At 40.5% G+C, this 288,358-nt stretch overlaps 1 protein-coding gene, 1 long non-coding RNA gene and 1 pseudogene across 2 annotated transcripts; 2 read left to right on the top strand and 1 right to left on the bottom strand.

Annotated features, from left to right (window-relative positions):
• Nucleotides 1-68,976: 68,976 nt before the first annotated feature.
• Nucleotides 68,977-178,261, bottom strand: LOC136155962 (uncharacterized). The gene is made up of 6 exons (XR_010660891.1): nt 178,226-178,261; nt 157,472-157,536; nt 106,812-106,975; nt 85,811-85,875; nt 73,209-73,354; nt 68,977-69,034 (listed from the first exon to the last, which is right to left on the bottom strand). It is a non-coding gene; the product is annotated as an uncharacterized lncRNA (long non-coding RNA).
• LOC136156377 (Krueppel-like factor 4 pseudogene) lies at nt 147,326-149,414 on the top strand (annotated as a pseudogene).
• A 150-nt stretch (nt 178,262-178,411) lies between the features above and the next one.
• Nucleotides 178,412-249,598, top strand: ELL2 (elongation factor for RNA polymerase II 2). Its single transcript, XM_065918138.1, has 12 exons — nt 178,412-178,703; nt 197,289-197,336; nt 219,375-219,496; nt 224,437-224,600; nt 231,355-231,614; nt 234,502-234,626; nt 234,794-234,881; nt 236,728-237,298; nt 239,873-239,939; nt 243,260-243,431; nt 245,536-245,580; nt 245,675-249,598. The coding sequence occupies exons 1-12, from the start codon at nt 178,545-178,547 to the stop codon at nt 245,789-245,791; spliced, it is 1,938 nt and encodes a 645-aa protein (XP_065774210.1). The 5' UTR covers nt 178,412-178,544; the 3' UTR covers nt 245,792-249,598.
• Nucleotides 249,599-288,358: the final 38,760 nt, after the last annotated feature.

Below are 288,358 nucleotides of genomic sequence, written 5' to 3'. Positions count from 1 at the left end.
TGGGTGTTCCGCATCGCAGGCAAATTTTTTACCGTTTTAGCCACCACGGGGGTGATCTAAATGTACAAAGAAAATATTAACAGATCTGAAAGGAGGAACAGATAGCGATATAACAATAGAAGGAGACGTCCGTAACTCACTTCAACATTGGAGAGACATCCTGGATAGACAGAAGTATCAACCAGCAAACACTGTTTTTAAACGCTATGTTAGACTAGACGGACTTAACATTCATCTATAGAACATACCATCCAACAACAGCAGAAAATATATTATTCTCAAGTGCACATGAAATGTTCTCCAGGAGACATCATATGTTAGTTAGGTCAGTCACTCAGTCATGTCTGATTCTTTGCGACCCCATGAATCGCAGCACGCCAGTCCTCCCTGTCCATCACCAACTCCCGGAGTTTACTCAAACTCATGCCCATCAAGTGAGTGATGCCATCCAGCCATCTCATCCTCTGTCGTCCCCTTCTCCTCCTGTCCCCAGTCCCTCCCAGCATCAGGGTCTTTTCCAGTGAGTCAACTCTTCGCATGAGGTGGCCAAAATACTATGTTAGGCCTTAATAAATTAATTTATTAATAAATTTAGTTAAGCCTTAATAAACAAGTTTTAATAAGTTTAAGTAACGGAAATCATATGAAGCATCTTTTCCAATCACACTAGTATGAAACTAGAAATCAATCACAAAAAAGAAAACTAGAAAATTCACAAATATATGAAGATTAAACAACATGCTATTGAATAATCAGTGGGTAAAGAAATCAAGAGAGAGATTTTTTTTTTTAATCTTGGGAAAAATGAAAATGTAAACACAACATATCAAGACTTATGTGATGCTTAACTTCTTAAAAGATAAACAAAATAGATAAACTTTAGCTAGACTTACCAAAAAAAAACTAAAAAGAAAACTCAATAAATAAAATTTTTTAAAAATGAAAGAGGAACTATTACAACTGATACTACAGAAATATAAAGGTTTATTGGGATTTGGGGATTAGCAGATGCAAACTATTACATATAGAATGAATAAACAACAAGGTCCTACTTTACAGCACAGGGAACTACGTTCAATATCTTGTGATAAACCATAATGGAAAATAATATGAAAAAGAATGTATATATACATACATAAAGCAATAATTTTGCTGTACAGTAGAAATTAACATAAGATTGTAAATTAACTATACTTCAATAAAATAAATTTTTTAAAAAGTGAGGCCCAGTCCCAACCCAATCTGTGCCCCTACTGGGTGGGACTCAGCCATGGCTGCGTACTTTTGATGACCAGAGGGGTGGACGCATTGGAGTGGGCAATGAATCGATTGGAAGGAGGTTTGCTTGATGAGGGGAACAGAAAAGAGGGGTGTGAAAGGCGAAATACAAGATATCAAGTCTCGAAGATTCTCTTAGTCATACGGAAAGAGAACATCTGAATAAAGAATTCTTTCACTCAACCAGTATTTATGGAGTGCTTACTAAACAATGGCAATGAGAATATAGCAGTTGTGAAAAAGCTACAGGTTCCTGCCTCTGGTAGGAAGAGAAACAAGAACATAAATTCTAGATCTTAGCAAGTGCTGTGAAAGAAATAAAGCAAGGTAGTAAATGGGGACAATTTTCAGTAGAATGGAACAGGACAATCTCCCCAAGGAGGGATATTTGAACCAATATAGAAGGATGAGAAATTGGGGACAGGACAAGAAGGGAAAAGATGTGTGTAGGAGGGAAGAATAAAAGCCCTAAGGCAGGAGGAAGCTTGGGACCCAAAACACAGGCAGGTAGTGTGACTGGAGCCTGTGGAGAGTGGGTGGCACAGAGTGAGGGATCGGCTTCCCCCAGCACTGCAGGGGTTTGAATCATCCTCAGGGTTAAGGGGACCCACTGGTGCATTTTTAACAAACGGGAACTTTGATTTTCTTTCAGTTCAGTTCATTCACTCAGTCGTGTCCGACTCTTTGAAATCCCATGAACTGCAGCACGTCAGGCCTCCCTGTCCATCACCAACTTCCAGAGTTTACCCAAACTCATGTCCATTGAGTTGGTGATCCCATCCAACCATCTCATCCTCTGTCATCCCCTTCTCCCGCCTTCAATCTTTCCCAGCATCAGGGTCTTTTGCAATGAGTCAGCTCTTTGCATCAGGTGGCCAAAGTATTGGAGTTTCAGCTTCAGCATCAATCCTTCCAATGAATATTCAGGACTGATTTCCTTTAGGATGGACTGGTTGGATCTCCTTGCTGCCCAAGGGACTCTCAAGAGTTTTCTCCAACACCACAGTTCAAAAGCATCAATTCTTTGGCACTCAGCTTTCTTTATAGCTCAACTCTGACATCCATACGTGACTACTGGAAAAACCATAGCTTTCACTAGATGGACCTTTGTTGGCAAAGTAATGTTTCTACTTTTTAATATGCTGTCTAGGTTGGTCATAAATTTCCTCCCAAGGAGCAAGCGTCTTTTAATTTCATGGCTGCAGTCACCATCTGCAGTAATTTTGGAGACCCCAAAAGTAAAGTCTACCACTGTTTCCACTGACTCTCCATCTATATGCCATGAAGTGATGGGACCAGACGCTTTGTTCTTAGTTTTCTGAGTGTTGAGTTTTAAGCCAACTTTTTCACTATCCTCTTTCACTTTCATCAAGAGGCTCTTTAGTTCTTCTTTGCTTTCTGCCATAAGGTTGGTGTCATCTGCATATTTGAAGTTACTGTTATTTCTCCCAGCAGTATTGATACCAGCTTGTGCTTCATCCAGCCCAGTGTTTCTCATGATATACTCTGCATGTAAGTTAAATAAGCAGGGTATATATATACCCAGGGTATACATATATATATACAATATATAGCCTTGACATACTCCTTTCCTGATTTGGAACCAGCCTGTTGTTCCATGTCCAATTCTAACTGTTGCTTCCTGACCTGCATACAGATTTCTCAGGAGGCAGGTCAGGTGGTCTGGTATCCCCATCTCTTGAAGAATTTTCCACAGTTTGTAGTGATTTTCTTTAGTTTCTTATATCTCTCTGCTGTGGAAGGAAGGAGCATGGACAGCAAGAGTGAGAAAAGAGTAGTTTGAATGGAGATCAGGATTCTCTGGCAGTTGTCCAGGAAAGAAACGATAGTGTTCTAGGACCAGGACTGGCAGTGGAATCAGAGACGAGTAAATAGTTTCAAAGTTTATTTTGGAAAAAGAACCTCAGAATTGCTGATAAGTTGGTTGTGGGAGGTAAGGAAAAAGCAGTCAAGGATGACTCCTAGGTTTTGGCGTTAAGTGGTGGGCTGTATGATGATGGTTTGGATAGGGAGTGGGGAGACACTGCTGCAATATTGGGAGAATAACAAGAGGTTGACTAATGTTACCCATACATCAGCAAAGGTTCCCTGATTCTTGACATCTAGGTACGACATCCTTTAACCCTCAGTTCTATGACATGGGGAGAACTAGATCTCTCCAAGATATCTTTTTTTTTTTTCCCTCAAAGGCTTAGGATTTCATCATTATCTTATGTTACTGACTCTTCTGTCCTAATCTCCTACCTCCACTAATTCTATCAATCCTTCAACCATTTTACTTTTTCCTCCTTTCATTTTTTAAATAGATGTTTATTTCCTAATTTGGTACAAACTAATAGCACTGTGTTACTGTTACAAGATTGGCATATTGAACTCAACAAAGCACAAATAATTCTAAGGAATACCTTACAAGGCCACACTCTGGGGAGAAAGACAAAGACAATGACATAATCAAGACAATACTATAACAATGACTACTTTTCAGAAACAGCTTCATAGTTTTTGAACTTGTTTAAAGGTTTATACTTGTCAAAGCCTTGCTACATTTTCTAAATGATTTCATGTTTTCCCAGAGTCCCTGTCACCAAAGTCAGATTGTTTTTAGTACATATAATGTAGAAAAACATCTCTGATGTCATTCTAAACCTAATTATTTTCAAAAGGGTGTAGAAATGGTACCAAGATCTTTATTTCATGTATTCCTGTGCCAGGGATGGTCATCTCTTGTGTCAAGGTCTTCATATTACCATGAACAATTTCTTCCCAATAGAAGCAGTGATTCAGGACAGCCCCTGATAGGGAGCATGTCCTGCTATAATCTCTGCTTTGTCTCAGCTGGTGCAGCATCAGTCAGAGGATTGGGAATGAGGATATCCCAGCTTCTCGCAATAGACTTCTGGTGAAAAATATGTGCTTCTGTTGAGAGTTGCCTCTCTCAACCACAAGCTCACAAAACAAATCCACTCACACCCAGCATTCTCTGAATCTTTATTCACTCTGATAAAGATCAGGGGTTTATTCCCAGGTGGCTCAGACAGTTAAGGATCTGCCTGCAATGCAGGAAACCTGAGTTCAATCCCTGGGTTGGGGAGATCCTTTGGAGAAAGGAATAGCAACCCACTCTGGTATTCTTGCCTGGAAAATCCCATGGACAGAGGAGACTGGTGGGCTTACAGTTTAGTTCAATTCAGTTCAGTCGCTCAGTCGTGTCCGATTCTTTGCGACCCCATGAACCGCAGCACGCCAGGCCTCCCTGTCCAACACTAACTCCTGGAGTCCACCCAAACCCATGTCCATTGAGTCGGTGATGCCATCCAACCATTTCATCCTCTGTCATCCCCTTCTCCTCCTGCCCCCAATCCCTCCCAGCATCAGGGTCTTTTCCAATGAGTCAGCTCTTCGCACCAGGTGGCCAAAGTATTGGAGTTTCAGCTTCAGCATCAGTCCTTCTAATGAGCACCCAGGACTGATCTCCTTTAGGATGGACTGGTTGGATCTTCTTGCAGTCCAAGGGAGTCTCAAGAGTTTTCTCCAACACCACAGTTCAAAAGCATCAATTCTTTGGCACTCAGCTTTCTTTGTAGTCCAGCTCTCACATCCATACATGACCACTGCTCACAAGGCTGCAAAGAGTCAGATGTGACTGAGAGACTGATACTTCAACGAAGATGAGAGGGTTCAAGGAGACCATAACCAGACTCATAACCTCTACAAATGTAAAATAAAAGCATGTAGAACTATCTTAGAGGAGATTAAGAATAAATGTGTGCAGTATGTCTGGTCTAGATTACATCTTATTTTTATTGAAAAGTTTTTACTGGACACCTGTAATAGGCTAGAAGCTCCAGGTGATAACGATGGAGAAGAGCCCAAATGGACACAGTTCCTACTATCAGGCAGGTCAAGAGCCTCTGGATCTTTGTTTTATTATTTTTGCTCCAAGAGGAACCAAACATATTCAGTGTAGCCTGGGTCTTCTGTAAGCCTTAAAAAGAAATCAGGAAAGGTCTACTAGAAGAACTATCAGTGGCCCTGATTAATTTCACAGCTCTTCAAGAAAACTCTAACATTTAATGAGATAAAACGTTGAAGGTCCCCATGCATTATCCCAAGGCAATGTAGCCACTGAGGGAGTGTCAGTCACTCTGCCCCTTCCTTTGTTGGAGGTACATTCAAAGCAAGTCTTACTGTCCTTCTAAATTGGGGTTCTGCAGGGAGTTAAGTCTTCATGCTCAAAGGCATACATTGGATGAAATGAATGAATTCCTTTCCAATGCATTCAGTCTCTTGGGAGACTTGAAAAAATGACCACTCAAATCAATTTCACTAGAGCTTAGTTCTCTCACACAAAGTCAGCTCAAGTTAAGAAAGACTGGAGGACAGTATCACTTTCAACTTCTATTTTAAAAAGCAAGGTCAAATCGGGGGAAAGATCAAATTTGGTAAAGGCAGAGACCCTAAAACAACAATAACAAATAAGCCAGAAGCCAGAAAGTCTCTAGAGAACTAAGGATTCAAAGAGAAAAGTTAGACTCACTGAAGGTGAGTGCTCTAAGGAAAACAGAACTCTGCAGAGGCCAAGGTGGAAGAAACACCAGCTAGACTAAAATCAAATACGGGTGCAGCTGAAACCAAAACACATGCTCTCATTCAAAAAAAGAGACAGACCAGAAAAAGCTTAGAAAATATTATGCTTTTCTGTCCTCCTCGAGGGGCCCCAAAACATTTGAAATAAACTGCTACACACTCACATATCCTACAAACAATGTCCTAATCTCACAAAGACAATAAGACATGCTACAGAAACTCTCAAGGCCTAGAAGTCACCCAGATGAGAAAGGTTTATGTCAGAAGTTAATTTAAAATTCTAAAAAGGGCTTAAAATCATTTATTCTAATTGCTCAGTGTCTCTTTCCCAGAACGGAAATGACCTAACTCAAGGACATAAAAACTGATCATGGCCTTCTGCAAAGCTGACAGAGGCATAACAAAAATTAAGCTGTAGAAATGCATTAATACTTCTGAAATAAACATGTAATTGCTTACCTCCATATAGTTTAAGTGCATGGACTTAAACATTCATCATACATATCTATCATTACCAGTAAAGGTGTATCACAAATCAACTTTAAGCAAGTGATGTAAAAATGAGATTTATATTTAATGCACTATTGTAAATTGTACCAACTCCCAGTGTTAACACTGGCAGCATAAGATGCCAAAAAAGCTTTTAAATGCCTGGAAGGAGGATGCTTTCCAAAACTGTTAGGAAAAAAATAAATAAAAGGAATTGAGAAGAGAGGGGGCAGGGAACCTTTTTCTTGTCATTTAATATTCTGGAGTAAGACCATAAAGGGTACTCTGAAATAAAGAAAACAGAGCTTTGGACTTCTCAATCAAGGGCTGAAGAAAACAGCCCTTCCTTTCCCCTCTTTGCAATTCATCAGTACAACCCAGAGGTGTGCCTGAGATAAATCACTCCAGCTTTCAGGCACTGCAAGTGGCAACCTCAAGTATATTAGCTCATTTTCAGATGATATTACAGTTTACTTTTAAAACAACAACAATGAAAGTTGATCCCTAAGAGTACCTGTCTTCATGTGAGCAATTATTGAATTTCACAGTCTCATGAAAAAACATCATCTGTAGTAATGTATCTAACGATCTCCAGTGACCTACCACCCTCCACAAATTTTAAAGCAGCTCAAGTAAAATAATCTTGGACGTGACTACAAATAAAAATGTCTATTGTGTGAGTGCCAAGTCGCTTCAGTCGTGTCTGACTCTTTGTGACCCCATGGACCGAAGCCCACCAGGCTCCATTGTCCATGGGATTTCCCAAGTAAGAACACTGGAATCAGTTGCCATTTCCTTCTCCAGGGGATCTTCCTGACCCAGGAATCGAACTCATGTCTCTTAAGTCTCCTACATTGGTAGGCAGGTTCTTTACCACTAGCGCCACCTGGGAAGTCCAAAAATGTCTATTATGCCCTCTTTAACTTGTAATTTGATATTTGATAACATTGTTAAGTTATTTCAACATATTTTAAAGGCCCAGGACATTGAATTGTTCAAATGTCATTGCCAATGCAGGTTTTGAATAGCCAACATATTGAGTCTTCTAGCATGCAAAAGCTAAAAATCAGTAAGCCTTCAAACCATGGAAGACAACTCATCTTTTTCAAGTAATTAAAAATAATAAAAACTAGGGTTCAAATTTCAGTCTGGCTGGAAATCTGGCTTTTTAATTTACTAATTTTATGACCCTAACCTCTCTACACTTTAGTTTTCTCACCTATAAAAAGGAAAAAAAAAAAAAAAATCCTCTGTGTAATGCTGTCTTGGGGATTCAGAGAGATAATTTACAAAGTGTTTTGCACGATTTGTGACACAAAGAGATGAACAAATGATTACTGTAATTCTGAGGAGATGAAAGATGCTTAGAATACCATAATTTGAATCCCTATAAACATGACAGCTTTTATATACTACCTTGGTTTCAGGAAACATTTAAGGTAGCTTACAAAGATATTTGAAACAAAGTCACTAAATCAAAATGTAAACACAAAAAGAAAGAGTAAAAAAGATGAGATTAATTTTAAAGGGGCAAAACGTCAGAAAAGATGAGCTTCATCAATTTTATACAGTATGATTCCTAAGATCAAACAATGATTTAGGAAAATAAATCAATAATTAGCTGACACTAAAACAAAACAGGAATTTTTTTCAAGAGTCTTCCAAAAGAGGACAACAAAGAATGAAAACTATCTTCAACAATATCCTTACAAAAGATAAATTTCACAGATGTTCTCAGTACAGACTCCCCACCAAACTTCAGTGGCACATTTTCAAAATAAAATCAGAAATCCCATACTAAGCAACCAGAAGTACTTTTTGAATATGACAAATTAATTACATAATAGACTTTGTGCTAGGTTTGCAAAGAATTCCCCCCCAGCACTATTCCTATGTAAAACAGAGTAATGAATCTCACCTCACATACAAGCCCCCCCCCCCCCCGTACTCATCTTTCTGGAAGAGGGGGCACTCATGGAGAAAGGAGGAAGCAGGTGCTTTTGCCATTAAATAGTTCAAGTGAGAGGAGATATCTCTGTGAGGGGAGCAAATATCATGCCAGGGGTCACGGTTGTAAGAACTCTGTTGAATTTAAGCTTTATCTCTTCTCCATGGTTGTTAAACTCTGCTTTCTCTTAGGAAGTAATATCAAAACTCTGAAAGTGAAAGGGGCAACAAATTAGGAAGACTGCCTTCCCCAGCACTGCCAGTCTGGAAAGGAGGAAAGAAGAGAAGGGGAAGAAAGGGGGACTCCTCAGGAGTAGATACTGAAATAGTTAGTCCTCAAGGTCAGGTAATTCCTGGCCAAAAGCATGCCAATGCCAAAGTAAAAAGAAAAGAAAAGTAGAGCTACTTCACACACAGAGAATAATATCTGACCTTTACTGAGGGCTAATTGAGCACTTTAAGCTAAGTGTACCATTTCAGCACATAACAACCTTATGAAAGTGTGAAAGTGAAAGTGTTAGTCACTCAGTCATGTCTGACTCTTTGCGACCCCCATGGACTGTAGCCCACCAGGCTCGTCTGTCCACAGAATTCTCCAGGCAAGAATACTGGAGCAGTTTGCCATTCCCTTCTCCAGGGGATCTTCCCAATCCACGGACAGAACCTGGGTCTCCTGCACTACGGGCAGATTCTTTACCATCTGAGCCACCAGGGAAACCCAACAACCTTATGAAGGAAGTACTATTATTATTACCACCTTTCTGCTTTTGACACAAAAGTCAAATCTTTTGCTAGCACTTCCACACAGCTTGCAAATGGCTAAACCAAGAGTCAACACCAGACTAGTCAGTCTAACCCCAAAGGTCTCTCATAAAACTTCCTATCAGATGAAAACTCCACTCACACACATGACCCAGGACCTCACCATCTAAGTTAGCTTTGAACTTTAAAGAGCTAACCTTTACATGCCTGCCCCACCACTGAGGGAAATCATTGAGGTCACTGTAAATAAGACATTGCAATTATTCATATCCATCCATAAAATATGACATTTTATAAAGCTTTTAATCACTGGGCTAGCGACTAAAAACTTCATTCTTTAAATTTAAGGGCACTTAAGATATCATGTAAAATGTTAAGCAAAAGTCAAACATCATCTTAAAGGCTGCAAAATCTTCCTAGTTAACTAACGGTCTCAGAATAATCTACATAGAATCAGAGCCTGATTTGGTAAGATATGGACAGTTGCAAGGCCCATAAACTGTCACATCTTTGTGGCATTTTGTTCTAGGAATGGGGATAGTCCTTTAAAAATTAATCAAGGGAGAGAAGAACATAACTATGTGAGACTAGTCACTAAAGCCAATTGATGTCCCATTCAAACATCAAAGAGCAGGGTAAGCAAGGGGATAGGATATAAAATAAAATGAGACTGAGATAACTTACCGATATCTTCAGTACATATAATCATGCATTAATAGCTGCCGTAACTGTCAGTTCTGTGAAACAGTTTGCATTGTTTTGTTACCACTCTTATAACTTGTCTAACATTTATATGAGATCAACGTTCAAAGGGCTTATTGTTGATATTAAGGAATACAAATATGAACTACTATCAATTTGCTCATTAAGCAAATAACCATGCATGATGCTCCTTGTCTAAAGGTACCAGGCACTTCCTATAGGAAGAGAATGTAAAATGGAATATGGGACAAGTAAGGTCTCTATGGTCTCTATCCTTAAAGGGTTTACACATTGAGATGAAAAAAATTTGAAGGTTATAATGAATTAAGGTTAAATTTGAGTCAGCCCTATAGTTGGGTATATACTTGAAAATTTAAAATTAAAGAGTATAAAAAAGGAAAAGGAATAAAAGATGTTTAAATATTTGGGATTAGGTCATTTGGAGCAAAACAAAAGACTATGGTCTCCTTTAAGTTAACAATAAGCTTTTTTAAAAAAAATAATAAGTTTTTATGGCAATAATAAGCTTTATATTAATAAAAAATTTTAGGAAATGGGGAGAGTTTGGTCTGAACACACATAAGGACAACCTTGCTAATCAGGATGAGTACATTGTGGGGGAAGACATAATACTTTTCCAGATACAAGATTCTAAGACATCAATCAACCAACCAAATAAATATTTCTTGTATTATCGAAAGTACCAACTAGAAAACTTACTCACCAAAAGAGGAGGCAGCTGAATAGAACCAGAGGCCTTCATACTCTGACAAAAGGAGAATAAAAAAGAGCTTGAAACATGTAAAGTGGTGGGGGGGTGGAAATTAAGCAAACAATTTTAAGAAAGAAACAGCCCATTTTTTTTTTTTAACATTTACAAACCTTAAATAAGATTTTTAACGTACGAGGATTCACAAAATCACCTCTCAATTCTCTCCATTGGGGAGTTAAATGGGTACATCAGCCTAATAATCAGAAGACATTTCCATTATGTTGAATTTTCTATTTAAACTACTTTGTAATCTGGGAGCACATATCAGCCTTCAGGGACCCCCAGTGTGAATACAAACTTGGAATAAGCCAACAACTGTCTAATCTACCAAGTAAACAATTCTCAAGGTAGCCCACAGTTGATTTTTCCATCATGCTGAACTTCAATTTTGGAAAATAGCTACTTAAAAAAACAAAAACAAAAAACCTTAAATTCATGCCAAAAATGTAAAGGTGTCAGAAGCTTGATTTCTGAATTCCCCATCAGTATTTTTTAAGAGCTATTGCTTTTTTTAATTAACTAGCTAATTTGGCTACCTGGGGCCTTAGTTGCAGCATGGGGGACCTCTGTTGCGGCAAGTGAACTCTCCAGCTGCGATGTGGGCTCCGGAATTGTGGCTTGGTTGCTCCATGGCATGTGGGACCTTAGTTTCCTGACCGAGGATCAAACCCACATCCCCTGCGTGGCAAGGCAGATTCTTAACCACTGGAGCACCAGGGAAGTCCCCCTGCATCAGGATTTAACAGTATATACCAACAAGCTTTTAGAAAGGAAGGCTTTCATTAGAAGTTAATAATGTGTTCATTATGCCCAACACATGGCTAGTAAAACATAGGAAAACTGGCCTAAGGGTCAGAATAAAGAATAATGAATAGTCTCTTAATCTCCAGGCTTCTCTGCCTCCCGACTTCATAGAGATGCAGTAAGAACATGCTAAAATAATCAATAAGTGTTTCTTATAAAGTTATTCAAATTCAAGTATCTATTACTATAAGCGTAATACATGTATCCTGCTGCTGCTGCTGCTAAGTCGCTTCAGTCGTGTCCGACTCTGTGCGACCCCATAGACGGCAGCCCACCAGGTTCTGCCGTCCCTGGGATTCTCCAGGCAAGAACACTGGAGTGGGTTGCCATTTCCTTCTCCAATGCATGAAAGTGAAAAGTGAAAGGGAAGTCGCTCAGTTGTGTCCGACTCTTAGTAACCACATGGACTGTAGCCTACCAGGTTCCTCTGTCCATGGGATTTTCCAGGCAAGAGTACTGGAGTGGGGTACCATTGCCTTCTCCAAATACATGTATCCTAAGAACTTCCAAATGGCATATTGAGAACAGAGTATCAACGAGATAATAGATGCCATTTCTACAGGTCAAAAAGATAAGATTATAGTAACAAACCACTCCATTAGTTCAGTCAATTCATAGTAAACAGGTATAGAGCACCTACTATGTGCTGGGCAATATGCTAGGCTCTGAGGATGGAAAAATGAATAAGAATGGGCCCTGCAATCTGGAACTTACAACTGCACCACTGACTACAAATGCACATTATCTTATAAATAATGAAAAAATAACACCATCTGGATAGTTACTTTATTTGACCTCATACGTACAAGAACATTTACTGAAGCCGACACAAAATGAAAGTGGAAAATTGATGCTGCATCTGAACATCCGTTAAAAACCTGCAAAACAAATTCCACTTTCATAAATGTGGAAACTTGACTAAAACAAAAAAGGAAACAATGCTCCCCTTTCTCTGCCTCCCCCGCCCAAAAAAACCCAGTAAAGTCTTGCTTCAAGGTTTGTACAGTGGCCTTATTTCTTCAGCTGATATGTGGAGATGAAGGTTGAGAGTCAACTATCTACCCTCCATTAATGGGGCTCCATACTTATTTTCTTGGATACGCAGGAACAACAGAGCCATCCCTGGTCCCAGCTGGTTTTGATTTGAATAGCAAGTTTCAAACAAGGTGGACTTGACCCTAACTGAAATATTGCCAGTACCATTTTATTATTTCATTAGAAAGAAATTTGGAAATTAAAAATGCTCTTGAGGTCTGGGAATTCACAATCTAAGGAAGAACTCTGAACTCCAGAGCTGAGTTATAAAGGAAGAATGAAAGTATCTCAGCATTTCAAAATTGCTGAAACTCAGAAAGGAAAAGTTCTCATCATGTTATAAGGAAGTTATTAGGCAGTATTCTCCCAAGTTTGCAGCAAAACCTTTCCTCTACTTCTGACAAGAAAAACACAGTCTAGTGGTTGTCCGAAACTAAAAAGGGTAGCTTCTCAAAACTTATCCTTCTGCTTTTGTGATTTTTTTTCCTAACTAACTTGAACTGACCAATGAGATTTTGAAAGAATCCATTATTCAACAGTATCCTATAATCATAGAAGTTCTCTTCAATCACTGAAATAAATACTTAGAAATTATGATCAAAACCATTTGAAGCCCTGACAACCTAAAAAGACACAATTCTGCAGTAGAAAAAGAAAATTAGAATGCTTAATTGCAAAGGGAAGAAAATATTCTGACTGAAAGAATAGACTAAATTTAGATTAGAATTATATTTATCTTTTTGTCACAATACTAAAACCATTTGGTCTAATTGGTGTGTGCTGGGAAGGGGGGCGTGTGAAGAGGATGGAGGGATCAAACATCTGACTAAGAATAGTCCCTTCTTATGTCCTTGCTGCCACTCCAAGGAGTGTTCCTGGGAATACTGTGTTGACAGTCCATGTCTGCCTCACCAGGCAAGCACACACACATATTTCCCAATCCTGGAAATCTGTGCCTCTAAGAGAACTAATAACATGATCCCATTCTACTTACACTTCAATTGAACTTGCAAATGAAATTTGCAGACTAGGAGGATCAATTGTATTTCTTGGCTTGATTCAATCTTAGAGCTTCACCTCCACAATGCTGACTATGTCAACTTGCTGAAACTAATCTGAGCTTTTCTTTAAGCAAGTTCCATCCTGATCAGGTTGTCATTAATGTTTTGTTTTATTTTTCACCAAAATGAATATAAGCTCAATACTAGGTGGAGTTAGTCCCCATGATTGTTACAAACCAATAATTTCAACAAGAGTGAAATCATGAGAGGATTAGATTCTGATGACTCTGTCCTTTCTAATAGTTAAAACAGCTAGGCTCAACAACAAAAACAAATATTTACTATGTTCCTATTCTGTGCCACGCACCATGCTACATACTAAGTATTCAAGTCATATAAAACATAACTGCTTTCCCAAGGGGCACATCATTTATTCAACAAATTAATATGCCAAGGATTATTCTATATGGCACATGGAAGGCTATGTGCCTTTGTGAAGCCTATATTCCATCAAGCATTTTGGCCTTAACTTGGAGTGAAGTGGAAGGTTCTGAGTAGAGAAATGACCTGATTTGACTTAGAAATGTTTTAGCAGATGCATATAAAGCAGATACATATAAAGATACATATAACGCAGATGCATATAAAGCAGATCTGCCTTAATTGGTGAAGGGGCTACTTGAGCATTTCAGGCAAGAAGAGATGGTATGGAATGTGGAACAGACTAGGGCAGTAGCCAGGGAAGTGGTGAGACAGGGTCCATCAGTTAGAGCTCTTCAATTATATGCAGGAGAGAAACAGGCAACCAAAAACAGAGAGAAAGAAAAGAAAATGAAACAGAATATTGGGGAATTTCCTGAAACTGACACGGAGCCTGGGAGAACCAGACTTAGGAACTGGACAGGCATAAGGCTAGAAACTACCTGACTATCAGAGCAATACTCCTGGAGTACGTGAGCTTTAACTGTTGCTTCTGACCTTGTACCACTCTGCTCAAGATTCAAATAATCAGGCGACTTCAGCTTTCCAAATTTTAGTCACATGCCCATTTATTGGCATACACCCAGAAATAGACACTAAGAACCAAGCTTTGTTTACCACCATCAGACCCAGACTCCCAAGACTGCATTACACGGGAGAGAGACAGTAGGCTGATAGGAAATCAGGGTGCTATTAGGAAGGAAGAATGAACACCAGGAAACCTAGTCTACAAGGCAATTTATGTCTGATGGATAAAAGCAGAATTACAGACAAAAGATAGCTCAGAATAAAAGTGGTCTCATAAATTGACACATACTTTTCAATAAAAAGGTATTTTCAGTAAAATTGTCATTTTACTCTTTCTAGATATAAAGATAACCCTGGTACTCAACAGACTACAGTGGAGATTATTTAACTGTCAAGTGGTCACATGAAGGTTTTTGCTTAAAAAGTCCTAAATGTCTAGATAAAAAAGTTTTGAAAGAAATTTAATTTTTTTAAGCCGAACAATACATAACACATATGTAGCTTTCTCTCAGAAGGATCAAAGGATGCATATTTAAACCAGTATATTTGAATTTGAATTATGGGGTAACCTTGTGAATTGCTGACTGTAAACAACTGAATAAAGGTCCAAATATATAATTTTAAATCATTCTTTTCACTCTTTCCAGGTAACTCCTACTCTTAGAACAGGAAACAGACATGGGAAAACATGCTAACGTCATTCATTCTCTTATCTTACTTTCTCATGTCTATTTCCTGTTCAAAAGAAAAGAACTTATCTAGAGAGTGAAAAGAATGATTTTAAAATAATATGTTTGGATCTGAATATGTAAAACCTTACAGATCATGTCTCCAGAGAACAGGCTGGTGATATGAAACTTTAAACATCCCAAGGGGGCAGCTGATGCTCCAATCTAGTCAATCTTGCCATGTCAGAATGCAGATCCAGAGATGCCAGACTTTCTGATTTTTCAAAAGAAGCTGAGATTCTAGATTTTTACATGAAACCTCTAGATTTTTAAATGCTGGAAATTTTAGTTTGGGTTTTGTTGTTGTTGCTGTTGTTACTCTGGTTTTTTGTTTGTTTGTTTTTCAGTTTTTGAACACTCCATAGGTAAAACAAAAACCTAAATGCGACCTCTGTTCTTCATTGCATCAAGGTATGGTCAAACCTTAACAGAGATGAGCAGATGCCTGCATTTCTTTTCTTTCTGTTTCCAAAATTAACAACCACAGTCCTTTCTTCCCTTCATGGGAACCAGATGTGGACTTGGCAAAGACATGGATTCCCCAAGAACTCCCTTCATACTGCAGCTGCAACCAAAATGATCAATGCCTTTAGAACAATTTCGGGATGACATGTTCGATGAAGATTTGGAAGCACCAACTCACTGCTCCCTGGATAATGTCCAGAACCACAAAGAGAGCGTTGTTGAACGGCTTCAGGGTGAGATAGCCATGTTGACTGGGACACGTGCAGAGAAACACAGGTCATCTAAAAGAGGAACTCGAGAAATGAAGCAACTGAACTTAAGGAAAAAAATATGCTGAAATAGGACCTGGGTGGGTGGGTGGGGCTGTGGGGAAGGCCACAGTAGAAAGGAGGCCCTTCCTAATTTCTCAACCCCCACCTTCTTCCTTAGCCCATCTCCCTAGGTCTTTTAGCTGCATGCATTGGCTTCTTTAGTCAATTGAGCACCATAAACAGTCTCGTGCAAGACACAAGGGACAAAATATATATATGTGTGAATTTCTTTTTTTTTTAATGTGTGAATTTCTAACAGAAATTCCTTGAGAAGAAACTTTTATGGAATGTGCTCAGAGAATTGGTTAGTCAGTAGAGATTTATGTAAATATTTTAAAAAGTATTCATAAGTGACTTAATCCACACAAACAGACTTCCTTTTGCATTTTTCTCTCAGAACAGTGGAAGCTTTATTCACCAACTCCATGTGAAAGAAACGTATTTTTTTTCACCTCGTGGTTAAGGATCTGTAGAATCATTTCCTTTCTACAATGCACACTTGGTACATGACTTACCCACTTACTTCAGGTGGATGACAAACCACGATCATGAGAGGGAACGATAGGGCACTGCTCTGAGAAAGTGCTTTTCATCCTCTCAAAACATTCACAAGCATTAACCAATTAATGGGTGAGTGAAGTCAGTCTTTTTTTAAAAAACAAATGAGAAAACTGAAGATATTTAAAAGCTTTCCCTACAAAGAGATTCAGTGTCTGAGTCTGAATTAGAACTTGGACCTTCCCCACATTAGCAGTTCAGAGATTCAACTCATGTAAACATTTGAAAGGTCAGCTGTTCATCAAATACTTTTCCAACTACAGCAAATGTATCCTTATTAAGTTTCTTTTGCAAAAGTTCCAAGGTGCTGAACACTCTTCCATTGCCACCAATAATTAACAATCCAAAACAACCTAAACACAGAGAATTTTTTGTTGGCATTTTGAAACTTCAGACTATCTTAGGAACAGAGTGTGTGGGAGTGGTTTTGGGCAAAAGGCAGGCTAGGAAAAAAGACATCAGCTGAAAAGTTTTCCTGAGACTGGTCCTTCCCTGTTTCAAATAGGTTTGCAGCAAGAAGAAAAGTGTTTGTTCTCTTCAAATAAAAACTTTGTGCTTCCTGGAAATGGGCAGAAAAGGAAAAACCAAGCAAAACAATATCACTTGGTCTAATATTTAGAAAATTCGACAAATCTTGGAGTCCTAAGTACAGCCATCCTTGTTGTAGCTAGTTAACTTTTATTCAAACATATCTATCCACTCAAAGTTTAAAGATTTTAAAAAATTACTTAACTACCATATCTACTGTGAGCTATTTTCTTCTCATTTTTTCTACACTACTCAGTGGTAAAGAAACTGCCTGCCAATGCAGGAGACACAAGTTAAACCCCTAGTCCGGGAAAATCCTACATGCCATGGAGCAACTAAACCTGTGCACGAAAGCTATTGAGATTGTGCTCTTGAGCCCAAGCAGAGAAGCCACCGAAATGAGAAGCCTGCACGCCGCAAGGGGAGAGTAGCCTGTGCAGCAATGGAGACCCAGCACAGTCAAATAAATATATAACATTTTTTTAATTAAAAAATAAAGAAAAGAGGGCCTCAGTGTAAACATTTCTATTGAGAGGGTTTCAATCTCTATGTCAGACTCAAGATTAACATGAAATGACAGTAGACCTAAGTGCAAAAAAGTCAGCCTTCTCGAAGAAAATCCTTGTGTCACTGAGTTAGAAAGATATTTTTTAAAGCAAGACAAAAAAGTACAAGATAGAAAAAAAAAGGATAACATGACATGAATCAAAATGTGAAATGTTTGCTCTTCAAAGGGCACAATTAGGAAAATGAAAATGCAAGCCACAGATTATGAGAAAAGATTTGCAAACCGTGTATTTAACAAAAAATTATATTAACAGTATTTTTTTCTTTTGAAAAGATATATATATATATATATATATATATATAAAAATCAATAAGAGAAAGATACTCTAAATTTTTTAAATGAACAAAAGATGTGAACAATCACAGAAAATATTCAAATGGCCAACAGACTCAGAAAAGATGTTCAACACCACTAGTCATCAAGAAAACGCAAATTAAAGCCACAATGAGCTTCCATTAAACAGCCACTAGAACAAGCTAAAGTTAATAAGACTGACAATATGAAATCATGTCAAGACAGAATCAACCAGAACTCTAGTACATTGCTGCAAGGGATACAAAAGAGTATTCAAGTACAGCCACTTGGAAGACAGTGTGGCGGGACAGTATAAAGGTAAACATAGACTTACCATGCGGACCAGCACCCCTGTTCCTACATATTTAATCAAGAGAAATGAAAGCATATTTCCACAAAGACTTGCACATGAATATTCATGATAGCACTATTCATCATAATCAAAACTGGAAACAACACAAATGTTCATCAACTACTGAACGGACACATAAGCATGGTATATCTATAATATGAAGCACTCCATATCAATAAGAAAGAAAAGTCACTGATAATTCTCAAAGGCTTTAGGCTAAGCAAAGCTATCCAGATACAACAGGCTACCATATCATATGATCCCAAATACGACATTCTGGAAGAGGTAAAACTACAGTGACAGAAAATAGATCAATGGTTGCCTGAACCCAGGGGACAGAGAAGAAGATCAACTACAAAGAGGCACAAGGGTCCTTTCTAGGACGATGGAATTTTTCTATATCTTGACAATGTGAGGATTTTGCAACTACACATAATTACCAAATTCATCCAACTATACACTCAAATAAACAAGTTTATTATATGTTAGTTATATTCCAATAAAGCTAAAAAATGAAACCTCAGTGTTAGGAAACCTTTATTCATTCCTGCTATTTGACAAAATCTTGTCCTTAGAAACAATCTGAATACTGATCATCACATTCATAGTACTTAGATTTGAGGTTTCCTTCCAGAAGGCACTCACTAGCCATTTCATGTCTATGATTTGTTTTGATATTGTTTTGAGATAACAAGGTACATCAGAAACTGAGCAATGATTTGACTTGCTTATTTTTCATCTTCAGAACATCATTTTCTGAAGGAGTAAGACCTTACCGAAAGTCAATGTATTCACAGTATAATGAAATTCAGCAAGCATTTGTTTAGGGTCTGCTAAATTTTGAATTCTGGAACCATACTGCCTAGGTTCAAATTATAGGTCTATGGCTTAGCAGCGTGACCTTGGACGTTACTTAACCCTCTGTATTTCAGTACCTCATCTATAAAATGGAGATAATAGCAGCATCTACCTCATAGGCTTGTTCTAAGGATTAAATGAGTTAATCCATTAAAAGTGCTTAGAACAGTATGTAGCACATAAACAAACACCCTGCCTTCATAATTATTATATGCAAGGTGCTAAAACTACAACAAGGGTAACAAAGAGTTTGTTTTCATGGTTGCTGTTTGTCTTGATGAGTTCACAGTTCAGTGAAAAGACAGAGAACAAATTAATAATATATAATAAAAAGGAACACAAAGAAAGACATCTTTAAGTACCATGAGAATGTGGATGTGTGAACAATCCATGATGGAATTAAGGGAAGCTCTTGAAGGACCAGTACAAGCAGCAAGCTTTGGAAGAAAAAAGGGGGTTCTCCAGATATGCCCCCCCACAAAGTAGTACAAACAGTAGTCGTGGTCAAGCACTGAGGTCTGCTAAATGCTGCATGCTGTGCTGTAAATCTGACACAGGCCATTTCTCTTGTAATTGTTGCAATAACTCCATAAGCCAGATACTACAGTACCCATTTTACACTTGAGGAAACAGATTATGATCACTTCTCCAAGGTTACCAAACTAGTACATGCCTTAAGCTAAAATCCAAACACAGCCTTTTAGACTCTGAAACCTGCTCAGAGAGGGGAAAAAAAAACTGCAGCAAAGACTCAGGCGTCAAAGCTCACAGAATCTTAGGAAAGAGCAAAGAGCTCACTGTGACACAGAGAACACGGATCAAACAAGGAAGTCAAGCGCTTGGAGGTACGACAACTGGTTATCGTGTCTCAGACAAGGAAATCCATTACTACTCCCAGACAGGATGTTTTCAGGGCCTACTTGCAAGGCTCAGATGGTAAAGAATCTGCCTGCAATGTGGGAGATGGGGGTTCAACCCCTGGGTCGGAAAGATCCCCTGGAGATGGAATTGGCAATCCACTCCAGTATTCTGGCCTGGAGAATCCCAGGGACAGAGAAGCCTGGTGGGCTAGAGTCCGGGGGTCACAAAGAGTCAGACACGACTGAGCGAATAAGACGCACACTGCTTCAAAAGACTTAGTAAGCATTTACTTTGCCAGATCTTGATATCAGTGGCAAAGGTTTCTTAAAGTATGTTCCAGTGACGATCTGTGCCAATCCCCCCTGGGAAATGTATTAGAAATACAGCTTTGCTAAGTACCACAGAAGCCTACAGAATCAGAACCTGTTTGGTCTGGGCCCTGAACTTGCCTGTTTAACAATTTCCCCAGGTGTTTCTCATGCATACCAAAGTTTGAGAAGCCCTAGTAACTGTAGATTTACTGCTCAGAACCCAACCTCTCAGTTCTCCCAGAGCCAAGCTCTCAAACTTCAGCACGTGCATGCAAACCACCTGGGAATCCTTCTGGGAAACAAATGTTTCTGAGAAACATTCAGGCGACTGGAGGGGCAACAAGGGGCCCCAAGACTCCACCAGTTGTTGCAGATGCCACTGGTCCCCAGAGCACGGTGGAGTCACAGGATTAGAACTACCGTCGGGATTTCTCTTCCCTTTCCACCCTCCCTCCTGCTCTTGCATTCATCTCCAGGCTACTTTTCCTTGCCTAGGTTTACTGCACCTTAAAACAACGTTCTGTTTATTGACCGTCTAAAAATGTTGTACCTTTGCCGAGAGGTCACAGTCAAACTGTTTTTATTTTCATACGGTAGTTACTGAAAAACAGTACCTTTAATTTTAAAAAAAATTGTTTCTTCGATGTCTGGAATTGTTCACTGACATTCTAGGAGGACCTATGGAGTCTAGCTTGTAGTACATCAAAGAGATTTCATGATGACAAAGGGTGTGGAAAACTGACCTTATCTTGTGTTACAATGCAGGTACAATAGTTAGTCATGGGGTCCTATTAACATTTTTCATATGTTCTTTTAAATAAAATAATGAAACATGAAGGGCTGCCGTCTCCGCAGTCATTAAGGATTGACTCAGGAAGAATCTTAGTCAGAATGAATCTCCTTATTCAGACCTTCAGGAACCTGAGCCCTCTGGTCTCCTGTGCAGACATGCTCTGGAAGCCTCTCCTTCCTGGCACTCCTGTGGGGAAGGAGCCGTGTGAAGCTGCCTGCCAATGCTGCAGCGTCCTGGCACCAGCAATGGCAAAAGCCGCTCTGGCTGAAAGGCGTCTTTTGCACTTGGGGTGAGACGGCTGTTTTCGAAAATGGCTTTTTTCAGTTCCTAATGCTATTTTTCTATGTGTTATCATATTTTCAGAGCACTAATCCTTAATCCTTATGGAGAAGTTTCCTTTGTAAGACCTCACTTTGTATTTTTGCAGTGCCTCTTCCAATGGGCTCTCCTAAGTCTTTCCTAGTGTGCATTAACTTGGACTGGTTTTTGGCTTTGTAACTCAGATGGTTACTGTATCTCTGTGGTTAAAACTCTCCTGTTTGTTGTTCCCGCTTAATTTGGATGAATTAAATAGGCACTTTCATAAAGGTGCTACATTACCAGTTCTCTATAAAATAGACAGGACTGCATGCTGAGCATTCTCTGGAGACAGTTGTCTTATTCAATTTGGTGTATGGAAAATAAGTTTTGGTCTGAAATCTCCTATCTTTGCCCTGAATTCTTAGTTCTAAGACTACAAACTAGAAATCAAATTACTAACACAGTTATTAAAAAACATGCTGTCAATAGAGACAAATCAATACTTTGAAAACTAAAATAAAGACTCTTTTTAGTACTAGACAAGCCCTAGTCCAGATGGAGTTAAACATCTAGGCTCATGGGAAAAGACAAAGGGGATTCTAGGCAAATTTGGGAAATAAATATAGTTCAGCATTGAGGCCTTCCTATCTCCTTTTTCTCCTTCTCTCCTTACCCTTCATCCTAGTGTCTCATTTATTTAATAACTTTTCTCAAATACAAACTATGCATCATATACTGTTAGGCTCTAGAGATGTAACTTTAAATAAAATCAAATACAGTTCTTGCTCTCATAAAACTTACCACCCAATGGGAAATACAGGGGAAAGTAATGCAATATGGATTGGAGAAGGAAATGGCAACCCACTCCAGGGTTCTTGCCTGGAGAATCCCAGGGACGGGGGAGCCTGGTGGGCTGCCGTCTGTCGGGTCGCACAGAGTCGGACACGACTGAAAGGACTTAGCAGCAGCAGCAGCAATGCAATATGGGCTTCTCAGTTGGCTCACTGGTAAAGAATCCACCCGCCTGTGAAGGAGACACAGGTTTGATCCCTGGTGAAGGAAGATCCCCTTGGATAGGAAATGGCAACCTACTCCAGTATTCTTGCTGGGAAAATCCCATGGACAGAGGAGCCTGGCAGGTTACAGTCCCTGGGGTCCCAAAGAGTCAGACACAACTGGGCAATTGAGCGTGCGCACACACAATGACAATGTAGCAAGCTCCATTCTTGATTTAAAGTGTTCATCAATCAAGCCCTGCCATGATTTGCTGTTTCCTGTCACTAGTAGGTTTGGATTTGCAAGGCTAGTATTTTAATACTTCTTCCTGGGCAGGATTCCTATGCCTTCAGTTTGTGTTGTTGACAGTAGGGGATACAATAGAGTCTGATCATGTCATGTATTCCAGCTGGCTTTCCCTCAGTCAAGTTTCTCAGAATATTTAGCACACAACTGAGTCAATTTTTGTATAAAAGAAGCTTTCACTAAACTAAAAACATAAATAAGAAGCTACTCATTAACACTGCTAATTATAAACAATGTAAAATATTCTTCAAACTACATAAAATAAGGTCACACAAATAAGTTGGTACCTTGCATTACATGACTCTTTGATTGCTGTCACTACTTGTTTAATTTAATGCAGTGTTGCCTCTCACACCCAAAATTTCTCCCTGTCTTAATTTTTAGAACTGGAAACACTCAGGCTATACTCATCTGATTGGGCTTCCCTGGCAGCTTAGATGGTAAAGAAAACACCTCCAGTGCAGAAGACCTGGGTTCGATCCCTGGGTTGGGAAGATCCCCTGGAGGAGGGCATGGCAAGACACTCTAGTATTTTTCCCTGGAGAATCCCCAGGGACAGAGGAGCCTGGCGGGCTACAGCCCATGGGGTCGCAAAGAGTCAGACACAACTGAGCGACTTAAGCACATCTGATTGTGCTTTGGGGATATTAAGTGAAATCTTAACTTCTCAACCTGCTTTCTGAGATCAGACATAGATAGGATCTAACTTTTAACATCTTCTTCCTAGTTACCTAGATAGAAACCCCATTTTCTCTCTCCTATCATCCCCCAAAACTATATTCCACCCCCCCACAGCTTTCCCACCTGAAGAATCCTCCTTCTTCACAGGTGCCCACTCTTCCCAATTCTGGCCAGATTTATTGTGCCTCAGCTACAGTAAAAAGAACAGGAGGCTGATATTATATGAATGCAAGGAAATTACCTAGTGAGAATCAGGAAAAACCATGACCTTGGATAAATCCTCCAGGTAATTCATTCTGCAATTCTTTCTGAACAGCCTATTTGTTTGAAGGGTGTTTTTATATAATAGCCTAAGATTAATATAATTTGTGTTTTCACATTTTACTTTATCAACGGATTATCTTTATTGATTGACTGTTAAAGGACATTTCCTACTTAAAAGAACTTGAGATGAAGTGCACAAAAAGCCACATACACAATCAAACCATAAGACTAAAAAAAAAAAAAAAAAGTAAAAACAGAGAGAAAACTTGATACTATGACTCCCAGAACCAGCCCATGCTCCATCCCACTGTAATTTGAGGCCATCTAGACCATCTACAACATTGGATAGTATTTATTTGGTGTTGTATCACCCTCACCCTTTACCATACTAAGAGTTCTTTGAGAATCAGAGATGTGTCTTAGCCAACTTTTGAATTCACAGAGCCTTGGCAAAATGCTGGATACAGGCTGGATTTTTAATAACAGTTTGTTGAATTTGCTCTGAATTTCTAAATTTCCACTCTACTTACTTCTTTTAAGAGCTGTGCTTTTTTTTCCTATTTAATATTTTAATATGTAAATATACTAAAATATCAGAGCCATTTCAAAACACAGTTTTATGTGGTTTTGCTTTCTATAACATTAAGATGTTAGTATAAAAAGAATTAAGATATGATTCTTCCTTCAGACAATTTGTATTTTTAAAGGCTGGAAGGGACTACTCTCTCTTTTCTGTATCCTCTGTCAGTTTTGCTGCCCCCTGAGTGTCCTGAAATAACCCCTACATCCACCAGACAACCTAAAAACATAGATGTGAGAAGAAATGATCTTTAAACCGCTCTCACACCTGCCCTCCCCCGACTCTTGCCGCCATCATCCTTAACTCTTCTCAGATAGGAATGCTGCCACCTTTGCTACTACTCAGAAAATCATCATAAAGAAGATCTGATTTTTTTAAGTCCAAAACACTTGCAGTCCCTCGTAGAGGATGGCTGACCACTGTCAAATAGTATTTGTAAATTTTACCACATACAATTTACCTTAGAGCCTTATCAACATTTTCTAGAAGATTCCAGATCACCAGAATAAAGTTATGTACCTTTAATTATACAGTTTCACTTTTGAAAATGTAAAAAAAAAAAAAAAAAAAACTCAAGCTAATTACATAATTACTACTTATTATATTTATTGTTTATTAATTTAAACATCACTAGCATCTGTATTTTGCCAAGTATGTTATAAAATATCTTAATTCCCAATCCCTGATGATCTGTTTAAACTTTAAAATATCTTAAAATATTTCTATCCACCAAATCTTTATATTTTCTATTAAAATACAATTATTTATTTTGCGTCCATTTTTGATAGTGAATTTCCATGACATGGATCTTTGTCTGTTTTATTCTTTCATATCCTCCTAAGCTCCTAGACCAATGCCTGGCACAAAATGGTACTAATTAAATATTTCCTAAGAGAGGGCAACTGTGAAGAACAAGGATTCTTCAGGTGGGAAGGCTGGTGGAAAAAAAAAAGGTAGCTTGGGGGGATTACAGGAGAGAGAAAATGGGGTTTCTACCTAGGTAATTAGGAAGGAAATATTTTAAAAGTTGGATCCTATGTCTCCTATGTCCTTAGTTCAGTTCAGTTCAGTCGCTCAGTTGTGTTCAACTCTTTGCGACTCCATGGACTGCAGCACACCAGGCCTCCCTGTCCATCACCAACTCCCAAAGTTTGCTCAAACTCATGTCCTTCGAGTCAGTGATACCATCCAACCATCTCATCCTCTGTCATTCCCTCTCCTCCCGCCTTCAATCGTTCCAACCATCAGGGTCTTTTCCAAGGAGTCAGTTCTTCACATCAGGTGGCCAAAGTATTGGAGTTTCAGCTTCAGCACCAGTCCTTCCAATGAATATTCAGGACTGATCTCCTTTAGGATTGACTGGTTAGATCTCCTTGCAGTTCAAGGGACTCTCAAGAGTCTTCTTCAACACCACAGTTCAAAAGCATCAATTCTTCAGCACTCAGTTTTCTTTATAGTCCAACTCTCACATCCATACAAAACTACTGGAAAAACCATAGCTTTGACTAGACAGACCTTTGTTGGCAAAGTAATATCTCTGCCTTTTAATATGCTGCCTATGTTGGTCATAGCTTTCCTTTCAAGGAGCAAGCGTCTTTTAATTTCATGGCTGCAGTCACCATCTGCAGTGATTTTGGAGTCCCAAAACTAAAGTCACTGTTTCCATTGTTTCCCCACCTATTTGCCACAAAGTGATGGGACCAGATGCCATAATCTTCATTTTTTGAAACTTGAGTCTTTTTAAGCCAGCTTTTTCACTCTCCTTTTTCACTTTCATCAAGAGGCTCTTTAGTTCTTCTTCGCTTTCTGTCATAAGGGTGGTGTTATCTGGGTATCTGAGGTTATTAATATTTCTCCTGGCAATCTTTTTCCAGCTTGCACTTCATATAGCCTGGCATTTCGCATGATATACTCTGCATATAAGTTAAATATGCAGGGTGACAACATACAGCCTTGACGTACTCCTTTCCCAATTTGGAACCAGCCTGTTGTTCCATGTCATGTTCTAACTGTTGTTTTTGACCTACATACAGATTTCTCAGAAGGCAGAACAGGTGGTCTGGTGTTCCCATCTCTTGAAGAATGTTCAGTGTCTTATGTCCTACTCTTTCTCCTCTCATCACTATTTTCTTATCCTCAGCACTGGCTGGGGAAAAAAAGGCAGCATCCTACCACTAAGCCTCCCATGGGCAGTTTCTTGAGGAGATCTTATTTATTTTTGTAAAATAATGAAACAAAACACAGAAAATTCTTGGTTATGTGTGAGAACACATAAGCAGCTGCATTGTGAGGTTCATCATGTTAGCATGTTCCTGAAGGGAGAATCAGGCGAAGTAAGTAGAAACCCCAAGATAGACTTTCCGTTGGCCTCCGTCTAGTGTGTAGCCTTTTAAAATGGCATTTGGTTGAAGAAACTAAATGAGAAAAGAATTTGGAAAAGGTTGTAGTAGAGGCAGAAGATGATTGAGTGACCAGAAATTAAAACCTATGAAGTTGGAGGAACTTGGTCAGTTCAGTCAGGAAAAAGAGCACAACTGAAGAGAACAAATTGTTATAAATGAGGCTGGTTGGGCGAGATATTTGCAGGGCCCCCTGAAACCCAGTTCACATTGCTGGGGGATGGGGGAGGATAAGCCGCTGGTAACTCATGTGCTGGGCAGAGCAATGGCCAAAGGATGTGGTGAACTCAACTTCATAGAGCAGACAAAATCTGTAATTGAGCAGGCAATGTTTTCATGATTCCAAGTAAGCCAATAACAAGAAGATGAGAGCAGCTTACACTTAAGCACTTTTAAAGTATTTTACGTGCGTTGTCTTATTTAATTCTTACGATTCTGTGAGGTTGATACTATAATTTCTCCACTTAACAAATAGAGAGACCAAGATGAAGACACTACATGGTTAGGTGACTTCCCCAAGCTCTTCTAGCTAGAAGGTGCTCAAGCCAAGCTTCCAATGCAGGTAGTTTAAGTCTGGAGATGTACTGTTAGCCTCACAGGACACTCCACTCCATGCACAGTAGGATCAGTCAGCAGGGAATCCAGAGAGCAGGCCACAGGAGGGAAGAGGCAAGAGCTAGGCAGTAAGGTAGGGCGCTGGGCCAGTGGATAAGGCTCAAGGTAGGCTGAAGACCCACGGAAGAACTGGAGAGTTAGGCCAGTAAACTGAGGCAGAAGCCAGCATGTTAGAGGAAGGACAGGCTCCAACAGAGAGGTCACACAGCACTCACATCTGGCACATGAGATACAACGTGCATGTGGTAGAACTCAAGCCAGGCCCAAGAAATTAAGGCTGAGGCTACTTCCAGACCTAGGCAAGACTGTGACAATGAAGAGGCTAATACTGCAGCGGGGGCCTGGGGACATGGGCTAACCAGACACTGCTACCCCTCATGCAGTCCACCTGCCCATGCCTCAGAAACTGAAGGTGACTTAAGAAGGGCCTGTCCTACCTTGAAATCCCAGTGAAGACCTTGGTGATGCCATGAACTTTGTAGAAGGCACAACGAATTCAGTAAGGGCTAATCACAGAATTAAAGCAGAGCCCTGCACAGCTCCCCCCCCCCCCACCCCAATATAAAACATTACATTTGTAGATAGGTGAGTGAATTGTTAAAGCTCAAAGAGCTTCCCCATTCATTCAGGATGAATCATCCCTTTGGAAAAACTCAATTACTTAGATCAAAGGCCCTAGGATCATCTATAAAGCTTCTAGAATTTTCCCCTGGGTCCTGTCCCAAACTTAAAGGATCAGAATATCAAGTGGTAGGGCACAGGAAACTGTGGTTTCCTTAAGTGTCCTGGGTAATTTTGGTGATCTGTGTGACTCATCTACATGAACCCATGCAAAACACTGCCAGCAGGAGTCCATTGATGGGAATATTCCCCAAGAGCTGCATCCTTCTGCCATCTCTGATAGAAGTGCATGACACTGTCCCGCTCAGAGCATGGGTGTGAGGTTCTCATCCAATGTTACCTGGTCAGGTACTTTAGGGATCGGTTGGACGGAAGCAGGAACAGCCCTTCACTCGGGTGACAGAGGCCATCTTGCCTCAGACACTTCAGATGAAATGGAATAGGTGCAGATGGTAATGGAATAGGGACGAGTCTTCAAACAAGAGGACTTGAGAATGACAAGATCAACCATGGATAAATAGGAAACAGATTACTAAGTGGTTAAAGGAAATGGAAGCGAGGCCACAGTACTTCTTAGAGGCGTGTTTGGGCAGTGAGTGAGAGTGCCTCTTCCCTAAAGTTATGACACTTGTTCAGAGGAAATTATGAGGCCAGTGGCTTGGTTCTGTTCCTAACACCTTCAACTTGTTCTGTCACCTTCCTTTGTACTCGTCTGTGTGGAGGGCTCATTTTAAGCTCTGGTTTCTTTAAACAATAATAGCTAATTTTTGCCAACCTATAAACTGTTGGACGTTGTGCTAAACTGTTTACAAGCAATTTTATTTAATGAGAAACTTTAGGTTCCTAGGATGACCGGAGCTACAAAGAGGTCTCTGATGATTTTACTCTAAGAATGCAAAAGCTTCTTTATCTTATCTTCAAGTACCTATGGAGGTTTCCTATACAGTAGTTGGCAGGAAGGTATTCCCATCTCCATTCAGGGCAGCTTCACAGGAGATTTATTTAAATAACACTCCCCCCCCCCCCCCAAATTAAGAGAAGGTAAAAGATGAATTTACTGACACTAAGGTTAGGTCTTTCTTTGTGACCTGGGTGTCACATACGCCAATCTTCTTCTATGTGAATAGCTGCTGTTTACATAATCAACTCAACTGGCTGTGTAGAGGCCAAAACAAACAGGAAGATGGCCACAAAGTTGGTCAGCTTTGTCATCTGCTTTTCTTCTGTTATTTTAACACAGTCTAAATGCTAAACAGTAGAATAAATAATAAAAAGAAGTTGGACTTTCTTTAGGGGTTTAGTACAATGTGATTCTTTCCCCAAGGATGTTTTTAATGGATCCACGTCAAGAAGATAGGGGCAAGGTAGAAAGCATGAGCATAAGCTGGTCTTCTCAAGGTCTCCTCCAGTCAAAGAATGCAGTGATTATATCACATGCAGAAAAAAATCCAAGCTAATTTTTCCTTGGTGCCTAGGATATCTTCTTGGAATTTAAAAGGAGTGATATTGATGATTTGCACATATTCAAGGAAAGGACATGCCACTTTTCATGGAACTCTATTTTTGAGTAATGATGGCCAAAAGACAAGCTGATCCAGATAAGCCTAATGAGGTGAGAAAAAAAAATGAGTAAAATCATAGAAAACCACATCAAGTTATTTCCAAACCAGCATTTCCTTCAGCCATGTGGTGACATTTTTCTCAGAATGCTGCCCTTGTAAAAATGGCTGACCCAAGATATAGCCTAAACTAGCCACTTCACCCTTCCCATGCCCAAACACCTTGGCTTTGAGCCAGACCCGCAAAGAGCAGGTAGAACTTAACCATTCCAGACAGCTAAATATACTGAGAGAAATGGAATACCCAGTTTTTCCCAAGTCAAGCAGGACCTCAAAAAAAGCAAAACAAGACTTTGGATTTGTTGGATAATTTAGACAGCTGTAAGGATGACTCTTGTAGCATAATTAGTTCCCAGGAGCTAATAGCTGGTGGAAAGAAATATACAACCCTCTGAATTACTTGTTGTAATAGACAAGTCCAAACAATCCATAAAGAACCAGTGTCACATAACTGAAAAATAAAACATGTAAACAAGCTGGCAGCTTCTGTGAGCCTGACTTCCTGCCCATGCTCTCCACAGCAGCGTGAAAAACCTTGGATTTAAAGTCAGAGAGCCGGTTTAACACCCATCTCATTTTAGTTCTCTCAGTATCATTTCTCAGCCTTTCTCAGTATCGTTATCTGTAAAATGAGAACGATAACTACAGTGAGGATTAAGTAATAGTTAGAATAAATATGTGTACTATGTAAATGTTTGCTGGCATTAGGAAAACCTGCAGCACTGTCCTCTTCTTTTGCACCTACTTTTCAATCTCTCTCAGGATGAAGAAGATATGGCAGTGATAGAAAGAGATGTCTCTTGGACCAGGAAAAAAGTATCACTCTGTTATGTAAGATCTTCAGGCCTCCGTGTACTACATATTTCTTTTAACTTCATCAGCCTCCTAGTGAGTATATCCAAGATCCCTCAACTGACTCCATAGTTATATACGTAAATTAAACCATTTCTTATGCCCCCTCCAATACCAAATCCTTTGGGAACTCGTAGGGCATAAAGGGTGGATCAATGTGACTAAATTATTAGTCAGAGAACAAACATTCCAGGTAAGTAATGTTGTTTTCTCCCATAGATTAAATACATTCTCACCTGCAGCGAACTAATGGACTCCAGGGATCTTTCTGTATATATTTAACCATGAGATACCTAAGTGGCAAAGTCAACAATAATCAGAGGGCAGGTGCAAGGAACCAAGAACCTTTTTACAAATATTATTTTTCCTTAAGGGAAATGAGACACACCTTTAACATAACAGTTCTGTAACCTGAAACAAGAAGCAAAGAGATGTGGGGAGAGAAAGACTGGCCAATAGGAAAAAGATCTGTTAGAGCAAATCAGCTCAAACTCTAATCTTGGCAAGGAAAGAAATTCAGGAACACAGACAAATTTTTTGAGCTTGGTGACCCAGGATAAAACCCTTGGACCCAACTTTGAACAATTTCTTCTCTCAACCTACCAAATCTATACCCCAGTGGTTATTCCTTTGAGAGTCTATATATTTACTTCTTATTTTCCACTTCTACTTGTCTCTGCCATCTTACTGTCTCCTGCCTTTATACTCAAGTGCCTGGTAACTAGCGTTTCAGAGTCTCCAAACCAAACTGCCCAAGTGACCATTTTGAACAGGTCTATATAGTCAGACTTTGGAACAAAATGCAAGGTGAGCTCTCTGTGGTCTACAGGTCTGAGCTCTTCTGCATGATAAGCAGTCCTTTATAATCCGACTCCACCCTACCAACCTGTCCCTACTTTCCAGTTAGACTGGCTTCCTCACCAAGCTCCCATGAACACAGGCCACACACCCACACTGCTACATTATGCCTTCCACTGCTACTCACATGCCGCTCACCCTGCTTCTCCAGCTACGTAATCCTAACCCTTCTCATTCTTCAGGACTTGGGTTTAGTTTCACATCCTCCATGAGGCCTTCTTTCACTCCTACAATACTCATTTAACATCTTCTCTGTACCATATAATCTATCATCTCACAAACCATCTGCTTATTGTTCACCACTTATTACATGAGCACTAGACTCATCTCGATAATTAGATAATAAATTAGGACACAAAATGCTGGTCTTCATATCCAATATGACCCCAAGCACATTTTGTTTGACCCCTCATCTTTGCCTTTTCCCATTTTAATATTTTGGCACACCCTCATCACTATCTGTGGAATTTCCTCAGTGAAATCAATCTTCTGCCATCAGTCCCCAAATTATTGAACTTAAGAACAACAACATCAGAATGTGAATCATTAGAGCTTCTAAATCTTGAGTGTAGGAGAACACGCACTGCATGAATTAGGAAAAAAATCACTGAACAATGGTTTAAGACATCTGGCTTCTAGGCATCACCCTGTCCCCAGCTCTGTGATCCTGGCTGAGCCACAGTGTTTTTGTAAAATGAAGGGGTTGCACTGGGTGACCTCTATGATCTCTTCCAGCTCTTTCCTTCTGTGATTATAAAGCTGCCAACAAGGTCTCAGAGCCCTATTTGGCCATGTCTGAAAGGCAGAAGGAAAGAGGTTTCTCTCCAGGAAATAGAAAAACCTCCAGTGCCTTCTCTTTATAATCAAAATATTTACATGTGGGGGAAATTTCATATCAAATTATTTCCATTTATTAGGTAGTATGGGGCTTCCCTGGTGACGCAGTGGTAAAGAATCTGCCTGCAGCATAGGAAAGTGCCTGCAATACAGGAGATGCAGGTTCCATCCCTGGGTTGGGAAGATCCTCTGGAGAAGGAAATGGCAAACTACTCCAGTGTTCTTGCCTGGGAAATCCCATGGACAGAGGAGCCTGGTGTGCGACAGTCCATGGGGTAGCAAGAGTCAGACATGACTTAGTGACTAAACCACCACCACCATTAGGTCGTATAAGAATTTTCAGGTCAAATACAAAACAGGTAACTGGTTGGTTTCCACTATTTGAAAGTTATAATGTATAGTTTGAATCAACTCAGTAATGGTGACTCTTGAATTTGGGTAATGATGAGGCTACATCAGGAAGTTACATGAAAATTTAACAGCTACCCAGTTCAAGTTTGGAGAGGAAAGACTCTAAGGATACATGTTGAATGCCACAGAGTAGACCTACATAAAATCCTGAAAAACAAATATTTCTCCTATATTCTAGCCAAATGTATATTTTAAGAAATACTGACAAAATCTGCTATAAGTCTTTGAGATCTTTTCTCTTTCTTTTTCATCTTGAAAATGAGAGGTTTTTTTTAAGACAAAGTAAAGAGAAAACAAACTATCATAAGGTACCTGTGAAAGATAATTTATAGAAAAATGCATAGAAGCAGGAGAGTTTTCCAAGGGGAGAGGAGTAGTCAAGAAGGAAATGAAGTTAAAAGGAGTTCCTCCATGGATGCTGTAAAGTAAGACTGGCAAATGTGTCACAAAATCAGTCATAGTATGATTCAGCTTCGGAGATTGAGTGCATGCATTCATTTTTCATTCATTCACTTACCAAGGGCTTAGGTAATATGCTGGGCACTTGGAATATAATAAAGGGAAAGACACAGTGTCTGCCCCTCGAGTGGCATCATCGAGTGGAAAGATAACCAGGGTCTGCATCAGCACTGTATCTGACTGAGGCTCACTGTGCTGAGCGCACTGGCCCCAAGAGGCAGCTACCATTATTATCCCTCTAACACGGATGAAGAGGCTAAGACTCGGGGAGTTTCCATTTTTTACCCCAGTGCTATGATCTGAACATTTCTGTCCCCCACAAATTGATATGTTGAAATGGTAACCTCCATTACAATGGTATTAGGAGGCAGGGCCTGTGATTAGAATCCGATTAGTCCCCTTACAAAAGAACACAGAGAAACCCCTTACTTCTTCCTCTGCCATATGAGGTTACGTGCAGGAAGGAACAATCTACGAGGAAATGGACCCTCACAGCAAATCTGCCAATGCCTGAATCTTGGACTTCTCAGCCTTCAGAATTGTAAGAAAAATTCCTGTTGTTTATAAGCCACCCAGGTTACGGTATTCTATTAGAACAGCTGAAATTAACTAAGACAGCAAAAGCTACCCAGCTAGGAAGTAGCAAGTTGGGCTTTCAAACCCAGGTCAATCTACCTCCAAAGCCAGCACTCTCCACCCCAGCCCCACACGACACACTGCCTCGATGTGTGGGAGCAGAGACAGGTGCAAATACTCTGGCTTCTGCTACTCACAGACATAGCCGTCCTCACCAAGACATACCTCTGAACCTGCAACCAGCACAAATTCCAAAAGCTGGAATAAATGGTTGGGGATCGGATCTCTCACCAGTGCTCAAAAGAACTAGGTCTTTTTCTGTGGATTCACATCCTCTGGCTTCAGCAGCACATGAAGTTGGTGTGTGTAAAGCTACCCAGGATGTGGTAAACTACAACTAGACCAAGGCCACAGCGGGACCAACACAAAACACTTCCCCTGCTTCAGATTCTCTGCTGATCTCTGAAAGACACACACACACTCCACTGCCACAGCAGTTCCCCCAGAGAGTAGTTTATTCAAAAAGTACCTTCTTCTTCCTACCAAAACAGAAACAATATTTTAAACATGTTTGAAAACTAAAAATAAATAGAATGCAAAAAAAAAAAAAAAAAACACAAAACCTCTTCCCGAAAGTTAAGACCCCAGGAGACTAGGGAAAAAAGACTCTGAATAGCTCAGTGGCTGTTTGGTCCTCCTAGGCTGACAGAGCAGCTGCCAAACTAAGAGGACCCAAGAGGAGCCTCTAAGGGTCACAGCCGCAAAGAACCGTAAAGCTCTGGGGGCCCTGGGGAGGATGCTTCAGGCTGAGTGGGACCATGGCCCCACCTGCTCTAGCGCCAGCCTAAGGCCCTCATGGGAGACCTGTTTTGAATCATAACACCAGTGGAGAAGGGGTTTTGCTTATTTACCTTATGGTATCTTCTCCTCTTTTTTTTTTTTTGTTGGTTTTAACATAGTATGCCATAAAATGATCAGTGTCCTGTGAGGAGAAGACTTGCTTCACACAAAGGCAAAGGAAAGATTTTTGCCTGCAGTAAGTGCTAGAAATACCTGACCCACCAGCACTGCCTCCTTTTCTCCAGGCCCCACTAAGGATGGAGTCCTAGATATGATGCAAGAGAACTTATGTAAGCCTCACAAGTCTTGAGATATTATTCATCCTTTTTGGAGGAGGAAACAAAGTGGTGAGGCTCTGGACAATACCAAATAGTTTGCTGAGTTATCACACAACTAGTCAGTGGGGGCCAGAGCTAAAGGTCTCTCTGACCTCAGTGGCCAGCAAGAGGATCCTTTCTGTGGAAAGCAAGCGGTGAGAAGAAATCGTAAAGAGAAGAGTTTTTAAAATGGACATCTTAGCATTGAAACATGTATATTACCATATGGGAAACAGATCACCAATCCAGGTTTGATGCATGAGACAGGGTGCCCAGGGCTGGCGCACTGGGATGACCCAGAGGGATGGGATGGGGAGGGAGGTGGGAGGGGGGTTCAGGATGGGGACACATGTAAATCCATGGCTGATTCATGTCAATGTATGGCAAAAAACACCACAATATTGTAAAGTAATTAGCCTCCAATTAGAATAAATAATTTTTTTTAAAAGGACATCTTTATTGCTTGTTTAATTATCTACTTATTTGAGTAGCAATTACATGTATGAAGAAAACATTTGAAGCTTTATAAAAAGGCATACAGTGAAATATAAGACTCTCCTTTTCAGTTCTCTCTCAGCTCCCCAGGTCCTTCAACAGAGTCAACTGCTGATAATCAAAATAGGTTGCACATACACAAATATACACATGTGGACATATGGCCTTTTTTTTTACATAAATAACATCATTGTCTATTCCTTCTTAGATACTCAGTATATCTTGGAAATTTTCCACAATGGTACATATAGACTTGCCTCATTTTTTTTAACAATTGGCAAAAGAATCTGCTGTATGGATGTGCGATCATTTAACTAGTTCCCCATTAAGTGGACATGTAGATGACTTCGAATCTTTTGCTATTGTAAACAATACTGTATAAATATATATTCACCCTTGAACACACGCCAGTATACTTTGGGGATACACGGTAAGAAGTAAAATCCCTCAGTCAAGAGTATCTGCATTTTAAATCCTGGTAGATGCAGAATCAAATTATAGCCTCCAAAAAAGTGAGCACCAATTGACAATCCTTAAAGTGTACACTTAGACCTGCTGCCCACTGTCTCCAAAACACCATTCCATCCCGTGCTGAAAAGAAGAGAGCACCCATATGTTCACCTGCTCCCTTTAAAAGTCACATACTTCCCTCTGAGAGAAGAGGGGAAACCGATTTGTTCAGGCCTGAGCATTAGATTCCCAGAGTAAAGGCAGATTTTTTTTTTTTTTTTGGAGATTCTTAAACTGCAGAAGATGCTGACTAAAAAAAGCGTCTGGTCCTCAACTAGATGATGCTGGTAAAGTAGGAAAATCCCTGAAAATAAGCAATTGGCTGTGACTCATCAGCTCGATCCACCAGGGGACCGTCAGAGACACACAAATCACCCCTGGGTATCCAGGTAACCCCACCAGCCTGCTACCTAAAATGGCCAGGTGAACTGGCAGCCAGGAAGAGAATGCCTGCCATAAGCGGGAGCTCTCAAAACCTACTTTCAGTCCCTGTTTCTTGGGGGGAAAGAGCATGAGGGAGGGACAATACACCAGAAACTTAAAACTAAAGAGACACTGCTAGTACTGAACAACTTCCTAACTATTGAAATGAGGGGGAAATGGATATAAGTAGAAAATGGAACAGGCTATAGTTTATTTTCAAAATAAAGATCTTCTAGAGTGTATAAACTCCTAATGGATTTGCAACACTAATATCTCCATCCAGTGAGGCAATGCAATCAAAGCTATAGGATCTGGGCCAGAACCCTGGGCTTCAAAGGCTAAGAGGATATGAGCCACACACTTTGTCTTCATTTTACTTATTTGAACCTGCTAAAAGTCTGGGTTTGACATCCTTTCAGGATGCATTACAAAATGTTCCTTTGCTACTCGGCAATCACCTTGCTGAAGTGTTGATTATCAATACCTGGGGAAAAGATCCTGATGGCACCATGGCCTGCAGAGGACAGAGAGGAAGCGCAGCAGCTTAGAAGATCTTTGAAGGTGAACTGACATGGAAGGAAGTTTATCTCTGGAGGAAGTGATGAGGTCCCAAGAGTGGTCATATTAATGATTGTTCAAAGCTGGTCTTGATTTTTGAGCTTTTGCACAGATATGACATAAACAAGTAAATATGCATTGCTAACACCACCTGTCAAAGATTTTTAAACCAGGTGGTTGCCCAATAGAGCTGAATATGTTAATCATTGAGGGACGGAGCCGCCCACACACACCCCCCCCCAGCAAGCAATGAATGCCTTCTAAATATTATTTGTGAATTTTCCCATTTAGCAATTAACAGCACATGGTCATGGAGGCATTGTTGGGAGTTGTTTGCCTCCTGCAGATGTATTCAGATACTTAAATGTAGGTTTCTAGGCTAGATACATATTATTATAAAAATTACAAGGCTGAAAAAAAACGATTTCAGATGGACCTGTTTCAGTTCATCGGATGTGGAGTAGTCTCCAGGTCAGCTTCACAGGCAATTGGAGGCTGCTGGATAAAATTTTCTGTTGCCCAGACCACATCCTGTCAGCAATACATATAAGTTAACCTGATTTGCCACTGTTAGCTGTACTCCTCTGAAATCTCTCCAAATCAGTCACTAATTCACTTTCAAGTACCATCCATCACTATTCAGATGAGCTTCACTCTGTTCTCATTGATTGAGCCTGATTGACTGATTGATGGATTTCTTTATTAGTCTGTCAACTAGACAGACAAAAAATAATTTGGAACATTCATCTTCAAATTGCATTCCAGGGATCATTTAGCTCAATGTGGGTTTCTATGATTACCTCTCTTCCTCCATTCTGCCGAGCCTTTTCTCTATTAGGTACCTCTGATATAGAGAGAGTTTCCATGAGCAAGAATGAGCAAGAATCTAAGAAAAAATAGAAAGATGAAGAAAATTTAGAATCCTGACCAAAGGAAATAAGTAAGTTGAAGATCAAATTTCACCTGAGAAGACTGATCTTCAAAGTTTTAGGTGGAATACATCTTTTTTTTTAAATGCACATATACTCTTAGTTTTCTTATGTGATATACCTTGAGATGACTCTGGGAAAATGTAAGTAAAACCTCTGATAATAAAGCAATTCAATACCAAAGTTGAATCTATCAACATGTTATGCTAAAGGATTTCTGCCCACTAAACTCAGAGAAAACTATCAATTACAGTAGTTATATGAGAGCTAAGCATATAACTGCTGAGCAACTTGTCCTACAAATGGGAAATCCACAGGTCACCTAGAAGCTTTCCCTGCCCAACAACAGCCTTTAGAGATGCTATTTTTGCCTGCATGTCCTTTAGATTAAATTTTATCTCAGAGAGGTTTTAACCAAAACGGATGGTAGGAATGTTTACTAAAATGAAAGCAGACCTCAATCAAATACGTCTGGACTAAACCACACAAATCATGTGAATTCAGTTGATTTAAGTAGTGGTGAGACTTGAGGTAATTGATAAGTGACTTAAAGAGATTACAAAAGAGTAGGGCTAACCATCTCATGTAGAAACTTCCCCAGAGGTCAACTCATCCATCAGGGTCCTCCTAGTATTTCACCTAAACTCACACAGGTAGGTAGGTATAGAACCAAGACAAAACTCAGGTATTCTAACTTCTTGTTAACCTTTTGCAAATGAATGAGACTAAAGGAACCATTTTATAGGGCTCTGAACAGTTTTCATTTTATAGGACTCTGAACAGTTTTCATTAACTCACATTAGATAATTAATGCAATTTTTAATAGACTTTATTTTTGGAGCTTATTTATTCCTACATTCATTTATTTCCTCTTTATTCTCCCACCTTGGTCTGAAAAGTGATCTGAGGTAGTTTATAGAGACACTTGTGATACAACAAGTAAAGCATGCACATCAGTATAGCAGAAAAAAAATTTCCAACACTTGAGGAATATTCATTTGGCACAGGAAAACAGTTTCATTATAAGAAGTTCTGACAATAGTTTTACTATTTAAGAATAATCTGCTAACTCTATTCACAATAGCCAAGACATAGAAACAAACTAAATGTCCATCTACAGACAAATGGATAAAGATGTGTTGCATATATACAGTGGAATACTACTTAATAACAAAGAAAGAACTAAATAATGCCACTTGCAGTAACATGAATGCATCTGAAGATTATCATATTAAGTGAAATAAGTCAGAAAGAGAAAGACAAATACCATATGATATCACCTACATGTGGAATCTAAAATATGACACAAATGGATCTATCTATGAAACAGAAACAGATTCACAGACATAGAGAACAGACTTGTAATTGTTCTGGGGTTGGGAGAGGGATGGAGTGGGAGGTTGGGGTAAGCAGATGTAAACTTTTGTAAATAGAATGGATAAACAGCAAGGTCCTACTGTATAGCACAGAGAACTATATTCAGTGTTCTCTGATAAACCATAAAAGAAGGGAATGTAAAAGCAAAAAATAAAATAATCTGCTAGTTTATGAGGCTTTATTACTCTATTTTGTGATGAGACTCTTCTTATCCATGTGCATTTTCAGTTTTTTAACCATTATATCCCTGAATGTCATTTCAGTTTCTGCAGAAGCTTGAAATCCCCGACACATCGCTAACCCAAAAGCATACTCTAGATGAGTTCCAGCCAAGATATGAATGTTAAATGCATAAGTAGCTCCTCTACTAAAAAGTCAGTAGCTGACCCAAGGCCCCTGCCTCATGCAGGATGGGCTCTGACCTTCAAGTTGCGCAGAGTGACAGCTGCTGAGGGCTTCCAGAAGCCCTGGAGGGACCTGGCACGTTTTACATCTGGTTAAGTTCATGAAACTCCGGTGATTAGGAGTAGGGCTTTGTTTAAAAATTGTTATAATTGAAGAATGCAACAGCATATTTTTTTTCCTCAGTCTTTGACTTTCTTTTGATGAGCTTACTTCTTAACCTTAGAAGACCAGAGAACAATATTTTTGCTGCCAGTAGATGGAATTGGTGCCATTGACAGCAATGTGAATAGTGTTTACAATTTGGGATCATAATTTTGTCTTTATACTAAATGCCTCAATTTAAAATGATCATTCAGTTTTCAAGACCAAGTTCTAATACCACCTCTACTGAAGCCCCTAGGCAGATTAGGCTGTGTGGTTTTTTGTTTCTATGTTACACTATTCTCCACACCACATTGTAATCATGTAATTTGTCTGTCTTGTTTCCCTGACTATAAATTTCTAAAAGGCAAGAGACAGGGCTATTTGCCTTTTTTGATAGATAGTAGACACCCAATAAGTGCTTAATGGGAAAGCAACTAAAACCATTTTGATAAAAGTCCATATGATGTTTTAAGCTGCTTTCTTTCAATCAGATTGCAGTAGGATCAGGAGATAATTCCATCAGAATCAGAGACTATCTTCTGGTGTAAGTCCAGGCTTTAGAGACAAGCTTCAAGGTCAGAGGAGAAGGCAGCTGGAATAGGTGAGAAAGACTAAAAATCAGTGCCTCCTTATTTCCTTATGACTTCTGTCTTCCTTATCAGCTGCTTTAAGCAATACAGAGTAATGTGGTAGACATCTGCTGTTTTTGTCCACACTGCTGCCTTTCCTCCTTCTTCTGAAAATACCATCCTGATTTTTCTTCAGAGGAACTGTTTAGATACAAGCAAGTGTGACTGCCAGTTTAGACGCCCTGCCCTCCAGCCAAGGGTGGGTACCTGGTTGGAGCAAAGCTGATCAGATTCCCATCTCGGAATATGAATAAGGGACAAGAGCAGCAGCCCCTGCTTTCCAGACCCCCAGTGGCTACAATTTCTGGCCCTTCTAAGCCTCTTGCCTTGACTTTCCTCTTGCTTGTTTGAGCTTCCCTGCTTGCAATAAGCTACTTCTCTACTTCAATTCTGCTTATGTGATAGCAGCCAACAAATGGTAACTGACAGAAGCAGTGAATTGAAGATTAAAATTCTATCTGATTTACCCAAAAATCTAGCAAGAAAGAATAACCCTGGATATCTCCAATCTATCCCCAGATTCAGTCTACCTCACCCAGTCCAGGTAAATAATCTGAGAAATGCAAATCCTTCTTTCAAATATGCATCCTATTCCTAAAGTAACCCAGCTCTTCCATCTACTCCCCAGGGCAGCCCCAACACACCATGTTCAGTAAAGCAACCCAATAGACTTGAAGACCCTTGCAGTACCCAACCCGAACCTGCCAGGTTCTTGCTTAAATACCCACCTACTTTGCCACAAAAACATGGGCACTTTTTCATTATTATGAGATTCCCAAGTCAGCCATATGTCATTAGCATACTCCCAGTTTGTTGGTTCACCAGCAATCACAAATGGGGAACCTGATTATATTACTTCTTATTTAACAAGTTTAGAATTCTTACTCTGTTCCAGGCATTTTTCAAAGTGCTTTAACTCATTTAATCCTTATAAACCACCCCTGTGAGATAAGAACAAACAGGATGAGGCATAAATGTCTCTATCAGATTGCCCCAAGTGTCAAAGCCCATAAAGAGCAAAATTAGGATTCCAACCCTGTTCTAAGTCTGTGCTCTGAACCACCAAGCCATGCTTTGAGGATGATGAGTTTATTACATGGCCAATTAAACGGAAGGGCTAATCATATTTTAATCTGCAGCAGCTGACAGGGTCCATTGACATGGAAATAAGATTAGTCCCCACATGTCAAAAACCTAAAAACATCAAGTCAATTTAGCTTGCCCTCCAGGCCTCCTTCTTTCTTAAACTCCATGGACACAAGCCAAAACAATCCTATAGCAGTTTCCATTCATACTGAGAATATTCTGACGCCTTGAGTGGAAGGTGTCTTGCTTCTTTAACTGGCCTGAAACAGACATGTTAATTTTTCACAAAGCTTGAAATGTAAATCTAGTCCTAAACTTTTACTCCCTGGTGTAATCCAGTGTTTCACCAGCTCTAGAGTGGAGGGAGATGTTACTGCACTTGTTCAATCACGCTTGTGTCCTCTTGTGACATGGGGCCCCTCCTCTCTCCCATAGGACTATTAAACCACTTTTAAACGAGGTATGTAGGTGATTTTTATCTTCTTGGTTATCAAATTGCAATTAAAGCTTATTACAATCACGAGAGTCTTATTGAATTATATATATGTGTGTATATATATATATATATATATATATACACATCTTCCCTGGTGGCTCAGAGGGTAAAGCGTCTGCCTGCAAGGCGGGAGACCTGGGTTCAATCCCTGGGTCGGGAAGATCCCCTAGAGAAGGAAATGGCAACCCACTCTGGTACTGTTGCCTGGAGAATCCCATGGATGGAGAAGCCTGGTGCAGGCTACAGTCCATGGGGTCTCAAAGAGTCGGACACGACTGAGTGACTTCACTTTCACTTTCACATATATACATATGTATGTATATATATATTTTTTTTATTTTTTTACTTTCCTTGAAATTTTAAGTTTTCCAGAAGCATATATAAAGCAAGAATTTGTATATTGAATATTTCAATTTACCTGTGAAGCCGTAACTAATAACTTCTCCCACTGATCACTATAGCCCAAATAGATTTGGTTCCATGAACATTAAACACTCCATGCTATGCAGAACATTCTTGATATAATGACATATAAAGTGTCAGCATCAATTTTTTTAATTTTTCTTCAATCAGGGTGAAATATAACTAAAGGTTAGTAGTGGGTATCTGTAGGAAATAAAATCATAAGTGAATTCTAACTTCTTGTACTTTTCTAATTTTACATATCATCTATGAAAACATGTATTTCTTTTATAAATAAACAAAGCAGTGTTAGCAAGAATATTAAGCTTTAGTGGCTTAGCTGGTCAAGAATCAGCCTGCAATGCAGGAGACCCAGGTTCGATCCCTGGGTCAGAAAGATCCCCTGGAAAAGAGAATGGCAACCCACTCCAGTCCTTGCCTGGGAATCCCATGGATAGAGGAGACTGGAAGGCTACAGTCCCTACGGTCACAAAGAGTCAGACATGACTGAGTGACGAAACGCACACATACCTTTATTATGCTTATCGTATCATACAGTATCACAGTTATACTGTGATAGGTACTTTTTTCTAATGTGTAATCAATAAGAAAAGTAAAATGAGCAGAGCACCCTGCTATTTATTTTCAAAGTAATCGAGAAATAGGTAAAAAAAATTTACTACACTAAGTGAAAAACTAATTTTCATCCTAATTCCATAGGTATATTCAGACCCTAAAAGAATCCCTTTTCGCCTAGGAAAGCAGTCGAGTGCCAGAGGGCCTAGAGATCTGCCTCCTAGCTGCCCGGGGATGGTTACATCACTTCCTGTGCCTCACTTAGTGTTCTCAATTGTGAAATGGAGATAATAAGGTCTAGTTCACAGGGCTCTGAAGGCACCTAGGACAGGTTGCGGCACAGAAGAGCCATCCATTACAGGTCCATTTACTCACTCAACAAAAGCTTCTCTCACTCAACAACAGGCCTTCTCTGTGTCAGCATTTGCAAAGAATAGGGAAAAGTAAAATAGAGGACAAAGACGGTGTGTTCGAGCTTAGTCCTGTTCAACTCTTTGAGACCCCATGGACTGTAGCCCCCCGCCCAGGCTCTCCTGTTCATGGCATTTTCCAGGCAGGAATACTGGAGTGGGTTGCCATTTCCTACTCCAGGGGATCTACCTGACTCAGGGATTGAACCCATGTCTCTTGCATCTCCTGCACTGGCAGGCCAATTCTTTACCACCTGGGAAGCCCAAAGACTTAGTGACTTCCCTCAGAGAGTTCATGATTCAGAAATGCAGATAAGGAATCAAACATTTATGAGACAACAGGGAAGAATTAGAAATCCTTGGAATCGTTATCAAACATTTTTAATTTCTTAGTTCAGTTCAGTCACTCAGTCGTGTCTGACTCTTTGGGACCCCATGGACTACAGCATGCCAGGCTTCCCTGTCCATCACCAACTCCCGGAGCTTGCTCAAACTCACGTCCATCGAGTCGGTGATGCCATCCAACCAGGTCATCCTCTATCGTCCCCTTCTCCTCCTGCCATCAGTATTTTTCCAGCATCAGGGTTTTTTCTAATGAGTCAGTTGTTTGCATCAAGTGGCCCAAGTATTGGAGCTACAGCTTCATCATCAGTCCTTCCAATGAATATTCAGGGTTGATTTCTTTTAGGGTTGACAGGTTTGATCTCCTAGCTGTCCAAGGGACTCTCAATAGTCTTCTCCAGCACTACAGTTCAAAAGCATCAATTTCTACCAAACTTCAGTTCTACCATGGAGTTCCTATTTCTCCAGGTTGTGGAAACTGAATCTCAGTTGAATTGGGATTCTGCCATTTCTCAGGGGCAGGTTGGGAGTGGGTGAACAACAAATCCAGCTATTTACTGAACTGTTCTCCATCTGGTCTTCAGGAGTTGGGCCATGTAGGTCAAACTGTTGATCCTGTCCATGTTCCCGGTCTAAAGTACCTTGGGGCCCAACCCTGTTTAATCCCCTTGCCCCTTTACAGTACACAGGACCATTTGGTGGCTCCTACGCCACACGGGGCCCCCAAAAGATGCAGCAGAGCCAGGCTCAGCCCTTCTCCACCCATGCCCCTCTCTGATGGAGCACAGGGTGCCACCCTCTGCTCCCACACTTGGCCACACTGCTGAGCCTCCGCGAGCCCCCTCGGGCCTGGGCACCTGGGTACTGGGCACGGCCAGGTCCACTCTGGGTTCTTCCCACCTCGCTGGGCAGTCTCGAGGGAAAGAAACATGGTTTCCCTCAGGGCTCAGATTCTTCACGCCTCTGGGGCATTTCTGTCAGTCTCCCTAGTCCCGTGCTGAGCTACGGGAGAGGGCCAGGCAGAGGGCTTCACTCCTGTGCCCGAGGCCACAGTGTGTCCTCACCCCTGGCATCCTCCTGTCCAGAGTGCTTTCTCCCTCCTTCTGGAGCATGGGAGCTTTAGGTGCTCAGCATGTGTTCTCCTGATGGTGGGCTTATCTGTGTACACGTACCCTCTCACTCTCTGAAGGGTCCAGACTTTTGATTGACACTTAAAATCCAAGAAAAGACTGTGTCATCTCATCCTTGATGCATCAAAGATGCAATACCAAGACTGAGTCTGGGGTGCCAAATAAAAGTTATCAGGTAATAATTAAAAACTCTTCAATTCAGTACAGTCATGTCTGACTCTTTGCGACCCCATGGACTGCAGCACACCTGGCCTCCCTGTCCATCACCAACTCCCGGAGCTTATTCAAACTCATGTCCATTGAGTCGGTGATGCTATCCAACCATCTCATCCTCTGTCATCCCCTTCTCCTCCTGCCCCCAATCCCTCCCAACATCAGGGTCTTTTCCAATGAGTCAGTTCTTCACATCAGGTGGCCAAAGTATTGGAGTTTCCGCTTCAGCATCAGTCCTTCCAATGAATATTCAGGACTGATTTCCTTTAGGATGGACTGGTTGGATCTCCTTACCCCACCACATAATGCAGAGGCCAAGATAGTTCAAAGGGAGAGAGAGCCTAACTGAACTGGGGCACCCAGGGAGGGCTTCACAGTGACAACCCAGGTGGAGTTAAGTCCAGGAGGGTGAGTCAGGGCTCAGCTACATAGTCAGATGGGGGAAGGCCATTCCACACATAGGGAACAACATGTGCTAAGTGACACTGTTGCCTAAGTCATAATTAGGCATAATTGCCTAAGTCAAATAAATCATATCTCATTTTAAGACTGGAATAAGCACAGACAAAATTATTTGAGCTGGAAGTTACTTTAGGAATCATCTGTCTAATCCCTGCATATAACTGGCAAGGACACTGGGGCCCAAAATGATGACTTTCAACCCAACGTTCAAAAACAAATGAGACTAAATTCAACCTCCTGCTTCTACCTGAGAGTAAGCAGGAACTCTTACTCTCAATTTACCTTCCCAACCATCTTCTTTGAGCCAAAGTTAAGCATCAATTATGTCAATACTTATCACAAGCTTAGAAGTGAGTTCTTCTTTATCAAAGTTGAGGGGAATAAAGGTATTCTCCAGTTCTAAAAAATAAAGTTCTGGCTTCCAAGAAATGATCCCAACAAGAAAATTTATAGAGAACATTTTTTATGCTGATGTCAGAATGCTGTACTAGTATTAGCACCCTTAACATGTATATCTCCAATATCTCTTTATTTACACCAATTTTACAGATGAGGAAACTAAGGTACAGATAGTTAAGCAACTTGTCCCTAGGTTAGTAAGTGGTAGGCAGGTAGTGGATAGTAAAAGTCTAGTATTCATGCTTTAATCACTACAATATCACATTTATCTTCATGTGATTATTCAGCATGCAAATATATTTACAAACATACTTGCACAAACACACAAGTCTTTACAATGCATTAGGATTTGTTTTTTAAAAGACTAGAAATAACCTAAGTACCTATCAGTAGGGGGCTAATTTAATAAATTACAACACATCCTCATCATACAGCCAGTAAAAAGAATGGGATAAAACTATGTGTGCTGACACACAGCAGTTTCCAAGAAGCAAAACATATAGTTAAGTTAAAAGTAAAAAAATAAGAGTAAACACAAGTTGTATACAGTATTTCCTATTTGGGTTTTTGAGGGGAACTATACAAATAATATTTAAGTTTGATTATATAGAGAGTGTTTCTGTAAGGACCAAGCAAGAAATTAGTAACGGTTGCTTCTGAGAAAAGGAGAGACAAAGGAACTGTGGTTGTAGAATGGGAAGGAAATTTGTTTCTGACTGTACACCTTTTTCTAATGCTTGCATTTTTACCATGTACAAATAAGATTTATTCAGATCCTACAAGCTAATTGAATTTTTTTTTAATGATCAATGGGATTCCTTAAATCCTAAAATAACTATTCAAGTTTAAGTTTTCAAACACTCAAATTATCGTGTTTGTATTTATCCACAAAACAGCGCTTTGAAAAGACTAGCCTTTTTAACTCCTTGCCAGGATATCGATTCATTTCTGACTCATAAAAGAAAACAAAGAAATAGCCAGATGTGTAACTAGCCTGATGCCAGTTGGTATGTGGGAGCTTAGGGCAAGGGACGTGAGTAGGGAATGAAGGGAAGGGGAGGGGAGGAGTGGAAGCACCCAAGGGGTAATTCCTAGTGCTGTTGAGACGTCTGTATCAGGAAGCTCCGTTCCTATCATTCATGACTGACACTCACACTTCAGAATGCATGAGCTACAAGACATAAAAATGCTCTTCTTAAGTGGACTCTTAAAACCACATGTTACCATCAATACCCACAAGGCAAATCATGCTTCAAGACTGGCCCTGATATGAAATGCCCCAGCTCCCCCCACACTGTTCTTTTGCTTGTTTATTTCATTTTGTTCTATATCTACTGATTAGATTTTTATCAGCTCAATCAAGTGTTCCTGAAATTGTATTAATACCTCTGTATTTAACACACATCAAGTTCCCCTTAGTTAAGAGGATATGTATTTGGGTAAAGGTTGGAGTGACCTGAGGGAGAAAGAGAGTGTAGGGACTGAACGTTTACATCCCCTCAAAATTGAAGCCATAAGCTTCGATGTGGTAATACGTGGAAATGGAGCCTGTGGGAGGTAACTAAGGTGGGATGAGGTCATAAGGGTGGAGCTCTATGATGGGATTAATGCCTGTATAAGAAGAGTCACCAGAGGCTCTCTCTCAGAGGACACAGTGAGAAAGTGGTATAGTTTCTCATGGTACAAATAGTTACTGCAGTTAACACGTAGTGCGATGGTTTCAGATAAATCTCACCTAAGAAAAAAGTGTTCTAATGTTCCTGGCCTGAAGATCACTTTAGAATAGACAGTCAAGTGTCCAGAGATCAAAGTGTACTGTTCCTTAGAGAAGCTATTAAACAGGAAAAAATAAGCTGTTGAACTGTTATAGACAGGGCACATTCAAATAAATACAACAGGCAAAAACTATAAAAGAAAATCCACAAAGGAAAATGTTCATTTCAGTAATAATCAAAGAAATGCAAATTAAAACAAAGAAATGATAACAATATCCAACATGCGTAACACTGTCGAGGATGTCATATAGTCATGTTACATAAACAATTTAGAAAACAACATGTCATGTTATATAGCAAGGACCATAAAGATGTTTATAATCGCAATCATTTGTGGGAATTTAATTATGAGAAAAAAATTGAACACTAATAAAATAAATAACTACAAACAAGAAGATTCTCAATGCAATGTTATCTATAACACACATCTAATTGCCAAAATATAAGCTATCTAAAGGTAGAACAATAGAAGTTAGCAAATTAAGATAGATAATATGAAATATTATGCAATCATTTAAAATAGTAGCTGTTAATATGATTAAAAAAACAAAATTTTAATAGTGAGAGACAGAATATTATATTTAAAAAGCATAATATAAAGTAGTATGGTTGAAAATATAAAACACATAGGCCTATGAAAAGAACTATAGAAACTATTAAGCAAAAATATGTATGATTAAATGGGGAGATGTGATTATGAATTGTCTTTAAATGTGTGTTTATATTATTGGTGACCTTTATTAAAAATCACAGGGATTTATGACTCAAAAGTTTCCAAGTGTAATCTAAATACAAAGGAAAAAATAGCCTACTTTCCAAAACACAACAAGCTTCAATTACTGAACTTGATGTTTATCTCTTTCTTTTTCCTTTGTCTTAAAGAATTCATTGAATATTTTTATGGTACAGTAAATTCTCATGACATGGCATATGCTTTCAACCACAGAGACTGACTTCCTAAAACCCTGCTCTAAATTCTGTAGCTACTAATTACTCAACTTCAGCAACCCATTATGGTAAGGATGGCTCCAAAGTTGTTTTCCTCACCAAAATGTTGGCTTTGATCGCTGTCTTTTAATTACACAAAGAAGGACTTGAGGGTCCAACCCCAGAGCCCAAACCCTTCGTCTCATCAAGAAATGCCTTTTTATTCAGAAGGAAGAGTATAAATTCCAACCATTCTACTCCTGCTTAATATTTGCTTTTGTTGCCTACGGGAAAGGAAAGGGACGTGTGTTTTCACTTTATACTTATGACTTTTCATCATCCGATCTTTAGAGCAATATGTTTATAGCAGGGATGCTGAATAACACTAAAGACAGTCTCAGCTCTGAACAGAAAGGTGACAGTCTGACACAAATTTCTTTGACATTTTTCTTTACATTTTTATTCTCAGCCTTTTGCCTCAGGGTTCAAATTTGTGGTTTCCAACTCTGAAAAAGTAATCCTGGAACAGCTGGCCCTATAGTGAAAACAAACCATCCTGACCTAGGGCGTGGTTCCCCAGAAAGAGACGAGCTACCCAGCGGACAGTGGACGTTCAGTCTCGAGCTGGGGAAGGAACAGGGCGCCCAGACAGCGTCACTTCTTGCAAGACAGGAAGGCAAGAAGCCAGTGAGAGAAATAAGATGAAGTTCCAGTCCCTCTTAGCCTGTTTTCAACATAGATGTTCAAACCAAGCAGATTTAATGTGACAAACTCCCAAGAGGAAAAAAAATTCTTTTTAAAAGTTTTGTTCACACAGAAATGAGACAGTGTTTCATTCACTCACCTTGAAGGGATCCTTTAACCCATGAAATAAACATTCAGGCACTTGCCCAGAGGATAAAGCAATCTGGTAGTGGGCTTAAAAGCAATCTTTCCAAAAACCAATAGCTCTCTGCCTCTTTCTTCTACTTGGCTCAAAATCTTCCCCTTTGCCTAGTAAAACTCGATACTTTGAAAATTTTATTTCTTCTTCTTTTCCATACTTTCTTCTTTAGGTTGAATGGTAATTGCTTTTATTCTCTCAGCTTGGTCAATTAGTTGGCTGCTCATGGAAGCAGAATTCACGCAGAACTGGAAATCTGAAAAACTGTGTTCAAGTCCCTATTCAGTCACTAAGTATGTAATTATTGACAAGTCAAATACTTCTTTAGGCCTTTATTTCCTCTTCTGTAAGATAAGAAGGGTGGATTGCATGATTGCTAGGATACCATCAAACTTAAAATGTTCTGTAACTAAGAAGAAAAAATATAGATGATGCCAAGAAATCCTGGAGGAAATTTAAAACTTTAAATTTTGTCAACTTTAAAAGCAGACAAAAAGTATAGCAGAGGTGAGGCAAACCTTACATTTCATCTTCTCCTGACTTGATTTCTCAGAATTGAATTATCTCATGGAAGGTACTACTCAGACCTAAAAGACATATAGATCCAAACAAAGCTCTAAAAATAAAAGATTAACTTATGTTAGGAAGAGGTGACTAGGAGCCAGTGAAGAAATTCCTGCAGTAAGAATTTCTTACATTCTTTAAGACCAAAGCAAACAAGTAGAAAGGAAAAATTCAGGTGCCCATTTCAGTGCAGTTTTTCTTCCTGGCAGATCACTTTTTAGGGATTAGTTTTCATTTCCCCAATTCTGCAGCCTAAAGGAAAAGCTACCCTAAGTCAATTTATTTTCTAACTCTGCACTGGTTTATCACCATGGAGGGCTAAATCACAGTCAAGTTAGAACTGAGGAATATGCAACTGATATAAAGAGAGAGTAAGCATAGCATAATCCAGAAATAATTTCCAAATCCTACACTATTAAACAGTTTCAACTCCTGTCTTATTCACAAAACTTTTCCTCCTAGAAATAACAGTAAGTCATTAAATTTGCTGGTGTGACCCCTGTGCTTTTTTCTCTTTCATCTCAGAACCACGGTACTGAGAGTTAAACCTATGTCTTCTCCCTGGCCATTTTATAGAGTCGTCAATTCGTTGGTAGCAAGCAACAGAAAATATCCATATATGACCCCATGGATTATAGCCTGCCAGTCTCCTCTGTCCATGGGATTGCCCAGGCTCCTACTGGAGTGGGTTGCCATTTCCTTCTCCTGGGGATCTTCCCAACTCAGGGATCGAACCCAAGTCTCCTGCACCAGGACCGGATGGCTTAAACAATAGGAATTTACTTTTCGGAGTCTGAGAAGTCCAAGATCTTCATTTCCTAGGTGAAGGCTCTCTTCCTGGCCTGCAGACAGTCACCACCTCACTATGTCCTCACAGGGCAGGGAGAGAAGAAAGCAAGCTCTCTGGTGTTTCTTCTTATGAAGACACTAATCTCATCATGAAAGTCTCGCCTTTATGATGTGTGTTTTCCTAGAGTGTGCCAGGAGCGGTTTCAGATGTTTTTATGCATGATCTTGCATGTATACATGCGCATTCAGTCATGTCTGACTCTCTGCAACCCCACAGCTGTAGCCCTCCAGGCTCCTCTGTCCATAGGATTGCCCCAGCAAGAATACTGGAGTGAGCATTATCAGAGAAATGCAAATCAAAACCACAATGAGGTACCATCTCACGCCCATCAGAATGGCTGCCATCGAAATCTACAAACAATAAATGCTGGAGAGGGTGTGGAGAAAAGGGAACCCTCTTACACTGCTGGTGGGAATGCAAACTAGTACAGCCACTATGGAGAATAGTGGTGTTTCCTTAAAAAATTGGAAATAGAACTGCTATATGGCCCAGCAATCCCACTGCTGGGCATACACACCGAGGAAACCAGAATTGAAAGAGACACGTGCACCCCAATGTTCATCGCAGCACTGTTTACAATAGCTAGGACAGGGAAGCAGCCTAGATGTCCATCAGAAGATAAATGGATAAGGAAGTTGTGGTACATATACATATACAATGGAATATTATTCACCTATAAAAAAGAATGCATTTGAGTCAGTTCTAATGAGGTGGATGAAACTGGAGCCTATTATACAGAGTGAAGTAAGTCAGAAAGAGAACAACAATATAGTACATTAATGCACATATATGGAATTTAAAAAGATGGTAATGACGACCCTATATGCAAGATAGCAAAAGAGACACAGATGTAAAGAACAGACTTTTGGACTATGTGGGAGAAGGTGAGGGTGGGATGATTTGAGAGAATAGCATTGAAACATGTATATTACCATATGTGAAATAGATGACCAGTGCATGAATTTGATGCATGAAACAGGCACTCAAAGCTGGTGCCCTGGGACAACCCAAAGAGATGGGGTGAGGAAGGAGATGGGAGGGGGGTTCAGGATGGAGGACACATGCGCACCCATGGCAAAAACCACCACAACATTGTAAAGTAATTAGCCTCCAATTAAAATAAATAAATTAACTAAAAAAAAAAAAAAAAGAACACTGGAGTGACTTGCCATTTCCTCCTCCAGGGGATCTTCCCGACCCAGGGATTGAACCCGTGTCTCCTACATTGCAGGTGGATTCTTTACCACTGAACTGTCAAGGAAGCCTTTGATGACTTTACTGAAACTTAATTATCTCCCAAAGGTCCCACCTCCCAACTCAATCACACCAGAGGTCAGGGCATCAATATACGAATTTGAGGAGCACAATTCAGCCCAGAGAACTACACAACCTATGGAAGAAATAAGTTTATTAAAAGATACTGGATAGCTCACAGAAACGAAAATAATTCTAAAGAACCAGCAAGGTAGCTCAGGGTGGGTAGGCAACAGGGGTCAACAGTTAGTTCATTCATGATGTTAATACCAGAAAGAATTAGTTCTAACAAAGTTTTCAGTCTTCGAGTCTCTCCATGCAAGATTCAAAGAAATCAAAGAGGATGTGATTATCCTAGCTTTAGTCCTGAGGCAGGGTAACTTGATTAATACTTATGAGGACACATCATAGAATAGACTGGGGCAGCAGATAGGAAGAAGAGAATTAATTTTCCAGAAAAGAGAAATGAATACAAGTAGCTGAAGAGCAACAAATATCCAGCGCTCTCTGTTAAGTAAAGACTTACAAGAAACCTGGGTTTCAATGCTGGCTCATTAACTGGTCATTTTAGCCAAATTTATTAGACATACCAAACCTCAGGTTTTGCATCATGCAAAGGGAAAAAGTAATATCTGTCTAATGGCAACACTGTGTTGACTAAGTTATTCACAGAGCAACTAATGTGTCAAATCCTCAGTAGATGTTCCATCCCTTCCTTCTCATTCTTAAACATGGCAGGAGAGCTGCTGATTCAGTCTCAGTCTGTACACACACGTTGCTGCTGCTGCTTAATCACTCAGTTGTGTCTGACTCGTTGTGACCCCATGAACTATAGCCCCCCAGACTCCTCTGTCCATGGGATTTTTCAGGCAAGGATACTGGAGTGAGTTGCCATTTCCTTCTCCAGGAGATCTTCCCAACCCAGTGATCAAATTTGGGTCTCTGGCTTGGCAGGTGGATTCTTCGCCACTGAGCGACCTGGGAAGCCAGGTTATTTTTTAAATTACAAAATAAAATACAACTTGTACTATGTGGACATGTTATACTGTTACAAGTGTTTTGCATATTAGCCAATTGTGTGACATCAAAAGGATAAAAGGCTGAGTCAGACTTAAATGAATAACTTTTGGTAAATCTTCTTAAGGTAAGAAGGTCAAGCTTTGACCTCTGAGGCATGGAGAATAAACATTCTCAGTGACAATATTGCTCATCATTTCTGAGTCAAAAATGAGCCTTCTGTTTGCTAAACACAACAGACATGTTCCCTATTAAAGCTTCCAGCCAACTGGCTCAGATCCAGAATTTTAACTGGGATTTCTGATCTTTGAATTCTTGAAATTATATGCGAAATTGAGTGTGTGTCCGCATGTGTTCATGCATACATGTAGGTTGACAACCACTGCTTTAATCAAAGAGAGAGCAAATAAACCCCTATGAGCCACTCCAAAGAGCAACAGCCACTTTCAAATTCTCTTCCCTTAAAAGAGTGGATATATGTAAATGTATGACTGTGGTATAGCAAGAAATGAACACAACATTGTAAAGCAACCATACTCTAATAAAACCACTTAAAATTGGAAATTTAAATTTTAAACCAATATAAATTAATTAATTAAAAATTATAAAAAAATTTTTTCTTCCCTTTCAGATGGACTCAAATATTCATGATCCTACAATGTATCCCACTAACATCTACAACAAAAGGAGCAACAAGTGCCTAACACACCAGAAAGTAAACAGTTATGTCAGAGACAATGCTCATTAACTTCAACATTTTAGCAGTGGAACTTGTTGCAATTAATGTCTTCCCTGAAACTCAGTATGTAAAACAGGTTTTCTAGACAAATAGGTTCTACAGGCAGTTTATGTCTTCACAGAAAAGACTTCTCTTGTTTCTCGGAAAACCTGAAGCATCCATTGTTGTTGTTGTTCAGTCACTAAGTGGTGTCTGACTCTTTGCAACCCCATGGACTGCAGCACACCAGGCTTCCTTGTCCTTCACTATCTCCTGGAGTTTGCTCAAACCTGTGTCCATTGAGTTGGTGATACCATCCAACCATATCATCCTCTGTTGTCCCCTTCTCCTCCTGCCTTCAATCTTTCCCAGCATCAGGGTCTCTTCCAATGAGTCAGTTGTTTACATCAGGTGGCCAAAGTATTTGAGCTTCAACAGCAGCATCAGTCCTTCCAATGAATATTTAGGGTTGATTTCCTTTAGGATTGATTGGTTGGATCTCCTTGCAGTCCAAGGGACTCTCAAGAATCTTTTCCAGCACCACAATTTGAAAGCATCAGTTCTTCAGCACTCAGACTTCTTTATAGTCCAACTCTCACATCCATACATGACTACTGGAAAAACCATAGCTTTGACTATACAGACCTTTGTTTGCAAAGCAATGTCTCTGCTTTTTAATAGGCTGTCTAGGTTTGTCATAGCTTTTCTTCCAAGGAGCAAGAGTCTTAATTTCGTGACTGCAGTCACCTTCCACAGTGATTTTGGAGCCCAAGAAAATAAAATCTCTCCCTCTTTACACTTTTTCCCTTTCTATTTGCCATGAAGTGATGGGACCAGATGCCATGATCTTAGTTTTTTTAATGTTGAATTAAGTCAGCTTTTTCACTCTCCTCTTTCACCCTCATCAAGAGGTTCTTCAGTTCCTCTTCGTGAAGCACCCGTGAGGGTCCCTAGAGTCACTAAGAAGACTTTAGATTGCTAAGATACTTGTGAGTGGCCCTTTGCAGAAGCACATTCTCTGACCTCAGCTGCAGTGTATCTCTAGCTGGCTCCTTTCACTTCCCTGCAAAGCCTGTCTCAAAATTTCTCACTCAAGTTTTATGAACTTCCCCACCCCTGCATTCCCTGGAGAGCGTATGAACCCTTTCACCAAGAGGGTCAAGCCCCAGCGATGCAATTGCTGAGATTTCTTTCCTCAAGTGCTCTATATCCCCACTCATTCTAAGCTCATTGTCTGTTATCTTAGTGTTTTCCCCACTTCAGGCAATCAAATATCACCTTCATAATTTTTGCCAAATCATATTTTTGCCATATCAATAAATAGTATTACTTAAGTGTTTTTTATATCAATTCATTTTATTTCCTTACATACTCTTACTCATAAACATTTAAGCTTTTTTCATTAAAGCATTTTAATGGAAAATTTCAAACATATACAAAAATAGAGAATAACATAAGGAGCCCCTTGGTACTCTTCAGTTTCAAGAATTATCACTCCATAACCAGTCATTTCTCCATTTGTACCAAACCCCATCCCAGATATTTTTTTATCAAATTCCAGTCATCATATCATTGTACCAATAAATACATCAGTGTTGGCCTCTGAACAGTAAGGAACTTCTTTAGGTATACTTCTTTCTAAAATTAGCAGATCAGAGAAAAGGGCAGGTACAAAGTACAAAAAGTACATAGTCTGGACAGAAAAAAAAATAGCATCCAAAGTGAGAGAAGGGACTAGAAATGAGAGAGAGAGGCAGAGAAAAGTAGGGCAAAGGCTGGCCAGGAAAGTCTCCAAACACTGAGACCAACTCCAGTGCCAAGAAAATGGCGGGTGTAGGTGAGGGCGCCAGTACCTGAAGTGCGGGCAGAATCTGGGGCAAATGGGAGTCCCACCAGTGGATGGGACGCACACTCAGAGTGAGGAGTTAGGGAACCAGGTCGGGCCTAGGGATCAATATGGGGTGCTAGATGAGTGACCCTGCAACTGAAGAAACACTAAAGGGAAACAGGATGGACTGGAGACACAGAGGAACAAAGTAGGAACTGACAGAACAGTGAGGCAGGGAAAGGCATAGCTGGGGGCTGAGATTAAAATGGGATCCTGGAACAGAAAAAGAGACACAGAAGTACAGAACAGACTTTCGAACTCTGTGGGAGAAGGTGAGGGTGGGATGTTTCGAAAGAGCAGCATGTATATTATCTATGGTGAAACAGATCACCAGCCCAGGTGGGATGCATGAGTCAAGTGCTCGGGCCTGGTGCACTGGGAGGACCCAGAGGAGTCGGGTGGAGAGGGAGGTGGGAGGGGGGATCGGGATGGGGAATACGTGTAACTCCATGGCTAATTCAAGTCAATGTATGACAAAACCCACTGAAATGTTGTGAAGTGATTAGTCTCCAACTAATAAAAAAAATTTAAAAATTAAAAAAAATAAAGATAACAGAGCAACTCATGAATACTGTGGGATGTTCTACAAGATAAAAGACCCAAGTTCCACAGCCAATAAATTTCAAAGAAAAAAAAAAGTGATGAAAGGAAAATAATATAGATTAAAAGACATCTAAGAAACCTATAAACTAATATTAATGATTGGGTTTTATCTGGGTTCTAATTCCAAAAACAAGTTGAAAGAAATTATGTGATAACTTGGAAAATTTGAATGTTAATTGAATATTCAATAATATTAATGAAATAAGTTTTGAGCATCATAATGGTATTGTGGGTTTTTTTTTTTCAAGTGTCTTTAATTCCCATACAGTTGAAGGTACTGTAGTCAAAACATGGTAGAGGTGAATCAGAATTACCAAACTCAGCAGATAAACTGATAACATCAATAAAATACTTCTAGCACACACACACAAAAATAAAATAAAATAAAATGGGATCCTGGTTGAGGGGAGGTTCTGTTAGGAACCTGCTCCTAACCTTCTGTTAGGAGGAAAAGTAAGTTAGCTGGTCTTGAAAGGGGACACTGGGAGGATTAAGAGAAGGAAATCTGAGGACTAGATGGGGACAAAGGGATGAAAGCTGTATATTGGATAGCTAAAGAAAGGTATAGGGTATATGAGTGTTCGCTTTTAAACTCGCTATGGTCTTGGCCCCGAAGTAAAAGAACTTCAACATACCACCAATAAATTCCTAATCTGAGAGACCCAGTGACTCTTAACCCTCACTCTATTCATTTCTCTGATCAAGCATTTCACTCTCTTAAGCACCGTCTTCTTCCTGTGCACCTTTGAGCTCTATGACCCAGTAATTTTCTGTCTTTAGATTCTCATTCTACCTCTCAAAACCTTTGAGTTGGGTCTTCCTTTTCCCTTATCTGCCCTTCAGAGGCAACATTCACCAGGGTTATGCACCTCCCAGTCAAGCTTGTCCATTCCCACATCTGTATACTCACGTGCATGCTCAGTTGTGTATGAATTTCTGACCCCAGAGGCTGTAGCCCCCCGACCCCCGGTTTCCCTGTCCACGGAGTTTCCCAAGCAAGAATGCTAGAGTGGGTTGCCATTCCTACTCCAGGGGATCTTCCCAACCTAGGGGCCGACCCCACATCTCCTGAATCTCTTGCACTCACAGGTGCCCCCACATCTGTATACTGGTTCCCAGATACACATCTCTAGCTGTACTGATGATTTTGAGCCTGGGACCCAAATTTCTAACTGCTTTTTGTTTAACTGTCATCACACTGTTATGCTGCAGGTATCTTAAATTCAGTCTGTTTGAAGACAAACTAAATTTTGTACCTCTACAAACGTATTCCTCCTTCTAGTCCCCTGATCTTAGTCACAGTATCTCTAATCACTAAGTGAGAAACCTTGGAATCAGTTCTAAGTCCTCCCTCTCCTTTTCCACCTGGAGTAGGCATGTTGGTGACCACCAGCATCTTTTGATCATTCATTCCAAATTTGAGAAACTCCTCAAATCCTCAAAAGTAGAAAAGGCTGAATGCCCCTTTCCCTGTGTCCCTTGTAACCAGGGTACAAGCTTTTGACCCAGTGAGGAAGGAAGCCAGAGCTGCACAGCGTCTGCTTTCATGAGGTTGAAGGTAGAGCTCTGCAGTTTGGAGCAGGCGGCGGGGGAGGTTCTAGAAGCCCATGCCCAGCATCAGCGGTCATCTCTGCTGTGACACATAGTGGGCTCCTCACTGGAGCAACCCCACGGTGCGGTGCGAGCGTGGTTCCTGGCTGCATGGCTCCCAGTGCCAGCTCTCTGGACCTCTTGGAAATCCCATGACCTAGGAACCATATCGTCATAATTCTTCCTCTACTTCAATTAGCTGAGGGTATACCTTTGCATGCAACTAATACCTAAGTTGCTCCACTTTCCCAAAATCAGTTACTAACCAGTCTTCTAGACTTACTGAATGCTAATCTAATGTGAAGTCCCTCCTTCCTCTTCCCAGAGCCTCTACCTTGGTTCTGGCTTTATCACCTGCGTAGACTCCTGGCCCCCTCGCTTCAGCACACATTGCAATGTATACACTTTTGTTCACATCTCCATCATCTGAGCCTTAAAGATACCTCCATGATAGCACTGACCCCACTCCTTCAGAGTCATTTGTTTGAGTCATTTGTCCTGGTCTATCAGGTTGCTATTAAAAAACATACCACAGATTGGACAGCTTACAAACAACAGACATTTATTCGTCCTAGTTCTGGAGACTTCTAGTCTGAGATCAAGGGACCAGCATGGTTGGGTGAGGGCCCTCTTCTGAGCTGCAGGCTTTTCATTGTATCCCCACATGATCTATGGATCTCTTTTATCAGAGCACTAACCTCATTTAGAGGTTCTACTGTCATAACCTGATCACCTCCCACAGGCCCCACCTCCTAATATTGTCTCACTGGGCATTAGAATTTCATCATATGGATTTGGATGTGGGGAAATACAAAAATTCAGATTATAACAATTACTGTTTTTCCCATTAGACTGGGTGTTAAGGCATTATGGCTTAGTGGAAACAGCACAGGTTTTGATGTCAGGCAGTCAGTGGCTAACCTCAACTTACTAGCTGTGAAATTCTGAGAAATTCATTTAATCTCTCTAATGTTCAGTTTCCTTACATAACAAGAGTGATTGCTTTTGTTGTTGTTGCTATTCAGTCACTAAAACATGTGTGACTCTTTGCAACCCCATGGAGTACAGCATACCAGGCCCTTCTGTCCTCCACTATCTCCCAGAGTTTACTCAAATTCATGTCCATTGAGTCAGTGATGCCATCTAACCATCTCATCCTCTGTCGTCCCCTTCTCCTCCCGCCTTCAATCTTTCCCAGCATCAGGGCCTTTTCCAGTGAGTTGGCCCTTCTCATCAGGTGGCCAAAGTATTGGAGCTTCAGCATCAGTCCTTCCAGTGAATATTCAGGATTGATTTACTTTAAGATTCACTGATTTGATGTCCTCACTGTCCAAGGGAGCCTCAAGAGTCTTCTCCAGCACCACAGTTTGGAAGGCATCAATTCATGCTTAGCCTTTTTTGCTGTCCAGCTCTCACATCTTTACATGGCTACTGGAAAAACTATAACTTTGACTATATGAACCTCTGATGGCAAGGTGGTGTCTTTGCTTTTTAATACACCACCTACATTGTCATAGCTTTCCTTCCAAGGAGTGTCTTTTAATTTTGTAGCTCCAGCTACTGTCCCCAGTGATTTTAGAGCCCAAGGAAAGAAAATGTGCCACTGTTTCCACTTTTGCCCCTTCTATTTGCCATGAAGTGATAGGACCAGATATCATGATCTTAGTTGTTTGAATGTTGAGTTTTAAGTCAGCTTTTTCACTCTCCTCTTTCATACTCATCAAGAGGCTCTTTTTATTCCTCTTCACTTTATGCAATTAGAGTGGTATCACCTGCATGTCTGAGGTTGATGGTATTTCTCCTAGAAACCTTGACTCCAACTTGTGATTCATCCAGCCCAGCATTTCATATGATGTACTCTACGTATAAGTTAAATAAACAGGGTGATAATATACAGTCTGTTGTACTCCTTCCCCAATTTGGAATCAGTTCATTATTCTATGTCCAGTTCTAACTGCTGCTTCTTAACATGCGTACAGGTTTTGCAGGAGGCAAGTAAGGTGGTCTGGTATTCCCACCTCTTTATGAATTTTCCACAGTTTGCTGTGATCCACACAGTCAAAGGCTTTAGTGTAGTCAAGGAAGCAGAAGTAGATATTTTTCTGTAATTCTCTTCTTTTCTCTATGATCCAGTGAATGTTGGCAATTTGATCTCTGGTTCCTCTGCCTTTTCTAAACCCAGCTTGCAGATCTTGGAAGTTCTCAGTTCATATACTGCTGAAGCCTAGTTTGGAGGTTTTTTGAGCATAACCTTGCTAGCATGTGAAATGAGCACAATTGTACAGTAGTTTGAACATTCTCTGGCATTGCCCTTCTTTGGAGTTGGAGTGAAAACTAACCTTAGAGGAAGCAAAATTCACAGAGAATCAAAGACAAGATTTTTAATAGGTTCCATTCCCCTGGATACTGTCACACAAGCTTCCAGCTATTCTAGAACACCTGTAGAGTCACCTAGGGTGTGAGCTAAAGCTGGGCTTAAGACTTGCCTGTTTCACGATCTGCCTGGCAATGAAAAGGCTATGGCTTTCAGCCCAAGCCTCCCAGGCTGGCAACTCCCTGTCCTCCTACTCCCAGGAGTATATTCATTAGACTCTTCCCAGTCCACAGACACCATACTCTACTAGTTGAGCTTCACCATGAGAACCATTCCCATAGGTGGCAGGACAGTAACTGAGATAATACATATAAACAAAGCATTCAACAAATAGTGACCATTATCATTATTCATTCTGAGCAGAGATGCTTCTTCTTTGCTGTATACCATAAGTACCTAAACAAAAGGCATGGAAATTGTGCTTGATGAATTTTTAGAGAATATATGAATTCACGGACAAATTCTGTTTTTACTGGACTGTTTTCCCCTCACTTGTCCTTCCCTTTTTTCATTTAGCAAACTCCTACCTAGCTTTCAACATCCACCGCAAATCGCACCCCTTTTATAAAGCCTTTCTGATGACCCCCAGTCAGAATAGATTATCCTTTGCTCTAGATTCCCAAAGTTCTTTTTTGAGAGCCCACAGAGAACTCATCACAAAGATCATGGCTTGATTTATAGCTATTTACTTACTTATGTGAGCATCTCTCATATGAAACATATTTTCATTGCAGACAAGGGTCTATATTACTTTCCTTTGTAAGATACATAGGACTCATGATGGTTAATTTTATGTGTCAACTTGTCTGGGTTATGGTACACACATATTTGGTCAAACATTAATCTAGATGTTGCTGTGAAAGCATTTTTTTTAATGAGCAAATTCTGAGAAAAGCAAATTACTTTCCACAATTTAGATCTATCTCATCTAATCAGCTGAAAATGTTGATAGGGGGAAAAAAAAAAAGACTGACTTTCCCCAATGAAGAGGAAAGGCAGTCTCTGGAATGCTTTCAGACTTGAGCTACAATATCAACTCTTTTCTGGGTCTCCAGCCTGTCAGCTTACCCTGAATACTTTGATCCTGCCATTCTCCATAATCCAATTTCTTAAATCTAAATTGATGATGGTCAGATAAACAGATGGAAACAGATTGATCAATCCTATTAATGTGTGTGTGTGAGAGAGAGAGATCTTGAACAGCAGTGTGAACTGTGTGAACAAAGTGTGAACTGTGCAGATCCATTTATACATGGGAGTTTTTTACAATAAATCCAGACTACACTACTACACTTTCTGCAGTTGGTTGAGTGTGGAACCCTGGATACGAAGAGCCAACTGCAAAGTTATACACGGACTTTCAAATGTGCAGGGGTCTGTGCTCCTAACATTCCTCCCATCATGTTGTTCAAGAGTCAACTATAGAGACAGATGGATAGATAGATAGATTGACAGGGATACACACACACACACATATATGTACCTACCTATATCTATATCTAAATGCTATGTCATATATAGGATATCCTGTTAATTCTGTTTCTCTGAGAACCCTAGTGAATACAATATTTCTCCAGTGTCTGTCTTCTCATGGTACGTACTCAGCAATTGCTTCATGAAGAGGTGAGCTGGAAGTGAACAGATGAGTGGATAGGAGAAGATGAAAACTGCTGAAGAATGTGAGGCAGCCTGGGGACAAGGACAGTGGGAAAAGTCCGGGTGGGTAGAACACCGTCTTGCTGGTGAGGCCTCACAAATCCCATCTCTTCTCCAGTTTTCCTAGACAAGGCCCAGGGCAGACACCACCTGCTCAATAATAAAAGCATCATGAGGCCAGAGATTCTTTTGGCTGAATCTCTAAGAGACCAGGGTTCAGACAGGGTAACAGAGAAGAAACTCCCCAGCAGTGAGCCAGTGCCAAGTAAATGCTACTGCCTGACGAAAACAATGACGTGACTCTTATCTCGGTGTGCACTTCAGTTCAGAGGTGGAGCCCAGCCATGACCCTCTGTCCTTCCCGAACACTGCTTCCCCTTTCGGCTCATCAACTGATGATGCCTACATCTCCCCTCATGCTCTCCCTGACTTTATTCCCAGAGCCCCTTATCTCTTAGCACCTTGCACCAGCGAGAGTGGCCCTTCAGCTGCTTTGAGTTTCCCAGCACAGCCCAGCCAGGGCTGCAATTAAAACTCATCTAACTCTCTAGTTTCTGCAAATACAGGAACTGTGTAAGCAGGTTTTTTAAAGGGAAAACTATAAAATGTGGACAGTAAATTATATCGCTGTTTTCCCCTCCCATTGAAAAATGGTAGACTGCTAAGTGGTTTGGAGCTCAGTCAGTGTTTCAGATTAAAGGGAGTTGAATCTAAACCTCACATTACTTCTAGAGCATGAAAAAGAAAGAACCTTAAATAGTCCCCATAACTGACAGGCGAAAAGGGGGGTGACTGTCAGTCATTATTGCTATTTTTGTATTTGTAAATGGATGGAAGGTCTCTGGAGCTTTTTTAAGCTTAAGTATGCCCATTTTAAAGCAAGCCAATTTAAGAAAACCCAGTCTAGCAAAACAGATGAATGAGAAAGTATTTCTTCATTTTATAAAAGGATCCTTCACTCCAAAAGCAATTAAGACAATCTCTATGATTATTAATGCCTTAAAAGTCTACCACAAATGTGCTTCTAATGATCTGTCTGAAAAGTATTTCCCTACTGAAGGGTCCAGGTAATTACTTAGAGACTAAAATGAGGCATATCCATGTTGCATTATTTAAAATTTGTGTTTACTGGAAGACTAAATTTGGCAAAGGATTTCCTACACACACAAATAGTCTCTCTTGTCAGATTGATTTGCAAAAGGAAAATTAAAAGAAAATAAAGAATGCAACCTTAAGAATGAGATTACTTGAGATTCAAAATAATATCCTTATGGACTCATTTTTACACAGCATTAACTAAACAAAAGATTGAGTACCTAATATTACAGAAACTATGAATACATTATTTGCCCATTCCACATATATAAACTGGACATGGTCAAGCATAAGATGGCAAGAATGAACATTGACATTTTAGGAATCAGAACTGAAATGAACAGAAATAGGAGAATTTAATTCAAATGACCACTAGTATCTACTACTGTGGGCAAGAATCCCTTAGAAGAAATGAGTAGCCCTCATAGTCAACAAAAGAGTCCAAAATACAGTACTTGGGTGCAATCTCAAAAACAACAGCATGATCTTGGTTTGTTTCTAAGGCAAACCATTCAACATCACAGTAATCCAAGTTTATGCACCAACCACAAAAGCTGAAGAAGCTGAAGTCAAACCACCTCATTCCATGAAGACTTACAAGACCTTCTAGAACTAACACCAAAAAGAGATATCCTTTTCATCATAGGGGATTGAAATGCAAAAGTAGGAAGTCAAGAGATACCTGGAGTAATAGCCAAATTTGGCCTTGGAATACAAAATGAAGCAGGGCAAAGGCTAACAATTTTGCCAAGAGAATGCACTGGTCATAGCAAATACCCTCTTCTAACAACACAAGAGAAGACTCTACACATGGACATCACCAGATGGTCAATAATGAAATCAGACTGATTATATTCTTTGCAGTCAAAGATAGAGAAGCTGTTCTCCATCTTCAGCAAAAGCAAGACCTGGAGCTGACTGTGGCTCAGATCATCAGTTCCTTATTGCAAAATTCAGACTTAATTTGAAGAAAGTAGGGGAAAGCACTAGACCATTCAGCTATGACCTAAATCAAACCCTTTATGATTATACAGTGGAAATGACAAATAGATTCAAGGGATTAGGTCTGGTAGACAGAGTGCCTAAATAACTATGAACGGAGGGTCCTGACATTGTACAGGAGGCAGTGACCAAAATCATCCCTAAGAAAAAGAAATGCAAAAAGGCAACGTGGTTGTCTGAGAAGATCTTACAAAAAGTTGAGAAAAGAAGAGACATGAAAGGCATGGGAGAAAGGGAAAGCTATACCCAACTGAATGCAGGGTTCCAGGGAATAGTAAGGAAGGATAAGGAAGTGATCAATGCAAAGAAATAGAGGAAAACAATAGAATGGGAAAGACTAGAGATCTCTTCAAGAAAATTAGAGATACAAAGGGAACATTTCATCCAAAGATGGGCACAATAAAATATACACAAATAGCAAGGACTTAACAGAAGCAGAAGAGATCAAGAGGAGATGACAAGAATACACAGAAGAAGTATACAAAAAAGGTCTTAATGACCCAGATAACCACGATGGTGTGATCACTCATCTACAGCCAGACTCCTGGAGTGTGAAGTCAAGTGGGCCTTAGGAAGCATTACTACAAACAAAACTAGTGGAGGTGATGAAATTCCAGCTGAGCTACTTCAAATCCTAAAAGATGATGCTATTAAACTGCTGTACTCTATAGGCCAGAAAATTTAGAAAACTCAGCAGTGGCCACAGGACTGGAAGAGATCAGTTTTCATTCCAGTCCCAAAGAAGGACAATGCCAAAAAATGTTCAAACTACCATATAATTGCACTCATTTCACATGCTAGGAAGGTAATGCTCAAAATTCTCCAAGCTAGGCTTCAACAGCATGTGAACTGAGAACTTCCAGATGTAGAAACTAAATTGAGCAAGGCAGAGGAACCAGAGATCAAATTGCCAACATCCGTCAGATCACAGAAAAAGGAAGGAAATTCCAGAAAAACATTAACTTCTGCTTTATTAACTACATTAAAGCTTGTGACTGTGTGGATCACAAGAAACTGGGAAATGGGAATATCAGACCACCTGACCTGCCTCCTGGGAAACCTATATGCAGGTCAAGAAGCAACAATTAGAAGCAGACATGGAACAATGGACTGATTCAAAATTGGGAAAGGAGTGCATCAAACTGCATACTGTCATCCTGCTTATTTCACTTTTGTGTAGAGTGCATCATGTGAAATGTTGATCTGGGTAGATCACAAGCTGGAATCAAGATTTCTGGGAGAAATATCAATAACCTCAGATATGCAGATGACACCACTCTAACAGTAGAAAGCAAAGAGTAAATAAAAGCCTCTTGATAAAGGTGAAAGAGAAAAGTGAAAGAGCTGGCTTAAAACTCAACTTTAAAAATACAAAGTTCATGGCATCTGGTTCCATCACTTCAAGGTAAACAGACGGGGTAGATGGGGAAACAATGGAAACAGTGACAGACTTTATCTTTTTGGGCTCCAAAATCACTGCAGATGGTGACTGCAGCCATGAAATTAAGATACTTGCTCCTTGGAAGAAAAGCTATGACCAACCTAGACAGCATATTAACAAGCAGAGACATCACTTTGCTGACAAAGGTCTGTGTAGTCAAAGCTATGGTTTTTCCAGTAGTCATGTAAGGGTGTGAGAGTTGGATCATAAAGAAGGATGAGTTCAAAAGAATTGGTATTTTCAAAATGTGGTGCTGGATAAGACCCCCGAAAGTCCCTTGGACTGAAAGGAGATCAAACCAGTCAATCCTAAGGGTAATCAACCCTGAATATTCACTGGAAGGATTGATGTCCAAGCTGAAGCTCCAATACTCTGGCCACCTGATGCAAAGTGCACCACCTCATTGGAAATCCAAGCCCCTGATGCTGGGAAACATTGAGGGCAGGAGGAGAAGGGGGTGACAGGGGTTGAGATGTTTGTATGGCATCACCGATTTAATGGACATGAGTTTTAGCAAACTCCAATAGATAGTGAAGGACAAGGAAGCCTGGTATGCTGCAGTCCATGGGTCGCAAAGACTCAGACATGACTTAGCAACTGAACGACAACAGATATATCTTAATTACTTAATACTGCTAAAGTAATGTGCTATCCCCTGAAGTGGATACAAAATAAAGGTGATGTTTTCCCTCCAAGGAAGTTGAAGAAGTAAGTCATTCTTCTTCATAAGTCATATGAACCACTTGTGAAATAAGGTCAGAAATTATAGTGTGCCACGTGGAAAAAAAAAAAAAAAAACAGATCGTAAGCAAAACAAGAAAAGGGAAACCAATAGCAGCTGAAGTGGTGAGAGAGATGAAACTTGAGCTGGCTGCTGAACCAAGAATTTGTACCCAAGCTGCTTTAAAAAATGTCCAGGATGGGACTCAAAAACAGAAGGGAAAAGGTAGAAAGTGAAGTATAAAAAGAGAAACAGATGTCAGGAGAGAAACAATGATCACATAGTAAGCTATGGGAAGTAACAGAACACTATAGAGTCAGGGGGGAAACAGAGTCCCAAATCCCAAGAGAAGGTCCAGAATAGCCAAACACAACCAGGCTGGCTCTCGGGCCCTGCTGCTGAGGCTCCTTCTCGCCACAGGATTCAAGCTCAGCGGGTGCGCACACTCCACAGCGTCCCAGTGACATTCAAACCTCTTCTAATCTAGCCTAGAACTCACAGAACCACTTTCCTCCTCTCTTCCTGATTCTGCCAGCACTAGCAGTTTTCTGCCACAAATGCTTAATAAAGTGTTAATAGGAAAGGAAGTGTTCCAGCCTGTTCTCATCCTCATTACAACTCATGACGCTTCCTGTCTTTATAACAGATATCCTTAATGCCACCCCTGACTTCACTGAATTCCCCTCTGACTGTTGGCAACTTTGTGCATGACCATCCCAGAGACAATATGTGCTCTTTCATTACATTGTACTAAGATCACAGACTTGGAGAAAGAGCTGCAGATTAACTGCCCTAGAGTTAACCCTTTAAATCCCACAGCAGGGGCAGACGTAAGAACCATCTGGCAGAAAGAGAACTCCCTCTCTGGCACCAGGCCAGGGGGCTGAAACAGAGTCTAAAAACTTCAGGACAGTGTATGTGTGTGTGTGTGTATATATATATTTGTTGTTGCTGTTTAGTCACTAGGTCATGTCCAACTCTTCTGCGACCCCGTGGACTGTAGTCCACCAGGCTCCTCTGGTCATGGGATTATCCAGGCAAGAATACTGAGGTGGGTTGCCATTTCCTTCTACAGGGGATCTTCCTGACCCAGGGATTAAACCAGTGTCTCCTGCTTTGGCAGGAGGATTCTCTACCACTGAGATATCAGGGCAGCGTGTATGTATGTGTATCACTTTGTTGTACACCTGAAACTATACAACGTTGTAAATCAACTATAGTTCAACAAAAAATACAAAGATCTAGGGATGGAAAGTAGAGGGCTACCAACTCTGCATAACAAATATTGCTAGTTATAGTTCTAGAACATGGTATTTTTTAGTTCCACAGTGTTTTATACTTTAAAATCTTCTTTCCCTTACTTTATTTCATGTCTTAAATGCTTTCAAATAAAAGACTCTTCAAAAATAGGAAATATCAGTTTGCTTTATTTAAGAATAATATATACACAAGGTAGAACCCAGCTCTTAAGCACACGGCTCAGTGAACATAACCACCACTCAGGGTCAGGATATATAGCATTTCGCGCCCAAAAGACTCTCCTGTGCTCCTCTCAATAGTTTTTTTTTTCTTCATTCCACTGACTTTTTTTTAAATAAAAATTAAAGTTAGAAACAATAACACTCAGCAATGCTCAATCCACTGACATTTGGGAAAGCTGATTCACTGATGTGCTTTCAAAGTTCTAAGAAACAGTGATGGAAAAGAGCAAAAATATTATTGTGCTCCTGGTTTACACCAGGAAAAATTGTCCTATCCCTCACTTCAAACCCCATCTTTTTGAATGTACTCATTAGGGATTAAAAAATACATTTTTAGAAAAATTTCATATCTAAGATATATTGACAATAGGAAAAACAAGTACCAAGAGACAATTATTAGCCTTTAAAAAATTTAAGGCAGAAATATACCCCAGTATACAGCCATTACCAACATGTGCAGTCAGTGCAAAGAAGACAAAGGGGGCTGAGCAAAGGGGTCATCTGGTCTGGCTGCATATATATATACACATATATATATATATATATTTTTTTTTTTGGGGGGGGGGACCAGTATGAGGGATCTTAGTTCCCTGATCAGGGATCGAACCCGTGCCCGCTGCAGTGGAAGCACACAGAGTCATCCACTGGACCTCCAGGGAAGTCCCCTGGGTATATTTTTGTGGAGTCTTTCGTGAATTTTTATGCTTTAACTTTACCTTACTTAGCATGGAAATAAAATACCAGCATAGATGTCACTGAGGGCAAGAATCAGAAGCAAAAAACAATTCCCAGAAAAGGGAATTTCACACCTTTCTAAGAAAGTTAGACTGGGTTATTTCAGGAAACTATAGACTTATGACTATTTAAATAGTTAAGCAGGTGGTTTTTTCCCCCTAGGCCACATAACACAAACCACAGTTGAGAAATATCACTGGTAAAAATCAGGCAAAATGAAGAGAAGTTTCACAAATGCAATAAGCTATAGGCAGACAGCACAGAGAGACTTCACCACAATATCTACCCCCAAGGTCAGTGTTTGAAGCACATTCTGCAATTAGTAAAGGTTCAGTTCAGTTCAGTTCAGTCACTCAGTCGTGTCTGACTCTTTGCGACCCCATGGACAGCAGTACGCCAGGCCTCCCTGTCCATCACCAACTCCCGGAGTTTAGTCAAACTCATGTCCATTGAGTCAGTGATGCCATCCAACCATCTCTTCCTCTGTCATCCCCTTCTCCTCCTGCCTTCAATCTTTCCCAGCATCAGGGTCTTTTCCAAGGAGTCAGTTCTTCGCATGAGGTGGGCAAAGTATTGGACTTTCAGCTTCAGCATCAGTCCTTCCAATGAATACTCAGGACTGGTTTTCTTTAGGATGGACTGGTTGGATCTCCTTGCAGTCCAAGGGACTCTCAAAAGTCTTCTCCAACACCACAGTTCAAAAGCATCAATTATTCGGCACTTAGCTTTCTTTATAGTCCAACTCTCACATCCATATGTGACTACTGAAAAAACCATAGCTTTGACTGGACGGATCTTTGTTGGCAAAGTAATGTCTCTGCTTTTTAGTATGCTGTTTAGGTTGGTCATAGCTTTTCTTCCAAGGAGCAGTTTTTCAATTTAATCATTATCAACTTCTGAAAGTACAAGACTGAAATCTTTATAAGAGCTGAAATTACATTCTCTGGCCCACCACTCAACAGCTGTCTGCAGCACTCTAACACCAACTTTATTTGCAACATAATATAACCAAAATTAGCTTTGAATAAGAAAAAAACTTAGATACAAGCTTGAGATCCTCCCTGGGTTTACGAGGGTCTGTAACTTTCTGCACTCTCTGACATAATCTCTACTCAACATTTACTGCTGTTCATGGCAACAAAACACCAAGCCTGGCTTCCAATTACTACTTAGTCAATGGTATCAAGAAACATTGGGGTCAAAGCAGAAAAAACTATTGTTCCTTGGCTGCCATTTTCTTTTTCATTCTCACGGCCCATAGGAGACACAAATCTAGGTATCCACTCTGAAGAACTTACCAAGTTTAATTACTCCCTTCTCTCCATCAGAGAACAAACCACAATGACCACTAGACTAGCTTTCCTATAGGTACACTTATGGATGGATGATGTACTGCTTGGGAGACCTTATCGACAGTCTTACATAATCAGTTCAAACTAAGGGTGGATTAGAAGCCTTCAGAAAAACATGCACATGTTGTATTCTGAAAGCCTTGATGACAGCATAGTATAGTAAGAGGCAGAATGAAGAACCGCCAATCTGAACGTCAATGCTAATACTTGTACGAATTCAACAACACACCTCACTTTCTCTTGCATCAGTTTGTCCTACATAACTTGGGAATGACATGTAGCTACCTCTCAGGGTTAAATTAAATAAAAGGACTAAATAAAATAAGGCATATGAGTGCCTGCTACAGTCCACAACTAAGTAAGACCACACAACAGGGCTGTCTATTGCAGTATATTTGGGATCCACACCTTTGAGTAAGTCAAAGAGGTAGGTGTGAACAGAGGAAGGGTTGAATTTCAGTGCCTCACAATAAAGGATTCAGCTGTCAAACTGGGAATCTCTGGGATGGCTCTTCCTCAAAGCAAAGAAACTGAGTCTTTATTCTCCTGCCTGATCAGTCACTGAATGTAGGCAGTCCCTGGGAAGGTGGCATGATTTATGTGAGATAAACCTTTGCCTGCGGGCAACGTCCAGAGAGGACCCTTCCCCAGTTACTAGTTACTTGGTTCTAAAGGGGAAGTCTGGGTAACACACCATAGTTTTCACTATGTAGTATAAACCCTATACTATACATACACACCTTTTTTTTTTTTTTTAATGTTAAGGTCAAGTAACAATGCTTCTTTTGCTAGGTATCACAAAGAAAAATAAGCACCCCTCCCTTCAAAATACTGAAAACTATTCTTTTACTACAAAGAAAGTACACAAATAATGTAAATCAAGGACAAGGTCAAGAATTGAGATGTTCTTGCTCCAATGAAACCATAATATAACCTCTAACATAGATTAACGTCACAAACATAGACTAGAAGGAACTGATATGCTAACATTTCCATGCAGAAAATATCCAAGGGAGTTCATTGTTTCCAAGCCTAATATGTGTCAAGAGTACAAAGAAAACTACCAAGAAAGCAAATGCATTTAGTCTCTATTAATAGAAATGTAGTTGCTAGCAGATGTTATGGTTCTGCCATACATTCCATAATGGAGAGACAACCACATCTGGAGAGATACTCAGTTCTCAACCTCACATTTTAAAAGACACAATTCAAAACCAGACTGAGCCCTAAGAATAGCAATCAGAGGTCTGAAAATAATGCCCTATGGGGAAAAGCTGAAGGGTGTGGGAGTGGTCACTCCAGAGACAAGAGGCCACCATGAGGAGGAAGGAAGTCAACTGAATATATTGGGTTTGAGTTTTTCCAGGAAGGACTAGGATTTGTGGGTAGAAATTACAGGGACTATTTCAACACAATATAATGAAAAATTTTCAAACAATTAGAGCTGTTCAACAACAGAGGCAGAATGGCCCTGCCCTGAAAGTGCCTCAGCCAAGGCGCCTCTAAGGGATGCTGGGGTCCTCCTCCCCAGACATACCCTTTAAAATCTCATTTTTCTAAGGTCGGGAATTAACAAAGACCATAGAAGGCCGGAGAAGTAAATTTCAAAAAAAGAGGCTAACTCTCCTTCACTCCTCCTTGAACATCTATCTAACCAGCTATTTATCTATCTACCTACCTAACTTCCAAGCTCAACCACAGGGCAGGAAGCCTGCTCTGTTATTCCCCTCACCAAGAGAATGGAAGAATGGCTAAATAACATCTGAAAGATGAAATGGCCAACAGCTCATGAGCAAGCCAATACAACTCAGATGTTTTTTATCTCTTACATAGATACGCCTATCCACACTCTTTCTTAAGAACTCCCCAATAAAGCGACTCATCGCGTGAACTCAATTAAACTGTCACATCCTTAGAGCCCAGTTCCCCTTCTGGTAATGATACGAGAGTCGGGGCTACATAAGTGCTCAATCTCTTTCAGCCCAAGCAGTCTCACAGCCCAAGGGAAGGAGGCATTGTTTTTATCAAGAATGACTTAAAAGTTATTAGTCATCTAGAAGTAATTTGTGTGTGTGTTTATGTGGCTATACAAAGTAGTTATAGAAGATTTATTTGTTGTTAAAATTTATGACTTAGTAAAACACCTAGAAGAAAGCAAAAGATAAAGAACTCCCAAGAAGAAAAATCTCTAGAGTAATCAGAGTGTTTGGCTTGGTTTTTACTCATTTTTACCTTTTCCTTTGAGTTCACAGATAGGTTTCAAAAATCAATTGCTCTGCGTTAGGTATACATGACTAGGGGAAGTCAGCTGACTTTAGGAACTCTGTGCTAAAAAAAAAATCCACCTAAAAATGATGACTTTTTTCAAAAAAGGAGACATTGGGAAACTCTGGGGGTGGTGGAAACATTGTAAAATACAAGTACTATTAAGACAGGAACAGAACTGACTGGAGCATTTTTTTAAGGGCTGGTATGTTATGTTACACATGTGTTTCAGAGGATTTGTATAATATTTTAAAAGTTTATCATCCATTTGAATCAAAGTTCAACAAAAGAATTAAAATATATATTATTATATGATGTTAAAATTATTTAAAATATAATCAAGATATTATTAAATAACTTTTCATCTGAATCCAAAAAAGGAAAAAAGGCAATTCCCTGGAGATCCAGTGGTTACGACTCTGCGCTTTCATTGCCTAAGATCTGGGTTTGATCCCTAGTTGGGGAACTAAGATTCCACAAGCGGCTCAGTGAGGCCAAAAAAAGGCGGGGGGAGGAGGGGTGCTGGATTTTTTTTCCATCTTGGAGCAGCACTCTAGTTAGAGTGCTGACTATAAGGAGTACCTTGGATGGTAACAAAAAGGCACATTCCTAAACATGTAATCAGATCTAACACAGATCTGAAATATTTATATTTGTCATTACTGTGGGTTCTGGTACTCTGGTCACTGCTAAAATACAGTATACACTCTGAAAGAACAACACAATTTAGTAGCGTTTATTTTGGGATAATCAACAGATTAGTCATCTAAAACGCTAGCCACAAGCAGCAGTAAACCAGCTGTCAAAAAGTAAGTGTAATCTTAATCTATATTAAAAGAAGTGTAATTTTGTAATGAAGAAAGGGAAATCTAGGGAAAGAAAATGCCAATATAACATGGGAGAGGGATGGGAGTAACAAAGGTCAAAGAAGGAAAGGGAGAGGTGGAGGTGCCCTGATGCAAGGACCTAGTGAAGCAGCAGTGGGGTGGGAGAGAGATGGGAATTCTGGAGGTAGCACTGAGATTCTGGGCCGTGGTGCAGAGGAAGAAGATACATGACTTGAAGGATGGGTCATGCACCCAAATTTAAATGAGGAATTAGCTGATGCTTGTGAAGTGCTTTGCCCTTGACAAAGTACTTTCATCCTGATGATAGTATTTAATCCATCTACCACCTGAGACAGCGTCTATCTACTGTTCTCATCTTAAAGACAGAAACTAAGGCTGAGACTAAATGACTTGCCCTAAAAGACACCAGGTCTTTTAATTCCAATGTTACACACTCATCACACACCAGAGAGCAGGTTCAAGAACAGCTTATTTTACAGATACTAGAAGGAAAGTGGACTGTTTAAAAATAAATAGTACTGAACTATCTCATAAAGTGCTTTCACATACAGTCTATTATTTACTTCTCGGGAACTGTTATTTCCATTTTATAGATATAGGAAATTATGACATAGCATACCTTAAAGTTCTGTAGGAAATCACTGATGTGGAACTAAAAGTAAAGTCCACCAAGTCTGGCTTGGCCTATGCCACCATGCTGGGTTCCTTTTCCTGGTGTGTGGTCTTTGCCAAGTTGATCTCAAGACAAGGCCATGATGAGTGAGACTTATAGAAAAGAAGACCAGAGGAGAAGGAGAAAAAAAAAATCACAAGACACGCAGAAATCAAATAGGATTCCATAGTTAGAGTTACATGAAAAAACCTACAAGTTAATATATTAACAGCAACAACCATAACAAGTGCTTTGGAAAGGAAAAAAACAAGGTCTCTGCTAAAGTTTCCACACAGTCCTCCTATAACTGTAGCCCACATTACCAAGAAAATCAGTATCAAAGATCAACGTATATTAAGAATAAACCACAACAACTGAATAGGTAAGAAGCATGATTATTCTCATTTAAGCTGCCAAAATAATTATGTCTGCTGCTGCTAAGTCGCTTCAGTCGTGCCCAACTCTGTCCAACCCCATAGACGGCAGCCCACCAGGCTCCCCCATCCCTGGGATTCTCCAGGCAAGAATACTGGAGTGGGTAGCCATTTCCTTCTCCAATGCATGAAAGTGAAAAGTGAAAGTGAAGTCACTCAGTCATGTCCGACTCTTAGTGACCCCATGGACTGAAGCCCACCAGGCTCCTCCGTCCATGGGATTTTCCAGGCAAGAGTACTGGAGTGGTGTGCCATTGCCTTCTCCCATAATTATGTCTAGTTTTTCTAAAGATGTACTATAGGTGGGGGGAGCATCTTGATGTCACAGATGGGAGAAATGATTTTACTTCTAAGCTCATCATATATGGGGTAGATAATCAGTAGGTATTTTACTTTCATATGGAGAAGGAAATGGCAACCCACTCCTGTATCCTTGCCTAGAGAATCCCATGGACAGGGGGAGCCTGGTGGGCTACTGTCCATGAGGTTGCACAGAGTTGGACATGACTGAAGTGACTTAGCAGCAGCAGTTACTTTCATAGGGCAGTGGGTAAATATTCCCAGTAAAACTGAATAATATTTGAATGAGATTTCATTTATTGTAGCTGACATACTTCCTTTCTTGAGCTCTGTTCTGTGCTATTTTATCTTCAGTAACAGATGAAAATGTACTCATGAAAAAGTTGTGATACTAATATTTTGCTGATACTCTTCTTCAAGATGAGACTGCTTATGTCATGCTGCAGTTGGTTTGCTGATTTTTAAAAACTGCAAAATAAAGACCTGAGAAATAATTTGTTCAGCAATTCCCAACCCCAATTTAGTAATGCAGTCTTTCTACCCATCTCACAACAGGATATCTGCAGTTATTCCAAAGCCTATTATGGAATTTTTCCAAAAGTCTCAAGCCAAAAAAAAAAAAAAAAAAAACAAACTTGAAAAACTTTTAGGAGATAAGGTAGCACAAGAGTATCACAAAATTGCATTATAGGTAAAGAATACAAATCTAAAAAGAGATCATAGAATTAGACCAGTGGCTTTCAACCTTGGCTGAACAGTAATTTTTTTTTTTAATTGTAATGTCCAAGGTACACCTCAGATGAATTACATCAGAATCTTTGGGAGTAAAACACAGGTGTGAGTATTTTTTCAGGTTCCCCAGGAGATTTCAATATATAGTCAAGGTTGAAAACAACTGGAATAGAACCATTAAAAGACTAAATCCTTAAAATAATGCTATCTTCTGTAAGGTTTAAGGGGGTGGGGTGGAGTGGGGAGTATGTGCAATGAAGTGAGAGCTAGCTGAAACACTTCCTAACTCCATGACTAAAGCAGGTCTTCAATTCTGAGTCTCCCAAATTCCTCGAAGGGCTGCCGTGAGCAGAAAGTAAAAGAGAGAACATGTGAAAGCACCTAAAAGCATTAATGCCACATAAAAATGCCACATAAAAATGCCGCATAAAAGCAATGAATAAATCTCTCTTCTCTCCCCTTCCATCCCTCCAAGTGTTTTAGGGAAACACTGCCGCTGCTAAGTCGCTTCAATCGTGTCCGACTCTGTGCAATCCCAGAGACAGCAGCCCAACAGGCTCCTCTGTCTCTGGGATTCTCCAGGCAAGAACTACTTCTGACCAAATGGATTAGAGAGTAATAGCTCTAAACACAGGGCATAACTGTTCCCCCCAAAATTTTAGGCAAATACAACTACAGCCCTTGGACAGCAAGGAGGTCCAACCAGTCCTTCCTAAAGGAAATCAGTCCTGAATATTTATGGAAGAACTGATGCTGAAGCTGAAACTCCAATACTTTGGCCACCTGATGCGAAGAGCTGACCCATTTGAAAAGACCCTGATGCTGGGAAAGATGAGATGGTTGGATGGCATCCCCAACTCAATGGACATGAGTTTGAGTAGGCTTCAGGAGTTGGTGATGGACAAGGAAACCTGGCGTGCTGCAGTCCATGGGGTCGTAAAGAGTCGGACACAACTGAGCAACTGACTGAACTGACTGACAAATATGGCCACTCTTTCACCAATAATGGAAAAGAAATATGCAAAGTTTTCAATTCACTAATGACTCTTCTGCCAAAAGCTCATCTAAAAATTGGTTGTTTGAAGCAAAAATAAGATGCCATATTTTGCCAGTTGGCTAAACCAGAAGACTGATAATCATCGATAATTACCAATGTTGGCAAGAATGTGGGAAAAGAAAGTTGTAGAAATATAAATTAGTACAACCTTTTTTGGAGAGCAATTTGGCAGTATTCATCAAAAATTTAAATGTACAGACTCTTTCCATCCAACTAATCCATTTCTGGGCGCCTAGCCTAGAGATATACCCGCACATACCTACACAAAGAGATATCATTATGCTTTTGGTTTTACTTTTCTCTCAAAGAACTTATTACTTTCTCAAATTCTTTGTTTGCAGACTATCTTCATACTAGAAGGTAAAGCCCTGTGGGAAGAGGCTCTTCAGTCTTGTTCACCAGTGAGAAGGGCTGGGCTTGTCAGCAGGGCCCAAGTTATGGTCATACTTGCTGCCCACAATGACATTCTGATGGATACATACAATTCTTTGGTTTCTGATGCACTTTCTCCATCAATCCACTCATGTTTCTCTTTCTTTTCTTTATTTTAGATAATGTATAAATACGCATACACCATGTAACGCAGTGATACTAACAACAACTAATTTCTATTTGCGTGCTCTCCCCATGCCATCCTCCGTGTGTCCTCCACCCTCACCACTTCAGGGGTAAACACTATCCTGAGCTTTCTGTTTATTTATTCCTTTGCTTGTTTTTAAATGTTACAAAAGTAGTATTGTACTAGAAATAGTTTTTTTGGATTTTCTTTTTTCACCAACATTTTGTGACAGATTCATCCGAGTGTCCTGTCTATCTGTACTTCCTTTCATGGCAAGTAAATATTCCATTGTGAGGATTAATCATAATGTATTTATCTATTCTCCTATCGTCAGCATTTTCGTGTTTCCATTTTGGGCTGCTGAGAACAGAGGTACTATGCACCCAATTCCTGATATCTTACAGCACCGAGTCGACTTCTGGCAGGAAATGTAACTGCCATCACACTAACCCCATCACCCACAAGAATCACTGATGGGCTCCCCTAAAAGGTTTAATTTCTCTCCCCACTCCCTCCTGAAACCAGACCAATTCAAAGGAGGGAACTCATGAAAGGGGAAAGCACTCCTTTTAAAAGACAGTTCTTGGCAGCAAACACTTACTGTGATAACTGGCCCCTTCCAGAACTATTCTGTTACCTCCAACCTCAGGCTGGCTGCTTACTTTGCCCACCTGCCAGAATTTTAAAGATATTTTTATTTGAAAGATAAATTCCTGAACAGTTTGATTTCAATACTTTATTCCTATTATTTTAAAAAGTCAACAGCAAAGAGAGTTTTAGCTACTGATATTAACTCCAATAGATATTCTTATTTAGCACTAATATTTGACATTGAGTGCCCAAAAAATGCACAAATGGACTCCTTGATGGGTAAACACACACATACACACACAGTAGCCTGAATAAAAAATCCAGCTTCAGTAGCTACATATAACCCATTTTATTTCCTCTCACTAAGATATGACATAAAAGATTTAAAGCAATTTAGAGAAAGAAGAGCTTTCTTTCCCTGAAAGAAAGGGGCTTCCCTGGTGGCTCAGAGGGTAAACAGTCTGCCTGGAATCTGGGAGTCCTGGGTTCGATCCCTGGGTTGGAAAGATCCCCTGGAGAAGGAAATGGCAACCCACTCCAGTATTCTTGCCTGGAGAATCCCCATGAACAGAGGAGCCTGGTGGGCTATAGTGCATAGGGTCTCAAAGAGTTGGACCCGACTGAGCGACTTCACTTTCAGGGAAATAAGAAAGAATAACCAATGCCTTGTCTTGTAATGATTTTTTTTAATTTAATTTAGAATACAGTGCAAGCTGTTTGTAATGCCTGTATACGTACTGCTTTGGTCTCATCAGTATTTTACAATCTTTTCTTCTGTTACCATTGTTCAAAGACCTCAAATTACAGAAATCATTTCTTTTTAATTAGGTTTTTTTTAAAGTTGCTGCCTCCACTCAGGAAAGAGAAAAATAGGACCACCAGCTAGGGACCATCTAACTAAAACCAGCCATGTAGATAACCACAGGCCCCCCATCCTATACCCTTCTGTTCAGTCTACAGGTGTTAATTCTTTAGGGCATGTGTTTTGCTAAAACCATGGCCTCAAATTCCTAAACACACAGTCCCCAGTCCTCACCACACTCCACCATGGACCGCATTCTCTGGATCCAGGAGCATCCGTCCACCTTGCCTCCCAGTCAGCTCTCATATGCACTCAGCCTTGCACTCCCATCCCCGCTCAGCCCCTTTGTTTCTGAAACCCCTTTCCTCAAGGTGGCGATGAGGACCATTGGCAGAGGACACCCAGGCAGCAGGAACTGCAGGGCCACTCAACGGTGCCTGTGGAGCCCCGCAGAGCCAGAGCCGGACAGGAGAGTGTTTATGCTCAGTTGCTCAGTCCCATCTGACTATTTCAGACCCCAAGAGACTAGCCTGCCAGGCTCCTCGGCCCATGGGGTTCTCCTGGCAAAAATACTGGACTGGGTTGCCATTTCCTATTTCAAGGGATCTTTCTAACCCAGGGATTGAACCTACATCTCCTGCATCTCCCCTGCTGCTGCTGCTGCTGCTAAGTCGCTTCAGTCATGTCTGACTCTGTGCGACCCCACAGACAGCAGCCCACCAAGCTCCCCCATCCCTGGGATTCTCCAGGCAAGAACACTGGAGTGGGTTGCCATTTCCTTCTCCAATGTATGAAAGTGAAAAGTGACAGTGAAGTCGCTCAGTCCTGTCTGAACCTTCTCGACCCCATGGACTGCAGCCCACCAGGCTCCTCCATCCATGGGATTTTCCAGCCAAGATTACTGGAGTGGGTTGCCATTTCCTTCTCCGTGCATCTCCTCTATTGCAGGCAAATTCTTTATCGCTGAGCAACCAACTGCTCATGGCCCCACAAACAGCTCAGTAGAACCAAGATCCTACCCTTTTTTGCCCTGTGGCCAATGCCATTCTCTTCACAAAGACTACTGAGATCATCAGCATGAACTTCCTCAACATCTCACACCTCTCCAGCCCACGCATTTTTCTATTTTTATCTGTATCCGGCCATGCCAGCTCTCCTCTCATTCCAGAGGAAGTGATCTCCCTTTTCTGGTTTCTAGCTAATTCCTTCACCTGTGCTGGCAAAGTCCACCCCTCCCACATAGTGCAGAATCACCCTTATTCTTTCTCTCCCTAGCGTAGCTACTTCCCCGCACACCGCAGTACTCATTCTTAAAACCAACAAACAAAACTGTACCATCCCTATTTTTCTCTTTCTCCTCACAAAAAGACAATTCCAGCCCAGATCCACTTCTTACGTCCTGTCTATTCTTCCACAGACTGCAATCTGGATTCCAACCCTAACACTCTACTCAAGGGGCTCTGGCAAAATTGGAACACCACCCTCACACTCCACCCCCAAGTTGCTAAATCAAATGCTTTTTTTTTTTTCCTTTCCATGAAAACCTTAGCTGACCTATTTGTGGCAGTTGGCAGTATTAACCACTCCCTTCCTCCTGAAATTTTCTTCTCTCTTGACTTATTATTCTTGCTCCTCCTCTTCATATCTCTGACTATTTTGCCTTTTCTCATTCACCTATTTTCTGCTTCCTGTTCTGCTGCTATCCTCTTAAAATGCTCATGCTCCCTATGACCCTAACCTTGGCCTTCTACTCATCACTCTGAGCATATTTTCCTTAGAAAGTTCCACCTCCCTAATATCCATTCTGAAGCCCCACCTCCTCATAGAGGAATAGACCCACACAGCCAACTGTCTTCAGGGCATCTCAAGTGTACCAAGGCTCACACTGAGCTCATAATCCCCCTCATTCCCAACCTACTCCCATCAAAACCAATAACATGGCCCTCCTGATTTCTCTTTCGAAGAGACTGGAATCACCATTTGCCTAATTCTACCCAAGTGGGATCCCTGGGAAGTATAATGGCAGTTCCCCATCATTCATTCAATCAGTCCCTGAGGCTTATACAATCAACCTCCCTAACACCATTGTCATCTCTCCTCCCGGTCTCCATTCCCATTGCTTCTGCCTTCATTCAGACTCTTTTCATCATTAAAATAAGAACTATGTTTACAGAGAATACTAGATACTGAGAACTTAATATACATAATTCACAAAATGGAAAATAAGGTACAGATGTACTGTTACCAATATTTTTACAGATGAAAAAGACTGAGACCCGGAGAAGAAAACCAGCCGCCCAAGCTCACACAGTGGAGAAGCGGCAGAGGCAGGGTTTATCCAAATGCAAGTCTTCCTGGCTCCAGAGTTCACAGCCTCTGCTCCACTTTAGCAACCTCCTGTTGCAAGAGCTTTCTAACAGGATTCCTTCTATCTTGTCTCACATTCCGAGTCTAATCTAGTCTATATAGCAGACAAAAATCAGCTCTCCTTTTTTAAAAATCATTTTTATTGTGAAAATAACACCTGATCAGAAAAAAGTTCATAAAATAAGGACAGCTTAAATTATTATTAAGTCATCTTTCTAAAATGCAAATCTAATCTTACTCCTGACATTTTCCTAACCTTTTCAAAGTCTCCCCACTGCCCTTCGGGTAAAGTCAAACCTCAGTAAAGTACAGAGGGTCTTCTAGGATGCCACCTCGGCCTGCACTTCTGGCTCATCTCCTGCCAGATGCCCCAACCTAGGCTCCTGCTGTACAGACCATATCTCCACGCTCTGGGCTTTGAGCTGACCTGGCTCCCAACTGAGAATCCGGGGGGCGGGGGGCGGGTTCTTCTCCACTCCTTGCTTTACCTCTCCATTAGATACTTTCTTTGCTTTTGGGAAATCATATCTTATTGCTCTTTTCAGCAGATGCTGTGTCTAAAGAGAAAAGGACTCTTGGCAACACTGCATGGCCAAAGCGGCGCAGCTCATGTGAGATTCCACTATTCATATGGATCACCAGTGAAGTCCTAACATACTTAGAACATATCTACTCCATCCAGAAAAAAAGAAAGTGGAAATTTAAGGCAATTGCTATTGGTCACTGATGGTGAGTTGGAGAGAGGACTCCACTTTGACTAAAGACTGCACCTCAGTAATTTTCACCCACAGCCCCTCACCATCCCAAAACTCGGATCAGAGAGGTTAGTAATGCTGATCATTGTTATTGCCACTATCTTATGCAACCCATCTAGCTATACCAGTAGAACCTGCAGACATATCCTTGACATTTCCCTTTCTGCCCGCCTCAGTCTATCACAGTGTGCTATTTTGCTTCCTAAACTATGTTTCGAAACTGTTCACACCCAATGATGCTGGTCATCTCCAGCATCATTTTCCTCATGCAAGCTACCCTGGGGTTCTGGGAGGGCCTCTTAGAATACTCTCTGGTCTCTTCTCATGCATTCTCCATTTTGGAGCTAGTTTACTTTGCAAAACACAAATATGATCACATCACCACTTCGCCTCCATCCCTGCATGATTACAACTTTTTAATGTCTTGTCTTTCTTTATATGACAAACTAAAAGCTCTTCAATATTTCCAACCTGTAGAACAAGATTTGGCACACAGCAGTTACTTAATACACTTTAATTAAATGAATGAATGAATATAACCTTCATCTATACTCTCCCTTTCTCTAATTAAGAATTCCAGAGCTGACTTTCAGTTCTATTCCCTCTAATCACTAGGGTTTTCCCTCTATTTTTCACTCTCTTCCTTTCCTCCATCTCCAGGTTAAAATTCCTACCCTCTCCCTTCAGATCAGAAGGTAACCATCATGTCTCCAGAGCAGCCTTCCCTAAGCACCCTGACCAGTCCAGAGTCCTCTGTACAGGCTTTCATTGCATCATGAGCTTCCTCTCCACGGTGCGCGTCTCACTTGCAGTTTTATATGTGCTTATGTAACTAACGTCTGCTGTCCTACTAGCCTTTAGCACTATGAAGGCAGCCCTGTGTCTGTTTTCCCTCATCAATATACCCAGGTACTTAGCACACTGTTTGATATTCAGGAGACATTCAATAAATAGTGAGCAGATTAATAAACATATTATAAATTAACATGCAGAGTCCCCACCCCTTTTACAATTAGATTTTAATATAGCTAAGAAATCTAGAAGCTCATTTGAGAGTCAAATCATAGAAGATGAGTCTTTTCCTATCCTTTTTTCTTTGGAAGTCCTTGAAAAAGTCAAAACTTCAACTTTTGAACTCCCAGGACGCAATGTTTTTAAATATTATTTCATCAGAATAGGTATAGGACAATTGTCCTTTTTTAAAAGATACTCTTCTGGGTTTTGAGATCTCCAAAATAAAGAGGGAGGCAGAATTTGCAATAATATGCCTAATTAAAAATCTCTCTAAACTAAAGCAAGATCTTTCATATTACCAATAAAAGTATAAACTTTTTTTCTGGACAAAAATAACCTATTTATGTTTAAATATAAATAGAGTCTTGATCCTTCTTGGGGTTTACTGGTGTGCATGCAGGATGTTTGTTTTGAAGAAATCACAATGTTTTAGGCATCAATTCATGTAGTTTATCAATATACCTGACATTTCCAGGAAAAAATTAAGCCACTAAATCATATAGTTTTGAAAAGATTAATGTTAATATGTTTGTAGAAACTATGTCTTATTACTCTTTTGGTAAGATGCTTTGTCGAAAGGAAAAAGAGGTATTTTGCACATTGCAGGCCAAAGGCAGTATCGGCCATTATAAATATTGCCGCCTGTATGGGAATGAATCATCAGAAATGGAAAAGTCTTAACACACTGAGGGCATATCTCTCTTCTCTGAAGCAGAGGTTTGGTGCCAGCATTTTAATTTTTGGATAATTTATGGTGATGTAGAGATGGAATATAGAGTTCTTTCTGGTTAAAAGCTACAACAACCTACACCTCTGCCCTACGACTCAGGTGTAGAATTGAGTTAATAATACTCATGATACTCTGGTCTAATAGACTGGTGCTATGTACCTCCCTTGTATCTATTTCTTTTGGTCAAGATTTCTTCAGCCACTCCTCTCCCAAAGGTACACACTCACTCTAATATGTTTACTATATAAATGATTGGCTATGTTTCCCCTTATAAATACAAACATTGGCCCAAAAGGAACCCACGATCTGGTGTCTGCTGGCTCTGACTTTATCTTTTCCTCTCCCCTATCTCATCCGACTTTAGCCACTCTGGCCTCCTAGCCAGTTCTTGAACTTACTATTGATGCCTCAGGGCATCTGATCTTGCTGTTTTTTTCTGCCTGACACTCTCGTTGTTCACATGTCCATTTGACTCACTCATTTCCTTCATGTCTTCATCCAAACATCGCTTTATTTTTGACAAGCATGAGGAAGAAAAATTTCCCTAGGTCTCCTATTCTAAATAGCAATTCCTTCTTATCACCTTCCACCTCTGTGTTTTGCTTTTACTCAGTTGCAGTTATTGCCACCCGAGAAGAGCTGACTCATTTGAAAATACCCTGATGCTGGGAAAGATTGAAGGCAGGAGGAGAAGGAGATGACAGAGGATGAGATGGCTGGATGGCAGCACCAACTCAATGGACATGAGTTTGAGCAAGCTCCAGGAGTTGGTGATGGACAGGGAGGCCTGGCGTGCTGTGGTTCATGGGGTCGCAAAGAGTCAGAGACGACTGAGTGACTGAACTGAACTGAACTGACATATTTTTGTACCTATCATTGTTTTTGACTTTCTCCTTTACTAGCATGAGTGGCAGTAGGGCATCCTGGTTGAAAGCTAGACTATAGAGACAGAGTTACAAGGCTTGCATTCTCACTCTACCACTGACAGTGTGATCTTCAGTAGGCAGCCCTATGTCTCAATTTCCTAAGCTCTAAAATGGATATGATAATAGTATCTATTTTATATGCTTACAATCTGACCTGGAACACAATCTACACTATTTAAGTATTACTTGCTGCTGCTATTATTACTTTTACTTTTATTGTTAGAATTAAGCTTCATGAAGGCAGGGACTGAGTTTTCTTTGTATCCCCATTTACTCATTAAATAAATGCTACTTTGCATGCATCATGAGAAACGCTGGGCTGGAAGAAGCACAAGTTGGAATCAAGATTGCCAGGAGAAATATCAATAACCTCAGATATGCAGATGACACCACCACCCTTATGGCAGAAAGTGAAGAGGAACTAAAAAGCCTCTTGATGAAAGTGAAAGAGGAGAGTGAAAAAGTTGGCTTAAAGCTCAACATTCAGAAAACTAAGATCATGGCATGTGGTCCCATCACTTCATGGGAAATAGATGGGGAGACAGTGGAAACAGTGTCAGACTTTATTTTGGGGGTTTCCAAAATCACTGCGGATGGTGACTGCAGACATGAAATTAAAAGACGCTTACTCCTTGAAAGGAAAGTTATGAGCAACCTAGATAGCATATTAAAAAGCAGAGACATTACTTTGCCAACAAAGGCCCATCTAGTCAAGGCTATGGTTTTTCCTGTGGTCATGTATTGATGTGAGAGTTGGACTGTGAAGAAAGCTGAGTGCCAAAAAATTGATGCTTTTGAACTGTGGTGTTGGAGAAGACTCTTGAGAGTCCCTTGGACTGCAAGGAGATCCAACCAGTTCATCCTAAAGGAGATCAGTCCTGGGTGTTCATTGGAAGGACTGATGCTGAAGCTGAAACTCCAGTACTTTGGTCACCTCATGCAAAGAGTTGACTCATTGGAAAAGAACCTGATGCTGGGAGGGATTGGGGGCAGGAGGAGAAGGGGGCGACAGAGGATAAGATGGCTGGATGGCATCACTGACTCAATGGGCATGAGTTTGGGTAAACTCCGGGAGTTGGTGATGGACAGGGTGGCCTGGCGTGCTGCGATTCATGGGGTCACAAAGAGTCGGACACGACTGAGCGACTGAACTGAACTGAACTGAACTGACTTTGCATGCATGTAGTTTTTTAAAGAAAAAATGTTAAATATAACATGCACATATTAACAGAAAATGAGCATCATAAATATACAGTTCAGTGAATTTTCACAATAAAATCCATGAAACTACCAGACCTATTAAGAAATGAAATATGAACAGTTTATCAGAAGTCCATCCCAATAACTCTGACGTTCCCCAAAGCCACTATCTTGACTCCTATCATTATAGATTAATTTTGTCTATTTTAAAAATCTATGTAATTAGAATCATATAGTTAGTACTCTATTATAACAGACTTCTTTCATTAGTTGCAGCATGAAGCAGTCATTTATTCATTCTCATGACTGTATAGTATTCCAGTGAATACTGTATTCAGTTAGTCTTCCAGCATGGAACTACACTGTCATTTATTTACCCATTCTTCTAGCTGATGGACACTTGGGTGACTGGTTTCTAGTTTGGGACTATTATGAATGGTGTTGCTCTAAAAACTCTCAGACATGTCTGGAGCACATAGGCATGCGTGTATATATACCTAGAAGATGAATTTATTGGGAAGTAAGGCATGCTTTTCTTTAGCTTTAATAGATGCTGTCCAAAAGTTTTCCCAAATGGTTGTACCAGCTTACACTCATAGCAGCAGGTCAAGGCTCCAGTGTTCATTTATTTTTAAGCAACATAAATAACTGTATTATTCAATAGATTGTGTTCTCTTTCCCACTGTTTTCAAGAATACTGTGCTTTTAAGACTTACATACGTTGCACTTATTCCCTCTAACTACTGCGTAATATTTTAGTATTATGTCTTCATCAATTGAATCATTTTTTCTGATTATTTGAAATGGTGCTTGTCAGTGTAGCAGGTTTTTGTTTGCTTCCTCGGCACCCATTCTTCTCTTCTTCCATCCCAACAACTAACTGTGCTCATCTACATGGACAAGTGCTCCAACCCCAGTTCCTAGAGGTGATCTTAGGTCACCCAAACAAATCTGGTACTTTATTTCCCTTGTGACCCTGTTCTGGCCAATGAGACTTGAAGAGAAGTCTGTATAGCCTGGAACAGTGGAAAGGTATTTCTTCTGACAAGCTTTCTTACTAAAGTCTTCCAAGACACACAAGGAAGATGTACTCTTTTCTTACCTGGACACTTGTGTGAGATTGTGTTAGCTGGAACTGCTGCAGCCATCTCCTGACCATGGAGGAAGCTGGTTGAAAGATGAAAAAACACTGAGTCAATCATTATAGTACTAAGCCAGGAGACACCCTACCTCTAGACCTGTTGGATAAGAAAACTATTTTAATTAGATTTTCTTACTTGCAAGCAAAATGGTCCTATTACAATTAAAACATTAGCATCGGCTTGTTCTTTAAAAGCTATTTTATATTAAAATGGATTCATAGAACACTGGGCTTCCCCAGTGACTCAGTCAGTAAAGAATCTGCCTGCAGTGTGGGAGACCCAGGCTCAATCCCTAGGTTGGGAATATTCCTTGGAGAAGGAACTAGAAACCCACTCCAGTATTGTTGCCTGGAGAATCCCATGGACAGAGAAGCCTGGTGGGCTACAGTCCATGGGGTCACAAAGAGTCAGACACAACTAAGCGATTAAGCACAGCACAGCACATTAAGGAGATTCTGGTGAGGAAGATGAAACTCACTGGTTGCCTCAGGCCACAGTCGCTGGCTTGACCTTTAGCACCAGAGCGAGGCTTCAGCCACATGAACTGAAATTAGATGTAGCGAGGTGGGTCCTCAGAAGAAAATCAGTGAAACGAATGCCAGTGCCGATGAACCACACCTCCTGTTTTTCACACCTTTTGTAGTCCCCTCCCTTCAAATCTGGGGCCACTGGCTAGCTTTTTTATAAACAGACCTTTGTATATTGTCACCTTGCTTATTTAACTTATATGCAGAGCACTTCATGTGAAATGCTGGGCTGGATGAATGACAAGCTGGAGTTAATTGCCATGAAAAATATCAACAACCTTAGACAGGCAAATCAAACCACTCTAATGGCAGAAAATGAAGGGGGATTAAAGAGCTTCTTGATGACGGTGAGAGAAGAGAATAGAAAAGCTGGCTTAAAACTCAACATTAAAAAAACTAAGTTCACAGCATCCAGTCCCATCGCTTCAAGGCAAATAAAAAGGGAAAAAGTAGAAGAAGTAACATTTTATCTTCTTGGGCTCCAAAATCATTACCAGTGATGACTGCAGTCATGAAATTAAAAGACACTTGCTCCTTGGAAGAAAAGCTACGACAAACCTAGATAGCATATTAAAAAGCACTGACATCACTTTGCCAACAAAGATCTGTATAGTCAAAGCTATAATTTTTCCAGTAGTCATGTACAGATGTGAAAGTTAGACCATAAAGAAGACTGAGAGTCAAAGAATTGATGTTTTCAAATTGTGGCACTAGAGAAGACTCTTGAGAGTCCCTTGGACTGCATGGAGATCAAACCAGTCAAGCCTAAATTAAAGGAAATCAACCCTAAATATTCACTAGAAGGGCTGATGCTGAAACTGAAGCTCCAATACTTTGGCCACCTGATATGAAGAGCTGACTCATTGGAAAAGATCCTGATCCTGGGAAAGATTAAGGGAAGGAGGATAAAGGGGCAAAAGAGAGTGAGATATTTGGATAACATCACCAACTCAACGGACATGAATTTGAGCAAATTCTGGGAGATAGTGGAGGACAGAGGGGACTGGTATGCTGCAGTCCATGCAGTTACAAAGAATTGGACATGACTTAGTGACTGAATAGCAACAACAACAATTTTTAAGAAAAGTTTTAGATCTATCGGAAAAATAAGGCCACAGTGCACACAATTCTCACATTCCCCCTTGCTGAATTTCTCCTATTAATAATAACATCTTATATTTGCATGGTATATTTGTTATAATTAATGAAAACTTATTAACTCATTATTATTAACTAAAGTCCATAGTACTTTATCCAGAGTTCCTTCAGTTCAGTTCAGTTCAGTCACTCAGTCATGTCCGACTCTCTGTGACCCCATGAACTGCAGTGCTCCAGGCCTCCCTGTCCATCATCAAATCCCGGAGCTTGCTCAAACTCATGTCCATCGAGTCTGTGATAACATCCAACCATCTCATCCTCTGTCATCCCCTTCTCCTCCTGCCCTCAATCTTTCCCAACATCAGGGTCTCTTCAAACGAGTCAGTTCTTCGCATCAGGTGGCCAAAATACCGGAGTTTCAGCTTCAACATCAGTCCTTCCAATGAACACCCAGGACTGATTTCCTTTAGGATGGACTGGTTGGATCTCCTTGAAGTCCAAGGGACTCTCAAGAGCCTTCTCCAACACCACAGTTGAAAAGCATCAATTCTTCAGTGCTCAGCTTTCTTTATAGTCCAATTCTCACATCCACACATGACCACTGGAATAACCATAGCCTTGACTAGACAGACCTTTGTTGACAAAGTAATGTCTGCTTTTTAATATGCTGTCTAGGTTGGTCATAACTTTCCTTCCAAGGAGTAAGTGTCTTTTAATTTCATGACTGTAATCACCATATGCAGTGATTTTGGAGCCCCCCAAAATAAAGTCTCTCACTGTTTCCATTGTCTCCCTATCTATTTGCTATGAAGTGATGGGACCAGATGCCATGATCTTAGTTTTCTGAATGTTAAGCTTTAAGCCAACTTTTTCACTCTCCTCTTTCACTTTCATCAGGAGGCTCTTTAGTCCTTCTTCACTTTCTGCCATAAGGGTGGTGTCATCTGCATATCTGAAGTTATTGATATTTCTCCCGGCAATCTTGATTCCAGCCTGTGCTTCTTCCAGCCCAGCGTTTCTCATGATGTACTCTGTATATAAGTTAAATAAGCAGGGTGACAATATACAGCCTTGATGTACTCCTTTTCCTATTTGGAACCAGTCTGTTGTTCCATGTCCAGTTCTAACTGTTGCTTCCTGACCTGCATACAGGTTTCTCAAGAGGCAGGTCAGAGTTCCTTAGTTTCCACCTAACATGTTTTTCTGCTCCAGGGTCTAATTCAGAATACCACATTACATTTACTTGTCATTATTTCCTTTGGTTCATCTTGGTTGTAACAGTTTTTCAAAATTTGTTTTTGATGACCTTAACAGTTTTGAGGAATATAAATCAATTATTTTGTGGGATTTCCTTCTATTGAAACTTATCTGATGCTTTTCTCATAATTGGACTGGGGTTATGGGTTTTGGCGACACTTGAGGTAAAGAACCCACCTGCCAATGCAGCAAACGTAAGAGACGCAGATTTGATCCCTGGATCAAGAAGATCCCCTGGAGAAAGGAATGGCAACCCACTCCTGTATTATTGCCTGAACAATCCCATGGACAGAGGAGCCTGGTGGGCTACAGCCCATGGGGTCGCACAGAGCTGGACATGACTGACTACTAATACTTTCATTTTCATGGGTTTTGGAAGGAAGAGCACAGAAGTGCCATTTTTATCACAACATATCAAGGATAAATATTGTTAACATGAATTATCATTGTTGATACTGACCTTGATCATAAGGCTGAGATACTCTTTCTTTACCCTGTTGTATTCTGTGCTATTTGGAGGTAAGTCAGAAAGAACAAATCAAGGATTCATGCTTTCCCTTCTTGCAGTGAAATATCTACACACATACATTACCTGGAGTTCTTCTTCAAGGGAGATTTGTCTCTTCTCTCACATTTATTTATTAATTTAATTATTTACTTCTATCAGTATGGATCCACTGGATCCCTATCTTATACTTTCGTGATAATCCAGTATTATGTATTTGTTTTATTGCTCAAATCATTTTTGCTTTGGCTGTTGGGAGTTCTATTGGTTGGTACCTGTGTATGACTTGCATGCTAAGTCGCTCAGTTGTATTTGACTCTTTGCAACCCCATGGACTATAGCCTGCCAGGCTCCTCTGTCCATGGAAATTTCTAGGCAAAAATACTGGAGTGGGTTACCATTTCCTCCACCAGGGTATCATTCCAACCCAGGGGTCTAACCCACATCTCCTGCATTGGCAGTGAGATTCTTTACCATTGCACCACAAGGGAAGCCCCTATCTTTCTACTAATTGAATAAAATAAATGATGCCATATGACTTCCAAAGCTTTGTTATCAAAAGCTTTGTGGCTTCTGCAAGAGTCTCTTGAACTTTTACTCTGGGAGAAACAACCATCATGTAAAAATTCTAACTGTAATGAGACTGTAATACTGTGAGGAATCCCAAACTAGCCATATGAAGAGATCATGTGTTAACAGAAAGAGAGAGACCACCTTCTAGCTCTTCCAGCCATTCTAGCTAAGGAGCCAAATATGTGAATCAAGAAGCCATCTTAGATGTCTAACCCACTCAAGGCTTCAGATTACTCTAGTTCTGCCACCATCTGAATGCAACTATATGAGAGGCTCCAAGCAAGAATTCCAAGTTCAGCAGTCAGGCAATCTACAGGACCATCTATGGTAACAAGGAACTGCTATTTTAAGTCACTAAATTTGGGGGCAGGGGGTGTGATGCAGTAAAAGATAACTGAAACAGATGCAAAAATCTACCAGCTGCAGTATTAACTCTCAAATTAGAATGAGTTTTAGTAAACAGCATATGGTAATGATTTTCTTGTTTTATCACTCAGAAGAAATCATTTATCTAGACATATGTGACAAAACTGTTAATGAATCTTTTTCTTCTCCAATAAAGTTATTTAACTTCTGGGGCTCTTGAGGTAACATTTTGATCAGAAACATTGCTCCATAGAGACAGTGAGCTTTCTCAAAATAATAGTCTCAGTTCAAAACCAGCAGTATTTGTCTTGAATAACTCTGTTGCCTGCCTAACAATGAGTCATGGCAAAGTAGACTTTGGAGTAGAATTTTCAGGCAGCAGAATCTTTAAGAATTCAGAAACCTGAAATGTTTCCTAGTACCATGGTGGGAAATATATTTCTACATTTGAGACAATCTAAACTTCTACTGGCATTTTTATGGAGATGTGGGGAATGTAGGTCTCCATTCTACCAGAGGGCAGAAACTGTTGCCTTTCTAATTGAACTATACATTTCTGGGCGTTACAGGGGGTGGGGCTGAGGGAGATGAGGACACAGTGAGGAAAGGAGCCAAAATACACTTCCAGAAGAGATAAGTGTCCAGATTAGATTACCAGATTCAAGAAAGCTGTGACATCTATTTTTTTTTTCTTCAAGAGAAGATAATTTGGATTTCTATTTTATTCCCAGTTCCCCTCCTCTCTTTACTCTTATTTCCCATCTCTCGTTGAGAGCAGTTAGCTCTCATTTTATTTATAAATATACTTAAGTTTCATTACTATGTACTCATTTTATCTAAATTTGAAATAATTTGACTTGGCTTGGGTTTAAGTTTATCTTGAGATAATGAACAAAGTATTTGTCTAACAAATTAATCAAATAAACAAGGCTAAGAAGAGTTTATTTCAAATAGTTAAGGTCAGAAGATTTGGGGTCTTAAATATTAAGTGTGTCTATAAATATATACTGCTAATCTGCAAGCTTCCCTGGTGGCTCAGCGGTAAAGAATCCGCCTGCCAATGTAGGAGATGCAGATTCAATTCCTGGGTCGGGAAGATGCCCTGGAGAAGAAAATGGCAACCCACTCCAGTATTCTTGCCTGGAAAATTCCATGGACAGAGGAGCCTGGCAAGCTACAGTCCATGGGGTCACAAAAGAGTCAGACACAACTTAGTGACAAAACAACAGCAGCAACAACACATATCAATTAAAGTTGCTAAAACAATAAAAAGATACTTCTTTTTAAATAGTCACCAGGAAGGGCCACTAGAGTCTAGAGAAAGAAGGTTCCCTAGACAGTGTATTAAAAAGCAAAGACATCATTTTGCCAACAAAGGTCCATCTAGTCAAGGCTACGGTCTTTCCAGTAGTCATGTATGGATGTGAGAGTTTGACCATAAAGAAAGCTGGGCACCGAAGAATTGATGCTTTCAAACTATGGTGCTGGACAAAACACTCTTGAGAGTCCCTTGGACACCAAGGAGATCAAACCAATCAATCCTAAAGAAAATCAGTCCTGAATGTTCATTGGAAGGACTGATGCTGAAGCTGAAGCTCCAACACTTTGGCCACCTGATGCAAAGAGCCGACTACTTGGAAAACATCCTGGTGCTGGGAAAGATTGAGGGCAGGAGGAGAAGGGGGCGACAGAGGATGAGATAGTTGGATAGCATCACCGATTCAATGGATGTGAACTTGGGAAACCTCTGGGAGATGGTGAGGGACAGGGAGGCCTGGCATGCTGCAGTCCATGAGGTCACAAAGAGTCAGACATGACTTGGCAACTGAACAACAACAAACTTTTATACATTAGCTTTTTTCTTGCTTTTTTCACTGAATTAATAGACTTAGAGATCTTTTTATCTGTTATGATAAACTAGGCAATCTCATTCACTACATTTCATTCCCAGCCATGGTAGGTATGAGTTAAGTGTACTTGCTAAGTCGCTTCAGTTGTGTCTAACTCTTTATGACTCTATGGACCATGGCCTCCCGGGATCCTCTGTCCATGGGATTCTGCAGACAAGGATACTAAAATCGGTTGCCATACCATCCTCCAGAGGATCTTCCAGTCCCAGGGATCGAACCCATATCTGTTATTCTCCTGCATTAGCAGGCAGGTTCTTTACCATTAGTGCCACCTGGGAGGCCCATTTGAGTTACAGTGAGAGTAATACTATCAAAGGCAGAGTGGGAGAGGAGACTTATTTTGCCCAATTTATCCCATCGGAGTGGCTAAGCAGGGGTGGGGAGGTCATTACATAGTAAGATGTCTTAAACATCAGAAGTCATCATCCTACACATGAGTTGCAATTAATGAATTGCAAATATAGCATCCACAGGTTGTTAGCTGCCCCACTCCCCCTGTTTACACACACACACACACACACACACACAGAGACATGGAAACACTAAATCAGTGACCATGCTAGAATTCCTAAGCAAGAAAATTTCAACACTTCTCTTTTAAGTACCCAACCCCTCTATGCCAGCTCTCCACATTACTTTCCAGAGGTGAATTCACCAGATGTAGTGTTTCCTAGATGGCAAGCCATTCCAGTATTCTTGTCTGGGAAATCCAAAGGACAGAGAAGCCTGATGGCCTACACTCCAAGGAGTCACAGAAGAGTCAGATATGACTTAGCAACTAAACAGAAGCAGTTTCCTAGACTCAAGAATTTTAGGTGTCTTGTGAAAACTTCGGATTCCCACCTCCGTCCCTTGGATATTCTTATCTAGATTTGAATCTTTGCTTTTAGGGAAAAATGTTTTAAGATGCTAAATACATTCTCATGCCTATGTTGAAACAATTCTCTAAGGGACTAGTCATTATAATTAGATTCTGAATATCTTATTAGGTGTTTTTCTCTAATGGCTATTTTAAAGGAATCTTTCAGAGAAGAGCTTCCCAAAGTTTTTCATGATGATAAATATATTAAAAGTTAATACTTGTTTGGCACACTGGAGGGGGCCACTGTTAGCCAAAAGCAACAGATCCAGGAGTTTTAGAAGGATGGCAAGATGAAAAGTGGCATTTCAAAGTGCAATGGTTGGGAAATTTTGCTTTAGAGTACCTTGGGGGGAAGGAGAAAAGAAAGTGGCATTTGTTTAGCTCTTGTATGTGTGGTGCTATATTTTAAGGCTTTATCTTGCCTACAATCTATTAAGAATAGACAAATATGTATTACTTCCTCCATTTTAAAGAAAAACTAAGAGAGTCAGTTTTAGATCAAACATCTTCCAAAGATTGAGTCAAAGACTAGAATTTGAACTGACATTTCTGGCTCCTATGTCCAAAATTTTTTTTAGCATTGCCTCAAATGGTAACCAATACATAGCTCGAAGATTAGGGAATGTTCAAGAAAAACTCAAATAACACAACCTCTCCTGGGTGTATTTTGTCTTCAACTCTAGTTGCTGACGCCAGAACACAATTCTCTTTGTGGTCACTAGTCTCCAAGCTGACCCCAGTGACCTTGCCTCTTGGTGTTCATGCTCTGGTATTCCTTCTCCAAAATTATATCAGGATTGGTCTGTATAAACAAGAAAATACAGAAGTCATACTGATATGTAACTTTCAAGGTAGGTTAGGGAGAATCTAGCTCCCATGAGGCTGAGAAATGCACCATCTTGGAAGCAGTTTCTTCTGCACCAGTCAAGTCTTCAGATGACTGCAGTCTCAGCTGATCTCCTAATTGCAGCTTCATAAGCCACCCTGAGTCAGAGCCCCCCAGCAAATCTTCTCCCAGATTCCTGACTTACAGAAACTGTAAGATCATAACAAACTTACTGTTTTATGCCTCTAATTGTTGTAGTAATTTATTATACAACAATATGTAACTAGTACAGGTTTCTAATACATGGGTTGAAGAGCAAAACACAGTAGGCATTTGGTTCTATTACATTGATATATTCCACAGTCACTTGAGATAAGAAAAAAAAAGTAAGACTTTTTTTTCTGAAAATAAATAAATAAATGAAGTATTTTTAAAAGACTTTTGTTACACTTTCCAAACACTGTTAACTTTTTGTTTTGCTTTATCAAGGGCTGGTATGGAAAACAGAACAAAAGCAGCAGAGCAAGGTCACTTCAACTAAATAGTGAGGGTAAATATCTACACTTGATGTTTGAACCAGTATGAATGAAAAATAAAATAACCTACCAAGTGGGCAGGAGAAGTGGTTTGTAAACCCAACTCAGTGCTGTGCCAAACTGACATATGGCCTCTGATGACAAACTATGTCTTCAGGCTAAAGCTGAAGCCCATGTTTGCTTATTGGTTTGTCAACTAGAAAACAAAGTAATTCTGTTAATTACCACCAGAAGACCCAGAGAGAGAAAAATAAATAGAACTGAATTTTCCTCAGTCCAAGGTGGAGTTTTTCTTTTTTTCTATTCCTTTCTTTTTTTTTTTTAAGTCACGCTCTGGGAAAAGAAACCTATAATTAGGTCTAAAGACAGTTCATTTAAATCTGTGATAATTTCTTAATCATCCATATAAAAATATTTCCAAGAAAGGAATGAATACCTAAGGGAAGTATAGCTAACAGGTCATAATGACATGATATTATAGGAAGACCAATATTACCAGAGCACATTCATTCGGGCATTCTTTTTGCCAAGTATATTTTCATTATTTTTACCTACTACCCATCAAAGCAATATGGTATAATAGGTTAATACTCTAACTCACAATTTCTAAACGAGGGAACTCAGATAGGCTAGATAAGTACAAAAGTGGTTTCTGTAAACATTGAGAACTAAACCTGGGTAATGTTATCTAACTCGTGGGCACTTGTCTTTCATATGGCAAGTCCCAGAATGGGGGCGGGAGATGAAGGGGAGAAGAGGTGGTGAAGCAAACCACTTAAAAGTAACCTCTTCCTCCATACCCTCATCCCCAAGCCTCTGGTATTCCTAAGATCTTTTCATCCTGCTCTAAATCTGTCAAGGGACTGCAAATACTGTTGCATGCTGTACATCCTTATGACCTAAACCCAATCTGTCCACAATGCCATCCTACCAATCATTAACCTAAATGAGGCTGACCCAGCATGGGCCTCCAGGTTACCGTTAACAGGCAGGTCCATTGCCCTCTATCGAGTCAACCTCAGGCCCATGAGAGAAGCAGTTTACCCAGGTCTACCTCTAACATCTGTAGGACTGGAACAGGAGCACAAATGGAGATCCATATTTAAAAGTTACAAATCAGGCTAACAAAATTGTTAGCTAAAATGTCTTAGCGTCCTACCTTGACATTCTCATAACAACAAAAATTTTTTTCAAATATGTGCAAAAGCTTTGGGTTTTATATGACTGAAAATCAGCAAAATAACAAAAACTACTAAAGGGAATAATTGCACCTGTCTGAGTGATATTTGGATGAGTAATAAAGACATCTATAATTTATAAAGTATATGTTTATTCTATAAAATACATTTTTCTTGCCTTTGGCTCAGCAAAGTTATTAATTATGTTGTTAAATCAAGATTTTCAGGGAATTCCCTGACGGTCCAATGGTTAGGATGTCACGCTTTCATTGCCGAGGGACCGGGGTCAATCCCTGGTCTGGGAACTAAGATTCAGCTAGCTGTGTGGCACAGCCGAAAAAAAAAAAACAAAAAACTTTTCACATAATTTGAATTCTGATAGCAAATACCAAATAGATGACCTTTCTTGGATTGAAATTATTGCAGAGTTTTTTATTAATTTCTTTTGGAAAAACTTAGCTCTGCTGAGATAGTAGCAAATGGAAATGTCAATAAAATTTTCAAAGCAACATTCAGTTCAGAAGTGAATATTCATGTCACATTTCAGACTCAAATACTGTAAAAGGTTTGCATGTGATAAATTATCATCTCAGAAAATACTATAAAGTATTTTAAGTTCATCACACAGGTTGCTATCACTCTGTGATTCTTCAGGATCTCTTAAGACAATATTCAGATTCATACAATAATTCTCAATTCTTCTGCTTTCACATTTTTCAATTTTATATTATATTTATAAAAAGTGTTTTATAAATTATAAATTTATAATTTATTATAAAAATTTAATTTAAATTAAATTTAAATATAAGTATTATATTTTTTATTTATTATAAAAAAATTTAAAATTGGAGTGCTCTTCATTTGTTCAAATCTTTCTTTGTTTTCTAATGGTCAGAAAATAGCCTTTATAGAAGTGAGTTTGGGTGTTTGTTTTTTTGTATGTGAATTTTCTCCTTTGGAGTCATATGAGCATTTTTATTTCTTCATTTAAATTTTCTAACTTTTTTGGATTGTCATTTTTGCTTCTTATTGCACATGTAGTTTCTTTCTATTTATAAAAACCACTTCTTTAAATTCTAAGAGTTTTTCAATCCTTTTAAAAGTAGCCAAATTTAGATTTTTTTCCCCTAAGCTTTTGCTAATATTATTAATAGAAAATAAATATGTGACTAGACATACTCAAAATTAATTTCATCTTCTGCCAAAAACCACAATTTACTATTTGAGAAACTTTCTGTTATTTTACTTGACTGTCCTAAAACATTTTGAATCTTGTTTAAATCTAACTGCTTTAGCAGCATTTGATCAGCACTCCCATTGTTTATCTCTGACTATTTATTAGGTCAAATTATATGTTTTTCTCAAGATGTTCCACCTTTGGACGGACCCTGAAAATACTATACATAATGTTTAAACTGTTCCAAAGAATGACAACAATATCAGAGGTATCGGGACTATGTCTCTTTGTAGAAAATTCAAACAATGCAGTGTAAATGAGATGAAGAGTCTTTCTGGACTTTTCACCAAAATCACCTTTTGTTATCAACCATGTTACTATCAGTAACACAGTTTTGCTCTCAACAATCTTTTAAATTAGAGTCTAAAATTGAAGTTTTTCTGTTTTTGACTCTTCCCTCAGTCAAAAACTTGTACTTTTTACAACAGTTTAGAAACCAATGAGAGATCCATTAATTTAAACTTCCTTCCTTTATTCTCCTGGTCACCAGTGTATAAATAAATAAATGTCACTTATGTAGCAATACTTTGGATTCTGGGGCTTCCCAATGGCTCAGCAGGTAAAGAATACACCTGCAATGCAGGCGACATAGGAAACATGGGTTCAATCCAGGGTTGGAAAGATCCCCTGGAATAGGAAATGGCAACCCACTACAGTATTCTTGCCAGGATAATCCCAATGACAGAGGAGTCTGGGGGGCTACAGTCCATGCAGTCACAGAGTTGGATATGAGTTAGTGACTGAGCACATGGCACTTAGACTTTGGATACTGGTACAACAAAGTTGAACTGAGTACTCTTTCCTTTTTAAAATTTGGGAGATGATTTTTTGTCTCATTTTAATATCTCTTAAATTAATTTTATTTTTATTTCTCCTTACTAGAGAATTACCATTTGTTTCATTATTTCTTACTCATCTTAAGTTTTTGGTCATTCTTTCATCAAATTTAAAAACCATTTCTACAAATCTTAAACACTTACCATTACATTCTATCAATATTTTGCTGTTCTGCCATGAAAGGCATCACTAAACTTGGCTGAATGTCAGACACACAATTATTCTTTAAAGAAGATTATGCCCAGGTACTAGCTGACATTTACTTTTATTTGTGAAATATTATTAGTCTGCTATTTGCTTGTCTCCTTTTTCAATTCTAGTCATTACATCTGTATTTTTTGTGTGCAAACGACATTTGTGGCATTTTAACTGAGAATTTAAGTGCTTTTTATTACAAATACGCTCATTGGCTGAAATATATCATGAAGGTGATGACTGTGAAATATGTTAACAGTGATAACAAAACAATTTCTAAAGAGAGAATATAAAAGCCAGTTTCTACAATCACCTTCTATTTGAAAGAAATTTAGAATAAAATGAAATACAAAAATTCTGCCATGTTCATGCAATGGAAAATCATAATCATTAATTTGAAACTAAATGCATTTTACTAGCAACATTCAAACTGTCAAAAGGACATGGTGTCACCATTTCCAAGAACATCCAGTCAAATTGGATTTCTTCCTGTATTTGCTGATTTTAAGATGATTTGTTTCTCCATCTTCTAAAGGATAGGCCAGAGTTACATTTGTTTTTTCTGAGTTATGAAAGTGATACAAAGTTGATTCTTCTTCATTCTCATTGTTTTAATTAGTCACTAAATCTTCATTTAATAGACTGTATAAAATTGCAAGGTTTTTTTTATCTGACCCACTTAAGTTGTAGGTTTGATGAGAATAATGTTCATATTAATTTGCATTGTTTTGATTAGTAGTTAAATCCTCATTAAATAAGAACTTGTAATCTCTTATTTGCAAATTCTGTTAGGATCATACTCAACAGAAGTCTGCTCACTTCCGTTGTCCCAATATTTTTATTTTAAATTAAGTAGACTCTTCTTGGACTTCCCTTTGGGCTCAGACAGTGAAGAATCTGCCTGCAATGCAGAAAACCGGGATTCGATTCCTGGGTCAGGAAGATTCCCTGGAGAAGGGAACGGCAACCCACTCCAGTATTCTTGCCTGGAGAATTCCATGAACAGCGGAGCCTAGTAGGCTATAGTCTACGGGGTCACAACGAGTCAGACACAACTGAGCGACTTACACTTTCACTTCCCAGGATTCTTCTTTGAAATTTTTCTATTTCTTTTTTCTCCCCAGCTTTATTTCTATCATAATTATTCTTTACCTGCCCTCATTCTCAAGGATCTAAAAGATTTAAAAGTAAATGTTAACATTTAAATGGTATAAAATTTTGGATTATTTTAATCAAAATTTAGGGCTTCCCTGGTGGTCCTGGTTAAGATCTGCCTTGCAATGCAAGGACACTGGTTCTATCCCTAGTCCAGGAAGACTCCACATGCCGTGAGGCAGCTGAGCCTATGTGCCACAACTACCAAACCCATGTGCCAGACCTACTGAAATCCAAGCACCCAAGAGCCTGTTTCTGCAGCAAGAGACGCCACTGCAATGAGAAGCCCTCACACCACAACCAGAGAGTAACCCCTGCATGCCACAAATAGAGAAAGCCCACACACAGCAACAAGGACTCAGTACAGTCAAAAATAAATAAATATTTTTAAAAAACAAAAATTTTTTAAAGTAAATTTAAAATGCACACAAATTAAAACTTTTCATGTGTTAACAGTTATTTTTCTTTTAAAATATATACAAGCATTAAACTTAAAAGGTAAAATACAAACTGTAATGAATATCAAATTATAAAATGAAATTAAACAATGCTGGAATTTTTATTTTAATATTTGAAATTTTAATTAATCTTATTAAACATTTTTACAAAAATAAAACTGTTTGCATCTCTGACATTCAATGTCCATCTAGTTGCCAGGTAGCATAACCAATAATACTTCATAGCATTTGGATGCAATTGCTAACAAGTGGCAGTCGCAAGCATGAATGTGTGGTGCCAGAAGGGCCTGCTGGCACTTAAAAACTTGTTAAGTATCGTCTATATTTGTGATTTGAGGGTCCACTGCCACACCGAGCCCAGAGCCTAGTTTTCCCAGATCTAAGTAGGATACTGAGCTCATCTTTCCATCTTTCCTCTCCTCCTTTCTTAGTCCACTGCCTCAGTGCACCTCAAAATCAGGGCTCCCACCCCTCAGCTCAGCTAAGGCCTTGATTTATTGATTTACTCATTCGGCTACTCCACGATGTATTGAGAATTTGAGCTGAACAAGTTCTTCAGACTCTCACGAGTTCTACAACGGTCTTTGGGAGAAGAGCACAAGTCCCTCTAGTGAGGGTGGGCCATCACACTTCTGTACATGCTGTTCCCGTGTCTGAAACACTGTGCTCTCCCCTTCTCAGACTCACTTAGATCTCAGCTCAGTTGTAACTTCCACGGAAAAGCCTTCCTTGGCAGCCCCAATTAGTTCAAATCCCCTTTGGATGTGCCCCCTTAGCATCTAGTCCTATTTAACAGAACGAGGGTTTTATATTCATTTCATGACTTGGTGAGTGCTTGGCTCCTCCATAGAGAACTGACAGAAGGATCATGTCTGAGCGTGTTTTAGCACACTGTCACATCCCCCAGAGCTTAGCCCACATTGCACACATAGAAGACACTCAAGATTTAATTAACTGGGAGCCACTCAGCTGTATCTTACATTCCGTTTTCTTTCTTGCCTTTAGACGTTGGCTGATCATGCAGTCAAAAAAAAAAAAATCTATTTGCCTTTTAGATCTCAGCTTAATAATATCACGTTAGGAAGTCAGGAAAGCTTTCCCACACTAACTACTTCAAATACCCGTGTGTGTTTTTTTTTGTTGTTTGTTTTTTTATGTTGGGAAAAAAGTGTAAACTCCAGTTGGCCTCCCGACATGATTTCACATCATGTGTTTACACCTAAGCACCTGTGCTCCAGTGAACTCTCCCCAAAGCTGTGAAAAAATACTGCACTAAAAAGACTGGCTTTGTGGTGGGCAGACTGCATTACAATAATCTTCGGAATATTTTCACTGGTTTAGCAAATCTTAAGTTTGGACACAGAGCATGGCTAATTTTAGCAATAGGTATATTTTCCCTAAATCAAGTATTTAGAACACTGACTGACATGAGAACTAGAAAATACATTTTCTAATATGATCACATTTCTTTAGATAGCTTAGGATTTATCCTCAGCATTCCATTTTTACCTGGACACCAAGCAGCCAGGGAAACACAAATAAATATTTCCAGAAAGTTTCTTGACTCTTTTTGGTTGTTTTTTTTTTTTTTTTTTTTTTTTTTTGCAAAATTTAACTTCATTACCATGAAATCATTTGTTTATTATAGAATGACTTTCATCCTGGTTCTGCTGAGAACTTGAAAAATTAGATGAACCAAAAATGATGGTAAAGGGTCTTTCTTTCTCCATTTTCCCACTACTCCCAATATTTAGTGAATACAGACCAAACTTTAATATAGATTCCTACGTCTTCTGCTTTCTGATCCATGTCTGTAGGATATTTGGTCCCTGTCTCTCTACACAATTTTCCTTGCACAAAAAAAAAAAAAAAGAAAAGAAAGAGAAAAATTGGACTGTAATAATTGAACATTGACATCACAATCCACAAAATAACCATTGTTGAGTTGAATCAGCAGTGAAAGTTTTTTAGAAGATAGATTTTTTTTTCTTATTTTAAGTCTTGGCATATTTTAAGCAATGGCATAACGGAACTGTCAAGATGGAGCCAGTCAAATGGGGTACCTCATTCTCAGGAGTTACTGAGTGTCCATGTAGCCTGGGGGGACAGACCCGTTTGTCTCAAACAACTGAACTTTCTACCCAAAGGGGCTGAAGGGTAAAGAAGGATTTTATTAAACTTAGTTGACGGAAATGTGGGAAAACATCAGACTCTGCTCAAACTCAAATGAGCAAGCTCTGGTTCGTTGGCCCAATCAGAAGTTTTACTAAATGAGAGTCAGGAGGAAAGAAATGTGTTAATGTGTTAAGAAATAAATTAGCAAAAATATCTCATGCCAGAAGGCCTGACCTCCATTTGTAATCAATGAACTTATTCTGGCAAAAATATAGTGTACCATCAAGTTCTGAGAAAGCATGCATTGCACACCCTAACTGTGTGGCTTTAGAAACAGAAGGGGGAAAATCTACACTTTCACTTTTTTTTTTTTTTTACTTATACAAAAACAAGATCAAAATTGCTTTGAGGTCTTTACTTCATGAGAAATAGTATTAACATTTCCTTAATCAAGTAATATGTTAAAAGTAGAGAGTCTAGTTCATCTGTTTTCATCAGGTAGTGCAATGGAAATAGAGGGACTAGTAAGTGACTATTGCCTTGCCTCTAGCTATAAGAGACACACCTCAATAGTTTCATCTGCTGTGAAACAGCAGATGTTTCTCCTGAGATTCTAAGTTCTCTTTAGACCAAACAAAGCACTCTTCTCTGTGGTTGAGACGAGCCAAGGAACACATCCTACTGAAGCCTTGTCCAATCCCCAGGAATTCCAAATAGGACTACCATATTGTTTCCCACCTGGCTTCAACTTCCTGCGAAGTGAAAGATTATTAAAATGTTTTAATCATTTCAAGTTCTTTGCAATGTCTTAACTTTTTGCCTTTTCAAAAGCGTCATGGAAGTATGCTTTTCTTTCCTTTCTGCACCTCCCCCCCTTCTTTGGATTGTTTTTTCAGTTACTTTTTAAACATAATAAATAAAGAAATGACTGAACTTGTTAAGTGCTGATTCTGATATGAGTAGCAAATTGAAATCCTTTCCTTTAAAATAATAAACTAAACTTTTATTGTATTCTAGAGGTATAGACTGCTAAAAAAGTCACTTGGGGCAAACACTGGACAACCTTTCTGCAGTATTTTCAGTTAGTGTTAATTTTAGGGATTATGGTTTTAGTATATACTTTGCCTCCAGTGGGTGATAATAATTCTGTGGTTTTTGTTAGCTATTTCATTTCTTGGCTGAAATAACCCTGAAATAAAAGAAAGTCTGTGTTTATTTTGTAACTATTTCATTAGCAGGTTATACATTGCATTTTCTCATTGATCAGCTTTATTAGGGGGAGCCAGGAAAGTAACTTCCAAGGGATTTTATTAAATATCCATGTTTCTGAAGATAAAGTTGGAAGAAATTTTCTTCTCCTTATCATGTTGCTTAAGTCTTATTTTTTCTTCCTACCTTTCATTATTTAACTGGCCTGTTACACATAATAGGGTTGCAAGATTGTCTCATAACATTGCTATGTCCTTAAAAATTTCCATGACCCATATTTTGGATTATACCTTCAAGACTTTTAAATAGAGAATAATTTCATGCTTATTCGGGACCCAATCTTTCCATTACTGTTCCTATTTTCTGTGTCCCAGTTCACAGATTTTTAGCATAAATCAGCCCAAAGCAAAAAACACATTTCAGAGGTTCTGAAAGCAAGAGAGATTTGGAAACCTCAAATCGCCCCACTAGTCTTGAGCTTAACTTCAGATATGCAGATGATAACACTCTAATGGCAGAAAGTGAAGAGTTACAAAAGAGTCTCTTAAAGAGGCTGAAAGAGGAGAGTGAAAAAGCTGGCTTGAAATACAACATTATAAAAATTAAAATCTTAGCATCCAGTCCCATCATTTCATGGCAAATAAAAGGGAAAAGTAGAAGCAGTGACAGACTTTATTTTCTTGAGCTCCAAAATCACCATGGAAGGTGACTGACTGCAGCCACAAAATTAAAAGATGCTTGCTGCTAGGAAGGAAAGCTATGACAAACCTAGACAGCATATTAAAAAGGTGAGACATCACTTTGTTGACAACGGTCTGTATAGTTATAGCTATGTTTTTCCAGTAGTCATGTATGTATGTGAGAGTTGGACCATAAAAAAGGCTGAGTGCCAAAAAATTGATGCTTTCAAATTATGGTTCTGGAGAAGACTTTTGAGAATCCCCTGGACTGAAAAGAGATCAAACCAGTCAATCCTAAAGGAAATAAACCCTGAATATTCATTGGAAGGACTGATGTTGAAGTTGAAGCTCCAATACTTTGGCCACCTGATGCAGAGCCGACTCACTGGAAAAGACCCTAATGCTGAGACAAATTGAAAGCAAAAGGAGAAGGGGGCAACAGAGGATGAGATAGTTAGATAACATCACCGACTCAATGGATATGAATTTAAGCAAACTCCAGGAGATAGTGGAGGACAGAGGAGAATGGCATGCTGCAGTTCAAGGGGTAGCAAAGAGTTAGATATGACTTAGCAACTGAACAACAAGTTAATTTATTACTGGGCCAGGGTGAGAAGGGAGGCCCAAACAGCTTCCACAAGTGGCATTTCAAGGTAAAAACTTATTTAGACTCTCATCAGTAAAATGAAACCAAGGACATCATTTTCACCAAAAAAATAATGCCCTTCATCCTGACCCCACAAGAGCTATTTGTCAAGAGCCATCATAAAATCATCTCGATACTGACCCAGTACACCTAGGTTTCACAAAAGTGACTAAAACATCATTTCATAGTATATTTAGAGCACATCCTCCCCTTTGCTTACTGTCATGACCACACAGTCACTAGGGAAGTAGTGTGAGGAATGCCTGGAGGAAGAATAGGCAAGAGATGACACCTGTTCTCCCTACTTTCCCCCGCTACCCTTGTACAGGTTGGGCTACATCTGAAAAATTTCCAGAGACTTCCTTCCACCATCACGATTGCCACATAGAGACTTGGTGATGGTTTTCTACCTGTCAACTAACTATGCTATAGTTAGTTCAAAGTTATCTAATCAAATGCTAATCTAGGTGTTGCTGTAAAAGTATTTTTGTAAATCTGGTTAATATCTACAATCAGTTGACTTTAAGTAAAGGGGATTATCCTCAATAATGTGAGTGGGTCTTGTCAATGAGTTGGAAAGCCTAAGAGCAAAAATTGAAGTTTCCAGAAGAAAGAAGACTGAACTATCAACTTCTGACCCAGTTTCCAACTGGCCTATATATAAATACATACACACACACACACATACACACACACACACACACACACACAGTGTTCACGCTCAGTCACTAAGTCATGTCTGACTCTGAGATTTCAAGGACTATAGCCCACAGGCTTTTCTGTGGATTTCCCAAGCAAGAATATTAGAGGGGGTTGCTGTTTCTTTCTCCAGAGGATCTTCCTGACCCAGGGATCAAACCCAAGTCTCCTGCATTGCAGGTGGATCCTTTATCACTGAGCAACCAGGGAAGGCCCTTTAGCCCACCACACACCCACGTGTAAAACAGACATATTGGTTCTGTTTCTCTGAAGAACCCTGACTGGTACAGAACCTTATTTCATTCCTGCTCCTTCCTTATTGGGCTGTATATTGTGAGTTAAGAGGAGTCATGAACAGAAAAGCATATTCAGGTTGGATAACTACAGGTCTAAGATCTATGCTTAATACTTGGGAGGATTCCTGGGGGAAGCCAGAACACAGATGTGGCCCATGTTTGACTATGTATGTGTGGAGCACTACTGCATTAGGTAGATGCAGATGCAGATGATTAGATAGATTAGATAGATGCCTTTTTCGCCTTGCTCTAAATGTGCAATTGTATTTGCACTACTAGCAAGGTCTCATAAATACGCCTCAATTTTTGGACAAATATTTATAACACAAATTAGATATTTTTGTTATATAAACCCATAATTCTTGACAGTATGATATATATTTTAGCATGTAAATATTTCATTTTAATAGTGTTTGGGTATAGGTGTATTTCATATAATTATATTGAATTGGATCATTAAAGTTAACTGAAAATCAGCCATTCCTTTAATATGCAAGGCTGTTTCCTAGAAAATTTTGCACAAGCTTGAAAAACTAACTGAATTGTAAAAGTAGAAAATACTAATCAACAGGGATCTTTTAAGTAATACTAGATTTAAACAGCTGAAAAATTGGACTCATGCATAAAGCTGGTTTTCTGTGCATGCTTCTAGAACTCTAAATACATGGAGGCAGCTATAATCTTTAATTATTCTTTTGTGTGAAATATGTCATGTCTGCTAATTTTCCATCATAAAATGTTTAGGAACTTCAGAAAGTACTTTTTCTGACAGAATCCTCTCCATTGATTTCATGATACTGAAGTTATTAATGATTCTTAGTTGAACAAACTCACTTGCTTCCCTGCTTTCTATTGCATTATGCACATTCTAAATTTGCAATCATTTATAAAGAAACAGGAAAAAATACTAGACCCTAACAAAATAGGAAGTGAAATTCTAATTCAATTAAAATGTAAAGAAAATTTTAAATATAAAGTTCTGACTAATCTTAGAATCATCTAGGATAATTGAATTAAGCATCTCTCTTTTGAAAACAAAATGTGAAGCAAATGTAATAACATACAAGACTAGAGGACTGATCTATTTACAACCATTTTAACTTTTAAGATGTGTTATAAATCTGCTGCTCGTTTTTTATTAGCATCTAGTCTCCTTTGCTCTCACAGCCCTGTTTTAAAGAGAGAGAGAAGATATATCTAATTTCTGGGCAGTTATTGACTTATAATTGAATCCAAAAAGTCACAATATTTCTGATATCAGAGGCAATATGTCATGGTGGTTAAGGCAACGAGATCTAGCTCTATCACTTTCCAGCTGTGTGACTTTGCCAAATTAAACTCTCCAGGCTTCAGTTCCTTCATATGTAAACTGGGGACAGTAATATCCTACTCACTGAGTCATTGGAATGGTAAATAAAGCTTTATACATATATTTAAAAACAAGCAACTATACACATTTACTCATTATATACATAAAGCATTGAGCACAGTTTTGGCAAATATTGTATTCTCAATAAACGGTAGATATCCTCCTAATTAAGAAATTGTCTTTACCGCAAGTCATTAAACTTCTATTCTAAGAAAATAGATCTTCTTGTTCAATATATTTTCAAAAACAAATAACATATAAATGTCTGTTTAGGCTAATCGCCACTGTGAAACATAAAACACAAAACTTGTTATAAGCAACAGAAATGGACTAAAATGGAAAATGAACTTCTGGAAAGGTGTGATACCCTCAGAAGCCATAGGAAAGATCAGGAATCAAGCAGTTCTAGAGGTCGAGACAGACTTGCCTTTTCTTCTTCAGGATTTTGCTGATTCCATTCCAATTGCTTCAGTCGTTTTGTCACTCACGTTTCAAATTCCAAGTGATAACATCTAAGCAGTCTAGACTGGCTGAAGGAAAGTAGAACTTCCAGTCATGTTTGCTCTCTTCCCGACAAACAAAGTCCAAGGGCTGTTACACAGAAAGGAGAAAGGGGTGAAAATGAGAAAACAAATGCCCTATATGTATAAAAGTACTGCCTTTTACTGTTTTTCAGAAACCATATGCCCTGATAATTCACAATAATCACACGTATTAGACAGAAAATAAGGGTCAGAAACTATGTAATTTCTTTAATGCTCAATATACACAATACACTAACAATGATAGTAGAAAACCTAGGATTCTGGGTGACTGTGCAATACTCCCAAATAAGCTGTTATCACCCAGAAGGGGTAATGATAGATTTCCATTTCCACTTGTTCATTAGGAGTGCACTGGGAAAATCTGCTCACCCTTAGTTCAGTTCGGTTCAGTCGCTCATTGGTGTCTGACTCTGTGACCCCATGGACTACAGCACACCAGGCTTCCCCTGTCCCTCACCAACTCCTGGAGCTTGTTCAAACTTATGTTCATCAAGTCGGTGATGCCATCCAACCATCTCATCCTCTGTCACTCCCTTCTCCTCCTGCCTTCAGTCTTTCCAAGCATCAGGGTCTTTTCCAATGAGTCAGTTCTTCGCATCAGGTGGCCCAAGTATTGGAGTTTCAGCTTCAGCATCAGTCCTTCTAATGAATATTCAGGACTGATTTCCTTTAGGATTGACTGTTTTGATCTCCTTGCAGTCCAAGGGACTCTCCATAGTCTTCTCCAACACTACAGTTCAAAACCATCTATTCTTCAGCGCTCACCTTTCTTTATAGTCCAACACTCACATCCACACATGACTACTGGAAAAACCATAGCTTTTACTAGACGGATCTTTGTCAGCAAAGTTATGTCTTTGCTTTTTAAAACACTGTCTAGGTTGGTCATAACTTTTCTTCCATGAAGCAAGCACTTTTTAATTTCATAGCTGCAGTCACCGTCCTCAGCATTTTGGACATAAGAAAAAAAAGTCCGTCACTATTTCCACTTATTTCCCCATCTATTTGCCATGAAGTGATGGAACTGGAGGCCATGATCTTAGTTTTTTGAATGTTGTGTCTAAAGCCAGCATTTTCTCTCTCCTCTTTCACCTTCATCAAGAGGCTCTTTAGTTCCTCTTCTTTTTCTGCCATAAGGGTGGTACCCACTCTCTTTTCTCCTCTTTACTGGTCCTTGCCACCCTGGCTTCTAAAAGTGGCAGGAATGGTGGCACTATCTTCCAGTTATAACTTTCAGTTTGGATGGGCTTGAGAGGCAGGGAATAATGGCAGTTCCTTGAACCTCCACAAACACTCAAGTGTATTTGTTTACCCTGGAGGTCTTCTAGTGATGCTGATCTCATACCTCTGATAGATGGGGAAACTCGTGTAATATATGCATGCTTGCATGCTAAGTTGCTTCAGTTATGAACCATTCTTTGCAGCCCTATGGACTGTAGCCCACCAGTCTCCTCTGTCCATGGGATTCTCCAGGCAAGGATATTGGAGTGTGTTGCCATGCCCTCCTCCAGGGGATCTTCCCCACCCAGGGATCGAACCCATGTCTCCTATGTCTCCTGCATTGCAGGCAGATTCTTTACTGCTGAGCTACCATGGAAGCCCCTGATATAATGTGAACACTATCCAATTTAGATTCTGTTTAGTTTCCCAACTACAGTAAAGTGGAAACCTTCCCAATAGTAGCAGAGGATTAGATAGGATTCTTTCTTTAAAAAAAAAATATCAGTGAGCCACTGCAAGGAATTATAGTAACACATACTCAACAAGTGAGTTCCTTCAGGCTAATTTCTTTTCAGTTCAGTTCAGCTGAGTCGCTCAGTCGTGTCCAACTCTTTGCGATCCCATGAATCGCAGAACGCCAGGCCTCCCTGTCCATCACTAACTCCCAGAGGTTACTCAAACTCATGCCCAAAGAGTTGGTGATGCCATCCAGCCATCTCATCTTCTGTCGTCCCCTTCTCCTCCTGCCCCTAATCGCTCCCATCATCAGGGTCTTTTCCAACGAGTCAACCCTTCGCATGAGGTGGCCAAAGTACTAGAGTTTCAGCTTCAGCATCAGTCCTTCCAATGAACACCCAGGACTGATCTTTAGGATGGACTGGTTGGATCTCCTTGCAGTCCAAGGGACTCTCAAGAGTCTTCTCCAACACCACAGTTCAAAAGCATCAATTTTTTGGCACTCAGCTTTCTTCACAGTCCAACTCTCATATCCATACATGACCATTGGAAAATCCATAGCCTTGACTAGATGGACCTTTGTTGGCAAAGTAATGTCTCTGCTTTTTAATATGCTATCTAGGTTGATCATAACTTTCCTTCCAAGGAGTAAGAATCTTTTGATTTCATGGCTGCAATCACCATCTGCAGTGATTTTGGAGCCCCAAAAAACAAACTCTGACACTGCTTCCACTGTTTCCCCATCTATTTCCCATGAAGTGATGGGACCAGATGCCATGATCTTAGTTTTCTGAATGTTGAGCTTTAAGTCAACTTTTTCACTCTCCACTTTCATCAAGAGGCTTTTTAGTTCTTCTTCACTTTCTGCCATAAGGGTGGTGTCATCTGCATATCTGAGGTTATTGATATTTCTCCCAGTAATCTTGATTCCAGCTTGTGCTTCTTCCAGCCCAGCATTTCTCATGATGTACTCTGCATATAAGTTAAATAAGCAGGGTGACAAGATACAGCCTTGACGTACTCCTTTCCCTATTTGGAACCAGTCTGTTGTTCCATGTCCAGTTCTAATTGTTGCTTCCTGACCTCCATACAGATTTCTCAAGAGGCAGGTCAGGTGGTCTGGTATTCCCATCTCTTTCAGAATTTTCCACAGTTTATTGTGATCCACACAGTTGAAGGCTTTGGCATAGTCAATAAAGCAGAAATAGATGTTTTTCTGGAACTCTCTTGCTTTTTTGATGATCCAGGGGATGTTGGCAATTTGATCTCTGGTTCCTCTGCCTTTTCTAAAACCAGTTTGAACATCTGGAAGTTCATGGTTCAAGTACTTCTGAAGCCTGACTTGTAGAATTTTGAGCATTACTTTACTAGCGTATGAGATGAGTGCAATTGTGTGGTAGTTTGAGCATTCTTTGGCATTGCCTTTCTTTGGGATTGGAATGAAAAGTGACCTTTTCCAGTCCTGTGGCCACTGCTGTGTTTTCCATATTTGCTGGCATATTGAGTGCAGCACTTTCACAGCATCATCTTTCAGGATTTGAAATAGCTCAACTGGAATTCCATCACCTCCACTAGCTTTGTTCGTAATGATGCTTTCTAAGGTCCACTTGACTTCACATTCCAGGATGTCTGGCTCTAGGGGAGCAATCACACCATCATGCTTATTTAACTTGAACAAGCATCCTTATTAAGCAATTTGTGCATGCTCTATCACTCAGTTGTGTCCAACTATTTGTGACCCCATGAACTGTAGCCCACCGGGCTCCTCTCTCCATGGAATTTTCCAAGCAAGAATACTGGAATCGGTTGCCTTTTCCTTCTCCAGGGGATCTTCCCAACTCAGGGATTGAACCCTCATCTCCTGGGTCTTCTGAATTGGCAGGCAGATTCTTTACCACTGTACCATCTGGGAAGCCCTAAATTACTTGAAAATAAACAAATGAGGTTTGATTCCTTCTCGGTTCTTTTGATAGTTTGCATTGGATCTTATTGGTTTAGATCTCAAAATACTTTTTTTCTGCATATTTTCCTTGGTAGCTTCTACTGGGAGGAGTGGAACATTCCCAACTTTATACTTCACAGATTTGTAGAAGTGTGTTGGATGTTTACATATCTTCTGCATGACTCCAATGCAGGGTAATGTTCCTTACAAAATTCTTACAGAAGAAAAGCAAGATTAGAAAGAAGTCTAAGTGCATAGATACCTACTTTTTCCATAGGGCAAAGTAAGGAATGCCGCATAATACCAGCAACTAACTTACCTGGAGTAAACTTAAATAATTACCTTGGTTTTTATACTGATGTCAGGATTTTTCAAAACAACATGTATATGGTTTTACTTTCTATCTAAAATAGAAATGTATCCTAAGTAAAATTTAATATAAATTTCTGTACACCTAGGAAAGTGAGATACATTCCACATTTTGTGACTCAGCCTATTATCCATCTAAATGAATAAAATTAATACAGTCTCTAATCAGAATCAAAAATTTAAGCTCTAGAGTTAATTCTATTATGACTGAAGTAAATGCTACATACTATTTTTATATTTTGTTTTCTTAATCTTTACAATAGTAACAAATAAATAGATCTTTTTTCCTAGAGTCCTGAAGAAAAGCTTTATTGATTCATGATAATAACACCAAGTGTATGTAACTGCAAATTATCAATTTTAATATCAGAAATATCTTTAATAACTATGAAAAATATGACTATAAAACATAAAAATTAAGGAGCTTATTACTACTGAAAACAGGCTGGCTAAGTTATAAGAAGGTCTGAGGAAGACCTCTTAATACTCTTAGCAAAGGATTTACTTTGAGCCTAATTGACAGGAGATGAGAATATGTTAAAGAAGGATTTTTTTTTAACTTTTTATTTTGTACTGGGGTATAGGCAATTCACAATATTGTGATAGTTTCAGGTGAACAGCCAAGGGACTCAGTCATATATCTACATGTATCCATTCTCCCCTAAACTCCCCTCCCATCCAGGCTGCCACATAACATTGATGGGAGTTCCATGTTACTTAAATAAAATACAAATAGAGAAGAAGAAAAACAGAAAAGTGTTGTCTTTTGGGATCTATCACTTAACCAGCCCTTAGGATCTGCTCTTTGATAACAGTTTGATTATGGAATTAGTCCTTATCTATAGTAAGGAAGATATTCCTCCCATCCAACTAAACTCATTAAGGAATGAAAAGTTTTGAATTTGACTTATCAATATTTGTCAGAAGTCTGGCCCAGGAGAAAGTGTGGCATAGGTTTAAACAGCTAAATCAAGTCATCACCCAACTCAGAGAATATCACCTCTTGCTCCCTTAAAGTTTTATATTATCTAATAATTGATAAGACAGGGCACAGCAATATTGACTAAAAGCTTATAAGCTAAGAATTAAAAGAGAAAAGTAAAAGAAAAGATAGAAAAGGGAAAATAACACTGGCCTCCAAATTTGAGAATGGACAAAAGCAAGAAGGCAAATGACAAATGGCTGTGTGCAGACGTGACAGAAATCATTTTGACAGCAGAACTGTGGGTCTCATGTGCAAAGAGATAAGTAAAATCTAGTGTCTGCCTTCATTCAATATGCTTGTCATGATTGTGGGTGTTGGTGTTGTTCAGTCACTCAGTCGTGTCCACCTCTTTAAGACCCCAGAGACCCCATGACTGAGGGAACAAAATATAAAAGCTAACAGTCTGAGGTAGGGTGTGATAAGCGTAAAGTGTGGTTCAGACGCACAGCAGCACAAGCTCGAGACCTGGTTCACTAGCATTCTGGTTAGTGCTTGAGCTTTGGATCTGGACAAATGGATCAGTCAGGGTTCAACAGATCCAGGAGGAGACTTATATTAAGAGATTTATTGCAAAGAACCAGGGAATGGCTAGGCAAGTCTGAGGTCCATAGGGCAAACCATTAGGAGGGGCAGTCTGGACTCGCAGACAGCTGAAGCTGCAGTCCACAGGCAGAATGTCTTGTTTGGGAAAGCTTCAGCTCTGCTTGTTAGACCTTTCAACTGGTTGAGTCAGACCCACACAGATTATCTGGGATCTCCCTTACCTAAAGTCACATGATGATGGACTTTAATCACCTCCACTCTTCATAGCAACACCTAGACTGGTGTTTAACTGAGTATTACTGTGGGGACCATAGTCCAGCTAAACAGACACGTTAAAAGGACCATCAAAACAAACCTAGATTAAGTGCCTAACTACCACGTCCTAGCTACCACGTGGCCTTGAGAAAGCTTCTAAATTTCTTTAAATCCTTATCTTATCATCTGTAAAATGAAAGGAGTAAGAATAACTACTCTTGAAATTGTTGTGAAGATTAAATAGCTCCTATAAACTGGACCTAGTAACATGATTGGCACAGAGTAAATACTCAGTAAACATTACCCAGCATCAGTAGCATCTCACTAACTGGGCAAATCAACCCTTGTCTCTGAGCTTCAATTTTCTCATCTGTACAATCAGAATATTAACACCTACAATTCACAGAAGTGATATGAATATTAAACAAATATATAGCAGGTGATTTTTTTAAACTGTGCCAAAGGCAAGTTAGCTACTTAGAAAATTGTAGAAACTTATACTCATTTTCCAAAACATTTTAGTACCAATAATTACAATCACAGACTTTTAAAAATGAGTTCAGCTCTTAACAGCTTCTAATATATCTTAATATACCTTCAGTTTTACAAGTGGAATTTCCCCTAGAGTCCTATAGAAACAGTCAAATAACATCCAAATTCACACACACACACAATTTATGGATCACTTTTTGAAAGCTATTATTAAAACAGGACATGTGAGAAAAAATATTTTAGGATACAGTAGTGATATTAGTTTAATTATGCTTTTGTCTTAAAAGCAATTTTAGAGAATTTATGGCTTAACTGTCTTACCCTAGAGTACGTCTACTTAAGTTAGAATCCCAGTTTTATTACTTTCTAGCTGAGTGAACTCAAGCAGGTCACTCAGCTTCCTTCTACAGAAATCTCCTCATCTTTAAGATGAGGGGAGTAATAGTACTTCTTCAGAGGATGTTTTGAGGATTTAAAAAGCTGATACCTGTAAAGTGCTGAGAACTTTCTGGTATTTGGTGTCAGCTCTCTGAAAAGATCATTTCATGTCCTCCTGGAAGGTCAACGGGATGGTTTCCTGTATGAAATATTATATTCTTCTCCCAGGTTAAAGAAAAAGGCTATTTTTTAGATATCTATTTACAGTATCTTTTACAAATTAAATTTTATTTGTTCCACTGTGAAGGATAATTGGTAGTAACTGTCAAAATTCATTTGCATATATCTTTTTTCCTGAGAATTTATAATATACATATACTTGCACTGCAGTGAAAGACAGAAAACAAAGCAAGGGACCAACAAGAGGATTCTCTTTACTATGGTGTACAGGTACACCTCTCCCTTGTTTTATTTTATTGAAGTATAGTTGATTTACAATGTTGTATTTAATTTCTAAGTGCAGCAAAGTGACTTAGTTATATGTATATACATATTCTTTTCCATTATGGTTTATCACGGGATACAGAATATAGTTCCCTGTGTTATACAGTAGGACCTTCTTGTTTATCCATGCTATAAATAAGGCACACCTCTTTGTACTGTGCTTCATAGGTATTACATTTTTTTAAAAATTGAAGGTTTATGGCAACCTCACGAAAGGCAAGTCTATTGGCACCATTTTTCCAACAAGCATTTGCTCATTCATGCTTCAGTGTCACATTTTAGTAATTTTTGCAATATTCCAAACTTCTAAATTATTGTTTTATTATTTATGGTGATTTGTGATCAGTGATTTTTGATGTTACTTCCGTAAATTGGGGGGAGGAGTGGGGTGCCACAGACCACACCCATATAAGACAGCAAACTTAATGGATAAATGTGTGTGCTCTGATTGCTCCACCAACAGGCAGGCCTCACTCTCCTCTGGCCTCCTTATTCCCCGAGACACAATGATACTTAAATTAGACTAATTAATAACCATACAATGGCCTCCGGGTGTTCAAGGGAAAGGAAGAGTCACACTAGAGTCTCACTTTAAATCAAAAGCTAGAAATGATTAAACTTAGTAAGGAAAGCATGTTGAAAGTGGAGATAAGCTGAAATCTAGGCCTGTTGTACCAAGGACTAAGCTGTGAATGCAAAGGAAAAGGTCTTGAAGGAAATGACAAGTGCTACCTCAGTGAACACACAAACGATAAGACAGCAAAACAGACTTATTGCTGATATGGAGACAGCTTTAGTGGTCGGGACAGAAGATCAAACCGGCCACAACCTTCACTTAAGCCAAACCACAATTCAAAGTGAGGCCTTTACTCACTTCAATTCTATGAAGACTGCAAGAGGTGAGAAAGCTGCTGAAGAAAAGTTTCAAGCTAGCATGGGCTTGCTCAGGAGGTTTAAAAAAAGAAGCTTTCTCCATAACATCAAAGTGCAAGGTGAAGCAGCAAATGCTGATGCAGAAGTTGCAGCAAGTTATCCAGAATATTTAGCTAAGAACATTAAGGATGGTGGCTACACTATACAACAGATTTTCAGTGTAGACAAAACACCCTTCTATTAGAAAAAGATGTCTGATGGGACTTTCATAGAGAGGAAAAGTCAAAGCCTGGCTTTAAGGTTTCCGAGGACTCTCCTGTTAGGGGCTAAGGCAGCTGGTGACTTGAAGTTGAAGCCAGTATTCATTGACCTTTCCAAAAATTCTAGGGCCTTTAGGAATTATGCTAAATCTGCTTTCTATAAATGGAACAATAGAGCTTGGATGAAAGTACATCTGTTGACAACATGTTTTACTGAATATTTTATGCCTATTGCTGAGAACTACTACTCAGAAAAAAAAAATCTCAGAATATCACTGCTCATTGGCATCTGGTCATTCAAGAACTGTGATAGAGATGTACAATGAAATTCATGTTGTCTTCATGCCTACTAATACAATATCCATTCTGTAGCCCATAGGTCAAGAAGTCATTTTGACTTTCAAGTCTTATTTTTAAGAGCATTTTATAAAGCTTCAGTTACCATAGACAGTGATTCCTCTGATGATCTGGGCAAAGTAAACTGAAACCCTTATGGAAAGCATTTACCATTCTAGATACCATTAAGAACACTTATAATTCAAGGGAAAAGTCAAAACATGAACACTAATAGGAGTCTGGAAGAGTAGATTGATTGATTGATTCCATGAATGATTTTGAGGGGCTCAAGGCTTCAGTGGAGGAAGTAACTACAGATGTGGTGAAAATAATACAAAAACTAGGATTAGGAGTAGATCCTAATGATGTGACTGACAATCTCATGAAAAAAAAAAAACAAACAAATGAGGAGTTGATTCTTATTAATGAGCAAAGAAAGTGGTTTCTTGACATGGACTCTACTCCTGGTAGAAGATGTTGTGAAAATTGTTGCAATGACAACAAAGGTTTTGGAATATTACATGAATCTTGTTGATAAAGGAGCAGCAGTGTCTGAGAGGACTGACTCTAATTTGGAAAAAGTTCTACTGTGGGTAAAATGCTATCAAACAGCAATTGCTCATGGAACAGCATCAGTCAACATGGTAAACTTCTCTTATTATATATGGTCTTCTCTTATTATTATATAGTCTTATTTTAAGAAATTGTCACAGACACTCCAACCTTTGGCAATTACCACCCTGATCAGTCAGCAATTATCAATATTCAGGGAAGACTCCACCAGCAAAAATATTATAACTCACTAAAGGCTCAGAAGCTGGTTAGCACTTTTTTTAGCAATATAGTGTTTTTAAATTAAGGTATATGCCTTGTTTTGTTAGACATGGAACAGTTAATAGACTATAATACAGTGTAAACAGAATTTTTATATGCTCTGGGAACCAAAAAGTTCATGTGATTCACTTTATTGCAATATCTGGTTTATTGTAGTGGTCTGGAATTAAACATACAGCATGCTCAAGGTATGTACAATGTAGCTATAAAAAGGAATATGGAAGCTCTCTGTATATTGACATGTTAATATATTAAAAGTATATTAATGAAAAAAGAAAAGCATAAAACAATGTAAAAAAGATGAGGATGGGGGCCAAGACTATAAATTTATGTGTATTTGTATTTAGATAAAGAAACTTTAGAAGGATACAAAAGAAACAAATAAAATGGGCAATTTGTGGTGACAGGACATTGATGGGACCCAGGGGGGTGGAGAACAGGGCTTGGAGCAAACATTTTACTGTATACCTTTTTATATTTTTACTTTTGAATTGTGTGGATGTGTTTCCTATTTTAAAAATACATTTTGGAATGTCCCTCGTGATCCAGTGATTGGGAATCCACCTGCCAAAGGGACACAAATGTGATCCCTGATCCGGGAAGATCCCGTACACTATGGGGAAGCTAGGCCTGTGTGCTGCAACCACTGAAGCATTGGAGCCCTAGGGCTCGGGCTCCGCAACAAGAGAAACGACTGCAATGAGAAGCCTCCACACCACAACTACAGAGTAGTCTGCTTCCTGCAACTAGAGAAAGCCGGCACAGAAGACCGAGCACAGCTAAAAGTAGACAAACTAATTAATCACATTTTAAAAATAAATAAAATAAAAATACATGTTTATAGAAGTAATTCAGTGTTGCCTGTTGTATCAGTTGTCACAAAAATGCTGTCACAGATCATGCCAAGACATAATAGTTATTTACTCTTGAAGATTTACAGGTCAGCTGGGACTCAGCTGACCCAACCTAGGCTCAACTGAGAGATTCCTCTTCAGGCTTCAGTGCCTAGGGTAGCCCTGCTTCTCACTCGGACCGGTGAGTCTGCTCCCCCGTGACTCTCATTTTTCTTGAACCAGCAGAAATAGAAACATAAAATGACTGCTGGAAGTGTGTAAGACCTCTTAAGTCCAACGCTGAAAAATGGCACAACTGCTGATCCCATGCCATCACACAAGCAAGCCAAGTGTTGAGGACATGCACGCCAACCACATCATGATGGGAGTGTGGCTGCTGGGAGGGGCCCATGGTTCAATACATCACACCTGCTGGGAACTACGAACATTCTGATCATTCTAAAGCTAAAACTGTGAAACACAGGCCTAAGGAGTAGTAACGAGTGTCCTAACTTCTCTCAAGTTTGAACTCTGTGAAATTTAGTGACATTTTGTCTTGAAGAGTCTGTCATTGCTGTCTATCTGGATCACAAATGGAATGGAATGAAACGGAAGGCAGACTTAGGAACTCACAGGAAGAGAAGGAACTTTGGACCACACTTCACCCAACACCTTTCACGGATGAGGCAGCTGATGCCAGGATAAATAAAAGTCAGAATACACAATAAACTGTAAGATAAGCTGAACAGCAACAGGAAGTACCTAAAAAGACCTGTAAGCCCTAAAGCGTAACTGTTTATTGGGAAAAAAGAACAGTCATAATAAGCTTAGGAGGTACATCAAAGATGCATAAGAGGTTGATTGAGTCAAGTTTCCTTAAAGTCGAGATGACTGGCTGACTGAGGGAATAAAGAGGGCAAACACCAAGGACATAGCTACACACAGCATCCACAGTCACAATATGGACAGACTCCAGGCATACAAAGGAATTCCGACTTAGAGATAAATCTCAAACATACATGAGTAATAATGTATGTTATATATTTATTTTGAAATGTATTAGATTTTTTTAATTTAAAAGATTTCAAGGGTATACAAAAGATCCTTTTTTTTTATTACCAGACACCAATTCTACCCTCCCCCTGCACCAGAGCAAAACACTGTTAGCAGTATCTTACATTACTCCATAAATATAACATGCATTCTAGGTTTATAAAGACCTGGACTATTTCAATACTTATTTTCCCATCGTACTCTTAAAAAATAACAGATTTTTTTTTTTAACCAACTAAAGCGTCAAATGGCATTTAAAAAACAATTCATAATTCCAAGACCCATCAGCTCTAAAACTTATGCAACTCTTACAAAATTCATTTTAAGTTAAGGAAACTCACAATATTTCATTTATATCAAAATGCAAAAGACATGTGCTTCCCAGGTGGCTCAGAGGGTAAAGAATCTGCCTGCAATGCAGGAGACATGGGTTTGATCTCCAGGTCGGGAGGATCCCCTAGAGGAGGGCAAGGCAACTTACTCCAGAATTTTTGCCTGAAGAATCCCATGGACGGAGGAACCTCGCGGGCTACAGTCCACAGGGTCACTACAGTCCACAGGGTCGCAAAGAGTCAGATACAACTGAAGCGACTGAGCACACACACATGCGTGCAAAGGACATAGAAGAGCCAACAATTTAGAAGAACAAAGTTGGGAGGGATACAGCTGATTTTTGAGACTCACCATACAGCTACAGTAATCAAGACAGTATGATACAGCACGGCATGGACACAGCATAGATAAACAGGTTAATGGAAGAGAAGGCAACGTGTTCTTGGCAGATTCATCACATTAATAATTGTGATTGACCTGGGAGTTCACTAAAATCAATAATTTTTTTTTATAAAGGTAACTATATCCATGTTCAGCCTCATCCTTGTTTTGCCCAAAGGAATTTGATGAGTTGAAGTATGGGACTTTACATTTATTACTATTACACTTTAGTTTTATGAGTTGCTACTCTTCCTTTTAGCCAAGATCTTTCTGGATTTTGACTCTGTCATCTATCTCTATTCTCTATCTCTGTCTCTATTTCTCTATCTCTATTTCTTCATGTTCTTACTGTTTGTGAACTTAGTAATCATGCTACTTAGCACTGTTTCAGTTATAATTAATAAAGATCCAGTTAAAACAGACCTAAGACAAGAGAGGAAATGTATTGGCTCACATGATCAAAAAGTCCAGCACAGATTCAGATACACGTGGCTCCAAGTAAACAAACAATTACCCTCTGAGGGCTCTCCCTCTGCCTACCTCTGAGCATTATTTTCCTCTGTATGGACTTAAACCTCTGACCCAGTGATTTTAGAGAAAGACTTGGACCTATCTTTCATTGCTCTCTGCCTGAAATAAATCACAAGTTCAAAAGTCAAGGAATGACCAACAGGATGAAATATAGTTACTAGTCACACAATAAAAATCAACAGAACAGTCAATTCAGTCTTGCACCCAGAAATAGCATTATTCTTAAGGAAGCTTAATGTGCATATACAATGAGAAAACATTCTTTGTAGCACCTCTAAGATTTCTCACTTGGACCAAGCACTAGTATACAAGTAAACAAATCAAAGAAAAAAGCCTGAAAGGGAACTAACTAAATAAACTATGTCCCACAGGCAGGAAGCTGAAGTAACAACATATTACAGAAAATGGAAGCAAACTGGTCAATTAATTGAAGAATATGACACCAAAACCACCTTTTACAATCCACAAGAATATCTGATAATTATGTGATTGAGGGAAACTGGAAGTACAAGATATAAAATGGGTAATGCCAAAATAGAGAAGAAAATTACAGGTTATTATGCCAATTAGGGCTTTTAAAATGTTTTTAAAGTTTAGATATTTAGCTATTGCAGGGCTGTCATTTTCATTTGCTAGATCTACAGGAGAAAACAATGTATGAGAGGAGTTTCCTGCAATCTCGAGTTCTCAGCATATAAAAAGGGATTTTAAAAATATAGAAAATTATAATAAAGAAAAAGTAAGCCTGCCTTTAAACTTGCTAGAAGGCTCAATCCCAGCACTGCATGCTCACCATGGTTTCGTTTCAAAGCCTCCAAGTTTAGTGCCTGTCTTGATGACAGCAACAGTGAACACCACATATCTTTGTTGCCCCGGGACACACCTGCTCCTGGCATCAGAAGGCTTGATTTCTAGGCCGCATTCTACTGATAGATCAGCAAATAAACTGCTTAATTTCTATAGAATCAGTCTACCATTTAGCCAAAAAGATGGAAATGAACAGGGGAGCAAAATGCTCAACAAAACACAATATTTTGAAGATGTGGCCTAGCCACATACACTCACTGACCACTCCAACCTCAGCTAGTCCTACACAACTTCCAAAGTGGTCTGTTCTTAGTGACTTAGGATGATTAAATAGGAGAGAAGTGAACTTAAATAATTGTAACCCAAATCTATAGCAATCCACTGATGTAAAAATGCTAGTCTAAACACAGATATTCATTCTTTATTTAAAATATATGTTTCCATGTAGAAGAATAGACTGGTGATATTGGATAACTCAAAATATAAGACATTCGTGTACAAGCAATATTTATTAAAAATAACACAATATTTTATCTCAACTGTTTATTCTGAAAAATCAATCATAAAATTAATTTTATTTTCTGTATACCTGGATACTCATTAATTTTATTATACTATATATAATATGTGACATAGTACATATTATATTGTACTCTTTTCTTTCTTTCATCTTTCTTGTTTCTCCAATTAAATTTATTGAGACTTTATTTTTCAAAATAGATTGAGATAGGAAAAATGTGAAGACAGAGTTCCCATATATCCCACATCCAGTTTCCACTATTAACATCTTTCAATGGTTTATTTTAGTTTGAACTACTTTTATTTCCACTTGATTCTTAATCAATATAACTGATATACATGATAACATAATCAAATGGTACTAAAAAGCAGATAATCAGATTTATCAGCACTTACTCTATTCTTCCCCATGAATAATACTTTCATCTATATTGCTATTTCTTCTAGTTTTTTAACCTTTGAGCTTCTAAGTAACCTATTCATACTAAAATTCCTTAGCTCATCAATATTAGAAATTCTGATTTTTTTTTCCAATTCCTTATCAGATTTATCATAGACCTATCAACATTATTTTCTGAGCAATCTAGGGTTACCAGATAATCCATCTATTTCATCTCTTCCCCATTTCCATTAAGGAACTCCTCCCATCTTGCTCCAGTCTGCAATTGGTGACTCTAGGTCTGATGCCAGAGTTGAGACTTCCTTCACCAGTCTCCTGTATCGGAATCCCCTGTTCCTTGGACCTTTTTTTTTTTTTTTTTTTTCCCTTGGACCTTGAGACTTTATCTTTCTTGGGTTGTGCCCTTATTTTCGCTGGAATAGCTCTTCCTAAGAAAAGGCTCAAGGGAGCTTTTTTTTTTTAAAACTTATCTAAAATTGTCTTTCAGAGAAGGCAATGGCACCCCACTCCAGTACTCTAGCCTGGAAAATCCCATGGATGGAGGAGCCTGGTGGGCTGTGGTCCATGGGGACACGACTGAGCAACTTCACTTTCACACTTTGGAGAAGGAAATGGCAACCTACTCCAGTGTTCTTGCCTGGAGAATCCCAGGGATGGGGGAGCCTGGTGGGCTGCCGTCTGTGGGATCACACAGAGTTGGACACGACTGAGTGACTTAGCAGCAGCAGCAGCAAAATTGTCTTTACTCTCACAACTGATTGCTTAACTGAGCACAGAATTCTAAGGTGAGAGCCAATTTTTCTCAGACTTCTAGTGACAAGTTTTCTATCTTCCAAAATTTTTGCTAAGATGTAATATGCCATTTTATTTCCTATAATACATGCTGTGGTCTTCCAGCATTTTCTCTTTAATCCTAGGGTGTTAGGGAGAGGGAGCCAAGATGGTGGAGGAATAAGACGGGGAGACCACTTTCTCCCCCACAAATTCATCAAAAGAACATTTGAACGCAGAGCAAACTACACAAAACAACTTCTGATCGCTAGCAGAGGACATCAGGCACCCAGAAAAGCAACCCATTGTCTTCGAAAGGAGGTAGGACAAAATATAAAAGATAATCCTAGGGTGCTAAAATTTTATGAGGACTTTCTTTATAAGGGACTATTTTCATTCACTGTGCTAGGCACCCAGTGGACCTTTTGAAATGGAAGATTCATATTCCAGCATCTTGAGCTCTGCTTTCTATCTTATAAAATTGTGTTGAAATCTCTTTTCTGTTAATGACACCATCCCCATATTTTATCAGAAGTCATTAGAGGTAGTATTTTAAGTGCATAGTCAAATCAATTATTCACTCTAATAGCATGTATATTGTCTTTGGAATACGGTCTAAAATTTCAGAATGTATAGTATTTCAAGTCAAATGTTAGAGCTATTTGAAGAAAACCCAGTCACCGGAGCTGAAGTTATCCAGCGTTCTCATTCACCTTCACATGTAATTAGCCACAGAATGGGAAAGACTAGAAATCTCTTCAAGAAAATTGGAGAAAACAAGGGAACATTTTGTGCAAGAATGGGTAAAATAAAGGACAGAAACAGCAAGGACATAACAGAAGCAGAAGAGATTAAGAAGCAGTGACAAGAATACACAGAAGAGGTATAAAAAAAAAGGTATTAATGATGGAGATAACCACAATGATGTGGTCATTCACCGAGAGCCAAACATCCAGGACTATGAACTCAAGTGGGCCTTTGGAACCATTACCATAAGCAAAGTTAGTGGAGGTGATGGAATTCCGGCTGATCTATTTCAAATCCTAAGAGACAATGCTGTTAAAGCGTTGCACTAATATGCCAGCAAATTTGGAAGACTCAGTAGTGGTCACAGAACAGGAAAAGGTCAGTTTTTATTCCAATCCCAAGGAAAAGCAATACCAAAGAATGGTCAAACTACTGCACAATTGCACTCATTTCACATGCTAGCAAGGTAATGCTCAAAATTCTTCAAGCTAGGCTTCAGCAGTATGTGAACTGAGAACTTCCAAATGTACAACCTGGATTGAGAAAAGGCAGAGGAACCAGAGATCAAATTGCCAACATCATAGAGAAAGCAAGGGAATTCCAGAAAAACATCTAATTCTGCTTCCTTGACTACGCTAAAGCCTTTGACTATGTGAATCACAACAAACTGTGGAAAATTCTGAAAGAGATGGGAATATCAGACCACCTTACCTGTCTCCTGAGAAACCTGTATGCAGGTTAAGAAGCAACAGTTACAACTGGACATGGAACAATGGACTGGTTCAAAATTGGGAAAGGAGTATATCAAGGCTGTATATTGTCACCGTGCTTATTTAATTTTATGCAGAGTACATCATGAAAAATGTTGGACTGGATGAATCACAAGCTGGAGTCAAGATTGCCAGGAGAAATATCAATAACCTCAGATATGCAGATGATACCACTCTAATGGCTGAAAGTGAAGAGGAACTAAAGAGACTCTTGATGAGGATGAAAGAGGAGAGTGAAAAAGCTGGTTTAAAACTCAACATGCAAGAAACTAAGATCATGGCATCTGATCCATCACTTCAGGGCAAATAAACGGGAAAAAAGTGGAAACAATGACAGATTTTACTTTCGTGGGCTCCAAAAATCACTGCGGAAGGTGACTGCAGCCACAAAATTAAAAGATGCTTGCTCCTTGAAAGAAAAGCTATGACAAACCTAGACAGCATATTAAAAAATAGACACATCACTTTCCTGACAAAGGTCTGTATGGAGAAAGTTATGGTTTTTCCAGTAATCATGTACAGAAGTGAGAGTTGGACCATAAAGAAGGCTGAGCAACAAAAAATTGATGCTTTCAAACTGTGGTGCTGGAGAAGACTCTTGAGAGTCCCTTGGACAGCAAAGAGACCAAACCAGTCAATTTTAAGGAAATCAGTCCTGAATATTCATTGGAGGGACTGATGCTAAAGCTGAAGCACCAATACTTTGGCCACCTGATGCGAAGAGCTGACTCACTGAAAAAGACCTGGATTCTGGGAAAGATTGAGGGCAGGAGGAAAAGGGAACGACAGAGGATGAGAAGGTTAGGTGGCATCACTGATTCAATGGACATGAGTTTGAGCAAACTCTGGGAGATAGTGAAGAATAGCGAAGCCTGGCATGCTGCAGTCCATGGGGCTGCAAAGAGTCAGACATGACTTACAGTCTGAACAACAACAAGGACTGATTAAATAAATTATTAAACATTTATCTAGTAGAACATCATGTTATTATTGCTGTAAACCATTTGAGAGCAAGCTGGGGACATCATGCCCTTCACTACTAAATATTTTAGCATGTATTTCCTAAGAACAAGCCCCTCTATCACATAATGCTTCTAATTTTATGACCAGTAGATTGAGGGAACAAGATATGTTCTTGCTAAAATTAACCACGTGCATAGGAATCCTGTATATAATCTATCTACACTGGAAATAGTCCAACGAGATTTAATGATAACAATATAGCAGGGTCTTTTTGTAATGATCTCACCTCTTCTTTCTTCCTATGACACAGACCCCATGCCAAGCTCTAGAAGACAGCAACTTGGCATAACCAGCCAACATCCATCATGTTTTTTAAAGCCAAAACCAACTTACATTTCATTACTTGTCTTTGATATGCAAAGAATTTTAAATGTGCTATATTTAAATGCTGGTTTTTCTGTGCGTATGCCACCCTTTCTTCTTACTCTATTTTAAAAGCTGGAGCTGTCCTAATTTACGAGTATGAAAAAAAATTACTGTATTTGGACTTGCTATTTAAAACGCCTGAATGTAATTCTCTTCTTCATATGTGTTTTGGAATTTTCCCCTATCAGAAAGCCCAGCAAGACCAAGATCTGAGAATTAAAAATGTTCTATACAAGGAAAATACGGTTTACCTGAAGCTTAAAACTGTGATCACTTAAAAACTGTCTTCTAGTCTTCAGCAAGAATTTGAGACAAATTTCATTAAAAAAGTATAACTCTACATAAATAAACACCATCAACACATTTAGATTATCAAAGAGGAGCTACTTTTTAAATGATCTCTCTTAACTAGAACACTTGTCATTTTTATCATGAAATAAATAGTCTGTGCAAGCAATCACAATGAGAATATTTATAGAAACTTAATAAAATTCAAAAAGTGATATTGAGAATTGACACTGAATGTTAATTCAGGGAAAAGGTATTACATTACCATAAGAAAGATAAAGAAGGGATAAGTTAAATAGATCCCTAGAATATCTGAGATGCTTTCAAAGATAAATAAATGCAGTAACATTATTAATAGCAGCTTTGCATTTTTGTAGCAAATAAAACCCAGTGCTCCTTTCACTTAAAAGTGTTTAATAACACCTTACCAAATGCCGTGGACATCTGTTGTTTGTGTCTGCCTGGCATCCATTAGGCACTTGCTCCTCCTCTTTTACCCCATGTGGATCTGGAGAGTTTGTCTATCAGAGGGTCTTACTCGGCTCTGGCTTCACGAGCTGGGACAGCTTCCTGGGCCAGGAAATCTTTAAACCGTCTTCTGCTCTTCGCAGAGACTGGTGCAAAGGGTGAACATAGGACTCAAACAGGAGCAGTCAGAGTCCCCTGATGAAATCCCAGCACACGAGATGTCTCTCCCTCTGATCTCAGCTTATACAGACCAAGTAAGCCTGGCGGTGCCAATGGCCATCTTTAACAACAGCACACACAGAACCTGTCTGAGACTAATGCCGGGGATTCTGCTGAGGCCTTACACGGAGCTGTGCTGCGGTCCGTTCTGCACCTGGACTTTCTGGTTAAAGTGCTCAGTTGCTCAGTCACGTCCAACTCTTTGCAGCCCCACGGAGCAGCCCGCCAGGCTCCTCTGTCCATGGAACCTTCCAGGCAAGAATACTGGAGTGGGTTGCCATTTCCTCCTCCACAGGATCTTCCCAACCCAGGGACTGAACACACATCTCTTGTGTCTCCTGCATTGGCAAGCGAGTTCTTTATCATTAGCGCCACCTGAGAAGCCCCTTCGGTTAAAAGAGGCAGTGAATTCTCTTTTTGCTTGAGTTCATTTGAGTTGGATTTCTGTCACTCATAACAAAGCAACCTGACTAACAGACCAAGACAAGGCCTTTTCCAAATGCAGTGCATAACTAAAGTATATATAAGTACTTTAGTTGAACACACTTGCTCCTAAATGGTACATCCGCCAAATAAAGATTATAAAGTTACATGAAAGTAATGTTAGCTTAATTTTCTTATAACCTTGCAAAGACTTCTACTACTCAGATATAGCAGCCCCACACTGTCTGTTTTCAAGAAGAGAAAATGAAGTGTGTGGAGATAAAGAGGGGGAAATCAGGCGGAGAACTCAAAACAAAGAAGGACAGGCTCCCCCAGTCTGAAAAGCTTCAGAAGTCATAGACTCGGTGTCTGTACGCTACATGAAAGACTATTAGGTTATTTAGGTTCAAGTCTGGAAGCGCCACATTAAAAAAGAAAGCCCATAAAATGTATTAGAGCATGTGACTCAGAATCTGAAAGACAATCTGTCTTTTTCTTGCAATGTGGGGAAAAAAAAAAGTCATTATCCAAAGTCTGGTTGCAACTGTATAGGCAGGAATTCCTGCCACTCATCTGATGTGTGAATTCTCTCCTGCAGAGCACATTCTGTAAGCTGATCCTTGGGTCATTTTCCCTCTTGCTTCATTCTCCTCAGTTAATCCCTCAATCAAAAGAGGTATGCAGTTCTAGACCCAGGGAATCACAGAACTAGCAATAAATGTGCAACATAATCATTTAATGACTTGTTCTCACATCCCTGTCCATCTGACATCTTTGTCTTACCTTTGTGGGATATGGCCTCACAGACTCTAGCACAGGGTGTCTTCAGTAAGTGTTGGCTGAATGAACAAGTAGAGCATTCCAAGGAAAAGACGCTAGAAATGAGCTGCTGTCTTATAATGGAAGAAGAACTGAGGGTCTGGGATGTCAAGCAACGTCCCAAGAACACAAAGCCAATAATGGGAACCCCGATCCATAATGTTCATCCACTAAAGGAGAGTTTTCAGCTATTTTTAAATAATGTGTACCTAGGAGAGATGTTCTCAGGGCATAGACTGATGTGTGGTCAATTCTAAGATATCACTATAGCCCCGACTCAAGCATGTCAATTGTTTTGTTTTGTTTTAATGATCATTAGCAAACATCAGTATGTGAATTTTTATTAATTATAAGATTTTATAGATACACCTATGACAAACGAGCATGTTAAGACACCAAACAAGCTGAAACTATTACACTAGACTAAACTAATATGCATAGGTCTTTTTCCTGAGGATACCAAAACCACCCACTTGATTTTACCTCAGAGTCATTATTCTTGAAGTCACCAAATCTTGAGCTGGTGTCCCCTCTGTTTTATGTACTTTGGTTACGGAGATACACCTCTCAAGGCTATACCTGAAGTTGGAAATTGTATCATTCATTTTTGTATCACCAGTGCCTACCCCAAAGCCACGCATTCATAGATGTCAGTTTCTAAGTCAAGTGAGAACAACTGAATATCAAATGAAAGGTGATGAACTTAGACCCTCATCTCACACCATAAATGAAAAATTAATTCAAATGGATCATAGACAAATATAAGAGCTAAATAGGAAAAAAATATATAGGAGAAAATCTCTGAGGTATTAAATTATGCAAAGATTTTTTTCAGATAGGCACCAAAAACACTGATAAATTGGACCTCATCAAACTTAAAAAGTTTTGCATTACAAAAGACATTATTAAGAAAGTATAAAGAATAGCTACAGACTGTGAGAAAATCCTTGTGAAAACATATATGATGAAGGATTTACACCCAAAATATATAAAGAATTCCTACAACTCAATAATAAAAAGACAAATGACCCCCTTAAAAATTTGCAAAATGCATGAGCTGATATTTCATGAAAGAAGAAATGAAAATAGATAATGGTTAATAAAGATATGAAAAGAAGTTCAACATCTTTAGTCATTGGGGAAATGCAAATTAAAACAAGTATGAGATATCATTTCACATTCACTAGACTAGTTGTAATAAATAAGGCAGACAATAACAAATGTTTGTGAGGTGTGGAAAAATGAGACCCCCCTCATACATTGTTACTGGGAATATAAAATCAGGTAGCTACTATAAAAAACAGTTTAGCAGTCTGTTAAAGCTAAGCAGAAGAACAAGCAATTCTACTCCTAGATATCTACACAACAACAACAACAACAACAAAAATATATCTATACCAAGCCTAGCAGAGAAAAGCTCACAGGAGAATTATTCATAGGAGCCCTAAACTGGAAACAAGCTGAAGGTCAATCAACAGGTGACTAGATATATGAAATGTGTGTATCCATATGATGGAATCCTAGTCAACATGATAAACGAAGGAACTATCAACACAAGATACCTTACGGAGAAACTCAAAAACATTAGGCAGAGAGAAAGAAGCCAGATACAAGAAATCATATATTCTTGTAGGATTCTATTGATATGAAATGTCTGGAAAAATCAACCTTGTAGATATAAAACAGATTAGTAGTTGCTTGGGCCTAGGGATGGAGATAATTGTAAATGAGCATAATGGATCTTGTTGGAGGGATGAAACAGTTTTAAAACGGATTTATTGTAATGGTTATGCCATTTGGTAAAGTTATTAATAATCATTGAATTATACATTTGAAATGGACAAATTTTATGATATATAAAATGTATTTCACTATGTTGTCTTTGAAAAATACAAGTGATTGGATCCTGATCCATATATACCCACTGGAAAGATTCTTCTCTTCGTTGTCATTTAGTATTCCATTAAATGGATACAGCACCAATTATAGAAGCTCTCTATTCTCCTGATCTTTAAGATTCTCACCTTTCCCCAAGCCCCACCAAAATTCTCTCAAAACCTCTTAATACATGTTAACACACTTATATTTTAACACACTTGTCCCAGTCCTTCAATTCACAGAGAAACAAGTACCCTTTACCAATGGCTCATTCACATTTTTACAGAGCCGTTATTCAGTACAGGTTCCTGGCCCTCAGAATGCTAACAGTTCTACAGAAGAAAAAAAAAAAAACAGGATTCACACAAACAACCATGAGATAGAGGTTCGGAGCATGGGAAGATCCTTCTGGATGCAGATGGGAGAAAACTGAGAAAACCTTTCTGCAAGAGATGTCATCATAACAAGATTCTGCATGGAAGTCAGAACTTCCGCACCTGGAGGTGAGCAGTACCAGCCCTCCTTGGCCAGCCCAGTGGCTCAGTACATCTCCTCTGAGTGCTGTGAGCAACAGATCTTTGCTCCTGATCCTTCTCTTTTCTTGCCAAACCATGTTCACTTGCTGTTGGCTCTGTTATCATGCTAACTACTCAAACTCAGGCAAAAAGCAAATAACAGCTTTCGTTTGAGCCCTGTAGTTGTTATCTCCACATCTTCAATACATAATTGTGTCTTAGAAGGTACTATTTCAAAAATAATGTTCTTCACAAACTTCAGCTCCTGTCACCAAGAGATGGTGTCAGAAAGGGGAGGGCTAGAAGGGGAAGTCCTGCCAGAAGACAAACACTAATGCTCTGGAAAAAGACACCTTCGTTAGTGTGATAAACAGGCCAGAAGGGTACACTTTCCCCCAATAAATGTGAATCAAAAGTCAGTATGTAGTATCTTATGTTTGATCATGCATGGAAAATGAATCCTAGTTTTCATAGGAAACCCACCAAAACAGAAGTTTGACCCTTAGAGAAGCTGCTGAATCACTGTATGGAAGAAAATTATTTGCTTCCTTGGTTCCAAATTATTCTGGGCTTTTTGAAGAAAATAGCTAACGTGTCACTGTTTTTAATATTTCTGTCCTTTACCATTTATCATGCAATGAACAAATTCAGTCATTAAGCAAATACTTATAGTACATACTTATAATATGTACCTTGATGTTGGAGATATCAAGGGTACATTTCCTGCAAAGATGGACACAATAAAGGATAGAAATGGTATGGACCTAACAGAGGCAGAAGAGATTAAGAAGAGGTGGCATGAATACACTAAACTATACAAATAAGGTCTTAATGATCCAGATAACCATGATGGTGTGGTCACTCACTTAGAGCAGACATCTTGGCATGTGAAGTCAAGTGGGGCTTAGGAAGTATTACTACAAACAAAGTTAGTGGAGGTGATGTAATTCTAGCTAATTTATTTCAAATCCTAAAAGATAATGCTATGAAAGTGCTGCACTGAATATGGCAGCAAATTTGGAAAAATCAGCAGTGGCTATAGGACTGGAAAAAGTCAGTTTTCATTCCAATCCCAAAGAAGGACAACACCAAAGAATGTTGATACTACCACACAGTTGCACTCATTTTGCATACTAGTAGTTATGTTCAAAATCCTTCAAGTTATGCTTCAGCAGTATGTGAACTGAGAGCTTCCAGATGTACAAGCTGGATATAGAAAAGGCAGAGGAACCAGAGATCAAATCACCAACATTTGTTGGGTCATAAAGAAAGCAAGAGAATTCCAGAAAAACATCTACTTTTGCTCCATTGACTACACAAAAGCCTTTGACTGTGTGAATTACAACAAACTGGAAAATTCTTAAAGAGATGGGAATACCAGACCATCTTACTTGTCTCCTGAGAAATCTGTATGCAGGTCAAGAAGCAAGTTAGAACCTTACATGGAACAATGGACTAGTTCAAAACTGGGAAAGGAGTACATCAAAGCTGTATCTTGTCACCCTGCTTATTTAACTTATATGCAGAGTACATCATGCGAAATGCCAGGCTGGGTGAATCGCAAACTGGAATCAAGATTGCCAGGAGAAATATCAACAACCTCAGATATGCAGACAATACCACTTTAATGGCAGAAAGTGAAGAGGAACCAAAGAGATTCTTGATGAAGGTGAAAGAAGAGAGTGAAAAGCTGACTTAAAACTCAACATTCAAAAAAAAAAAAAAAAAACAACTCAACATTCAAGAAACTAAGGTCATGGCATCTGGTTCCATCATTTCATGGCAAAGGGGGGGGAAAGTCGAAACAGTGACAGAGTTTATTTTCTTGGGCTCCAAAATCACTGAGAACATTGACTGCAGCTATGAAATTTAAAGATGCTTGCTTCTTGGAAGGAAAACTATGACAAACCTAGACAGTATCTTTAAAAGCAATGACATTGCTTTGCCAACAAAGGTCCATGTAGTCAAAGCTATGATTTTTCCAGTAGTCATGTACGAATGTGAGAGTTGACCATAAAGAAGGGCAAACACCAAAGAATTGATGCTTTTGAACTGTGATGCTGGAGAAGATTCTCAAGAGTCCCTTGGACAGCAAGGAGATCAAACCAGTCCAGTCAATTCTAAAGGAAATCAACACTGAATATTCATTGGAAGGACTGATGCTAAAGCTGAAGCTCCAATACTTTGGCCACCTGATGCGAAGAGGCAACTCATCGGAAAAGACCATGATGATGGGAAAGACTGAAGGCAAAAGGAGAAGAGGGTGGCAGAGGATGAGGTGGTTAGATTGCATCATCAACTCAAGGCACACGAATTTGAGCAAACTCCAGGAGACAGTGAAGGTCAGGGAAGCCTGGAGTGCTGTAGTCAGTCCGAGGGGTTACAAAGAGACAGATACAACTTAGCAACTGAACAATGAAAATGTAGTACATACCATATACCAGGCACTGACTGATGTTGAAGCTGAAGCTCCAATACTTTGGCCACCTGATGCGAAGAGGTGACTCATTGGAAAAGACCCTGATGCCTGGAAAGATTGAGGGCAGGAGGAGAAGGGGACGACCGAGGATGAGATGACTGGATGGCATCACCGACTCAATGGTCATGGGTTTGGATAGACTCCGGCTATTGGTGATGGACAGGGAGGTCTGGCGTGCTGCGGTTCATGGGGTCACAAAGAGTCAGACACGAATGAGTGACTGAAGTGAACTGAACTGGGCTAACAATGATGAGTGAAATAAATAAGGATGAAATATGTGTAAGAAGTTCAAGTATAGTTCAGTGTTTATTAAAGTATGGCCAATGGACCACTTGCACTCAGAATAACCTGAAGGGCTATTTAAATGCAGATTCCTGGGCCCCCCTCAGCCAAAATGAATCAGAATCTCTGTGAGAAAGGCCCAGGAATATACACTATAACAAGTTCTACTGGGAATTTTTACATACATTGACGTTTGTGCTCCTAGAGAAATCTGCATCATAAACATATAACATAGCAGAATAAAAGACGTCTCCATTAGATTTATTGCCAATTATGTGTCAGAGTTCCCCTGTATATAATATTCTCAGTGCTGATAATGTTTACATATAAGCTTCTAGAATAAAGAGTCTCCAAAGAAAACCAGTATAAAATTATCAATATCATGAAAATAATGATCACTGTTAAAAGAGGACACAAAGGAGGATGACATTGATCCACCAGAGTCAGGAAAGTATCATAGAGGAAACACCTGAGTTAGGTCTTACAGCCAGACCTTTAAGCTGGGTCAGCCACTTTTGAAGCTTCGTCTGAGTCATGATTTTCTAAGCATCACACTCAAGAAGTGGATAAATCAAGCTGTTGTTGCCACTGCTGATCCTAAAAACGGTTGGCTTCTGCCATTCACTCTGGAACCAGCAGAAAGATACTGTGGAACCAGCCTGTATCCTCCTTTAGCTCACTTGTGAGTCAAGGTCTTCCTGGATGCAGCAAACTGGTATCCTTCAAGCCATGTATCTAGACACTAGCTACAGGGGAGAACATGAAATGTAGCTTTATGGTTTTGTTTTTATGCTACCTTGGGAAAGTGAGATTCACTTTCCCAAGGTAGGGAAGGGAACTATCATCATGGAGTGGATGGATGGTAAAGAGATTTTAAGCTGCTCTGAATACCATATGCCTAACTCCAGAACCTAAGGTCTTAGCCACTCTGCTATACTGTTTCTTACTGTCACCAGGGGTATGCCGTACTCTTATTGTCCAGTTCTGGGTCCTGCATAGAATGTAAGAGGTTGTCTTCATCTGCTCTGATTGCTATAATGAAAATATAAACTGGGTGATTTACTGACAACAGATACACTATTTTTTTTCACAGCTCTGGATGCTATGCCCAACAGGAAGGGCCCAGCAGATTTGGCATCTAGTGAGGGCCCACTTCTTGGTTCCTAGATTGTCTTTTCCCTGCATCCTCACACAGCTGAGGGAACTCTCCGTAGTCTCTGTCATAGGGGCAACAATCCCATTCAAGTGGACTCCACCCTCATCATCTGCCAAAGGCCTCACCTGGCAACACTATCACCTTGGGGATTAGCATTTCAACGTATGAATTTTGGAGACATAAACATTCAGTCCATTGCAGAAGTGTCTGCAGTAGGAAGGGATGAGCACTTCATGGCAGATATTCTAGCCCCCAAAGGGACTTAATATAGCTATTGCCAAAGCCTCTTCTCCCTTAATCATACAGAAGCCAACTGAATTGGCACAGTAAAAAGTAATGCAAAAATCCTCCCCTCTGTTAACAGTCTAAGAGCACAAGACATAGTTGAGTCTGTTGATCAGTTACTTCAGAAATTAATAATCCAATATGCATGCCAAGACCCAAATATTCATATTCCACTTACAAATTTTAGCAGCATTCAGATGGAAAATACCAAATCATTCAACAGGTCAACTAATATAATTATCTGAGGTTATAACTTGAAGATAACTTGGTAGGCTGATCAGGCTGCAGATCAGCTCAAATTAAAACATTGTACATGATTCATATTACAGTTCTATAGAAGCAGCTGGTAACTACTGATACTTATCAATGGAACTTGTTTTTTTCTGCTTGTGATATAAAATTTAAGGAATTCAACACAATGCTTGTCCAAACATTTAAGCATATAAAAACCTATGTGGGATGGGATGAGTTCCACTGGGGTGGGTGTTCTATTCTTAAAAAATCATCAACACCTACAAGGCTTCATTTTTAGCTCCTACCTCACTCCTTCTCCATGCACTTAAACCACACCTCCTTTGTTCTTGAGCTCATCTCAATTGTCTCGGTCAGGTTACTGACAACCAAAAAGCTGGTCCGAGGGGTAGAACAATGGGAAGCTATGTACTTTACTTCTGTTTCCAGAAAAAGAAAGAAAAAAAAAATGGTTTCTTTATGGTCATTATAAAAGTCAACCACATGAAGAATATTTCTAACTTTTTAAAATCCTTTAGAAAATATTACCCATTATGGTACTTAACCTTCTTAAGTGAAGATTCTCACAGAAAATTTCTCTCCTACTTGTAAAAATGTGTTGTCTTCTGAAGGCAAGTACCCTTCCATTTATGACATAATGAAAAGTATATAGCACATGCAGTTTTTATTTTTTTATTACCTACCAGGAAACTTGAAGCTAAATTTACTGCTCAACTGCAATAATTACCATTAGCTGTTTTTTTGATATAATTAAATTTTTCCTTTATTATTTGGTTGATAGTTTCTTAATAGTGTTATTGTCTAAAGTCTCAAGTTATCTTTTTTCAATTTACATTTCCATAGGTTAAATTTAATCTAAAATTCAGTCCCTTTAAATGTACAGTTTGATGAGTTTTCACAATTGTATATAATCAGTTATGGACTGTCAACACAATCAAATTATAGAATATTTCTGATACTGATCAGGGTTCTTGGCCTTCCCCAATCAATAGAAATTGATAAGAGTCCAGACAAGAAATTCAGGAAGGGCTTTATAGGGGCCCCTACTGTTGCAGTGGGAGTGAAAACAAGTAACAGTTTCCCTTGTTTGCTTTCTGAAGCGCCTGCAAGCTGATTCCTTACGTGGGGTGTGTCTGGGTGCTTAGCTAGAGGGGTGACTTATGTGGTTTACCCATCCCTTTGCTGGCGTTGAGCACAGATGGCATGTGTTTTTGCTCCTAACAGTCTGTTTTTGCTACCGACTCTTCAGAAGTGGAATTTGGATTGTTTTGGTCTTTTTGTATCCTGTTGTCCATAATTTGCCCCAACTGTGCATGCACACAGTTTTCATTTTGTTTTGTTTTTTATTTGTTTGTTTTCTTTTTTAGGTTCCTTATACTTTCCTTGTATTTTGTTATTCCAGCAGACATCCATCCAGGTGCAAGCAGTGCAGCAAGGAGTCCCAGGTCCCAAGCCCAGCCTGTCTCATTTCCAGCACTCTAAAAAATTTCCTCTCTGCAGCTGATCGCTTCCCTTGACACCAACCCTCAGGCAACTACTGATCTACTTTCTGTCATTATAGTTTTATCCCTTCTAGAATTTCAAATGAGTGGGATCACACAGAAGGTAATTATGTGACTTCTTTTACTTAGCATAAGATTTTTGAAATACATTCATGTTGTTGTGTATCAATATTTCATTACATTTTTAATTGCCAAATAGAATTTCATGGTATGGTTATACCACAACTTGTTTACCCATTAACCAGTTGATGGACAAATGGATTGTTTCATTTGAGACTATCACGAATACCATGGTTACAAACACTCATATACAAGTTTTTGTATGGATATGTGTTCTCATTTCTCACAGGTAAATACTCAGGAAGTAGCACTGCTGAGTCCTATGGTAAGTTCACACGCATTGTATAAGACAAGTCAAGTTCTTTTCCAAAGCAGGTGAGCCATTTTGCAATCCCACCAGCAATATATGAAAGAGTTCTAGTTACTCCACATCTTTATCAACACTTCATGTTGGCAGGCTATTAAATTTTAGCCATTCTACCAAGTTTGTAGTAATATGCATTTCCCTGCTGACCAGTGATGCTGAGTATCTTTTCAGGGGCTTATTGGTCATACTCTTAAATTCTTTTTTGAAGTATCTATTCAAATTCTTTGCCTATTTCTATAATAAGTTGCTTGTTTTCTTATTATTGATTATAAGAGTTTTTTATATCTTCTAAACTCAAGCATTTTGTCAGATATATATTTTGCAAATACCTCCAACCAATCTGTGATGCCTTTTCATTTTCTTAACTGTGTCATTCATGGAACAAAAGTCTTCAATTTTCACAAAGTCAACTCTTTAAAATGCTTCCTCTCATGATTCAGATTTTTTGTGATTTGAGAACTCTTCGATTAATCCAAGCTTTTTCCACCTCTGTACTACTGACATTTTGGACCAGATAATTCTTTGTTGCATAGGTGGTCTTGTACATCATAGGACATTTATTAACAGCTCTGACCTCTTCTCATTAAATACCAATAGCAGGATCCCCCCACCACTGTGACAATCAAAAATGTCTCTAGACTTTGCCAAATGTCCCTTGAAGGACAAGTTGCCCGTGGTTGAGAACCACTGGGTTAACCCAACGTCACAACTATTTTTTTTTTTAGAAGTCTTATAGCTTTAGCTCCTACACTTAGGTTTACAATTCATGTCAATTCCTGTGTAAGGTTGATGTAAGAATCAAAATTCCTTTTTTCCAGACAGATATTCAATTGTTCTAGCCATTGGTTTGCCATTTCTTCCTCCTCCAGGGGATCTTCCCAACCCAGAGACTGAACCTTTGTCTCTTTCATCTCCTGCACTGGCAGGCAGATTCTTCACCACCGCTGCCACCTGGGAAGCCCCACTGTTTTAGCACCATTTGTTAAAAAGACTATCCTTACCCCCATTGCACTACTTTGGGACATTATTCAAAAATCATTTGATCTTATAAATGGAGATCTATTACTGAGCTATTACATTCCATTTCCATATTTCTAGCCTTATGCCAATAACACACAGTATTGAGTATATAGTTTTAAAATAAATCACGAAATTAGGTAGTCTAATTACCTCAGTCTTCTTTTTCAAAATTGTTTCAGCTAGGTCCTTTACCTTTCCACACATCTTAGAACAAGCTTGTCCATTTCTTTTTTTCCTTAATAAACTTTCTGTTTTTGAATAATTACAGATTTGCAAAAAGTTGCAAGGATATTATGGAGTATTTCCATTTATCCCTCACTCAGTTTATGTTTCCAGATGTTGTTGTTCAGTCAGTCATGTCTGACTCTTTGCCACCCCATGGGCTGTGGCACGCCAGGCTTCCTTGTCCTTCACCACCTCCCAGAGCTTTCTCAAACTCATGTCCATTGAGTCGATGATGCCATCCAACTATCTCATCCTCTGTTGCCCACTTCTCCTCCTGCCCTCAATCTTTCCCAGCATCAGGGTTTTTGCCAGTGAGTTGGCATCAGGTGACCAAATTATTGGAGCTTCAGCATCAGTCCTTCCAATGAACATTCAGGGTTGATTGTGGTACGTCTGTTAAAGCTAAAAAACCAACACTGGTACATTACTATTAACTAAAGACTTTAATATCATTGGTTTTTTAATGAATATCCTCTTTCTGTCTCAGGATCCAATCTAGAATACCACATTGCTTTTAGTCATCATGTTTCCCCTCTCTCTTCCCAGACTTTCTTTGTTTTTCACATATGATCTTAACAGTCTTGAGGAGTACTGGTCAGGTATTCTGTAAAATGTCCCCCAAATTTGGTTTATTTAATGTTTTTCTCATAATTAGACTGGGATCATGCCAGACTAATGCCTGGCATCACACTTCTCATCACATAATATCAAGGGAGACCTACTATCTACACGACATCGTTAATGATGTTAACCTTGAAGTCAAGTTTGTTTTCAAAAGCCTGTTTGACACTGACTGGGACTGCAATGATTCCACATGTCAATATGGGGAAAATTGCGATGTTAATAACATGGAGTTTTTCAACACATAAACATTGTTTATCTCTTTACTTATTTAGGTCTTCTTTAATTTCCCTCACCTCCTCTAAGCATGTATTCCAGTTCACTGCCCTGTACCTTCAAGGAGTGACATTATTATTATTGTTATTATCATTATTCACATGTTCAGTTGTGTACAGTTGTGTATTCATTGTGCACTCATAAGCTGTGTACTCACATTCAGAGTGTACAGTTGTTATCTGGGTAATGTCACTTCAGTAAGTTCTAACTCAGCCATTACTGAAAACAGAACCTAATACTGCCTCAATACTTTTAAAGGTGGTCAGGGAAAAGTAGACAGACAAATTTATATTATTATCCTTAAAAGACCCTCAAAATAGAATCATAACTACTGTCTGTGCTGAACCAACCTGCAATCTTAAAATTCATCAACAATGAATACAGTTTGAATGGAAACACTTTTTCTGTGAGTTAGTGAATTTGACTACATGAAATTGATGACTTTATATATGGTTAAAATTTCAAATCCTAAAAGATCAAACATGGGAGAATTACATTCAAATCTTGACAAAATTGTTCAATGTTGTCCACATTGTGGCAAAATGGGCATAAGTCTGTAGATTAATAGATTTTAAATGGGAATACATTCTGTTAACACTTTTGGAACACAAATGCACAAGTGAAAGTGAAAGTGAAGTTGCTCAGTCATGTCCGACTCTTTGCGACCCCATGGACTGTAGCCTACAAGGCTCCTCCGTCCATGGGATTTTCCAGGTAAGAATACTGGAGTGGGTTGCCATTTCCTTCTCCAGGAGATCTTCCCAACCCAGGGATTGAACCCAGGTCTCCAGTACTGTAGGCAGACGCTTTACAATCTGAGCCACCAGCGAAGAGCATTAAAATTATTATCTTGACCTATTAATTCCACTTTTGACACTCTATCCAATGAAAACAATGCTTAATAGAGTCAGAGGGAAGAATCACCTTTAATCAAATATTTTTACTATGGCACTTTTTTATAATGTAAAGAAAATACTACTTAAATGTGCAATAGGAAAATAATTCTATTCACACAGCCATTTAAAAGGGATGTTTATGCACTTATTCTACAACAAAGGAGGAAAAAATATACAATAGAGAAAAGATGTGGTACATAAACAACAATGGGATATTAGTCATAAAAAAGAATGAAATTTTGCCATTTGTCTCAGTGTGGATTGACCTAGAGCATACTATGCTTAATGAAATAAGTCAGACAGAGAAAGACAGATAGTATATAATATAACTTCTAGGTGGAATCTAAATGATAATGAATGTATATGCAGAACAAAACCAGAGTAAGAGGCATGGAGAACAAATAAGTGGCTACAGTAGAGAGAGAAAGGGGCTGGCGCAAATTAGGGGTATGGAATTAAAGTATAAAAAGTAATATGTGTAAAATAGATTAAAAAACAGGATATATTAGATAGCACAGGGAATGATAACCATTATCTTGTAATAACATTTAATGGAGTGTAATGTGTTAAAAATACTGAATCACTAGACTATACACTTGACATTAACACAATATTGTAAATCAACTATCAGGCTTCCCTGGTGGTTCAGTGGTAAAGAATCCACCTGCAATGCAGAAGACACGGGTTCGATTCCTGGGTCCAGAATATCCCTTGGAGAAGGAAATGGTAACCCGTTCCAGTATTCTCGCCTGGGAAATCCCATGGACAGAGGACTCTGGCAGGCTACAGTCCATGGGGTCACAGGAGAGTAGGACTTAGCAACTAACAACAACAACAACAACAAATCAACTGTACTTCAAAAATAAATATATTAATTAAATAAATAAACATGATTTTATGAAAAGCTTTTAGTATTATAACATTGCTGTTGGTGGTGGGGTTGTTTAGTCGCTAAGTTGTGTTCGACTCTTCTCAACCCCATAGACTGTAGTCTGCCAAGTTCCTGCGTCCATGGGATTTTCCCGGCATGAATACTGGAGTGGGTTGCCATTTTCTTATCCAGGGGATCTTCCCCACCCAAGAATCCAACCCGATGTCGCCTGTGTCTCCCGCGTTGACAGGCGGATTCTTTACCACTGAGCCACCTGGGAAGCCCAATTATAATATTAAGTATTTATATATGATGTACGAGTTCAACTTTATTTTTTAAGTACAGAAGACTAGAAGTTAATATGCCATCATTTTATTGGTGGCCAGTGAGACTAGAGTTGTTTATTTCTTCATTTTCCTACCTGCTATTATTTAATAGTGAGGCAAGAAAACAATAAAACCATTTTAATTTTATAAAAATGTACCTTATTATTAAATTTCTGGGCTGGAAAGAACTTTAGAAAATTAACTGACCCCCTGGACTTCATTGATAAGAAAATTTCCTTATCAATAGATGTCAAAGAGAGTTAAAATATTTGTCTAAGTACACAAAGTGTGTTGTTAGCACTCTATTGTACAGTCAGATTGTATTCTGACTCGTTGGATATGATACTACATACTGGTCATTTTTGTTGTGTCCCAGATTCCATTTCTATGGTTAAGGGAATGGCATAGTTCACATGAACAATATTTACATAAAACAGTTTAAAAGTTATTATATAAAACACCTCAAGCAAGGTTAATTTTAATATAGATGCCCTAGAAGTTGGGAAATGGAAGAAATTTTGGTGGGTTTTTTTTTTTTCAATGATTATATTAAATGCTGAGTAAAAGTGGAGTTTTACCCTAAAAAGCTTTTTAGTTTTGAGATTTAAGATGCCTAATAAAGAGCGTGCACTACATTTTATTTATTAAAAACTTTATTTATTATTCCCTTGTTCAAGTTACTCCTGTTTGTTTGTAGTTGCCCTAATAGAAATGATAGGGCATAATGTGATTTTATAAATGAGGACTTTCTGTTATGAACTGGTTCACTTTTACTGTTAAAATAAACTCTCATGAACTAAATGATATAAGGCCAAAATTACCAATAATTATCTATTAATTTGGACATAACAACCTTTAACTTGGTTTCAAGTACCCCAAATAATTTTTCCTAAAGTCTTTCTCAATGTAAAAAACATTTTTAGTGTAACATTTCATACCATTGGAAGATAATCCAAAGGGAATGTATAAGGTTAGCAGCATGTTCATCTTATCAAAAGTCTGGTCTCTTGGGTTTACTGTTTGGATTCTAGCTAATCAGGCTTAGTTTAAAAATTTTAAGCAATTAACCGTATTCAAATAGCACCAATCTGCAATATTATTTCAGCTGGGAAAGCAGCTATAAGAACCAATACAGCTTCCTTACTAAAAATAAATGATAACACTTTCCACTTCCTGGGGAGTTAGTTTTTAAAGTATGTCACACTGCATAACAAAACCAAAGAGTGTGAAATATCTAAGTAATAAAAAACCCAAAAGACATGCCATGTTTTCAGATTTAAAAAAATAATAAAGTAACTTCGCCAACAAAAACATCATTGCAGGAAGACAAAACAAATACAAAGTGAATTTAAGAGATAGATTGTGGTCCCTTTTTCTTCAAGAACCACTACTTCCCTTGTTTGTAAGACTGCTTGGTTTTATTAGCAATTTTTAACACACAGAAGCTCAAATCAACAACTCATTTGCTCTTCAGACTTTGACACTCCCCAAGCTGCTAGGCCTGTGCTTAACTAAACAAGTACAGTGTATGGTGTTAGAAAGTGTTCTAGTTTCATTCTTTTACAAGTGGTTGACCAGTTTTCCCAGCACCACTTGTTAAAGAGATTGTCTTTTTTCCATTGTATATTCTTGCCTCCTTTGTCGAAGATAAGGTGTTCATAGGTTCGTGGATTTATCTCTGGGCTTTCTATTCTGTTCCATTGATCTATATTTCTGTCTTTGTGCCAGTGGAACAAGTAGAACATTTATGTAACACAGAAACTATAAATGTTCTTTGAGAAACAAAGAGGCCTACTCATTCTAGAAGATAAGACTAAGGGCTGAGAGCATCACCTTTTAAAACTCCTGTTGAGAAAGATACATCTTAAACTCGTTGAAGTTAAAAGCATCATATCATTTGCTTACTGACAATAAAATATCCTTCTTTTCTCTAAATAATTTTTTTAATTCATTTAGCATCTATCCTGGAGAAGTCAATGGCAGCCCACTCCAGTGTTCTTGCCTGGAGAACCCCAGGGCCGGCGGAGCCTGGTGGGCTGCTGTCTATGGGGTCGCACAGAGTTGGACACGACTGAAGCGATGCAGCAGCAGCAGCATCTATCCCGTGTTAGACACTGGATACTAAGAATTTTACACATATTCTTTCCTTTAATCCTTGAAATAATCCTATGACGTGCAGATGAATTTATATTCATTTTGTAAATGGAGAAACCGAGATTTGAGGTCATTCAATGGTTAAATACCGGAGCATGGTTTGGACTCATGAGGTCTGTCTTCAGAGTCTGTGACTCTTATCCATGTGGGCAAATCAAAATGACACCACAGAATTTTTAGAATGGAAGAGATAACAAAATACCTGAAAGAAACATAGTTATTGTCATTTAGTTGCTAAATCAGGTCAGACTCTTGCTGCACCATGGACTGTAGTCCTCCCGGCACCTTCTGTCTGTGGGATTTCCCAGGCAACAATACAGGAATGGGTTGCCACATCCTTCTCCAGGGGATCTTCCTGATCCAGGGATCCAACTTGTGTCTCCTGAATTGGCAGGCAGATTCTTCACCACTGAGCCACGAGGGAAGCCCGAAATAAACATGACTGATAATAAAATCATAAAACACATCCCATCTGTGGCCTTTCTTTTCCCACTGACCGATATTTAGTGACATCTCTTACCAGTGCTAACTCTTCCCCCTTGGTCCCTTTCTCTTCCGTAACACACATGTATGAATGTGCACACACACACACACACACACACACACACACACACAGCTTCCCTAATAGTATCTGTGGTGCTTAAAAATAGGGGAGGAAAAAGTAATATTCTAATTGAAAAAATGGAGTAAATGCTAAATGTGGCCTCAGAGCCTTTGGGGTAGGGAGGAAAGAGAGATTCTTATTTGACAATCGATTAGATCTTCTCCCACTTATTTGTTCACTTCTAGGTAAACTCATGTACAGGTATATAGGAATAAGAGAAAAAGTCTCCACAGAAGAGCTGGCTCATGGATTTCCCTCACATCTCTGCTCAAGCCAAAAGGCGTGGTGCTTACCCAACAGAAACAAATGTAGTGGGTTTTCCAGAACAGAATTAAAAATGAATTCTCTCAAGTAAACGTAGCTCTTAGTGAAGCAGACCCTGTAGGCTATCATCTTCCGTCTAAGGGACTTTCAGGGATGAAGGACAGGACATTAAACATCCTAGTCTGATACAGCAACCACTAGCCACAGGTGTCTGCTGAGCACTTGAAAGGTGGCTACTGTGACTTGGGAACAAACTTTTTAACTTTCTCATTTTAAACCATCACATACAGCTAATGACTATCATTTGGACAGAATAGCTCTAGACTCATCTCAGTAACTACCATTCACTGAGTATCTACTATGTGCTACAAAACTACATTGAGGGAGGTCCAATTTTGTCCCCATTTTTCAGAAAGGAAATTGAAGCTAAGAGAGAAAAAAATGACTCGCTCATGGCTTTACAACTAGTAAGTGGTAAATTCTGGATTTTATACCCATGTCTGTCCCTCTCAATGCCTGATGCTTTCACTACCAATGGTTCCCAACACTGGCTATCTATCAGCTGGTGTGCTTTTCAGAAATACTCACCCCCAAGTTCCATGACAGCACCCTTATGGTAGAAAGCAAAGAGGAACTGAGGAGCCTCTTGATGAAGGTGAAAGAGGACGGTGAAAAAGCTGAGATCAACATTCAAAGATCATGGCATCTGGTCCCATCACTTCATGGCAAATAGATGGGGAAACAATGGAAACAGTGAGAGAATTTCTTTTCTTGGGTTCCAAAATCACAGCAGATGGTGACTGCACCCATGAAATTAAAAGACACTTGCTCGTTGAAAGAAAAGCTGTGACCAACCTAGACGGCACATTAAAAAGCAGAGACATTACTTTGTCAACAAAGGTCCATCTAGTCAAAGCTATGGCTTTTCCAGTGGTCACATATGGATGTGAGAGTTGGACCATAAAGAAAGCTGAGCACTAAAGAATTGATACATCTGAATTGTGGTGTTGGAGGAGACGCTTGAGAGTCCCTTGGACTGCAAGGAGATCAAACCAGTCAATCCTAAAGGAAATCAGCCCTGAATATTCATTGAAAGGACTGATGCTGAAGCTGAAGCTCCAATACTTTGGCTACCTGATGTGAAGAGCTGACTTATTGAAAAAGACCCTGATGCTGGTAAAGATTGAAGGTGGGAGGAGAAGGGGACGACAGAGGATGAGATGGTTGGATGGTATCACCGACTTGATGGACATGAGTTTGAGCAGGCTCCGGGAGTTGGTAAAGGACAGGGAAGCCTCGCATGCTGCAGTCCACAGGGTTGCAAAGAGTTGGACATGACTGAGCGACTGAACTGACTGAACTGAAGTTCCATAACACAGTAATTGTTATTTAATTAGAGGCAGGGTTCAGGCACATGCATACCTCTGAAATTTCCTCTATGCAACACCACCAGTGTGACCAAGGCCTCCTAGTAGGAGACAACCATTTCCAAAAGGAAGCTGCGATGAAATTCTACCTCTATCTCTTCTCTTAAACATGGTCAACAGTTTAATGCTAAAAAGAGTCCCACTCCTTCCTTTTGCAGGTCAAAGTAAATGACTAAGAGCAGTTGCTCTGAGCTAGGGTGATGTCACATAGCTGGTGTTTTGATGGAGCTGAGACAAGGACCCAAGTATGAGTTTATATATAAATGCTGCTGCTTTTGGTTCTCTGGGGACAGCAAATAAGCAAAGGACAGGAAAGCTCAACTAAGGGATTTAAAATCCTAAGCAGCAACTGAGAAGCTCAAGGCAGCAAAGGATAGGAGTGTGTGACATTTGACTATTTCTAGTGGTGGGAATGTCTGGCTCTTCCAGATTCATCAGCGTCACCTTCTCTTATCCCCTCTTTCCACTGATCCAAAGTCCTCAGGAGTGATCCAAGGGCTTCTATGAAGTATTTTTCACTCTCTCAGATACTTTTTATGTTGTTGTATTGAGGTAAAATTGACAAAGAACATTATAACATGATTCAATATTTGCATATATTACAAAATGACCACCAAACATATTAATAGCTACAAAAATTTTTTCCTCGCCATGTGATGAATGTCAACGTTATGTTTAACAGACATAATTTTACCTTTGGCCCATAGTATGTGCTTAAAATTATACGACTATGAAATGAATGAAGCAGGCTTTGCAATTCAAGAGACAGATTACTCCGCTTCCGGATGGGTTCAGATATTCGAATATATGTTTGGTAAATAACTTTTTTAAAAAGGAAATTAAAAAGTCCCTTCAGAACCTTTACACGTGACTCACAAAAGTAGGTGGAGAAGATGACGTCAGTCTCCAGGGCAGGGTTACAGGCATATCTCCTCTTATGCTAGTATGGAGGCAACTGTATTTTATAGAAATCGGAGGTTTGTGGTAACTGTGTCACACAAGTCTATTGGCAAATATTTTCCCAACATCATGTAATCACTCTACGTCTCTGTCACATTTTGGTAATTCTCACAATATTTCAAACCTTTTCACTACTATTGCAATTGTTTTAGTCACCTATGATCAGTGCTCTTTGATGTTACTACTGTAATTGTTTGGGGGCATCATAAACCATGCCTATTCAAAAAGGCAAACCTAACTGATAAAGCTGTGTGTGTTCTGACTTCTCCACTGACCCAAAGTTCCCCAACCTCTCTCCCTGTCCTCAAGCCTCTCAACTTCCTGAGACACAACAATATTGAAATGAGGCCGATTAATAACCATACAATGGCCTCTAAGTGTTCAAAGGAAAGGAAGAGATGAATATTTCTCACTTTAAATCAAAAGCTAGAAATGATTAAGCTCAGGGAGGAAGGCATGTTGAAAGCTGTGATAGGCTGAAAGTTAGGCCTCTTGCATAAAACAGTCAGCCAAGTTGTAAATGAAAAGGAAAAGTTCTTGAAGGAAATTAAAAATGCTACTCCAATGAACACACAAGTGATAAGAGAGCAAAACACACTTATTGCTGATATGGAAACAGCTTTAGTGGTCTGGATAGAAGATCAAACCAGACACAACATTCCCTTAAGTCAAACTCTAATCCACAGCAAAGCCCCAACTCTCTTAAATTCAGTGAAGGCTGTGAGAGGTGAGAAAGCTGTTGGAGAAAATTTTCAGGCTACAGAGGTTGGTTCATGAGGTTTAAAAGAAGAGAAGCCATCTCCATGACATCAAAGTGCAAGGTGAAACAGCAAGTGCTAATGCAGATGCTCTAGCAAATTATCCAGAAAAACTAGCTAAAAACATTAATGGATTCACATTCTAGGTGCCATTAAGAACATTTGTAACTCATAGGTAAAGTCAACATATCAACAGGAGTTTGGAAGAAGTTAACTCCAACCTCCATAAATGATTTTGAGGGGTTCAAGACTTCAGTGTAGAAAGTAACTGTATGCTATGCTAAGTCACTTCAGTCATGTCCGACTCTGTGCAACCTTATAGACGGCAGTCCACCAAGCTCCTCCGTCCCTGGGATTCTCCAGGCAAGAACACCAGAATGGATTGCCATTTCCTTCTCCAATATATGAAAGTGAAAAATGAAAGTGAAATCGCTCAGTCATGTCCGACTCTTCGCAACCCCATTGACTGCAGCCCACCAGGCTCCTCCGTCCATGGGATTTTCCAGGCAAGAGTACTGGAGTGGGTTGCCATTTCCTTCTCCAGAAGAAAGTAACTGTAGAGGTGGTGAAAACAGTAAGAAATTAAGATTACAATTGGAGACTGAATATATGACTGAACTGTTGCAATCTCACAAAAAAAACTTGAACAAATGAGGAGCTGCTTTTTCTGGATGAGCAAGGAAAGTGCTTACTTTCTCTCTCTCTTCTTTTTCTACTTTGGCCACACTGTGCAGCACGTGGGATGGTTCCCCCACCAGGGATGGAATGAGGCTTCTATAGTTAAAGCACTGAATCCTAACCACTAGGCCACCAGGGAACTTCCCCAAGAAAGTGGCTTCTTGAGATGTATTCTACTCTGATAGAGGTAGATTCTGCAGTATAAGTCCTGGTAGAAGAAGAGTCAAGAAAACTGTTGAAAGGACAGCAAAGAATTTAGAATATTACCTAAACTTAGTTCATAAAAAAACAGGCATGGTTTAAGAGGATTAATTCCAGGAGTGCACGTGGGCCGAGCCGGCATGAGCAATGGCCTCGGTCAAGGTGGCCATGAGGGTCCGGCCCATGAAACGCAAAAGGACTTGGAAGTCAAATTCATTATTCAAATAGAGAAAAGCAAAACGACCATCACAAACTTAAAGATACCAGAAGGAGGGACTGGGGACTCAGGAAGAGAACGGACCAAGACCTTCACCTATAACTTTTCTTTTTATTCTGGTGATACAGAAAGTCCAGATTATGTTTCTCAAGAAATGGTTTTCAAAACCCTTGGCACAGATGTTGTGAAGTTTGTGTTCGAAGGTTATAATGCTTGTGTCTTTGCATACTGGCAAACCGGATCAGGAAAGTCATACACTATGATGGAAGACCCTGGTGATTCTGGCTTAATACCCCGGATCTGCGAAGGGCTCTTCAGTCAGATAAACGAAACCACCATATGGGATGAGGCGTCTTTTCGAACTGAAGTCAGTTACTTAGAAATTTATAATGAACGTGTGAGAGATCTACTTAGACGGAAGTCAACCAAAACCAATCTAAGAGTCCGTGAGCATCCCAAAGAGGGGCCTTATGTGGAAGGCATCTCCCTTTTGTATTTAATCTAAAGAAGGATCTCGGGCAGTTTGCGGTTTGGTTTTGGCTTCGTTTCTAAATTTTTTTCCTCTTCGTTGACTTTGGGGTTCGGATATTCCTACCGCGTCGGACTCCCAAGGACCTTTTGGGCCCCCACGTTAATGAGCCACCTGGCGAGTCCGATGTGGCCGCCAGCGAGGCGCCGCTCGCGTCCCTCTCCACGTTCGCTTCCGGCCCGGCGGGAAGGACGAGGTGCTCCGAATGACCGCTGGCAGCAGGAGCTCCCCTACATGAAGCGGCTTCCCCGGTGCTTCCCGGCCACCCCGGCCGCGGCCACCGACCTGGAGAGTGGTGGAGTTTGCAGCCGCAGCCCGGCCCTCCTGCCCCAAGGGAGGCGGGGGAGTTCAGTGGTCTCCTGGACCTGGACCTTATCCTCTCCAGCTCGCTGTCGCATCAGGAGCCCGTGACCGCCACGGCCTCCTTGTAGGCATCAGCCTCATCCTCGCTCTCCCCGTGGAGTAGCGGCCCTGTCAGCGCACCCTCCACCTGCAGCCTCAGCGACCCATCCGGGCCGGGGGCTACCCGGGCGCAGCCGTGCCGGACGGCGTGGGCGGCGGCTTCCTCAGCAGCCTCGAGTTTGCACCTCCTCCGACGGCTCCCGTCAAGCTGGCGGACATCAGTGACGTGAGCCCCTCCAGCGGCTTCCTGGCCGAGTTTCTGTGGCCCGAATTGGACCCGGTGTGCATTCCGCCGCCTCCAGGTGGTGGACTGGTGGGCACGCTCGTGTTGAAGGCGCCTGAGTGCCCCTGGCAGCCAGTACGGCAGCACGTCGGTCATCGGTGTTTGCACGGGCGGCCCGGACTGCAGCCACTAGTGGTGGTGGGCCCCACAGCGGCGGGCCGCCGCGCGTGTGCCCGAAGATCAAGCGGGACGCTGTCTCCTCGTGCACCGTCTGTCGGCCCCTCGTGGCCCGCTTGGGCACTGGACCTCCGCTCAGCAGTGACCACCGGCTGCCTGCACACGACTTTCCCCTGGGGCGGCAGCTCCCCAGCAGGGCTACCCCGACCCTGGTCCCGAGGAACTGCTGAGCAGCCCGGACTGTCACCCTGCCCTGCCGCTCCCCCCGGGCTTCCATCCCCACCCTGGGCCAACCACCCTCCCTGCCTGCCCGACCAGATGCAGACGCACGTCCCACCGCGCCATGAGCAAGCACTCGTGCCAGCCGGTTCGTGCAGGCCGGAGGAGCCCAAGCCAAAGAGGAGGAGGAGGTCGTGGCCCCGGGAAAGGACGGCCTCTCACGTTTGTGATTACGCAGGCTGCGGCTAAACCTGCAGGATCTCAAGGCACACCTGCGCACCCCACACAGGGGCACACAGGTGTGAAACCTTCCCACTGTGACTGGGATGGCCGAGGGTGGAAGTTTGCCCGCTCAGATGAACTGACCAGGCACTATGGCAGACAGCCCGGGCAGTGCCGGAAGCGCGACCAGGCATTCGCCAGGTTGGACCACCTGCCTTACACACGAAGAGGCACTTTTAAATCCCCAAACATTGGATGTGACCCGCACTGCCAGAAGAGAATTCAGCCTTTTTTACCTTTCACACTATCTTCCTGGTGAGGGGAGGAACCCAGCTAGAAGGCACTACAGTCATGGTGAAGTTCCCAAGGAGTAAACTTGTGAATGGACCATCAGGACACAGGAAACCAAAAGACAAACTCAAAAAAAACAAAACAAAAAAAAAGATGGGGTCTGTGACTGGATCTTCTAGCGTTCCAATTCTAAATCCAACTTGAATAAATATATTTCTGGACTTACAAAACATCAAGGGGGTGACTGGAAGTTGTGGATATCAGGGTATAAATTAGATCTGAAAGTTGGGGGGAGGGAAGACTAGAACCCCTTGAATTGTTTTGATGCAATATAAGCATAAAGATCATATTGTATTCTGTTTGCCTTCTAAAAGTCATTATGATGATCTTATAAGAAGAGGAAGAAATTCACGTACAGAAAATGGTGTTTAATAGCCTAAATGATGGTTCTTGTAAGTCTTTGTTCGAAAGGTACCAAATGAGGCCCCAAGTTCTCAAACTGCTGCTTACTTTGACAAGGAAAATCTGTTTTTGTCTTCCAGTCTACATTTATGACCTAAGTCAGATAAATATACCTGGTTTACTTTAATCTTTTATATAGTCTGTTATGTATTGTGGTTTCAGATGTGCAATAATTTGTACAATGGTTTATTCCCAAGTATGTCTTAAGCAGAACAAATGTTTTTTTCTATATAACTCCTTGCCTTAATAAATATGTAATATAAATTTAAGCAAACTTCTATTTTATATATTTGTAAACTACAAAGTAAAAAAAATGAACATTTTGTAGAGTTTGTATTTTGCATACTCAAGGTGAGAACTAAGTTTTAAATAATATTTTATCTGAATATTTTATATATATCTGAATATATAATATTTTATCTGAAAAAAAAAGAGGATTAACTCCAATTTTGAAAAAGTTGTACTTTTTCAAAAGGTAAAGTGGTGGGTAAAAAGTTATCAAACAGCATTGCATGCTATCGAGAACTCATTCGTGAAAGGAAGTCAATCAATGTGGCAAAATTCAGCACTGTCTTATTTTAAGACTGACATCATCTTCCCAGATGGCTCGGTGGTAAAGAATCTGCCTGCCAATGAAGGCGATGCAGGAGACCTGTTTGTTTGATCCCTGGGTTGGGAAGATCCCCTGGAGAAGGAAATGGCAATCTACTCCAGTATTCTTGCCTGGAGAATCCCATGGACAGAGGACCCTGGTGGGCAACAGTCCATAGGGTCTCAAAGAGTCGGGACATGATTAAGCGAGTGAACAACAGTCAACCTCAAGGCAAGACCCTCCACCAGCAAAAAGATTACAACTTGCTGAAGGCTCAGATGGTAGCTAGTATTTCTTTTTTTTTAGTGATACAGAATTTTAAAATTAAAGTATCTACCTTGTTTTTTTTTAGATATAATGCTACTGTATACTTAACCTACAATATAGTGTAAACATAGTGTTTATATGCTCGGGGAAACCAAAAAATTCATGTGACTCCCTCTATTGCATTGTGGTCGTACATACATGCTAAGTCACTTCAGTCATGTCCAACTCTTTGTAGCCCTATGGACTGCAGCCCGCCAGGCTTCTCTGTCTCTGGGATTCTCCAGCCAAGAATACTGGAGTGGGTAGCCATGCCCTCCCCCAGGGCATCTTCCCCACCCAGGGATCAAACTCATGACTCTTATATCGCCTGCATTGGCAGGCCAGTTCTTCACCACTAGAGCTACTGGGAAGCCTCTCATTGCTGTCATCTGGAAACAAACCTGTGCTATCTCTTAGGTATGCTTGTATTTTTTTGTTTCAGGAGTTGTAAAGGCTTGAATATGATAAAAGAAGAAGAAAAAATGAGAATACTCACCAAAAGTTAAGCAGAGGAATTTATACCATACTCATGTATTCCAAGAATCCAGATAAGCATTGGAAACCTGTATTTATCCTTATCCTAGGTTGGGAGACCACTAACTAAATCAAGCTCTGGGAGTTGAAGAGAAAGTCAACAATGAGAAGGAAATTGCCACAAAATTAGAAAATGCTGCTGTCAACATTACCTTTCAGACTAGCCAAATATGCCTCTCTCTCTTACAATAAATAAATACCAATAAAAATAATTTGTGATTTAGATTATCCTCGGCAATGGTATGCGCTATAAAATGCACTATGGAAATCATCTCTCTATTTAGGAACTCAGCACAGCTGCGCCAATAAGGAGGCTGGGTATATTCTGCAGCTAAATGAACTTGTGTTCTAAGAATCTGCCTTTAGAAGTAACAGCCCTGAAAGCCAGAAGCAAAAAATCTCAAGGATTATTGTAGCAAATGGCTTCAAATAGAAACATCTAGACTGTTGGCAAGTGCCTTTTAGAAAGCAGGACTTGAATTCTCTTGAAGCAAAATTACCAACCATTCTTGTGGCCTGCTGCTTACAAAAATAAAGAAAACAGGGTTTTTTGAGCTACAGCTGCAGATTCAAAAATTAGGACCAGTAGATTTTGCTTTAGTAATGTAAAAAGCAAAACACCCCAAAGAGAGCAGAAAGAATTAGCTAAGGATGTTAGAGATGTGAAAGAAGATAATGATAGGAAAAAGTCATTTCAAACATCTCCAGACTGTAATTACAAGCCAAGGTTTTTTTTAATCTTATCTGTCTACTTCACTCGCTGTCCTCACCCCAGGCCTCCCCCCCAACCCCCTGCCGTTTCTTATAATAGTAATATATGCCCAAGGCTTAAAAAGAACACAGAGATATATAAAATAAAATGTTAAAATCTTCTAACCTTTTTCTGTTCTTAATCCTATTAAAAAATCCCTGAAAGTGAAAGTTGCTCAGTTGTGACTCTTTGCAACTCCATGGATATACAGTCCATGGAATTCTCCAGGCCAGAATACTGGAATGGGTAGCCTTTCCCTTCTCCAGTGGATCTTCCTAACTCAGACTGAACCCAGGTCTTCCACAATGCAGGCAGATTCTTTACCAGCTGAGCCACAAGAGAAGCATTAAAAATTCCTAAAATTTTTTAAAAAATCATTGTCTAGCTCTTCAAATGTTAAAGAAACACTGTGTCCAATGTGCATAACTTTGCTTCCCTGGCCTCATATTTTCTATTAGGGACTGGTTGGTAAGCTAGAAAACAGGAAACAGAGAATCAAAAGATGGAAACCCTGCTGCTCACTTCTTCCAAACCATTTTTGTGCCTTTCAGCAAAGTTTTTCCTTGTCTGAAAAGTAAGGAAGGTGAGAATGCTGGTTCTTGGTTCACTCTGAATTCAAATCTTCCTGTACTAGCGCTGTCTAATAAAAAAACACAACTGAGCTACAAATGTGAGCCACATTCATAATTTTAAACATTTTAATAACCATATTTAAAAAATAAAAAAAGAAGGTGAAGGTAATTATAATATTTTCATCCCAACATAATCAAAATATTATCATCTCAACATACAATCAACATTTGTATTGTTGTTGTTTGTTGTTTAGTCACAAAGTCATGTCCCACTCTTTTGCAACCCCGTGAACTTTAGCTCGCCAGGCACCTATGTGCGTGGGATTTTCCAGGCAAGAAAACTGGAGTGGGTTGCCATTTCCTTCTCCAGGTGATCTTCCAGACCCAGGGACTGAACCCAGGTGTCTTGCACTGGCAAGAGGATTCTTTACCACTGAGCCACCAGGCTTCCTGTAATCAACATTAAACATTAAAATTTAACATTAATAGTTCATATTCTATTTTTCAAACTAAGTCTTCAAAATCTAGTGTGTATTTGATAAAAAAAAAAAATCTTCATTCAGATTAGCTACATTTCAAGTGTTCAGGAGCCACATGTGAATAATTGCTAGTGTTTTAAGCAGCAAAGTTTTATATCAGTGCCAGACATTATCTGAAGAAAAGCTCTACTTCAGTGTGTAGCTTACTTCTGCATCTCTATACTTGATTGACTTTGTTGTCAACAAAACATTATTGTTGATTATCATTTGTTAGCAATATCTAAGTATCAACAACTAAGTGCTGAATCTATTTAGACTACTCATAGAGTTTCAGTATCAGAGTTTTGATTAATATCAGTGCTGTTTTCCTATAACACATTTAGTATTCAAGTGAATTTTTCTTGTCTGGCTGAGTCATTCCTATTGAATTTTAGATCATTTATCCCGAGCTACACAGAATGAATAGGATATAATATCATTGTTAATTAACCATTTGAAAAGTATCCCAAGCTTTTAAAAGCAGATTAAATCACTCACTTGTATCCTATCAATAATGTTCTCCACCTCTCAATCTCCTCACAAAAAAAAAAAAAAATCTAACATATTATAAAGCATATAGCATTACCAAGCAATGAAAGTTTAGTAAGTGAAATATCACTTAATCATTGTACTGTTTTTTAATAAACTCAACAAATAACTCTTGATTACCTTTCATAGGCCAGGACCTGTGCTTGGTTTTGAGGATTCCTATCTTGGTGGTTTAATTTCAAAGATTCCATCAAAGTAACCCATTATTAGAGGCTCTGGAATTTATGTATTGGGGTAACGGTATAATTTTGTATCCCTGGGTATCTTTTGCTACTGACAAGCCTTTCCCCACTCCCACCCCACCCCCAAATCAGACACATTTTTAAACAGAATCCTTATCTCTCCAAGTCTATTCTGCCTATAAAACAAAATATGCTGAAATACACTGTATTACAACTTTGAGTGTGTGCTATAAATTTAAAAATAGTACATATCCATTGTAAAAGAAGATATTCGAACAAGTCAGAAGTATAGAAAGTAAAAGATGAAAGTTCTACTCTCTCTTGATGCATTATTCCCAGGTGGACCACTCACAGGTAACCACTTACAGAATTTTATGCCAGAATTCTCCAAGCATATATAAATACATATACAGAGATGTATACACATTTGCAAATTTTGAGAAAGTATTTTAAATTAACACATGATTATGAGGAAAATTCAAATAACACAGAAGCATATAAAACTGGAATAATCATATTCACATAGAATATTTGAGGGAGGATCTTAAAACAAAGTAACACATGATTCTGGAGAAAATGAAAATTATGGTAAAAAGCAAACCGTAAAATGCAAAGTGAAATTTTCCCTATTCCACATTCCCTCTACCCAAAGGTAATAAAACGTGCCCTTAGTACTTTTTGTGTGTGCTCTCTTTGTGAAATTTTCTACGACTACACAAGAATACAGATACATATATACCCACACACACATACATATGCCCAACATTCATATGAATATATATAGAATATATATATGTTTAATGTATTTATATATATATATATATATATAAATACGGTACTTATTTGTGAAATCAATATATATATAGATAAGTATCCAAAATGACAGAGGGAATCCCCTTGAGATTACCACCCAGACTGAAAAGTAAAACAGTGCCAGCCTCTTAGAAGCCCTCTTTACCAACTCCTAATCACTACCCTTTCTCACCATCCATTTCAAAGCCTTCCACTATCCAGACTTGTAGAGTAATCAATTCCTTGCTTTTCTTTTTCATTTTACCACCCAAGCACACATCACTAAGGAACTATAACTTTTATTTTTCAATTTTTAAGCAAATGAAGTCATACCATATGTGTTCTTTTCTGTCTTGCTTCTTTTATTTGCAATATTTATTTATTTTTAGCTTAATATATTTTGGGAATCATAGTCAATATATAGAGAATTACTTCATCCTTTTAATTCCATGATATAGAATTGAACAAATGGCCTAATATCAAATTATTTTCATTCTTTTTGGCCATTATGAATAACATTATAAAGAACATCTTGGGCATTCGTTTTCATAAATCAATTACTTTCACTCAAAAAGTAATCATACTGTTAATGTAAAATGAAATGAAATGCCATGTTAATTATTTCAGAATTCTTGAACAAAACAGTTGCAATACAATAAAATTTTAACAACGAATGATCCTATCTTCTAAATCCGAGATTGCCTCTCAAAACTTAGATTTTGCTTAGAAGCAAAGAGACATCTTTTGAGCACACTGACATAGAGTTTTTCAAAGTATAGTCCTAAATTGCTAGCATCACAGTTACTGGAGGATCTTATTAAAATGCACATTTCCTAGCATTCAGCATCTTTGGAGATGATCTTGATAAATTAATTAGGATACAGTCTAAACTACTGTAACCAAGACTACAAAACACAGTGGCACCAACAAGATAGGCATTTACTTCCTTCTCATTTAACAGTTCAGAACAGCACGGGTTGGCCAACGTAGAGAAGGCAGCTCTACTCCAAAACAAATCAATGCTGTCTTGTTGCTCTGCTAATCTATGAGGCATGGCAGACGCTGGTCCCTGACCATGTCCATGGGCTATCACACCTTCAGCAAAGGGAAGGGAAAAACAAGTAGAGGGAAAGCCATTTGTCAGGAAGTGCACAAGTGGTGCACATTCCATTGCCAGAAGAAATATGGCCGCAGCTAGTTACAAAGCACGCTGGGAATACGTGGCTTTGGTTCTACTGGCCATGTGTCCTCTTCACTGGCAAGTGGCAGGGTTCAATTACTAACAGGAAGAAGACAATGGAGATGTGGGGGGTGGCAATTCGTAGTTTCTGCAGCACCTGGGAATCTACACCGTTAGGTGCTTGCTCCAAATTCTGTCCTCAGATGTGACCGGTCACTGGGCTGGAGAAATGCTCTTTTATACTTGGTTCAATGTCCCTTCTCCCACATACCCACGTATTACTGACTGCTGCTGAAGCTGAAGTTCCAATCCTTTGGCCACCCGATTCAAACAGCCAACTCACTGGAAAAGACCCTGATGCTGGGAAAAATTGAAGGCAGGAGGAGAAGGGGACAACAGAGGACAAGATGGTTGGATGGTATCACCAACTCAATGGACATGAGTTCGAGCAAGCTCTGGGAGATGGTGAAGGACACGGAAGCCTGGCATGCTGCAGTCCAAGGGGTCACAAAGAGTCAGACATGACTGAGTGACTGAACAACGACAAAATCAGCTAATAGCAATAAAGTGCTAATTATGTGCCAAGAACATCACATGAATTATTTCATTTAACCATTACAACAAGTTTAAGGTACTATTTACTAACCCCCTGACTACAGATAAGGAAACTATGACTTAGGGAATTTCCTTGCCCAAGCTGTACAATTAGTCTGTAATTAGTAAGGGTTGGGTCTTGAACCCAGAGACTATGTGCTTAACATTAGTCTGCACAGTAAATGGCTATATTTAAAAGAACATCTGTCCTTAAAAATCTGTGTATGTTCAATGTAAAAGTTACTGATATTAAGAGTTTTGATATAAAGAAGCAAAATTTATGGGCAATTACTGGGAGATGGCATTCAAGGTTAGCCCAGTCCTAATAATGATAAAATATTAATTGAAACTGAGCATTTACACTCTGTAAGGCACTGTTCTAAGGGCTTCACCCTTGCAACAACCCTGTTAGGCCCTCTAATCAATCACCTTCAGTTTACAGATAAGGAAACTGGGGCACAGAAATGTTAAGTCAATTAGCCAAGGTCACACAGCAGGTAAGAGTAATATGCTTAGCCACTATCCTATAACACCAACATACAAAGAGAAGCAGGCATAGTCTCTCGGGATGACTGATAATTATGAGTCATATTTACCAAAGTTCTGATATATATTGCCTTTTTACAGGGTATTTCTTGGGTGACAAGCTTTATCTTTTGTGTGAAACTGGAAGTTGTCTGATGCACAGATAAGGCAATTAGCAAGTCCTCTGAACATTATGATGACAAACGTCTTACTTCATCATTATCAATTGATATTTGCCAATTTCTATACTTCAACTTCTATACTAAGTCCTGGAGCTCTACAGGGTGTCTGGTTCTTATTTTCATCATGGCTCCTTTAAGTAAAACAATTCTCCCAAATTTGCATTTGACTTTGGTCCAGACTGGGTGGATGGTATTAACACTAGCACAGGGATGCTGTATTTCTCTCCAATGGCCAGTGTTATGTTTTCACCCTTAGTTTCATCTTACCTCATTGCTCCAGTGCACTTGGAACTGCCACCTCATGGTCTGCTGCATTCTAGAGACAATTCTCACTGTAAGAAAAGAATAGGCATCATTATTATATGAGTTATTGAGAATCTCCAATGTACTGTTATACATCTTTGGGGGCATGAATTAAAGGGGTAGCATGAAGAAGTTTCTCTCTCTTGCGAGAACAGTTCCATATCTTGATTAAGGTGGCAGGTACACAAACATATGCATGGAATGAAACTGCATCTCATACACACATGCACACACACTCTCAAATGTATGCCAGTAAAAAATGATGAAAATGGAATCAAGTCTGTAGTATAGTGAATACTATTATACAATATCAATTACCTGGTTTTGATATTGTATTACAATCTTATTACCTATTGTATCACATGCAAGCTGTCATCAATGGAAGTTGAGTGACAGTTACATAGGAGCCTATGAGTGATTTTTGCAACTTCTTGTGAGTCTATAGTACTTTTCAGATAAAATGTTTTAATGGTAGGGGTGGGGAGGGTGAAAGAGTGGTTCTCAGACCAGCTTTGGCATCAACTGGGATCTTGGTAGAAATACAGAATCTCAGGCCCTACCCTAGACCTACTAAATTAGAATCTGCATTTTAACAAGAACCTCAGATGATTTCTTTGGACACTAAAGTTTAAAAGCACTGCTGTACAAGAAACAAAAGTAATATTCAAGTATTTCTCACTCTTTCAAAAAAGTTTCTTCCTTTCAATGTCAGATAGGTTATTTCAGAGGCCTGGGTCTGCTTCACTGGTGTGCAGCCAGTTTAGTCACATAGGGTACTGACTCAGAAGACCCTCCTACCCCATGAGATTTAATACTCTGTCTTGAAATTCCTAATAATTTTACCTTTGCCTTTGTCTTTTGTTAGTGAAGTCCTGTGAGACCACAGCACACGCACTAGGAGCTTGGAGCCTCAGCTTACCAACAAGCCCATTGCCCTGCCTCACTGGGACGGGCTCTCAGCTGCCCTGGCACTTCAGAACCCCTCACCCTGACCCCCAGGACTCCCCCAGCTATTGCTACCGGCCTCCAGACCCAGCAGGGGTCCAAACACAGATGGAAGGCTTGCATAGCTCCTGAGATATCTCAGGGCGAGGCGTGTGGTAGGCATGCCTGTCCCAGACCAGCAGAGCTTTCACTAAAAATAAACTTAAGTCCTCGCCTTTTTCAACTCTTACCCATACTCTATTAATATTTATGAATAAAAAAGTGATATTCAGAAATAACACACATTTATTCTTCATTGTCTTGTAGCAAGTTCTTAGAAATGGTTGTTTTAGGGTATGGAAAACAGGTGATTTTAGTTTTCTTCTTACTGTTTCCTCTGTATTTTCCCAGTTTGTCTGCAGTGAATATTATAGGGGACATTGGCAACATTACATGGTAGGGTCCCAATGCCTCTGATACTCATTATTCTTTGATAGGAACAACTTGGACTTTTTTTTTTCAGAGAGGTACTTTGATCTTTTGGATACAGCCACCAGTTCACTAACAGGAGTGATAAAGCTAAGTGTGAATTTCTCACATTTAAGGGGTGCTAATTCATTCAACAGCCCAATTAAGTCACCACCTGATAACCCAATTCATTACAACTTATCAGACTCCAAACACTCAATTAATTAACTCCTCTACTCTACATGAGCATACATATCCTGACTTTGTTAACTGAATCATCAAGCTTGTTTTTTTAAACCAGTGATTTCCATATTATATTGGAGGAGAGTGAGTTGAGGCAGCCTGAAAACTCCTTATTATATTTTCAATTGAAAAACTGCTTGTCTTAGAATTATGGGGAACCTACCACAATTCAGTATGTACATACTAAATCATTGTAACTATTAATTTGTCCTACTTTCAACAGCTTTCAAATAACTTTTGTCTTTTCATAGTATTTTCTAGATAGGACTTAATAAAATGGAAGGATGAGAAGCATAAGCATTTAAGGTGGTAACACTGCTAATGAAGACTTTGAGAAAAATTCAATTCGGTGGTTCTCAGTACTCATTTAGAGTCACCTAGAGTTTTTTTTAAATATACAGACACCTGAATCTAAACTCAGATCAATTAAATCAGACTCTTGGAGTGGCGCTTAGCCACAGTGATCTATATACTAATCACCATTCCGAGTGCTTTTACATAATCATTTAACACTATACCTCATAACATAGGTATGAGGTTTATCATCATCTCCATTTTACTTCTGAGGAATTGAGGTTTAATGAGGTAAACTGAAGTAAGCATCCAGGACATTGGCAGACTGCACCACAGCCTGCCTTATGCTATGCAGTTTCACAACCCTTCAAGCTATCTTCCCAGAGACTGGAGTACTGCCATGTCATTCTTACCCAGAATATATATACCCAGAAGATACAGTCAGAAATGAATAAGTGTGGAAAATGCAGACTGATTTGAGGGAGAGCTAAAAGAACCAGTAAAATCAAGGTGATGACAGAAATCTCATAAAAGACACCCTAAAACAGTAAAAATTAAGGGAGCTAGTCTGGCTGGTGGTGACCAGGATAATGCTATCATTTATTGAATGCAATTTTAGAGAAAGGAAACCTGAGGCAGAGAGAGGTTAAGTAACTTGCCCAGGATCAAACAACTAGTAAGTGACAGGCCAGGGATCCGAACTGAAGAAACGCAGCGGTCAAATCTACACAACTGGAAAACAGGGAAGGAGAAAAAGAGGCCAACTCAGTGATCAAACTCAAAAATATTTACTTAGGCCAACTGTGCCAAATGAAGCCTTCTTCAAGAAGCTAAACTTGATTATTCATATAATCTCATAGTGAATAAAAAACTAAGATCATGGCATCCAGGGCCATCACTTCAGGGCAAATAGATGAGGAAACAATGGAAACAGTGACAGCCTTTCTTTTCTTGGGCTCCAAAATCACTGCAGATGATGACTACAGCCATGAAATTAAAAGATGCTTGCTCCTTGGAAGAAAAGCTGACCAACCTAGACAGCATATTAAAAAGCAGAGAGGTTACTTTGTTGACAAAGGTCTGTCTAGTCAAAGCTATGGTTTTTCCAGTAGTCCAGTATGGATGTGAGAGTTGGACCATAAAGAAGGCTGAGGGCTGAAGAATTGGTGCTTTTGAGCTGTGGTGTTGGAGAAGACTCTTGAGAGTCCCTTGGACTGCAAGGAGATCCAACCAGTCAATCCTAAAGGAGATCAGTCCTGAATATTCATTGGAAGGACTGATTCTGAGGCTGAAGCTCTAATCCTTTGGCCACCTCATGCAAAGAGCCGACTCATTGGTAAAGACCCTGATGATGGGAAGGATTGAAGGCAAGAGGGAGGAGATGGGGACAACAGAGGACAAGATGGTTGGATGGCATCACCAGCTCAATGGACATGAGTTTCAGCAAGCTCTGGGAGATGGTAAAGGACAGGGAAGCCTGGTGTGCTGCAGTCCGTGGGATCGCAAATAGTCGGACACGACTGAGCAACTGAACAACAAAGTAGAAACTTCTCCCTTAAGAAACTGCCAGTTAAGTGGGAGAGTTAAAGTAGAAGCAAGATGAGATTCAAAGAGTAGAGATGGGATTGGATGTTCTTTAAAATATCTTTCAAATTTGGAAGATTCTATGCATCTCTTTGCCTTATCAAAGTTTGGTTTGCCAAAGTTAGAAAAATTTCTTAAGATACTACATAAACGGCAAGCACATAGCTTCCAAGGAAGGAGAAAGAACCTCTGGCTTGGGTGTTCTAATTCTATTTCAGAACTTTGTCTGAATTTGAACACCGAGTCAGCCAATCTGATTCCTTTCCCTTTGTTACATATGGGAAGAATCAGGTTACATCACATCATACTCATTTGTGCAGTTGCTTTGAATCCAGAAACTAGAAATTCTCCACATTACCTCAATGTCAAAAAAGAGAGGGGAAAACTCTAAACAAAATATATTCAGGCTGTTGGTGTAAGCAGATGGATAAAGGAGGCAGTGCTAGGTTTACAGAATACCTGGTGGAGAATCAAGATTTTGATTGCTTGTGTTTGATGGGATTTTCAAACTACTTTTTAAAGTAGGTCATAAGCCTGCATTTAAAGGAAGACTCTCTAGGGACTCCTGGTGCATTTTAAGAAATCTGTGAAGCACAGGCAGCCCTGTCCCCAGAAAGGATTATATGCAACAATTTCTATCTTGTCTCCAACATGACCAGAATGGGGTAGATTTAACACCCTCTGGCTATTGTCCAGGGACCAATTACTACATTCACAGCTAACTTAATGGGATCCTGAGTAACATCATTAAAGGCACAGTAGGCAATAAATGATTATAAAGAACCTAGTGAAATTCCCTAAGTATCTATGCCTGGTCTATCTCTCTTATCTAATACCATTTGTGGATGCACAGATGACCTAGAAATGGAAACTGTGTAACTAATAACTTCTAATTGAAAGAAATCTAACTTAAGCATCTGTATGCTTCTCATAGCATGTTATATCTTAGTTCATATGTAGGGAATCTAAACTAGTTATCGTTAACAGCTTTGGAACTCTAAAGCTCAGTCATTAGGTTTCATAACACCTATCTGTTCTAAGTGAAAAAGTATTTTAAAAATTCAGTTGAGGGACAGTAGTCTGTTAGGAGAATTTTTTCTTTTTTTTTTTTTTTTTCTTTTATTTCTTTTGTTTTTGTTAGGAGAATTTTGTAACTTCTTCAGAGATGACTCAGGGTGCCAAACAAAGTAAGGCTGTGGTTAAAATGCAGATTCTTGGCCACTCCTCATGCCTACTAAATTCAACCCTTCAGGGCTGGAGTCTAGGGACCTATATTTTAACAAGCTCCCCAGGGGATCCTTATATACCTCAAAGTTTGAGAACTTCTGCCTTAGAGTATCACCAAACCAAAGCTAAAATATCACTTGTTACTACCGTATGTTATAAAATGTTGAACGTTTAGCACAGCTTTAATAAGCTACAGGAAATCAGCATTCCCAGTGTTAGAAAAATTCCAGTCACAATTTGACTTTCTCATATTTAGAGGCATGATTCAGCATGTGGCTGAGATGCCACCAGCATCGCTATAGAAATCTGGCCCATCCTGTGAAAGGCTACTGCAAACAGGCTCCCTCCCCACCTCTAGACTGGCATCATGATTGCTATGACCCAAACTGCATCAGTTTTTCTCCTTTACCATCAGACTCTCTCCATTTCTCTAAAGTAAGGACGTGTTAATTTGAGCTGTCATATAAAAACCTGTGCAATTTTCCCTTGATGATATTTTTAATTTGTTTATTGTATTGTTCTTTTCACCATATTCACTGACTGAATGGCACAAAAGTTTGTCCCTATGGTAGCAAAACTCTTTGATCTCCCAACAAATATTCTGCTTTTGAGTAATATTAGTAACTCCTGAATATTCATTGGGGAAATGATGCTGAAGCTCCAATACTTTGGCCACATGATGCGAAGAACTGACTCATTGGAAAAGACCCTGTTGTTGGGAAAGAGTGAAGATGGGAGGAGAAGGGGACAATGGAGGATGAGATGGTTAGATGGCATCACCAACTCGATGGACATGAGTTTGAGTAAGCTCCAGGAGTTGGTGAGGCCTGGCGTGCTGCAGTCCATGGGGTCACAAAGAGTCAGACACGACTGAGCGACTGAACTGAACTGAAATATGTCTGCTGCCGTGCTAAGTTGCTAAGTCGTGTCCAACTCTGTGTGACCCTATGAACTGTACCCCACCAGGCTCCTTGGTCCATGGAATTCTCCAGGCAAGAATACTGAAGTGGGTAGCCATTCCCTTCTCCAGGGGATCTTCCTGACCCAGGGATCCAATTGACGTGTCTTACATGTGACTTGCACTGGCAGGTGGGTTCTTTACCACTAGCGCACACCTGGGAAGCCCCATTAATAAGTCTAATTGAGCTAACAAAATGACAAAAATTTGAACAAAGGAACCAAGAAACTCAGGAAGAAATTGGCTTCAGGAGCCTAAAAGAAAGACTGTGCCTTCAAGATACATGACACTATCCCCTCAGGCATAAGAGAATTATTTCACCAAATCCAAAATGTAATCCTGTCTATCATAGGCAGAGAATTTTTTGCCTTTTGGAAAATATCAGAAACCTGAAAAATAAAACTATTAAAGACTCAGTAACAGGAAAGAACCTTTTTTACAGAAGTTTCCATGCTTGTTTGTTTTTCAGGGAGAAATAACAGCAAGTACAAACACTGATGAAAACATTTATCTAGCTGAGCTCACACAGAAACTAGAAATTGAAATGTACCTGGCCAAAAAAAAAAAAAGTTCTACTGCTTAGGCACTGGAAATCAAGCCCCCTTCATAAAGCAAATTCTCCCAATCAGACACCATTCAGCATGGCTCTATCAGCGTCACTTCGCAAAAGGCAGAAATCTTAAATGGTATGAATCATAACAGCTGGTTTCCACTCCACCAGACAGGAAGCTGGTTCAAGGGGTGGTAAGGTGTCACTGTCCAGGTAACTCAGCCTGGGTGGTGAGGGGGCCTGTGAGAGGAGGGGAAGCCCATCTAGGGAACTTTTATAAGTAGTAACTTAGTAGTGGGTTTTTTTGGTTAGCTTGTTTTGCAAATTTTTGCATTTGGACTGTGATGCAGAGGTCTTCCCTTTTGGCTCACTCAGATGGTAAAGAATCTGCCTGCAATATGGGAGGGGGGGGGGGCATGGACAGAGGAACCTGGCAGGATATAGGTCATGGGGTCACAAAGAGTCAGACATGACTGAGCAATTAACAATTGTGATGCAGAGAAAACTTGAGTTAAATGTCACAGTCCATGGAGACCTTTTTCTATCCAGGTAAGGGATATAAGAAGTATGGCTACAGCCTGTTCTGAATTTATATCAATATATAAACTGAATAAAGATAGAAGACATTGAAATTGTTGAGGAATAATTCATTTGCTTAAAAAGAGTTTAAAGGAAATTGACCTTTATAATTTGTTTCTTCCTATAATTTGTTTCTTCCTAGCAGAGATGTCTAAAGTTAATTCTATAAATCTACAATAATCATGACAATATATGGTACTGGTGAAAGGATAGACACATAGATCAGTAAAGAAAAGAGTCCAGAAATAGACTCACATAAATTCTGTGGCCAACTGATTTCTGACATAGGTGCAAAGGCAATGCAGTGGAGAAAAGACCATCTTTTTAACAAATGGTGTATTACGTGGAAAAAAAATAAATCAAGACACTTATCTTACATCTTTTACAAAAATTAAGTCAAAATGGGCCACAGACTTAAATGTAGGGGAAACATATGGAGAATTTTTGTGACTTTGAGATAGGCAGAGTTATTAGATTTAACACCAAAAACACTATATCTTTTTAAAAAACTGATAAATTGGACCTCATCAAAATTAAAAACCTTCTTTGCTCTACAAAATGATACTTTTTGCTCTACAAAAGATACTTTAATAAGAGAATTAAAAAACAAGCTAGAGACTAGGGGGAAATATTTGCAAATCACACACCTGACAAAGAGCTTGTATACAGATTACACAAAGAATTTTCAAACCTTAACAATATGAAGACAAATAATCCAATTTTAAAAACTGACAAAAGATCTGAAAAGATCCTTCAAAGAAGAATATATGAGAATAACAGACATGAAAAGGCACCCTGCATCATTAGTCATTCAGGAAATTCAAATTAAAACCATAAGTAGACACTACTATTCATCCTCTAGAATGACTAAAATGAAAAACGAGAAACAAAGTTGATAATACAAGGTGCTGGTAAGTACATAGAGAAACCCAAACTCTCAAAAAATAGAAATGGAAATGAGATAGCTACTTGGGAAACTAGTTTAACAGTTTAAAGTTATTAATAAATATATACTTACTATATGCAGTTAATCTCACTCTTAGGTACTTGTCAAAGAGAGATAAAACTCATGTTCACAAAAATACCACTTATGAATGCTTATAGCAGTTTTCTTCAGAATTACCAAAAGTTAGAACACAAGTATCCTTCAACTGATAACCAAACTGTGATGCATCCATAATGAAACACTATTCAGCAACAAAAAAGAACTATAGATACATTCAACAACATGGATGAATCTCAGATGCATTATTATGCTAAGTGAAAGAAGCCTGACCAAAAAGGCAACATACTGCATGATTCCATTTATGTGACATTCTGAAAAAGCAAAACTGTAGGGACAGAGAACTAACCAGCAGTTGCCAGGGCTTAAGAGGGAAGGGAAAAGAGTCTGACTACAAAGGAACAGCAAGAGCGAGTTTGTTGGAAGTGATAGAACTATTCTGTTTGTTAAATGTATAAAACTAAAAGTAAATTTTACTGTATGTAAATTAAAAATCAACTTTAAAGAGCTTGTTTTGAGCTGACACGAATAGTTTACAGTAAATCTTCTGTAATCATGGTTGCAAACCAAAAAAATGCCTTCAAATTTTCTATTTTTAAAGTAAACTTACAATGCTATGTTTTAGAAAACAGTCGAAAATAAAATTCAAATAATCTATTCAAACTGATAGGCTTAGAGTTAGTATGTTAAAAATAGGTTATTTTTAAAACCACAAGATAGAAACATATATTCTTTTTAAGATTCCATAAACTAAAAAAGAAGCAAAGATACTCATCAATTAAAATCTACATAGGACAGACCTCTTGCTCCATGCAGAATACAAGAAATGCCAACATTTTCAAAGCTAAATCATATGACTTGGTTTTCGATACTACTGAAGTTTTAATACAATTTGCTGACTCCAGGACAAATTTTTCACCATGGGTCAGAATTACAATTGATCACTAACATTCCGGATTGTTGTTGTGTGAGAAATGTGAATATCCCTATTAGAAACTAATAACTTTTTAAACTGAGATATAAATGATATACAAAATTGTGTGAGCTTAAGGTGTAAAACATTGATTTTGATATATTTATATTGCAATATGAGGCTAATACTCTTTTGCAAGTAAATCAAATCATACTTTATACTTTTAATATTTTTTATGTTGGCTCAGTCAAGAAATATGGCAGAGAACTATCACAATTGAAATAACTGGAGTATTTAAATTACCTAAAACAATTTTACACGAGAACTAATTTATTCAAGGCAAAGATAAAAGAATCAAGAGGTAGAGAGTCAGAAGCAGACAGCAAGTTTCCTTATTCTCAGTGATGGCCCTGCCTCCAAAGTCAGGCTACAGATTACAGACACATTTCTATTCATTAGTCACTGTTAAAATTAATGTGCTATAACAATTTAAGGAGGGCATTATCACTTTAAGTACTGTACAACAATATCGGTCCTTGGAGACAAATGTATTCCTTTCCTTTTCCTTGTGTACACTATTTCCTACAATTGAACTGAAATTTTGATCTATTCAGGATGGACAATAATCAATGCACAACTGGGAAACTTTATTCGGTAAATATGTGACTACTAGTTGTATGACAATCTCTTCTTACATGCTTTTTACTTTTTTTTTTTTTTTTAACAAATAATCACTTAAGCTTCACAGTATTTATTATTGCCACAGATAGTTGTTTAGTCACTTAGTTGTGTTCGACCCTTCTGAGACCCCATGGACTGTAACCCACCGGGCTCCTCTGTCCATGGGATTTCCCAGGCAAGAATCCCAGGGATCGAACCTGTGTCTCCTGCCTTAGCAGGCAGATTCTTCACCACAGAGCCACCTGGGAGGCCTGCACTGACACTGACAGTGCCCTATTCTGAACTCCCACATCACATAGAGCCTCCTCTGATCCTTGGGCGGAATGCTCCCTTTCTCCCCAGTAATCTCTTGTTCCCTCTTCGCTTCTGATCAGAGTGCCTACAGGCTCCCGCATTATAGCCTTTAATACCTACTTTCTGTCATAGCATACCCAATGGATGAGGTATACAGCGAATAAGTGCAATGCCCAAGAGGCAGCTGTTAATTCTACCCTTTTTCTCCATTTCAAAACAGATATTTGTATGCAAGTGACTGAGCATGATGTTACTCTTTGGGAAATCTTGGAAACATACAGAAGGACGCACACACACACATACCTCAGACATAAGATGCCCCTGTCAATAGTGTGACCCACCATTGCCATGCTTCTAAATGAAGGAGGTTTGCAGCCCTTACAGTGGGGCATGGTTTGCGAATATTTCCTGATCTTCCCTTTCTCCTCTTTCCTCATAACCTCTCTCACAAAACTCATCCAATCCCATGACTTCTACTATTATCTCAACGGAATTGACTCTGAGGCCTTAGACCCACATTTGCAAATTACTGCCAAACATTCACACACACACATCTTACCACTATTTCTAACCTAAACCAGCTTCTTCTGATTTTCTTATTTATTTTCATATCAATACTATCATATAGTAAGCCAAACCTGAAGCTAGTAGTTATTTGTGGCTCCTCATGCTTACTCACCTCTCTTAACCAAATAAAACTGTCAAATCACTCAACTCTACCTTGCAGAGCCTTTCATAGCCTCCTTCTTTTCTCTATTCACTTTATCAATACCCTGACACAGGCTCTCATTTTTATTTATTTTTCATTAATTTTTCTTAGAGTAGAGATGCTTTACAAGGTTGTTAGTTTCCACTGTACAGCCGAAGTGCATCGGTTATGCATATACATACATCCCCCCTTTCTTAGAATTCCTTCCCGTTTAGGTCACCACAGAGCGTTCAGTGGGGCTCTCTGAGCTGTATGGCAGGTTCTCATTAGCTATCTATATATACAGAGTAGTGTATATATGTCAATCTCAACCTCCCAATTCACCCCACTGCCCCAGGCTTATTATTTTTGTCTCTTAATTCAACTTCCTTTTTCCAGTATTCCTTCACTCCAATTCATTACTCATACTGTTATCACCTGAAGACTCCTAACGTGATTTGATTATGCCACTTCCTGGTCAGAAGCGTCCAAAGGTTCCCTATTGCTCACAGATAAAAGTTCAAACTCCTTAACCCATTACTGAAAGTTCTCTTAATAATCTGTCCCCAGCTCGTCCTTTTGGCTCTGTCACAAGCATCTTCATGTGTCCCATATAGCAGTTAAACCAGATTACTCTCTTTTCCCCCAAACACACTGTGATAGCAAACCACTGCTTATAAGATACCTAAATTTAGAATATTTCAATATGCCCATTATCACAGCTCCAAGCCTTTGATGTTTCAATGCTAACTTTTCCATGAAGCTTTTCGCAACACCCTGAGCTGAATATGTTCCAACAATCTACAACTCCTACGCCACTGAATTAGTGCCTGAATGGTGCTTCTCATCTAAAATCCCTTATCCTCGTATCTTACATCTTACTAAACTACCCTGTTTCTAATTCTATAAATATTCTATCCTGTAAGGGTCATGTTGGTTCTTAAGTTTCCAAAATCTAAAGCAACAGCAAAAGCTCCCAAATAGTAGGCCATAACAGATCAAAACATGATAAACATGATACTTGAATAAATTGATGACTGAAAAAAAAATGGGATCAGGGCAATTACAATTTTAATTCTCTAAGCAGAAAAAGAAAAGCTTCTATGTTCATATGAGTGATAAATATTTTTTCTACTTTTTGCCATAATATGTTCTGAAAACCATGTTATAAAGAGAGTGGTATTTTGCCTTTGAGGATCGTGCTTTTGACCAGAGACTCGTGATCAAATAAATCACTTATCAAATAAATCATTTATTACATGTTGGATATGAACAACATGCAATAAAAGCAAAGATATGACAACTGTAAATCCTTATAAATTAAAAGTATGAGATGAGCATTTTCTTCTTTCCTTTTTTTTTCCTTTTTGGCCTTGTTGTATGGCTTGCAGGATCTTCTTAGTTCCCTGACCAGGGACTGAACCTACACCCTTGGCAGTGAAAACCCACAGTCCTAACAACTGGACCACTAGGGAACTCCCAAGATGAGCACCTTCATATGGGCACTTGGGCACATATTTGATATACCAAGAGTTCTAATATATCACAAATTATACCATACATAAAAAATACAATTATTACTACCTTTCATAAATCTCACTAAAGTCAGTATGCTAGCTATAATAAACCAAAGCTGAGTGGATCATTTTATTTACCTTCTAACTATTTAATAGACTATTTGGTGCTTGTGTGGAACAGGTAATTCAAATGACTTAAGTCTTTCTTTCAAGACCAACAAAACCAACTCCCAAGGTGCCCCCCAAAGTAGAACCATTTCATTTTAGTGAAATTACTGTGAAAACCTGACACATTCAGTATAATTCCTCAGACATTAGAGGCATGTTCAAAGAAGTACTAGATTTGTAAAAGGAAATCTTACGTTCTGGCCAAGGTCTATCACTTACCAATTGAGTGACACACAGCCTCTCTGTGTATCACTTAAAGGTAAAATGCATATAAAACAATGACTACCTCAAACAGGACAGAGAGAAAATTCAAAGAGATAATAGAACTTAACTGATTTTAAAATGCAAAGTCCCATCAGGAATTCAGCTATTATTAACTATCAATACCGTTCTTGATGTTGATGGCATTTGGTCCACTATTACCATGTTTTAAAGTGAAAAGCTGAACTGGCATTTTGCCCCCTCTAGTCTTCCTGTTTCTTCGGAAATACATGTGCTCCTTTTCAGTACAAAGTAGCAAGGACATAGAGTTGTGAGGTCAACCTTAACCACCTTTCTCATTCTCAAGCTCATCTGACACCTTTCAGGGCACTTTGCACTATGCTGAAAAGCCACAGAACCAACTATCATGTGGGAGAAAGGGAAATTTTGGTCACTATATTGTGCAATTCTGTGGACAAGACATTTCTTTCAGTCAATACAGAAGGAAAAGGTCTTCTTCATGTGCAGGAGAATTAAACCATTTTGCTTTCAAAGTACATACAACTTCCTAGAGACCGCTCTTCAAGTGAGGAATGACAAGGGACAAAGAGGGAGAGAAGCCCAGAAAGGTGTCCATCAGGACTGGTACCCCTGTCTTAGGAAGCTACAGTAGTGTTTCCCTTGTACCTGAGAGAATGAGAGAGAGTGCCCACCCACCTCACCTTCTACACAGCACCACTGAGAGGAAGAAAGTATCTGAACTGGAGGGAAGAAGGCTGGAAGGGGTTGGGGAGAGGGGTATACTTTTCTTACTCCCAGATTACAATTTTTTAAAAGAACCAGAGGGTCCGAGGAGGGGGAAAGAACTCTGGAGACTAAGAGACTGTATTGATAGTAGTCTAGAGCTGGAATTTGCTTTGTTGTTTAGTTCTAAGTCCTGCCGAGTCTTTTGCGACCCCATGGACTATAGTCTGCCAGGCTCCTCTGTCCGTGGAATTTTCCAATCAAGAATACTGGAGTGAATTGCCATTTCCTTCTCCAGGGTTCTTTCTGACCCAGGGATGGAACCCACGTCTTCTGCATTAGCAGGTGGATTCTTCACTGCTGAGCCATCAGGGAAGCCCCGGAGCTGGGATAGCTTCTTATCAATGCTACCTTCAATGCAAACAGTCATATAAACACACAATCTAAAGAAAAAACAGTATTCTTGCTATGTAAACCCAGTTTTAATTTGTAGCCCCTGGTTCCTCCCATCCAGATTGTACCCAAACTCAAACCCATCCTAAAGGGAAATTCTTGAGCTTCTAATAGGTTATACAAGCATCCATGGACATAGACCAAAGAGCCCTCCCCATATACTCTGGGACCTTTATAAGACCTGTAGATTTATTGTTCTATTACATGGTGAGATGGGGAGGGAGGGGGGGGGTTAGAGCCAGATTTAGCAATAATGATGATGATGATAAATAATGCCTTGTGATATTTCTTACACTTGACTGTTAGTCACTCAGTCCAACTCTTTGTGACCCCATGGACTATAGCGTCTGTCCATGGAATTCTCTAGGCAATAATACTGGAGTGGGTTGCCATTTCCTTTTCCAGGTACACTTGAATGGGATGGAGTAAAAAATAATCACACACGATCAAACAACTATTCAGTTTAAAATCTGTGTTTCAGTTCAGTTCGGTTGCTCAGTCGTGTCTGACTCTGTAACTCCATGAATCGCAGCACACCAGGCCTGCCTGTGCATCACCAACTCCCAGAGTTTACTCAAACTCATGTCCATCAAGGCGGTGATGCCATCCAGCCATCTCATCCTCTGTCGTCCCCTTCTCCTCCTGCCCCCAATTCCTCCCAGCATCAGGGTCTTTTCCAGTGAGTCAACTCTTCGCAGGAGGTGGCCAAAGTATTGGAGTTTCAGCAACAGCATCAGTCCTTCCAATGAACACCCAGGACTGATCTCCTCTAGGATGGACTGGTTGGATCTCCTTGCAGTCCAAGGGACTCTCAAGAGTCACCACAGTTCAAAAGCATCAATTTTTCAGCGCTCAGCTTTCTTCACAGTCCAACTCTCACATCCATACATGACCACTGGAAAAACCATAGCCTTGACTAGACAGACTTTGTTGGCAAAGTAATGTCTCTGCTTTTTAATATGCTATCTAGGTTGGTCATAACTTTCCTTCCAAGGAGTAAGCGTCTTTTAATTTCATGGCTGCAATCACCATCTACAGTGATTTTGGAGCCCCCCAAAATAAAGTCTCTCACTGTTTCCACTGTTTCCCATCTATTTCCCATGAAGTGATGGGACCAGATGCCATGATCTTAGTTTTCTGAATGTTGAGCTTTAAGCCAACTTTTTCACTCTCCTCTTTCACTTTCATCAAGAGGCTTTTTAGTTCCTCTTCACTTTCTGCCATAAGGGTGGTGTCATCTGCATATCTGAGGTTATTGATATTTCTCCCAGCAATCTTGATTCCAGCTTGTGCTTCTTCCAGCCCAGCGTTTCTCATGATGTATTCTGCATATAAGTTAAATAAGCAGGGTGACAAGATACAGCGTTGACGTACTCCTTTTCCTATTTGGAAACAGTCTGTTGTTCCATGTCCAGTTCTAACTGTTGCTTCCTGACCTGCATATAGGTTTCTCAAGAGTCAGGTCAGGTGGTCTGGGATGCCCATCTCTTTCAGAATTTTCCACAGTTTATTGTGATCTACACAGTCAAAGGCTTTGGCATAGTCAATAAAGCAGAAATAGATGTTTTTCTGGAACTCTCTCACTTTTTTGATGATCCAGCGAACATTGGCAATTTGATCTCTTGTTCCTCTGCCTTTTCTAAAACCAGCTTAAACATCTGGAAGTTCACAGTTCACGTATTGCTGAAGCATGTACAAGACATGAAGCAGGTCTTGGAGAATTTTGAGCATTACTTTACTAGTGTGTGAGATGAGTGCAATTGTGTGGTAGTTTGAGCATTCTTTGACATTGCCTTTCTTTGGGATTGGAATGAAAACTGACCTTTTTCAGTCCTGGGCCACTGCTGAGTTTTCCAAATTTGCTGGCATATTGAGTGCAGCACTATCACAGCATCATCTTTCAGGATTTGAAATAGCTCAACTAGAATTCCATCACCTCCACTAGCTTTGTTCGTAGCAATGCTTTCTAAGGCCCACTTGACTTCACAATCCAGGATGTCTGGCTCTAGGTGAGCGATCATACCACCATGATTATCTGGGTTGTGAAGATCTTTTTTGTACAGTTCTTCTGTGTACTCTTGCCACCTCTTTTTAATATCTTCTGCTTCTGTTAGGTTCATACCATTTCTGTCCTATATTGAACTCATCTTTGCATGAAATGTTCCCTTGGTATCTCTAATTTTCTTGAAGAGATCTCTAGTCTTTCCCATTCTATTGTTTTCTTCTATTTCTTTGCATTGATTGCTGAGGAAGGCTTTCTTATCTCTCCTTGCTATTCTTTGGAACTCTGCATTCAAATGGGAATATCTTTCCCTTTCTCCTTTGCTTTTCGCTTCTCTTCTTTTCACAGCTATTTGTAAGTCCTCCTCAGACAACCATTTTGCCTTTTTGCATTTCTTTTCCATGGGGATGGTCTTGATCCCTGTCTCCTGTACAATGTCATGAACCTCTGTCCACAGTTCATCAGGCACTCTGTCCCTTAAATCTACTTCTCACATCCACTGTATAGTCATCAGGGATTTGATTTAGGTCATACCTGAATGGTCTAGTGGTTTTCCCTACTTTCTTCAATTTAAGTCTGAATTTGGCAATAAGGAGTTCATGATCTGAGCCACAGTCAGCTCCTGGTCTTGTTTTTGCTGACTGTACAGAGCTTCTCCATCTTTGGCTGCAAAGAATATAATCAATCTGATTTTGGTGTTAACCATCTGGTGATGTCCATGTGTAGAGTCTTCTCTTGTGTTGTTGGAAGAGGGTGTTTGCTATGACCAGTGCGTTCTCTTGGCAAAACTCTATTAGCCTTTGCCCTGCTTCATTCTGTACTCCAAGGCCAAATTTGCCTTGCGCTTTGCTGGAGCAGCCGTAAAGAGATACTCCACATCCAAGGTAAGAGAAAATCTGTGTTTAGGCAACAAATATTTATGTGCCTCCTGTAGGTACTGCACCCTTATTCGCTATGAACATTTGGTGAAGTTCCTGTACAACCATAAAACTACTACTTCAGTTGTGTCCAAGGAAAGGAGCAGATTTTTGCACAGGACTGGGTAAAGTCTTGAAGGAAGAGCAGTGCAATGCTGTGGGATCAAACCCAATAGGAGGCAAAGAGGCATAAGGAAGAGAGAATTCCAAGGGGAAAGAATTCGCATCTGGATATTCCTCCAGAGAGCTCAGCTATAATTCTGTAAGGTTCTGTGTTCTCTTTTCATAATAGAAATTACTGCCTTGTATTAAGATGCTGTTGTTGTTCAGTCGCTCAGTCGTGTGCAACTCTTTAGACCCCAAGGATTGCAGCATGCCAGGCTTCCCTGTCCTTCACCATCTCCCAGAGCTTGCTGAAACTCACGTCCATTGAGTCAGTGACGTCATCCAACCATCTCATCCTCATCCTCCTGCCTTCAATCTTTCCTAGCATCAAGGTTTCTAATGAGCTGGCTCTTCACATCAGGTGACCAAAGTACTTCAGTTTCAGCATCAGTCCTTCCAATGAATATTCAGGACCGATTTCCTTTAGGATTGACTGGTTTGATCTCCTTGCAGTCCAAGGGACTCTCAAGAGTCTTCTCCAACACCACAGCTCAAAAGCATCAATTCTTTGGCCCTCAGCCTTCTTTATGGTCCAACTCTCACATCCATACTGGACTACTGGAAAAACCATAGCTTTGACTTGACGACCTTTGTCAACAATGTCTCTGCTTTTTATTACGCTATCTGGGTTAGTCACAGCTTTTCTTCCAAAGAGCAAGCGTCTTTTAATTTCATGGCTACAGTCACCATCTGCAGTGATTTAGGAGCCCATTTTTTAATAGTTCCTACTAATATCTTCAAATTGGATTAACACATTAGTAGGAACTATTCTATAAGTGGCTTTAAGAAATAACTCTCAAAAGTACTAAGATATGTATCAATATAAGACAGAAAGGCCTTTCCACACTGAAAAGCATTACAGCAGAGATTGAAAACTAGAAAGCTGTGAGCTAACTCAGGCCAAGCAACTTTAATGTCCACAAAATGTTAGGTGCCAATATAAACTTAGAAAGCTCATGTAAAAATGTTTGATTTACAGCTTTTCTTGAAAAATTACAACATCAGACAACATTGGGCCCCTGCATGCCCCTAGCAGCAAACAGCCAGACCAGAAAGTCACTGAGCCTTTTAATCACCCATAACTCACCACGGTCCAGCACCTTCAGTACCTATGGCATACTGTCTGGCTTATTTGGGTACCTAATGGTCCCTGAAGGCACCTGAATTGGTGACTTCAGTTTCAAAGGAGAAGTGAGAAACTGTCATTAAATACATGGCAACTCAGAAAGAGGGGTGACCCAGCACTTGAAGGCCAGTGGTGGCCTTAATGTTCACACAACCTCTGTCTGCAATGCACACTAGACATGAGAGATAGAGCAGGTCCAGAACCAGGTCACTTCCTTTTAGCCTTTTTTCTGCACTGAATTATCATATAAGAGATTTCTTCTCAGTTATTAAGTCTAAACAATAGCTACCTCAGTCTAAATAGTGACTAGAACAATACTAAAAGAGTTGATGCAGACTCTGCCTCTTCTAGTTGTAATAGATTAGGCAGCTTGCTTTTAAATTAATGGTGTCTCAGCCTCCTCATTCATAAAATGAATGAGTTTAGCTAGAATCATCATTAAGATCACTTTTAGCTGGCCCCTCCCCATCTATACCAGCTCTACTTATCTAGAATCTACTAAAACCACAAAAAATGTTCAAGGTCTACACCTCTACAAAACTTCTCCAGACTCTTTCTTTGAAGTTTAAGCTCATAAACTCTACCACCCAAATTTAGCACTTACTAATTCTCTAATCTCTTTGCTTTGAGTTTGTTGGTTCCTTCCCCATATTCAAACAGAAAATCCCTTTAAATAAGAGTCTATGCTGTTTAATTTTTAAATATTCCACAGCATTTTACATTTATTTAGCGTTCAATAATTGTTTGTCAATGAAACTGAGTAATAACAAGAAACTGAAAATAACTATAAAATGGCAAACTTCCCAAAGAGCTACTTTCATCAGCCCCCTGAGAAAGAATTACCCTTATCAGCATCACAACTTGCCCAACAGATTCAGGCAGGCATAATGTGTACTTTGTAGTGAAGAAACACATAACTGGATTACCCTATTACTTTGTATTAACACATGGTCATTGCTTCCTTCCACAGTTGAAATGCTCCAAAGGGAGAAAATACAAACATTAACTCACTACAATAATATACTGTAATACTCGCTGAAAGATTAGGTTACTCACTAAAATACAGCATGAAAAATTTTTTCTTATCACAACTAAGAAAAAAAAATCAATTTCTATTAAGTGCCTGCAGGTCAGACATTTAAAAACTACAGTGAAAACCACCCTTCCCCACTCCTTCCCCACCCTATGGATGTCATCAGAAGTTCTGAGTAAGAGGAGGCCAAGTTAAGATGCCATGTGGGCGGGGATTTACCCACCTTCACCAAAAAAGGAATGGTATACAGGTTTTACTTGTTCTGGTCAGTCTCCCCCACCCCCACCCCCAAATAATTAAAGCTTTGGATATGTGGTCAGTCCTTCCCTATTAAAGTAAAGCCAACAGGAGAAAAGAATAATTCAAGTATGAAATTACTTTTTAAATTATTTTGTGATTGCCTGGTTTATTTAATGAATTTAAGATAGTTAAACACTAGTAAACTAGATTAACAAGTGTTAATCATGTCTTAACAGCTAGCAGAATCTAGTGGATTGAAATTAAGTCCATTTCAAAAATGCTTTCCTGGTAACAACACTTAATACAGGCGTTTCCACTTAACCCATATTCTATGGAAGAAGGATTCGTTCAGTAATTTGTTTACAGGACGAATCTGTAATCTGTTCTGTCATCTGTAAGGCTCAAGGGTCTGAATCAAGAGGTAGTGTGCATGAACGGTAGAGGATTGATTAAAAGCGGGAGGTGAATCATGGAAAACTCCCCCTTGGACCTGTCTGGAAAAAAATAATGGCACTATCCAATTTAAAAGTATGGGAAACACTGATTAAATGCCTATACATTTTTTTTCTGGGGAAATCCCTGTCAAACGCAACGGAGTTTTATAATCTGAGGGAAACAAAAAAGAGTCTCAAAATTTTTTTAAGTAATTAAAAAAAAAAAAAGACCTTGCAGTAGTTTCAAGCCTTTGAATAGCTTGCTTTTTTAATATCTGGCGTCGCTGATCCCCGGTTAACTCATCGTCTGACGGGAAGCCTGTCCAGTCGATCCACACGCAGCGCTGAAGAGCGCTCGGGATTAGGCGTCTTCCCTTAGCCACGCCCACACACGGAGCGTCGCGAGGAACGGAAAGTGCGCCCAGCCTCCTCACCCCCTCACACGCCAGTCTCCTCCACTTAATAGCAACAGCTCAAACACCTCCCTGTCAAATGAAACGGACAGAACTCAGACTAAACCGGGGCATGATGTCGCTGTGTCTCTTAATATAAGTGAAGGCCACTTAAACTCTCCTACTGCCCTTCGAAAGGAAAACCCTAAGTGCCGCCCCAAGTCCCATGCGTGCATGCATAATTTATACACAACCCTGCGCCTACTTTGGAGAAGTCCAAAGGAACGGAATACATTTCTCTCTCCAGGATGGCAACCGGGCACGGCGTGGGAAAACCCTTCAATTTCCGTTTTCTGCTGTGCCCACAGCACCAAAGCGTCAGGCACTGGTTCCTAAGCTAGTTTCACGTTCGTTAAGAGGCTTCACACAATCTAGCAGAATTCTTCAAAGCCGGGGGCCAACTCGCTAATTTCAAATTTCGGGCCAAATGATGAAGAAGAGCGTCCTTCTCCCCAGTTCCAGCCGCTCATCAAAGCGACGAGTTCTGAGGAGCGACTCTCCACAAGTGACTGCGAGCTTCCCTCATACGCACACATCCTACTCCACAGGCTAAAGCAGCCGTCGGGGAACGAAGTCCTTACTTGGCCACCAATTTGGGGTAGGGAATCTCCCTCTCCAAGGACCACCAGCACAGGAAGAGAGTCTCCCCCCCTACACTCCCAGCTCTCTGTACCCCTCAAGGAGCGGGGCTCGGACTCCAGGGAATCAGACCAGGCAACCTGGACACCCTAAACTAGCAGGAGGCTCCCCCACAAACACCCCCAAACCAGCCTGGCCAATGGCCGCCAGTGAGGCAAGCCCACCAGGCGTGACGTCAGGTGTGATTAAGTTGGCGCGTCACCTCGACGTCAGCCTCTCACCTCTCGGACGTCCCGTCCCGGGAGCAAAACTCCGGCGACTTTGAGCTCCGCCCCCGTGAGAGTGGGAGGCGGCCAATAAGGGCGGTCCTAAGGAGCCCCGGGGGCCAATGAGACGAGCCCGGGGCGGGGCGCGAGACCGGAGGGCGGGGCGGGCGGCGGCCGTGGCCGCCGGAGGTCTGGCCTGCGCGCAGTATATGACAGTACGTCAGCAGCGGGATGGCCGTAGCTGTGGCGGCGGCTGCAGACGCCCGAGCAGCCGCGGCCGCAGTGGAGGCTGAAGCCCGAGCGGCGTCGGCGGCGGCACCCCGGGGAGTTTAAGATGGCGGCGGGGGGGGCGGCGGCGGCGGCGGCGGGCCTGCGGGAGGAGCAGCGTTACGGGCTGTCGTGCGGGCGACTGGGACAGGACCACATCACCGTACTGCATGTGAAGCTCACCGAGACGGCGATCCGCGCGCTCGAGACCTACCAGAGCCACAAGGTGAGGCCGGGCGGCTGAGCCGGCCCGGGCTCGGACAGAGGGGAGAGGGCGTCCCCGGCCGCGCCGCCCCCTGTCCGACCCGGCGGCACCTGGCTCGGGGCCGGCGGAGCGGTGACTCGCCTCGGCTGCCGTCCGCGCGCGCCGCGGTGGGGCCGGGCAGGGCCGGGCTAGGGTGGCTGACGGCCGCCACCGTCCGGGGCCGGCCGGGCGCCGGGGCGTGTGGCCGGGGGAGGCGAGCGGGCGGGCGGGCGGCCCCTGGCGGCGGGGCCGAGGCCGCCGCAGCCCCTGAGCCGCGGGGACTTTCCGACGGCGCCCGCGGGGCTTTTCTAGCCTTTTCGGTCCCGCTGAGGGAGAGAGGCAACCAGGGAAGAGACGAGTGAGATGGCTCCTCTGCCCCCACGACGTTTGGGGGTGGATGGGGGGAGGGCAGCGTCCAGATACCGAACGGAGAGGACCGGCTGGCACTAGCCGTCCGCTTTTGGTGGGGTGAGGGGGAGAGTCCTAACCGTAGAGCCGCGGAGAGACCGGGACCCAGGCGCTCCGCGTGTGAAGGTGGGACACACACTTACCGCAGGCACTTGGGGCCACACGGGCGGTCGCGTACGGGGCGTGGAGGGGTGGGTGGGGTGGGTGCCCACCGTGTACTCGCAGAGGCTGACACGGGCGCTCCGCGTCCGCGGGCGGAGGGGGGCACACCTTACACTTGGAGGGAGTCGGGCACAGGGGCGCTTCGCGTTCCCAGAGAACCGGGGAGTCACACACACACACACACACACACACACACACACACACAGCGCTCACCCGGGAGCAAGGACCTCGGTCCCCGAGAGAGGAGGATTCTCGGTGGCTCCGCATCCCCCAAAGACGCGTCGCTCGCGGCTGGGGCGGACTCACTGACCTAGAGAGAGACCGGGATCGGGGTGCGGGGCTTGGGGAGGTGGTTACACAGCATTCTGGGCAGACTCGGGTGTCGCACCCCGCTCCGCCTTCCGGAGAGAGACCCGTGGACACACACACGCACAACTCGAGCTCAGCGAAGGCTCACAGACTCGGCGGTTGGAGGACAAACCAAGGAACGCGTTTGCAGGTTTTAAAAAAATAAATGAGAGAGGGTGGAAGGCACTGCCAAGGGACGCAGCAAGCGGAGTGCCTGGGGACGCCGTTTATGGCCATGCAGTACCGTGTGTGGGTGAGGGAGGCAGAGTGGACGCATCGTGAAAGGGAAGGCATAGATCATCTGAGAGACCGGTTAACAGTCGCTCCGAGAAGAGAGACATCCGTGGAGGAGAGAACCCGCAGGGCATCCCGACGAAGAGCCGAGCCCATGCCAAGGAAACACGCACCGATTAACTGATCTCATAAAGCAGGCGCAGAGGCCGGGAGGACACCCGGACACACACAGTTGTTCAGATAAAAGTGGAGAAAGGAATTAACATCTGTTGAGCTCCCACTAGTGCCAGGCACTTTAAATGCTTCGAAGGAAGGCCCAGAGCCATATGCAAAACGGCAGGAGAGGTGTGAACCTGGGCCAAGGGAGACTTAACCTTCAGAGGCGCCCCCATACAGAAGGCTGCACGCAGGGGGAGCACGCGGCTGTGCACCGCTCGAGAAGTGCCAGAACTCCCCTAACAGTGTACGTGTAAACAGCAGGAGACACTCAGGGACATGCCCGCAGATGGCACTCACAGATTGAGTGGGCGCATGAATGTACATTCCAGGGCATATGTGTTACCCACCAGAGACTACAAAAACTACAGGAGTGCAGGGAGGAGGGCGTGCACAAGGAGAAGCCTTGCACACACCTGTGAAATCTCAGGGGGGGGAAAGGTCTCAGGTATAACTGGGAAGTCAATGTATACTCAGCAGTAGGAAGGCGAGGAAATAAAGAAAAACTGCTTGTGTCAGTAGCTACTCGTAGACAGGTGCATCTGCAGGGGAGAGAGCAGCGCCAGCATGGAGTGCGAGGCCCCGAGTGCGGGAAGCCAGATAGGCGGGCAGACAGTGGAGAGAAACTCAGCCCTGCAAGATGGAGAGATAAGTCTGTCTCTGTTCCTAGGGGAGGGCGTGGAAGGAGTGACAAGAGGGAAGAAGGTAGGTCAGGGTATGTAAAGAGGAAAAAACGCTCAGAAACCGGAGAGGAAGGAGTCAGCCGGAGGAGGCCAACCTGCAGTCAGAAACAGACCCAGGGAGCAGATAACTGACACACAGGGGTGGGGAGGCACCTCTGGGGGCAGTGGTTCAGCCAGCCATCTTGGAGGACAACTGGCAAACCGTACAGCTGATTACAGCAAGACTGAGAGACTGGATCAGAGGGAAGAAGCGGGTGGGTGAGGAGGCCACCCAGGGAAGGGGTGCTCCCCAGGGAGGCTGAAGCGACAGGAGCACCCAGCGTGCCCTGACCTGCTTGACTGCTGGCACCCAAGAAGAGAGTGCTATTTGTTTTCCTCCCCTGGTTTCTGCCTCCTACACCTTAGCGCTTCGTGCTTGGGATTAAATTTTAGAATGCTTTGAGTCCAAAAGCCCCCACATTTATATGCCATTGTCTTAAGAAATAGCAGATCAAAAATTCTTCCAGCCCACTGCTTAGTTCTTGATTATTTATGTTCACTTTATAGGCAAAGGTACCAAAGTCAATGGCTTTCCTTACTCCTGACTACTTCTGTTGCCTATGAATATTATTACTGTCTGTTTCCATCTCTGTGTATGCAAATTAAGAGGTCTGGTTAGTCTGTACAGAGGCAGAGAAGGGAACGGGAGAAGACTTTTTCAAGCCCTTCTACCTTTCTTTTTTTTTTTGGTCATTTTATTTTTTTTTAATTTAAAAAAAAATTTTTTTTTTCATTTATTTTTATTAGTTGGAGGCTAATTACTTCACAACATTGCCCTTCTACCTTTCTGAGTGTAGTCCTTGGGTGCCTTTTCTTCTGGAAGGCTGGTAGTAAAAGTGGTAATATGCAGGGAGAGGAGGAAGAAGTAAACTGATCTGACAGTTACGGTTGGTCCCAGCCTCGTTTCTGACTTAACCAGTTCCGTCCCCAGGCCTCACTGTCACTCTGGCCACGGAAACACTTTAAGGGACTTGATAAAGCAGGAATCGGGGTAAGACTGGGAACTTCTGACAGCTGAAAAATGGTGTGTTTAGCCAAACCTCCCACAGGGCCCCTCCTCCTGACTCAGGCCGAACGGGGCTCCCCCATCACAGTAAAGCTGCCAGCAGTGGGCAGATGGCCCAGCTTTTGTCCTCCAGGAGAATGATACATACTTGGTCTGTTACACTTTCCACCCTTATCAAAGTAGGGCTCCTTACTTTAAATTGTAGCTGCATTTGGAATGGGGTAGGGGGAGGAGGGGTAGGATAGCTTTGACCTCTCATGTGAAACTTTCCCTACCATTCCTGTACTTGATAGGAAGGTGCTTGATGCTTGACAAGTGGCCTCCCAAGTGTTGGCCTATGCAAGGTTATGACTGTTATTCCTCCTCTTGTGATGACTTTCTAAGACCCAGAAACTTCAAGAGGTTAATTTCCTAAATTAAGCATCAGAGTTATTTTTATCCAGATTATTTTGTCCATTGGATTTTCCTAAATTAACCTACCTGACCTAAGACTGCAGGGAGGTACATTTAGGAATTTTAGGAAACTATGACTTAGGCTAAATACAGAAGTTCTCTAGATGTAATTGGGCAAGTATCCGAAATTATTAGAGTCCATGGAAACAGAATCTTTAATTGGAAACAATTCCTCACTGTTTCAAGACAAACAAACCTAATTGACCTTCATTACTCAAGTTTTCTATTTTTAGAGAAGAAATGAAAAATGCCATTTGGGAACCTTTTAAACAGAGATTAGGGTGGGGGATAGAGACATTGTGAGTTCAGGGAGTTATAGTTGGAGTAAATATCTCCTAAAAGTTGTTTTTCACTCAGTTTGCATACAGAAAGTTTCCAGTTGATCATATACAAAAAAGTATTAATTGGAAAGTTATTTTCATGGTTTGCAGAATGAACTCAGAATACTGATACAGATATTTAGTATATATTGCACAGCTACTTCCCCCCCCCATAGTTTATTTTGAATGAAGTTACAAGTTACTAAACAAAATCACATATTACAACTTTATAGGCATTCTAATTCATGTCTGAATTTATGGTCTATATAATCCCTATACATTTTAAATGATTTAATTTAAATCCCTATACATTTAAATACATTTTATATGTTACTATAATTACATATTTCTCCCAGATATATCTTAAAAGTGTTTTAAATCAAACCCTAAAATTCTAAAGCTTATTTTAGCCAATTCCTTCAGTAATGTGTAACTGGCTTTATTTTGACATTTGAGTAAGTCATTTTGCAGTAACAAAAACCTTACCAAAATATTGTTTTCAGAGTCTGCCATTGCTGAGCCTGTTGATTTTTTTTTTTTTTTAATGTTTACTCAAAGTTTCAAAGGTGATGGCTTAAATAATACTATCATGTTTGTCCAACTATTACGCAAAAGTCTTGCATAGATGCATCTCTAGGCAGGAGCCATTCATTCTCTGTGCCTGAGCATGAGAAAGGAGATGCTTTAAGGGTTCTGTTAATGCATTCTCTTTTCAAATCCAGTTATTGGCTTTAAATAAATTCCTGCTTTGATGAGTGTCTTCTAGGAAAATAATAGTGTTTTGAAAATGTGTGCAAATACACTTACATTTAATTTTGTATGAGGAATTCAGTCTCATTCAGTATTACCAGATTCTGTTATTTCTAGTCAAAGCATAAAGTCTTATTTAAACCTCTGAAGTTACTGTCCTTCATCATAGTTCCCTTTAATGTGTTCCATGATCTTATGAAATCACTCATCCCGCAGGTCATGGGGTAGGAGATATCCTCTCCTCTCCTTTCTTTTTACCAAGTAAAGTTATCAGCGTTTGATCCATCGTGGTTTAAGGCACAAAAAGACACATGCCTTACTTTTTCCTGTCTCTTCCCTTTTTGTGCCTGCCCTCAGACAATTCTGGATGTGTACGTATGTGTTCAATAATCTGCTGTTAATAAATACAGAAGGACCTGTTCTTAAGGGTACCACTCAAGCATCCAGACCTGCCAGCACAGAGCTGCCACTGTGCTGACATGTTTACTAAGTAAAACAATAAGGTTTGCCTTAGCAGAGTCCTTCTGTTGCAGTTTTTTCATATAGCCAGTTTTAATTTAAATAGGTTAATCTTACTGACTTAACTTAAACCCATCTTGAGGCTGAACTTGATCTGAAAAAGCTTTGTATCAGGTAAAGTCAAATCTCTGCCCCATTTTGCAATAAGTGAAAAGTTTATTCAGATGATCAGGTGTTCAGTGCAAAAAGCCTCCTAGTGAAAAGCAGTGGCCAGATTGCCTGAAGGGATAGACAGGGAACCTTGGCACCAGAATTGAGAGGAGAAAGAAAGAACATATGTGAAGGATTGGAATGTGTTCAAGAAGAGAATTTAAAAGGAAAGGGGTGTAAAATTCTTGGAATGATTTACAGGAAAGCTTATCAAGGACAATCACCAGATCCAACCTTTCTATTTGCACTTGTTTTTTGGGGGGGGGGGGGAAACTATGGAAGCTGTGCTGGGTCATTTTTAACAATTTGCAGTGACTACAGAGAGGATCAGGAGCCTAGCATCAGAGTTCAGCCCAAGTATTTGCCAGTTTGGGTCAAATGTATTTGGAGTATTCAAGAAGATGTCCCTAAAATGTGATGAAATGGGCATTTCTTTGTGTAAGATGAGTAGAGTTTTAGAATAGAGAAGACAGCATGTGTATGCTCGCAGCACATTTGACTTGCCTGCATATCTCAGCTCCATAGGATGTTTCCCATGACTTAATGCTGAAATCTAGAAAATCAGGTCTGGAGTAGGATACAGTAAATTAATGACTGTCTCTACAGCCAAATTTAAGCTGGAAAAACCTGGCATAAATCAGGTCAGATTTACCATGAAAATTGCTTTCTTTTCTTTCCCTCTCTTCCTTCCCCTCCTTTCAGTTTATCTGCCTATCTCCAATTTTGGTTGTGACCTTATGGCTCTTGATAGCCATGTTAAATCTTTAGGAAGAACTGGTTTAAGGGCCTCCACTAATACTTTACCTGCAAAGGCCAAACCTGGAATTTCACAGCTAGCAGTTTAATATAGGATATAAGAAGAGGGAATCTCATTAATTAGACTGTATGCCCCTTAAGGGTTTCCCAGGTGGTGCTAATGATAAAGAACCCACCTGCCAATGCAGGAGACATAATAAATGCGCGTTCGATCCCTGGGTCAGGAAGATCCCCTGGAGGAGGGGATGGCAGCCCACTCCAGGATTGTTGCCTGGAGAATCCCGTGGACAGAGGAGCCTTGTGGGCTACAGTCCATAGGGTTGCACAGAGTTGGACATGACTGAAGCAACTTAGCACACACGTATATGCTCCTTAAAAATTCATGAATCAAATTAGCACCTTGAATGGAACTCAGTAGTCAGAGCACTTGGCTACTAGTTTAATAACTAGGTTGTTAGATAGATAACGTAAGTTTTTTTTCTTGTTGGGGTTCCTATATGTTATTGGTCTAAACAGCAGCTTTGGATCTTAAAGGGCTTTAACAGGCAGAGACTAGATGAGGGAATCACATCTTCAGAAGGACAGGCAAGGAAGGGGCAGAAGTGGAAAAGCTAAATCAGGCTTTGAGAATTGCAAGGAAGACCCTGGTCCTCTTACCCTCGTGTTCAGCAAAAAATATAACTGGATTTAAGAGAGGAAAGCAAGACTGGAGCAGATTGGAGTTTACTCTGTTAAAACTGGGAAGACACTAATTAGAAAGTTGAGGTGATTGAGCTAATACTTTAAGATTACTCTGGACTCTGTGCATGATTAATGTAAGATGCATCTGGAAGGAAGTAGACAAGTTAGGAAGAAGTACATGGTCAAGATCAGAGGAGTGGAATGTAAGGAATACAGTGGGAGACAAGATACTATAGATGAATAGAATCTATGGAATGTAACACCAGGTTTTATAAGAACAGGGTTGAATTGAAATTTCTAGCCATCAGCACTAGGAGGGTACCCTTAGAGAAATTGGAAGCAGTGGGAGGGTAGGATAGGGTGGGGGAGAGAAAGTACCATATTCTTCACTCAGTCCTTTGGTGATGAGGAGACTTAGGTTTGATTAGCTGTTCTATATCTGAGAAGTATATTTGGGTCTAAGTCTAGACTAGAACAATGCCATACTATTTACATGTTTCAAACTTTTCCATTTGGGTGGAAATTTGGGGGATTGGTGATGTTTTGGGGGAAGTTGAAATTACTAGGTAGAAGAAATTTTGGTTCTGAACAGGTATTTAAAATTTTTGTTTGTATTTTTGTAGGCTCCCTTTATTCAATAACCTTCTCTATAAATTTCACTTAAGACTGTCATAGAGTACAGATAATATGAAAATTGAATTTGATTTTTACATGAAGATCAGACCTTCCGTGGTTTCTGTCCCAAGTAATTATTGAAACATTAAGTAACTCTATAATGTTCCTGGATTTACATTTCAGACATCATTTTAAAATGATTCCTAAAGGCCTTGAAAGGGTCAGTGTTTTCACTTCCAGATTACTTTCATTTTTGTTTCAATGTTTTTGATTCTTTTTGTTTGACAGTTTGTGAAAAACAAGCTAAAAAATAATCATGAGTACATGAAGCTTTTGTTATACATATACATTGTCATAGACTAGTTATGATCATTTGGTTCATGGTCCATAGAGATAACCTTGGCTAGAAGACTTTTCTCATTAACAGTGAGCTGGTACAAGGAAGGAACTAGGCTTGAACTTTCTAATAATAGTCTCTGAGATACTTTAGGATCCAAATATGCTTACCTGTAAACTTAAGTCTTAGCATAATTTTTAAAAAGACATTTACTTAGTATCATGGCTTTTGGTTTTCATTGCTGAAACTATGATGCCTCAGATAACCAGAAAACACATCCATGTGGTTAAAACTCAGTTGAAAAATGTTTTTCTTTAATGAAAGACTAAGAGGTAGGAGTAGGAATTATTTCTAGAACTATCAAATATTCATTTAGCCAATGTTTATCTTCTGACATGTGCAGGCATAGAACTAGGCACTAGATAAGTCAGTGATGGTCCCTGCCTTAAGAAAGTACTCATGTCTTAGTAGTCACAAGCAGACATTAAAATTAAATTTAAAAGTACAGTAAAGTCTGTGTGCAAGGGGACACCTAAAGAGAGAAAGATTAGTTGTGAATGGATCTGAGAAGTAGTGTTGGCTTTTTCATCTCCTGTCCCCTGCCCAGCCCACTCCACTTGGGTTGTGTCCGTCACATCCCTGAGATTGCACCTGACTAGGTCCTTTGTTGTCAAATCCAGTGTCGAGTCTCTCCGTTCCTGTCTTACCTGGGTATCACGCCATCCAGTTGACTGCTCTTTCCTGTTAGAGACACTTTCTGGTTTTCCTCCCACTGCCCTGCCCATTCTCAGTCTCCTCTGCTGAAGATCCTCTGCTGGACTGGCCTGTGGAAGTTGGAGATCCTAGTTCCTTCCTCTCTCGTCACTTCCCTAGGGGAGCTTGTCTAGTCCTGAGGATTTAAATGTCATTTGTATGTTAATAACCTCCAAATGTTTATCTCCAGCTCCAACCTTCCTCTGTTTCCAGGCACCAATTTTCAACATCTCATCTCTTTATCAAAGTGTAAGAGGTTATCTCAAACGGAACAGTCCCAGACACAGTTCTTGATTTCATTCCTCAGACCTACATCTTTGTGACTGTTCCCCATTTCAGTACATGGCAGCACTTGTTCCCAGTTGCCTAGTAATTGACTGGTTTACCTTGATTTATCTCCTCTTTTCTTGACTTAATTGATCCTTACAGTAAGTTCTGTCATTCTTCAAATGTCTGAAATCTAACCTCATCCATCACCACCACTCCACACCCAGCCAGCCTCATCTCTCTTGAGGACCAATGCCATGGACTTCCAGCTAGCCTCCAAGCTTCCACTCTTCCTCCAGGAGTCCATTCACTGTGCAGCAGCCAGAGTGACCTTTTTAAAACACTTAAGTGTGATCATGTCGTCTCCAAGTTTCAAGGTTTCTAATAACTCCCTTTGTTGTCGATGCTTCATTTTATAAATTTCTAGTATTTTAAAAATAATACCCATCTTCTAATACAAGTTTATTTTACTGCTTCTCCTTATACCTTACTAGAGATCAGGATCACAAGGAACAAATCTTTATTTGTATTTATAGTCAGATTTGATGTGTAAGTTTATTTACACAGTTATAAAGTCTACATTAAGTTCTTTCTTTGAAAAAAGATGGGATATTATGCTTCAAATATTGTTATAAGGTCTGGTTCACAGTAACTAACTTTTCAGGTCGTTGTTCAGTTTGGATTTTTGCTTTCCATGTTCCTTTAAATAGTTGTATGAAATAGTAATGTTTTAGACAATTTTTTTTCACTTTGGCCTACATCAGAGAGCTACAGTTTTCCAGAAACTCTTTAAAAACAAGGATTATGTTAAATAGATCAGGTTTTTTTACTTCTCATTGCCCTTTTGATACTCTCCTTTATGTTTCATTCTTTTCCATGCTGTAATGGCTAGAAAAAAATTATTCTTTATTTCATATGCACTTTAATATGGTTCTTCTAAAACTGCAGAGAACAAGTTTCTCCTATGTGTAAATTTGGGTTGACTGGGAAAGCAAAATACCAGCTTTTGTGAAACTTTATGATTCTCTCTTTCTCTTTGGATCCAGGGTGGTGGTGGGGGCATTTAGTAAAAGATAGCTTTGGATTACCCTGAAATTTCACATTCATACTATCATTCTAAACATATTACCACCTTTGACAAGAGCTGAATATATTTTATTTCAGAATTAACTGTCTGATTTCCTGTGCTATATTCTGCTTTTGTTAGCCACTAAGTCATGTCTGACTCTTTGCAACCCCATGTACTGCAGCCTACCAGCCTCCTCTGTCCATGGAACTTTTCCAGGCAAGAATACTGGAGTGGGTTGCCATTTTCCTCTCCAGGGATTTTCTGCTTTAGCTCCATCTTTTTTTTTTTTTTTTTTCCCCTTCCTCTTCTTTCCCTACCTATATTTTTTCTTTTTTATTACCACGGTTAAAAATATAATTATTGAATAGTCTTTGGTTATTCTATCAGGTGACGATTTGAAGAACAGAATTAAATGACTTCTTAAATTAAAGGATTATAACCACAAGTTCTTGAAATAGTATAGTACCTCTTTAGGAAAGAAAGGAAGATGTATCTTAAACAAATCATATCCCAGGATAAGTCATAAATACTTTTTACTATTTACTTGCATAAGTGAAAACAAATCCAGGTGCCACCAGATATTTTCCTTAAGCTGTAGTGCAAAACCAAAACAGTGCTTCCCCCCAAAAGCTATTTATTCCTATCAGTTCTTAATTCTCTAGCTTTCAGATATTTCACGTTTTATGTAGCTGTTGTTAAGGAGGAGTTGGAGAACCTAACTTGTCTAGAGCAGTGGGCAAGATCACAGTTCTTAAAGTGACACAGGCCAGAGTCTGAGCTCCAAGTCACTTTTTAAAGCTGTGCAACCTTATGCGATTTCACAGGGTTTTCTTGAGAAGTGCAGATAATAGTATCTACCCAACAAGGGTATTCTGAGAACTCCCAGAGGTGATAGTAAAAATGATTATACTGGCCTGACACATTTTAAGCACTCAATAAATAGTAACTAGGTAGCTATAATCATTTCCTAAAACAATCTCACTTAAAGCAGTCACCTGGTGCATGACCATTTATAGAAAATTTTCTGGTTTTGACAAAGTTCCAAAGTTATATTTGACTTTGGAATTTTTTCTTTTTGCACTGTCTCTACCATGACTTACAATATGGCTTAGGTACTCAGATGAAAAGCAAAGTATTTAATAAATACCTATTGGTTAATTTTACATAATTCAAGAAGTAACTTGAGTCAAAGCTCCATGATGGATGCAGAAGGGAAACTGAAGGTATTTCAAGTATATCTCTAACCTTAGAGAATAAAGTTAGACCTGTATAATGCGTTTCTTGGAGAAATCACTCTTTTCTAGGCCAGAAGTCTATTTCTTATGGTTGTATGTTGACAAAACCAAAAGTGGTTGATAAGGTAAAAGTAACCATAGATTTAATTTGTCTTGAGGGATGAGCAATATGTAAATAATCAAGAGATGTTTGTAACAACTTTTATAGGATAACTCTCTTCTTGTGGTGGTGGTTTAATCACTAAGTTGGTCTGACTCTTGCGACCCCATGGACTGTAGCCCGCCAGGCTCCTCTGTCCCTGGGATTTCCCAGGCAAAAATACTTGGATAGGTTGCCATTTTCTTCTCCAGGGGATCTTCCGGACCCAGGGATCGAACCCATGTCTCCTACATCTCAGGTGGATTCTTTACCACTGAGCCACCAGGGATTCCCTACTCTCTTTTTATTTAGTCCCCAAAGAAACCAGAGCCTTGCCCCTTCTCTTCTCTGAAAGAATCCTATCAGGAGTTTAAATTGCTGGGACTGCCCTGGTGGTCCACTGATTAAGATCCGCCTGCCAATACAGGGGACATGGGTTCAATCCCTGGTCTGGGGAGATCCTACAGGCCCAGAGGAACTAGGGCTTTGCACCACAACTAGAGAAGAGCCCCTACTCACCACAACCTGCATGTGATAACAAAGACCCTGCACAGCCAAAAATAAATAAAATTTTAAAGAAGAAATTAAAACTACTCAGTACAGTTAAGATTGCATAGTAAAATTACTTAGTAAATTACATATTACTTTTACAGTCCTGATATATTGCGAGGAATAGTCCCTGGGAATAAGTGGACATAGATTTCTTTAGTCGTAGAGCAGTTTTTGTTGCAGTAGTTGACTTATTATAAAGGCAGTTTTCAAGAACATAACTAAACTTTTGAGCATTTTAGTATTGTCTACACTTTTATTCTAAGCTTAAGAATGCCCGAGAAATAAATAAGAGGGTTAATTCAAGGAACTCTAAAAGCAGTGAACCAAATAAGAGTTGAACAGAATCTTTTGACTACAAAGCATCACCTTTATCAGGTGTTTGAAGCATTTATTTATCTAAAGGGGGTACCCTAGTCAGTACCAGTCTGCATTGTGTTTCTTGGCTGGACGAAGAGACCAGATCACTATCTTATTTATAACTCAACTACTATTCAGTTAAATATAGAGTTACTTGATTTTCAAAAGAGCTACTTGCTGCGAATATTTAATTAAAGCTAAAAATCAAAAGTTGAAGTCCTGCTGAAATTCCATTTGTAATGGAAATGTACTTAGTAAGTTAAACATTACTGTAAAACATGCCATATCATATTTGGCCACCTGTAATTACTTTATCTTTTAAAACTGGATTGCATTTTAAAATATACAGTGAGTTGAGGTTATGTTTGTGTAGTTAAAATTAGGCTAAAATGATTTACATAAAAAAGGAATGTGCTTGAGACATATAATGGTATTGACTTTTAGAACTTATTCCTGGTCCCTTTGCTATTAACACGGTAGTCAGATGCATAAAAAGTGGTATAGCATTCTAGCTGTCTCTCGTTACTTTAAAAAAAAAAGAAAAAATTCAAGAACTATAGTACCTAACATCTTCTTGTCTAAAATTGGGATTAAAATTAATAATGGATTTAAGGCTCTCGTATATTTTTCTCTTCTAGCTTGTTAGATATCTTAAAAGAGTTTATCAGTAACAGTAATCCCAGTTTATTGTGTTTAGATAAACACCCACAACTACTCCATGGATGAGGGTTTTATTTTTTCAATAAAAAATGTTAACACAATATTTATATATGTTCCTTTACTATGCATGGTCCTTACAGGGGGAAAAAAAGAAAAAACTAATTTTAAGTTTTTATTTAGTTAGAAACGGAACCTTGAAAATTGCAGTGATTTTATGAAATTCATTTTCCTTGGAAACAAAGCACCAGAAGAGCTGAATGAGCATTTAAGTGCCTTTACATGTTCAGGGCAGGGAGAGAACCTATTACAGAGGCAAGAAAAGGAAAGGGTTCTGTATTTGAGATTCAGAAAGCAGGGTTTGAGGTCCAGCTCTGCTAACCAGTAGCTGGGTGATCTCAAGCAATGAACTCTGCCTGTTGGAAACTCACTTATCTCCCTCTGAAACAGGAAGTGATGATGCCTTCCTCCCGCCCACAGCTGGTTTTAGAAGGCCTCAGTTGAGGCTATGGGTATAAAAATGCTCTGTACATTACAAAAGTATGTAAACAAGAACAAGTTATCATTTTTGTTGAGGCATCAAGTAATACAGCTAGAACTCTAAGCATATCAGGAGGTAAGGTTCTAAATGCAAGTCATCAGGCAAAAGGTTGGATAATGTCAAAATTACTCTTGAAAGTTCAAAGTTGATGTCCAGCATAGTGGTGGTGTTTGTGCTATACCACCCCAAGTAGTAAAGTAAATGATGTGTATAGTTGGATACTGCATATATAAAGAGACCATAGCCAACATGATGTTATAATACATTTTTTAGCATAATGCATATAAGTACTTGTAAGTTAAATATGTGTTAGACTCTTCTGTAACATAACAACCAGGAGTAAGACAACTTATGCAAAAATACACCTCAATGTAGTGGTACCACAGACACAAGCATCTGGAGAAACAATAGCTAGTGGTAGTTAAAGTGGGCATAGTTCAGCGTGAGTAAAATGGTGTCAGTAGTATTTTGTTTGGTGAGGAAATGTTTAACATTTTAAAATGTGAGTCCTTTCTCAGTTGGGCATTCATCCCCCAGGTATTCACCACTCCTTGTTGCTTTACATCCTGTCTCTTTCACACTTACCTGAGTCTTTGATTCCTGATTCAGGCAAAGGAAAGCCTAGCTGAGGAAATTAATCTTAAACTTGAATGTTAAGTGGTTAGTGTGGATTGGCAAAGTAGTGTTAGGGAAGTTATGCCAGGTTGAAGGAACAGTTAGGAAGTAGAAATAGAGAGGAAATCGTTTACAAAACAAAGAGACTGAAAAATGTTAACAGTGCTGAGCCACATTTGGGAAATAAAAGATGAGACTGGTTTGTCCTGTAGTTGGAGCATCTGCTTTCTCTGTGAGGAGTTTGTTTTGCTTTGATAGAACCCACTGCAAAGTGGTATCTGAGAACGCTTCTGCTAGCTATTTGAATGAGGAGCATTTGGAAGGAATTGAAGGAAGGGAAGAATTGATGCTTTTGAACTGTGGTGTTGGAGAAGACTCACGAGAGTCCCTTGGACTGCAAGGAGATCCAACCAGTCCATCCTAAAGGAAATCAGTCCTGAATGTTGATTGGAAGGACTGATGCTGAAGCTGAAACTCCAACACTTTGGCCACCTGATGGGAAGAACTGACTCATTGGAAAAGACCCTGATGCTGGAAAAGATTGAAGACAGGAGGAGAAGGGGATGACAGAGGATGAGATGGTTGGATGGCATCACTGACTCGTACATGGATTTGAGTAAACTCTGGGAGTTGGTGATGGACAGGGAGGACACAACTGACAACTGAACTGACTGACTGAAGGAGGGGAGGAAGGCCTTTGTTTAGGTGCTGGGTAATAGGGGCCTGGAAGCAGCCTAGGAACTTTCAAAGTAGAAACTGAGCTTAATTTGAGGGTGTCTGGGGCATGCGTGTGTATGCATGCTCAGTTGCTTAGCCGTGTCTGTCTCTTTGCCACCCCATGGACTGCTGCCTTCCAGGTTCCTCTGTCCATGGAATTCTTCAGGCGAGCATACTGGAGTGTCATTTCCTCCTCCAGAGTCTGGGGCAGGTTGCCCCCAAATGATGATTGAGAGCCCTGAGCCACCTTTACTTCGTGTGTGTGTGTGTGTGTGTGTGTGAGAGAGAGATTCTCAGACCTTCAGCACAATTTTATCCTTTCTTGGGAATGTCTGCTCATTCCACCATCTCCCGTTTGCTCCAAATGAAGTCATACTAATTTAAGCCTTTATCACCAGAGTGTTCCTAAATAAAATATCCCCTGGAGCTGATATCTAATCCTTTTCCCTAGCGATTCATCCCTGTCTATTTCTTATACATGACTGAAAGAGCTGCTTTCCCTGAAGCAATTTCTTTTAGGAACTCACTTTCTTATTCCAAAAATCAGAAGAGCCTCCAATTGTTTATCCTGTCAAAGGCAAGACTTAAAGGCCATCCCTAAAGGAGTAATGGAGGGGATTAGGGTAGGGCTAGTTCACAGGGTGATAAACCTTTTGAAATTCTGAGGTTGGAAATTTAAATTACTGTCCTATTTATGCAGTAGTGGATAGAAGTTAAAACTGAAGACACATTTTGAGGTCAAGAGATTAGCCAGGGATCACTAGGTCCAGTTCTCGTCCTTCATGTCCTGTTTCACATGTGAAAGGACGCTGCACACCTCCAGAGACCTGCCCTCCATCCACTCACCACCCATTCCTATCTCCTTGCTTTTTTGTTTAGGGGGCTCTTTTTCCTTGGAGTTTGTTTTTTCAGAATTGCTTAAAAAAAAAAAAAAAAAGATCCATCTTTTCCATGAGCCTTTTCTCTTTTCTAGTATCTCTTCTAACCCATATTTTTCTCCTTTTTGAGAATCCTTACTGCACCTCCCAGCAGCACTTAACCTAATATTTAATTATTTTCAAATGTTCTCCAACTAAAAAGTGAATTCTGTGCATAAAAGGGCAAGCCCCCAAACTTTTGGATCTGCCGTAGCAGATGTGTGTGGAGCCCAAGATAGTAGGAAAAAAATAGTATGGCAAAACACTCCTAGATTACGGTCCCAGCTTAGTTATTAATGGGACACATGGCCCATTGTGTTTGTATAGTGGGAGGTAGGTGGGTAGCAACTGGATTATCTTTGGATTTGGAAGTCTGGGATTCTAGTAGTGTGTGATTGCCTAAGTAAATGTGGTGAGAGGAGAAGGAGAAGAGACTCTTAGGTTAAATTTACGGTTGTGAGTCTGGAGAACCACAAAGAAGCACCCTGGCCGGAAAGTAGGAAAGAGGTGCCAGTTTGGTGAGGGGCAGCGGCAGTTTGTTGTTCAGTCGCTCAGTCTGTCCAACTCTCTTGCAGCCTTGCAGACTGTAGCCCACCAGGCTCCTCTGTCCATTGGATTTCCCAGGCAAGAATACTGGAGTGGATTGCCATCTTCTCCTCCAGGTCGTCCCGTCCCAGGGACCCAACCAGCATCTGGACAGCTTGGCAGGCAGATTCTTTACCACTGAGCCACCAGGGAAGCCCTAGGGGTAGTTTGCTGCTGCTGCTGCTGCTAAGTCACTTCAGTCGTGTCCGACTCTGTGCGACCCCTTAGACGGCAGCCCACCAGGCTCCACTGTCCCTGGGATTCTCCAGGCAAGAACACTGGAGTGGGCTGCCATTTCCTTCTCCATAGGAGTAGTTTAGTGTTTGCCAGTTTTACTGTCTAAGAGTTTGTGGTGCAAATATCCTAGGCAAGTGCTAAGTTGCAAGTTTTGGAGGAACGCCAAGTTGAGGAATCCTGAAGAGATTCAGAGTCATCACCAGACAGACAGGGTGAGCCTCCAGGACAGAGTAGATGTAGCAAGAGGAAAGTAAGTGAGGGCCCTAGCTTTTGAAATAAAAGGCGTGATCAGAGAGCTAGGAGGACAAGCGTCTCCAAGTGTACGGTAGCTGTGATATCCAGTGAAGTGAGCAGTTTGAAAGCTGAGGAAAGTTAGCATTTGTTTGACCAAGAAGATTTTATGAACTTGATACAGAAGTTCAAATTCAAGTGGTGAGCTGAAGATAACCTTCCTTCAAGGAGTCAGGGAGGAAAGTGTCTTCAGCCTCAGAAGAGATGTTTAGGGTTTGGGATTTGAAGAGAGAGCAGGAGGTGGGGCTGATTGAAGTATTCTGAAATCTAGAACCGGGACCTCTGTTGCCTCAACTGGAGGACCACCTACTTCCCCACGTGAAGGAGCCTCCCCAGGGCTTCTGCAGGCAAGCTGCCATTACTTCTGGTAGAGGATTAGCTGTGGAATGTACATTTGGGTGAGGCTTTCTCCCTCTAAGGAAATTGAAATTAGCATTAATCTGTATTTTATATTTTCAAAAAGGCCATGAATTAGAATGAATCACTACAAAAAATTATCTCCCACACCAAGAAATAAACTTGGTCAACCAGTAGTACTTGGATCCTGCTAATAAGTCTAAAGTTAAATTATCTTTATGGTGGTAGAACAATGGTAATAGTGTCTATTATGTTTTCTCCAAGGTGTTTATCTATTTTTATAAATAATAACAGGACAGTTAATGCTACCACTTGATTTTATATTCCGATGATCTATCTTTTAAAGTACTTATCCTTTCCATATTTCTCTCTAGTTTACTGTGATACTGATCAGTAAACTTCAATCTGCAGTTTTGGGACATAACTGATAGCAGTGGTTAATGTGGAGTGGCAAGGGAGGGGCACATGGGTGCCTCTGTATTTTTCTTTAAGGTAGAGTTGAGACCAGAAACCACTGCTTTTGTTTTTGTGCATTGAATTTGGATATGAGGGTATGAAAAATAGCTGATGTGTTACTATTAAAATGTTATCCAAATCTGATTTCCCCATGAATTTCTGTTACCAGTTTGGGAGAGCATTCCCGTAGTAGTGAACCAGTCCCATACTGGTGATTTTGGGTACAGGAAATTATACCTGAGACTATGGTAGATATTTACAATTACAGCTTTTCTTTTAAATACATAGCTCTATGAGAAAATATAAAAAGTTAGGAAGAGGACAAAGCTCATAATAAAACATTGTTCTAGAAATTATATTCGCCTGATGAAAAGCTTATGATGGAACTGGTTACTTGTTTGACTCTCAACTAAACACTTATCTCTGGTAAAGTGTGAGAAAATGAAGGAAGGAGAGGGTGGGATACATGGACAGGGTAACTGAAAACCTACCTTACCATGTGGAAAGTAGACAATAGGAATTTGCTGTATGAACTCAAACCAGAGCTCTCTAAGAAACAGCCCAGAGGGTGGGATGGGGAGGGAGCTGGGAGGGCGGAGACAGAGGTGTGCCTATGGCGGATTCACGCAATGTCTGGCAGAAACCAACACAACACTGTAAAGCAATTATCCTTCAATTTTAAATAAATTTAATTTTTAAAAAATGTGAAAAATGGAAACCACAGTTCATCCTCAAATGTTTTAATTTTATACTAGCATCCTGTTAAGATTTTGCAAGGTTCCTTTAATTATCTCTAGCTTTCCTCCACCTCTTTAAAAAAAAATCAAGAAACTAAGCAAGAATATTTTTTTAATGTAAAATTGAATTAGTACACTAATCATTTTTTGCCAAATCATGTTAGTCATTTTCAAAAACCTGATTAGCCACACTGCCAAAAGACACCTCGGTTGTACTGTCAGTAATAGTGCAGTGTCATTTATCAAGACATCTTAATATAATGACATATAAACCTAAGTATGTAATGGAAAGGTTTTCACTGATCGGACTATAGCACTGATCAGTTGCATAGACTTAAAGTTTAAACGTTTAGTTATGTGTCCAGTAACCAAGTTTGATCTGTTTGTTTCTTATGTTTCTTTTAATAGAATTTAATTCCTTTTCGACCTTCAATTCAATTCCAAGGGCTCCAAGGGGTGAGTACTCTTATTTAGCAAAAAATCTAATCTTACACAGTATTATATTTAAGTCTTAAAATTAGTTTTCACCTGTGCCTCTTAATATATTAATGTCGATCATATTTTGTGAACTTTGTGACTAAATGAAAATTTATGATACTTTTAAGACTTGAGTTATCTTCTTGATTTATTTCAAAAGTAATTCAGATACAGATATTGAGAGTTGTTATTTCCAAGTCATAGCTATTTGATCTTTTAACTTTTTTTTGAAGTGTAACATACATCATAGTGTTAAGAGATTATATTTTATTTACCACAATTAAGCAACTGAAAAGAATCATTAATTTTAGGCAAGTTATGACTATGTGATTGTTGTTAATATGAACAAACTTTTGTTGTCTATGGACTTTATTTCTTTGATTGTACATACTAAGAAATAAAATGTATATATAGAAAATTGAGTTTTTCCAGTACACAGAATAAACAAAGCATTGTCTGTTCCATTACTGCACTTGAAAGTGTAATAAGTGATAACCCCTAATAAAATAGACCTATGAATTTTGTATTTGTGATAGATGATAAACTTCACAGGAGTAGTGTCAATATTATTTCATAATTACTATTATTACTATTTAATATTAATAAAATGGTAGACTCAATCATTCCTTCACTTAAGTTGATATGCATTTCTAAATATGTCTCTAATACTATCCATAGTATGGAGATTTGGACTATCTGTAAATGGATTTTAGAGCTGTAGTGAAAAGGCAACCTGAGGGGGGAAGATCCTATTCCTGCTTATTATAAATCTATATGCTTGAGAATTTTTATGTCACAAAATGCAAAAATTCAATGTGAATAAGTACAATCTTTTTAAACTTCATAACTTGAAAACACTTCAGGAATCAAGAGATTACTTGTATCATCCAGCACCAACTAAGAGTACTTCTAGATCTTGTGAAATGCTAACTTGAAGGAGATGTTTGTGTGTGGATGTCAGAGGTTTGCTTCAGCTTTATAATGAAGTCCTCTTTTTTTCTCCCCCAGTAACTGAGTGTTCATGAATGGGATCCTAATGGGAACAATTGTTCTTCTGAATTTTGTTTTATAGCTTTTTAGATGGTCTTTACTGCATGCTGATTCTATCTTGAGGTATTAGTTTTGGTTGTTCACTTAAGGCTTCTTGAATTTTCTTACAAATTTCAGTGGCATCAATAACATCTAAGTGGATGTTCTAGAGGCAGGGATTCCTGAGCTCAGCCGGGCTGCCCATTTCAGTGAAGGGTTACCTGGGTAGAGAGGACAGTACTCAGGGGAGAAGAGGAGGGTTTGAAGAGGAGGTCTTTTCCCTCCCTAGCAACTGACAGCTTGTTTGGTGTCTGCTTCTTCCCTCTTCCCTCTTCTCCACTTGGGAAGTGGAGGCCAAGGAAATGCAAGTGAAGGATATTTTCTTAGGAGGGACTAGGTTAGACTGAATAATGAGGAACCAATATGTGCAGGCTTCCAAGCTCTTGATTCAGAAATGTAGGTTTTAGCAGTCTCAGAAGGAATATGGCTTGTATGGCATACCTGTTACCCCCAGGCCCTTGGCACGATTACAAAGCAGGCAGTTTCTATTTGAAATTTCGGCCCTCCTTTTCTGAAATCTGCTACCCACATCCCCCAAACTTTCGTAGTTTTCCAGGCTTCGCCAGTTTATCTTTGCAAGCTCCCTTCTCTCTTCCTACCCTATTGTCTGAGAGGAGTTCACTGATAAAAGTAATTTAGGTATAAATAACTGATGGGTTTAAATCTAAATGGGCATTTGAATTTTAACAGATAAGCTTTTAACCAAATGAATGGTTGTTGGAGTTGGAAGACTGGGAGCGTGGGGGGAGGGAGTGCCGCAGAAGGCGAGCTGGAGGACACTGGGTCCTACCTTGGCATTCTGGGCTCCGTCTTCTCCGTCCCCTCCGTCCCCCACCCCCCACCGCAGTCCCCTTTTTATTATTCTAACTGGGAACAAAATATATGGACTCAGCATTGTTTCAGAGCCTGCAGCTGCATTCCAGCCTCCCCTCCCCCTTCTCTTTGCAGAGCCCTCCCCATCCCTTTGGGACTTGGTAAAAACAAAGAGTCATTGCAGGGGAGGGAGTGGGTTGGCACAGCCCACAGGGAGGACACAGCCACAAATGTGAGGGTCTTCTGTACAGCGTTCCTCTGTTTTTCTGGAGAGCCATGGTAATTTAACATTGCCAGTGCTGATTGCTTTAAAAACTCCCTAAAGTATCCCTAGAGAGTTTTCCTATGTGGAAAATGTTTAGGACTCAAAATTAGAAGGTTTTAACTTAGATTGCCCACAAAAGGGTTTTTCTTAATGAAAAATTTTAGTTGTCTTCTAATACAGGGTTTCAGACGCTTTGAAAGTTTTCCTAGAAAGAACGGGGCAAATTTAACAAATGTGCAGTCTTTACATCAAATGTGATTGAAAATGTAAATTAACTATCATGACAGTGTCCTGTGTAGACATATTTGAAATAGAAATGAAATGTTGCCAATGCATCATTTTAAAAGTGAACATTTAGTGTCAAGATTATGTCCTCTTTCCCTAATACTAAGCACTGCATGGTTAGGCCCTTTCTTGTTACCAATTATAGGATTTTCCGCCTTCTGTTAGAAAGTCAGAATTTGGGTCTTGGCAGGTAGCTTTTAAGCATATTTACTTTTGTGCCTGAACATGTTCTCTTAGAGTGAAGTTTTCTTCTAAAAGAAAAGAAAATGCAGACTGGACCATTAAACAAAGTATAGCAATATGCTCTTAAAGAGGAAAATTCTGAGAATCATTGATTACCTGGATTTTTATCATCATAGTTGGGCAGCATAAAAAATGTAAATTGTGTCTTTCACACTTCATCTCACCCTTTACCCTCTGTGGAAGAGAGTACTCAGGAAATTGAATGGTCATTGAAGGCATTTTATGAATTCTGAAGAGACAAAATAACTGTTAGGAGCAGTTAACTGTTTTTAAAACTCATGAATATCAGGAGCTGAATAAATCAGCCTGAAATACCTTGTTGATTTTTAAAAGTATGGCTCAACCATTATCCTCACGGTTCTAATCCATACCTAGGATTCTCATAACTAAAGGTTTACTGTTGCCTAGTAAATGCATAGAATTATGCATTTTTGTAGAAAAGACAGAAAAGGTAGCTTTTCTAATTGATAGAAAAAGAATCTGGTAATATTCACTACAGTAGTGAAGTGTTCAAGTTGCGACATTCAGAGGAGTGTAGCTGCATCCTTATTGTTGAGCAAGCTTTATCCAGATCAGGTAGTTCTATCTCATATTTTAACTAGATACTGAAAATGTGGTAGTTGAAAAATTTCCAAAACTGTGTGTTCCAGCAAAGTTTAAAAACTAATTACTGTGTATTTTTATGTTTGTTAAAAATTTCTTTTCTAAAGACACACAGCTGAAGGAGACAGCTGTACTGCCTAGGTCTTTACACTGCCAGGGAGAATTCTCCCTACATTGCACAGCTCTGAAAGGAGAGGTGCTGGAAGCAAGTTAACTCAGTATTTTCAAGTAATGGCAGTTGTTACTGATGCAATTATCTACTAACATAATTATTCAATAAGCTATAAACAGGTGCCGAGTCAGGGGGTGTGCTAATAACTTTATTGTTCCATTTGTCTCTTACTCATTGCACACACGTTCTTTTAGTCCTCTGTTGTGCCAGGTACTTTGCTCAAGTTCTTAGTGTGCAGAGATACAGGGATGGGTAAGACACAGGCCTTGCCCTCAGGGAACCCGTGACAAACACGTAGAGGCTAATACTCAGGAAAGAATTAATAATGTAGGACTTAATCCAGAACCTCCTCTCAGACCTTCTGTAGAAACAAGGGACTCAGGAGCAGGCTTATGTGTTTCTGATTGGTGTGAATCACACCGTAAAGCCAAGGTTTCAGAAAAAGCAAAATACCGCCTCCTGGAGACAGGTTTGTAAGATCCCAGGCCTATTAAATCTGTGTGCACCCTCATACACAAAAGGCATGTTTATAGTTCAGGTAGAATCTGAAATGGTGAGGTTTTCCACAGCAAATAATGGCCACGTCTGCTGGCCTGAGGCAGCCTTGCAGAGTGGACTTGCCTGTGGCACCGGGACGCCTGTGCAGGGAATGATTGTCCCAGGGCGGTGAGAAAAATGTTAACTTTGTCACAGTCAATAGGATCCAAGACTTCAGTATTAACTCAGTATTTGTTATGAGAATGTTGTTCCAAACTTCTCTCTAATTTAATTGCTTGCTTCAGACTCAGCAGTCCCAGAGGCTTTAGAAAGTAGAAGCTGCATGTGTAATTTAGAAATTAACCTTAAGATGACTGAAAATTTTAAAAATATTTTCTGTACGTACCACCATGTCATGTTTCCTATAAAATACTGAGTCACATACACTTTATCAAGTAGGAGCAACAAAAAGCCAGCCAAACAGGTTTTAAATGTATGCCTTCCAGAAAGTCACAGTGACCTTTTGTGGATGAAATCTGCGTTGAACTGCTAATTTAAAAGGCTTGAATGGTGTTAGAATTTTTGCATTAGAGCCATTAACTCTAAAGAACAGAGTTGGATTTTTTTTTTTCTTCCAAACTTAGCAAAGCATTCAGAAATACTTTGTTAATTACTTGTTTTCCTTTTGGGGGACTGGAGAGAAGATTGGTTTTGAAAAACTAAATTATACAGTATTTGAAATTAGTAGGCAGTTTCAACCCACCTGCAAATACTTCCCGCAGACTACCCTTCTCTAATCTACTTGATACCTGGGAAGCAAAGATAACTATCTGCTTGAAACAGCAGCAAAGATAAAAATAAATCCCCAGCACTGCCATTCCTTCTTCGATGATATGCCTGCAGTCTGCTTTCCCTTGCTGTTTTTGGTTTGGCTGGTCCACTGGTTTTGCCAACAGTTGTGTTTAGTGAGTCTGCTCAAAGGTTGCTGACTAACATCTTACCCTTACACATTCAGCTCTGAATGTAATTAATACTACAAAGATTTGATTTTAACATTAAAATTAAATCCTTTTGTAATGGCAGTTCTGGTTTAATTTTTTTTTTAATATTACAGTGGTTAAATGTGCAGATAACATTTTGATGTCTATATTGAATTATACCTCATTAACCACACGTTGGGCTTCCCGGGGTGGCTCAGTGGTAAAGAATCCTAATGCAGGAGACACAGGAAATTTGGGTTCTATCCCTGGATCTGGAAGATCCACTGGAGTAGGAAATGGCAACCCACTCCAGTATTCTTGCCTGGAAAATTCCATGGACAGAGGAGCCTGGGGTTGCAGAGTCAGACGTAACTGAGCACACACACTGCAGCCATATGTTAATTTACTAAAGTGTTAATACAGTAATAAATTGCCCAATTCGAAAGAAATATTCACTTTGGTGTATATCAAAGATCATAAAGGAGCTGAAAACTAGGTCACCCAGCTCTGTCCTTCATCAAATTGAAGTCGCTTTGGAAAGCAGCTATTGGAACTACGATTGAAATCTGAACTTGCAACCAGTACCGTAAATGGCATTCTTAGCAGTTAGTTAAGCTTCCAGTCTTCATTCAGCAAGCTTTTGTGAATATTTGCTGTGTACCAGGCACCACGCTAGACGGTGTGGACCTTGAAGTGCCAGCTCTTGTTCCTGACACCCCCTGTTTGTCAATAAAATCTGCCACTGATGGCTTTGCCTTTTTGTTTCGTTTCCCACCAAAAACTGAAACTTGTGAAATTCAGTTGTCTATGTTACAGACATAGTCACTTTAACAGCACTCACTTATTTAAGCTTGAAAAGTAATCATCTTTAACCATCCTATAACACCTACAGTTCTTATAGCTAATCCACCCCTAAATTTGAACCATAAGCAGTATTTAAATCTCTTTTGACCTTTTACTATGTGCAAGGCCTTATCCTTATAAGAACTTGCTCTATTAGAAAGAAAATCCAAAATTTAAAGCAGGAAAAACAATTTAGCAGAATATGCGGAAGCCGTAGATCTTATTTCAAACAATATTTAACAGAGCAACAAAATTACTATATATCACTGATTGCAAGGCATTTCTTAACCTTTAATATCTTTGGAATTAAAAAACACATCTCAGTATCAGCAGCATGTTAGTGGTGTGTCCTAATTTGTCAGCATTTTCTATTACGCAGTGGTACATGAAATCATGGAGAGCCGTCCAGCTGGGCTGGTATCTTAGATTCAGTTAGCTGCAGCAGTGCAGTAGAAGTATTTAGAGAGTTGCTGTATTCTGCAATAAGATTTAAAGAACTAGAATCTTTTCGAAAGTTTGCTTGGAATTTATAGGAAAGGTAAATATTTATAACCATTCTTGAATTGTGATTTAAACTGGAAGGAACAAGAGTATGAAATTAAAATGTTCTCAAACTTATTTTTAGGCTAAAATTTTTATTTATAAAAGTAATTTGCTTTGAAAACAAGTTTAGAAGAAAAGAATTTTACTGATTTAAAGACTTATATATAAATGCTTTGAGGCTAATGAATTTGCCCTTACCAGACTAGGAATTTTCAAAATCTCTCTTAACTACTCTTATAATTTGTAGTATATTTAGCATAAATGCATAGTCATCCATTATTTTGCTTATAGACTCCAGGTTTTTTTTTTCAGTAGTTTTATAACTAAAATTTATTGAATATTTATTATGTGCTATAAGACCCCTATTCTAAGCACTTTTACACGTGTTATTTTCATTTAGTCCCGGCTAGGATGCCATGAAGCACATACTCGTTATCCTGCAGGTGTGTTCACTCTGGCTCTAAATTTAAACCATTTGGTAAAGCTCACACCATTCGTGAGTGAAGGAACCTACACACAGTCTAAACATCTGATTCCAGAGCCTGTTTTCATCACTAAACTGCCTTGCCTGCCTATAATAAATGTTCAGTGAGCATTTTCTCACATTCAGAGAAACATTTGTTGAGTATATCCCCAACCAGGAAGAGAGTCAGGGAGGGCTCAGAGAGGTAGGGAGGTGTGGCAAATATTCCCACCGTCTTAAGGAGCTTGAATTTCACCTTGGATATCAGTGCTTCTTATCTATAAAATCTCTCTAAGGGTCAATGATGAGGTCTGGAAATTTGTCTTTTAAAATATCCCCCCTAGATTTCCTTATAATAGCTAGGTTCACTGTGATTAAGAGTAGGAAAAGAATATGCACATACGTAGGTAGGCATATATTCTCTTTTTTGGACAAGGTTCATAACTTTCATCATTTTCTGAAGGGGACCACCAATCTCCCCAATAGGAGAAAACTACTATAGTAGATGCTTTCAGCACATTTAGTAACAAGTCACAGTAAGGAAAAACATTTTGCTTTGTGATCCTTTACAGATATAGGTGCACACATTCAAACAGCTAAAAAAAGTTTCACAGCACGTTATTTATCCTTTACCAATATATTCTGACATGTTCTATTCGATTTCAATTTAAAAGAATCCTGGTCACAGCTTACTAAAATTATGTCATAACTTTCCAATGGGTCACAGTGTATAGTTTAAAAAACACTACAAGAAATTATCTTTTTTTTTTTTTTTTTAATTTTAGAAATTTTAGTCAGGGAGTCATGTGATCAGATACGCATTTTAGTTTGTTTATCCAGTAGCTACCTTAACTTATATTGCTTATATATGGCAAGGAAGGAAAGGGAGGTGTCAAGGATGATGTCATATTTATGATGAGCATTTGTTTGAATGGTGAGGCTATTATTCAAGATCTAAAATAGATGAAAGAACAGACTGAGGCAGGAGTCATGGAGTGTTTGGTTCAGGACGTGCTGTCCATGAGGTGTTCAGATAATAACTCTGTACCTCATTCTGTCAAGATGGATTTGTCCAGAAGACATTGGTATTGGGGGATTTGGAAGAAACGGGTTTTTTGAGAAACAGTTCCAAAAGACGTTTTTATAGGGCTTAATTATACTTGACAGTCCAGTAGTGAGAAGGAAAAAAAGATGTATTAATAGGTGGAATTCTGTTATTAAGGTCTATTAAAAGAGTTACTTTTTTTTTCAATTGTTAGGCAAACTGATTTAGTTATGAACACTTACGAGTGTTGATACTTTTAATTTTCTTAACATTTATGAAATTTGAAGCTCCTTTTGCCAAATTTTGTTCACACCAGTTACAAAAAATGACAGGCTAATAGAGAGAAACTGTGGCGTGCTGATGATAGAAGAGTACAGAAGTGAGAAGCAGTGGCTGAGAGCTCTGTGCAGTACGGCAGAGAACATTCTCTAAGTGGGCAGAAGACTACATGTGGTGTGACACCATTTGTATAGAGTTTAATAACAGGCAAATCAAACTGTATTGGGTAGGTACACATGTGATCAAATCATTAAAAACAGTAAAGGAATGGTAATCATGAAAGTTAGAATAGTTGTTACCTCTGATAGAGAAAAACAGGCAGAAGGGATAGGAGAGGAGCACATGGGTAGATACATTATTGCTAATGTTCTCTTATGTTGGGCAGTGAATCCATGGGTTTTATTGTGTCGTCAAGCTTCATAACTATCAGGCTGTATTGATTCTGTAGAAACAAATGTTACATAAAGTTCTCATTATCATTAACTTTAAATATAGTAATGTAAATACATATCTTTGATTTTATAATCTGTCATCTGCATGGATTAAAAGAGAAAAACCAGAACATATTTCAGTAGATGCCAAGGTGGCATTTGCTAAGAATTCAATATTAAATCTAGATTAAAACTTTAAGTGGGAATAGAAGAATTCTTTCTTAACATGATGAAAACTATCAAGCTAATAACCAGCACGTTACTGAACAACAACAATAAAATACACATGGCCACTCTCATCTCTAGAACTTAATATATTTTGAAGAATGCTCATTAATATAATGGAAAAAAAATTAACTATTTAATTAAAAGCTATGGATAATAGATAAGAGGGAACAAATTTGCATCTGCAGATAAACCAAGTGAAAAACTATAAAAACTTATACAGGATTTCCTTTAGTAACATGGTCAGTTCAGAAATAACTTTTAAAAGCCACTGGCTTAAACGTAGTAGAGTGGAATGAAGAGAAGTTTCTTTTAAAATGGGAGAAATAGCAGAATATTTGTAACTGATGGGCCTCACTCAATAGAAAGCAAAGTTGATACACAAACGAGGAAGACTTGCTGGAGCAGTGCCCTCAAGTAGTTGGAGAGATAGTGTCTACTTGCTCAGAGGAGAGATTGGTTTTAGATAGGAGCAAAGAAAGCTCATGTATGATAGCTAGTGGGAAGGTATGTATATGAGTGCAGATTTTGAAATTCTTATTGTTTGTTACACCATTTCTTTAGCCATGTCTCCAAACTAAAGTCAAAACACATAGGTCAAAGTCTTATAATGTTCATACTTAGCAAAGTTTTTGGCACATGGAAAATGCCCACTAAGTGATAAATACAATTTTTAAACATCACTAGCCTCTCTAAGCAAATAACAATTAGGAATTTCAGTATAAAAATGATCTTGTTAACAGTAGCAAGAAAAAATTATTAAGTAGCAAAGGTTAAAAGTTACATGTAGTCATGTTATTCTATCTAAAGAGCTGTAATACTTTCCTGATGGGTATAAGAGAATATATAACTGATAAATGGCAAGGCTGTCTGTCCATGAATTTAGGTTAGAAGCTTTTGAAGTTATCATTTCTTCTTCCTAATTAATAATAAGATGTCATATATATCATTATACTAATTTAAAAAATAAATGTGCTATGTGTGTGCTCAGTTTTATCCCACTCTTTGTGACCCTCTGGACTACAGCCCACCAGGCTCCTCTCTCCATGGGATTCTCCAGGCAAGAATATTGGAGTGGATTGCCATTCCCTTCTCCAGGGGATCTTCCTGACCCAAGGATCAAACCCGCATCTCCTGCCTCTCCTGCTTTGGCAGGCAGATTCTTTACTGCTCAGCCACCTAGGAAGGTTTAAAAAAAGTACACAAACACAAATATAAAGCTACAAAAAATATGAAATGCTGTACACCAAAATGTCATTGCTTTACTAATTGCTTTTCTAATGAGATAGATGTGTTTATCTATATTTCCTAATTTTTCTATAAGCATAAAATAAATGTTTAGAGATGCTGAGCTTAAATATGTCAGGAATCTAGGAGAAAGCCTGAATATTCAGGGTTTAAAAAAAAGTTGACAAGGAAAAGAGAAAGCATGTTTGGAAGTTATCTGTACCTAGACACCAGCTAAATATCTTTCTAGTCAACTACTTAACAAGCTGCTTTGTCATCTATCAGCTGAGAAAGAAAGTTTTCTCCCTTCTGTGATCTTTCTCCCCAGGGGAAGGAAGGTAAAGGCAGGGGGTGGCTGGTGTTATCAAGAGCATGGGACGGAGGCCACTCTCCTTGCTGAGTTAACAGCAGACACTTTGGAACAGTGGTGTTGTGAAGAGTCCTGGCAATGACTCCAGTCTAGAAAGAATAGATTATGGGGATGAAAAGCAGGAGTCAGCTGAATTTCAGAAGATAAGATTCTTAGGGAACTTCGGGCACTAAAACTCTAATGCAATAGAGAACCTATTGAAGATAACTAAATTGGGCCCACAGTATTAAAGGGTTAGTACTTAATTAAGCAGCCATAGGAAAGGGGCAATCTTTTATAGAACTTAAAAAGTTTACAGTGTCTAATAATCGCTAAGTTATTTTAAGAGTGAGAATATAAGGTATAGCCATATTTATGAATGTAGTAGTACTCTACTAATCAACACTAAGAAATTCTTCCTTAATAATAACCAGAATGCTTTTTTAGTTTTCTCTTAATCTATTTATATTGGTAATTCATTAAAATCAGTTTTCACAGATTGGGAAGGAGGAACAGAACTTGAGGTGTTCCATTTCCACCAAACAATAGGATGATGCTGACATATTTCCATAGCTGTTTAAATGTTTTGTATTTGGCTGTAAAGAGAAGTTTCTACCAGGGATGCTTGGTGTTTTGTTTTACTTTTTCAGGAAGATAGTGTTCTGTTCCTTCCTTTGAGAATTTGAAAAATAAGATAACTGTGAATCCATGATTAATGTTGGATAAAGTCTTAAACTTTACAATTTCAGATTCTGTTAAAAAAAAAAATCTATTTTTTCCCTAAAAATGTATAAGGCAATTGAGTCATAAGAAGCCAAATGTCTCCTGAAGCCTACTGATATGGTTATCTTTTTTAAGGGGCAATGCAATGAATTATTGTCAAGAGGATAAAATGCTTTGCTACCTCATGTAATTTCTTTATTCTAGAGGGACTTGTGTTGTCTGCCTCCTAGCAGAATCAAATAACCATCTAGAATATAACCAACAGTTTTATGATATGAATTGCTAAAATACAGTAATTACCTTAGTTGTCCATATGTAAAATGTCTTAGGTCTTTCTTTGCCAACATATCTTTCTCTATTTGAAGGGATAGCTTTGATGGCTTTACCAATGACCCAGGCATACCATCCTTAGAAATGAATCATTTTAGTCCTGTATTTCTTATAATAATAAATCAATTGATCTAAGAGACTTGACAGGCCCTCATATTTACATGACCTGCCAAGTCTCTCAGAAATCAGAATTGCAGTTTTTAATTTAGTTCTTGATGCACTGTGCATATCGGTAGCTTTATACATGTAAAATCAGAAATAGTTTTACTTCTTGAAGGCTTGAAAGAAATTTTAGCAAGTGAATTTGATTTATGAAAACTGAAATAAATTTTATGAAATGGATGGTACCTTAGGACTATATTTTCAAGGTAGATGTTTAGAAAGAGATCTTTAAAAATTAAAATAAATTTTATTCATTTTTTAAGACTACCTATATAGTTTTGACACACCAAAAAAAAAAAAAACCCACAAACTTTAAAATATTGTTTGCATTTATGAAGATTGAATGCTTTAAAGTCGTGAAGTTGTGGTTCTCATGAGAACTCTTAATTCGGTTTCGTTTCTTCAGTGCCCTGTAGCTAGTATCTGGGGTTCTGAAGGCAGCTTTTTATTTTATTTTTTAATGGATAGGGCACTTGGGAAGCAGTGTTTGCTACCCTTCTAGAATAATACCCTTCTAGAGTAATTGCAGGCATTTGTAATTTTTCAGCCTTTCATGGACACCTGTTATGGCTGATTCGTTCTTTATACCTTATCTCTGTGTATGTTGAGTTTGGAACAGTTAGAAATATTGCTAGTCTTTTGGGTTGTTTGTTTTCCCAGATAGCTTCTTTGGCTTTTATTTAAGCTAACACTTAAATTTTGACCCTGAAGGTTTCTAGCCCCTTCTTTTGCAAATACCAAGAATTCAGAATAAGTATTATCAACTTTTGATTATCCACAGGGTACCTGTTATCAGTCCATTACCATTTTTTAATTACTTTAAAAATCAAACACATCACTGTTGCTGAGGGAGACGTGTGTGCACATGAATTGAACAGGCCGAAATCAGAGTGGGAACTCTCCAATACTGTCTTTACGTCATCAGAACACTCTGGGGCATATGCTGTGTGTTGGACATTTTACCAAGCCCCTTAGATGAGTTATCTCTTTAAACTCCAACAGCCTTATGAGGTGAATAATATCATTACCCAGAGGAAACTGAGAATTCATGAGGTTAAGTTGCTTGCCCAAGTTAACACAGATGGTAGATTCCAGAGGCACATTGGAAACTGGGCATCTTTGCACCAGATTCTAGCATATGTAATCTAGTGTACTAGATGTGGTCTGCTTGCCCTGTTCCCTTGTCATCTGTGTGTGAAGGAGAAGTGCTCAGGTTTCCTCTTCTCAAACCATTGAATTTTATCCATCTTAGAACTGGAAATACAAAGAGACCCAATAGTAAAGAAAGCATTTTAAAAAGGAAAGGGAATAAGGCAGAAGGACACTATTTCTTACCTCTGATATCCTTCAAATGTTTGCCTCTAGTTCCCATCGAGAAATGGCATATGAGAGATCATACTTGTACAGTCTTTTGTAACTGTCATTTAAGATGTGACTGAAGTGTAATTAATAAAATATCCCCCAAGTATTACACATCTTGTTGCTGTTTCTCTTCCCTTAGCAGAGAGCCTGGATTTGTGTCCTTGGTCCCCAGAGCCTGCCCGGGTTCTGTGATATTACCAACGTGGCTGCCTCAGCAGTCCCAGTTCACCGTCACCCTTTCCTCAATCAGAGTGGCTCTATTTGTAGTACATGGTGGGTTTCCTCACAAGATTTCTTTTGAAAAAAGCATTCTGTAGCTTAAATTTGTTTTTAAATATGTTGATGATGAAAAACAGAAAATTAAGAATTGAATTTCTTTTTAAATCTATATGGAAATATATTTCAGACTTAAATACCATTTATGTTATTGAACTGATAAGTTTTCACAGCAACATTGAGTGAGCTGGAAAGAAACCATGTGTTTTGCAAAATCTAGAGCCTGGGTCACTTTTAGCGACTTGTTTTAATCTCAAGTGTTCACATCTGTCAAGTACCCGTCTCCCCCCAGATTTACACAACCATTGCTAACTGCCATTCATGACTTCTGTTTTACCAGCAGTGCCTCCTGGCATATTACAGAAAGCTTTCTTCAAGACTTCAGGAGAACAAGGAGAGAAGATTAGCAATGAATTTGAAAAATGAAATTCATATCAAAGATTGTTTTTCCTTGTAGAAATCAGGTTTGGCCTTTGTTTCTGAGAAACAACCCACTTTTTTAAAAAACACAATTCTGCTTCTTACTTGACCAGGAGAATTGCTACGTTTAGAATTATTTAGTGTGGTTTCCCTAAGTCCTTTAAAATGCAAAGTGGTCTTAAAGATGCTAGATCATATTTTCAAATGGAATTTCATAAGGCCAGAGTATCATGTGAATATTTTAATAAAGATGAAGATAATTTTTTTTAAAAAGAAAAATGTATATTATAAATTTAAGTTCCACAAACTCAGGCAACCACTTGACCTCAGCTTGAGGGCTAAACATAGCACAAAGAGGTAAGAAACTTTTTCATCCTGACGTTTGTACCACACAGTGCCTGCTGTTTGCTGTCTGTTTTGTTTCTTCCTTTCATTCTGCTATTTATTTTTGCCTGCTCTGGTTTTCCACTGACTCTTTTAAGTCATCTATTTCAGATATAGATCTTATTTTTTAGTATTCCTGGCAAAAGTCTTCTTCAGAGTGCATTTAATCTAGTTCTGAGTTTCTTCAGATGGATCCAACAAATATTTATTAGGTATCTATTTTGTTCCAGTATGTGTGAAAGTAAGACCATGGTCCTTGCCCCCCAAAAGACTCTTGGTCTAATAGGAAGGAAGACATGAAGAAGTGCTCAGCATGCATTACAGTGAGGGCAGAAGGAGAGGTGAGCCCGAGAGGCTGTGGGGACAGAAAAGAGAACCTGTTTCACTGGGGAAGGAAAGGCTTCTGGGCTGAGGGTTAAATAAAGGGTAAGTTAGCACAGGTCAAGACAGAAATGGGGACATCAAGTACAAGGTGGAGAGTGAGGCCCAGGTCTGTTGGGAAGGAACCACAAGTGTCCTTCCTGTTCAGGGGTTTACATTCTACGTAGATCAGTAGTAGAAACCATACAGAAATTATGATGCTTAGGATTGACATGGTCACGCTGGCATTTTATGAAACTAATTTTGCCAGCCGAATCATTAGAGGATGGGATCAAGAGAAGACAAAAAGTGGAGGCCAGGTCACAAGATGTCCAAGCAGGTGATATTGAGCCAAAACAGAGGAAGGACACGAGAACACACATTTGAGAGAGAATTTGGGAAGTAAAAGCAGTAAGCCTTATGTATCTGGCTGCTGAGGGATGTAGGGTGGTATGGGAGAAAGAAGAGTCGAAGTTGACTCCCCAAGATGCCAATAACCTCAGTAAAATAGATAAATGGTAGTTTATTAATAGGAGATAGATAATGTGACAGGGTGGGAGGACTTAGGAATAGGATGGGAATTCTTTTCTAAAGAAGCATTGATGCTGTAGAATATATTTAAATTTCAGAAGGGAATGGTTAATAAAATGAAAAGCAATTTTAGGATAAGGATTATGGAACTGAATACAAAGTTTTAGTTTTTGTCAACAAAGAGAGACATATGGATTAGCCCAGCTATGAAATTTGAACAAACTTAGATTCTCTTGGTGGTTCTGTCACTTTTCTTCTAAAAGCTATTATAGCATTTAGCAATTTTGCAGTCATTTTTAAATACAGATTTTCTGTTCCCTCACACTCCATAGTCTGTATCCTTTTCCCTGGTCCTCTAATATCTGCTATTTGCATCTTACCCCTGCCACTAACTGACCTTCCCCCTTTTTCCTGGAAATACCCAGCTGCCAACCAAGTACACCCAACCACCTGGGTCCTTCTCAATAATTTTTGGCCATGAAGCTACAAAATGAGTCATAACAAAACTCATTTTGAAGCCCCGTTTTAGCTGGTGAAACCAGCATTGGTCAACTGTATTTTCATATGCTTAGCTGATTTACATTAAGGTACTCATCATCATATCCAAGAATAAATATACAAGCATAAATATATACATATGAGTATATATACACATATGTGTATATATGTGTGTACACACACACATTCTCTCAAACAACTCCATTCTTCCGGGGGAAAATGCCTTGGCATCAACCTTGATATTTCTTTCTTTCTTTCTTCACGGTATGTCTAGGAATCCTGCCGTCTCTACCTACAAATTATATCTTGAATCCCTCTACTTCTCCCCATCTCCTGGTCGAAGTCCTCATTATCTCTTCTGAATTTCTGTACATAGGTGCCACGATGGCAGGGATGGTTGTGGTTTTATTCATTAATGTGTCACGGAAACCTAGAGTAGTGCTGAACACAGTAGGCCGTCAGTTAATACTTGTGGAATAAGTGAAATAAATGAGCAAATCAGTCAGTGTCATCTTACTGGGTAGACCAACATTTAGAAGGCTGGTTTCATATTAAAGAGAAACCTTATTAAGAGAGCTAAAAATTACTCAAGGTAGTTTTTTTTCATTTTCAGTGATACAGCAACTTGGGTGTATTGACTGTCAAAAATTAGCACTTTACTCTTGTAGATGGTATTGCTTACTTGTAACCAATTGAAATTAATTTTTGATATGTTGTCATCAATGATGTTTTCCCCAAAAACAGCCATAAATTTAAAAGAATATTTAGGGGTGAGAATACAGTTTCAAAGGAATGGTTTTTTTATTTAAAGACTATATTCCAGGGAAGTAATAGCACTAAGAAAATTAGTACTGACCTACTGTACCCTTCCATCGAGATTTTTTTTAAGTCCTAATACTGGATTTAAGGAACTGTATGAAGGAGAATAGAAAAGGCTATTATACTTTTACTTTTTCTTTAACCCTGTACATCTTGCTACAGAGGAAGAATGCAAGGAAATAAATGGGCTTACTTTGTCCTGAATTATTCATATTAATTGGTATATGGCCTGAGTTTTTTTTTGAATAACTGCCAACATTTCCCTTTGTGCAGATAAATTTAGCATTTTGTACTACTCTCAGTAAAACCTCAATCATGTGGACATTTCAGATGTTTATAATATGTGTGGGATCCACTCCACTCCCTGTCATTCCTTGTCAGTGGGAACATTCATCTCTTACTGATTTCTCTAATACCTAAACTTTTTCTACTGCCAGTGAGAAAGATCCCCTCCCTACTCCCCCACCCCCACCTCAGCATTGGTTTCTACATCTGGACTGATCTGAGAAGCCTTTTTTTCTTCCCTAAATGCATAATGTTAGGCCTAAAGTTATAACTGCAGCTCTAGTTTGAAAAATAGAATTTTGTGGCTTTCAGGTTGAGGTTTCTATTTTCTGTTCTGATTCTAGGTTTATTCTGCCCCTAAACTCTGGAACCTTACTGGTACCATGCAAATACATTTCTCTAGCTAAACTGAATTTTCCAGATTATTAGGAAATTACAGAATCATTAAGAGTCAGGAAAGGATTTGAGAACAACAGAGAATTCTAATGTTTAAATGTTTGTAGCATTTTTTGTATCCAAACTAAGATATATAGTTTATATGTAGTAAAATAATAACTATTTTAGTCCAATAATATTAAGAGACAAGCTGACCTCCTAAGATACTATAGGAATGGAGGGAAGTGGGTTCTGAGGTCATAAAAACTGGGAAATTGCTATTCAGCGTGAAAGGACCTAGTTTAAAGTAAATGATTTTGTTTAAGCTGGCATTTCCCAAATTTATTTCAGGATAGAACCTTTTTAATATAAGGAAATTTCAACATCCTTTATAATATTGGTGGAAAGAAAGCAGATACTTCAGTTCTCACCATGGCTGAGGCTTTAATCACCATTTTTATTCATCTAGCAAATACATATGGAGTGACTGCTTTTTGCTACATACTATTCAAGATGCTGGCAATACCTGGAACAAACCAGACAAAAGCCGGTGGCCTTCTAAGGATTAGAAGGCCTAGCCAGGGGAGAAAGACAATAAGCAAAATTAAGTACTGCAGGTACTAAGTACTTTAGACAAACATCGAGCCAGGGTCAGGCAGTCAGGAGTACAGGGGTTACAATTTTAAACAGAGATGTAACCTTAAGCAAGTCACTTAGCTTCTCTCTGCTCCAGATCTGTAAGATGAAGCCATTCAACTAAATCATCTTCAAGGCCCTGCCAGCAGGTCTGCTTTAAGGACCAAGAGTTGTCATAATCAAGCTGTGGTATTGCTGGGTCATGAACATCTCTCTGAGCGTTTGCAGCTACCTTAGTAGAAAAGGCTGATAAAAGTTATAGAATTGCTGCCAAATAAAAGCTTATGTAAACCTAAATAATTTGTAATACCCACAACAGAACAAAGCATTTGTATTAAATAAATGGGGGTAAAAAACACCTTGCTGGTTCTATTTTTAATCTAGTGTGTACCTCAGTCCAGTGAAAAACCTCTGCAATAAAAGTACCAGTGGTTTTTAAGCAGATACTAGCATGCCCGTATGAGAAATTTGCAGCAGTACACATACTGAGCTTCTGCCCTTATATCCTTATGTAAAACGGAGGTCTGTGACTTGGATGTTGAAATGACCTTTCAGACAGTATTCCAGTGCCACATGCCTGAACTTGTGTCTCAGAGTAATTAGAAGCTTTGACTTACACATCTTGGTATACAGTGTTTATGTTAATTATAAATGTCTGAAAGTTTCCTGAAACTTTGTCTTCATAGCTTTTTATCAAAGACAGCCTGGAGTTTGGGAGGAGGGTTGTGGATTGTGGTCCTAAACCTTTGATTTTCAGCCTCTCATATTTGGAATGAAAATTAAAATATACTTTTCAGCTTGCCCAGAACATGGTAGTATATTTTTATATTCTTCATTGTGAATAAGAAACTGTTTGGAATCATAGTCTTTGATACTTTTAAAATAATATTTCACTCTTAAGGCATTAGCTAAAAATTTTCAAGTAGACCATGGGTCCCTAAAGTTCTAAAAGTATTCCCACTGACTTGTAGGAAAAGCTCAAAATAATATAATTAAAATTGAGAAGTCCCTATCATACAAAGGGATGCTCTTCCAAAATTGTTTCTAAACAGACCTTGGAATTTCTTTTCCCATGGTGATTAGCCCTGTCTTCAAAAGCCAATCCTAGGCCCAACAATAACAGTCATTTTCATCTCCCCCTAGTCATAGTCCATAACCCAAAGGCCAGTTTATAAGAAAATGCTTCATAATCATTCTGGAAGAAAAGACCGACTCCTACTTCACTATCTAGACAAGCTATGGAGTAGGTTCCTGTATATTAGAGACAGAAATGATGAGTATCCCCAAGTTCCTCTGAAGTCTAGTCTCTGAAATGGCCCTGGATCAAACAAGGACTCTGATCCCATTTTAGCTGGACCAGTCCCATGGGCTGTGGTCCACTCTGAGGCCCCCATAGTTTAGTTCTGACACGCCCCACTCTGTCGCCCCCACTCTGTCGCCCCTCCTGCCTGCTATAATTTTCATACACAACCTGCTCTTTCCATTAAGCCTTTGCCCAAGAAGCCAAACTGTTAGGCACACTTACCAGGTATAAACGTAAGAACTCTTTGTACATACATTTTATTCCTAATATATTCAGATATTGATGCACAGAAAATTTATATCTGATTTGTACCATCTCCTTCAGGAAATAAGATATACTAAATTTATAGACTTGAAAATTTTAAAGATAAGAAGATTGCATGGTTGACATCTTGCTCTCAGATATTTTATAAGAAAAGCCTGAGATTAGGTCAGGCTGTACCATCTTGCCATGCCCTTGGAGAAGAGCATAGCAACCCATTCCAGAGGGTTCTCCAGATTGCCTGGAGAATCCCATGGACAGAGGAGCCTGGCAGACTACAGTTCATGGGGTCACACAGAGTCAGACATGACTGAGCAACTTAGCACGCATGTACCATCTGCATTGTTCTGCTCTGAAAACCACCAGGGAAAAGGGATGTAGAAACTCAGTTGTGGGAACTCTGTGGTACTCATCATTCCTTAACCTCCAACTCCACCCCAGCTCCTCAACTGGAGAAAAATAGCATGATACATACCCAGGATGCTCATCAAAAACATGATCTGCCCTGACACCTGCCTCTGCCCCCGTGTGCACACTGCTCCTGTACACACCATAGGCTGGGGCAGCAGGTAGGAGGGAGCTTTGAGAAGTCCTGCTGTCATTCTCCATGGTACTACCTCCTTTTTTTTTAAATGGGTACTTTTATTTCTTTAAAGATACCATTTTCCCCTTTAATTCCTCATTAATTATCAAAAGTCAGTGAAGTCAAGAATTCTTTTCTTTTCTAAGAGACTAACCTACCTCTGTCTGTGATCCATAACTTCTCCACTTCAGCCTTACTAACGTATTAGAGACTGCGTAATTCATTGTTGTGGGGGCCATCCTGCGCACTGTAACGTGTTGGGCGATGTCCCTGGCATCCAAAAGATGCCAGTGGCAACCTCCCACACCCAGTGCCCCCTGGGGTGGTGGAGGGGGCGGTCGCGAAACTGCCCCTTGGCAAAAACTGCTATCCTGATCCCTGTGGCGTACAAGCTTCCAAAAACTTTAACGGGTTCATAGCATGGGTTGTGTATTTTTTTAGCTTTGTTTCTTTTAAACCTGACCCTTTCCTATTCTATTATTATCATATTTTTTTAATGACAATAGCTATTTTTTTTCTATTTGATATTCTTTTAAAGAATAAGAAAGCTTTCTATGCCCACCATCAGGCCAGACCCTAATGCTTTGAGTGGTGTGCACAGCAATTAATTCATTCAAGGTATTTCTGTTATTAAACCCTCCAAGTTTACACAAAGACTTTCTGTGTATATGTGTGCTTAAAAATGGGGAAGAAAATGTATAGGAGGATAACTTTTCACTTTAAGAAGTATAAATGTTACTTAAGAAGAATCACAGTTAAGATGATAAGGAAGGAAAAGCCATGCTCTGTTTAGTAGATGTATGAGCTTAAGGATGCCAGTCATTAAGTTTCCTGTGAAAGAATACTGAACATTTGTACAATTGGAGTACAAACTCTAGAATTTGAGTACAAACTCTAATCACTCCTGCAAAATAGAAAAAAAAAAACCTGTATGATTCTACTTTTTAAAAATGCAATTTAGAATCTCCCAAAAGGGACAATCTTCCATACTCTGATGGGTAAAGTACTTCTGCAGTCCCAGACCGGAACCCTTATAGGAAGGAAGACCTTAGGCCTAAACTGAAGCCAGAACCTGGCCTGGAAATCAGTTCGCCACCACTGTGGAAAATCTCCCCAACCAGGTTCTGCAGATCTGCAGGGAGGGTTGAGGGGGACGGTGAGTGGAAGTTAAGTGAGTCATGGCTGAGGAAGGGATATCATTCAAGTGTTCACACCTTCATTCCCTGTCTACCTGCTGTCCTAGACCTTAAGGAGGACATATACAAGGACATATACATAGCAGCCAGTTAGCTCAGAGTCTTATTCTTCCCTTGATGGAAAGGGAAGATTTGGGGGAGAAGAAAGAATTAGAAAACACTTTCTCCCTCCTTGCTTGTGTACTAAATTGCCAAGAGTAGGTATTTGGAGGCTGGAGAGCAGGAAGTCACATTTTACATTCTTTCCAACAAAACCCATTCGTAAGCACCACCCAACACCACGGTGGCCCCTGTACACCCAAGGGAGGAAAGGCCTGGGGAGCTGGGAAGAGTAGTATAGTTGGAAGACAGAAATCTCCAGCTCCTGTATTCACAGGTATTTGTTAGGCCCTCACTATGTGCCAGGGAAACACGCCAGGTACAGGGGCTCAATAATCGAGAGCAATCCTGTCCCTTTGCTTCTGGGGCCGCTCTCTAGGAAAGAGCCAGGTCTTGAGCCAAGAGCATAGGAGACATCCGCTTGTTCCAGAGTGTTGCCTAGGACTCGGCCTTGGGGGGCCTGCAGAGTCACCTCTGTGGGCTGCTGACCTTGTTCTGTAAACACGAGGAGGGAGAAACACCCAGCTGCGCTGTGCTGTGAGTGTAATTACGGTATTCACCTTATTTATGCTGCTAGTTACTCTTGAAAAGTAGCACTCCAAGAAGTAAGAATTAAAATGAAATGTGTATGTAATAAGACAGCAAAGGATTCAGATATAGACTCTGTCTCAGAGACCATCTAAATATCTAGAAGCCATTTAGCAGGGGGTCACAAAGCCACAGGCAGAACCTTTGCATCTCAGAAGAGGAAGAGTTTTTCAGCAAGTTCACTGATGACTCTTCCATGTGAGATGTAAGCAATTTCTACTGTGAAAAGAAGAGGGTTCCTCTTATAGACTAATTACTGAGCCGACACAATTACTGACACTTTAGAGCAGAAAATTGAAATTAGAGTGTGGTAAGTTATAGGCGTGCTTGTCAGATTCCTTGAATGATTCAGTAATTTAAACGGTATAAATGTAAGTGCTCAAGAGGGCTTGGGTAAAAAATGAATGTCATTTGAAAAACAGTAAGGTCAGTCATCAGATCATTCTATAGCACATTTATAATTGGAGGTGTTTCTCTCTTTGTCCCCCTTTTAGCTTGTCAAAATCCCTAAAAATGATCCCCTCAACGAAGTGCACACCTTTAACTTCTATTTGTCAAATGTCGGTAGAGACAACCCTCAAGGCAGCTTTGACTGCATCCAGCAAACCTTCTCCAGGTAAGTGTGATTCAGGGTATGCTGAAGGGAAACTCATTTTTCTTTGAGGGTTTTTTTGGTTTCTTAAACAATAAAACACATAGTAGTCATTCTTTAAATATTTATTGACTTGAATTGCAGAGCTCGCTTATTTATTTGAGAAATAGTGAGCACATACTATGTGGTAGAAATTATATTTGTCACTGTGGGATGCAATCACAAAAAATTTAAGATTCTTGCCCTCGAGGAATTTTTAAGGTATAGATTTTTTACCTATAAAACATGGTTTATTTTATTTTAAATTAAAGACAAGTTTCAGGGGTTTTTAAGTTCTTAATCACTGAATATAAGTAAGAGTACTTTATAGTTACAGGGGTCCCCAACCTCCAGGCCACGACCGGGTACCTCTGGTCAGATCAGCCAGTGGCATTAGATTAGAGATAAAATGCACAATAAGTGTAATGTGGTTGAATCATCACAAAGCCATCCCCACCACCACTCCCAACCCCCACCCCCGGTCTGTGGGAAAACTCTTCACGAAACTGGTCCCTGGTGCCAAACAGCTTAGGGACCACCGTGGTAGTAACCTCAAGGCTCACACTCATGGATAAAGGAGGAAAATACACGTGTCTTATATATGCCCTTCCTCCTTCCCTGTGCAAGGCGTGTTGTAAGATAGATTTTTAAAAATCTTTATTCTGCAGCAGAATGGAAACTAGAAATTAACCCCAGGAGACAGTCCCTTTGGATTTTAAGGGGAAAATAAAGGAGGGAGGAAGACAAGAACGCACACCCATAGCCCAGGGTACCCGTGGAACTCTTATCTGCTTAGGTCCTCTGTAAACAATGAGCTGCTTGTTTCACTCTTCTTTGCTGTGGTTGTTTCTGATTAAAGAATGGGCCCCTTGAGTAGGGGGAGTTTGTTCTGCCGTGGATAAAGACAAGTCCTTAGAGCCCCCAGCCCCCTGAGAAACACTGACATTGGCCCAAGCTTCCCCAGGGCTGTCCATCCCTGTATCTCCCCTGTAGCACTTGAAGCCATGCGTGCGCGCTATGTGGGGAAGAGGGGAAGAGAGAGCTGTGTTCCCAGTGGGCTCAGGAGGCAGAGATACAAAAAAGACACTGCACTGAAAGCGCTCTGAGTTTCTCCGCCCAATTAAGGCGACTAAATAACTTTTTGCTTTATCTTAACCTGCCATTTTCCCTGAGTATATGTTAATTTTGCTTTCTAAAAATTGCCTTCCCCCAAACTTACTCCTTTTGGTATAAGTTGCATGTGTTCCAGGTTATATAGACTTTTCTGCACTGTTTTACTGTGGTAGCCACTGGCTACCTGTGGCTATTTACATTTCAGATGACAAAAGTGAAATAAAAGTTAGTCCTTCACTCATACTAACCACATATTACAGGCTAAATAACCACATGGCTAATGGCTCTCGTGGTGGACAGCACATACACAGAACGTTTGAAATTGCAGAAAGGTCTGCGGATCAGGACTGTGCTAGATTATAGCATCCCCAAGTAAAAGGGTTCTTGGTGACTGTGTACTTCCACCCTGTCACTTCACAGGTGACTTATCCATGTTACATAGCTGGTTAGTTAGTGACTGGACTGAATGAGAACTGAGTTCTCCTAACTCCCACCCCAGCATTCTTTACAGACCACAGGGCACACCAGTTTCTAATTGTGCCATCACCTTTAATACTTGTCTTCAGCAAATTATTTTTTTCTAGAGAACATTTCAACATCAAATTGAACTGTGTCCAATATTAGAATTTTACTAAGGAACTTAATTCCCTCTTCAAAACCAGGCCTGTCATCATAGGTAATATGGTTTCTCCCTAACCTCATAAATACCCTGTGTGTTTATTTCTACCTTGCTTGTTTGGAGAAGGATTTTAGGTCACTTTTCAAAATTATCCATGATGGGCCAAACAGAAAAGAAACTGTTACTGTGAGAAAATTGTCACAACTCCATTAGTATGATCCAAGTGTGGTAAGAATATACATTGAAGTTTGCCATTATAAAAACAAGCACTCAAACTTTCAGTTCACAGCCTGGCAAGGATAACTTTGAATGATCTGGCTGCACCTTTTGTATTCAATTTGATTTTGGTTTTCCATGGATCTTGTCTCTCCTACAGCTGTGCAAGTTCTTCAAGGGCAGGGGTTCTCTTATACCCGTTTCCCCGTCTTAAAAGGGTTGGCTGACTCCACAAATAGATCTTCCAAGAATACATATTAACTAGTCTCCTTTCTTATCTTTCTTTTAAAATCTCCTTGGGTCTCACTTTTCTTATATGTAAGATGCAAGAACTCTCACAGTCAAAAATTACCTTTTAAAAATTTCTTAACTCTGCCTATTCAGCGTCCTAGTGAAAATATATAATACAGCTCTATCAGTAATGCATATTCAAGTGTGGAAAACAGCAAGCTAGGCTAGAGAAAGACTATAGGAACATCTGTACACATGTGTCACAGTATTTCAACTTTTAAGGCAACTGAGTTCAAAAGGGATGAGTAGAGAATGTGGGGAATGTCTTCTTGCCCACAGTGTTGACTATTCTGTTTTCATGTAAACATCTGTTTCTTGACCTTGGATGGTGTAAACTGTAATTTCATCATGATTGGCGATAGGTTCAGCTTATTCTCACTATGGAAATTGCTTAGTGATTAATAAGGGGAGATGCTGAAATTCAAGCTTCCTGCCACCAGACCTTTATACTGCAGTCTTCTCTATTGCAATCTTTTCTTCCTACTCATCCTCTCTCTTTTCCACACTTCCTTACCCTCCTTTCATTGGTTTTTCAGCTCAAGTCGGCCTCATTAAAAAAGAAAATAAAAACAAAAAACCCACCTTCCTTGCATTTTGGGGCCCAAAATCTAGTTCAGTCCCCACCATTCCACTGGATTATGCTCCCCAAAGCAAGCCTTTACCTCCTTGCCCATGAACCCAACGGCTGCTTACTGATTATTCTGGACTTGTTGCCGGCATTTCACCCTGTGGGCCACCCTGATTCTTGAAGCATATTCCCATGACTTCCATGACACAGTGCTCTTCTGATGCCCCTCCACCTCTCTGGCTGTACTTTTGCAGTCTCTCGTGGTCTTCTTTTCGTCTTCCTATTGATTATTTTAAATATTAGTGCTATTCACAGTCCATTCCCTCCTGAGACTGCTCCTTACTTCAAGTCACCATGTCCCTCACTGAACTTATTTTTCTCTCTCCCAGTATTCCAGTAACACCCAGTAACCTGGGCACACTCTTGAACACCCCTGCTCCACCCCACCCACCCGCCGTGGCTGATCACTGACAAAACCCCGCCAGCGCTGCCTCCTGCCTCTCTGAAATCTGCTTACTGCTCTGCATTCACACTGCCCCTACCCTGGCTCAAGCCATCTCTCTTGTCTCTAATCCTTCAGTAGCCTCCTGACTGGTTTCCAGCCTTCACAAGAGTGCCCCCTTCCTTTCAATCTGCTGTTCATCCTGATCGACTTTTCTACAGTATAAATGAGATGTTTTCTCTCCCTTGTTTTCAGTCTCCTATTGGGATAAAGTCCAAAATCCATACTGTGACCTCCAGAGCCCTGTGTCATGTACTTCTTGCACCTTTTTCAGTTTCGTCTCGTTAATGATCCTTGCCACCTCTCTTTGGTCAAACTGAAAACCTTCTCCTGGCTCCCCCTAGGAGAGGTGGCACGCGTTGGTTATCCCTCTAGAACACTTCTGTCCCCACCTTTCTCTAGTCATCCCTCTAGATCAGCTTGGGCACCACTTCCTTTAGGAAGCCTTCGCCTTGTGCACAAGTCCACGTGAAGTACCTTCCTGGGGGTCCCTGCCCCCTGTCATTTGTCAGTCTGCCTCCTAATTTCCAGTGTGTTCATCCTTGTCACTCATTAGAGAACTCCTCGAAGGAGGGACCACCTCTGTCAGTCTTGGTCATGGCCTGTGTACCTCACACACTGCCTAGCGTGCAGTCTCTGTCCAATAAATATTCATGAGATGAATGAACTGATTTTTTAAAAATAGAATTTGTATAGACAGTTACTAGCAATTTACAAAAATTTTGTCAACCCTTATTTCGTAGCATCATAACAAAGCTACTTCCAGTTTAGAAATAGAATATCAGGGCTATAGTGACATTTTCATTATTTCTATATTCTAGTCTAAGGCCATAGTAATTTCTTTTTAAAATACTAGCATAACTGTTACCATGATCCCCTAATACAGCATGATACTTTGAATACAGAGCTGTCTTCCTGGCCAGCATTAGTATTTGTAATTGTTTAACCAAAAGGTTTCTTTTTTTAAAGTATTTCTGCAAAAATCTGTTGTCTGGTTTTTTTTTTTCATATTTGCTATATCAACAGATTATCTTACAGACATTTAACAACATAAAAAATAACTGTAAATACAAGGTTACAAATGTTTAGGTTATTTTGGTGAATAGTAACAAACTATGATATTTGGCAGTATTCTTGCCTTGAAATTAATCTTATTAAAAATAAAAGGAATTATTATGGTGGATCTGTTTCAGCTAGTCAGTGCTGAAGCATACACATTATGGTTCCATTAAAAGTAAGCTTTTAACATTTCTCACATCAGTAGTAGATAATACTTTCATAGATGAAAGTAGAACTTCAGTGCCCATCAGGACCCTGGACTCCAAATACTGTTTTGTTTCATTTTGTTTTTTTCCAAAATTTCATAGATTTAGTCTCTGAAAGTTCATGTCACCCATTCTATCCAGGAAAGGAAAAAAAAAAAAAAAACATGATATGAAATGAAGAAAAGAAACTTAAAAGTTTAATAAGCTTTACATTTAAAAATGATTAATATTAGTTATTTTGAATTTTAAAGTTATTATTAAAGCTGCTGATTATAGGATTATACAATTCCTGCTTGCCTTTATTGTGCAAAATGTGGGACATCTCTAACAAGCCACCATCTTACCTGACAGCTCTGGAGCCTCCCAGCTCAATTGCCTGGGATTTATACAAGATAAAATTACAGTGTGTGCAACAAATGACTCGTATCAGATGACCCGAGAAAGAATGACCCAGGCAGAGGAGGAGTCCCGCAACCGAAGCACAAAAGTTATCAAACCCGGTGGACCGTATGTAGGTTGGTATAGATATATTTCTCCTTCTTGCTGATTGATTGGAATAATTCAAGATCACTATAGGTAAATATTGGTAATATTAACTTAATGAAAACACAGAAATTAGTACTGAGAATATTTTGAAAAACATGGTCAAAAGTCATTTGTCCTCTTCATACTGCTGATGGAATAGATGGAAGTTTTACTTCTTTTATAAATCCCAAATCTTCTAATGACTATTTATTATTGCTTTACAATACTGGGGATCTGGTCAAGTTACTTTATTATGTGAGATTGTGATAGTGGTACCGCTGTGTTTGTCACTGGATGATGTAATTTCAGTGGTGGACAGTATGGTTCTTATTTTGCACTTGTGTGGAGTGATTTTTTGTAGTAAATTCTATTAGTAGAACTTAGAGTTTTCTATTAGAGTCAAAGGATCTTTGCACAAGAATTTTTATTACAAAAGTATAAAATGTGTTTATAACAAAGCATTAGTTAGTATAATACTTCTTTGGTATCTCAGTTGTGATTATCATCTCAATTATGAATCCTCATCTCTTCATTAATTAAGAGACTGCCCCACTCCTATCATTTTTATCATCAGCTCACTCAAGTATCCCTCAGATCAAAGGGAAGACCAGACCAGCCAAATGAGTCTCTCCTTTACGAGACTGTTAACAATAGTAATAGAATTACCCAGAGCGAGGATAAGCTCTACGAGGCCTTGGCTAGTTTAATAACACAAGTCACTGGGCAGTAAATGACGAAAGGATAATCGTTTGAAAACATAAATGCTCACAAAAAGTCTCTTGAATAACCAAATCCCTTAATCAACATCTTTCTACGGTTTGGTATAATTCTACTTCTGTATTTGCCCATTGCTGCCCCAGTTAGAATGCATTCAGCTTTGAGAAGCTCCACTAGTATCCGTAATAAGTATTTCTTTGGAACAGAGCCAGTGCTCCTGGGACTTGGTGCTTAGCTTAGATACATTTAGTTTGGTTTAACAACAATTCATGGCTTCCCCAGGTATTTGTACCCACGGGGCCCAGTTCCCTGCCCAGTAAGTTACAAGCAATGAGATTTTTCATCTTCTCTTTCCTACCCGATAAGGTAACAACTTCCAACCTCGTTCTTTTTTCTCACAAGTAACCTAATTAACTTTAGTAAGCTAAATCTTGTTGTTTCTAAAATGTGCAAGATCTGCTACACTTAAATTTAAGTGCAAGCTATGAATTTACTGCCCCTATTGCTTTGAGAGTGTTTTTTAACTCTGTCCAACATTACCAATTTATAAAACATGAGGTAAACTGGTGTATTTAACAAAGGAATAGAAGACTGAAGTAATCAGAATGATTATTTTTTCTTCCCAGTATAACCAGTTGAAAACCTTCACCTTGATTTACTCTAAAACTTGAAAATTGGCAGTGATTACTGTACTTTTCCAGTGAAAGATCCTTGGGTGTACCCTGTGTTCATGTGTTTTTGTTTGTTTTGTAGGGTTGGTACAGTTCATTCACAGCTTACACAACAAACTTTTCAACATCCAGAATCACCCAGACCATACTTTGCCCTAATGGTATGGGACTTTTGAAACTTGCAGGTTTCTTATTGGCACTACCAATAATTTACATTTTTTAGAGTGACCACATGGAATTTGAGGTTATCTAAACTTCTGAACGGGATTTCATCTCTGCCCTGTGAAGATGAGAACACATACATGCCCCCGGCAGTGATCTCTGCCAACCCAGTGCTCTGTTAGCCTTCTCCTCAGCGCCCTGGGCTACCCCATCACAGCACAGTCTTCTCTGGTTTTCAGTCTTGTCATTAACCTCCTCAGCCCTTTATTCTCTGGGTCAAATAACCCCGGCTCCTTTTTACTTTTCTTAATATGGCCCGCATCCCAACCCTTTAATTATTCTTATTGCTCTCCTCTGGACTGCCTCCAGTCCTTCACCTCAGAACTCAAAACTGCACACGCTACCTTTAAGAAAAGACTGATCCAGAAAAAATGACTGATCAGTTCTTTGTACAGTAGAGCAGAAGATTCCAGCTTGGCTATGCTGTATTTGTTTTATCATGGCGTGTTTTCATCTTTTTCTTTTAATTCTATCCAGTACCAGGCCCTTAGCATGTGCCTTTCCTTCCAGGCAGCATGGTTTGTATCCTCCTGCTTTTTCCAGTATCTCAAAACTGACTCACTCAGCTCTTTAAAATGCTTGTCCGCCACCCTTCAGTGCTAACATTACTCAGCACTTAATGAGTGCTTCTGATGCACAAGGGACTGGTTAGCACTGTACACGTAGTTAGTCATCTAAAGCCCACAATCACCCTATGAGGTGGGTAATCATTGCCTCTCCATTTCACATATGAAGCTGTTGGTATCAGCAAATAGCAAAAACCAGGAGTTTGGCCTCATTAACAAGTTGCGGTTTTTTTCCATAAGACAATAGGAGATAACCTCTTTAGTTCATAATTGAATTTATCTTATGAGATGATAACAGAAGTTGACCTCTGCCAGCTCAGAAGTCCCTGTAGAACAAGGTTTGTTTTAATAGTGTCAGCTGGGTAGAAGACAAATAGAAATAACGCTGGTGTCACTGTGGGTTGTGATGGCATCATGCCAGGCCTCTGACAGTTAACTTAGGGCACAAGCCCAGCTTCAGGAAAGGAAGGCTGAGTTCCTAGGGTTCAGCTGGCCTCGGCAACCAGGAACGTTAGCTTCTATGACCCTCCAGTGGACTGGAGAGAAAAAAGAAAAGTCTATTTGCCTACAAAGGAACAGGAGAAGCTTTAACCTAGAAAACATGGTTATCACGTCATCAGTAATATGTCCAGTTGTAGTCATGCCATTTATATCAGTGATGAGCACTGTTGTATTGTTATGATCCTTCCCCTTTGTTTAAAACAAAACACTTATCACCTCTCGTTTACCTGGATTTTATGTCGGCTCACTGACTCCTATCTGAATTCTGGAAATTTATTGAATCATAAACTTGTAAGCATGCTGTTTATTTAGGAATATTAAATAACCCAACCAATGTAATTTCTAAGATCCTTTTTCCAGTCTTTCCAACTTCTGCCCCCATCCTCCTTGTTTTTGATGTTAGTACCTGTTTGAATGACCTTGGACAAAATCATTTAACATGGAGACCTTAATTTTCTCAAATACTAAATAAAGGGTTTTGAACTTAGGTTAGTGTTTAAGGTCCTTTGTCATTCTAGCATTCTGTGACTGATGTTTACTTATGTTTTAATAGTAAACCTTTTGAAGAAGTGATCCTAAATGCTAAGTAGTGGAAATGGTTTCCACGGCAGAAGATTATGTATTTAACCATGACAGTGTCACACCACTGTCAAGGTCCTGCCAGTGTTTTTATTAAAGCCTCAGGTCAGTGTTGCCAGGGTTTCTGGTTAGGTTCCACAGAACAGAAAAACAACTGCAGAAGACAGCTGCCATCCCTGCTCTCCTTCCTGCGGTCTCTTTTAACACCTTCCTTTCAGATTGTTTACTCAAAGTCATTAAAGGGATAAGTACTATCACCAGCGTATTAAATGGAGAAGCTCAAAGTGGACTCCTTGTTAGGAAACAAAATGGTTCAGATTTAGTCCCAGATTACCCAACTCTGTCGGACCTGCTGCTGCTGTTTATATAAGGAGCCCAGGGAATTGATTAGCAGTTGGGTTTGGGAAGAGAATTAGGTTCTCCCGTGGGCTTTATTAAAAGGGCTTTTCTGAGGCAAATGTAAGAAAATAAAAATAAAGCCTTTCTTCTGCCCACTTTGAACCTGACATTTCCCTGCTCTATTTTATTTTATTTTTTTTTTTTTCTTTTTTAACTTTAGCATCTCAATTCTATAACTGCTTACATACAATACTGATGTTTTCTTCATCTGTAGCCTGTCTTCCCTCAAATCAGAGGACTTCTTCCTGGTTGAATTGGCACAAATTGATGGGGAGGCGGGGAACCAGTGACTTTTGTGTAAAACCCATGGCCCAGTGTGGCTCCATTCTTCTTTCATCATTTGAAAGAAATGGGCTGCCCTGCAACTGGCTATTTAAAGTGAGGCAAAGGTGAAGTGGGTGTTCTAAGCGTAGGAGACTCACGGACTGTGATAGTCTAGCATCCCATCCCAGCTGAGACTCCAAGGCAGTCGTATCCCTAACCAGATCCTAATTTCTTGCCAGACATCATACTTAGACCCCTCTTAAGGGCAGAGTGAGCCTGCCTTATTTGGCTGCCTTCTGTCCACGCCAGGGAGGGTGGGGTGAACTCAGGAGACCTTGGGGTCTCCTGAGACCCGGAACCAGAGGTTGGTCAGACCTACAGAAGAGGTCGGGCAGCCTGTGACACAGTGATAGTCCCGTTTTTGTTTTTATTTGTATTTACCTTCCTTGCTGGCCTGAATTCATTCTAAATCACCAGTCATGGTATGTGTGAGTTAGCTAAAAACCATTCTCTGCCCTCCCCCTCCCCAGAGAGTGTGGGAAAGGGATCCACAGTCAGCTTGGTTTGGGGAAGTGGAAGTTCAGCAGGTTTCAAGGGGGAGGGGAGTGTGGAATTTATATCATTGCCTAAACTTTCATGACCTTTATTCTTTCTTTCCACAAATTCCTATTAAAATTTCAAGGAATAGTGCTATTTGCTAAGACTGTTGCAACTGAGAAGTGGTGGATTGGAAGGTTTGCAGTTGCCATATTAGATATTTCAATGTGTCTGCAGACGCTGGCAGCCTGGTCATTTGGGAAAACACAGGACAGGCCCCCTTGGTTCTGCTCTTCTGCCATCTGCTTGTTCTCTTGCTGTCGTTCACTGTGATACTCAGTTCACTTTGTGAGCCATCAAAATCTGATTGACAAAGCAGCCATAGCTTTGTCTGCAGGCAGCTGGCAGCCCAACATGAATCAAGAACAGACATTGGGCATTTGTTCATAAAACCTTTTCAATAAAAGAAGTACAAGTAGGAAACCTTGGGTATTAATCACAGAAACTTCCAAATACTAAATGAGCACTGTGCTCTTTGAGCTTATCCCATTGAAACTCTACTTCTCTCATCTGTGAAATGGGACCAAGGCCTACCTCATCAGGTTAACTGTGACACTATGTTATATGTCTTAGCACAGTGCCCCACCCTCATCCTGTAATTGGTGCAAGATAAATATTAGTTCCCTTCACATCTGACACTGATCTAACAATCTCTGAAGAAAAATACAGAAAACAGATCTAAATCCACCTCTAAAACTCTAATTGTACCTTAATTTAATAGCTTCTCTTATCACTGGGCTGCTGCTGCTGCTAAGTTGCTTCAGTCGTGTCCGACTCTTCCCAACCCCATGGACTGCAGCCTACCAGGCTCCTCCGTCCATGGGATTTTCCAGGCAAGAGTACTGGAGTGGGGTGCCATTGCCTTCTCCTTATCACTGGGCAGTGACCCTTTAATGTTGGTTCCTTTGTTGGTCAGTATTTTGATCTGATATTTACAGTTGGTTATGTCCAGATTATAAAGAAATGTAAGAGCCAGTGAGATCGTTCTTTCTCCTTTAGGTAGGATTGCATCCAATAAACAGCCCCTTTGGCCAGGCCTTGAGGAGCCAGCATGGACAGGACTACTATTCAGTAAAGTGCCTGCCCACAGCGCTGCTTTCACCCAAGTTCACAGCACAGAAGAGACTGCTCGTACTTCCCCATCGTTTCTAACTGCTAGTACTGTGCCTAGTGCAGTTGCTCCACATTGTATGTCATTACCGGTTCTTCCTTCTCTTTAACCCAAGGGCACAGAGTTGGAAGCTTTTGTAATGAACTCTGAGATTTCACCTCAGAAATCGTAAAGTGAGGGTCAATCCAGTTTCATTTTCATTTTCTTCTCCAAGGAATGCTCACCAGCTATTGTCAGTGACCAGCCACATCCTGATGGCTTCACCCACACATAGAATCCACATAGCCCACAGTATTTTCTAGAAGCAGCCGCTTGCCAAACACTTGTCACTGTCAAGTTTAAGCAAACAGTGAGTTGATTGTGTGCATAGCACTGGCCTGTGCAGACCTGGGGTGAGGGCCTCCTCTTACCACTTCTACTCCTCTAACTCACCTGGGTAATCTCAGCACCACAGAGGAGGGATCTCATTGTCTGGCCTGCTGAGACTGGGTTGGTTGGTTGGTGGGTTTTGTTTGTTTTTTGACTCAGAGTTTGTTGTGGTCTGTTGAAAAGCAATATCACTCGTGAATACCCTGGTGAAGGTTGACCCCAAATTACGACTGCCTCTCCTCTTCGTGGCTTCTGAATCTGTGAAATTAAGCTAATGACTGAGCTCAGTTGAGAGTATGTCATTAGTGAGACAGATATTTTCCACATTTAACATGTTCGTTGTATTCATAACTGTCAAAGAAACAACATACAATATGTAGGTTTGAGTTCTGTAAGTAGCACAGGTGAGCGTGGAAATTATTTCCACCTAACATCAAATGCCTACAGCCTTAAAATGTCCAATGTGTCACTAGTTATTATCCATGTGTAGCTAAGTGGCCAAAATGTTTCTGTAAGTTTTATTTATTCCAGTGAATGATTCTATCAGAAAATTCCAAGTCCATATTTTAGGCCATTTATTCAGAATGCTTTCAGTTTGCATATCTTTCTATAAAACAAAAGCTGAAATATGAAGTCTTTATTCCTTCCAGAAATGAAAAGGTACCTAAATCAGAGTTGTGGAAATTGAGATGCTCATGATGTTACTACCCGCAAATGTGTTAACAATGTCATTTCTGCTGGACTTTAGGGAAAAGAGTGCAAATTCGGAAAGCTCCTCAAGCTGTTTCAGATGCAGTGCCTGAGAGGAAAAGGTCTACACCCATGAACCCTGCAAACACGATTCGCAAGACACACGGCAGCAACAGTGTCTCTCAACGGCCGTATCGGGACAGGGTGATTCACTTGCTGGCACTGAAGGCCTATAAGAAACCTGAGCTGCTGGCCCGGCTGCAGAAAGACGGCGTCAATCAGAAAGACAAGAACTCCCTCGGAGCCGTCCTGCAGCAGGTGGGGAGAGCCGGAGAGAGCTTGGTTTGCCCGCCATCGTGCTGGGGAGTTCATTTAAGAAGGCTGGTTATTGTTGTTATCATTGCTACTGAGTTAGAGAAATTTCAGGATCGTTTTGGTCAATGGTATATGAACATTAACTTAAATTAATCTTGGTTTAAACATTCAATGAAAAACTAACTGAAATGTGGAAAGTTACACTAGGTTTTATAAGTTAGAGGCTTCTGAATGATTAAAAAAAGTTTCAAGTCATTATCTTCATTTGGATTAAACAAATTTTGCTTGAAAGTCCATTAAAAAAAAAGAAGTTTTTGCCGTCTGCTTTTAGTACTGAATGTACTAAACTGTTGCCATCATTCTTACTGGTTAATGTAGTTATACAGTGTGTTTTATTGGTTGGTCTTTGGTTCGTATAAGCTAGAATATTTTTACCCTCTAAATAATTTTGAATGTCCTACCCTGCATGCTCTTTCTGTCTGTAGTATTCTGCCTTTTTCTACCATTGGATATGCTGAAATCAGTCACCTATCTTCATTAAAGGATATGAAAGTGTTAAGTATTAGCTCTGATCAGTTACCATAAAATAACAAGCTTACGTATAAATGTAGGTCATTACTTTTGTTAAACAGTAACTTCAGGCTGTAACAACAGTTCTTCAGGCTGTAACTTCCTGTATTTTTCAGAATGACTTTGGGTCACAAATGTTGGTTAGCATTCAAGTTCACTATAAATCACAGCCTGCTTTCTTTTTTTCTAAAGCAGTAACATTTTTAAAGTTCTTAAATTTCATCTTTAAAAAATAAACCCTCAGGTTTCCATCTATTATTCAAGAAATAACATTTTTAAGTCTATTTCATCTATTTTCTCTTATATTCATGTCATGATACTAAATGTCATGAAAGAGTAAAATCATAGTCTTCAGTTCTGGGTTAACCAGTCCCCAAGATATCTTGAGCAATCTCAACCATCTTATTAAGTCATTTGAGTGCTTTTTGAAAACACTTAAGTCCATCTGTCGCATAGCAGTTTAAGAGCTCAAGAGACAGAACAAAAGAATGAATGAGGATGAAGGTATAGTTACGTGTGTTCAGTTTTTTATTTGGAGAAGGAGGGAGGTTCATGTTATAAGTCACCAAATAATTCGTGACTGAACTACAGAAAGGTTGTAAATTACCTCCTAGGTTAGAGGATGAGAGGGCAAAATGATGGCAGAGGCAGTTCACACAGAGGCTGCTATTGATGTGTGTCAGTGGTCTTGTGATCATGTTTATGGATATGATTTTTAAATGTAGGTGTGCTTCCTGAGCAAGTGAGACTGCTGACTATCTGATAGAATCTAGAGCATAGTCTCATCCTAGCTGCAGATTAGAATCCCTTAGGGAGCTTTTTAAAAAATGCCAGTTCCTGGACTTTGCCCCAGAGCAACAAAACGGGGCAACTGAATGGGTATTGAGCCACTGATTAAGATGGGGAGCGAAGGAAAAGGAACACCTGTATGCAGAGGAATCAGGAATCCTGTCTTACACGCCCTCTCTTTGGAAGATGTCTGTTAGACATACCCAAATGGAGATGGATATTCAGTAGGTAGTCACATGTAAGGGTCTGGGCCAGAGGGCAGTTGAAGCTAGAGTTATAAATTAGGACCTAGCAGAATGTAGATTGTAAGATCGTTGTATTTATTTCACTTTGAGAAATCTGGTTGTATCTCATTTTAATTTATTTTTAAATTTTAAGAGAAACCTATTTTCTACTGTATATCAACATTGTTAGTATTCAGCTGAGCTGTGAGAAAAGCATAAAATATCTATTATAATTTATAGCACTTGTAAAAGACACAGAAAGAAATAAAGTTATTAAAAAAGACCATTCCAATAGGAAAATAAAAGAATACCTCTCTGCCAGCCTTGGAAATGACTCTTGGTTCAGCCCCTGAATCCATACTTTTATGTTGTTAATGGGGCCTGAGCCTGGACACACAAGGAACTGCAGTTAAGGGATAAGAAGAGATTACACTTGCAAATAAGCTGGATGACTAATAACAGTAATTTGGGGGTTGTTTGGGTTTCTGTTTCCATTTATTCGGTTTTGGGGAATTTCAAGGACTTTGAAAAAGTGGTTCTTCAGGAGAACTGGCAGCTATAAGGAGCAAGCTTAGCAAGCCAAGAAGATGGCACACAAGATCATCAAAACTGATACTATTTATGAAGATAATTTCTGTTGATTACTGAAGGGAAAGTTTTGTAAACCAGCATATGGGCACTGTTTGATTTCTACTTAATACAAGTGGTCAAGGACTTGTATGGTGACTCAAAAGTAATGGAGTTAATGTTGTATGGTTGCTAAGTCCTAAGTCTTTTGCAACCCCACAGACTATAGCCTGCCAGGCTCCTCTGTCCATGGGATTTCCAGGCAAGAATTCTGGAGTGGGTTCTTCTTCTCCAGGGGGTTTTTCCAACCTAGGGATGAAACCGCATCTCTTGCATTGGCAGGTGGATTCTTTGCCACTGAGCCACCTGGAAAGCCCCAATGGAGTTATAGCCAGAAGTAAATAATGAAGTTGTTAAGAAAACTGTTTTGGATTCCTTTGACTAGGAAAAAAAATTATTTTAAAAAAAAAACCTTCCTCCCACTTTTGCATAATGGTGTAATTACTATTTAACAAATACAGTAGCCATCCAGGAAAAAGACAAAATTTAAATATGCATATAAAGTTTTATTTATTTATCCAAATGAAGTCAAATAGTATTTATTGAGATCTGGTATATGCAAAGCTAGCAGTCCCTTTGGAGCCATTTGGTATAGTTATTTTCAGTATAAATCCAAAAGATTGCCTTAGGCTAGGAAATCGCAAAAAGATCTCATGTTCTGTTTTCACACCATGTTCCAGGTAGCCAATCTGAATCCTAAGGACCTCTCGTACACCTTAAAGGATTATGTTTTTAAAGAGCTTCAAAGAGACTGGCCTGGATACAGTGAAATAGACAGACGGTCGTTAGAGTCAGTGCTCTCAAGGTAAGTTCTTTTTTTTTTTTCCCTGCCTTTAAAAATGATGCAAATAAGTAATTATTTTAGTCATTGTTAGTTTAGGGTTGAGATGAAAAAAAAGAAGCAAGGGTAGACTTTCTATCATGAGCATTTGAAAACTGTCTCCCTAACTGGGACATGTGTGTGCTTTACAGAAAATTAAACCCATCTCAGAATGCTGCCAGTACCAGCCGTTCAGAATCTCCTGTATGTTCTAGTAGAGACACTGCATCTTCTCCTCAGGTATTGCATAAACTTATATAATCATAGCCCTGAAATGGACTTTAGGTACCATGTTTTTCAGGTTGTCTGATTTACACATAAGAGAAATGAGACCCAGAAAAGCTATATAGCCTCCCTACCCAAAGTCACAGAGCTGGTTGTGACTAGCTCAGACAGAGCTCACTCTGGAATTCAGATCCCAGCTCCCAACCCAGAGCTCTTCGCCACTATATAGCGCTACTTGTCACCAAGTACTTAACGTCTACCTTGCTATTCGGGTCTTCAAGTTTGCATTTGGGGATTATCTACTTTTCCATTTAATCACTAACTAGAAGACAGTATTTATTCAGTCCCATACCCAGTCTTATAGAGAAAATCGAATATATTTAAATTTATCTGAAGCATATGCTAGCAAAATATTCCCAGGGAAAAATGTTTTTAAAACAAGCAAATAAAAAGTTCTGCCATTTCCATATATGTTTTCTCAAAGCACTTTTTGACTAGATCCCAATCAGACTATTCCAGTTAGACTCCATTCCACCTTAGAGTTTCCCCCAAAAGATTCAGTTGGAAGAAGGTGGGGAGATCCTGAGCAGCGTAAGAGTTCAAGCCCGCCTGCTTCTCAGAGCACCTTGACCCCACTCAGTCTCTGGGACTAGAGGTGAGACCAACTTGTCTCCCCCAGTGCTGCAGACAGTGCTCCTGTCCCTGGAGCCCCTCCCCAGGCTTAGGGAGACGGGACAGATGTGGGGATCAACTCTCTACTTCCCTTTTCATTTTAAATACTGTTAACTGTTGTTGCTGGATTAGGCTGATATTAGCATGATTTTTTTTTGTAATTTTTTGAAACAGAAATTCCATGTTATTTTATGGACCAGTTGTTAAGATTTGTCTTCTAATCCAGTGAAGAGATATGTTTAAGGGGGGCCAGGGAGAAAGTGGATAGTATTTCAGCAATGATAGAGATTTATAGAGAAACTATTTTGAAGGTGCTGGTTGTTCCCATCTTAAGACGGGGGAAATAATAGGTAACAGCCAAAATACTCATAACTGCAGCATCTTAGCGCATTCAAAGAGATCAAGTAAGTGTAGGCTTGTTGCCCAGTTCCTACCCCTGTTGATTCTGACAACCAATAACGGTTGGTTATATTCAGAGGAGGTTCTCACTGAATATAAGTAGGTCAGCCATGGCCAGCAGGAGGAGGAGGCCACCTCTATTTAATACACTTCCTGAGTGATATAACCCACATAAATTGGCCTAGTCTCTCAGGTGGAGAAGGAAATGGCAACCCACTCCAGTACTCTTGCTTGGAGAATCCCAGAGAGAGAGGAGTCTGATGGGCTGCCGTCTATGGGGTAGCACAGTGTTGGACACGACTGAAGCGACTTAGCAGCAGCAGCAGCAGCAGTCTCTCAAGGAGCTGAGGGTGGGGTTGCATGAACAGAAAGTATAATCTGATTCATTTCTTCAAGAATCATGTCAGGGGGCCTTCCCTGGTGTTCCAGTGGCTAAGTCTCCATGCTCCCAGTGCAAGGGTCCAGGTTTGACCGCTCGTCAGGGAATTAGATGCCACATGCCCCACCTAGGACCCAGTGCAGCCAAAAAAATAAATATATTAAATAAAAAAGAACCATATTTTCCAGATCCTGTTTTTTTTACACTAGACATGAAAACTTATTGTAGGTTGTGGCTTAAGCTCAGAATAGTTAAGACGATGCTGGTGATAAATTTAAATTGGTTATAAATTTAAGTATGAATAAAATTACTCAGTTCATATGGTAACGAGTGACATATGTATTACATTTTAGTGCAAACTGGCTCATTTACTTTTTTTTCTTCTCTGTTCCCCCTCACCACCACCACTAGAAACGGCTTTTGGATTCAGATTTCATTGATCCTTTAATGAATAAAAAGGCTCGAATATCTCACCTAACAAATAGAGTGCCGCCAACATTAAATGGCCATTTGAATCCCACCAGTGAAAAATCCGCTGCAGGCCTCCCGCCGCCCCCTGCAGCCGCTGCCATCCCTACTCCTCCACCGCTGCCTTCAACCCACCTGCCTGTCTCCAACCCGCCTCAGACTGTAAATTCTAACTCCAATTCCCCTAGCACTCCAGAAGGTCGGGGAACTCAAGACCTACCTGTTGACAGTTTTAGTCAAGATGGTAGTATCTATGAGGACCAGCAAGACAAATATACCTCTAGGACTTCTCTGGAAACCTTACCCCCTGGTTCAGTTCTACTAAAGTGTCCAAAGCCTATGGAAGAAAACCATTCGTCTCACAAAAAGTCCAAGAAGAAGTCTAAAAAACACAAGGAAAAGGACCAAATAAAAAATCACGACGACGTTGAGATGATTGAGGAAAAGGAAGAGGACCTTAAAAGAGAAGAGGAAATTGCCAAGCTGAATGACTCCAATCCGGATTCCAATGAAGGTATTTTGCATTTGTAAAAACCCAACTCAGTGGGTTAAATGAACAGGAAGAGGGGGCTATGCTGACTGTGAGAGGGTGCTGTTTAGAATTAGTAATGCTTTTTTTATCAAATGACCTGCTGTTTAGTTATTAATCTTAGTATTGTTCTTTGGAGCAAGTTTCTTTCTCTTCCATCTTGCAGTAGTCATTTTCTGTCTCTTCTTAGCCACCTATTAACCGTGGTTTTCTGCATTTGTTAATAAGATGGTGACATCTGAAAATGGCCTTTGGTCCTCCAGGGACCCCCTTTGAGAAGAAGGTGGACTTCGTTGCTCTTCTCCAGAGCTGTCACAGTGTTGTGCAACCTCACTGTGACCTATAATATGCCATTCTTGAACTGATTTAACCAGACACACAGTTAGTAATAAAAATACTCATTTCCTTCTTTGCCAAAAAAACAGGGTCAACCCTGCTTTAATTAATAATAGCACAGAGGAAATGTCAAATTCTTTATAAAACAGATGAGGTAAAATTACATACGCAGATCTGTAGCATCATCTTCATTCAGAGTGAAAACAATTTGTCTTGTGCAAGGCTGTTGGTGACTAGCTTGATAGATTTGGGGGTTTGGGGGTTTTTTTTTTTTTTCTTTTTTTTTTCCACCCTAATTTTGAGAACATTGTTTGAGTAAACTAACATCAGTTGTTATTAATAAATTTAACCATTTCAAGTTTCTGGAAGCTTTAAAAGTCAAATATCTAGAGACCCAAAGAAGCCTAATGCTTTATTTCTGAAGAACAGCTAGGTGGTAGAAAGACTGCTTATCTAAGGTGTAGCAATCATTAAAACCTAATGACACAATTAGATTTCTCTTACTCCATATATTTAAAATGTAATGTCTCACACACCAGCATAGAAAAGATCCATGTTTATCATTTAGGACTACTACTAGTTTTAAACCCAACATAACTAAGGTAAAATTCCCCAGAAAAATACAACTTTAGAAAATGTACTTCAGTGATTAGACTTTAAGAAATTTTATCTTTATGTGATTTGTCCATAATACTGAAAGCTTATGGTACTTAGATTTAACTGACCGTTTTAACAATAGGAGAAAAGCTTTGATAATGGGGATAGTATGATTCAGTGCCTTTACTGACGTGGGTTGAGTATATTGCTCATCAAAGCATAGCTGTTGAAATATTTAGATCAGCATGGTACTATATAGCAGCCCAAGAGTCAGCTGTAAGCTTTTTCCCTCAAACACTATCATACTTGAATTTGCCGGATCAAGAAAAGAGAGAATAATGAAACTTTGTGCTCAGTCAGCCAGATTCCTGGGTATGCTCCACTCCACACTTCCACCATCAGAAGGTAATCCTGAGTCAGAGGCGTCTGCTGGGAGAACTGGATCCCAGAACATTGAGTCCTACAGCAGGGTTTGACTGTTTTCCCACTTGGAAGCCAAGAGAAGCAGACCTGGTCTCTAAATCCTTCACTGAGGATGGCCTAGCCAGTCGAGATTATCATAAACTGAGGACCGATTCAGACCCACATGTTCTGCACCCATTGGAATTTATCTGGTGTCTGTGGCAAAGGAGAAGCCAGGTGGCAAGCACTCAATGCCTTTTCCTTTAAGACTAGGGCTGTTGTAAAAATAAGCTTTTACCTAAGCCTGAATCAGATACGCACACACAGTAAGTCCACAAAGTCTGCATAATTTGTTTAGTGTGCTTTGTCCTTTAAAATATTAAACCAAGAAATTATTAAATACTCACTCTTGTTTAATATTGAACATGTATGTTTTGCCAGCAGGCAGGCCTTGGGTTTGAGTTACTAGTTTAATTCTACTTTGAATGATAAAAAAATTACCCTAATAAAAAGTCTAAACATACCCTCTGGAAGTGGTACATTCAAACAAATGGAATACTGAGGGATTCACAGCATAGTTCTGAGTGACTGGCACTTTTTTTATCTATTTATTTTGGCCTTTTAAGAAAAAAGAAATGTATGACTATGAGGGTTAGAGATTAGAGGAGTGTAAATTGTTCACTAATAACATTTTAAATTACTTAAAACTGATGGGGAGACTTCCTGCCCAATTGTGCTGTCTGCATACAAAAAGAATAGCAGCAAAAATACAGTGATTGAAGCAGTCTGCTACCTGACTTCATTATCTCATCTGCCTTGTTTGAATCGTACGAAAAATAGATGTTGATATAAAGTTTGTATCTCCCATTGTCTAGCTGCATCTGCCACCACAGTCTCTGAATTGCTGGGCAGATGCCACGACTGTTGTTGAAAGAACAGAAGACTGACCTTGGGTTAGGATGGAATTCCTTTATTGTGCAGACACTGCAGTAGCCAGGGCTCTTTCAATGCCTGGGTCGGTTCTGCTGGCGCTGGTCACAGGGCCTCTATTGTTCGTGCTCAATTGTATCCCTTGCTCACTGTTGCTTATTGAGATGGAAGAATAGAATTTGAGGAAAAGTGTTCCAGATGTTTCTGATCTATTTTAGAATTATAGGCATTTTGTAACCATACTGTTTGGTGAACGCTTGAAAAAATATATATATATATTTTTTTTCTTTGCAGGAGTTAAAGAGGATTGCACTGCCTCCACGGAGCCTTCTTCAACAATTGAACTCCCAGATTATTTGATGTAAGTTCAGATGTCTGCCGATGGGGGAGAACTGTTTAATTTTAGAAAGTATGCAAATTCTTTTCCCATAATTTGCAAATCAGAAAAGTAAGGCGTTCCAGAAATAGAGTCCTGGAGCCACCCCTGCAATTGAAAGGCTGCCATTAAGCCTGCTCGTCCCCAGTCCACTCTTGTCAGCTTCAACAGGTTGTGCCTGCCCCTACCCTGAGCTCCGCTCGGTGGCCTTTAAGTATAGAGAAGCCTGTCCTTTGTTCTGAGGCCAGGCCACGCATTTGATTATGGAAGATTTCAGGGATCTCACTCTTCAAAGCTGACAGTCTGTCAGTACACAGTCATTCATTTGGGACCCCCCCAAAGGGACAGTTTATTACTGATAAAGTGCTTAAGCCTCTGCAGTTAATACAAAGTAGAGATAGATGGCTTTTGATTTAAATAAAGCTATGCCATCAAATTAAGAGGAGAGAGCAGTAAAATTTTTCTTGTTGTGACAACAAGTTGCTAAATGCTAAGCTGGTGACTTTCTTACAACTGGTCATCACAGAAATTATAACTTAGACACGTAATTCTAGCTTTTTTTTTTTTTACAGATTCAAAGGCTTTTGTAAGAAGAAAATAATTAAGTTGCAAGAGCCTAGAAAAAGGAGAGTGAAAGAACACACAGATTTACCCACCAGTAGCTTAGAAAATTAACAGATAGCTTACATGTAGACTGGAAAATGGAACCTGGGCTGTATGAACATTTTTTCTTTATCAGTAGCATCTCATGGTGTACAAAGTTAAACTATGTGGTTTAGTGCTCCGTGTCCCATGAAATGTTCATTTCCAGAGTAGGAAACATTTTACACTAAAAATGTATTACTTTGCTTAACAGTAGTGGTGAAAGCTATACTTATTTGGGAATGATACAGCATGGAATGATAATGCCGGTTATCATCTCTTAACTAAAAGGAATCCTAGAAACCATGCTGAGTACTCTCATCTTAAAAGTCTGTTGGCAAGAGCTGGTGGTGGTGGCTGGAAAAGCTGCTGCCGCTGAGTTAGCCAGGTCAGGGATGGATGGGGGACAGTGCCTGGTTCTACTGATGTGGGGTCACCTCTCCAAAAGGTGGCCCCCTCAAATAACAGCTGCAGTACTGTGCTCTCATTCTCTTTCGATGGATTTTGAATTCCTCTTATATAATAGTAGTACTGCTGTATATTAGTTACATAGGACAAAATCATGTGGAGAGACTCAAAAGTAATTCTCACCTTTCCCTCATGTATTCAGAGTGTTGCTATGTTTTGTCAACTTAACAATTAATTCTATACTTAATAACTTGTTTTTAATTTACTGATCTACAGATGGTTGCTGCATCTGCCTCAATGCATTTCTGTATGTTTGTCATTCTCTAGCTCTTAAAAATCATGAAAATACATAACCTCCATGACTGCTTAATTTACTTAAGCAAAAGCAGTTTATTTTAACAAAAGCTATCTTATATAAATATTGCAGATTTTCTTAAAATAGTGATAAAGCATGAAATTTCAGAAAAATCACTAAAAATATAGAACTTAAACCTGTTTCTTAAGAAAACCAAAAGGACATCCTATAAAACCTTTAATGACCAGCCTCTGAATAATTCATACTGAACCACAACAGTCCTAATTTTTTAATAATATGAATACTTCTTAATAGGATTGTGGTTGTGACTTATCCAAAGTATTTAACATTTTATTCCATCACTACATTAAGAACCAACTGCAGAATCATAACAGTATTTACTAAAAATATCAAAATACTTTTCATTAAAATGTCAGTATAACCAAATAATCTTCTATAATAGCAACACAACTGTTGGCCACTTTGGTACTCTTTTCCCTGAGGGAGTAATTAAATTAAATAAGGAGGGTGTGGCCTCAGGTGTGATTTTGAAGAAAGTGGGATAAATGTTTTATTTTATATAACAAATGGAACCGGAGATTCAGCTAAGCCATTTTGCTTGTGAATGCTTATCCCCAGGAACCTTTCTAGAGAGGACAGCTTCCCTGCTTGGCTGGTGAGGTTCCTTTTATAGCAAGTACACTAGCAGGGCTAGCTTTAAATCAGCGTACTACCACTGTCTCAATTACACTTAGAAAATTAAACCTCCACACGGTCTAACTCAGCATAAATAAAAATATTAATTAGGACATTAAGGTTGCTCACTGCATCACTTTTCTCACGTTTGCAAATAGACATCTGTGCTATTTTGCATTTTCAACAAAACTGGTAAGATTGTCTAAAACCATTCTGGAGAGGACTGAACTCCCAAAATCTTCTTCAATAAAGAATAGATGTGTACCCCCAGGGCACCCTGAAGCTCCTGCCTGAAACTGCTTCAAAATCTCAGTTTTTATCTCAAAAAATCAAGGGAATTTTGCATCCCATGACAGGAGCACAGATTGCAAAGACCCAGATCCACAAATGATATTAACTTTAATATTAAAATTCTGTTGGATTTACTTACCACCACTGACAGACTGACACTGGGAAGATGACCTTCACTGTCTAGGTCCCTAGAGATACTCACGCCCTGAGGTAAAACATTTGTAGCCTTTCTATTAAGAAAATAAACTAACAGTATAAAACTGGCTTTCTGTTACAGTAATGTTTGTTATGTTACAGTATGACAGTAAATGTTTGAAAAGAGCTAGAGAATTATTCCTTTTTTCCCCCTTTTTATCTTTCCTAGTCTCTCATTTTTTTTAATGGTAAAACAATCCCCCTTTTGTATTTTATGTTTGCCTTGTCAGAAATGGGAGGAGAGGCAGGGGAACAGCCTGAGGCACCTTGTTGGCAGCAGGTGTGAGAGGCCGAAAGACAGAGACTCCCTCTCATAAAGCAGCAGGTCTAGAGAGAGCTCTGCCTTCAGCCCTCGCTGACTGTGTGACATTCTCCTGGTCTCACAGCGCCCCACCAGCCCTCCTGTCTCCACGTGACTCTTAACAGACGGGCTGGCCCCTGCCGCTAACGTGGCAGTCAGTTATTTCAGGTACAGAAAGGTGGGGAAGCTACGTCTGTGTAAGTGCTGGCTTCTAGTTGCACTTTCATTCCATTGCCACCATGGTTTTCCTTTTTTCCACCCCCCCCACATTTATTCTCCTTCGCCGAGGTTTTAAAACTCTGCTGTGGGATAATTTCACCTGGAAGGTCTTTGAAGGAATGGCAGGCCGCAAGCAGTGGTAGAGTGGGACTCAACCTAGGGAAACAACGCACAGATGTGGTTTCCAAATATTTGGCTTGAATATTGTGCATCGTATTTGTTCTACAGCTCCTCTCCATTTACCTTTTGTCTTATTAGAAAATATATTGCCATCGTCTCCTACGAGCAACGCCAGAATTACAAGGATGACTTCAACGCTGAGTATGATGAATATAGGGCCTTGCATGCCAGGATGGAGACTGTGGCTAGAAGATTTATCAAACTGGATGCACAGCGAAAGCGCCTTTCTCCAGGCTCAAAAGAGTATCAGGTAAACACATGTGCTCCTAGATGGACTGACTTTCATATTTTACCTTCTTCCTCTCTTCCCTGCCCATCCCCAGACATCCTACTAGCCTTCAGAACAGGTCCTTTCACAGACCAACCTCTCTGCAGCTTTTGACCTTAGAATTAGCTAAGAAAATAAATATTTGAAATAGTTCTTAAAAATAAGTAACATGATGAGCCTCTATTTCCGCCAATATAAAAAAAAAAATCACTATTTTTACATAATATGTATAAAATGTGTAATATATACTTATATACTTCCTGTGACATAACATGCAGTGTACTAAGAAAAATACAGATGACTAAATAGGAAAAAACAAAAGGCTGGATTTGGGATTCATCAAAATATTTGACTGCGTTATCTATTCAACTCAGACTATAGTTCTTATCTGATGCTATTTCCCAAAATTACTATTTTGAGTAAATCTATTTATTTTAAACCTCAGCCTGGCATGGAATATTAAAGGGAGCCTAAGACCACTCTGGTTTGGGGTTTCAGTGAAGAAAAGCGTGGTGCTTCCAGCTACTGACATCTGTTAGCAGGTGTTAATCCGCTCTCACTTGTCCACCTTAAGTGGTATGTTACTACAGCTGACACACAGCAGGAGAAGCCTGACCTGTCTCCACAGTGTTCTTAGAGCTCTCAGCCAAAGCACTGGTATAAATGGGAGTTCCCCTCCTTGTATAGGATAGATAACTTTGTCACATTTCACGGCCACAAATGGTGTCTCCATCGTAGTCCACTGTTGTTCCGGCAGGAACCTACACGAGAAAAAGCATCTATGCCCTGAAAGCGAAAGTCACTCAGTTGTGTCCAACTCTTTGCAACCCCGTGAACTATACAGTCTATGGAATTCTCCAGGCCAGAATACTGGAGTGGGTATCCTTTCCCTTCTCCAGGGGATCTTCCCAACCCAGGGATCGAACCCAGGTCTCCCGCAGGCAGATTCTTTACCAGCTGAGCCACCAAGGAAGCCCTAGAGATTCACTATGTCTTCTATTAGTGGGCCTTCATCTTTTAAACAAGCTGCCTAAAGTTATGGAAGACTTTGCCAGAGGAGTAGGTGGTTGGGAGTGCAAGAAGTTAGTGATATAGTGGTTAGGAGGAGTTGTTTTTTTTTCCTCTATAGTTATTTACTAGGGTACCACAATTATATTTAAAGTAAAATGTAATTCTAAGAATTGCTTAGTGGTTAGGAGCAAGCTCCAGAGCCAGGCTGCTTGCATTTGGTCCCTACCTCTACTCTACTTGTGTGACCTTGGGAAGGTTACTTACTTGCCTGAAAATACTCAAAATCCCATCCATAGAGTGAGATGATTAGAGCTGTGCGGAACAAACGTAAGCATTTGGAAACTGGTCAGATCCATAGTATATCAGGTCATATGGTACAGAAGGGTTAACTCTTCCCTTGCAACTCAGTTCTCCTCCCTGGAGGAAATCAGTGTTACCAGTTCCCAGTGTATTCTTTCAGAAGGCTGTGTGATTGTAAGATATACACAATAAGTTCACAAATATACCATGTTTAATTGAACCTAAGATGTCATCATCGATAAGATGCACCATTGTCTTATGTTCCAGTAAGTTGAGGTATTTTATTACATTATCTGATTTCATTAAAAATTCTCAGAATATAATATTCTGTTTCTCTGTTATAAACAACTGATACCAAACTACATAAAACTGTTCGTACTTTGCTCTTTTCACTAAACAACATATATCTTAGAGAATTTTTTATGTAAGCGCATACAGCACTTACCTCATTTTTAATGGCCTCTTAGTATTCCTTTGTATGGACTAGTGGATGTTTAGACTGTGTTTACTTTCTTCTGCTTTACAAACAACACTGCAGCAGGTAGCACTGAACATGTGTCATTTCACTCAGGTACAAGTAATCTCAAAGAAGCATAAGTACTGAGTCAGCTTTGCATTCGCAATCTTAATGGCAATTGCTAAACTGCCTTCCTTTAAGACTGTACCAAATTACATTCCATCATTAATATTTCCCACACCCTTGCCAACTGTGAGTTATCTGTTTATACCACAAATAAAAAAGTTCTCTTCTGATTTCTAATTATTAATTTTCTAGAATGTTCATGAAGAAGTCTTACAAGAATATCAGAAGATAAAGCAGGTAGGTATCATCATTTAGTTTTCTGACCTCATTGATAAAGTGTTATGAATTCCATAGTCTTATTCCTGTGTTGTTGTTTTTTTTCCATCCACAGTCCAGTCCCAATTACCACGAAGAAAAATACAGATGCGAGTATCTTCATAACAAGCTAGCTCACATCAAGAGACTAATAGGTGAATTTGACCAACAGCAAGCAGAGTCATGGCACTAGAGCTCTGCTTGGACCAGAAGATGTGAATAAACTTAAGCTTATTTATTTAAAATTCCAAATGAGTTGCTCTCAAAATTCTAAAAAATGAAACTTTGCCTGTTGAAAGTTTCAGTATTAGTAAACTTGAGTTATCTTTTTTTTTTTCTTGTTTTCCCATTTACTTTGCTTCCTTGCATTTTTGAAGCTGCTTTTTCTGGTCCTTTCTTCCCCTTTAGGACTTGTGTTTGTCAATAGAAATTTTTTTTAGATATTGGGGATCCAGTGTCTGTACTTCAAATCAAACTTTTTTCCTTAAAAACTGTGTTTGTCATTAGAAATGATTTTTTTTTTTATTTAAGATATTCGGGATCCAGTGTCCACACTTCAAAGTTACGTATGTTTAAAAAAAAAAAAAAAAAAGCAGTAACATGCAAGGTGAAATGCTTTTGGATAAACATAAGCCTATTTTCTGACCTTTCTTAATGCGAACTCTTTGCCTTAAATGGTAGAACATTTAGAAATTTGCACAAAATACAAAAAAAAAAGTTAAAACATTGTTCTGGAGGGTTAAGAAATAGAAAGGTGTGTGAGTACGTGTATAGATCTATACACACACTTGTAATGCAGGCTGACTTGATCTAGAACAGTAAATTCGCCCTGCAAGTTAACCCCCCATTGCAATGGTTGCCTTAAGGTGTTTGCTAGTTGTGTATCTAGTGTGGTTACTCATCAGCTACACTGCCTCCCATCTGATTAGAGCAGTGGGAAGCACACTGTGGCCTACCAGCGTCTGAACGCGTGTGCTCGACCTGTGTGCGTGCAGAGGTGGTGTGGGTGTGAGCGTGCGTGGAGGAAAAAGCTGCTACCCTCAGTAGGCCAAACGCTCAGGTGAAACAACTGACGAGTGTTACTGTAGGTTTTTTTTCTGTCAAATCGCTACTTCTATCATGGAAGACAAAAAGCATTTCCATTTCAACAGTTTGTCAGCTTTATTAATGTTGGGCAAAATTGATGTTATGAAAATGAAACAGATCTATAGTTTTGGGGCAAAATTATAACATGAAATGTGTAGGTAACCTATTTATATACTGCTATAAAGTATTTTTTGAAGAGAGATATGCAAAGAAGCTATTACCTACATGAAATGTATATTTAAAGATTTTTTTTTTCATCCTGGATGCCAGGAATATAAAACAGAGTGGATATATTTAACCATAACATACTGTGATTCATCAAACAGCACAAACTTTCATTTCATGGAGTTTATCTGTTGACGTTGATTTAAACTATCATTTGTTTTATCATGTGGGAACATAAGTTATGTGGTCAAAAATATAAGGATTTTGAACTAATGTTGATACAAGTTGTGTTGTCTTATCGTATTGTTTTTCAAAGTGCTGCCAGTTAAAAGGGAAGCATTATGTTTACAAATATGTTTTGAAATGTTTGCCAAAATATTGGTGGTATCTTTAATAAAGATGTTTGTCTCCAGCATCCAAAAAAATAAATATATAACTTCGTTGTGTATCGTTGTAAACCAGAAAATGCTGGTATCCAAAAAAACCTGAGAGAGCATGTAGATGGAATTTTGTCTTTGGAGTTCCAAAACATTAACAGGAAAGAGTAAATAACATGGTAAAAGTACACGATACAAAGACTAAAACAAGGCCCTGTGCACTATAATACATTACCACAGAAATTTGATTTCTACATAGCATGGACTTCCTAGGGAATTTGATTTTTTTTTTTTTTTTTTTTTTTTAAGCATTGAGATCCCTGGTGCTCTTCCTTTTACCTCAGAATTGGTACAATCATTGTGTTCATTGATATCAAACTTTCAGTTGGAAAAAAAAAAATAGGAAAAGAAACTTAACTGGGGATAAACTTGGTCCTCACATCATTGTGGTGGAGTCTCCTGAGGGATTCTTCCATAGGTAATGACCTCATAGGAGTCATTTCTTAGACACCGTGGCCTTTTAATCAAAGACCATGTGCTGCTACTTGCTATGAGTGGTGTTTCTCAAAAGCAAGGTGCTCGGGCCACTTGCATCCCCCAAATTAGAATCTCCGAAGATGGGGAGATAGCCACATTTTCATAAGTATCCTCCAAGTGACTTCTGCAAGCTCAGGTGTGAGAACCTTTGGCTTGGAAGCGACTCTAAACATTTAGGTCTCTAAATCTCAAGATCTTGAACTGAAATTCAGCTGTTTGGTTTTTTTTTAAGCCCATCTCTCAGCAGGTGCAAATCATTTTTCCTCTCAACATCATTTGAGGCACCCTCAATTGTTTCACTGCCAGCTCTTACTTTAGAACTTGTTTACAAATAAGGCACACCTTCCGGTTGGCTAATTGTTGGCCCTTGGAGCTCCTGCCCACCTCCATCAGCACGTCTTCTGGTTTACAAATTGGGTAACAATGGAAGCTGGAGAGGCTTTCTGAAAATCCAGGATTGCACGCCCACAGACTTGACCACCTACCTATAAAAGCCTTAATTTAGATGTTTGTTGTGTACATTGGGCAGATCCTTGCAAAATGTGTATCTGTCTGTCTGTTGCAAATTTGAGAGTTGTAAATCTCTGAATCTGCTGTTACCTGAGACTGCATCTCTTTTAAAGATAGGCATGGGCCTATTAAAATATTTATATTTATAATCATCCTTCATCTCCTACTGCAAGATTTTTAGATTCTCTCAAATAATTGCTGCAGGAATGGGTGGCCACGTAGTTACTCTGGTAGAATTTATTTAGGTTTAGTTTTGGTTCAATTTTGTTTTGTTTTTAGAGAAATAGTTAAGTGTAAAATAGCATTGTCAAGATGAGACAATGAGTTATTATTTGTTCATCACATTTCACCTAAAATAATTTGAAGCACTCTTGAAGATTTTTACCAACACCCATAAATTAACTCCAGAATGAATGAGCAGCTGATTTAATACAAACCAAAAATAGCATCAACTAGATGTGGTTTTTTTGTTTTATGTGAGGATTTCACTTCCTGCCTTGTTGGTTATTTATTTCCCGTGGAATACTTGAGGGGTTAACTTTCAACTCTCAGTAGAGATGAATGTTCAGAACTTGCTCTCACAGAAGTAATTGGTGTCGTCAGTTGATATCATTGCTGTGTGCATTGATTATAAAAATCCAGTATTAACCTTCCTTCGTCTCTGACTGATCTTTTAACCTTTATAGGAGTTTTCTTTTCCCTTAAAGTATTTCACCTTACTCTGTCACACAAGTGCATATTTTCATGTTTGAAACAAGGTGTTGAAATGAGGTTTAGACACAAACAATCCATCAGTTCCCACCCTCTGCTTGGTTGCCTTGCCCCTCCCACTAGCGCGTTCTCTGCTTGTGGAACGTGACTGAAACTCTCCAGCCAGTTTCCTGGTCTTGCTGGCCCCGTGAGTGTGAGTCACGTACGTGTGGTTTTTGCCTTTACTACTTTTAAGGCTCTTAGAGTGTATCCCTTGCCTAAGTGTTACTAAATCCTTCTCTTGTGGACCTGATGGGGAAAAAATCAACAGCCAGCTTTGAGACGAACCTCTTGGGAAAAGATATTAACTGACACAACTAAGTGAAGGCAACAGAAGATGTTATCCGTGTCCTTTGTAACCTGAAAACTGAACAAGGCTATGAGGCTCATTTCAATATGCTGAAGTGTTAAAAAATATATACCTATATATCTACGCTGTTTTCGGTTGTTCCACCCAAACCGTTTTAGGAAGGTAAGATGTCACAGGGACTCTTCCGTTGCTCTGAGCTCAGCAGCTGTGGTGGCCCCTGTTGTTCTACACCAATTTCAGTTCAATAAAAATGTTAACTTTGCAATTCTGGTGCTCGTTTTCCCTTTGTCTCATTTCAAAGCTCTTAATTCTGTCTTTAAAAAAATAAAAAAGAAAAGGTAATTGATCTTCCTGGGACAAAGACATTACTTGGTGACTCTAGGAAGTGGGAACACAGGGTATTTGGTTCAGGAGCCCCTGCCGCCTGTTTTACCAGTGGAGGATGTGCCCTCCAAAGGCAGCATCTACTAGGGGAGCAATATTAATAGTTACCTTTTATGGAGGATCTTCTGTTGGTTATTCACTTTGTATGTATTGTCCCAGTTCTCCTCCCCACAGCCCTGCTATCCCTATTTTATAGGCAAGAAAACTGAGGCTTTGGGTTTCCCAGGTGGCTCAGCGGTAAAGAATTCGCCTGCAATGCAGGAGACCACGGGCTTCCATCCCTGGGTCGGGAAGATCAATCCACTCCAGCATTCTTGCCTGGAGAGTCCCATGGACAGAGGAGCCTGGCAGGCCACAGTCCATAGGGTCGCAAAAGAGTCAGACAGGACTTAGCAACTAAGCAACAAGAACACGCCAAGGCTCATAGAGAAGTTAAGACACTGCCTGTAAGCGTCTTGAGACACACAGCTAGTAAACCATGTGCCTGACTCCAGAATCTGTGTTCTTACCCACATTTCCATACTGCCCCCTGTATGTCAATCCTGAGTTAGGGTAGGGTCACTGTCAGAAAGTGACAGTTCCAGCAACACCCCCAGGCTAGACTCTTAATTCAAAGGAGACTAGAATGTGCATGTTGGATTGATACCTAATGGGTGATTCTCAGGGAGTTAATTCTGTCAGAAACGATAAATTTGAAAGAAGGCCAAATACTTTTTGAGGAAACGTGTTTTCTTTATTTTCGGATGTGAACCATCTTCACAGTGGGCTCTCGGAAAGAGACTGGGGGCAGTGCAGGCAGAAGGAAGAGACAGGGCTACCATCTTAGAGTCACATCATTTTCTCTTCGTATTAAAAGGCTCTCTGAGACATAACAGGCTCCAGCTCCAAGGGGAATCCAGGGTGAATCAGACATAAGAACCTTCTAGTTGTAGCCTTAACGTGCAGTTTCTACAGGTTTTCTGAAGGAGATGGAGGAGGAAGGCAAGCACGCGTCCACTGAGCACTAATGTTAAACACCCAGAATGGCCCCTGCCAGCCATGATTCTGGTTGGTTTACGAGGAGCCTCGGGGAGGAGTGAGTTTCCCATTGTTATAATTACTTCAACAGCCCTGCCTCCCCCACTGGACACTGGACATTGTACTTGTCTTGGAGTTCAACTTCTTTCCTCAGCTATAGAGTGAAAATATGCCTTCTTACCAGGGTATGGAAGAGGCTCAGTTATCGTTTGCAAAGCACTTGGGAGTTCCGAAAACCAGCAGTCTGCCGAATGCAACAGGGGAGAGTTTGAGTATTATTTTTCTAGACGAGGTGAGTCTGTTCTGATTGCAAAGGGGACAAAGGTTGAGAGAGACTTAAGGTTTCAAGGTGGAGCGTTTGAGGTTTTAGTAAATGGCGACCTCCATGGACCTGCCCCACTGGTTTTACCTTCCTGAGACCAGGGCGGGACGCCGGCCGCGGCACCAGGTGGCTCTGATATTTTGTGATTGCCTAATTCTCAAGTTGGGGTCAGGTGAACCTGCCGTGCGATGGGGGAGATGTTATTATTGACACCTCCTGCCTAGTTAATTCCGTGGGAGCGGCCACGCTGGTTTGTCTTACTGTAATTAGATACTTGAGACGATTTGGGCATCTGGAGATGAGTGGTAAGAATTCCTTATCTGTTCTGTGAAATAAAGAAGAGTTCTTGCTAAAGATTGAGCCCACGTAATTGATCACCAGGTTTGAACTGGAAAGTTGGGGCTTTAAAAAAAAAAAAAAAAAAGGCTGACCACTTTCCTATACTTCATGGACTCCAGGAAAGAATCCACTGTGGTGTAGGGAGGCCACGTGACCTAGCAGCCTCATCTGCTCTATGCCAGGCACACCGGCCTGCCTTCCGTTCTCCAGGAACCCCTGACACCCGCATCCAAGCCTTTACTTAGTACTTGGGGTCCATTATGCACTCCCACCTCCACCCCGGCTCCATCACTTAGCTACGTCCTCCTCACCCTTAAGTGCATATGTGTGCGTGCGCACAGTCGCTCCGTCGTGTCCGACTCTTCGAGACCCCGTGGACTGCAACCCGCGAGGCTCCTCTGTCCATGGGTCGCCCCTTAAACATCACTTCCTCCAGGATGCATTTTTTGACTTCTCAGACTAACTTGGGTCACCCTGGTATATGTTCTCTTTCATCTTATACTTCTCCTTTGTGACATGTATCACAATTATGAAAGGGACTTGATTTTGGGGGGCTCCAAAATCACTGCAGATGGTGACTGCAGCCATGAAATTAAAAGATGCTTGCTCCTTGGAAAAAGAGCTATGAGCAACCTAGACAGTGTATTAATAAGCAGAGACATTACTTTGCCAACAAAGGTCCGCCTAGTCAAAGCTATAGTTTTTCCAGTGGTCATATATGGATGTGAGAACTATAAAGAAAGCTGAGCGCTGATAAATTGATGCTTTTGAATTGTGGTGTTGGAGAAGACTCTTGAGAGTCCCTTGGACTGCAAGGAGATCCAACCAGTCCATCCTAAAGGAGATCAGTCCTGAATATTCATTGGAAAGACTGATGCTGAAGCTGAAACCAATACTTTGGCCACCTGATGTGAAGAACTGACTCATTGGAAAAGACCCTGATGCTGGGAAAGATTGAAGGTGCGAGGAGAAGGGGATGACAGAGGATGAGACGGTTGGATGGCATCACCGACATGATGGACAAGAGTTTGAGTAAGTTCTGGGAGTTGGTGATGGACAGGGAGACCTGGCATGCTGCAGTCCATGGGGTCACAAATAGTCAGACATGACTGAGCAACTGAACTGAACTGTATTATTAATTAAACAAGTTCCATGAGTAGAGACTGCCTTGTTCATGGATGTGTCTCCAGCTCCCAGCCTGGTGCATGGCATGTAGAAGGTGCTCAACAGAAATTAACTGAAAGAATGAATGAGGCAGGCTATTCATATATGTCATTTAAAATTCATGTCAGAGGACTTGGATTGCGGCAAAAGCCTGCTGTATCATTCAGGTTTGTGTGCCTTGTCACTATATCGTCCCAAAGTCATGATTTAGGAATGAGTTGCTGATGGCAGACTGATTTTAGTTTGGGAATCCCTTTGCCATGATTAATGAACTGGACGCCTTCAAAGGGTAGAGCTGTTTCCAACACTTGCATTCATACCTCTGGTCATCTCTGGAATAAGAACATCTCAATGGCCTATACTGGTTTGGAACATAAAATGAAATGGTTTAGAAAGTTACCTTTACTGTTTATCATAACTGGCAGGTTCTGGCTTCACTTCCAAATTTCAATAGATTTTCTCCCACTCCTCAGGGAGAGGGCGGCAGTCTGAGCATCTCTAGACTGATGTTTCTTGAAATTTGACATGTGCTTTTTATTGGCCTTTTTAATGCCTGGCACTAACATAACTTTTCAAGCAGCAGACATTTTGAGGATCATGAAAGGACTTTGGGATTCCTGTAAGGACAGAGCTAACCGAGCCTGTCAACAGCACCTAGAACAAACAACCATCTTCATTTTGTAGATGATGAAGATTTTAACTGGCAGCCACCAGAGCAGGAGACCCTGGGAGCTCACAATCTTCCTTCCTGGGGAGGAGCCGAGAACGGCCCAGCATCCACTGCTGGGAAGTGACAGGAAGACAGGGAGGAGGGGAAAGTGCCAAACAAGAGCCCACAGAACCGGCCGTCCAGAACTCGGAGTCCAGCAGAGCACGGGCCAGCCTGCAAAGCCGGCCAGCCTCAGCTTCCCGCCCTGAGCGGAACAGTACCTGCCTCAGAGGGTTGTGATGACTTATATCTAGAGCTGTGCTCAGCCCCTAATAAGTTTTCTGTATTTTTTTTTTTCTTCTTTGCTGTTTATTTTCTAATTGCTTCCCTGGTGACTCAGACAGTAAAGAACCTGACTGGCAATGCAGGAGACGCAGGAGATGCGGGTTCGAGCCCTGGGTCAGGAAGATCCCCTGGAGAAGGGAATGGCAACCCACTCCAGTATTCTTGCTGGGAAAATGACATGGGCAGAGAAGCCTGGCAGGTTCTAGTCCACAGGGTCGCAAAGAGTCAGACACGACTGAAGGGACTAACACTTATTTTCTAATTATTTCTTTTCATCTTTTATTTCAACCTGGGGTGGGGGGGTGGGGGGGCCTTGTAGCAATGTACCTGACAAACCAGTAGCCAGCCAGAACTGAAAACCCTCTTATACTTTTGCGTAACAGTGACGGAGCCCCTGTGGTAGAGAAACACAACCGAGAGCATGTCAAAGTCTCTGCTCCTGAGTGCCCTGCAAAATAAGCTTTCTCCGTGAACCTTTCCAAAGCACCACATTAGCTTCTCTTCACATCCTGACTACCAGTCACTCAGATGCAGTGTGGATGCGTGTTTTCCAAACTAAAGCTTCACTTTTAACACCCTCTCTATTAATTTTCTTTTCCATGTGTTTTCATCGGGGAGAGTTTTTAAAAAGAGCCTTGTGTACAAGTCTAAGTGCTTCTCATCAACTAGTTACCAGAGGGGGTTGACATGGTTCATATCGGTTACGAGGCTTTGGGGAAAAGGCTCCTGCGAAAATGACTCTCTCAGGCCTGCAGACTTGCCCTTCCCCTCTCAAGGAACAGAGTTCAATTTAAGGCAGACTTGTCAAAGGGGTTGCCAAGAGGGTCTCCAGGGCTCTCTCAGCCACCTGAGCTTCCAACTCTGCAGCTGAGAACAGAGTAAGGGGCCACTGGGGACCGCTGGCAAAGCGCCTCCCCTCTCCCCCCACTTTCCCTTCCCCTCCTGCCCCTGTTGACGAGGCTCTATGCCGCCGTAGCCAATTATCACCACCCACCTGCTCTTCCCTAACTCACTGCTCTCATCCCAGTGATCTAGCGTGGCTCCTCCCTTCTGCTAACCTGAACGTCCTATCTCTTTGATGAAAGAACGTCTCGGCTTACCGATACAAAGTTCCAAACCGACGAGCAAGACACACAGACTCTGGAAGTTCAAGTTCCTTGTGGTATAGACAGCAGCGTGGCACGTGGAGCCCCTATCTGCCAGGGCCAAGTCCTGGTTCTTGACATTTACCCATCTCGCCCAGGGCAACCCGCCTACAGTCCTGCATCTTCCTTCCATCATTCCCGGTGAGTTAGGACAGCATCTACCTTGGTTAGATACCCTGGTTATGTAAGGCTGAAATGGTTACGTAAGGATGGTTATATAAGGTTATGTACCATGGTGTATTCAGAATGATGTAAGAGATTGTTGCCTCCAACTAGAGGGACTGGTGGGCCGGTCCCACGTACCCACTTTCACGGTTGTTTCTCCGTCCCCAGAGATGAAAGCTCTGGCAGATCTAATTCCTCTAGCACAGCGCATCTTAGAAAAGAAGCCCTGGGGTCACCTTCAGTGAGGGTTTCATGTTGGTAACTAGGAAGTCCAGTCTGCTATCACAGGCAAAATTCTGCAATGCATTTAACATGAACGCTTCTCCCCTCTGCTAGCTTATGCCTGCTTTAGGGGGAAAGCCAAATGCTTCTCGCCATCCTTCCCCCTCCTCCCACCTCTCAGTTCCCACCCCCAGCCCAGGGTTGAAGAAGCAGAGGGCAGGGAGGAGGTCTAAGGGCAAAACCTATTTGTCCTTGGCTTGTTCTAGGCACTGTCAGAGCCAGGCCCAGGGGCCTGGGACAGCACCCCGCAAGGCCCTCCAGCCTCGCCGGGTGCTCTCGGAGCATCTCCTCCGCCGGCCCTCCAGGAGCACAGCCCCTGCCCACGCCTTCAGGCAGGAAGTTAGCAGCTTAGAGCCCCTTTCGGAAGAGCCACACCGACATGCCACCTGGAGGTGCTGTGTTCGGCCTCTCATCACCCTCCCAGCCCAGCCATACACACAGAGCAGCACTTTGGGCCCCGCAACCCTCACACGGGCAGAGACTTCCAGACGCATAGCTCCCCTCTGCTGTAGGTCCGGGGGAGCTTTCAGACATACATCCACCCCTCTGCGTGCCCTAGGCTTGCAGAGTCACAAATCAAGTTTTCTTTTTAACTTTACTGGAGTGCAATTACATGTAAAAAGCTGTGTATATTTAATGTGTACAACTCTGCAAGTTTGAAGATAAGTGTAAACACTGGTGAAGCCATCAAGGCGGCAAACACGTCCATCACCTCCCAAAGTCTCCTCTTGCCCCCTTTATTATAGTCACTGTGTGTGTGCATGCATGGAATAGGAATACCTGACATGGTATCTGCTCTGTTAGCAAATTTTAAGTATATAACACAGTACCGTTAGCGATAGGCACTATGCTGTGTATTGGATCTCAGGACTTTTCTTGCATTGCCGAAGCCATGTTGCCTCTGACCATCACCTCTCCACCTCCACCCCCATCCCCGGCCCTGGTAACCACCATTCTGCTCTGCCTCTATGAGTCTGACTGTCGTAGATTCTACATACAAGTGAGAAAACAACTGATTTCATTTAGCATGTCTTCCAGGCCCATTCACATTCTCACAAATGGAAAGACTTCTTTTTTAAGGCCGACTAATATTCCACTGTGTGTATACACCACATTTTCTTTACCCATTCATTCATCTGTGAACATTCAGGTTGTCTCCCTATCTCAACAATCACGAATGTGCTGCAATGAACATGGCAATGCAGGCATCTCTGTGAACTGTTTAATAATTTCCATCCCTTTGGGCAAACATCCAGAAGTGGGATTGCTGGGTCATATGGTAGTTCTATTTATAATTTTTTAAGGAACTTCCACACTGTTTTCCATAGTGGCGACACTAATTTGCATTCCCACCAACAGTGTACCAGGTTCCCTTTTCTCTGTATCGTTGCCAACATCTAAGTGGTCTCCATGAAGCCACTCAGCCCGTAGGGAGGGGAAGCACACTCTCAACTCGTCACAAAAAGTCTCTAATTTCCCATGTCAACCAACTTCTCAGCATCAACCCTTCCTGCCAGTGAGGGGCCAGGAGCTATGGGGAACAAAACTGGGTTTTCTGATAACCTCCTCTGCAAGCCCAGCACCTTGCTTTATGCCATGGGGTTAGATGCCATCTATCATCTTGTGACTTCATCCCACGCTGTCAGAACTAGTCCTGTGTTAAACCCTGTTATATACACACAGGCGCTCCTCCACCACAGAACTCATGTGTTCATCCAACAGACAGTTATGGGCACCTGGGCACTGTGCCAGGTGGTGGGACGGTACCACTGAACAGGACAAATGCAAACTACACAAATTATTTCATTCCAGTTGTGGTAAAGGCTCCAAAATAAAAGGGTATCTCTGAGAGTGAGGGATAAGGGGACATGGGGCAGTGAGGGAAGGGGGCAAGGCCTTCTGGGGAACTGGCGTTAAGGATGAGGAAGAGAATGTACCAGGAAGAGAGAACATATCCAAAAGGCCCTGGATTGCATGTTCATGCAAACTGCTTCTTATAAACAAGCGCCGCCATTTAGGGTCTTACTTTCCTGCTGCCGAATGTTGAGTTTTAAGCCAACTATTTCACCCTCCTCTTTCACTTTCAACAACAGGCTCTTTAGTTCTTCACTTTCTGCCATAAGGGTGGTGTCATATGCATATCTGAGGTTACTGAAAGTTATTGTTTTAAGCCAACATTTTCTGAATGTTAGCTTAAATTTCAACATTCAGAAAACTAAGATCATGGCATCTGGTCCCATCACTTCATGGCAAATAGATGGGGAAACAGTGGAAACAGTGACAGACTTTCTTTTCTTGGGCTCCAAAATCACTGCAGATGGTGACTGCAGCCATGAAATTAAAAGACTCTTGCTCCTTGGAAGAAAAGCTATGACCAACCTAGACAGCATATTAAAAAGCAGAGCATTATTTTGCCAACAAAGGTCCATCTAGTCAAGGCTATGGTTTTTCCAGTAGTCATGTATAGATATGAGAGCTGGACTATAAAGAAAGCTGAGCACCAAAGAACTGATGCTTTTGAACTGTGGTGTTGGAAAAGACTCTTGAGAGTCCCTTGGACTGCAAGGAGATCCAACCTGTCCATCCTAAAGGAGATCAACCTGGGTGTTCATTGGAAGGACTGATGTGGAAGCTGAAACTCCAGTACTTTGGCCACCTGATGCAAAGACCTGACTCATTTGAAAAGACCCTGGTGCTGGGAAAGATTGAAGGCAGGAGGAGAAGTGGATGACAGAGGATGAGGTGGCTGGATGGCATCACCGACTCAATGGACATGAGTTTGAGCAAGCTCCAGGAGTTGGTGGTGGACAGGGAAGCCTGGTGTGCTGCAGTCCATGAGGTCGCAAAGAGTCGGACACGACTGAGTGACTGAACTGAACTGAGCTTTCTGTTGCTGAACTTGGTTCTCTCCCTTGCAGCTTTGCCCGTGCTAAGTGATTCTGGGGCGATGACACCCAGAGAGGCCCGGACATGGTTACCCCCTGAGTGCAGCCACTGGAAGTTATTGCCTCTCAGAGACATCTGAGGTGGCCTCCTCCTGCTTCTACTAAGTTTTGAGAAAACTTTCCAAAGTTGAGAGACATCGGTTGAGTGGCCAGTGGCTCCCCAACCGGTCCGTGAGCTTTCATAGGGGAAGGTGTGGGCTGGGGAGGAACAGTGACCACCTTTCCCAGGAATCGGGGAGTCCACTGTCTCCCCTGAGGCTGGAGGCTGGTGCAGAACAAGCATACATGGAGCCAAGGCCGGCAGGTGCCGCCTCTGGGGGAGGCTTCTGGGGTAACGGCAAGAAGTCTTGGCCATGATGACAGAGCCCATCAGCCAGAGACAGTTTCTCTGCGGAAAAAAAGAAATGACATCCGTACTACCGAAACTGCCAGGCCATTCTCTCTGTTGTCAGCAGTCAGGGAAAGCATCTGTGGTGTGACTCTAACAAGGCAAGGTACTAAACAAGAGTGGAGAGAGAGAGAGATCCCAAAAGGTCAGGGAAGCTGAAAAAGGCACTTCTGGAAATGAAATGAGGTAAAGCCGGGAGGTGAGGGGGCTATTTGCTTAGAGTCCACTTTACAACAGACAACACTCTCTGTCTTGCCCAGGATCTTTTGCAGGTGTCCTCGATGGGTCCTCCCTTTAAACCCTTTAAAGCATACAGTGGGACATCCCACTAAGAACAGGCCAGAGGGCCAGGTGACATCATGTCTAGGACAAGAACTCAACTCATGCCTTTCCCAGCTGGCACCCCTACTGCCCCCTGCTTCCTGCCAGTGTTCCTTGCCCTCCCAGACTTGGTGCTGACCCCCCAAATTGACCTGGTGACACAGGAGCCCCAGGTCTCCTTGGAATTGTTTTTCCTCTAAGATTACTGGAGCAAACCTCTTTTTACAGGAGGTAAGATATCCATTTCCCTAGCTGAGCTCTGGCCAGCTATTTTCCCATTGCCTGGGCCCCTTCAACCAGGCAAATGCCTCAGTCTGCTCTCTGAAACCCAGCCTTCTGTTAACACCACCCTTGAGTTCAGGCCATTCCACAGATCACTGATGGTACCCACCGGCTTCCTCCACTATCTCAACCACCCCCTCCACCTGTATTCTGCCCAGAGGTGGGGGTATGCTCCATCAGACCAAGTGCCCACCTAAGTGGAAACAGAATCTTAAGGGACGCTTCCAAGCAAATCAGTTTCACCAGATAGCTTTCTAACTCGCTGACCATGACTGGTCATTCAACAAAAAATCAATTTGCCCTTTATCTTTTCTTTTGTTGAGGAAAAAAAAAAAAAGTTACTTACACTCTTGCAAAAATTTCAAACAGCACCTAGTAAATAAAGTACAAAATAGAAGACCCCTGTTCTCCATCCCTACTTTAACCCCCAAAAGGAGCTGCAAATTCATGCACAGTTTTTCCTTCTGTTCAAATAGGATATAAAACTGTAGGCCTGCAACTTTTTTTTTTTTTACTTAACAACATAACTTGAACATCATTCCATGTTAGTTAGCCCCTGTTGAAGTCTTTCATTCTTTTTAACAGTTGCATGGTATTCCACTGTTTTATCATAATTTTATAATTTAATCACTCCTGGTTGAGATTCAGATTATTCCTGGTAGTGAAAAACTAAAACCATCACCAACAATAGCCAGGTAAATTCTCTCTTCAACTGGTCAGTATCCCTCCTGACAAAACTCGACTTTGCCCCCTTCACTAAATCCTCTTAAAGCATGAGAAAGTCATAAAGTACAAAGACTGTTTACAGGATGTTCAGAAATAATTTACAAATGTAAAACTTTTAAATATTGTGCATCAATTTCTAAAAATGATCAAGGGTGTTTTGTTTCTCGATTTCAGCAACCTTGGATGCTGTGAATAAGGAGAGAAGAAAAATGCTAATTTCCCTACTGACAATTTTGGGCTATTACATCATATACTACATTGTATGTTTATTTTATATGTTTAGCATTTAAAATAGTTATTAAATTCTGTTCTTCAACCATAATTTTGCATGCATCTGGTTTAGCTCTACTAAATGGATTTAAGACTCGATCTCAGTCCTCTAACACTACACCTTCCTGAGAGTTAATTTTGATTCCATCTTGTGGCTAACCAGATTGTGTGGTCCACTTTTCTCTATCATTGAGTATCTCTGTCAATAAATCTGAGGTCGGCCTACTCTTTCCCTCCTTATAGGAAATTTGATTTTTCTGCCTAGATGCCTAGGAATTCTTACCTTGTCCTTAGATTTCAGTAGCTTGACTCACTCTGTCATTGTGCTGATTATTTTGTGGTCAGCTTTTTTTCCCCTCTGAAATCTCTTCATTGGCAGAATCAGATCATACTTTGTATCAGTGGAGTTGTCTTTGTTTTTGGCATTTTTATTTCCTGCTGCATTTGTTCTGTTCTCTACTTCAGGGATACCACCACCCCAGATGCTGACTGGTTGTTGGCTATCTTTAATAACTGCCATCTTCCTTCTACTTAATTTCATTTATTTGGGTGTTTTTTCTTTTTAATTCTGTAAAAGCTATTTTATTCTCTCTAGTCTGACCTCTGCACTGCTGAATGTTTTCAACATCTGTTCTAATGTGGTTCTCATTTCTAGGATGGTTTTATTATCTTCAATTTCTTTCATAACTCTTAACTTACTTTCAATTCATTTTAGTTGCTCAGTCGTGTCTGACTCTTTGCAACCCCATGAACTGCAGCACACCAGGCCTCCCTGTCCATCACCAACTCCTGGAGTTTACTCAAACTCATGTCTATCGAGTCAGTGATGCCATCCAACCATCTCATCCTCTGTTGTCCCCTTTTCTTCCTGCCATCAATCTTTCCCAGCATCAGGGTCTTTTCAAATGAGTCAGTTCTTCACATCAGGTGGCCAAAGTATTGGAGTTTTAGCTTCAGCATCAGTCTTTCCAATGAACATTCAGAACTGATTTCCTTTAAGATGGACTGGTTGGATCTCCTTGCTGTCCAAGCGACTCTGAAGAGTCTTCTCCAACACCACAGTTCAAAAGCATCAATTCTTTGGTGCTCAGCTTTCTTTATAGTCCAACTCTCACATCCATACAAGACCACTAGAAAAACCACAACTTTGACTAGACGGACCTTTGTTGGCAAAGTAATGTCTCTGCTTTTTAATATGCTGTCTAGGTTGGTCATAGCTTTTCTTCCAAGGAGCAAGCATCCTTTAATTTCATGGTTGCAGTCACCATCTGCAGTAACTTTGGAGCCCCCAAAAAATAAAGTCTGTCACTGTTTCCACTGTTTCCCCATATATTTGCCATGAAGTGATGGGACCAGATGCCATGATCTTAGTTTTCTGAACTTACTTCTGCTTATTCTTCTTTGATCTCTTTTTTATTCTCGAATTGTTTTTGAAAGACGTATTTTTTTTTTATTTCTTTTGGAGTACAGATAAATATGCATCTGAGATTCTGTGGTTCACTTGGATAATTCTCTTGAACAGCAGCCTTCATCTGCATTCTGATCGTTGAGTTTCTTTACTCCTTTTTCCTTCCTTTTAAATTCGCTCTTGGTCTTACTAGTATGCCTCAGTCTGCATGGAAACATGGACTTTGCTCTGAAGGGAATGCTGTTCTGTCAAGCCTGGAGAGGAGGGTGAATATGGAGAGGAGTCGTGGATTACCTAGGGCAGCTGCAGGTTTCACACTGGGTCTGATTCAACAGACTCAAGAGTAGCTTGGCCACAGTCACCGTATTCTGTGACCTCCCTCGTAAGGGGGTCACCTAAGCCCAGTGTCAGGAAGGATCATGAGAGACTGTGGCCCTTGAATCTTTTGTTTGGTTGTTTACATCTATTTGTAGTTCCTTGTTGGACTCTCATCAACCACTGCAAAACTGGCTGACATTACCACTGATTCATCCTCTTTTCTTCGCCTCCTAAATAGGAATTCTATTGAGGGGGAAAGAAATATGTCTTGCCCAATAGCTCTTTCCATCTGCCTCACCATCCTCTTTTCTGTACTATGAAGAACAACCCCCCCCACCCCCAACCAAGAGTACATTTTTGTTGTATCCCAACCCCACCTTCAGTCCTTGCTTTGAGGAAAAGAGCAGCACCTGGATCCCTTCCAGCTCTGAGAGGAATCTGAATCCTGACTGGAGCCCAGAAGGTGCGTCTCTGCTGTCTACAGCCGCCTTTGACTCAGTCCTGACTCACTAATTTTGGCAGATAATGTGAGTTTGAGATTTTGGCTATATTCCAGTTTCATTGCAAATGGACTTTTTCTATCAAAATTTCATCCTTTTACATTTCATCGCTTTTGTAGGTTTCATAGAAGGGGGTAAAGAATATATAACTTTACCATTCTTTAGCTAGAACATTATTTTTTCAAAGTCATAACTTTGTCTTCCAGGATTATGAGCATTTTGCATTAGTTCCATTCAAAAATTTTTATTGAGTAGATATAAGATGCAGAATAGTATGTAACAGGCTGCTTAAGATATAAAAATGAGCAAGACTCCAGATCAACTTTCAAGAAACATATAGTATAACATGGGTAAGATGAGATATCGCTAAGCAACAACAGTATTAATTAAGGGCATTAAATGGGGTCAGTGAATGGTCACCAATATTATGATGGTGATAATGATGATGAAAGCCACTACGGAGGGACTTCCCTGATGGTCCGGTGGCTAAGACTCCACGCTCCCAATGCAGGGGGCCTGGGTTTGACCCTTGGTCAGGGAACCGGGTCCCACATGCCACAACTAAGAGTTCGCACACCACAACTAAAAAAATCCTGTGTGCTACAACTAAGACCCAGCGCACCCAAATAAATGAATATTTCTTTTTTAAAGGCACTATGAATAGTGTGACCATGCCCTTTGAAGCCATGATGAAAGTTAAAAGGAAAGAGAAGAAATGATGAACCACATTTATCCTACGTAACCTGAGGTACGGGGTTAGGATGACAAGACAGTGGGCTCTTCAATACAGATATGGGCTCACCTCTCCAATGGTACAGTTACTTTATGCCCTCAATGAAATCACTCCTCTCTGACCATCTGTATTCTGTTTGTTCAAATACTTAATATTTCCGGTCGGTTGTCAGAATCAAGTGGAATAATGCAGGCCAAAGTCCCTACACAGTGCCCAGCTTGCAGTAGCTATTTCATAAATGTTTCTTTCTGAATTAACTCTACTTGTTTATCATGCTTCATCCTTTGATTGCCATATTTATTCTGCTGTATTAACTATTTAACACAAGGGGACTTTTTTTTTAAAGATAAGTGTCCTTATCAACCTGTGTTTATTACAGCTGTTACGTAATTGTATAACTCAACTATATCACTGCTCTATGAACCTTACCTCTAAAAGTGTTAGTCGGCTCTGTAGCGCAATGGATAGCGCATTGGACTTCTAAAAGTGTTAGTCACTCAGTCATGTCTCTTTGCAACCCAATGGACTATAGCCCACCAGGTTCCTCTGTCTGTGGATTCTCCAGGCAAGAATACTGGAGTGGGTAGCCATTCCCTTTTCCAGGGGATCTTCCTGCCCAGGGATCCAACCCGGATTTCCTGCATTTCAGGCAGATTCTTTCCCTGGTCTGAGCCCCCAGCTGTCAAGTAATATAAAGCTGGTATAAGGAAATGGTATTAGCATAATGTACACTTTATCTTATATCCTGTCTTTTAAACAGAAATCCTAACCCCTCCTTTGAGAGGGAGATGCCTGTAACAGATTTAAACTGGGTTTACCCTGGTGCGTACTTAGACAATTTCTCTACCACTTCAAGGTCATCTCTCTGAGAATATTTAGCATCTGCTTGAGGCTGGCTTAGAACCTTGCCAGTGTTTTCCACAGAGGTGCAATATTATACACATAAAAAGAAAATAGGTCAGAATCTTCTGTAGTTGTGCTGCCTGGTTCCTCAGCTAAAGGTCACTCTTAATCCTCCTGCAGCTCCCAGAACGCGGTGTGCAATGCTTTGTTTTGGTTTAAAAAAAAAAAAATTCCAGGAAGGAAATGGCTTCTATAAAGAAAAGCAAGGGAACACATTTTTTTTTCTTCTTGAGCACAAAGGACCCCCAAGTGTTTCACAATTCCATTTAAAACCCTGCAAAGACGAGTTCTGGAGAAAATTCAAGGTGGTATTTTTCCTATAGTTAAATTCTGAGATCACATCCCTGGATAGAACCATGGCTGGGACTTTCACCATCATCCTTCTGGGAAAGGGGATGGGAAATGGAGAGGACTCTGTGGACCAGGTCACCACACACTAGTGCAGAGGACGACACTAGCGTGGCCTGAGAATTTCTGAGCTGGGGCCGAAGGGAGACGACGCTGCTGCTCAGAAAACACAGAAATGAAAAGGAAGTCTGCTGATGCGCCGGGGCAGCTTCAGGCTGCCGTGAAGGATGTGCCCCCGAGCAAAGGGAACAGATACCTGTGAGGCTAGGCTGGAAAGCTGCCCCTTGCCCCCTCAGCATTCCCACTACTTACAAGGAGCAGCAGCTGCTCCCAGATCTCCACCTTCAGCCAACCCAGCCCATCTGCCAGACACACCAGCAGTTCCTCTGCCAGCCTGAGGACTGTCCACCAGTCAGACGACATGTGCTTCAGAAACGTGGGTATTGTCATAAGTCAATCTGTTGTTCTCTGAGTGGCCTGAGACGTGAGTGGCCTGTTCTCTGAGTCATGGCCTCATGTCTTCATTTCTTAGTCGAACATACTGCTTGAAGTCCCCTTTTCCTATTTGTAGCAGTTCCGTCATCCAGTTTTGATGCAACCTTTATCAGGGCAGGCAACCTTGGACACTTATTTGGAAATACTGTGCCTATGACTCAGGAACAAAGAAGTAAGTAAATGAGCATGCAGATAAAATATCAGCCCTTTTATTCACTCTCCCTCTATTTTCAAAATGCTTCTTTATCCAGGTAACAGACAACAACATGTACAAAAATAAAACTAGACTTACCTACATACAAACACACATACACACCTAACACATGTATGTGTATAAAATCTGGCTCATGCCAATACAATTTACTGCAAAAGTTGTACACATTAAAAGAAAAACACTGTAGCAACATCCTCTCCTTTAAAAAAAAGAAAGAAAAGAAAAGATGCCAAAATAAAAATCTATGTCACTGAAAGGTTAAAGCATATTACTTCTAAGCTCTTTTAATCCTCTTGCTTCCTGGAGTGCACATTCTATATCAAGATAGGTGTGGACATCGGTACATTCTTTGCTTCTTTAAGCCTCTAAAATAAAACTAGTTCCCCCTAAACCAAAATAGTGGGTTTTGGTTTTGTTTCTACTCAAATTGGGGAGTGACTGAAAAATGTGTTCACTGTGAAACTGGTAAAAAAAAAAAAAAACACCTTGCTTGGCCCACACTCTGCAGCTACCCCAGCTCCCGGGCCTGAAACTGTACTAAACTCTGCCCAGCCTGGGCTTACTCCAACATCCGAGCGCAAACACTCCTTGCCTCTTCCTGCTCCCACTCACGTCACACCAGTGTGGGCCTGAGCTTTTCTTGATCTTGCTGTTAGCCCACTTTTGTACAAGCCTTCTTGGATTCTCTGAAGGCCCTGGAAACCCTCGCCTAAAGTCAAGATGATTCCAGAAGTTTATTTTGACAAGTACACTAAAATCCTGACTACCTGTTGTAAGGATACCTGCTCATTTGAGCAAAAGCACAAAGCAAGTACACGTTGCCTCTAGTTTCCAAATGCATTTTACGTTTCCTTCCCGCCATTAAACAGATGAATGCCATTTGGAGAAGAGCTGTGAAAGCTGAGTTTATACACAGATACACCAAGAAGATACAAGTAATGCTATTCATCTTAGTCCACAGGCCTGTCCTTTGGGCCAGAGGTAAAGAGGCCACTCCAGTGGGAGTGCTTACCTTGGGTCCACAGACATCCAATGGGGCATCTATATGCTATTCCAGGGATCTATATATTTGGATCAGGAAAAGACTCATTTATTTTCACTAACCTGTCACTGAAATTTAGTATTTCTTTCAATTATGAAGATAGGTAACAAACTATAAGAATTACAGTCACCAACCACTGTTGTCAATATCTTGAAATATCATTAACGTTCATCACTACTTTGAAAGTACAACACTTACTAAACTCACCAATACATCTTACTTCATGTACTAAGCATCTGTGTTGCTTTATCACTTCTTCAATATAATTAGTTTCCTTAGGATCCTATGCATTGTTTTATACTTTTAAGAATCATTCTGAGAAGTGATCCAGAGGCCCTACCAGACTTCCAAAGGGGCTCTGGCTTAAAATCAAAGATTGAGCCTGTGCACTAGAGTTTCACAGACAAACCTGAATTGCTGACTTATAAATACATCAATCACAACTGGAACATGGTGGGTGATAATAACCAGTGCTTAAGGAATCTGATTTAGGCATGGGCTCCTACCAGGTGTTCAGCCCTCTTGGGTCAAGAAACTTCAATGAAAGGGTGGAGAGAAAGAGAGCCTATTGTCAGCAAGCTTTGGAACTGCAAGGCAAGCCATTGCATAACTACAGCCTTGATTCACTGGTTGGACGCCTTTATTCAGCTTGCTGAGATGATGATATTCCTGTCTTCAAGGATGATTATAGGTTACTAGGCCTACAGGTTCAAAACTGCCCTCTGCAGTTTTGACAATTCCTCTGACTCTTTATTCATTGCCTATTGAGCTCCCCAGTTCTTTGCCCTAGAAGCTCTAGCTTATTACTCTGACTTGTGGTTTCACTTAGAACTTAACAATGAAAGACAGTTCTCTGTCTTCAACAGAAGTTGACTCTGTAGTGTTAGGTCCTACTGGACTTGAGATGACTCTTCCCTTAATTTCAGCTGATTCATATTCTCAACGCCTGACTCAGCGTCATGACTCAATAATGATGACATCATTTTCAGCACACTAAATTAGAGAACCAGGGACAGGAATAGAAGAGGAAAACATGTAAAATGAGGGACAGGAATAAAAGAAATACCAAATGAATGACTACCACCGTTTCTGTGTCTTGGAATAAAACAGAAACTTTACTAATAATACATAATTTGCATCTGAGTAGAGCTTTTGTAGTCATTATTTTGTTCGATGTCCAAAACAACTTTGTAAACAGTTACAAAAGCTAAATCTCAGAAAATCTGAAGGATCAGCCATAGGCCCCAGACTAGAAAGCAGGACCCCAGCCAGCGCAGGAACCTAACCTTTCTGCCCTTGGGGCGTGGGTTTCTTCTCGCAACACAAAATCTGAAGAGCCCTCAGCCCTTGAGGGTGCAGATCTAGGAAAACTAAGTAAACAAAATAAACAAGAACTGTGTGCTGGATGAAAACTAAATGATACTGTGGGGGAGGAGAGTAAAAGTGTAAATAGAGGCACAAATATCAGATTTTTCTTGAGAGAGAAGGTTCCTAATGTTTATAACACTCCTTGAAGACAGAGAAGGACAGAGAAGACTTCTTGACCACGCTAAGCAAAAGAAAGAAACGATAATATACATAGAAGATAGGATCTAACAAAAGAAACTAGTGGTCAAAAACAATTGGGACTCTAAGTTATATTTCAATTTTTTAACAAGTTTATTGCTAATCTATTCCTAGGTTTGGTTTATTTCAATATATAGGCTGAAACATTACATCGCATTACCCACTAAACAGTCTGATTTATGACACAAATAATAATAATGTCTCAAGTTTGTAAAATATAATTCCTATAGAGTTTTCTGAATAAGCGCTAACAAAAATATTGTGATAGTCTTTGATTTTATTCGAAACTAAGGGAATAACTTCAGCTTTGGGTGATTCTTAATCTGGTTTGTTTGTGTGTGTGTGTGATCTCTTTCCCAACGACAGGAAGATCTTAGTGCTCAGAAAAAGGAAAGGGTGGGGGGTGGGGAATGAAAAAGGATGGTAGGCCCTGGACTGGTTTCTAAGCATCGTGCATACAAGCGGTTGCTACACAGCTTTCCAGATCTTTATTTGATTCTCAGGGGCCAGAGCTGTGTGTGTTCCACAAAAGGCCCTTTGAAAAAACTCCTTTCCCTTCCCGGTCTGACAAAGCCCTCGACGACTGACCTTTGGGGGGCGGACACGTTGGTCTCTGCTCTGCCATGAGGGACGGTGAGCCACGCTCATCTGTCTGGGACCCGCTGCCTACTTCCTCCATTATATTTAGCTCTGTGGTTATTTTCCTAATGAGCTGTCTGTTTGCCTCCAGCCTCCCAGCCAGAAAATGAATGTGTGCAGATCACACACCGAGTTCCCAGGACTCGGGATCTACAAGGACCTGATCTATACGTTTTGAAACCCACCCACTCCAGAGCCACGCCGGGTCTTCTCTTTCCTCTGTTTGCCCTGGACTGGACTGGGACCCTGGTCTCTCCACGCACCTATGTTCTCTCAAATGACCATCTCCACAGCTGCCTCTTCCCACCTTGCAGGTAAGCCAAGGTAGCTTAACAGGAAGACTGAACATGTGCTTGGGATGGGAGCGATCCAAAGAGCAAGTAAAAATTCAAAATATTTTAATCAATCAGGAAGTTACCGTAGGAGACTCTTTTATATTTATGTTGTAGCTTTGCACAGGCTTTGCTTTGAATTATATATGCTAGGGGAGAATGGATCTTAATATCTTTGGTTTGTGGGAGCTCCACAGTCATCATCATGCCCTGCTCTCTAACGTCCGACAGACTGGTTTTCACCACACAGTGAATCTTCCACCCAAAGACGATGTGACCCAGGGAGTTGATCCTACTGGAGACAGGGACTTGTTGAGCCTCAATCTGCCTTAAGATGAACTATTTAGCTCCTCTGGTTCCACCTTTCCATGCCAACAACCCAAGGAAACTGCAGTACATTCAGTCTTTAAAGTCAAATGATATTTTAGCGGTGGTGGTTTGCAATTTATTTTCAAGGAGTTGATGAACACCAACATAAAGCAGGTTATCTTTTCACACATGTAAAACAGTGCATGACTCTTACCTCTCTTGTCTCCTGAAAGACTTATGGGCATATTTTAATTAGGTCCCCCAAGACCCAATACATAAAATGGACATTGATTTTTTCTTTTTAATTTTAAGACCTAGGAGATGCTATGTAACCAAGCTCTCTCTAAACCTTGAAAAGCAGTTCACACACCAAAGTGGAAAAACCCACCACCTCTGTATCCATGAGCATGAACTTGATGGGCAGCAGCTGCTGTTCTTAAGTAGTTCTCTGCTCAAGGCAACACCAAAGGATGAAATAAATCTGGAGATTTGGGCTTGATTTAGCAGCTATTAGATATTGTCAAATACTTGTGAGCATTTGATTTTAGAACGCTTGGATATGGTAGGTCAATATATAAGTTTGCACAGAAAATAAACCAGGTGGAGACTGTACCTCTTTGAGAGGACTCAGAACAGCACTTCCTAAACAACAACAAAAAATCCACTACATTGTCCGGAGCATTTAAAAACTAGTGTAGGTTTTTAATTTGAGTTAAAAAATAGCTTGGGCTTCCCCGTGGCTCAGACGGTAAAGTGTCTGCCTGCAATGCAGGACACCCGGGTTCGATCCGTGGGTCATGAAGATCCCCTGGAGAAGGAAATGGCAGCCCGCTCCAGTATTCTTGCCTGGAGAATTGCATGAACTGAGGAGCCTAGTGGGCTACAGTCCATGGGGTCGCAAAGAGTCGGACACCACTGAGCGACTTCACTTTCACTTTTCCCTTTCTTTCACTTTTGGAAAAAAATAAAAACTACATACAGAAAACCTAATGATGTGATTTGCAGTGAGGATTTCCAGATGGTATTCTCAGAGCTCACACGACCAATCCATCCCCTCACCCCGACACCCCACCTCTACCTAGCCTCCCCTGGTAACTTCATGCTGGGCAGAGAGGAAGGGACGGAAGTTGCAAGTCGAGTTGATATGGTGTGCCTACTTCTCCTCCCCCAGCCTTGACGGGAGGAAACCATGAGGCTAGGATTTGGTAAACATGAGAGTCTTGCTCAAGGCTCTAGGGACGGGAAACTCGAGCCCCGGCAGAGGCCAAAACGCCTCCCAGTTTCCAAAAGTGGACAGTCAGGCCATGTTTGAGCCATGGGACCAGGCGCACCACAGTAAGCTTGCACGGCCACATGGTGGCCACATCAAAGCAAAACTCCAAGCCATTTCGGGGACGTCTCCCTGCAAGTTTCGGGTGGAAATGCGAGTGGGAGGAGCGGCGATGACGGCCCCAGCCTCCTACCCTCCGGGTCCCGGTTGTCTCAGCCTCTCCAGGACGAACTGCCCCTCTCTGTGGTTTGGGGTTGGCTTATGGACACAAAGAGTGTGTTCAGCCTCACACGGCAGACGGAGAGGCAAATCACTGACCACCGCTTCCCTAAAGACTCCCCTCCCACGCCCCTCATGGAAAAGCCCTCCAGAGAAAAATCAATCCCCCGGCCTTTAAATCTGCCTTCTGTCCAAGTCGGAGGTTGCCAAGCAGAGAGCCTTACGGGGACTCCTATCACATAGCAAACGGGGCCCAGGCGGCCGGAAGGAGAGAGCTGCTCTTTAAAAGCTTTTAAATGCTGTTATATTTTGAAAGCCACTTACTGGAGAGGTGAGTTATTTTCTACTCCTCCTTCCCCAGAAGCACAGCCATTAAGGTTACCTGGAAACCTGTCCAGGAAGCATGTGGCAAAATAGCAACCAGGCAACATCCGGATCGGTCGTCTAATAGGAGATGGTATCAGCAAGGTCACATTTGGGCAGAGCAGGAAGAGGAAACGTCACTAGTTGGCAGGCCCTGGCTATACTGGGGGATGGTTCACATGTGGGAAGGGGCCCTTGTTCTTAGCTTGACTGGGAGTGCACCTGGTTGATCTAAGTTGGAAACGAGGGAGATCTGAGATCAGATCATACTGAAGACTGCCCCGTGGAAGGAAGAACCACAAGGAGAATAAAAAGGTACTTCGCTGGTGCCGCTAGTGGTAAAATCTGCCTGCCAGTGCAGGAGATACAAGAGACACAGGTTCCATCCCTGGGTTGGGAAGGTCCCCTGGAGAAGAGCAAGGCAACCCACTCCAGTATTCTTGCCTAGACAATCCCCATGAACAGAGGAGCCTGGGGGGCTACAGTCCACGGGGTCACAAAGAGTGAGACACGACTCAGCGACTAAACAACAACGACAAACCTTTTGGAGATGTGATGGACACAGAGAAGTGTCCAAGGACAGTGCTTTTTAAGTTCCTAGAGCAAAATAATACAGTGTGAAGGAGTATCTACTTGGGGGGGACAAGAAGATTTCATAGTGAAGGTGATCTTGAAGAGTCTTGAGTGACAGGACAGCAAAGAAGATGGGAGAAGAGATGGGGGCGGGGGGCGGCTGGTATGGTTCGTTAACCGGACCCGTGTGCTAAGGACATGAAGCAAAATAACCAGATGAGTTGGTAGAATGGAAAAAGTACGGTGTTATTGATTTTAATGTTCTGGGCTCCATGATTGTAGGGGTAGGAAGGGGAGATGACTCCTCTGTCTCATCATAACCTTAGCTCCAGACTCTTAAAAAAATAGCCTTCATATTATGAAAGACTTTTTTTTTTCCTGCTGTTTCTAAACAGCTTATTCCTAATGTGTATTTCATTTCCAACCAACACCCTTCCTATGTCAGATGAGGTGATAAAATTTGTAATTATAGAGAAGCAGCAAAGCTGTGACTCAGCTGTTTCCCCAGGCAGCCTTGCCCACAGACGCAAGGCTTGGGGAAGTCCAGCTGGCATGAAAAAAAAAAAGGCAGGGAGAGGGGACCACGGCAAAGAATGGTGTGTGAATGTTCGCTGCATCCATCCCCTTTGCTTTACCCCAAAATATATCCTTTTTTTTTTTTTTCTGATTCAGCCTGAAGATGGGTAGCTAATGAAACCCTGTAATTCTGGAAGGTCAGTTATCAGAAAACTTGGGATAACTCAGCTGAAAGCAATAGGGCGAGCTGCCGGACAATTCCTGGGCTTTCCACTCACCAGTCATCAGTTCTATCAGATGCATCTGTGCAAGTCACTAAACCATGGCCCCAGACACCTGAGCAACCATAGAGGCTCAGACACTAAAAATACCGCCAGGAAATCTCCAACAACCCTCAGGAAGAGAAGAGGGGTGCATGATAAAAGCCGAGCTGACATGCCACACTCCTCTCAAATTCCAGAAAACCAATGCTGTCAACCTGAGAAGATTGAGCAATACACCAGCCCACATACTTCACAAATGCCAGGCTTCTCAGGCGCCATCTTCCTGAGAGGAATACTCACCAGCACGCTGGGGAATGGTGGTCCTTGCAAGCCTTCTCGAATTGTCAGTTCAGTTCAGTTCAGTCGCTCAGTCATGTCCGACTCTTTGCGATCCCATGAACTGCAGCACACCAGGCCTCCCTGTCCATCACCAACTCCCGGAACTTACTCAAACTCATGTCCATTGAGTCGGTGATGCCATCTTCCAACTATCTTCGTCCTCTGTCGTCCCCTTCTCCTCCTGCCCTCAATCTTTCCCAGCATCAGGGTCTTTTCAAATGAGTCAGTTATTCTCATCAGGTGGCCAAAGTATTGGAGCTTCAGCTTCAGCATCAGTCCTTCCAGTGAATATTCAGGACTGATTTCCTTTAGGATGGACTGGTAGGGGGCACCTGATCTCAGCTCCTCTGAAAACGGAACGCAGCACGAATCAGACAGGCACCTGGTCATCCCCAGGCACCTCACAAAGGACAAAAGACAGAAGTTTAAAGGCATGAAATGGAAGGCTCAGTTGCACCTCTGACATACTACAGTCTCGAGAGATTCACTCAAGTTCTCTAGGAATTTCCATTTCCCCATTTCCAAAATTACTCAGAATAGACAACAAGTGTGTGTGCATGTACATATGTGTGTGTGGCCTTACTGTTCTCTACTGCCCTGATGTACTGGGATCAATTACAACCGATTACTTAGCCAAGTGTCAGTGGGCATTTTTACCCCTCTCACATAAAATAGATATATAAAATTCACACACACACACACTCAGAAAGAATGCAAATCCTTTCATTTTCTTCAATCCCAGTATGCTTCTCTGAGCGAAGAAGAAAAGGGTAGAATTCATATTACAAGCCAAGAATTGCTCATAAGGTTGCATACACTCATGAGAATATATTACACATAGGAGCATCACTCTTCCCGTGTGCCTCGAGGGATGGGTTTGGGGGTGAGTTTAGTTGGTTGAGGCTAAACTCTGCTGGACTTGGTTTTCTAATTATCTGGGGTTATTTCTTTGTTTGCTCACTTACCGGACATGTCCAGATCCTTGTATCTAAAGATGCGCCGTGTGTCTCCTCACGTCCCTCCCATCAGCCCCTGACCCTAACCCCACCAACCAAGAGGTCAGCAGGGCAGCTGGAGACCCCTTCCCCATGAGGCCTGGAAGGAACAGGGAGCTTAGGAAAGACCACAAACTGTTTCCTACCTTCTCTGGTCCCCAAAGATCCTTTATCTCAATAAAACCATAAAAGGATTTTAAAAATAATAATAATAGTACATACAAAAACAAAAAAAAAGCACAAAAATTTCACTAAGCATAGAGATTTCTGTAGGAGAACTCTCGGGAGACAATCAGATTTGAGATTTCACGAGGTGAGAAAGGGGATTGGATATCAATAGAAAAAAGTCCGGGGCGGGCAATTAGTTAAAAGTTAGGAATGAGGGTGCAGGGAACTTCTTGGGGATGTGTATGCTTAGCTACATCCGACTCTCTGCAGCCGTATGGACTGTAGCCCGCCAGGGTCCTCTGTCCGTGGAATTCTCCAGGCAAGAATACCAAAGTGGGTTGCCATTTCCTCCTCCAGGGGATCTTCCGGACTGAGGGATCAAACCCACATCTCCTGCATTGGCAAGAAGATTCTTAATCACTAGCGCCACCTCATACTCTCTTGGGGATGTATTTCCCCCCAAATGTGGTAAAGAGGGGTCCAGAGCAGTCCACTGGAGAGTCCGGCAAGGGAAACACACTTGCACGGCCCAGGGACGCTCCCCGATGTACAGAGGACTCCAGGCCAGAGGCCAATGAGAAGCTTTCCCCGAGCCTCCAACGCCTTCCAGGTTACTTCTCTCCAGGTGCTCCACTTGATGGTATTATTCAGGCTCCAAGGTATTATTCAGGCTCCTTGTTCACTGGCTCAAACCCTTCCGAACCCTCCCAGGCCTCTTGCTTGTCTCTTTACTTTTAATCCCATCTTGTCTGCTTCCCAGAATATCAAAATTTGCCCATAATCCTCAGAACAGATCAACTCCAGGTGTCTACATTTTTTTTTTCTAGGTGTAAAAAAAAAAATGCAGCAGCAGCTCTGGGCCAGTTTCCTCACCTACGAGTCTTGCTCCCACGCCTGATCCAGTCATCCTTATCTCCCTGAGTAACCTCTCCTGGGCCTCCTGCCAGAACATATTCTGCAACTTTCCCTTGGATTTTTACATGGCACACTTCTGAAGCACGCAAATAACATATAAGGCCAACCTATTTGGGAAGCTAAGAGCGACCAAAACTCTCCAACTGCAAATCTGCCCCCCAAGTTGGCTTTGCCTTAAAAAAAAAAAAAAAAAAGGACTTACGAAATATCCGAGTCTCTTGTTAACGCAAACAGCACCCAGTGACCTAAAACCCCAAGCAATGGCCCGAAGTGAGGGGAAGCGTGCTGTTGACTCGGATTTACAGAAAGTGAGTGACTCATGGCGGGGTCCTGCGGTCTCGCACGAACTCCGTCTGCCTGCAAACGCCCGGGGCTCGGAGGGTGAGCCAACGCCAACCCCGGCCAGGCAGGCAGAAGCCCTTTGTTTTTCCCGTCGTGCGGAAACGCCAGGTCCCCGCGGCTTCTGACAAAGGGCCTCGTCCAGCCGGCGTGTCACCGTGCGCGTTGGCCACGGCGGCCGCCGAGGACGTGCGCGCGCGGACCCGCGGCCCGACTGGCCGGCGTCGCGGCGGCCTCGGCGGGGGAGAGGGGGCCGGCGGGCCGGGGCGCAGCTCCCCCTGCTGGACGCCGGCGACGGCGCGGCGGGCTCGAGTTGACCGCGGCCCCCAGAGCCTCCTGCCCGGGACCGCCGAGGTGGCCCAGCAGCCCGCTCCAGTGTTCTTCCCTGGAGAGTCCCAGGGACGGAGGAGCCTGGCGGGCTACGGTCTATTCTGAAAAGAGAACAAAAACGGAAATATGCACCCTTTATCCAAACCATGCTCAAGGCCACACAACCCCCTCTTTCCTCACCAACTCGTTATTCTTGCCTGGAGAATCCAATGGGCAGAGGAGCCTGGCGGGATCCAGTCCACTCTGCAAAAAGAACAAAAACACTAGCAGAAATATGCATCCTTTATCCAAACCAATCCTCAAGGTCACACGACCCCCCCTTTCCTCACCAACTCCAGTTATTCTTGCCTGGAGAATCCGATGGGCAGAGGAGCCTGGCGGGATACAGTCCAGTCTGCAAAAAGAACAAAAACACTAGCAGAAATATGCATCCTTTATCCAAACCAATCCTCAAGGCCACATGACACCCCAACCCCCAACCCTTTCCTCACCAACTCCAGTTATTCTTGCCTGGAGAATCCCATGGGCAGAGGAGCCTGGCGGGCTACAGTCCACTCGGCAAAGAGAAAAGAAACACTAGCAGAAATGGGCACCCTTTATCCAAACCAATCCTTGAGGCCACGCACCCCCGTTTCCTCACCATAGCAGGCAGCTGGTGTGTGTGTGTGTGTGTGTGTGCGTGCGCGCGTGCACATGTGTGCAGGAATACAGCGAGGCTGCAACTTCAGGAGTGTCTGCACTGACCTCCCAGAGTGGACACCATCATATGCCTTGCTGGGTTGGTAAGCAGCTCCCCAGCTGACAGAGGCTTTTGCATCAAGTATCCCCGTTCTTCTCCCACTACTCTGGACAATTGGTAACACAGTCTCAACCTAAGAACTGCCAGCTCCCTGGCTCTGCTACTAGAATTACTCATAACCTAACCACGTCTGAGGATGAAGGCTCACCAAGGAGCTTTCCCCTTTTCCAAAGACTTCGCCCACATGGAAACAAAGGCTTGTCACAATCCCCAAGCCGGTCAGGACGGGCTGTCAGCGTGGAGCAGATCAAGGGCTGACTGCGAGATGAAGTCAACTGCCGCTGGCTGCGGGAGGGAGCAGTCTGCAGTCACAGCTCAGCAGCTTCCAGGTGGCGGGTGCTGGGAAACTCACAGGAAACTTACAGACTGTGCCGGGTTTTGCCAGAAGCTTCCTGGCTCTTTGGGATGGTGCTCATATATGTCACACTCATAGGAATCTTTTCTTGCCTAAGAGGTTATGGACCTAAATCCAGGGAGGTTTTGTGGAAGTGGGAGGCCTGAAAAACAAGGCAAAGATGTCAGATGAAGGATGCTGCTGCTTTGGCAGCAGCGTTCACAGACTGTGTAAGGGACACCAGTGACCCAACATACTGATGCTTCGGGATTTTCCTCATGATTGAATAATAAAAATTACAGTATCTTAAAAGCTTACTTTAGAATAATAGAACAATAGAATGGGAAAGACTAGAGATCTCTTCAAGAAAATTAGACATACCAAGAGAACATTCCATGCAAAGACGGGCTCAATAAAGGACAGAAATGGTATGGACCTAACAGAAACAGAAGCTATTAAGAAGAGGTGGCAAGAATACACAGAAAACTGTACACACACAAAAAAACTTCATGACCCAGATAATCATGATGGTGTGATCACTCACCTAGAGCCAGACGTCCTGGAGAGTGAAGTCAAGTGGGCCTTAGGAAACATCACTATGAACAAAGCTAGTGGAGGTGATGGAATTCCAGTTGAGCTATTTCAAATTCAAAAGATGATGCTGTGAAAGTGCTGCACTCGATATGCCAACAAATTTGGAAAACTCGGCAGTGGCCACAGGACTGGAAAAGGTCAGTTTTCATTCCAATCCCTAAGAAAAGCAATCCCAAAAAATGCTCAAACTACCACACAATTGCACTCATCTCACATGCTAGTAAAGTAATGCTCAAAAGTCTCCAAGCCAGGCTTCAGCAATACATGAGCCGTGAACTTCCAGATGTTCAACCTGGTTTTAGAAAAGGCAGAGGAACCAGAGATCAAATTGCCAACATCCGTTGGATCATTGAAAAAGCAAGAGAGTTCCAGAAAAACATCTATTGCTGCTCTATAGACTATGCCAAAGCCTTTGACTATTTGGATCACAATAAACTGTGGGAAATTGTGAAAGAGATGGAAATACCAGAACACCTGACCTGCCTGTTAAGAAATCTGTATGCAGGTCAGGAAGCAACAGTTAAAACTAGTCATGGAACAACAGACTGGTTCCAAATAGGAAAAGGAGTACGTCAAGGCTGTATATTGTCACCCTGCCTATTTAACTTATATGCAGAGTACATCATGAGAAATGCTGGGCTGGAGGAAGCACAAGCTGGAATCAACATTGCCGGGAGAAATATCAATAACCTCAGATATGCAGATGACACCACCCTTATGGCACAAAGTGAAGAAGAACTAAAGAGCCTTTTGATGAAAGTGAAAGAGGAGAGTGAAATAGTTGGCTTAAAGCTCAACACTCAGAAAACTAAGATCATGGCATCTGGTCCCATCACTTCATGGCAAATAGATAGAGAAACAGTGGAAACAGTGACAGACTTTATTTTTTTGGGCTCCAAAATCACTGCAGATGGTGCCTGCAGCCATGAAATTAAAAGACGCTTACTCCTTGGAAGAAAAGCTATGACCAACCTAGACAGCATATTGAAAAGCAGAGACATTACTTTGCCAACAAAGGTCTGTCTAGTCAAGGCTATGGTTTTTCCAGTAGTCATGTATGGATGTGAGAATTGGACTCTAAAGAAAGCTGAGCATCGAAGAACTGATGCTTTTGAACTGTGGTGTTGGAGAAGACTCTTGAGAGTCCCTTGGACTGCAAGGAGATACAACCAGTCCATCCTAAAGGAAATCAGTCTTGAATGTTCACTGGAAGGACTGATGCTGAAGCTGAAACTCCAATATCTTGGCCACCTGATGTGAAGAACTGACTCATTTGAAAAGACCCTGATGCTGGGAAAGATTGAAGGCGGGAGGAGAAGGGGATGACAGAGGATGAGATGGTTGGATGGCATCACCGACTCGATGGACATGAGTTTGAGTAAACTCCGGGAGTTGGTGATGGACAGGGAGGCCTGGAGTGCTGCAGTCCATGGGGTCACAACTGAGTGACCAAACTGAACTGAACTGAACTGAACTGAAGAGTTTACCTGGGCTTCCCAGGAGGCGCTAGTGGTGAAGAACCTGCCTAAGATGCGGGTTTGATCCCTGTGTTGCGAAGATGCCCTGGAGGAGGGCACAGCAACCCTCTCCAGTGTTCTTGCCTGGAGAATCCCATGGACAGAGAAGCCTGGCGGACTACATAGTCCATAGGATCGCAAAGAGCTGGACATGACTGAGATGACTTAGCACACATGCAAGAGCTTACTGAGGCCAGGCAGCAGCTAAGTACTTTACCTTGGTGGGGTCTGTTCTTGTTTGTTTGTTTTCATGTAATCCTCACCACCGCTGTATAAGATATGCACTGTCATCAGCCTTATTTGGGACTTCCCAGGTGGCTCCGTGGTAAAGAATCCACCTGCAACGCAGGAGACGCGGGTCGGATCCCTGGGTTGGGAAGATCCTCCGGAGGAGGAAATGGCAACTCACTCCAGTATCCTTGCCTGAAAAATCCCATGGACAGAGGAGGCTGGTGGGCTACAGTCCATGGGGTCACAAAAGAGTCAGACATGACTCAGCGACTAAACAATAGCAAACCAAGGCCCAGAGAGGTTGAGGGGTCTGCCTAAGTTTACACAGCTCAGAGGAGTCAAAACCAGATTCAAACCTTTGGGCCAGGTGTCTCTGGCCCAAAGACTACATTTCTAATGTCTGCTGGCTCTCAGCTCTCAAAGCCCTCCTAGGCCCTGCACTGGAGTCTATTTTAGTGTTTGTTTCAGGGGCAAAAATGACTCACCAACCACATGACCACAGCACTCATTTTCTCTGACCCCCCTGAGCAGGCCTCGAGGGCTTCAGCTAACCTTTCGTTTGCTTTGTTTTGAGCAGGGGCAACAGGGTAGGAATGGTTGGAATAAATAGTTCTGGGCCAGAGGTCAGGGGACAGACTGGACTCTGGACGGAAAATGAGACTCCTCTCAGTGGGGCTCTTGGTTGCCATGAGGCGACCCCCAGACAAGGGGTCAGGCTCGCAGAGGCATCTCTGAAAGGGGTCTACTCGGGCTGAAGGGCTGCCTGGCCTGTTCTTAAAGAGGGTTTAGCGTGCCTGCATGGGGGATGTGGACACCGCTGACCTGGATGCAGCGTCTGGTTCTGCCACAAACCAGCTGTGGTACCTGGAACAGATGCAAGGAACCACCTCTGGCAGTGCCAGCTCTGAAGACTTCAGAGATTCCCCCTCGGCCCTGTGTTGTGGCCACAGCGACCCTGCCGCGCTGAGCTCTGAGCTAACACGACTCATGCAGAAGGCCAGGCTCTGCAGATACAGAGTTTTACGGTTCTAACAATTCCACCACCACCACCACAACAAAATGCTATTCTTCTCCTTAATTCTGATGTGCACTTACATGCAAACAGGCAAAGAGATGTTGCCAGTCTTCACCTTCAGGTAAAAACTTTCTGGACAGCATTCCATCAGTTCACTTCAGTTCAGTTCAGTCGCTCAGTCGTGTCCGACTTTGTGACCCCATGGGCTGCAGCACACCAGGCCTCCCTGTCCATCACCAACTCCCAGAGCTTACTCAAACTCATGTCCATTGATTTGGTGATGCCATCCAACCATCTTGTCCTCTGTCATCTCCTTCTCCTCCTGCCTTCAATCTTTCCCAGCATCAGGGTCTTTTCCAAAGAGTCACTTCTTCCCATCAGGTGGCCAAAGTATTGGAATGTCAGCTTCAACATCAGTCTTTCCAATGCATATGCAGGACTGATCTCCTTTAGGATGGACTGGTTGGATCTCCTTGCAATCCAAGGGACTCTCAAGAGTCTTCTCCAACATCACAGTTGGAAAGCGTCAAAAGCGCTCGTAGTTTGCCGTTTCTGGAAGGTAGTCTGGCGTGGCCGGGTGAGCTGGGTGGCGCGTGCCTTAAAGCCATCCACACGGCCCTAGTCCACTTCCACCAAGCCCAGTGCTCACTGCCCCAGGAGGCCAAGCAGTCCAAAAAGCAAAAGAAAACAGTGCCGGGTTTCCATCTAAAGGCTCCGAGGGGCGCGAATGGATGGGAGTGAGAGGGCAGTGATGCTGAAGCGCGGTCCTCCCTGGAAGAGCAAGGAAGCTGGGACTCGGGGGGGGGGGGTCCCCCTTCCTCCCCCCGGACTCCAGGGAGGCCCATCCCCCGCTGCGGAGCAGGTGGCCACGTGGAGACTGGCACTCAGCACCGGCCTGAAGCCCTCAGACCAAAAAAGAAAACCCCACCTTTTCCAGGGAGGTGCTGGGGGACGCCACACGGCGCTGCGTCTTCCTCAACTGTTCCTGGATGTTATCGCGATCACGGAAAGCTGTTGCCACGAACTGATTTTTAAATATTCCATATAAGGGCGAAAACCATCCACAATATGAATGCAGGGGATTGGCTAAGTATAGGCTGATGCGTCCTGCAGTGTCTATGAGTTTATCGACAAGGAGAGGCAGAGGGCAAATAAGGTCAAGGGGTCTTGTTAGACTCTGACACAAAAAGCGGAGAGCAGCAGCTGCTTGCTGAAGCGCGTGCTGCTTGGATCTGACAAGACAGAGGGAAGTGGAGAGCCTGATCGGTGTAGGCTGTCTGGGCAGATGCATGATCCAGGCACGCGTCAAAACCCATGGAGCTGGACCTCACCGAGAGTGAACCTTAGTGCACCTGCTGGACTTTAGTTAATAATAATATTGTTTCATCAATGGCAACAACTGTGCCAACTAATGCAGATGTTAGTAACAGGGGGAGTTGAGGGCAGGAAAGGAGGACATATGGGAAATATTTTTACTATCAGCTCAATTTATTTAAGATTTTTTTGGATGTGGCCCATTTTTAAAGTCTTTATTGAATTTGTTACACTATTCCTTTTTGTTTTTTTTAATGTTTCAGGTTTGTTTTTGTTTTTTTTTGCCAAGAGGCATGTGGGATCTTAGCTTCCCCACCAGGGATCGAACCTGACCCTCTGCATTGAAAGGTGATGTCATAACCACTGGACCAGCAGGGAAGTCCCTGCTCAATTTCACTGTAAACCTAAAACTATCCTTTAAGAAATGAAACCTCTTTGAAACAGATCACCAGCCCAGGTGGGATGCATGAGTCAAGTGCTCGGGCCTGGTGGGCTGGGAAGACCCAAAGGAATCGGGTAGAGAGGGAGGTGGGAGGGGGGATCGGGATGGGGAATACATGTAACTCTATGGCTGATTCATATCAATGTATGACAAAACCCACTGAAAAATAAAAAAAAATAAAAATTAAAAAAAAAAGAAATGAAACCTGTTGCTTTTGTTAAGTGAAAATACTCAGAAGGAAATAAAATGTTAATAGTACTATCTTTGGATGATGAGATTATGTCTAACTGCTTTTCTGTTCTTACTTTTCAAATTTCCCACATTCTCATTTGGCTGTATTTATGCATCATTTTGTCAATCAGGTAAAACAAAGGTACAGTTTAAAAATTTTGTCTGAGTGACTGTTCTCTGAGGCAGAGACTGTATCTGCACAAAATGGTCTGTTGTGTAGCTCTCTTTTCCCAGTAGAAACTTAATCCACTTTGCACCTTTAGATAAGGCCTTCGATTCTTTCAGCCTTGTAGGCTGAATATTTGCTGTCTCATGGTTCAGTAGAAGGCAGCAGATTAAAGCAACAACTATGAGAGAAAGGAATCCAAGCCTTCAAGGAATAACTGGGTGGGTGACTGTAAACTGAAATCTCTTCTTAAGTAGCCTGTGTGGGTATCTTGAGAAGCATCTATTAAATACCTTCAATGAGCAGAGAGGGATGGGTGCTGATACAAAGCAAGATCCCAGGATGCTGTGAAATTTAACAAAAAGCACTGACTCTACCGTGTAGAAGTTGCAGCATTAGAGTTGGTTTGAGAATTGGAGATGGTTATGCGAGGAAAACTCTTTAGCTGAGTTCCTAATTCTTGACAAAGTAGTCCATAAATGACTTCTGACATCTGAGAGTATTAGAAGAGTTTGTTACAACCTGGTTTTGTAATCAGGAAGAGCCAGTCCTTCCTGAACTAGGGGGATGCCTTGGGGGCAGTGACTGTGTGTGTGTGTGTATGTGTGTGCACCAAAGAGATGCTAAGAGAAAGTTGTGACACCAGGAATGGGCCGGGGTGAAGGGCCTTCCCTCCCATGCATACAGCACTAACAGCTACTGGTGGACCAGTCATGGGCCCCTCTCAGGAGAGTGTGCACCCCACGCCTCCACCACCACAACACGGGCAGGGCCTGTGTGCCCCTCCTGGCATGACCCACAAGGCCCCAGAGCAGCACGGATGGGGCTCACCAGAAAGCAACTGGACCAGGGGGCTTTTGGGGTCCCTTGGAGGCATCACAGGCGGGAAGGAAAGGACACTCGAACATCCTCTTGACAGTACCATGAGAGCTCGAGGCATTGGTCTCCGGAAGCAGCACACTGGGGGAGAGTGGTCTGCTGTTATCACCTAGAACCCACGCTTCCTTCCTGCTTCTGTGGGCTCTTCAGGGTTGGTCTGGGGAGAGGAGCTGTGGCTACACCAGCCAGACAACTGGCGCAAGTAGAGATTGCAAGTGAATAATTCATTCCAGTGAAAGGGATGATCTGGAGAGGAGCCCACACGTGAAGCAGAGCTGGTTCCCAGCTTGTGATGGCTTAGAACTGCGGCCTCTGTCCCAGTGCCCCAGTGGTCTCCCCCCACCACACCTGCAGAAGCAGGGAAGTGGCATCTAGGGTCCTGACCTCAGAGGTTCCCCACCCCCATTTTTCTGTGGTTAAACTTTCTGTAGCACTTGGCAGCTGGTTCAAAATTGCCCATGACCTTCCTTCACTGGCCAGTTCAAATGTGAGCCATGACAGCCCAGGCAAGCAGGAGGGAGAACTGGGTGAGCTCTGGGCTGGCCTTCACCAGGAAGCCCTGGACTGCCCGCTACCACTGCAGCCGTGACAGACGAGGGCATCAGAGGCAGGACAAAGAGCTTCTGGGGACACAGATCAGCAGGTCCAAGGAAAAACAGGCCTTATTCTGTGCAACTTACTGAGGAGTGTTCTCAGTATCTCTTTGCTCTGAGACACACAGTCATTTCCTTGGTACCAAGGGCCCACCCTTGTGTCCTGTGCTGGAGTCTATGGTGTAAGATCAAGGCTGTGTGCACGTGGGCATGTGTGCACACAGGCTGAGCTGTAGAAACAGGCCTTCCAGATACGCGTACACCAACATACTACCTTTTAACCTGTTTTCTTAAAGAGTTCAGAGTTACAATTTTCGAAAGTCCCTTAAGTTAGAATCACAATGAGTCATCTTTCAGACATCAGTGTTTGACCCGGAATTTGGATCTGAATCTATCAGCCTCTCTCCCACTGAAAAGGCTCAGAATATTCCCAGGCTTCTTTCTAGACACCAGATGAAGCATTCCTGAACACCACATGGTCACTTACAAACTTGGGTTAGAAACCTCCTGTCATAAAAAAAAAAAGAAAGAAACCTCCTGTCACCTGAAGCCAAGGACTCTCATTCATGTATACTTCTAAAAACACAGAACAAAAATGTTTCAATGACATGCTGTTCTTATATACACAAGATACTAGTGAGTGAAAAAGATAATAATAGCTATCACTTATCAGTGCTTTACATATACTAATTTATTTATGCCTGTCAGCAAATAAAATGAAGACCACCAGAGCTAAAAAAGAAATAATAAGCAAAGAGATGGATGGAAAATGGATGAAGGAGTGGATAGATGAATAGATGAAAATAAAAAGGTAAGTCTACTGACTTGTCAAACAAAGGAACACAAGCTGGTAAGGAAGTGGTTCACCGAGAGGGGAAAAGTGCTGGCCAGGAGCAGGTTTCATGAGGTTATTGCTATCGAAGGATTGAGATCCAGCACTCTGGATCTCTCCGGAGAGGACAGAATGAATCCACAGGCCTAAACACAGTTGGCTAAAGACACAGAAACAACCTAGATGTCCATCGACAGAGGAATGCCTAAAGAAGATACGGGACGTGTATACAATGGAATACTACTCAGCCATAAAAAAGAACGAAATCATGCCATTTGCAGCAACGTGGATGCAACTGGAGATTATACTAAGTGATGTAAGTCAGAGAAAGATAAATATCATATGACATCCCTTATCTGTGGAATCTAAAGCATGACGTAAATGTATCTGAAACAGAGAATGAGGACAAAGAGAAGAGACTATAGTTGCCAAGGGGAGGGAATCGGGGAGGGCTGGAGTGGGAGGTTGGGGTTAGCAGACGTAAACCATTATAAACAGAACGGATAAACGGTAAAGTCCTACTGTATAACACAGGGGACTGCATTCAATATCCTGTGACAAATCATAATATAGAAGGATATATTGTAAGAAGAATGTATGTGTATGCATCGGGGCTTCCCTGGTCGCTCAGTCGGTAAAGAATCTGCCTACAATGCAGGAGACCAGGGTCCAATCCCTGGGTCACGAGGATCCCCTGGAGAAGGACATGGCGACCCACTCCAGTCTTCCTGCCTGGAAAATCCCATGGGCGGAGGAGCCTGGAGAGTTACAGTCCATGGGGCCGCAAGAGTTGGACATGACTTTGGTGACTAGACCAACACAGGTATGTATGACTGAATCCCGTTGCGGAATAGAAGTGATTAACACAACATTGTAAATCAGCTAGACTGCAATAAAAAAGGAAACAGAAATAAACACAGTGGGCTGAAACAAACCTCATGCCTCACTGCTAAGGAGGACTCTTCAGTTAGGACAGTGAGAGTCTGGTGGGGCGGGGTCTCCTCGAGTTCATGGTCCTTGATCAGCTTCAGCTGCTCAGGGCCAACAGTGAGAAACACATCCTCAGTTGTTATCTCCCCTGGGCAAGGGCCGCTGTTCCAGAAAGCCTTCCTTTACATTTCTGCCCTCAGCCTTGCCTTACTTCCTCCCTTTAAAATTCCACACAAGGAACATTTTTCTAAATAGAAATGAAGTGTTTGCCATCGAGCCCTTTCCAGTATCTTCAAACCCTTTGCAGGCTGTCGCCTTCACCCCTTCAAAAGTGAACTGTGTCCTGAAGTCAAGGAGGAACAGTGGCATAGCTGTGATAACGCACAATCTTCTGGTTGCAGTCACGGAGCATCTAATCGTCCCCCCAAAGATAGGATTATTGTGTTCAGCTTCAGAAACAAACTTTATAATAATGTAACAGAGCAACAAGGAGCTGTCTGAGAAATGAATCTAAGGCAGTAAACACACACACCAAAAAAAAAAAAACTCTCAAAAAACAATAACACTGCAACTTAATGTCCACTGAATATAATCTCCCCCTCTAGAATAAAGCTAATTTCTAACAAATATAGCCAAGTTAAGGCTAATTTATTTGCATAATAAGTCCGGTTTCAATAAACTTGGCCTGATCATTTACATAAGTGTAATTGATCATACAGGCTCTTTGAAGTTGGCTATGCTAGACTAGAACTTTTTATACAGAATCTCAAACTGAACTTCTAAAATACCTCTCAAGCCAGGAAAGTCACAACAAGGACTTGCCATCAGAGTCACTTGCAGTATCTCTTAGATTAGGGTGGATTCCTCTCTTCTTGAGGTCTCACTGAGTTCCATCTGCTAGGAGCCAGCCTTTCTCATTTACCTTCCTGATGAGGCTGCTGGAAACCTAAGGGTTTCCGATTTCTGGAAGGATCCAGTAGAGAGAAAAGAGAAGTGGTTCCATTTTACTTATAAAGTTACAATTTAGCAAACTGCTGTCAGTCATAGTGAGCTTGAGGAGAAAGGTGTCCTTATATCTGTAAAACACAGATTAAAACCACTAATATTGCAGACAAAACCCAAAGTTGGTGCTAGTGGTAAAGAACCCTGTCAATGCAGGAGACGCAAGAGATACAGGTTTGATCTCTGGGTCGGGAAGAGCCCCTGGATGGATATGGCAACCCACTCCAGTATTCTTGCCTGAAAAACCCCACAGAGGAGCCTGGTGGGCTATAAGGGTTGCAAAGAATCAGACACAACTTAGCGACTAAAAAGCAACAAAATAACAACAACAAGTATCACACTTAATGCTGATGACTCTATTGACCTTTCTCAATATTTAAAGGCCTTTTAAGATAAACAGGGAAGGTTTGGGGAGTGGTAAAAGGATTGGTAGGCTTCCAACTGTTTTCCAGTCACACTTCTAGTTCTGAAAAGATAAGAGTTGTAAAGCAAGGACAGCTGTTTTTAATTCCTCAAAAAACTGGGTGGCCACCTTAATGATATCAAAGGACTGACATACTAATTCAACTATGTTGGAATGTTTTTCTTTTCCTCATTTAGCTCAGGAGGAGAGGGCCAAAAAAAAAAAAAAATTCTATCAGACTCAGAATATCAGCTAAATTTATGAGTTCAGTTAGCCTCTCATCTGGGTAATCCATTTACAAAAACTTTTGAGGATCCTCCCTGGGTTTAAAAAATTCTTTAATTATGGCCCTCAGCTTGGCCTTTGATCTGAAGGGTTCTGCCTGTAGCCTCAAGCAGTCCCGTTTCTAAAGCAATCATTTAATAGTCTGTCCAGGTTGGACAGGCAACTCAGAGGATTACTAGAATGAGCACTCAAATGAAGGATAGAGAGGAATAGATAGATAATTATGAGGCAGGAGATAGATGGGGCCCCAGGGCAAACAGCAGGGCGGCTGAGCCCTGCGCAGACTGAAGATAAGCCACTCCATAGTTCTCCTCAAAGTCAGGAAATCTCCCTGACTACAGGTGCTTCTTGGAGGTCAAAAGGGGAGTGATGCTCAGCATGATAACCACCCACAGCCTCTTCAGGAGAACCCATCTTGACAAAGGGATGCATGCCCACATGGGAGACTCTGGAGACATACCAGATACAGACTCTGAACCAGGCAAATCAAAATGACAGGCCAAAGGAGACCTGGAAGAAATGCCCCGTAGAAGTGATTTAAACTACCATGAGGGCACAGCTGTCTTTCTCTGAGCTGGCTCGTGTTCTACCCACACGTAATGTAGTTTTTCCTCCCAATAATCACTTCACTTGTTTCACTACTTCCGTCTCTGTGGGAATTCGTTTTCTGCAAAGTCAAAGGGCCAGGGCCTTGTCCCTGAGCCCACCCTGGTCTAGTGGCTCAGATTTGATGCTCTCACTGACCGACTTCAATCTCTGGCAGGGAACTGAAAACCTGCTTCAAGCAGGCCATCCGAGATCAGTACATCAGTCTTAAGTTTTTGTTTGTTTTAGGTACTTTTCAAATCATTAATCTTTCATTAGCCTTCTAGAACAGATCTTTTGATAGGGCTAATTTAGAATTTTGAAGACTTTAGGGTCTTCTGCATTCCAGTTAAAATAGGAACAGTATTTTAAGACGAGAGTTTTATCCACCTGCAGGAGACAGCAAGAGTTGCAGTTTTGATCCCTGTGTCGAGAAGATCCCCTGGAGAAGGGAATGGCACCCCACTCCAGTATTCTGCCTGGAGAACCCCATGGACAGAGGAGTCTGGTGGGCTAAGAGGTCAGAAAGTCGGACACGGCTGAGTGACTGAGCACAGAAGACTTTTCAAGCCCAAGGATCCAAAGGAACTAAGCTCTACAAATACTTTCTCTGGCTCATCTAATTTCAGAAAAGAGAAAAATTTTTACCACTCTTGCTTCCAGCAGACCCTGCAGGCAGGGATCCAGGAGGCTGACTGACAGACTCGATAAGAAATTGCTCTCAGCTGACTTTCTCTGTGCACGCAGAAGTCAGCTTTGTGGGGTCAAAAGAACCCCATCACGGCCATTTCAGGGCAGGATTTCCTTTAATTCCCAATTAAGTACTTGAAGCCAGCTGCTATCCCCACAGGTGGCTGTCCATCCAGGAGCTGCTTGGCCTTTGAGGCATAAAAGTTTCCCATTATCAGTGTAGTGGTTGACCTCAGATATGAGATTTGATCTCAACAGCTTTCTGAGGATAGTGTGATGGAGCGAATGTGTGCTGCCTTTGGGTCACCCTTGGGTCAGTTGGACTCTTCTAAAGCCTCGGTG

This window comes from Muntiacus reevesi, chromosome 1 (genome assembly GCF_963930625.1).
Source record: "Muntiacus reevesi chromosome 1, mMunRee1.1, whole genome shotgun sequence".
In the NCBI taxonomy this organism is placed as follows: Eukaryota; Metazoa; Chordata; class Mammalia; order Artiodactyla; family Cervidae; genus Muntiacus; species Muntiacus reevesi.
Note: the sequence above shows the minus strand (reverse complement) of the source record. Positions and strands in the feature narration are given on the sequence as shown.

Excerpts from the sequence above, each read along its gene's own strand:
- ELL2 (XM_065918138.1), top strand. The coding sequence starts at position 178,545 with ATGGCGGCGGGGGGGGCGGCGGCGGCGGCGGCGGGCCTGCGGGAGGAG. Across the intron at positions 219,497-224,436 it reads ATCCAGCAAACCTTCTCCAG|CTCTGGAGCCTCCCAGCTCA; the intron begins GTAAGTGTGATT and ends CTTACCTGACAG. Across the intron at positions 239,940-243,259 it reads GAACTCCCAGATTATTTGAT|AAAATATATTGCCATCGTCT; the intron begins GTAAGTTCAGAT and ends TTGTCTTATTAG.